The sequence below is a fragment of the Corvus cornix genome, chromosome 3, assembly GCF_000738735.6.
Source record: "Corvus cornix cornix isolate S_Up_H32 chromosome 3, ASM73873v5, whole genome shotgun sequence".
Taxonomy (NCBI): Eukaryota; Metazoa; Chordata; class Aves; order Passeriformes; family Corvidae; genus Corvus; species Corvus cornix.
In genome coordinates, this window is record NC_047056.1 from 44,758,576 (window position 1) to 44,988,792 (window position 230,217).

General features: G+C 39.8%; 6 protein-coding genes and 3 long non-coding RNA genes across 16 annotated transcripts; 5 read left to right on the forward strand and 4 right to left on the reverse strand.

Annotated features, from left to right (window-relative positions):
- Positions 1 to 4,774: 4,774 nt before the first annotated feature.
- Positions 4,775 to 48,887, reverse strand: NID1 (nidogen 1). Its single transcript, XM_039568583.1, is given in 23 exon segments — positions 4,775 to 6,642; positions 8,124 to 8,236; positions 9,450 to 9,573; positions 10,881 to 11,038; positions 11,795 to 11,966; positions 16,336 to 16,462; positions 18,410 to 18,582; positions 19,209 to 19,433; positions 27,199 to 27,321; positions 28,065 to 28,208; positions 31,040 to 31,168; positions 32,258 to 32,401; positions 33,327 to 33,572; positions 35,393 to 35,593; positions 36,698 to 36,949; positions 38,201 to 38,350; positions 39,257 to 39,684; positions 40,341 to 40,570; positions 41,633 to 41,932; positions 48,339 to 48,368; positions 48,370 to 48,497; positions 48,500 to 48,586; positions 48,794 to 48,887. Coding segments are annotated over 23 exon segments (3,900 nt in total). The 3' UTR covers positions 4,775 to 6,520.
- Positions 48,888 to 50,414: 1,527 nt separating this feature from the next.
- On the reverse strand, positions 50,415 to 65,627 carry LOC109143539. The gene is made up of 4 exons (XR_002043783.3): positions 65,521 to 65,627; positions 64,712 to 64,898; positions 62,079 to 62,132; positions 50,415 to 50,723 (listed from the first exon to the last, which is right to left on the reverse strand). It is a non-coding gene; the product is annotated as an uncharacterized LOC109143539 (long non-coding RNA).
- A 107-nt stretch (positions 65,628 to 65,734) lies between these two features.
- Positions 65,735 to 71,080, forward strand: LOC109143540. Its single transcript, XR_002043784.1, has 3 exons — positions 65,735 to 66,067; positions 70,246 to 70,354; positions 70,997 to 71,080. It is a non-coding gene; the product is annotated as an uncharacterized LOC109143540 (long non-coding RNA).
- Positions 71,081 to 72,514: 1,434 nt separating this feature from the next.
- GPR137B (G protein-coupled receptor 137B) lies at positions 72,515 to 97,791 on the forward strand. Its single transcript, XM_010391517.1, has 7 exons — positions 72,515 to 73,018; positions 81,663 to 81,712; positions 86,541 to 86,763; positions 90,568 to 90,717; positions 92,668 to 92,796; positions 95,521 to 95,645; positions 97,181 to 97,791. The coding sequence occupies exons 1-7, from the start codon at positions 72,650 to 72,652 to the stop codon at positions 97,290 to 97,292; spliced, it is 1,158 nt and encodes a 385-aa protein (XP_010389819.1). The 5' UTR covers positions 72,515 to 72,649; the 3' UTR covers positions 97,293 to 97,791.
- Positions 97,792 to 99,746: 1,955 nt separating this feature from the next.
- ERO1B (endoplasmic reticulum oxidoreductase 1 beta) lies at positions 99,747 to 129,510 on the reverse strand. Its single transcript, XM_039568515.1, has 16 exons — positions 129,273 to 129,510; positions 124,759 to 124,878; positions 121,160 to 121,243; positions 120,693 to 120,734; positions 116,438 to 116,520; positions 114,493 to 114,566; positions 111,835 to 111,955; positions 111,698 to 111,744; positions 110,596 to 110,607; positions 109,791 to 109,817; positions 108,266 to 108,358; positions 107,865 to 108,111; positions 107,010 to 107,079; positions 105,742 to 105,828; positions 104,192 to 104,325; positions 99,747 to 103,495 (listed from the first exon to the last, which is right to left on the reverse strand). The coding sequence occupies exons 1-16, from the start codon at positions 129,369 to 129,371 to the stop codon at positions 103,435 to 103,437; spliced, it is 1,401 nt and encodes a 466-aa protein (XP_039424449.1). The 5' UTR covers positions 129,372 to 129,510; the 3' UTR covers positions 99,747 to 103,434.
- A 7,989-nt stretch (positions 129,511 to 137,499) lies between these two features.
- On the forward strand, positions 137,500 to 154,337 carry EDARADD (EDAR associated death domain). 5 transcript variants are annotated; one of them, XM_039569878.1, is made up of 6 exons: positions 137,500 to 137,605; positions 141,764 to 141,822; positions 143,029 to 143,068; positions 145,971 to 146,092; positions 148,880 to 148,925; positions 151,402 to 154,337. In XM_039569878.1, exons 1-6 carry the CDS (start codon positions 137,575 to 137,577, stop codon positions 151,776 to 151,778), a joined length of 675 nt encoding a protein of 224 aa, XP_039425812.1. In that variant the 5' UTR covers positions 137,500 to 137,574; the 3' UTR covers positions 151,779 to 154,337. The 5 variants fall into 5 exon arrangements, with proteins under 5 accessions (XP_039425812.1, XP_039425814.1, XP_039425811.1 ...); XM_039569880.1 differs by having other exon boundaries at positions 146,004 to 146,092; XM_039569877.1 differs by having other exon boundaries at positions 137,526 to 137,605; positions 141,761 to 141,822.
- Positions 154,338 to 161,309: 6,972 nt separating this feature from the next.
- On the forward strand, positions 161,310 to 176,524 carry LGALS8 (galectin 8). 3 transcript variants are annotated; one of them, XM_039569874.1, is made up of 10 exons: positions 161,310 to 161,436; positions 163,283 to 163,492; positions 167,277 to 167,365; positions 167,954 to 168,164; positions 168,815 to 168,931; positions 170,658 to 170,714; positions 170,788 to 170,814; positions 172,182 to 172,270; positions 174,625 to 174,790; positions 175,254 to 176,524. In XM_039569874.1, exons 2-10 carry the CDS (start codon positions 163,379 to 163,381, stop codon positions 175,401 to 175,403), a joined length of 1,020 nt encoding a protein of 339 aa, XP_039425808.1. In that variant the 5' UTR covers positions 161,310 to 161,436; positions 163,283 to 163,378; the 3' UTR covers positions 175,404 to 176,524. The 3 variants fall into 3 exon arrangements, with proteins under 3 accessions (XP_039425808.1, XP_039425809.1, XP_039425810.1); XM_039569875.1 differs by lacking the exon at positions 170,788 to 170,814; XM_039569876.1 differs by lacking the exon at positions 170,658 to 170,714 and having other exon boundaries at positions 161,314 to 161,436.
- Positions 176,525 to 177,145: 621 nt separating this feature from the next.
- Positions 177,146 to 213,627, reverse strand: HEATR1 (HEAT repeat containing 1). 2 transcript variants are annotated; one of them, XM_010391516.4, is made up of 45 exons: positions 213,567 to 213,627; positions 213,175 to 213,353; positions 211,273 to 211,489; positions 210,218 to 210,359; positions 209,592 to 209,693; positions 208,550 to 208,690; positions 207,768 to 207,979; positions 206,479 to 206,612; positions 205,641 to 205,749; positions 205,180 to 205,290; positions 204,713 to 204,830; positions 203,372 to 203,479; positions 202,843 to 202,938; positions 201,740 to 201,828; positions 201,229 to 201,440; positions 200,834 to 200,955; positions 200,050 to 200,247; positions 198,602 to 198,785; positions 198,193 to 198,341; positions 197,332 to 197,524; positions 196,590 to 196,762; positions 196,087 to 196,254; positions 194,990 to 195,232; positions 194,140 to 194,271; positions 193,617 to 193,723; positions 192,414 to 192,557; positions 191,559 to 191,677; positions 191,188 to 191,309; positions 189,540 to 189,668; positions 188,066 to 188,296; positions 186,787 to 186,913; positions 186,323 to 186,489; positions 185,619 to 185,665; positions 184,792 to 184,915; positions 183,839 to 183,979; positions 183,335 to 183,624; positions 182,425 to 182,575; positions 181,752 to 181,910; positions 180,960 to 181,094; positions 180,582 to 180,686; positions 180,320 to 180,488; positions 179,459 to 179,613; positions 178,947 to 179,105; positions 178,133 to 178,241; positions 177,146 to 177,742 (listed from the first exon to the last, which is right to left on the reverse strand). In XM_010391516.4, exons 2-45 carry the CDS (start codon positions 213,314 to 213,316, stop codon positions 177,654 to 177,656), a joined length of 6,474 nt encoding a protein of 2,157 aa, XP_010389818.2. In that variant the 5' UTR covers positions 213,317 to 213,353; positions 213,567 to 213,627; the 3' UTR covers positions 177,146 to 177,653. The 2 variants fall into 2 exon arrangements, with proteins under 2 accessions (XP_010389818.2, XP_019136800.2); XM_019281255.3 differs by having other exon boundaries at positions 200,834 to 200,988.
- Positions 213,628 to 213,688: 61 nt separating this feature from the next.
- LOC109143511 lies at positions 213,689 to 218,203 on the forward strand. The gene is made up of 3 exons (XR_002043733.3): positions 213,689 to 214,050; positions 215,472 to 215,640; positions 217,962 to 218,203. It is a non-coding gene; the product is annotated as an uncharacterized LOC109143511 (long non-coding RNA).
- The last annotated feature ends 12,014 nt before the right edge of the window (positions 218,204 to 230,217 follow it).

Below are 230,217 nucleotides of genomic sequence, written 5' to 3' on the forward strand. Positions count from 1 at the left end.
ATCAATCACTAAAACCTAGCAGAGAGACGGGTGTCACAGCCAGCCAGGGTAAAGCCCATGCAGACCACAGACATCTGTCGTTACTGAAAGTTTTCCTGCCATGACAGAGCACAGACATGTCTGGCTGGAGGAGATACATCATGCCAAAGGTTTTTGGCCCAGAACCAAATACACTTTATTTAATAGATACAAGAGGCCATATCAGACATCATACTCTGACTTATCGGTTGGGTGTAACAGTACAAAATCTAGCAGACGTGCCAGGATTTAGGCTGAAACACCTATAAAGCAAAGCCCATTGGTTCTTCAGGTTAAGGTCAGGTAAAAATGCCAGTCTGGCCTGTCAGCACAGAAATGTAGTAACAAGCCATGTAAGCACAGAAACTGATTGCAGTACATCAGCCTTTCACTATTTTGAAGGAATCAGTGCCGTGGTTGTGCACTGTCCTTGGGAAGCAAAAGCCTAGAAGGATACTCTGCCTAGAAGAGGATGAAATGTGTGGTTTGCCATCTCCCATATGTGTATGTTTGAAATTACAACACACCACTAAAGAAAAATGATTAATTAGAGTGCAATCACTTAAAAATACATGAGATATATCTCCTCAAATGTTAATCACTAATAAGACAGCCTGTAATACAATGCAAGGGGAAAAATCTCATGTTTACAAATGCTTCAACAGGGACCTCTAGATTCAAGATTCTGGATAGGTTTAGCAGTTGTTAGCACACTAGTGCTTTGTTGCTGTTTAGTATTAAAGGAGATCCCTGTAACACACTTGCTGTACACAGTTAATGTGTACAGAAAGTCACAGCTAGAGGATCTAGTCCTGGAAAAGGTGGTGCAGGTGGGTATTAGTTGGGAATACCAACTTGAGGGAGCAGCTGCACCATGAAATGCCAGCAGTGGCTCACCAGGGTATCTGGGGCTTTGTCAGAAATGAGGGAAGTTATGCTCTGCAGCATGCTCTCCCTCTGCTTGGAAGCTGGATGGACTATTGCTGTCTTCTGGCTTATCTGGTTAGGTGTCTTATCCACATAAAGCAGGGAAGAGACATGGGAAAAACAAAACCTCCTGCTCTTGGGTTTTGCCCTCAAACAGAACAGGATCTGGAATCAACAGTGCCTGAAGTCCCCGGGATAGGATGGTTCTAGTGGGAAAGGAAGAGACTGGAAAGGTTTCTGAAATCCAGTCCAACACAGTTACTCTGCATCTTAGCCTCTCTCACCCAGCAGCACACTGCTGAACTGACTGAAGACCTCCAATACACAGTACAACCATCATCTTGCTAATTGCTTCCCCCACCTCCCAAACTTCACACACTTCTTCATCCACTGCTATAAAACCTTCAGTTGCCTTCCACAACATTTTCCCTTTCATTATAAACCTGGGAAGCTCCTGGGAAGATTTTTCCAGTGCTGCTGTGCAAGTTACTGGCTCAGATCCAGAGGCACCATGTGCCATGGCCCACTAACATCTGCACAGCAGACCATTTTCCTCACGTAGAAGGCCCTGCACTACACAGCTCCTCTGTGTGCTTCCTGTGTGTTCCAGACACTAATCGAGTAGGAAACACTGCCTGCTTGGAGCGAGCAACACCACCACAAACCAAATGAATTCTGGTGAATACTGAAGACTAAGAAGCCAAAAGCTGAAATACAGCATCCTGGTTATTTGTAGGAATGGCAGTTTGTCCCCATTCATCAGCTCCAGAATCCTTCTGGACAAAAACCCCATTAAGTTACTGCAGTCCCATCTGCTTTGCCACAAAGCAGCAGGGAAGGTCGTTCACTGCATTCCACTGCCAGCCAAGCCTTTTGTTTGTCAAGCAAAGCTCCAGACTCATCAATATGTACATTTGTAGGATGCAATATACTGACCTTTCACCTGTTTTATTGCCGTGCTGTCCTAAACTTATTTATAAGATAAAGGACAGACTTCAGTTAGAGTAGAATTTAAACAAGAAAGTGATCCAATCAGTTCATGAACAATCTCCTGCCAGATCCCCAGACGGTGACTCAGGTTCTGGAGGTAATATTTCATTCTTACAGACAGGCCAAGCAGGGGGCTTCTCACAACTGTATTCCCTATAGCCATACGTGTTTCACATCCTGGTTTGTTTTTTTTTTATTCCCCAGCAAATTCTCCAAGGAATACATTGTGAAATACTAGACAAAAAACCCCAGTTTGCATTTATCCATAGGTTAAACTGATGCATTGTGACACTGCCATGGAGTGGTCATTATCCTCTAGTAATCATCTGTCATTCTTAATCATATGCCAGCAAGTTAAAAATCTAATATGTTGTGACAAAACTGTGCAAGTGGATAACTGCAGAGCAAGCAGTTTGTCAGCCTGGAACAACACACTGGCCAGGATGCTGAGCTTCAGAAAGCCACATTGGATTTTCACTGTGAGGAAGGTTATTTGCAAGTTAAAAAGCGAGTAAAGTTGCGGTTTTCAAACACCCTTCAGGTGGAAAGGTAGCCAAACCATCCCATTAAGTCATGAAGAAGCCTCTACTACTTTCAGTAGTTTCACTTTTTTGCTACTTACAACAACATTGGTAAATATCATTAGTAATCTTACCATTAAGTATTTTTGTGTGTGCTGGAAGATCTGAATGGAAGCATTTAAGAAAAGTTTAAACTTACCTCTAGAATAGCTCAAAGAAGTACTTTGTCTTTTGTTTAAACACTAACGCAATTGTTCTTCTTTCCTGGAAAACCTGGGAATCTACAGATTTTTGTAGCAAGAAAACCATGCACTGCAATTACATAGAATCTTTTCTTCCACCAGAGACTGATATGACCACCAGTCCCAGCCTATTATAATAATAAAAAATTAATAGTAATAATTAAATAAAACACATAATAATTTTCATTATCTCTTTAACCTTAAACATAATGTAAAAGTATATCTGAAATTTACTTGCTCCTGAAGCAAGGCTAGAACAGTCAAACAAGCAACAGTCAGAAAAAGGACAGAGTAGGTGAATTAGACCCAGGTCAGCAGCAGAAAACCCTATCTTAAAGAAAGATACCATTAACTCTCTTGGATTGGAAGAAGGAAACTGAAAATTCACATTTTCAGCATTTAAAATACTTGTGAACTTTGAACTGGAAAAACATGATAGACACAGGAAGAATATCCTCAAATGGCTAATGCTAAAATCTCATCAAAGGTTGAGATTCCCGGTCTGACTGTGATTAAAATAAGGAACTCAACACCTCTGATCATTTTAAAAGGCCAAAGATCTAGCAAGATTCAATGACAAAGCAAACATATATAGGAGTAAAGAACTCTGGAGTGCCAGCACCAAGAGACCACCGAAGCACTAGCAGCTTAGCTGGCTGTTCAAGGCCAGCCAGTTAACAGAAGGCATGAAGAAAACTTGAAGGCACTTCAGCAGAGGCTTATCCTCAAACAGGTCTGTTGCGGGTTCTCAGTGAAGGCAACCCTTTTTCTTTGCTGTTACAGGCTGATTTAAAGCTGGGGCTCTCACCCTGGTCCTTGCCTGAGCTGTGCCACAGCCAGGCACCCCATTGATTCAGGTCCTGGCCAACTTCCCAATGTGGCTGTAGGCCTGCCTCACCACTGTGCACTTGGCTGGCAATCACCGATCCTGGTCACTATGTCCAAACCTGATTATGATCTATGATCCTGACTCAGTTTCCCAGCTTGACTTCAAACCTACTCTTTTCACTACAGACTTGCTTGGTGGTCTGGTTCCTGGGCTGAACCCAGCTACCTCATGGCACTGTCTGCCTCATTTGGTCCATTGCTGGAAAAGCCATGGCTTCTGCTGGCCTCCCTTCCCTGAGGGAACAGCTTTGCCCTTGCTGCACATTGGCATTGAGCTACAACAGTTGAAGTCAGCAACAAGCATTAGAAGAAAAACAAAACATGATGCTAGAGCTTTTTAAAAGTTCCTCATTTTTAGGGACTGGAATGCTGAAGTTGTGCAAACTTTGAAGTGCAAACTGCCACATCTACACCACTGACATGGATTTGCTGAAGCTTCCCCTCGTTTAGTGCTACCTACTCCCAGATACGATACCTGAGTTACTCAGTCTAAAAACTCAGTCCACAGTAATATTGTTCCTCTCTTTCTGCTACAGACTGCTCAGAAGTTCACACATCAACACTAGAAGATCTGCTGAGGTGTATTTTCCTTGACATCTTTGTCATTGCTCATTGATTTGCATGCAATTAGCTGACTAGTGTTTAGTAAATTAATAACCATCATAATGCATGAAGAGGAACATTTTGTAGATCTGTGCATACAGTCCGGTTCCATGTGCAGTCCCCAGCACAGATCACCCTCAATCTCCTGCTGTAACTCCAAATGCCACCCTTTAGATCCCAGTAGTTCTCTCCTTGCAAAGCACCCTGTCACCCAGAAACCCAGTACCACGGCATTTTTGAGCATAAGGATAAATTCTACCCCCTTTAAATTTTGTCCTTGTCCTACATTTTCACTAAGGTAGGAGTCTGAAGTATGGGATAACTGAATTATGCTTACTTGACAAAGCTAAACAAGAATTTACAACCAGCAAAAAGATTGCATCGAAACAGAGAAAGCTCTGTGTTCTTCAAGCACTCTCATGTATTTGTTTTGAAGGATCCTACTGTCTCCAGAATACAAAAGGCCCAACAGCAGTTTTTCCCCTATGATTCTGCATCGTTGAAGAGAAGTACCATCACTAGACATGAGAGTTAGCTAAAACCCAGAACTCAACAGGAAAACATATTTGAGACACCACATTTCACTTCCTTCTGCAGGCATGACATTCTTTTTTATAGAAAATAAAAACCAACCATTTTTATTGACTGTACTGTAGATATCTGTACAGAGTGTAAACTTTAATATTTCACCAGATATGTGAATACTTCTGGAGAAAGAGTTATCAAGCACCTTCCTTTCAACAAATTTTTGATATTTACAGTAAGACATACCTGATTAAGTGTATGAATAGAATGAATTAAAAGTTATAAAAAGTTATACAAAAAGATCTTTAAAATGTTTATATGTTTTGTTATTTTATGATAAATATACAATTAAAGAGGAGGATGTCACACAGTTAAGACTCAGAACTGGCTCTGTTTTAAACTGTCACTGTTGTGTCTGAAAACGGAGTGAGGAAATGGGGATGTAGCTTACTGCTCTGATCATGACACAGTGAAATGTGCTTTGGCAGGAGCCTCACAAGCCCTGTTTTCTCTGCTACAGGTTGGTTTGCAGGCAAGCTTCTTTCCCAACACACAGTGGGGAAATCAAACTTCACTCCCAGATTTGTACTGCTAATTTGACACATGAGTATGCGTTTAGATTTTCCCTCTCCAAACTTACTGGTGATGATGAAAATATCAACTTTGCTTTGATTTTCTGAACACCTTTTTGCTGTTACTGAACACTGGCACATAAATGGGGCATCACTAGCTTTTATTCTTTTAAGCACCAAACCAGAGGTGAGCTTTCTGAAAATCAGATTTTTAACTGCCATGGTATCTTATGGTCTACAAAAAGGCATGGCATGTTTTGCTAAAGAAGAAGGGTTGCTAAGAGAGAGTTCAGTGACCACTTTGAGGCTTATAGAATCAAATGTAGAAATACTATTTTAAAACCTCTCAGAAAACAAATGTGACTGTCTATCTCTTTAAAACCACTTGTCTCCCAATGAATCAACATCCATTCCTTGATGAACTATCAGCAATTGTTCAAAATACCTAAATTTTTTTTAGTGAATTTTAGGGAACTACTCAGGAATCCACCTCAAACAGAAGAGAAAAAAATCTCTTAAAACCTAACAAAAGCTTCAAATATATCCACTAAGTAGTGTTGATTATCTATAACAAATTATGTGCTGTAGGAAAGGATCACATGAGCCAGGGTGAGAATGATAATCCTTACAACACATGGATAAAGTACTTCTGTAATACAAAAGTCAAAAGCTGAGATTAAGTTTTTGAAGTGAAAGGACTGGTAGTGAGAAGGATGTGGCTGGGCATTAAATATGTGTTATTATTGGGTATTCCCCCTCATCTGTTCATCCTTTGGACCCCCTGATTTTTTCAGGGGGCTAAGCACACCACTTCGGCAGATAACTGCAGAACTGCAGATAGCTGCATACTCCAAGGTACAACTCAGTATCAGGATTTGAGTAGTTCCACTCTCTTTACTCTGTTCTGTGTTTGTTACTACAGTTTTGCCAAGAGACACATCCTCCTTCGCCTGGGCAGATGCAACTAAGGCCTCCACATTTACCTTTAAAAGCAAAGAGATAATATTACAAGGAATAACATGAAGCTGGACCCAACCTGTCTTGCTTAACTGCTACAAAACAGCCTCTGCCTCTGTGTGTGTGTGTGTGTGTGTGTGTGTCTGCATATGTGCATTGTGGCTTGCTGTCAGCAGCATGGAGCACTTATCTTTAGGGCCTGATTGCATTGATAGGAGTGAGTTGTTTACAGCACATTTCCAAAAGGTGTCTGCTGCTCTAAAGCTTATTTTAATGTTCAGTTTCTTTCTATACAATCTACTCCAACCGTGTTGTCAGGGCAGCGGCAAGTACGGCCTCCTGGGGTAGCCAAGCAGAGGTGAGTACAACCACCATTATTCACTGTACAGTAGTTATGTCCTGGAAAAAAACAGAGATGCAAAACCTTAGAGAAAAATAAATGCAAACCCACAATAAAATCTGAAACAGACACATACAAGAGATGTTAAGATTTATGGCTACACTAGGGAAACAAGCCATAATGAGATTAGGAGTAAAAGAAAACTATGCTTTGGGGAGATAAGAGTCACCATATCCCTTGTGTCAACTTGACATTCACATCAAAGAAAGATTAAGATATCAGGACAGAATGAAAGAGGCAACATGAATCAACTGGGCTGTTCCTGAAATACCCTTTGTAAACTGGCCACATGGTCACAGATATTAGAATGAAGAGACAGTGAGTGAGTAAATAGAGAAGTGCAACATGTGGGGACAAAGTCCAAAATGCTACAGAACATCATCCTCAGATACCAACCATACAAAAACAGAGGAATGATCCATGAAAACAAAAAAAAATAAATCAGGTGGTTGGAGAAATGTTAACATTAAAGAGTAAAATGAAAGAGAAGTCAGTGCCAAAAGCAGGGGTTCAGAGAGGAAAGGCATCCACCCAGAAAACCACTTGAAATAGACATATGACAAGAAAGAAATGACACCAAGGTTCTGAATATTATAGGTATAAGCATCTACTCAGAGCACACAATGTTGTTTAATTTTACACTGCCTACCAAAATGGATATGTGAATCAACTAGTAATAACAACATAACTGATTTCTTAATTATGACATTTGTATGTATTTTCAAACTCTGAGACAAAACTTCCACTAAATTGGTTTTTATTACATATATTAAGTAATTTGAAGAGAAACTATCCTAAGGAGGTTTTTTAGTCCTAAAGTAAAAATAGCACAACTCCTATAATTCCAGCCATGTTGTAATAAAAAACAGAAAATGCTTCTCCTGTGATTTGCTAAGAACAACACAACTGCACAATGATACTGCTTCAAAAAACTGAATTGTATTTCAAGGGTATCAGCTTTCTCTCTCCTCTTTTCAATAACGTATCTGAAAAACTTAACATTCAGCAGAGCAGAATGGCCAGCTCAGTCCAGCCACTCTACCACCTGCTGTTTTCTGAACATTCCATTTTGAAAAACACTGGATCTCATTAAGGACATCTGGAAGACCGTAGTATTTCTGTAGTTTAAACTTAATAAGTGAATAAGGCCCTAGCCATAAATACAGCATTCCATTTAGAAGACGATATATTAGCATTTTTGACAGGTCAGATGCTCGTCCTAATCATACACGTGTCCTTTCACAAAGGACAGAAACGGTCCCTTCTCCCCCTCCAATTCTGGTTTCATGTGGCAACTACAACTGCTTTCATGAAAAAGAATTTAGGCAGCTTTTAATTTCTTACTAAACAGAAATCTAAGCACTAACCAGTTCTTCACTATCTAAACCAGCTGGCAGCTTATAAATGGGAGGTGCTACAAAGTTCATTTGGACAGTAAGGTGTTACACAGTTGTAAAAACTTGAGAATCATCTGGATTACCTCCTGGGCACTGAGCAAAGGCTGTGGTGATTCCATAGAGTCGTGAGCGCTTGTGAGGCTGGAAGTTATCATTTTCTAACGAAATTGTGCGATCCACTGCTACAACAGCATCCCTGCCATATGCAGAAGAAAATATACAGAAGTGAGATGAAGGTGAAAGTACTGGAGAAAACGAAACAGCACAACAAAAAACTTCAAAAAAACCCAACAAAAAAACCAACCAACCAGTCAAAAAACCAAACAAAACCAAAAGCAGAGAAAATCTGAAGTTGCTTCTTTTTTACAATTAGGAAGAGATACCAGAAGTAAAATCCTCCAAGACACCACCTTTCCTGGGCAAACCTAGTATGTTACGACCTTCACTCTAGGAAGCTAAGAAATTTATCAGGGAGACACCTTAATAATTTTGAAGATACTTCCAGCGCAGGACAATGTCCCTGTACAGGAGGGATGCATGTGTTAGTAGTTTTGGCACATTTTTCACATTCTGCCCCTCTAACAAGTAATGTGGTATAGCTGACACTGCAGCTATTAAGCATAACAATTATGGACAATGATGTGTTTCAGGTGGAGCCTGATCTCCAGAAGGAATACAGCTAGTCATAAGCAATCCTTCCTTCCAAAGTATAAAAGTGCAGTCAAGTGATAGGCCTGTAGCACACTGTTCCCCAACCCTGTTCTAGAATACCACTTCCCACTTGCTAGTTTCTAACTTGGAAATCCTCACACACAGTAATAGCTACTCCTGCTGCAATTGCTAGAGGCATTTGGGTAAGAGTTTGCTGACAGAGCCCACACAACCACTTACATCAAGGAACAATACGTATTTTAAAATGCAGGGACTGGGTTTTTTCCCTGAAGCTAAAGTAAACCTCAAAGTCTTGTTCGTATGGCAAGGTTTTAGAGAATTTGCAGTAAAGAAAGTCTCATCAAGATAGTGAACACTTTTTTTTCCCTCATTTTTGATTGAGCATTCATATAATATAGGACACAGAGAGCCAAGAATGATGAATGTCTGCTCTCTACAATACAGCAGCTGTAAGAGAAACAAGTTACTGCCCACTCCTTCCCCAAAAATGTTCAGTGCTAAAAGCATTTTCTTCAAGGACAAATCACTGTGCTAAAAAATGAAAACTCAGTTAACTGGCAGCACCAATAGGTCAACTCTACATATCCACTCCACCCTGCATCAGCTATTGCCAGGAAAGCAACAAAACAGGAATGTGTGAGAGGTCAGGCATGAGAAATGCAGTATATACTTTGGTTTCTACCAGGGGAAAAAAAAAAGAGTGAAGTACTCCACAATTTCTTTAGCAGATAATGTACCTTCTCCAGTCTGTATAGTATAAATTCTTCCCATAACTTGTAACACCAAAAGGATACTGAATCCCTTCAACAATCTTTCGTCGACCAAGCTGATTAGTGTTCATGCATTCCAGCCTCTTGGTACCTGGATGTAGTGAAACAATTAAGCCTTTGAATCAGAACAAGAGAGCTCTCATCAGGGAGGAAAGACAAGCACAAGTATACAAGCATGAACAGGGTAGAAAGTCCTGGAAATCTTTCAGTGTGCTGTTTAATCAAAGCCTTCCTCCATGTCACATGTATGCATGTGCCAAAAATTGAATGGATAAGTACTCCGGTGCTAGTGCTACTCAGCACACCACTGAAGTTAAAGAAACACAGATGTCCCATGCAACCATGGCCAGTGCTCACAAGCTGAGATTCCTGCTACAGATACCAGCATCCCCAGGTTGCTGCGGAAGCTGACAGAAGGCCTCCTCCATTCTGGAGGGACACTGCAGCCTTTAACTAGTTCCACCTCCCCTGGAGGGGATTTTTTCAAAGTTTGCTTGGTGAGCATGTTCCCAAAATGTTTGCTAGGTTGGGCCATGAAGGTGATGCTGCAGGAAGAACATCCAACTCATAAATGCAGATAGGGTGCAAAAAGGTCTGGCAAAACTACTGCAGGCTGGGAAGACTGCTAACAAATGTAAACACCTGTAGGTTTCTCCTAAGTAATGGGTTTCAGAATTAGACAAAAAAGAAGATGCAAATGTGAGAACAAGAAAGGAAGAGAGTTAAAGTAACTAGGGATAGCAGAAGGAGATACATTTGAAAGCTGGAGAAATTGTTTTACAGTGAAAAAGGGAGCTTGACCATTTTAGTTTATCCAAAACTTGAAAGGTGACTTGAAGTGTAAAAGCATCTCCACAGGAAGACATCTCTGCGAGTCTATAGGGTGAAAGACAGCAAGATGCCAAAAAAGATAAAAGTTACGTGAGAATTAAAAGTACACTTCCCCTCCACCCACTGGTAAGACACTGTCACAAAACTAACAATGGGCTTGTGGCAGAACTTTCATCTCTTTATCTTTTGGGTGCATTGCTTTTTCAAGACTTGCTTCAGTCAAATATAAGCCAGATTTTGCCTCAGGCCTTAGAACGATAGTGCCAGGATAGCATTCTGTAAGGCAGGTTAGATAAATCTGTGGTTTTCCCCTAGTCTTAACTGAACAACTTCTACAAAGCCCTAAGCACTACCTAAAAATAGCCACATACAAGACATGCAGACATAGATCTGTTGCATTCCTAGAAAGTTTTGTGATCAGAACTGAAATCCTTCAGCTTGCACACAGTCACATGTGAATAGCAATGAATAAATCATCGAAGCCAAAAGCTATGGTTGTGCATAATTTCAGGACTGGACATGCTTACACTACTACTGTTATGAAGAAACATTTTAGCCCCTCTTTACCTGCATCTACCCAGCACAGCATTGAGGAATAAGGATCAAATGTCAGTCCATTTGGTAACCCAAGATCATCTTTAACAAGAATTCTTCTGTTTGTGCCATCCATGTATGAAGTTTCAATTTTAGGAGCTTCTCTGTTCCAGTCGGTCCAGTACAAATTTCTTAGGAAGAAGAAAAAGGCAAGAGTTAAGACAGGGACTAATCTCAAAAGATTGTTGTAATTAAGAAAATGCTAAGAACACAAAAGTAACACACAGCCACTAAGTCATTTAAATAAATAAGAAGGGCCATATTACACTTCAATACAGAAGTCAAAAAAGTGTAGTAAAAATGTAACAAATATACTTCCATTTAAAACAATAGGAGCTAGCACAGACATGAGAAGAAATGCTTTCTCTGCATTGTTTAGCTTATGATCAGGATGCCAGCCAAAAAGACCTATATTGCAACAGTTCTGAGAGCCATTCAAAATGTACATCTACATTTTGAGTTCTGCATCTCCCCTCCCATCATGTCTGCTCAAGCTAAAGCAAGAGCATTTGGCATACATTTGAGATCCATTCAAAACAATATTTTTCTGTTTGGTGTACCAAATAAGCAACACACAATGGAATCAGAGTAGTTTATCCTCAGGGGAGATCCCCAGAGAGAGCCATTAACTCTCTGATGTTTTACTATTAATAGCCATTTTTTAGTGGTGGGTTTTTTTTTCCTTGGATGTACATTCTGTGCCTGAGAATTTGCATGGCCCCTCAATGGCACCTTTGTTGTTTACTCCTTAACATGCACACGATTTACTGTAAGATGCAAGTCCCTCAGAGGGGTTCTGCATGGAGCACAGGTCTCTCCTCAGTCTGTTAAATAATCAAATAAATAAAATCGAGCTTTGCACATATCTCTTGCCAACAAATCCATACCCTCTCACAGGATCCACGACAATTGCTCTGGGGTTCACCAAACCAGTGTCAAAAAGGATGCGACGCTGGCGCCCATCCAGCCTGGCCACTTCTATTCTATCCAGCTGCGAGTCAGTCCAGAAGATGTTGCGACCTAGGTGATCTACAGCTATCCCTTCAGGGCTTCCCAAGTCTGCAGGAGAACAGAGAAAAACACTCCTAGGCACTATATTTATTCCCAATACACTGTATCAACCTCATAAGGGTAACCTTTAACTAAGATAAGTTTTCTTCACTATTCTGGCTGAGGTTCAACAAAAGCTACTTTATACCACTTGGAAGAGGAACATGCATTTTACCTCAAAGTTTAAATACACAAAACTCTCACAAAGACATAGAATGAAAAGTTCCATACGGAACAAACTTGCCACACACAGAAACTCTACTCGAAGGGGCAGACATAGAAAGAGCTGATAACAGAGAAATGAACAGCAGATAGTGTCAGAATCTTATTCTACCCTCCTTAGAAGGCCATAAAATGGATTTTATAACCCTTAATATTTCTCCCTCTTTAGTACTGGCATACATGGCACCCCTCTGAAAACTGAATTTATGCTAAGTTTACCTGATGCAGCAATTAAACGAAATCAAACTCTAAACACTAGAGACAATGACATTAACTGATGACAATCTAGATCTAGTTCTTTGTTTTTGCAGAGCAATTCTTCTTGGAACACATTTTAGTACTGTATGCTCACAGTTTTTCTTGGACAGTTAGTTGTTCCAAAAGCAACAGGAAATAGCAGATAATGACCTTAGTGTTTCAGCATTAGTAATTTCTAACTTGGATGCAGGATGCAGAAAAAATTTATAAAGTCTAATTCAGCCACTATGAGAATCTGCTCTGTTTTTTTCAAGGTTCCATTGAAAAAGAGCAGGCAGGCCATGGAATGTAAGGAAGCCAAAGACAAGTAAAAAAAAAAAAAAAAAAAAAAAATCAAATTCTGTTCAATTTCAGCTCCAAAAGAAAAGGAAAGAATTGTACATGGTCACTCCATGAAAGAGGTGAAGTGACCCTTTATACCAGCCAGCTGTTGAAAAAAAGCACCTTTCAAATGCTGATCCACACACTGATGGAATGTGGCCTGTCAGCCTTCTTTTAATTCTTAAGTTTATTCACTGACAGCCATTAAACAAACAGTATGTGACACAAGCAACCTTTCTGGAGAAAAGGCATTTGGCCCAGAACATCGGGTAGGACTCTCTAGAATTTGCTACTGTGATGTTGCTGTGAATAAGAGTTGCACAATAGTGTAAGCATCCTCTGCTCTTCCACTCAAGTGGATTACATTTACCAGTTAATCTCCACACATGACATTTTAGATTTATATTAATTGCTGAAGAGGTGGAAAGGAACAAACAAGATGTATCTCATTGTTTCTGACTCACAGCTCATGCCCAGAGGAGAGGGGCGGTGGCCAAGAAAGTAAATGTTAATCAGGCATTTCTTTACTCCTCCTGAGGGCTCTTGGGCCCACTTTGACTCAGTTATACTGACTTCACATTACCAGCTTTATTTCTCTAAGTGCCTCTGTAGAGCTAAACCTGTTGTCTGCAAGAAACCACCTCACATATACTTGAGATCTTCAAGTGTTTCTACTCTTGCTGATGGCAGAGTCTGCTGAGGGTGGCCTCATTTTGAGATGGTGGTGGCAACAGTCCCCAGTCTCTGGCATCAGAAGATTACTGACTAAATGGTAATGGAGGAGCTCCCAGACTCTTTTAGGAAACAGAAGACAGTAGCAGGCAAAAGATTGGCTGACACTGATTCCCAGGAGCCCCTGCTCCCTGACCAGTTTCCTTGTTTCAATTACCTTATGTCCGCTATGTTAGGAGATTTATAGAAGTCTAAAGCAAATGTCCCTTCTGTGTGGTTGATAATGAGCCAGAAAACACTGTTCCACATGGAGGGAGGGGTAAGGGAATGTTTAAAGGCTTCATTAATCACCCATCTTTCCAGAGGCACAAATATGTTTCTGCTGTATTGTCATCAGGCCCGATACAGTCACAGGCTCTGTCCCTGAGGGCAGATTTGTACAGCCATGCACAGCTGATAGGACTTTAAGCAAGTACAACAGAGGAAAGCTCTCCTTCCTAACCTGCTGCCACAGCTGCAGAGCCAAGAAAGCCTCCACAGCCTATACAGCTGCAGGGATAAAGGAGAACTGGATGGGACTCCATAACTAAACAGCGTTTCTGCAATGCAGCACAACTTGGATCACAAGAGCTTTAAAAAAACTCAACCAAAAATGCAGTACATTCCACAAAAATACACATGAACTGAAGAAAGCAGCTGGAGCTCACAGGAGGAAGAAGGCAAAGATCAAAACAAAACATGAGTCTTCTGATGGGGAGATATTTTCCTATTTCATGAAATTTTAAAGTTTCAATTTTGGCATGCCTAGCAGATATCCATTTGAATGCTGAATATTCAATATTATTTTGGTCTGAATCCTTATTGAAATGCTCATTAACCTACAAAAAATGAAGTGCAACATCTCTCCCAGTCTCTTCAGGAAAAGCATACACATCCTATGCAAACAACAGAACAGAATTCATGAGATATCTTCATATATACAATGTTTTTCATAGCAGATAAAACCCATAAGGTTTCCATGTGGCATTGAAGCATCTTGAATTATCTTAAATAATCAAAGTTAGCTGAAAGCCTTCACAAAAAATTTTCCAACATTTGATACGTCGCAAGAATTTTAATGCCTACACACTCTCATTAGACAGATTTATATCCATATAAAGTTTTTAGCAATAGTAATTTCCCCCATTTTTAAAAGTGCAGATTCTGAAAAAATTCACTAATAGTGCAAAGCAAAAATCTTTTCCCTGCAGAGTTTCTAAGTTGCACAGGCACGTGCTTGCACTACAGGTGAGAGTCCCTTTCACATTAAATATTTTGGGATGAAAAAAGAAGCCTTAAAAAATACCTCAGCCATCAAGTGGTACAGAAATATGAAGCTCCATAATTGCTGGAATGGTTAGGGATGGCCTTAAGCTGTCCCTTTTTCCTTCCTAGGACAATGGTAGGATCTAAGTCACCCCCATCTATCTGCTGTCCCTAAGAGCCTGAATGGAATATCCACAAACTGACTATTCCTAACCACAAAATCCAGGCAGTGATTCTCTACACACCCAAAGAAAACTAAACCAAAGTTATTGTAGAGTTTTATAACTGGTTGATCATTTTTCTAAAGTAATTTAATAAGTTTTTTAACAATGGATGCAAAGGATTCAAGGCAAAGGTGATCTCTTCCAGTATCTTGACTTCAACGGTGTTCTAGGATCCTGAGGGCACAAGCAACTTGTGCCTCCAGCTATTTTTGCTGTTGTTTTTTTTTAATGACACCTCCCCCAACCATTCACTTTGTTCTCTAAACTTGTCTTCCCCTTAGCCCTTTCCACTCAATAAAAGGTTTTAATATCCAAGATGCATGGGCTTGCACTTAACCCTTCTAATGAAAATGAACATGGACTGCAGTGATCAGCAGTCTTGAAGGAAAGAGTGTAAGAACAAGATATAAATGGTATAAGCACTAACTCCACAATACACTCTAGTCTAATTCTCAAATCCTTGAACAACTACAAAGGGTAAAAACCAAACAAGGTGGCTTTACTTTCCATGTTACAACTTGAGTGGAAGTCATGGAAAAGTCACAGCTGAAATGGTTTCTAACAACTTCTCAGCTGTTTGATCCCCAAGCCAAGGAAGAGAGAGCAGGAGTTCTCTCCAACCTCCATGCTCACCAGTCCTTTCTCAGTAAAGCAGGCAGCTGACAGGCAGAGATTAGGAGAAAAAAATACTGCATATAACTGTGGAATACTCACAGCTTTTTACCGGCTAGGCTTGTAGTTCAATGCCTTAGAAAGCCTCGGGCAGCCTAGAGAGGTAGCACGGGCAATCTGGCATTTCAGTAGCTCTGAAAGTGGCAAATGGTAGCTGCAAAGCTGATACCACCAGCAGAAGCAAAGAGGGAGAAATATAGCCTTCGGTTTGCCTAATTCCTGCAATTAGAAGCTTTCAAACAGAGACAGACTTACAGACGTTCACAGGAGGATTGCAAAGCCAAAGAGGGCAGGTCCCCTCTCGGGTCCTTCTTTTATTTGGAGAAGGGTAAAGGGGCGGACTGGGGGGCGGACCTGGGGTAACCGGCCAATCAGACACTGCTAAAGAGTTTGAGTTACATTTGGTTTTGCCTGCGCTTGGAACAAAGGTGTTCAGAGCATATGGCAGAGGCAAGTCCTGGCTTGTCTTGGGGAGGGGGAAGGGAAGCTCGGAACAGGCAGTAACATATAACAAATTCTCAGCTGTCCAGCACCTACCTTGCTTGCCAGAACAAAAATCAAAGACACCCTCTGATGGTATTCCATGTTAATATATAAACACAACTCTTAGTCAGCTCAGGCAACACCTAGGAAGTACATATTACTAAATTCAAGTCTAATACCAATCCTAGGGAGTAGCAAGAGAAAGAATTTTGTGCTGTTACCTGTTTTGATTATGGTTGTTGACTCCCCACCATGCAGACTGGCCCTGCTGATCGAAGGGCCACTGATGTCTGTCCAATAAACCATCTTGTCCACACAGTCATAAGCAACTCCAATAACGACTTTGTCCTGTTGGACAACAAGCAAGTTATAGATCAGCTTAGGATAAACAACAATTATTCATCAGCAGCACTAATTTATGGTTTTAAGTCTCAAGCCTGAAAAAAACAAAATTCTTGAGGAAAGGTGGGAAATGGGGAAGAGAGGCTGAGGAGATCATTGAGTGACAGTCATTGTCAAATATCCTAGAAAAATACTTTTAGTTAAAAGTCCCTTTTAACTAGCAGACATCATTCACCATTATTTCAACGAAGCATTGGAGGTACTAGTACTGAATAGTTTGTCTGACTTCTACGACTTCACCTTACTGTGTTACCCCTTCATGTGCTTTTTTCCTGTCATTCTTTCCCTTTAAGGGGGAATAGTGACTTCTATCAAATCTGACTTGCACTGACATCCAAGTCATGCATTATGGCTGCACTTCCTATGTAGCACCATTTGACTCAAGTTCCAGCAAAGTAAGGTTTTAAAAGAAAAGTTAGCTTAAACAAGTGCTACATAAATCACTCTGGTGGAAAGAATATTCTCAGCAACAAGAAACATTTATATGCAATTTTTCAGGCGGAAAGAAGATAGGACTGGAGTTTGAGTTTAGAGTTCAAACTCCCTCCTCCAGGCAAATCAACAAGATTTTCAGGGTAAAGCAATTGGTGTACATGGATTCCCAAGTTTATCACTGTTGCTGCTTTTGCAACACAACTTCTTAGAAAGGTGTTCCAAACCTGTGAATTAAAACAGATGGACTTATTCATCAGTGTACATTAGTTCTGTAGGTTGCAAAACAATTTAAACACCTCTAGTGTCACTTTGCAAATATACAACACAGACAACACAAAGCTAACACTGTTAGCAGAGACTGAAAGTTTCATTTTAATTGAAAGTTTCAAGGAAAAATTGCACCTTATCTCTTGGAAGTTCTTTCCTGAAGATACTTTTAATTAATTAATTGAAGCTAGGTCAAGTAAATAATGAGACTAGGTGACAAGTATTCAGAATAATGTCTCTTTCAGTCTTATTACACCATTTTTTACACAGCATTTTACTTTTTTTACATTATTGCAGCAGCACTTTACATAAGGGACAAAACCTTGATTTTGCCCTTACATCACAGCAATTTATGGTACTATTTACTGAAGTGAATCTGTGTAATTTAGCCAGTATTTGATTTACTAAATACTCAGTATAATACATATTAAAAAAAAAAGAGGTCAGCACGCTACTTGATATTGCCATCTATTATAAATACAGTAACACTGGAATGAAAACAGAAACCCTAGGCCTCAGGCAAAACAAATGAATGTGATGAAACTGCCAGTGAAAAGGGCTGGCATGTAACACAGGTGGTGGAAAAGAGAGGTTCTCAGCACCAGGGATTCATTTTCTAGGGAAAAAGATCCTCAAGACGGTAGTAAGAAGCATGGGAAAAAGATCTACCACCCACCGGGCCTACACACGGGGAAGGAAGCAAAAAAAAAAAGAAAGAAAAATATAAGTGTAGCCAAGAAATGCAGACAACTGACTGAAAAAAACCAGGAATAGATTAAGATTTAGGAAAAAACTTTGAGGGACCACGAATGGAAAAAAAGGCCTCTCGGAATACTGCTATTGTAGGTCTCCTAAAATTTTATACCAGAGTCAGAAAGTCAGTAGAAGTGTGAATAGAGACGAGTTTATATTAAGAGCTGCTGGAGGCATGTGAGATTAGATTTTGTGTTGCGAGCTATTGTGAGCCATTCTCTAAAGGGAAATAATTATTTTTTCTACAGGTCAGGTTTAAGATTTTTCACTAGTCAGGTCAGGAATTTCCAGTGACAAATTGATGGCATACTGAAATTTTAATGAAGAGTAAAAATTGAGTTTTCAGCTTAAATTATCAATGTGTGTAGACAAACAGTGGCATTCACTTTTGTCAGGAATCTTCTAAAAAATAAGGACTGAGTATACTAAGTTACTTACTGGGATATGCAAGAGTGCTTTTGCACCGTTTTTCTTCATATTGTTTCCCTCTAGTGGAACATGTTCGATTTTACCACTTTGGGCAAAGAGCAAGTGCGTTCCTGGCGGCACAGGTACCGTATCTGGTCGAACAGAGGGCCCAATAACAACAGGAGGAGCAGCTGTGCTCAGACCTGGTTAACGGAGAAGGAAACAGATGGGGAAAAAATTAGCTAGTACAGCACAACAAGGCTCTTTATTATTTGCAGAGACAATTACAGTCAGACTTCTTAGAAGGAAACAGCCCTATAAGCAGACACTAATAACTATAATCAGATGCAGAAAGCTTCTGAAATTTTCCCCTTGTCTGACAGAGAAGGAGCAACTGACATAATAGGTCTTTTCATGTTTGGCTCTGTAATTGCTCTTTCCTTCAAATGTTTAGAAAAATCTGTCTTATTTTGCAGCTGAAGTGAGGAAGATGTAGGAAGGAACATCCTTCATTTCCTGAGGCAAGTCAGCTATTACAGCTCCCTGAGGGAGAGACTATCTGGGCTTCTCACTGTTTCAAGGCAAGGAAGAAACTAGAAGACATTCTCCTTATTCAGAAGCTTACCACAGCTGTCCAGATGCCCTGGCTGAAGGAAAAGTGTGTGTTGGAGTCACTGAAGGGCGTGAGACATACTGCCACTGGGACAGCAGAAATCTTCACTGCTCCAAGTCAGTGCTGTATCTCAGGGAAGGACTAAGCCCCATATTTGGGAGACAGTGCACTCGGGTAGAGAGATACCCACAAGAAATATCTGCTTCAGCCACTTACATGGTGGTTGAACTCCTGGACCGCTTCTGGTGCCATCAATCTCATTTCCATCCCTATCCACACACCAACAATATCCACTGGTAGAATGGCACTGAGTGGGTAGGTAATTCCCATGCTCATCACACTGGGGAATGAAGTGACCAACTCTCACATCCCTTGGGAAGAAAGCACCTCCACTGCCAAGAGCTACTTCTCGTTCATGCTGGCATTTGGTCTTTTCTACTTCTGGGGAAAAAAACCAAGAGAACAAAACAAACCCCAGTGAATATTTCTGTCTTAGCTAATAACTACAGTCCATTAACAGTTAACATATGCTGACCACCTACACACAAGAATTCTTACCTCTAGTGGAACATGACACTGTTACAAACCTTGAAGGCATATGACTTCAGAACAGCTGCAATGAGTCTGCCCTATGTAAGTGTGATGCATTTGCCTTAAACTTATTTTATCTTTCACTGTCTAGTTTAAAAGAGAACAAACAGGTCCTCTGCATCTTCCTTCATTGAAGGGTCATAAACAGAAGCTGGAAAACACAGTTGTTCTCCTTGAGGCAGATGAACAAGAACATTCTGTCTGACTTTTGAACCTGATGTCTACTCATTGGCAATTATCCATGGGCCTTAAAATGTGACAAATTAGACAGACCCTACAGTGGCTGAAGGTTTTTTTGTAATGCTAAAAAGTCGAGATTCCCTTCAAAGCCACAAGAGAATACCACAACATGAGGCAGAGGCCAAATTTTCTGCAGATCTTAGGAAGTGAAGCAGCTCATTGCTATGATGTATATTAGGTTTTTAAAGTTCAGTTATGAAGTTTGAGCACTCATTTGATTCTTGTGTATCTAAGAAAGGAATTGCAGACACAAGTTGTCTACTCCCTGGTGAAGCACAGAGAAACACAACATGCACATTGGCTACACCACATGCATATATACTACTGTAGGAACAGTAATATATATATATTCTTTCCTACAGAGGAAAGAAACTTCTCAGATTATCAGGATATTCAGGGATCTGTCTCTTTATGTTTCAATTTTACAAAATAGTCTGAACTAAAATATACACCTTCTTATTATATTATCTATTATGCAGTAGAGAAAGTCATCTGGATCAATATATCTTCTAGAAGCCAAACAACATTATGAAATTGAAAGAATACAATAAAAATAATGTATTTCCTTCTCCAGACAAAGAAATCTGGCTTTGTTTTACCATACACTTGAGATCCCTGGGAGAGAAAGCTGTAATTATAGGAGAGTATGTTTTCCCTGTCAATGATTTCCACAGACATTTAGAAATATTTAGCACAAACTGTCTGCTGAAGAGTCTTTAACATTACACTTCCATTTAGTCCTTTCCTTGTTTTTACATTGCCTGGTGGACAGCATTAGTTTTGTGTGGCTCAGACTAGACCAACTCCAGCCAAGCAAAAAGATAATCCCATGCATCTACAGACTGTTGTGGTGTAAATCACACAAAATCAAAAAATAAATAATTTTATTATTATCTAAACTAGTTATGCAAGCAAAAGCTTTGGACAAGTTTCCTGCACCTGGACATAATTAGAGGAATATAAATGACTGGAGAACAGCTCTATGAACAACTGGAATACTTGGCATCAGTTTTAATGTGGGTGGTGGAGAGCCTTGAATCAACCTACAAAATCAGGCCCTGTGGGAAAGCTTCCATTATCTGTGTCAAATTTTGTTTTCATGTATTCAGTGTACTGTGCAGCATGCAGGTAAAAGAAATGTTGATTCCAGGAAACAGATGGTTTTGCCACAGTTTTTTTTGAATTCTAAACTCTCATTGTGTGCACTGCTCACGGGAGAAAGCAGGGGGAACACAGAGTATTGGTAAACTACCCCCGCCCCCCCATTTTTGTCCAGTGGAGAAAAAAATTCATAATTGTATTCCTATCAGCTTTGAGAGACACTATTAACTCCTCAGTACGATATAAAAAACAAAGCTAGAAGCTGATCCTTTTCTTCTTCCCAACTCATAAAATTAGGGTATATACCAACAGGTTACAATTTTTCAATCAATATTCTATATGAATTATGGAAAAGAGGGTGTATACACTCCCAGATAGGACCCAGTGATTACACATAAAATATATTAGTGTTATCGGTAACTTGAAATAACAGTATCTGTTCTAATTTCAAGACAATATTCACATTAATATCTTCAGATTTTATACAGGAATTCTGATTGTATTTTTGAAGAGAACTTATCTCACAATGATCAAGACCAATCTCACAAATGGTCTGCTTATGCAGTCAGCAACACTAAAGTCAAGAGACTTGTCAAACAAAATTTTCAAAATTAGTATAATTTCTATAAGGCAGAGCATATGATTGGTTCTTTATAAAAACCCATCAATGCTGAAATTTTATCCGCATAAAAGTATTTGCAAATACCCTATTGTCACTCATTTTTAGGAATAGTTGTGTATTTTACTACTTCTTTGCTCATGAAAATCCCTTCTATTACTGATCACTTTATTAACAGTATCAAGTACAATAAGTAATCTATGTTAAACAGACATTCTGAAAAGAAATAAATCCAGTGTTGCCATGTTCATCTGTGCTGACTCAATCACTTTAACCTGTCTTTCAACATTTTGTTTTGACTCCCTAATATGAATTTAACCAATATTAAAGCTTATAAACCAAACAAGTCACTAAACTAAAGGACAGTTCAACCAAGCACTTGGAATCCATTCTCCATTTTTTTCTCCTTATCTCTGAATCATGACCAGGATTACTATGCTTACAGTTTAGAGGCACCTGAAGAACCGTGAGCTGAAACCCAGTACAGTGTTGTAGCCTATGCAACAATGAAGGCACAATAATCCTGGATACAGATGACAGTGGGTTGGGATAAATAGTCTGCTTACACTGCTTATACTGCCATACCTTTTACTCACTGAGGTTAAGAGAAGATGCTCTGATTTTGCAAGTTTTAAATTGCATTAATTAACTCTCTGAAATTAGCCTAGCTATGACAATGAGATTGAAAGATGAGATTGACACAACAAATAAAGCACATTTCTTGCCTTGATGAGCTAACAGCACAATTTAGATGAAAAGGGTAACAAGAAATGGCACATATTTAGGTAGTACAAGGGCTACTTTGTAAGCCAGCATCCAGACACAAACCTAAGAGCCAGTAAATTTCCTTCATTACAGCAGCCTAAATGTGGTTTCTTAGTGATCCTGCCTTCAACATAAATACTGCAATATTTCATCCAGTCAAGACTCTTCAAAGATACAGAACAATTAACATTATGAGAGTCCTCTGATCTCATGATTGGCAAGAAGCAGAAGTCCATTAAATACAACTGGTAGTGCCAAGAGCAAATAACATCTACCTGCTGTAACAGTGCTGTTACATCTACTACTGCACCTGATTGTAGCAAATGGAAAACAAGCCGTGCCTATTTCAAGTCTCCATATCCAGGGATAACTAGCCCTGATATTCAGGAGGTTCTTACCATTCTTGAAAACCACATTTGAAAGCCAAGGTAAATGATCATGTCAATGATGATAAAAATTATATACACCAGGATTAGTTCATTCTGCCAGAGATGAAACAACCAGTAAAGGCAGGACCTAGGTAATCTTTGGTGGTGAAAGAAAACAGGGGTGACATCAGCCTTTCATTAACAGCAGGATCAAGTCACAGTATTTTTCAGTGTATGCATTTAAACGTTACTGACCAGCACTTGCCATAAAATTAAGTAAAACCCCTCCTCACTGGGTTTTGGTGCAGTTGATGCTTAACTGCTGAAGGTAATACTCTGACCTAATAGCATTGTGTTTTCCTAGGGTGCTCTACTTATGCCCACAGGGCAGCATCATTTTTGAAACTAAGCACTTAATTTGGCAAATGATTAAAAACTGAAAGAAATAATCTGAGTCAGTAGTCAAATGTCATGAAGCAGTGGTATCTTTAGTAAATTCCCATATTACCTTAGTCTTGATTTTAAATTTCCTTATTAAGAAATTTAATTCCGTCATTTGGATTCCAGAGGAAGATACACAACTATAGGTTGCATCATTTGTGGAAGTGAAACAGACCACAAAACATGAGAAGGACAGGATGTAAATGTAAAGTTACACTTCTTCGAATACCCTGTGTAGACAAGCCTCTAAAGATAAGTCTATCTTTGAAACTACAACCCAAAAAAGCTATCAGCAGATCACAGCTCAGTTCTGTAGGGGTTGTGAGAGGATGTAAATAAGAATTCAGCATATACACAGGGAATATACAGGCATTGAGAAGAATATGAGGCTGGGCAGATGATTCAAGAAGTACTGTGTCCAGCTCTGGCAACCACAGTTCAAAAGAACAGTGAAAAATTGAATGAGTGTACAGAAAAATGCTCCTAAGATAGAAGCTGTAGAGCAGAACAGAGATCAAAAGTGCGATGAAGAATTTGTGTCCTGTGGAACAGAGTACAAGTCAGACTAGATACACAGAATGGTGCATCCTGAACTTCAGCGAAATATATGTCCTCCTTCAGAAGAATCAATTCATATTTGATGTGTTTTAAACTTTTTTTTTTTTCCCCAGTTGATTCATGAATTACCAGTAGCAATCTGGAATTTAAAAGTCACTGAAATATATTATGGAATTTGTAAAAATGAAAATGGAAGTAGCATGAATATAGAAATATGAGATGAAAACCATACATGTACACGTTTATCACATATGTGAAGAAAGAAACAGAATGGAGAAAAAACCAAACTAAAGCCATATACAAATATTCAAGGTATTTTTAGTCATAGAGGAATGCTCTCGTAGCAACACTGCAGAAAATGATTTATGGACTTCTCTTAAAAATGATGGAAGCCGAGTAAAAGGATGAGAAGCTGAGATATACGGACTTCTCTTCTTGAAAGACTTATACTGACATTTTTAATTTCTGTCCTCAGATGCTGGAGAAAAAAAAATTAAAAACCCAAATGAAAACGCTTCCCTTTTTTCCTTCATTTTCCTTTGTAACTCCTCACTTACAGTTTAGTCCTGGTAAGTGTGTTTCTCATGTGAAACCAGTTGCACACAGATGATCAGAGAATAGCTCTTAAGAGTTCCTAGCTCCAAGAATCTAGGCTTGTTTCTGTTTAGTAAACAGTGTCTGGGGTCTGTAGGGGTAGAAACACTCAGACATCTGGTTTTTTTGAAATGGAAAAATGAAGCGTGAGGAAATAATGAAGTACAGACTTTCTTAATAGCTGGGAGCAGCAGGACATTCCAACATCATTAACTCTTTCATTATCCTGCTGGCCCACTCCTACAGACATTCCCTGTGTGTGACTCAAATCCATTTTTCTTGTGAGTCTACTTGTTTCAAGAGTTGCCTTTGAGATTTAACAGTAGGTTTCACATAATAATAAAGACACCAAACAAGCAAGTAATTTAACACATGGGTTGGAACAGAGAACAGGAAAAAGAACTGAGTATTTGGGTGAATGAAACTTTCCATGCTGTTAACAACCAGGAAAAACTTCAGTTACTACACTGAAGCTTACTAGATCAAAACCTCAGTGGGTAAAAAGGGGAAGAAAGGGTCTCTAATTACAGCTGAATACAATACAGACTCCTCTGCAATCTCCATTCCAAAGCAACTCACTTTACAAATCGGGTGCTAGAGTAAACTAAATTACTTTTGGGAGGTTTCAGAAAGTATAGTGTACTTCTGTCTCCTGGCAATGATTAACTGATGGATCTATCCATTCTAGAGGCACTAAAGCTGTAGCAACAGATGACACCCCAAGGGCAGTTACTGTTCTATTAACTCTAAGAAGGGAGCAGTCGCTAAATTGTAAACATTGCCATTGCTGCAGACTGGCTGAGCAACAGATACTTTGCATTTCAGTCACAATTCAGCAAAAGTGAGACTTCTTATCTATACAGATTGTTTTTCTGCTCAGAACATTTAATGAGCAGAGATAATTGGTACAAGTGTTTCTAAAAGCCTGTCTTTTACTGCTAATACAAAACAGTATTAAAAAAAATCAGTGAGGCATATATGAAGACTAACAAAACCTGGCAGATCTCTACCCACTAAAACAGTAGATACAAAACTCTTAAAAATATCTTAAAAATATTTTGTTACTACTGTTAATATTGTGACACGGAAAAATCCCCGTTCAAGACAAAATTGTGTTGAGTACAGAAAGTGAAGAAGTGTACAGGATAAGTAGGAAATAAAGTTACTACCAAATAATACCGTCTGCTTATCAGTTTAGGAGACACACTAACCACTGCATAAGAAAAGGTGTTAAGAATAACACAAAAAAAACCCCAATTAAGTAAATCATCACATATACTCAGAAGAAATTGTGTCCTTGTAATAAAGCTAATTGGTTGATTTCAAATATCAGTCTACCAAACCACCCGTTTCATCTACAAAGGGTATGTGGAAAACATGAAAGCAATGTTTTTGCCTCTATAATTCTGCCTGAGGAACTGGAAACTTTAAGGTTTGATTTGCTTCAAATTATTCACATCAATTTTCTCCTCTAGGAAAAATAATTCTGTTTTTAGCAGCTGGATAGTTAGCTAAATATTTTGACAGAAGTCATAAACACCAGGTAGTTCTTCATTCTTCTGGCACTAAAATGAAAATACACATGGGTGATCATGCATGAAATGTTAGTTAAAAATTATATTAAAAGACTGACAAAGAGGCAAAAGCTAGGCCTCAGAATTAAACACTTCAAAACCTCCTACAATTTCCCTATGATATAAAAATCTACAAGCACTGGGTGATTTCACATGACATGTTACTGTGCACATGGTGAAGTGCCATGTAAATATGATCTAAAAATAGAAACAACTTTGTGATTTTTTTTCTTTCCTCTGTACAATCCTTTGCCTTTTGGTTTTAAAAACCGAGCATCCAATTGTGGGGGGGAAAAAAAGTTAGAAATTCAGAATTAGGAAATATAGAGGCAAGATAAAAATATTTAAGTTTCAGGTAGTAATATCATGCCACACAGACAAGCACTTTTATGCAAGTATGTCCATTATTAAAAAAACCAAAAACAACCCAACCAAAACCTCCAAACCCTTTCTTTCCTTTTGGCCCTAGAATATTCTTGTTACTCTTGTCTGCACAGTTTAAGTTTCAGTCTGTTGAGAAATGCCCAACAGCAAGAATCCTAGGGGGAAGAAGAATTGGGTTTGAATAGACTGAGAAGGTAGGCTTTATTTCCTGGATGAAAGCATTCACCATTCTACAAAACCTGAGTGCTGACCCATAGGTTTGCCATGCCGTGGAATTAAAGTAAAACAAAAACGCTACTTTGTGCTCCAATGTTCCTTTCTTTCTTTTTTTTTTTTTATTAAGCATATCTTCAAGATGAGTTTTATACTTCAAGCCTCAAAGTACAATAGAGAAACAGAAGTGTGAGGGTAAAGAACTTTCTCCTGAATAGAGAATAACAGGATAAATACAGAAACAAGTAAGTGCCAGCTAGAAACTGTAGTCTTTCTAGACCACAGGCTGTATGTGGCATGTAGGCATCTAGATCACACTGCAGACAACAGCCTCATGACTTGGGTCTCATTTTTCACTTTTCTCCTGTAAGTATTGCGTTCATTTGAATTGCCAACAATTCCTGATGTTTTATGGTATGTAATTACCAGGTATGCAAACCAAATCACCCCCACGGTCAAACCTTTACACAAGGCAACTTCAAAAGATATTATCAGCTTGGGACTGAAAACTGCTGAGGATAGAACAACCAAAACGTAAAATGGGACATTGAACAGGGTATCATGAAAATGTGATAGCAGTCAAGATACAAGTTTTGACAAAAGCTTGGTAAAGTCCTAAACTTGAAAGACTCAAGAAGAATAGAGACACCAGTGTGTCAGTAGACACTTTGTTTCAGAAGGGAACCAAATTAAGATATATATCCTCCAAATCCCAAATTATATTTCTGGTCCAACTTTCAAGAACTATAGAATTTTACCTCCTAACACACATCGGAAACCATCCCCACGATAACCTGCCTTACAGTGGCAGCTGAAGGACCCAGGAGTGTTGTAGCAGAAAGCATCTGGATGACAGTGGCCCTGTTGACATTCATCTACATCTGTAAAAGAAAAGATCAATCTCAGGTGACTGATGGACAAATCAGAGTGATGAAATAAAGTACAAACCTGCCGCATTTTCAGGCTCCTATTTTATGGTATCTGATTAGACACACAGACAGCTCTTTGGAAGTATGTCTAGTACAGAAATGCAAAGGAGGAAAAAAAAGGGGCGGGGGGGGGGGGGGAAGCATGCCTGTATTTTAGGTTCTGTATTTCAGCATTCTCCTATTCCAAAGGGTAATAGACATTATTAACTCGCACAGTATTTTAGACATATATGTCCATATTTCCCAAAGAAAGTGCTTAACATAGCGAGAGAAGTAGAATTTGGCTAGCCCTGTTTACAACATGTAGTTAGGTAAAGCTGCTCTCCCACTGCACTCAGACTGACATGAAACAGAATGTAAATTTTTTTACGTAGTCTGAGCATTTTGTGTCACCACCTTAGTAATCTAAATCAATACAGTGCAGACAGTTGCAGCAGACAAAGGTCTGCAGCTGCAACTACTGCAATTTGTGCATTTATCTCATCTTGGACCTTCTACAGACCAAATATTAAAGCGTGAATTCAAAAGTGAGGGGAGGAAAAGAGGAATGATTAATTAAAAATCCTGCCTGAGGGATTTAAACTATGAAATTTCCTACTTGAAATGACAACTAAGTCATGACAAGGAGACGGCAAAGACCAGCCCAGCTGTGCAGTGAAGAGTATAAAAGCCCCACAATAAATGTTGCTACCCACCCTCGCAGGCATGCCCATCTCCAGAGAAGCCAGGGAGGCAGGTGCAGATGTAGGCAGACCCTCCGGTGTACACACACTGAGCACGCTGAGGAATGTCACAGTTGTGTGTGCCCGTCTGGCAGTGGTTTACCACATACTCGACAGCTGCAGGTTAAATGTGCAAGAGAGGAGATGAAAATCTGAACTTTCCTTGACAAAGTCTAAGCCTCAGAGTAAGTTCATATGAGAGAACAACATCTGTGAAAGATTACAGAAGAGAAAGGAAACAAGGAACTGAGGGTTTTTTGCTCTGGGGGTTGGGATTTTTTTTTTCCCTGAAATCTCTCCTCTCACTGGTGTTAGATCTTATTAGTGTTTTACAATGAATTGATTGTCCTCAGCACCTCACAGGTGCTTGTTAATATAGAATGGGGCAGAAAGGCTACCATAGTGACAGATCCTAATATCCATACCAGCTTTGTTTATGAAAAGGAGTCCTGAATGAAGAAATGTAAGGCATCTCACAGAGCTACCTCACATGTTAGCTAAGTGGCCAGTTCACTGCATTGGGAATTATTTAGATGACCTGCTACACTAACCTAGCACTGACCCAGGGCTGCTGTCACTTGGCAATAAATAGGAGCTGTGACTCACTCAGTGGGAGATAAACACATTTGTCAACTACTGGAGAGATCTGGAACCAGACCCTGCAGCTTTTCATAACTCTCTCATGCTGACAGCAGTGACTCTGAAGGCACTGCACTACTTTGCACACAAATTGTTTCAGGAAGCTGCTGGAGCTCTGCCTATGCTTACCTGTTATGTCAGAGAACAGGAAAGGAAGCCATGGTACTTGAAATAGGAAGTGGTAAAATACTACAAAAATTTTGGGCCACAAAAATAGGGTGTCCAGTGTGTACATCTAGGAACAGACTTCCAGCTGCTGTAACAGAGGCTGCTGTAACACTGAGGCTCTCTTTACACAGTTTTTATAAGGAGTTGACAGAGGGCCAAGACAAGACTCTACAACCTTCCTTTCATCACAGTACACAGACAGAAACTACCACAGTGTCAGCAGGGAAATAACAAAAATCTTCTATCAGAGCCATATCTGAAAACACTCATTTTTTCTGTTTCTCTGGAGGAAATGACATCATTGTTAGAATCATTAATACTTTTGTTTGATGGAGTAAGTTTTAGATGAAAAAATAATTCATTAAGAACAGCATTATAAATGCGTAAGGTAAGAGTTGGAGCTCAAAGAAAGTCCCCAAGTCCTCCGGTTTCTCATCCAACAAATAGGAGAACAGGATTTATTTACAACCCTCTACTAAAGCTACCCAGTGAATCACACAGCTGGTATGAAAAAAAAAGGCAGTTCCATAAAAGCTGAGTCAGAGCTGTTATCCCTGAGCAACTTGCAAAAGCACAGAGAGTTGCTATTGCCCCTTCTGGGGTTCAAATTGTCTGTAGGTTATAAAACCTTCTACTGTGAAAAGATTACCATGATATTTATTTTCAATCTGTTGGGAAACTAGAGTCTATCTTCCCTCTCTTCAGCCTTAAAAATGCAATTTGGTTTTGGTTGAAGGAAGGGATCAAACTGAAACCCTTCAAGCTGGGCAAGGAATTACTTAGCACTTGCTAAAAGGAGAACATCAGCTTCATGGGAAAGTGGTAGAGTGAAGCTGGTGAGGTCATGGCTGGAGGGAAGAATGTTCTCTTTCAGGTCCAAGTCACAGAAGTGCAGTGTTGGACACAACAGAAGGAACATAAAGCTGCTCTTCCACATCTCACCCTATCCCTTCCAGTGACCTGGGTAGAAGAAGCTGCTTTTTCTGCCTGTTCTGCAACAAAGGGAGACTTAGGGTTCACTGTGACTTAGGGAACAGACATGAATTGTAATTCCTACTGGAGCAGACAAATTTGCCTTGTGATGGAGTGTAATACACAGCATGCAAAGCCACAAATTCAGAGAAAGTAATGCAACTCTGCTGTAAGATGAAGGCTCCTCAGTCTTAGCTGAAGAACAGTCTTGGCTATAATGAGCAACAACCTGGATGCATTAGCTGATCAAAGCATAACTAAGCTTCCACCACAACAACAGTTGTAGTAACAACAGAAGCAAAAAGTCCTCAACTGTTATCGCTTATTTCCAAAAAAAAGAGGAACTTCCAGCCATACTGCAAGTGTATGGCTTCCAGCCATACTGGAAGAGTGTGTATACGTTTTGTTGGTACAGAATTACTGTCAGGTTGCAAAGATAAAAATTCTAACAAAAAAAATCCAATCTCTATCCTATCCTGACAGCTGCAGCTCTAGAAGTAGAGTCATTACTCCTCTTATCTGTTATTTGTCATTATCCCTCTTCTAGCTACCATTTGTGGATTCCTTTTTCCAAAAAGAATTTCTACAACTTGAGTGAAAAACGGGGCAAACAGGAAAAAGATAGTCCTTGTTAGGACAACCGTAGTCTAGCAAATATAGATTAACTCAGGCTTCCTCCAGAAAAAAGTTTTTAAATTACAGAAAAATAAACTAGTTCAGTGACAATTTCTGAATTTGATATGTAATGGTTCATTTAAAATCAACTAAAGAGCCAAATCGCAAAGATTTTAACATTCAAATGATCTGCAGCTACAATTCCTTTTCATCATGATAAATTATCACTTCAGAATAAGTCTGCAGTGGCCAAGACACACTGTTTTAGAACTGTGCACTATCTTGTCCAAGGGATGAATCTGTAACTAAAATCTCATCTGTTAAGTTGAACTCTAGATTAGACATAAGAAACAAAACACAAACCCTCAAAAAGCCAAAAGCACAGCACTTAGAAAACACAGAAAAAACCAGTAATCACAAGCTGCAGCACAAACTCCTGAATTCCACTCACAATAGAAGTCAGCACAGATTGGGAAGCACTGATTTCTGTCTCTGCTAGACACATCAGACCCCAAAGGCTGGTGGGCAATGCTTTTAAGAAACATGAAACTCACCAACACAAGTCCGCCCATCTGCCGCAAACTGGTATCCCTCGACACACTCGCAGCGGTAGGTTCCCGGCTGGTTGTTGCAGTCTGCATTGGTGCCACACAGCCCTGGCTGCTCTGAGCACTCATCAATATCTAGGATATTAAAAGGATTTTGGTTATTACAAAGATGCATTTGATATGCATGCCAGAAAACCAGAAACTGGGGAACTCCTGACTAATAGCAGTCTTCTGCACTTAGGCCACAGCTTGGACAGACCATACCTCCTAAGAGATATTAATAACCTGAAAATAAGTTTTGAGGTAACTGTGCCCTCAGCTAATCCACACCAAAAAGAAGAAAACAAACCAGAGGAAGCTCTATCATGGAATAATAACGGGAAGGCACAGAAAATTGGAGAAGAAAGAGGAGACAAAAAAATTGCCGCCTTAAGTGATCAGAAGCAATGATAACTACTGGGGGAGCATGAACTCCAGGAAAGGCTTCCCATTTCATTATCCATATACATCTCTAATCCACTGCTGCACAACTCACAGCACTAGAGGACTGGAAGGGACAGTGTGATCCTGTTGTTTTCATTTGCAAGTTGATTAAAGGGTTGGAGTGGAAAAAGAGTTGTGCTTTGGGTTTAAAAAAACCCCAAAACTTGGTTAGGTAATAGGGATGACATATTTCATTAACACCCACTTTCACTGCTTTAAAACAAGTATTAGACCTGTGATTTGATTACAAGGCAAAACCCAAATACACTAAGAATACAGAGCTAGACAGAACGGGGAAATACAAGTCTTCTTGAACAGAAAAGGGTTTTCAAAGCAGATCATGAAAAAGATTATTTCAATGACTTGCACAATGACTCTGTCCGCATGTGCATTTCCTATTTCTCATCTCCCCTGAGAACCTTTAAACTAGTTGACTCATTTTAACCAGAACTTGCATTATAGTAGGTTTCTCACAACTAAGTTCCCACATGTTTTATAAAAAGACAAACTGGGTGGGAAAGATGTTTTGCAAGCTAGGAAAACATACTCTTCCAGACAGTCAAACTTGCTTACTTTGATTATTGAGATACATCAGGTAGCCCAGCAACCCTCTAACCTTAAAACCAGCCTCTCAGGGCAGTTCATTTTGCTGGAATGGCTAATCCTGAAGGTCAATATACCACAAGGAAAATAAGTTCTACATGAGCTTTCGTTTCACAACAAATGGAAGCCTTCTGATACCATAGCAAACGTTTCCATCTCCACGGAAGCCAATCGAACATTCACAGAGGAAACGATTTCCAGTTCCTGGACGGCACACAGCATTGGTGTCACAGTTATGAGTACCAGTGTAGCAAGGATTCCGGTTAATATCTGCAGAACCATCTGGCAAGAGAGACCACATTTAGCCTTGATGACTCTGTCCAAGTAATAGCCCCCAGTTAAGGCCCAGAAGGAGGTTGCTTGTAATGCACATTAAACAAGGAAACATACTTTTGCATCAGGAAGAAAGGGACTTGCAGGTGGATAAGCAGGACACCAATCTTAGATATGTATTTAATAGCACCAGTATTCCTTGTTACTTGTACAAAGGACTACTGAGTTCAAAAAGAACCCCAAAAACCTCTCTGAAGAGCAAGACAGAAAGAAAATTCATCTTCCAGTCACTGACACTAGACTCAAAACATGATTCTTAACAGCTTGGTTTATTCATTTTAATTAGCAGAACTTTATTTTGTAACAAACAAAAGTGAGCACAGTCTGTTTTTATACTCATCTGGTGTGCATTTTCAAATTGTCTCTTTGCTTTCTTTCTGATGTTAGTGCAAGCTTGGATAGCTCATCCAAAAAAACACCTTTCATAAGCAGCCTACAGTTCAAAGATAAAATGCCATGTTTCAAGATAAATTATAGAAACTCATCCATAGTAAATCGTATTCCACTCTTTTGCTCTCTTCTCTGACGATGCCAAAAAAAAAATTAATAGAGGAACTACAAATTAGGTAAACACCATACTCCACGCATACAAGTGGGAATAGATTCAAGGTGGTATATTGAGAGTATTTCAAGGAATTAGACAAAAACCCCAGTGAATTTCAAGAACAGAGCATCACTTAAATACTCTTTCTCAAGTAAAAATACAAATTCTCAACAGTTCCATTTCTCTTCTTCACTGGTGGATCTGGACTGCTGCTACCTAATGAAATTAATTAATCTTCTTAACAACCAGCTAGGACAGGCTATAAAAAATGGCTGACTGTTCTTAATTACTCACAAAAGAGAAAAAGCAAAATTTGCAATGGATACATACCACTGATGGGGCCGATGGAATTGCTCATGGCGTATCGCAGGATCTGCTCGTCTCTGTTGTACAGGACAAACACACTGTCCACTGAGAGCTGTTGAGTGGCAGGAGTAGAATAGTGGGAGTCATCATGGATGCACTCATCAAAGGAGATGGTCTGGCGCCACTGATAGGCACCCGTGTACGTGGAAGCAACTCCATCCCTTTCAGGTTCTGTCACTGTGTACTCCCTCGAGGAGGATGAAGTGATCACTGCAACATGACAGCAAACAGGCTGATCAGAGCAGAGATCAAAAGCTCTCTGTCAAATGCTATCTGTAGACTTGGGATGCAGTCTGTGTAGTGCAAATAGGAATGTCAAAGGCAAGATGCTATAAAAATGGATGTATTTCCATGCAAAGGAATAAGCACTTGAGCACACTTACTCTGTTCTCAGGTATCACAGCTTTGAGAAATGAGTAATTTCATTTATTTTGACATGTTTTAAAAATTTAACTTTGTGGGTTTCCAAGTAATGAAAGGAAAATTCAACTCAGCAAACCCAGAGGTTCTTTAGGTGGATTTATATAACACATCTCCAAGATAAGGACAAGAGCCACCTCACCAGCCTAAACTACACCCACTTTTAGTTCATTGTAGGCTATTAGCCTTGGATTTTAACAGAGCCCTGAAGAAGCTGCATGTCTGAGAGCTCCTGTATGCTCCACAACAGTTTTCTATATTGGGAAAAATTGTGAACAAAACTCTTCAAGAAAAATATCTGGGCTTGTGGATCCTCCCACCAACAGAGAGGTCCTCAGAACACCACTATTCTTTGTTTGGATACCAGAACACACCTGTATCACTCCACTTGCAACAGCTGGCAAAATCTGGATTTCTGCTAAGTAGGAATCCATTAGATACGCCATGGGGCAGTAGAATAGCAGCTGTTTGAGTCCTGGTAAATCAAATCGGGCCTGAACGACACCTCCCTCCAGCCTGACTTTACCTCCATGGGAACAGCATTTCTGCCACGTAGGCAACTGTTCTATAGAGCAGATGCTGCCCAAACTCTGAAGTTGTTCAGCACAAAGCAGAAGCTTCCTGCTGCTTCCACTTCCTCCTCCTCCCAGTCCTTAACAACAGGCAAAGCACGAGGGGGTTCATCACTGGCTACCAAACCCAGACATTAGTGAATACAAGGCCATGATGATGCCACTACACCATTTTCAGCTATCTCTAGCAACCAAAAGTGCACCCTTGGAGCAAAGCGCAGTCTCTCCAGTATTCATGTGCACCAAAGGCTGCTTCCTCTGTACTGCTCTTTGGCACCTGGGCTGGCTGGCCAGCAGCAACACTCCAACCTCACTTCTTTTCTTTCTGTTTTGAAACACCCATAATTTCATCCAGGAAGAGGAAAGCAAAATAAGTAAGCAAAACAAGATTGCCCTGTAAATAGTGAATGAAGAATGGTTCTCTCAGGAAACCTAGGATCTGTGATAAAGGAATTGAGAGAGAGGAGAGAGAAGTATTGAAGAGACAATGTAGGAAACTGATAAGGGAATTAAGAGGTTCCTAATTTTCCAGTCAGTTGTTCAAATCCAGCTCAAATAATACTGATAAATGCTTGCAGAGTCATTGTAATGCAGTTTACATGAGACATAGTGGTAAATAATTGGTTTAGTCTGAGACAAGATCAAAGCTCACTTAATGACATTACCACAAAATTATATACACAGTACAGCTCCTACTAAAGGGCTGTGGACCTACAGAAAAAAACATAGCAACTTGAACACTGCCATCAACAGCATAAAAACAAGGCCAACAAAAAGGGGAATCGAGAGTGTTTTTCAAACATCAGTTCAGAGAAAGTTAAACTTGTATTTTTTCAATGAAAAGATTAGAAATACTTTCATTGTCCCACTCAAAATCCGCCTTCTTTTGAAATCTTTTCCTAAGAGGCAAAAAGCAACTTTCTATAAGTCAAAGGGTCTAAATACACTTGCTAAAAAAGGAATAAAATAATGTTTTTCATATTGTCTTAGTCTCTGCTTTGTGCACTTTCTTATAATTTAATTCTTATGAAACCTTACCAGAACTAGACGTGTGGTAGAGTTCGGTGTATGGCTCTATATGGACTGAGGAACCAGATGGGATCTCAGGTATTCTGCCCTCCATTTCTGTGCTGATAGTAAGGTGACCATGCTCATCAATGCCACTAAATTTCTGCTTTACAACCAGCTTCTCATTGTTGCGGAGAAAAGTTACTTCTGTTTGCCGTGTGAACTCACCACCTAAAGAAAAAGAATTAGTTAAACACTAAACTAAATAGAGGTTTCTGATTCCTTCTATTCCAAATATTGTTTCTAGTAGATAAAATATAAATCACCATTGTTGGCAAGTTTTGATTTAGTGCAATTGCTAATGTCTTGTGTTTCTAATGAAATAATTTTCAGAGATATACTGATAATATACTTGGATATTGCAAGAAAATTTTTTTAAGCAGCGAACATGATAAATAACAAATAAACCTGAGGGAGCAGGGTTAAATTAAATTTAAAAAGAAGTTCTGGCTAAGCTAATAGTAGTAGGCCTTATCCTACCATTTAAAAGGACAATTTAGAGAAAATTTCCATTAGGAGTACAGGGAGTTAAAAAAGAATTCAAAATCCAGTACATCTGTTTCCAAATCAAAAACAAGTGAAGTATGTGTTGTAAATTCCAGAACAAACTTCAAACACACCAAATCCAAGAAAATCCCAAACCAAAAAGTAGTCTTCAACTAAATTCGTATTACATGTCCATAAAGGATCAAATTTTAAAAAGAAACACATGAACAGAACAGATTGAATCTACAGCTTGACTTCATTTGCACAACCAACCAGATTTGGCCTCAATCTCTTATGAAAAGCTCGGATTGTGAACAGGGGTTTCCCTCAAACAAGCTAACGGAGTCATTTGCATGTCATGCAGCAGCTGTTTCTGTAAAAGGTTTCAGACCCTCGTGAGGTCAGATTCTCATTTCTCTTTTGCTCTGTTGGTACAATCAGGCAATTAACATGTTAGACCTCTTGAAGATGTAGGAAAAGACTTTTTTAACAACTATGTACACTCTAGTAACAACTCCCCCCCCAAAACAGATCTTTTTAATAATCTCTTTCTTGAACAGAAACTGGCCAAGCCAATCTTCTCTCTAACACACTTAGCTCTTGTACACTGACAGTAAATTAAAAGGTCCATTGCCTATATATTGTAAACAAGAAAAACGGTGAGAAATTTGATTACAAAAAACCAATTTGCAGCTCAGAATAGATGTGTGCTTCTAAATACGCATCTATTTTCTATCAAGACAGAGGAAAGCATAGCAATTTTGAACATTATTTTAATTTAGAAGTTACCAGTAATGCTGAATCCATTTTTATATCCTTGCTGTTCCACAGCAAACATCCATCCTATGATACCTCCAATAGAGGCAAGAGGCAGTAGAGAATACCCCACAGTCTCCGGGATTGTGCTGATAGCAGTGTAGGCACGCCCTTGGTTCATCACAACATATGAGTGGAGATCAGTGTTCTCAAATACAACCGGAACAGGGTTATTTCCTACAAAGATTCTTCCTCTGACCTTCCCGTTGACTCTCTGAGGAGAACCTGGCAAATCAATACAATGCATCAGAACAAAATAACAGTTCTCTCATACTCTCCAGGGAGCATGTTCAGAGTGTTCACAATGCTCAGTGTTTAAATAAATGGCAAACAAATACTCAGAATTCAACCAAGAAACTGCCATGTGTTCACTTGCTTATGTAGGTGCATGCATGTGTGTTGTCTTATGTGGATGGTTAAATGGCCAAATTTGCCTGAAGAGATGCCCTTTATCCTCATTAAAAGTTCTGTCTGAAAGGATAACTCCATAACACTGTTACAAGTATACCTGACAGTAAGTGGCAGACAGAAACTTCTTTTTAAGATCACACTTCATATCGATACACACTGAATGCAAATTTGCTCATTCCCTATTAGAAGACTAACACCATTAGTCATTAGAATAATTGACCTGTTATTCTAACCTATTACATTTCTTGGCTCTGAACTATTGGCCATGTTGAAGACCGTCAGTGTTACACAGAAGTAGCTATTTTGGATTGCTAGTTTTCTGTATACAATTTCCTACATGGAAGTTTAAATTTGATTATCATCAGATCCTTCTTTCCTTTCTATGGAAAATCCAATTTTATGAACTGAAAACTAAGTATTAGGTTTTGCTTTCCTGGTTTACAAAAGCATAGTCTTGCAGTAAACTATTTGAGTTGTTGAAATGCATCTGTACTCTGAGGCAAATCACTATGAGGATTACAAGTGTATACATAAGAAATTCCTTTATGGATTTTACATGGGAACAAAGTTTAAATGGGTATTTAACAAAAATCTGGCAGATCAGCCCATTAGAAAAGCAGCTTAAGAGTCAGACAAAGAGGAGCCATGCTCTTTGGTTCGACGATCAAAGTTAATTTGTTCATCACTTTGAACTGTCCATTTCTAGAGTGAGGACCATATCAGATTATAACACGTTGGAACTTCATGACTAATTCTAGGAAATACCACTGGATGTTATGCTTTCTTTTAAATGATGTCAGTTACAGAAGAGTTTATTTTTTTCTAGAAAGTAACATTGAAATGAATAAAGCATGTAATTAACCACTCAAAAAAATTTGCTTCACTCAAAAAACCACAGCATTTTAAAAAACAGAGCTCACTGATTAAAATACCTTTCACTATATCTTAGTGATAAGTCTTTCAAAAAGTCTTTAGCAGGACTTTTTTGGAGTTGAATGCAGGTCACCTCATTCAAGAATGCTGTACGTAATTGTTGCTTATGTATCTAAATTTCAAACCACTTACCTTCTGCTACACATTGTCTGCCATTTCCTTTGTAACCAGCAATACAACTGCAACAAAATCCGTTGGGATAATCCTTGCAAATAGCATGAACAGAGCACTGGTGACGGTTGTTAGCACAGGTCTGTTGGACATCTGTGTGGTAGCGAAACACTGTGGAAAACAAGACCAGACATTTATACTTCATGTCATTACTGTGGTATTCACACATCCCTGGACTAGTTTAAAAGTGTCTCTGGACTCACTTGATCAGATTTTCATTTTCTCTTCACGGGAAACAAACTATTGCAATTGATATTGGCTAACCTTGCAATATACAACTGTCTACTATTTCACAGAAAATATCAGGGCTTCTGCTGTTTAATTATTTTGTTAGAAAATCGTTTAGTTCTATTGACTTCAGCAGATCTATATTAATACAGATCAGTTGAAATTCTTGTCAAAACTAAACACACAGTAATTTTATCTTGTCCTTGTTTCCAAATCAAAACAAACAGGACACTTTCCAACTTTAGAAACAAAACAATCAGCACAGTACCCAGCACCATGCAGCAACTGATGCACCCTGCAATCCTAATTGTTTTATCCTGTTACTTAATGGAGATAGCAATTCTCACACCTGCTTCAAGAAACAATTAACATCTGGGCAGTCAGTCACACTACTCCGAAATTTCTAGAAATGCTTTATCAGAACTTAGAATTGCTAATTCCACCCTTCTAAGACCTGAGGCCATGAAATCCTAGCCAAAAAAATTTATGACAGCTTCTATTCCCAACCTTTATTAAATCACCTGTATTCAGAAACACATCTGAGAAAGGCCTGTGAGCTTGACAAGATCTGAATCTGAGAAAGGCCTGTGAGCTTGACAAGATCTGAATCTGAGGTGACATCCAAGTTAACTACCTCAATGAATAACACAAACTTATAACGTGTCCAGATTTTCAGATATGAAACTAATGAGAAGGAAACATTATTTCTTTTGTAATTCAATTCCTTTCACATGTCTTTTTTGCAGCGTATCCATGTTGGAAGCAGCTGAACTGTACAAAAGACCTTACCTATTCCAGTTTCATCAAATTCTTCCACATCTATGACTTGGGGTGGCTGTGGGGGGAACTGCTGGATCCGAAACTGGCGAGGTGGAGCTTTTGCTGTTGGGAAATTTTGAGGACTGTAAAAAGACTCAGTTGAAGGTGTTCCTGTTACATCTTGGTATGGAGTCAGAAAGTCTTCTGCAGCTAGCCGAGGAACACCGTACGTGACAAGGTGCTGATCCTCTTCAGTGCTGTCCGTACTACTTGTGACATACTGCTGAGTTATTTCAGTGGAGCCGTAGTCGGACATAAAGGGCTTAGAAGTCATCTCCTGGTCCTCTTCATTGGACTCTAGGCTCTCCAAAACATTGCTGATCTTGGCAGGCACAATACTGTCAGATGAGCTACCAATCTCAAACACCCAGACACCCTGCTTCCCAGCATTGCTGCTTCTGTCAAAGAGAAGCACATGCCAAATAAAGCAAGTTGTGTGGTATTTCCAGCCTACACACAATGTTACCCTTCACTGAGAAGCACCAGGACAAAACTGCCTAATTGTCTTATCTACATTACACACTTACCTACAAGTACAGTTTATTCAGCTGTAAAACACCCTTGACAGTTTGGGTAACATTTTTTTTCTCCTCACCCACAGCTCCGTTGAGAATTTCTAGCTTTCTTGTCTCCAAAGCAGTAGGAACAGAGGGAGATTTTAGGGCCACAAAGATCTTGCTACCACTTACTAAAACTTTCTAACTCATTCCCTTTCCTGCTTGTTCACCCTTTCTTTCAAAACCACAAACAAACACACAGAAACAACCTGCCTAGGACAGACTATGAAGAATTGAAGACTAAATGGTGCTGTTTATAGAAGAACTAAATAAAAAGGAGTTCCTACCAGTGACAATGGAACTAAGGACTTTTGTCAAATTACAATAAAGTCCTCAAAGTCCTCAAAAGAGTGGATATTTATCAGTACTCGATCTTGTGATTTCTCGCGCGATGGCTAATGGGATCTTATTAGTTCTCATTGATTCATGCAAAAAATTAAGAAAATCATGGAACTCTGATGTTTTCTTGAGGTGTTTAAACAAAGAAAAAAGCATACTTGTATAGGTTTCTAATGGTGTCTTCATCATCAGCAATGACATTGTAGGATCCTGGTTTTTCCCAAAAGTAGTAGTTTGTAGAGGCTTGACTAAAGCCAACCACAGCAGGAATATTTTCATCACCATTCTTGGAGTATGTGCTATAGAACTGCAAACTGTCTTCTGGATAAAGGAAAATAGCATACGAACTGGAATCAGAAGAGGCTAAGACAGCCTGGAAAGTGTTTCTCTGTGGGAAAAAAATTAATACATATTTACTCACATAAAAATAGTCAAGAAAGAGTAATTATTTTCTTTTCAAACACAAAATGAAAATCAGAATTCTCATTGAGAAGAAAAACATTATCAAAAGTAAATTAAATCTGTAGGAAATAGAGAGGTTGCCCAAAATATAACAATTTTAAGTTCTGTAATGCAGTAGGATGCTATTTCATTTCCTTAAAATAACTGAAGTGATGTGCTAGACTAAATAAAAAATTCTGTAAACAGAATGTTTAAAGTAAAGTTCAAGTTTCATGTTGCTCAAGTCTTTTCCCATAGGAACACTTCTGCCTACTGTAGGAACCACTGGGACAGCACCTCAGACATCAGCTGTTCATTGCTACCAGAGTGCAGAGGTGTTACTATGAACACAATGCTTTTGTCGAGTTCAGCAAAATAAATTAGTTGTTGACATAAAAAGATTTGCTAAGTAGTGGTAATGTTCTCATCAGCTTTGATAATTATGGCGTAGTAAGTTACATATCCTTGCAGGATAGTACCTGAATGGTTTAAAAGGGGAAAATGATTTGTGAATAATAAAAAAATAACCTCTAATTTCTTAATTCAATACTAGCTACAAAACATTAGTTTTTGTGAATGCAATATCATCTGTTCAAAATGGTCTTAAGATCCTACTAGTCCATAGAGTTATCTGATTTTACATAGTTTGATGTCAAAATTACTTCAGTCTGTTGAAAAATGCAAGCCAGCAGGATTATATTGAATGGAGGGAGGTCAGGATATTCTAGTTCAGTTATTATCACAACACATTTAACATTCAAAGTAAGAGCCATTAAGAAACACAAAGAAATCAGCTACGTAGTTTCAAGCATTATCTTTTGAATTAATAAAGTATTATTAAAATAAAACTCGTAAAAATTCTGGAAACTCCTATTTTGCTACAGCCTTTTCAACAATAATATACATTCTTAGCTCTGCAGAATTCATTTAAACACAAAACACAGGTTGCAGTGCTACACTTTAGCTGAGTGTGTGTCCAACACGACTCAAAACTCTGATTAACATTCACCTTTTCTTCCAAAGTGTGATCTTCCCCTGGTGCCTGGAAAGGAGCCACAAGCTTCCAGGTAACAATAACAACACTGCTGGGATCAAAAGCACTCTCAGGAAAACCTCTTTTGACATAGTCTGATGCAAGTTGCAAGACATCAGAGGATGAATCTTCTCTGAAATACACATTTCCACGTCCATCTGTTGTGTCCAGGTCAGACATAAAAGGAGCAATAGCCCCAAAACTCACTGGGAATTGACCAAGATATTTTTCTTCACTTGAGGGTTCATTCACTGCAATAATCCCATTAGTGGTAACCTAATAAAAAGATGAAAATTGTAACACAAATACTGTTCATACAACTGTGTCCCACACATATGCTCCAGATCACAATATTTTAATTTCAAATCCAAAAGAAATGCAATAAAAAGTCAGGTTTGTATCTGAAAAGTAACCGTGTTTTTTTAAGCTTTTGTTTAGAATCCCATGTCAGGAGTCCTGAGATTTCAGTTGCCCAAAACCAAAGGTTGACTTCATGGATAGAACAGCCTTTTTTTCCTAGATCACGATTTTAGCTATTTAAATTTCAGACACCTATTGTCTCTTCTGACAAGGATATACATAACCTTCCCACCACTGCTTCAGAAGCTGATAGAACTTCTGAACAAAGAACTAATTTACACATAGACACCAACCCCAAAAAACTGCTCCATGCTTAAATATGGTAATAGCCTGGGTGAAAGTCTTTTGGGAAGTCATACAGATTTCTCTTTGCCTTCAGTTTTCACTTCACTACAGCCACCCTCCTAGGAAGTCCTCTGCTACTGTGCAAGGCTAACAACAACAAGCTGCTGCTCATTCTTAAGACATGCTGTGAGCACAGCTCTTACACCAGAGGCTATAGAGGCTAGGAAACAGAATTTCCATAGCAAATATAGGCTACCCTATAAATTCCTTTACAGCTGAGTGCCCAGACTGATAGAAAAATGGCTCTAATACTTGAAGGGGGGTGGGAGAAGGTATTTGCATAAATAAGTGAAACTCTTGATCTGAAAATGCATTGTACTGGCTCAGGGAGATTTAACCCATCAGCGAGATGGTGATTCACTGTCAGCCACCTCTGACTAAAACTGAGATAAATACATACATACAGGTAGGTGCTAGGGCACACCCAAGTGCGACAGCCAATCTCCACTGCCAAACCAGAGCTCTCTCTCATGCACACAAGCAGTGAGCAAGACTGCAGGTGTCAGGCCTTGAAGCAGTGCACAAAGTGCTCACACACAGCTTTTTGTCCTGGGCCCTTCCGCCAGCTGTGTTTGGCACTGTGTGAGTCAGCCACATACAAATCCACCTCCAAGTCTTGGACTACCTGATACCAGGACACATCTGACTACCTGCAGGCAGCCAGGCACTCACTCTAGAGCTGCTGCCACATACACAGGAGACTCAAAATGGGACAGAGGTCCCAGAACTCTCACTATAAACTATGAAACTGAAACTGCAATCTCCCACAGATTTATCTCACTCACAGGGATTCTTGTGAGTCCAAGAAGAACAAACTGCTGCTGTATCTTTTTACACAGTCAAGATATTATCAACGTGATAAAATCTTTACAAATGCCTAGAAGTGGGTCAGAATGGCCACTGACACAGACTGCAAGGCCATCTAGCCCAATGGCCTGTCCCCAGCTGTACCTGCTAGCTTAGAGAGTCAGCAAAACAAGAGGACATGCACCTACTTCTCCAATGAGCCTCCAGCTGCATCCACCTCAAGGGGTTCCCTGTGCTTTGACTGTTTTTCATCCTCAGTGGATCTCTTTTGCATATTTTTTAAGTCTTCCCTTAGCACATATAAACTCTCTGCATCCACAAAATCCCTTAAAAAGGAACTCCATGGATTTGTGACTCATACCCTCAGGTCTCTCCTACTTTTGTTTGCTTTCAGTCTGGCTTCCAGCTTCATTTGATGGCCCTAATTTTTGTATTCTGTCCCAATAAAATACTTTGTATTGGGACCTACAAAAATCCTACCCAGTCTCTCCCACTATATAATTTCTCCTTCAGAATTAAGAGCCCCAGCCTACCCATGCACTGCCTAAGAGCTGTTCTCTGTCTTTGATCACTCTCATTGTCTTTGAATATTTCTTTACCCTTTTCCACTATATAAATTTGTAATAAAGGAGGCCAGTAGGAGGCCAAACATATTCTTCACAGAGAAACTGTGGTCTGTGCAAGCCCATCAAGGATGCTGGCTACACGTGCCTTGGCAACATCTTTAAAATCTGGACCACCACTGCTGCTACATACAGTAAATCAGAAAAAGTGTAGTATGAGAACTCATGACACAATTCACTCCTCCATATAGAAGAAACACCTACACCTTGAATTCTCCTATGGCAGAGGGTCAGAGCATGTTCCCTGCCACAGGCCAGTGGCCTGTCAGCTTGGTGTATAACTGGATAATGCTTAGCATGAACAATTAGCTAAACTTAGCAAATAGTTCCTATATCAGAATTTATTTTAAAAGTGGCTTGACATACGCTGATTGTATTGTCTGCAGTTGTATAATTTCATTAGCAGCTAGCGTGTAAAATACTAAAAAAATTAAGGTTGTGTTAAAAAAAAGGCAAGTTGGCTTTATGCACAAATAGTATATCTAAGACAAATAAGCAGTAAATAACCTGTGCAAACATGATGGGAAAGCAGGTCATGTTAGAAAGGGGGAGAAGAAGCTGAATGTTGTGATGATTTTTACTCTAATCATTCATGACTTAACAGTGGCCACAGATCCTAAGGTGAACTATGAATCTGAGGAGTAAGAACTAAAAAGACAGCAGGGGTTACCTCAGTACAGACCCTACAACTGGAGTCAGACGTGCAAGAGAAATCTAGTCCAGAAAGGTTCCCAGAACCCCTACAACATCGGAACACTAGAAAATGCCTCATATCCCTGTAAAGCAAAGCTAAAGCATGACCTGAAAATTAAAACCCACCAATTATACTATACCACTGGAAGACTGGATGGAGGATGGTGGACATTACAGCCTGTTTGCTAAGGCCTTTTAGTAAAGAGAGGCACTCCCTCTTTAAAGTAATAAATTTAGAGCATATTAAAATTTTTCTCTTCCTTCTGCTTTCTTAAACTTTTTGCACATAAGCAGCCCTACTCCCACCTAAATCCTCCTGTGAGTGACGAGTGGTGTTTGAAGTATTTTAAACAAATTCCATGCTCTTCATCAGATTTGGTGTGTGTAGACTTTGTGGCTTCGTGATCCCCTATTTATGGCAGAGACTAAACATTAAGAGAAAATACAATCAGGACTAGCTTTTACTGCAGAATAAAGCAGAAGCCAGAAGAAATAGCCCTCCTCTTTTCACCTCTTAGTGACATGCATCTGGCTATTCCTTTCCTCTTTGTTAAAAACTTTTATGTAAGAAGTAATTTTATTAAGGAGATACAAAATGCCAACCCCATTTTTTAAAATAGTTTTTAAGTGAGACGGTTCTGTTTTAAATGTTAAGGGAATGTTTCTAGAACCCAGAAAACATTTGCAAGCCATTACATGAAAATAAATAAACAAGCTGCTCACTTTGTGCAGTGATTTTTAGGGCAAGAGGAGAAACTCACCAATAATGAAAATATGTTTTTAGCTTTGAGATTTAACAATGCATTTATATTGGCAAGGACAGTGAATACTCAATTAACTTCACCTTGTTTCTTTCAAGGTCATAGACATAGGTTAAGTGTGAATCCCAAAATAAAGAGAAGTAATTTAGGGTAAGTACTGGGTTTCATCAAAGCATCATTCCTGTCAAAAGGGAAAGGGGGTAAAAGAGGCCTCAGGTGGGCGTTGTCTGAAGACCAGCTTTACAGTACATCTTTCCTTTTAGGGTATAACACTATTTAAATTGACAGGAACTAACATAGATGTATTTTTAGCATGTTAAACTTCTGGATTACACACATAGTTAACATACATTTGTGGTTTGTAGCAGAACAAATTACACACACACACACAATTATAGGTCCACCTTGAAAAGCATGTGAGAAGAGGAATGCAAAGTAAGGAAGTACTTCTATTAAAAGAAAAAGTGTATCTCTTGTGTACAACAAAAAATGAAAGTTTCTAACAAATGTGGTACTTTTTCCCTGTTCAATGATTAGGCATTTTACAGGCTTGAATATTTCTGCGTAAAAGAGTTTAGAAAATTTGAATTTACCTTTATAATGAAGTGACGGTTGTCTTAAAGCAGCAAAGCTTTCCAATACAAACATGACCAACCATTAATTTAAGAACTTAAAAAAAGTAAGGATTAAAAAAATTGAACCAAGCTTGCATTAAAGGATTCTCACTTCTTTCCTAAATGGAGGTAACCCCTAATCCTTCCATTTTTCCACACCAGTGAGCGTTAGTGTAAACAAAAAAGCTTTAATAAAACTGTGCTATTAAAACGAATAGAATAGTATGGGTTAGCGATAGAGTTCAATGTTATAAATCTTACATACTAAAGTACCATATTGAAGATTACAATATGTGAAAGTCTGTTTCCACTTATATGAAATAAAATGCTCTCTTCTGTCTATGAAAACAGGTTTTGTTGCCAGGGATTTTATGACAAGTTGATACTAAACAATCACATCACAGAACTCCTCGCCTTTCTATTCATGTGTACAGCTAACTCAAACAAATCAGCTTCTCAGCTGTTAAAAAAGATAGAAAGAGAACCCACATAAAATTGCTACATAAAATTATAATGTGTACTAAATGTTAATTGTATCAGCTTGATAATATTTACTACCAACTAGCAATACTTTGGTAACTCCAGCTTGCCAAGCAAGATCGTAGAGCTTCATAAATACTCATTGCAAATATACAATAAAAATGTGTAATGTGAAGGTGCATTTAAAACTGCTCAGTACGTTTCCTTAACAGGTATACTTCTCCTTTCCCTACCCCCATGCAGTTTGTACTGTGCTTCTGTTCTGCAATACTTGCACCAGATTCAGTGCAAGAAAAAGCCTCTGCACAGACTGATACTGAAATGCCATTCATTAAAACTGCTCATCCTTAGTACTGAGTAATGCTGGCAGAGCCCTGGATGTGATTCAGAAATAGACTCTATATGGGTATTCGTTCAGGCAAAAACTAATCAGAACTGTTCCTGATTGAGAGCGTGGGCAAGTAACAGGATCATTAAACTAAAGAAACCCAGACTGGTTAATCAATTTACTGCTCTTTGAAAACTCTGTCCCATCTCTGTCGCTTACCTGACATGCTACTTGTTATCTTTGCTTCTCAGTGGCTACAGCCCACTATCTTTCAAGAATATGTTTGTGCTTTAAAAAGTGTATTTTTTACTTGGGTTGACTAATCAGTGACCAAATTAGAGTACAGAAGGCAAGACAATGAACTAAGGGCCAAACTGAAGTCTGAATTCTACTTAATACTTCATCTCCGTCAGCCTCAGTGAACAACGTCCATTTTCCACACAAGCATAACCTGAATCCCCCAAAATTTTGGATTTCAGATATGATTTCAGGATTTGTCTAGCTAGTGGCAGTATGGACAATGAAAAGGAGCGTAACTTAAGTGTCAGCACTAATACAACTCAGTATAGCACAAGCAAGTTATGTCTTCAGTAAATACCCATAAAACAGACTCAAGTGCATGGGAACTACGTCAAATTTTGAATCACTGCGGTCACATGGAGCTCTGGTTTCCCAAGCGTCTCCAGGTAGGTTAATCCACTGAGTTGCATCTTAGATCCACGATACCAAACCACACTGCTTTATCTGGACAGGGAGGTGAGATTTAGTCTACCAGATTAATGCCCTAAACACACTGTGCCTTCCCTACCAAGAGCTTTCTAAACGTGCTACTCAGCATTTTCAATTGCCAGCCTGGACGGGGCTTCAGGGGAAAAGAGGCAGTGGTAAAGCGTGCAGTACTCTTGCAGTGATCTGAAGACAAGCTGCCATTTTAAACAGTTTTTCTTATGGATGCTTTTGAGCAGCTCTGCTCCAGTCAGTCTGTTTTCAATCCCACCTTCAAACACTAAACACCCTCCATCAGCCATAAAAATGCACGCACAACTCTCAGCAGATTCAGCTGAGACACGCACAGATGGCTGAGATGTGCCTGCAGCCCAAAGCCTGCAATTCCTATGGATATGGACTTCCTCTGCCCAAGGGACTCTTAAAGCAATGAACACCTGGAAGTGCCCAAGACATCAAGAAACAGAAAGCTCTCCCAGCGCTCAGAGGTGCAAGCCTTAGACATGTCAGGCTGCTGGTTAGACACCCCGTTTCAGTTTTGTGACTCGGGCATGCGAAACACACAAAACAGATCGCAACGAGGATCTTTCTGAGCTGAACACATTCTGTGTATGAATGCAGAAAACGCCTGGAGATGGCATTCACTCTGGCTAATTGACTGCATTTTCTTTACGCTCCTACTATCTGTTGCATTGTCTTCCAGCAGAGGCTGAGCACTTCGAAGAATCTGCACCGGTCACAGTGTGAGAAGGGAATTAACACGGCCCCGATACCTGACCTGAACAGGACTGGAACAATTAAGATCTTTGGACCGACCTCTGACCTCGGCGCTCACACAACCCACACGGAACCCACAAGCACCAGCACGCACCCACCCAAAGCTCCCCGGGGAGTTCCCAGGATTAGTTCCGACCCTCCGGCAGCCAAAAGGGGCCCCACACTCACATAGAGGGAGCGCACGGCCTCGCCGTAGAAAGCGCAGCGCTGTGCTCAGCTCCAGCGCCGCCGAGTGCACGTCGTCCCCGGGCTCCAGCGCGGCATCGCCGCGGTCCTCGCCGTGCGGCAGCAGCGCCAGCCGCTCTGCGGGCAGCGCCAGACGGCAGCGCCAGGAATCAGCAGCGCCCAGCGCGGACAGCTCGGGCGGGGCGCCGCATCCGACGGCTTCCCGGCGCCCAGCGGCACGCCGTCCGCCGCTATAAGCGCGGGCAGCGGGGCCGGCGGGCTGGGGGGCCGCGGCCAATGCGCGCGGGGCGGGCGGGAACAGCGGCCCCGGGACCCCTGCGGCCGCGTCCCACAGCCCCGAGCGGGCTCAGCCAGCGGGGCTCAGCGCGGGGGTCGCTCCCGGGCCGGGGCTTCGCCGCGGGGGCAAAGCGGCGTCCGCGCAGCGCCGGGGCATCGACTCTCGGCAGCGCTCCGGCAGCGCTGGGACGGGACGCTCAGCCGCTTGTGGGACGCGAAACTCGCGAAGATAAATCGGTGCGGGGTCGTAGGCATCCGGCAAATACTTTCAAAGCACCACGGCTCTCTGCCAGGGCCAGTGGGGTTTCTGCGTTAGTTTGGAAAAATGTGTGCTCAAAGTCACTCCAGCAGCTGCTACCTCCCAACAGACAGCACACCAAGACCAGATACCAAAATCAACATGAAACAAAAATATGAATCCCTAAGCTGTCTTCTGAAATAATTTTGATACCAGGTGCTTATAGTCGGGGGAAATGGATAAATACATTGGAATGTGTTCCATAAGTTAACACCATCCACATCACAATTGCACTAAAAAATAAATAAATTTGCAAATGAAAGATTACTGATGATATGAAATACAGAGAAAAGAAATACAGAACATATAAATATATTATTTCTGACTGTGTCTTCTTGTTTTGTAGTGTAGTCTTGCTCTCTCAGAACACTCAGAAACAACTGAAGTATGGTTATATTTCATATATTTTTCCTAAAGCTTCCAAGCGAGGACAGCAGTGTTTAAGGATTAAATCTTGGCCAGTAAAGTGTATGCTGTGATATTTCCACAGAATGTTTACAGCAGAAAATCACCCAAGGAAAGGCAGCTGAAATGCTACCCACATACTTTTTGCATGGCTTTTTACTTTTCTTTAAATGCCTGTTCTGGGGGTTTTTTTCCCTTGTAAGAAAACATAATTTTGCATTTGTCAAATTGCAAGAGCACAAGACATTCCTGGGTGGAGCTATAACCACGCCAGCCTAAAAGAGAAACACATCTAATCACCATTAGCACTAGCAACTATTTACTGTTGGGTTCTAGATGTCAGTAAAAAGAGCCACTGAGACAAAGCAGCGTGGAGGTCTGGGAGGAAGACAAGTCTGCTCTCCTTGAGTTCTTGCTGTCCTTTCACCTGCAACTTCCCTCCATATTTTCAGACCCTATAAGACAGTAACTGGTGGATTTGTGGAATCTGTGGCTTTATATATATCCAGGAACATGTGGCTAACAACTGCTAGAAGAGCAGCCTCTTGGCTGGATCACCACCATATCTGAGCACAGATATACCAACAAAGATGACTCAATATCCAGCCAAGGTATCTTTCTCCTCTTTTGACAAACCAGTACTTAACCACAAGCCAACTGTAACTTCTTACCCACGTTAAATGTGCACACTGGCATACCACCAGCTGCGTTCATCACAAAACCATCCTGTTACAAACCTGCCCCCTGCCCCAGCATAAGCCCATTTCCAAATGTGCAGAACCTAAAGCTTCTTGTGCTTGTGCAATGCAGCTCCATAGCAAAGAGAAAGCCTAAATTCATATACCTCAAGTACCTCATAGACACATTCACAACAAGAGCATAATTTCTGTTAGGCTTGATGTTTTCCACAGCCACATTTACTACAACAGACAGGCTCAACAAAATGAAGATATGAGCAAAACAAGAAGAAAACTCTGAGGGGGTAAATTTTTCCTGTAGATTCACATGATTTCCTAGTATTATGTCCAGAATTTGGAGGACAAGGACCACTGGGAAGCTAGAAACATAGTGTAGTAAATTTGAAACAGATCTGACGGCTCAAGAGTTAAATATCTTCGTCAGCATGCTTAAAACACGGGGTAGTAGTCATGTTGTCCATTAGTCAGCATGCTTAAAACACGGGGTAGTAGCCATGTTGTCCATTAGTCAGGATATTGAGATTGTTATTGTTTAGTCTGTATCTACCTTAAGAGGATTGCAATGTTTCTGTTGTAGCTAAACAAGTTTACCTTGTATGTAGCTCCCACTGTGAGGAGTACTAAGAATTTTCAGTTCTAAGACAAGAAAATACGTTTCCCGTTGCTCTTTCTAGCATCTTCAATAACGACCTAAAAAGGGGATGGAAAAGCATGTTTACTTATGTTGTAATTAACTGGGAGATATTAATTGCAAACTCCAACCAGAATGGAGAATGAAAAATACTTCAGCAAGATTTAAGAAGGGAAGGAAAGTGTTTAGATGCAAACTCGAATGTCACAATTGAGAAGGACCTTCCAGAAGTTCTTTCATAGCTAGTAAATATCAAGAACTCCACATTTTCATTGGATATTAAATCAGATAGGACAGCAGTTTACAAAGCAATAGTATCCCCTGAGCAGCCACTGAGATCCTGTACAACAAATGAGCGGGGTTTATTTTGTTACAAGGAAGTAACATTTTCTAAAGGCATGTAATGACGCTGCTCTTCCAGAAACTGCTTGCGAGATCACGGGAGGTGTCACAGAAAATTCACCACTGCAGAGAATTCAGACTGAAACCATAAAAAAGGTCAGGGGACAAAAGGAAGTGACGTACAAGAAATTGCTAAAGAACTGAACATGCCTACTTGATTAAATGATAATGGGGAGATTTGATTAAGATCTTGCATCAAAGATATGGAGCATCTTCAACACAAGTATCTGAAGACTGCTACCAAACAGATGGAGGAATTAAATGGGTGAGTTTGAGGATTACAGATAATTAGGACATTGAAATAACTAAAGAAGTAAGTCATATGTCAGAAAATGCTTCCTTACTGTGGGGTCTATTTTCAGATAAATCATGGATTAGGCATAGTGGAAGCAGAATTATAGAAAGCTTTGAGAAGTCAACAATGGGTTGATCAGATTACTAAACAATAGACCTTAATGAATAATTCTGCATTTAACAATGAATTGAGACAGTCCAACATATTTGACTTGAGTTTCTATGCTCATAGAGTACTAAAATAGCTCACACACACATATATTTGAAAATTTCACTGCCTAAATGTGAGGAGATTTGGAAAAGGGGGTACAGATATGGAGAAGCCTGACCTTCTCAAGCCCTTCCCCAGGTTTCATTAACAGAGAAAACGGAGCTACTGTTCCCTTTGCTGGCATGACTGGAGTAAGGAAAGTAAAGCACTCAGCCTCTCATGATGATGTTGTGCTGTCCAATGACAAAAAAAGCATTTTAGTGGGTGGATCAAAGGACGGAGTAACCATGTGGTAATAAACTGAAGTATTTGGGATACTGGCAGGAAAGAATAGGACTGAGGTCTGCTGAGAAGGGGCATTTTTTAGAGAGACAAGGTCATGGGAATCAGGCAGTCACAAGCAAAGGCAAGGCTCACAGGAGGATCATGGAGTGCACATCATAAATTTAAATCACTCTCTCCTAGAATTGAATGTTCATTGTTCACTAGAGTGGGACAGGATGAGATCCCTTCTGTAACTCTACATGAGCTAGTATCACTATGGAGGACACATAACTCTGGAGCAACTTCAAACAAAATACGTATTTTGCAGCAGAGCTCTCTACAGAAAAGAACTAATTCTGAGGAATTCTTAGATTCTTTTGAGAAGAGATGCACATGAATGGTGATATTCTATGTTGGCCTCTGCGTTAGTGCAGAGTATAGAAGATTGTAGAATCCTTTCTTTTTCTCTCATGCAGAGATATTGCAGGGCAACAACAGGGCAGCAATATTGCAGGACGACCTCCTTAGAAACTCATATCCCATTCTGGAGAACAGCTGAGCAAGAAAGAGGATGTGTCAACGCTTGGCCAACGACCTGGTCAGTACAGGACAGATTGCTGCTGTGATATAATGGTACACAGCAGCAGCAGATTACTGCCCTGGAGCAGGGCAAGAAGCATGGGAAAAACAGAAGCTCTCAGACCCTTCCTAGGTCTGGTGCTAGGAGACACTTTATATTTCTGGGGTTGTCTTAATTTATTGCTATCTCTCATTATTAGAGCTGGTAACTATATTTAACAGGGGACCAAAAAAAACCTCACAGAGAAAGTTATGCTTATACAGAGTCATGAACGTTTCTTTTCATCCCAGTTTAAAATTTAGGAAAAATTAGATGGAGAACAGAAGAATATAAGCATCATGTAAAATGGCTAGATTAAAAATAATCCTTCCATCTGCCATGTAGCCACATGAAAAATATTACACTTTATATATATATATTCAAAATATCCTTCTTACATCCTAATGCTTGTTCTCTTTTAAGAACAGATTCTCTAATTCAGTAAGAATTCTAGAACTTCTCTGTAGTAAGAGAGAGCTGTAACAGGGCAAGAGGATATATAATTAGTCTTCTATTTAAATATTCATTTCAGCACTACCTACTGCATCTACGCCAGGTCTTGCTGTTTTGTTATTATCTAAAAGTTTTAGCTTTGTGCCATAAAAGTCTCCAAACAGACAATAAAAAATTATTTCAGAGTTTTAAAAAACACAGTGAAGACAGAGAGACAAAATGTATAATCATTTTCTCATACACACAAAAACCAGTTACAATATGAAGGAGCATTGTTTTTTAAACAATGGGAATGGGATGTGGAAAACCAATTTGAATGGGACAGGAAGACAGCTGTGGAAAAGGTATCATTTACCTCTTATCTTCTCCAAGACTAAAGAAATAATTACTGTGACCCACTGATAATTGTGTCAGATTTCAGAACAAAGATATTACACAATGGAAAAATACATATCCTAGTAGTCTGGTGAAGAGATGGTATTTAATGCATCTCAAGTTAAACCATCACTTCAGATTGAATGTGCACCCAAACCAAAAGCAATGATAAACGTTGTATTCTCTTTTATGTGGCATCCAGATTTTGACTGTGAATTTCAGGTGTAGATGTAAGACACACAAAAAAGATGTCATATTGAGTCTCAACAGCAAAGCTTCTAGATGACAATCAGAAAGAAAAGAGAGGCCAAGCACTGATCTGATGCTTGTGGTGGCTAGAAATTCGCTAACAAATGGTTATATCCTCAACTTCTCTACAAACATTCAAAAGGGCTAACAAAGTCTGAAACGCTGACACAGTCTTTCCTGTGACAGCCAAGCTACTCTCTCACGTCAGCCCCTTGTGTCTGCAGAGCACCCAGCCACCCTCACAGAGGCTGGCTCTGCCGGGATTCTCTGCCTGCTAGAATAATATATCTTGCAACAATTGTCATTTAGAAAGAGTATATGGTTTCTCAGATAAGTCTAAATGATCACAACAATTCAGAGAAGACACTTAACCCATTTTCCCCCATGATTATTGAATGATATCTTTTACAAGGAAAAAGTCTTATGCATGAGACTGATTTTCCTGGAGTGGAATCCATTGCCTAAATTAGTGAAATTCACTCAGGAGAATCTATCATTACCTTGAGTGACTGTGAGTAAAACAGAGAAAAGGATTTTCACTTGGGATAGGGCATGCAGTGGTGCAGCAAAGACCAACAATTTCAATTACTATTTTTACAAAAGGACCAGATAAGGGAAGAAATATTTAATAAATATAACATCTATTCTCATAAACTGTATGGTCTCAAAATTAGGTTGTGCTTTATCTTTACATCTATATATATTTGTGAAAGCCCTGCAGAGAGGAAGGATTAACTTCCCTGTAAGTCCATACTTGGCTAGATTGAACAATAGGTATTAATATCTCCTTTAATGAGGTTACTTGTAAATATTTTCATTTTTGGACAAGGTCTACTAGGAAAGAAAATTTCTCCATCCAAAAAAGAGGATGCAAACATTTCCTGATGTCTCCTGTTCAAAGTTGGCTACACCAAATGATTTTTGCCTTCAGGAATCTACTCAGCACACCCCAAAGTTTCTGAGAGGGGGTGGATATGTGTGCTTAAAGGCAAAATTTGCCTGAGGATGGCTGAATCATAACTTTAGATTCCAAGAACATTGTCAACAGGCAAAATTTTGGAGTGACAATTCTGCTGATCACACAAAATGGTAGTAAAACCTGGTGGATATCAATTCAGTGGTTTCATGGTTAATTTTTTAATTTATTTTTCTTCTTTTTTTTCTTCTTCATAAGTTTTCCAGTATCTTGGATTGAAACTTTAGCTATGAGGTGCTATAAATGTAATAATTTATTCTTAGATTAGACAGATGTAAGTTCAAGAACTGATGTACATTTTCAATCTGAGGACCTAATTTGTGTGCTTGAGGCAAGTTATGTTTAAAATGTTGGACATAATGTGTGTAGCTGGCTATAACACACCATATATTTTAATGCTGAAAGAAGATCTTTTGCTCCTTTTTTTTTAACTGAGTAAAAACAGTGAACTTTACCCTGACTTGAAACAGTCCAGATTCAAAAAAACCCCAGGAGTAATTCCATGAATTACAGCTATTTATTCTTTCTGACCCAAGGACTTACACTGCTGTTCACTTCACTTGGAATCTGCAGACTAATAAAAACAATGCCCTATTACTGCAGGCCTGGTTCCTACAGTATATCACCGTATCCCGCAGTCATAGGGAGGAGGAGGAGAGAAGGTCCAGCAGGCAGGAATTCTGCAGCAAGATTGATTTATTTAATTATTTTACAAACCTTTTATAGACTTTTTCTTCATAGTCCAATTGGACAAAGGATCAGCCGCCCCTTGGGGGTGATTGGCCAAAATCCTAAAACATCCATTATCAAAAATATTTTTCTACTATACCATAAACAAGACTTTTCAAGGTTGTAGGTGGCTTGGTTGTTTACATTCCCTACTACCTCTTCTGTGAGAGAGAAAAGTCTCTCACGGACTTAGAAAATAACAAAAAATCCTCACTAACAGCATTTTTGTACCTACAATGCCCCACTCATTTCTTCCCAAATTTAAACTTTAAACAAGTTTAGTGTTTTACCCTAGGATGTAACACTAGTTTTGTCACAGAGCAGCAATAAAACACAGGGATCTGCACTGAAATGACTCGACACAGAAACAAACACATTGCCCCTGAGAAAAAAGAGGCAGGATTTGCAAACACTAGGATTGAGGCAATAACTTACTCGCTGGATAAGTGACAGGGTAAGAGCAAGAGAAGTCTCTTCTACAAGAGGTTGCTGGAAACAAACACCTTGTGTAGTCTACACTTGCAGTTGGGAGAGGGACAGAGGGTGATCCCTGAAGCCAAGTAGCAAGGACTGGATTGTGTCCAAACTACTGACCCTAGACCTCACCAGAGTGTCCACTCTGCAAAGCATTTAACCCACAATCTCTGCTTGGCTACTGTAGCCCTAGGACACTTTTTTTCATTCTTCCCCCTCTTTCCCCATCCCTGTTCAGAGTGTCTGAAATAAAATGAGCCATTACAGAGACCAGCAGTGGTTTAGTTAAAGCACGAAGCTAAGGGTACATGTCACATACCAAAGCCTGTGACATGAGGGTATGTGCAGGTATTTGAAGTCGCAAAGCCTTTAAGCCAGCTCTGGAAGATCAGAAAGGGCTAGAACAAAGTCTGGTCGTGGCTTGTGACTGCTTTTTGAGCGTGGTCCTTGGAGCAAACTGTCACCAGACCGCTCCTGTGTTTTGTCATGGAAAGAGCCTTTTGGAGCAGGCAAGAGATCAGCTAACACTCGGGCAGCTTGGATATTCAGGCGTTCCGTGCATGAGGGACATCCTTGGCCCTCTCTCATTTAGGAATACGAATGTACCTGTGTACCTGAAGTCAGAGGCAGGTTTCTAAGCTTGTCAAGGGGGAGAGGCAACAAGTTTTACAACTTTAAAAGCTACACTTGCAAATGAAAGGTTACCAAAGCCTTTCCAGGTAATTACTTGTTCTTATTCTCCAATCACTATTGGACCTCTAACTAAATGACCTCACTTGTCCTGCCTTCTCTCCCTTGAGCTCTCTGAACCCACTGTAAACATCCTTCTCCTTTACCTTTTCCCCCACAAGCGCCTTTAACACCATACTGGTTATCTGCATCCTAGTTTCCTTCTTTATCTTTTTTCAAAAGAGTCTTTTTATTAACCTTTTGGGATCTTAGGGCTGACCTTCTTTATGGCTCATTGACCAGTTCTCATTCCTTGAGTTCTTTCCCAGAGAAACTCACGTCTGTTTCCCTTTAATTGCAAATCTTTTATTATTCCCTCAAACTTCCTGCATGAAAAACCTTTGAATGTTTTCCAGCAGCACAGATCTTTCAAAGTTACACAGTTGCACAGTTCTGCCAGCATGGGTTATACTTATTTACAAGTGAGGCCTCTAAACCTGAGGAAATAACTTAGGAAAGAAAAGGTATTATCCCAAACAAAACTATCTATATCTGGTCCTTAATTCTCTATTTTTTCTTGAAATATATAATAATTGTTATTTATGGATTTTATGTATTTAATGCATTTGGCCCTCAAAACACTTATCCTATCCAGCTACACATCCATCTTTAGAGCCATTAAATACAACATGAAATTGTCATTTAGACACCCCTATTTACCATGTGTACACAGCTTGTATAGTCTGAAAAAAAATTGGAGATTAAATTATTGAAAACAAATAATGGGGGAAAAATATGTATTATGTTGGACCCAAGTTTTAACAAAATTATTGATTTTTTGGTGGATAGTAGCCTTTTTATCATCTGAGGAGAGAGTCTAACTCCTGAAGAATGATCCGTAGCACTTGAACAAACAAGAGGATTGTGTTCTTCCTGAGGGAAGTCTGCTCTCCTTTGCTTCTTCCATTTTAGTAAATAAAATTCAGTTATTTAAGTACTCAGAACAGGACTTTGTCTTACCTAAAATGTATTTTTTTCTGTGGCTTATTCCCAGCAACAGTGCTAAAACATAAAGCAGCTTTTCATATAGCAATCATGGTACAATATTAGCAAAAATCATGATGTGTTAGTTTCAACAGCACTTTCCATCTGTCAGATTTCTGCTCTGGTAGTTTCAACAGCACTTTCCATTTGTCAGATTTCTGCTCTGTCAAATTTCAAAACCTTTCCTGATGATTTGAGAAACATGTATTGTTATTCCACTTCCCAAAGAGAAAAGTTAAGGCACTAAAGAAATACAGCTTGTCCACCTGCAAATCAGAAGACCCATAGAAACTCAGTGGAGATTTCCTAGCAACCAGAAGCAGCTTTCTAAAGTGGAGCAGATCATGTTTCTTCTCAAAAAAATCCAATTTCAACTAATTACCGTCTCTATGGGTGAAGAGTGTGAAATTGTGTAGTTATTCCTAAAGCTCACAAGCCTCAGGAAAAGCTCACCAACTTGAGATACTCTGGAGGCTACCACATGGCAGAAATTAAGTAAAAAAACATCCCAAAGAAAAATTAGGAGTTAGCTTTTGAGAGCAAATATGTAACAAAGGATTCTGCTGCTGGCTGCCAAATTCAGCCCCATTGGGGAGGATATGACTGACAATTACAGCTCAGTAAGCAGAAAAAGATACAAACACTTATGCAACAACTTTCATTCTGTGTGGTGAAGGAATTAAAAGGTTGGTCTTAAGTATCTGCAAGCTGTTTCTGTTCTCCATAAATTGTGCCATTACTTTGAAAACAGGATGTATGCTTCAGAGTAAAGTAAAACAAACAGATTGGCCTAACACAACAGCATAAAATCACCCCTGACAGTGCAGTATTGTTCAAAAACCCTCTTATGCAAAGACGGCAAAATACAAAGGTAGGACAAGTAGAGAGGAAATTCTATTTGGTATGATTCTTGCCTGAATAAAACCTTACCTTTAAAGTTTCCAGAGCATTGTGTCCATTTTACATGGCAAACTATGACCAGGGCTAACTTAATTTTCTTCCTTGCTGATGCTCCTTTCCAGATATTCATCAGCATGCCCTGCATGTTTCATGCATCTAAGTGTTCTCTGAAACTTGGGAACATTTCTGCCTGAGTATTTGCAATCTTGGGACTTATATTCAATAGCATATATGTTATATATACGGAAGAACTTAGAAGTACATTAGCCTTATTATTTCACTGGCACTAATGGTAATAATTTTTCTAGTTTCTATGATTTCTGAACATTCCCTACAGTGTACTATAGTTTTCAGACTGACTTAAACAGAAATCCCCCCCAGACTGCTCAGCCTTGCCTAGGGTCAAGACATTGGTAATTTCCAAATAGCCTATCTTCTCTGAACATGTTTTTCCCCTCTTGGTACCAGACATAAATATTTGTTGCATGTGCTGCTTCAGCAGAGTAACAACTCAGTTACTGTTCCAGTATCTGAACCAGCTGCTCTCAGCTGCTCCTGCTGTGGCAGAGCCAGACCCAGGACTAAGAGGAAGCCCATTGGACTTCCACTGGCCTCAGTAATCTATATTTTCAGGGTGTCTTTTTTCAGTTGAGAAGGAATAACCAGGGGGAGAAAACCCTGAATTTCAAAAAGGAGTCAGATGAGAGAAGGATGGTGGGAAAGCAAAAGAGAACTCGAGTCTTTTGAGTGAGAAGATACAAATATGAGCCCTGTCACAATCAGCATCTGCTTGTACAACTTTCCCTGATGACTTCAAGAAGGGAGCTGGTAACGAAGAAGAGCACAACTTGGGCTATCCAGTCCTGCAGGCAAAGAAGCAAGAGGTGAACAGCTGCCTAACCATGTGTGCACTCCCAGCCATACCAAATGAATCCCAGGGTCTGCTGATTCTGCCGGCCTTGGCACCCTGCAGGATAAAATGGATCTCCTTTTTGACAGAAGACCTCTCTTATCTCCAGCAGTGCTCAGCTAAGACAAGTCAGTTCTCTAAATGAGCATCTGCTAGTTTTGAATAAAAGAGAAATGCTGCCACTCAGTAATAAGGAAGGATGCTTGAAGAAAGGAAATGAATGGGCAGGCCTGTCTTGCTAAGCACAAGAAGGGCACTGGTACTGGTGCAAGGAGCAAAAACTGGATGAAGTTAGTTCCAACCAAAAAGACACCAGCACACAAGAGACACTAAGAGGATTAAACACTGTATTTAGAAGTTATCCCTTGTTGAGCTTGACTCCTGCTTCCTATGTCTAACAGTTTATTTCTGTCTTCAGACTCTATTCAGTGAGTGTTAAAGACTTCTTGGTATTGCAGGCTGTCACTTTAGGACAGTTGGCAAACTGCAGCTATAGCAAAGCAGACACTGAGGGCTCCAGCAGGTTTTTCCCTGGCAGAGGTCTCTTACCTGTGAAGCCAACCAGTAAAGATTCAAGCATAAGCTATTCAACATGAATGGAATACTGTACAGGACACTTTTAATTCTGCATACTTTGCAGCCTCTAAAAGGTGACTTTTCAAAGTTGGCATCAGGATAGCTTGTGAACAGCCAAGAAACTACAATATCACAGGGGAAATGAAAGTTCACCACAAAGGATGCACTATGCAGCCAAAATCTGGAGGAGACTGAGTGGAAATCTCATTGTGATTTCCATCAACATCCTCATGAGGGAAAGCAGAGGAGCAGGTACCAATCTCTTCACTCTGGTGATCAGTGACAGCATGCAAGGAAACAGGATGAAGCTGAGTCAGGGAAGGTTGAAGTTGCATATCAGGAAAAACTTTTTCACCCGGAGGGTGGTTGGGCACTGGAACAGGCTCCCCACGGGAGTGGTCACAGCACCAAGCCTGACAGAGTCAAAGAAGTGTTTGAACAATGCCCTCAAGCACATGATGTGATTAGTGGGATTTCCTGTGCAAGGCCAGGAATTGGACTCGATGATCCTGATGGGTCCCTTTAAACTCAGCACGTTCTATGGCTCTATGCTAAAGATGTAAACCTCTGTTGTGCAGTTCCACAAAGGTATTTCAAAATAGAAACCGACAAACTGAACCCCCTGCCATGACAGACTGAGTCCAGCGGCTGTGTCTACCAATGTGTCAAGCCTCACACTTTGAAAGTGAGACGAACCACAGTCTCCTACCACTCAGCTGTTTGGAGTGCTCCGCGGCAGGCTCCCTCTCAAAGGAGGCTGTTCCCCTCACACTCCCCCACCTCCGTCCGTCGGAGACGGTGCTCACTATCAATCATTATTAACCATTTCACAGATTCTCGAGGCTGTGAGCGGTGGGAGCTCGCACAGGCCGTGCTGGGAGGGGAGCCGCAGGACCCCACGCTGGCACACGGCACTCCCAGCACAGTGTTGCCCTCGGCTAGTTGGTTTTTTTTCCCCCCACGGTGCTCGGGCGCAGAACAGTAACACCAGCACCCTCCGCTGGCCCCTGCCGTGAAGACACCTGCAGCGAAGGGGCTGATCGGAGCTGCAGATAGACCTGTTATGTTAAATCTAGAGAAACACACCTTTTTACTAAAGCTATTAATAGGTCATGCCCTCTGTAAGCGGCCCCCAGCTGCCTCCAGCCACTACACACACACGGCATAAAAGCAATAGCGGGGACTTTAAAGCTTATGCACAGAAAGAGCACTTAATTTTAGTGTTAATTACAAGACTCATAAACAATGTTGTAATATATGAACATATGTATTCTCCAAACAGACTAATCTTAATTAGAACTTCAGTTAAATTACCAATCTTATTTTGGAGCTTGTAATTAAAAGTTAAACTATTTAATTTTTATTTGTTTTGTTTAATTATTTAAATTATCATAAATTATAGCCATGTTTTTTTCCTCCAAGATTTCTGGACGGTAGGTATGTGCACAATTGAAACAAAAAACCCAAAAAAAGGGCACAGCCTAAGCCAGTGCACCTGAGAGAGTGTCTGAGTGCATGGTAGCTTGCAAAAAAAAGTCTTTTAGAAGTAGTGACTGATTAACCATATTCAATGTATTTTAACTTGGTTTTTTTTTCTTTGAAGATCACCTGTACATTAATGATTTAAAAACTATTATTCTGTGTAGTTACAGAAACTCTTTCTTTTTACTGAGGTGTCCAATAGTAGTAAAACCATAAAGGTCCATGTTGAAAATAATGGTCTACCTAAGTCAGTTCATAAACTGGTGACATATTTATTTGGGGGTGTGGGAGGGATATTTGCTTTCTGTTTAGCATTCATGCAGAGTAGCAGTAATTCCAAGAGCTGGCTGATATGGATATTTGATTCTGCTTACTCTTACCAGTTGCATAACCAAAACCACCTAGACTGAAACTGGGAAAGGTCATTCATAACATCTTACTGTAACTACATGGATTTGGATATTTATATGGAATTTAAATGGATAGACAGCATTTGAAATATCCTCTCCAAGTTCATGTGAGTAGCTAGACACTGAATACATATGCAGTGACTAGAGTAATTCAAATTCCTGGACACACTAACCATGTGTAAGGATTCTCATTGGATTAGATCTTTGGCCAATATATCATAGAAACGTAAGTGAAATCAGTATATAAAGTGACTTCAACAAAGAAAGGAATCATATTTAATAGACAGGAATATGTCCCTAAGTGAGGGGAAAAAATCAACATTATGTGTCTCTGCTGGAAAAAAACAAGTGGTGGCACTGTTAGTAAAGTTACTTACTCCACTTCTGGTAGTGCTCAACTTCTTTCTAACAATTTGGCAGTGTGTGGGTTCCTAGGAGTTAAAAAATGCACTGATTTAGTATTAGCAAGGCAAATTTTTTAACAAATCCTCATAAATTTCTTGAATGTAAAAAAGATTAAAAACAAGGTTGACACTAATAAAAGCAAAGAATGTATAATGAAAGCTAGCACACTCACTCAGACTGCTAAGTTTGTATCAGTGAAATCCCCCTGAAAAGATAGAATTTGTTACTACTGAGCGTTCAGGATTTTCACCTGCTTTGCATATCTAGCTATCTATCTCAAAATTTGATAGAAACATTTATATCTCCTCAGTAATCTCAGTGTATTATGGTGAATTTAAAATGGCTGATAATTTTCCATGGGCTCTGTCTTGCAGGAGAAAGCACAGAAAGCACATTTTGGTTTTTTTTCCAAAATATATCTCATTCCTTCTAACATTAAATTAATTTTTTATATACTGCTGTAAGGCTTTCATAAAAAGCCTTTATGAAAAAGGCTCTGTGCAAAATAACTAGCTTCATGCTTTCATTTTTTTTTAAAAATAGAAATCACTTCCTTTTACAAAGTTCTTTAAACTTAAAAAATAAAAATAATTTAGATTTAATGTGTATTCTGAAAATACTTGGAAGACAGAATTTTTCTTGTGTTATTCACAGAGCTCCATGGGGGAAACTGATCATGCCTCCTCCCTACTGTCTTTTGACTACCAAATCACACTCTTTTTTTAATGCAAACATTCTCTGACATTACTATTTTGCTTCCCCTTCTTAAAAATTATTGATACACACAATAAAATAGGTAGGTAGATAGAACAGATTTTACACAGTTGTAACCAAATTTCTTTTCTTTTCTTTTCTTTTCTTTTCTTTTCTTTTCTTTTCTTTTCTTTTCTTTTCTTTTCTTTTCTTTTCTTTTTTTTTTTTCTTTCTTTTTTCTCTTTTCTTTTCTTTTCTTTTCTTTTCTTTTTTTCTTTTCTTTTCTTTTCTTTCTCTTTTCCTTCCTTCCTCCCTTCCTTCCTTCCTTCCTTCCTTGCTTCCTTCCTTCTCTCCTTCATGTCTTTAAACTTTTCGAACACAGGACACACAGCACTGTGCAATAAATGATCAAGTGCCATACAGTTTGTAGGACTACAATTTTATACTTGTGCTTCTCAAAAGCCCCAATACTTAGCAGGATGCATGTTGGGACAAGCAGTCCCAAGAAGGACTGCCAATTGCTTAAAATCACTTTTGATTTTAGCTGTCATTGGTTCTGTTGACTGAGGCCTCTTTAGTACATCTCTTGCATTTAAAACTATAAATTAGGTTATGCAAATCTGAAAACATTTCATACCAATTAATAAGACTTAAATTCAGCTGCTCAGTTTCTTTCATTAAGGTAGTTTGAAATTCTGTATATTTTTTCTATTCATTATTCAAGTGGCTGTACCAGCTTTGCCTAGCTGAGATTGTCATTACTTCTTAAAAAAAATGGGATAACAAAATGTGAAAAATAGCCCAGAACCCAGCAGTTTCTGATGAAACATTCTCTGCAATGACATAGTTAAGATGGAGCAAATACAGCTGCACACAGGAATACACCTCTTAAAACATTTTAATAGCAAAAACGATTGAAGTAATTTTACTGCAAAGTTATCCATTCTTTAAGAGGATTGGAGACCTGCCATTGTATTATACTGGATTTTACTCCAAAATAAACTACAGTCAGCACAGCTGGAGGTGATAGAAGTATGTCCAGGCTAAATTCTTACTCCCTGCCCTCCATCCCAGCTGTTAAATCTTTCTATTCCTTTTCCTTTCACAGCATGTACCACTGGATAGTTTCTAACCTCTCCTCTCTGCAGAGTTCCTCAGCTCTCCTCACCCTGTATTTAAAAAGAGCTGATATAATTTGATGCAAACCCTTATTTTACCAAACCTCAGCTCATATATATGTTAAACCTTACAACCTTAAACGTTGTAAACCTTAAACGTTTTAGCAACTCTGGTTCCTCCTGCAACACTTGTTGCATTACTATTTTGTCCTCTGAAGTAAGGATCCTGGAGGAAAAACAATCACTGGAGGTAAAACTACCAAGCACTTGCAAAGGTGTCCAAATAAAACTTGCAGTGACAATCTTAATTCCATCATGTCCTAATATTTAAATAGTTAATACCTTGTTACTTGGTGCTTAGACATTATAAATTATTACTTAATTATAACTTAAATTATATTTAGCAACATATTAAGGGACAATATTGATATAGCTATATAATGTGTTTTTCTTTTATAATTATGATTTATTATAAATTTATTGTCAAATATTATTGTTAAGAAATTATAATTGTAATTTTTCTGGTTTTGGCTGGGATAGAGTAAATTTTCTTCTTAGCTGATACAGTGCTGTGTTTTGGATTTAGTATAATAATGTTGATTATTTGCTTGCTGGGGTTAAGCCACAACAGTGGCTAAGATGCTTATTTAATATAATAAACTTACATAGACACGGGTTTATGGAAAAAAATGAAAAAAACCCAGAGTTTTTGCTATCCATATGATGGTATCATCAAACAACTTGCTTGTGAGAATTTTACAAAAATCCTCCAAAGGTTACAAAATGGCACTTACTGTCTCCAAGCAGATTTTCTCTTTAATGTCATTCCTGTAAAAACATCTGCAACTCTGTTTCTTCGAACTTTCTCTTTTGCTTTTTTTTTCCTTTTCATTATTTTATTTTTTTACACTTTTACAGTTCTCTGCTCCACTAGGACAATTTATTCAGCTGGGCCATTTGAAGACTAATGCACTTAATGTTCTGCACGATAAAACAAACATAAACAGCTGGCATGATTATTGCATTAGTGAAAAGATCATCTTTTATTTTACTGTGTTAAAAGCAAAAGCAGTTCCATTTATGAACATACAATATAACCTTGGCACTTTCCCCCCAATAAAACCAACATTTTGTTAAGCCAGATACTATTATTTTTCACATAAATGTATTTTAATGACGTTAAGGAGGAGGAGATAAAGCTCAATCGGTTTCTGCCACTGAGGCACAGTTCACAAACAAGTAAAACCCTGCAGAATAAATCAAGACAATGCTGGTTCCTGCTTTGCAACAGGGATAATAAATACGGAAAAGCTGCTGGTCGGGACAGGAAACCTCCTGGCTAAATGCAGCTGGCTGAGGGACATGAATCTATGCAACAGCCTCTGTTTCTCTTCCAGGGGAGCTTTATAGAGAAAACAGGCATCTTCACAGGCAGGCACTGCGGAAAAGCAGATACCCTCAGGATACACAGAGCTGGAGGGGAAAGCAAGCAGCCGCAATCTCTGTGTCCATCTCAGGTGAGCAGAAGAAAGAGAAGCAAAAAGAGAAAGAGAAATAAAAAAAATCCCAAACAAAACCCCAAAGCCAAACCAAAAAACCCCACCCTAAAAAAGCCGGAATTCAAACCCATCAACGAGCAGCTGATAAAGCCATTCCCGTTTCTCATTTCCCACGAGGGGTCGCGGTGGCGCCGCAGGGACAGCCCGCGGTGGCGGCGGCTCTGCCCGCCCCGCTGTGAGGGAAGGGCCGAGCAGGGCCCGCCCCGCCGCTCCCCGCAGTCCCTGTCCCGCTCCTGGCGCCGGGACTGCCCTCGGGCCGCCACCCCCGCCCGTGTCCCCGCGCCCACGGGCCACCCGGGCCGGCTCCCGGAGCGGGGGGGCTCTGAGCCAGCCCTCCCTGTCCCTTCCTATTGGCAGACGGTGGCTTGAGGCGAGGAGTTCCGTGCTGCCTTCAGCTCCTCTCTGCTGACAGAGAGGCGCCCCGGAGCGGGTGGGGACGCAGCACGATCTGGGGGGCAGCAGATGGCACCCTGCTGGCAGATAAGGTGCCAGCTCTGTCCCGTTCCTTTCACTGAACCTGGAGGTGCCACCGGAGTGCTCTGCCCTCAGGTGTGGACTGACAGCTTGAACAAGACCCCTGGCAGCGGGAAGGTACCAGCACAAACATACGTGTGTGAACATGGGATACGACATCCAAAGGATGCATGTGTAGGGCAAGGAAGGGCACTTGTTGGCTCAATCTGACTTGTCAAATGTTGAATGCAAATTTGCTAGAAAGGTTTGTTTACTACTTGATTTTAGCCCAGGAAATACAAATGTATCTCAGGGCTTTTTAGATGTGCTTAAGTACAGATTGACTAATGATCAAAGAAAGCTCATCTTGTAGGAATGCATTGCTGAGCTGTGAAATTGACACGTATCTCAGGAATTCTGTTCCTCTGCCCAGTTATATCACCTTGCAGTACAAGACAGGATCCTTTGCTTCCAGCTACAGTGGCTGTCCCTCTCCACCCTGTTTTATATCCCAGAAAGGCTAGACCGGAGTCCCTCACCAACAAAACTGTCTTCATCAATACTCCAAGGACAGCCCTGCAGCCAACAAGTTTCTGCAGTGGCCACATTCGGAGGACAGCTGTGGCAACACAGTTTCAGAAACTGAGGGAGCACCAAGCTGCTTAGGCCTGTCTGTGAGCCCACTTCCTAACATAAACTCTCATCTTCATCTGAGCTAGCCTGTCGGCACTAACTGGCATAGATTTAGGACACTGGTGTTAAAAACCCTCTCAAGACATCAACCTGAGAAGGTTTAAGCAAGATTCTGGACTTTTTGCTTCCACAGCTGTATTCTCAGCTGCTTGAATGAACAATAATTAGAGCTGAATCAGGTGATTTCTAACATGGAAAGGGTTTTTTAGCTGTGAGCCAGAGGCTTCATATTGTCTAAGTATCAGAAGCCAAGGGAAGAAAATTAATTAACTCGCTTTCCTGGATGTGGCTAAAATAATCCTTTTACAAATGGACTTTTGTTATTTACCCGTCAAGATTCTTGTGAAGAGAAGACATGTTCCCTGCCAGGAAGTGTCACAGATAATATGAAATGCCCAGACACTGGGCCAAGTAACCTTTAGCACTCAAATCCACCTCCCTCTGTTATCAGTACACATCTAATCCACCTCTCTTTTCCAGTCAGCTCATACACAGCTGACCAATCTATCTAAGGGAATCACCGCTGAAGGGAAATGCCCAACTGCTTTAGTTCCCTTTTGATGGGTTTTTCCAGTGGGGGTTGGGGATGGATGTAAAGAAGGTGGTAAACCCTAAGGCAAAGAAAGCAGAGAAGGCTGGCAAAGGAGAGGATATATTCTGCTTGAGCTATCAAGGATTCAAAGTGTCTTTCTGGGTTATGGAGGCATCCAGGAAAGTGAAAGCTGCAAAGAATCAATTAAACAGTGAAAAGCAACAAATTGTTTTCAATTCTTTTTAATCTTAGATCTCAGTTTGTTGAGTCTTATTTTAAACCCCAAGGAACGTGCAACACAGACAGAAAATTCAGGGTGTCCAAGACTTTCTTACCAGTCTGGAATCCAAACTGCAACTCCAAGCTTCAGACTACTCCTATTGCAGTTTGTGCAATGGAAAAATCTGCAGGAGAGCCTGAAATCTACGTTCAACCACCCTGACAGACGCGTTTGAAAGTGAAACAAAAGCACTCATGTTCAGATGCTTCTGTTTCCAGACTTTGTCTCTTTTAATCTTCCATACACTGAGTAATGTATTTTGGAAAATTTTCCTCTGGTCAAATATGGGCTGAAATTATGAAACCACACTTTTCTTGCTTTAAAGGTATTTGCATTGCTCTGGTTAGTTTGTGTGGTGAGCTCCTGACCTCGAAGCATAGGCATTACTTTATGTGAAGCCAATGGAAGCTTTGGCTTCCTTAAGGATATGGGTTAAGGCCCTACATTTGTACTGTTTTACGCCACTGTATGACCTAAATGAGATTAGAATAATAAATCCTGATTTATTATGAGGGTTTTATTTAGACATGTTTTGAGTATGAGGTCTGTGTCAGGATTAATAGTGAAATCTAACATGCCCAGGCACAGAGAAAGCCCAACAATGAAAGGACATTTTTTTCCCTTGAGAAAACTGGTTCCCAGCCCTCTGTTTGGCTTTTAACAGAGTTGCTAAATGTTGAATGGCAGAGAGATGCTGGATCCCAGAGATCATGACGTAGACCACAACTTGGAAATGAGCCCATTCCGAATCAAGGACAGAAGTATGCCATCAGCAGTATTTTCCAAGGCTAAGTACTTATGCTCTGCAATGAAGTAACATTAAAAAAAAAAAAATCTTCAAACAAGGTTCTCAGAATCCATAGACAAACGAGAAATTATAGGCTCAGGGTTTATTGGCTAATTCATCTGTCATATTGAGAAGGCACTAGTTTAGGTGCTTGCCCTGTAGTTAAATCAGATTGCTGCATCTGTTCAAAGGAAATATCCATTTTTTTCAGCATCCTGGCCACCGTGTCTCATCAAGCAATGTGACATCTTGTCATGTAATGTACCAAATTGCATTGGCCTAAGTATTAAATGCAAAGGTGTGTGCTCACACCACATAGTTAAATTTCTCTATTCTAATAGTCACATTACAAAAGGATTCAGAGGAATTTGTCTTTTCAAAAGATTATTTAAATTGAAATGAGCAGAGTGCACAGAATTGAGCTCATACTTTTGTGGGACACAAAATGAAATAGGATGAGGTGTAAGTGTTGTGACAAACCTGGGTGAATTAAATAATGATGAATTCCATGGTATCTCTACCCTTTGCCTAATTCAGAGTATTAATACTCCCACTCTCTACCAGATACTTGGCAGATCTTGTTCAACATGAGATTTCTGTCCCACTTGTTTTTTTGAGTAGAAATAGGAAGAACTATTTACTTCAAAATGTTGTTGAGTTTTGTAATCATAGGCCTCATGGGGTGCAGAGCAAAAGAAAATGTTGAACCAGAATACCAGTTTATTTTTGTTTGTTTTGGAAAGAGGCCTATGTGACAGCCTCTCCTGGTATGTCTCAGCTGGGTTGGAACTGGATGGAATGGCCTCACAATTTTGCAGATAACTTTAGGGGAAAGCAACTTTTGAAGAAGGACAGACTTTAAAGTCCAACTATGATATTTTATTTAGTACTTCAGGTTTAAACCATGACAGCCTGGTAGTTATAAGAAACACAATCCAAGAAGTCATGAAGCCTCCAAAGAATGAAAAACCTGCCCATGCAACTGAGGACAAATTTTTTGGACTGCCATAGTATAAAATCAAATATGAAGATGGTTCAGTACCTAACAAAATCTTAAGTTACTTTATTATCTTCCCTACCCGGAAGTGCATTTTTCTGCAAAGCCCTTTCTAAAAGACTTTTAGAACTACACACTGGTAAGAGTCCTGAGTTGCTGAGTGCTAACAGTCTTGCCAGCAAATTCATTAACTGCAAGTGTCATCAAAAAACGAGAACTCAGGCCTCGTTGCACAGGAGCAGGGGCAGCAGTTCAACTTGCAGAATCCGGACACTTTATGTTATCTACTTTTGTTCATTTCAAGTCAAATAGCAGTGGGACAGCCTAGATAAGCAACTTTTTGAACACTGGAGGTTCAGTGAAGTTTCTTTCTTTGACCAATGACCCTTAGAAAGAAAACAGAAACAGATCGTTTGGAATTGCCCAACATCGATAGACAGCAGCAGGACTGTGCTGAAGACCAAGAAGTGGCTGAACTTCCTAAGCACTGGAAATTTGGTCTATTAAGAAGTTTCTTATAATGCTGCAATGCAGAATTTCACAACTAAGCTTTGCTCACCTATGTCAAGGACACTTGTCTGGGGCACAGTCTGTGCGACCACTGTTTTTGCTGTTCCATGGCAACACCTGACTGAGGCAGCAGCAGTTTTCCTTAGCTGTTTACACGTTCCTGCAAAGCATGGGTGGGCAATCACATCCACAAGGGCACAAACCAACAGTTTGTTGAGTGGAAATGAATTCCTGCTCCCCTGTACATTTTACAGAATACTTCAGGCATGTGGCAGTGTTAAAATCCTGGTGCCCCTTGCTGAAGGAATGCAGTGGACGCCTTTACCCCATGTAGCAGGTTAAAGTCTGATAGCACAAGCTGTGAAGAGTTGTTATAGGTCACTGATAAAAAGCAATAGAGTGCTTATGGCCACTGTGGGTTAATGATAGCCACAAGCATAATCAGAAAGTTTGTGCTGAGAGCAGAGTGGTGGTGTGTAACCCAGTGAATTTATTAATGCTCTCCTTTGCCCTCTAGATAGTGTATGTGTGCACTGGGGTTGTGGAGACTGACAGATGCACAAGGCTGGCCTACTGGTGGAACTGAGGAAGGCTAGGAAGATGTTCTCCTTGTCTGCTAGAAGGAAGTATGTATCAATATAGGGAAAATGTTTTCCTGATCTGGGAGATGGAGCCTTCTGTAGTATGTATTGAAATATAATTTATTATATCCTATTTGTTGTATATATTTTCTAAACTCCTGTTCAGGCCATGTTTCCCATCCTTACCTAATGAACATTACAGCCTGAGTACAGACAGCTTCTCTGAAAAACTTGCTTTAGCAACTGCTTAGCTTTTCATGTCCTACCCTGGTATCAAGCAAATTCTTTTCTTTTCTTTTTTCTCTTTTCTCTCTTTTCTTTTCTTTTCTTTTCTTTTCTTTTCTTTTCTTTTCTTTTCTTTTCTTTTCTTTTCTTTTCTTTTCTTTTCTTTTCTTTCTTTTTTTTTCTTTTCTTTTCTTTTCTTTTCTTTTCTTTTCTTTTCTTTTCTTTTCTTTTCTTTTCTTTTCTTTTCTTTTTTTTTCTTTTTTCCAGGAATTAAGCAGGATCTAGGATCATGTGCTCATTCAAAACTAAGTCCAAGTTTATTTGTGCTGAAGCCATAGAATTCTTTTTCTGCAAGCTATAACATATCTCTGCACATGTACGTGATTTTTAGTGCTTAGATATTTCTTATCCTCCCTCATCTTTGCCATACTCATTCTGTGTTCTGTACATTTCTATACATAGTCAAATTGACTGTCACCCAGTGCTGTGTATCACCCTGCTTCTGTAAGCTGTTTATCTGGGATTTCCAAGGCTGACTGCTCCTGGTAAGAGCCTTAAAATCATATCTAGAAACCTTAACCAATGGCCAGATTTACAGAAACACTGAAAACCCACAAATCCTTTTGCAGTCAATGGGACCTGAGTTTACTTAGCACCTTGAAAATCAAACTGCTTTAGTTTTGGTACCTAACCTTGACTTTGGAACACAGCTATAAGGGTTCAGTGTGGGTGTTTTTAGGGCAGAATGGGGTTCACTTTGAGATATTTTTAAGTAGATATCCAAATGTATATATATAGTATTTATATTATTAAGCACAATTATAATAATTGTCTTTTTCATCAAAACAGTAGTTTTGAACTCCTCTTAGTGCAAGGCATTAACAATGGAAATCATTATTTTGATACTGTCAGTTTCTGCATACCATGTACACTGTGCTAGTTCATTACATGGACTCTTCCACCACAGGAATCTTTTTTCACTGTTCACCAGACATGTGGGGTCCTCCCTGGGGATTGGTCTGGGTAATAAGCACTTCTTGTAATCAGCTTACTATAAATGACAGAGAAAAACATGGCAGTGCTTCAGCCATAACCAAGGGATCTATTAAAAACCTTGTTGTTTTATGGTACATGATGCTATACATGACGTAGAGATATATGAAGAATTTCGACCACACTACAAATGTCTAAACCACTCAGTTTCAGTTCCCACTTCTCACCCCCGTGAGTCAAACCCATCAGCCTGCCATAGCACCTATTAATTTATAAATTTCATCCCAAGGGCACATCTGCACACTTGTGAGAAGGCGTGTCTGGTCAGCTGTTTCCACAGTGATGGCACAAAAGCAACCGAGAAGAAAAGAACCTGTAGCTGCATGTATGCTTTGGTGAATTTAGATCTCTAGGAGGTTTTATTTTGTTCCTCTATATGCTAGGTTTGGAAGTCCTGATGTGCCTTTTCTCCCATGCTAATGAAGCATCTTATAAGAAAAAGAAGAAACTGAATGTATTAGATTTGCTGTGCAAGTTCTGTATTTCTTTGTAAACACAAAGGTCTATGCAATGCCAAGCTGAGCTGTTACAGCTTACAGCAGTTTGCATTTCATGAGTACTCGAAGGTGCTAAAAATGATTTCTAACAAAATGCAGCTAAATGAAGTACTTGTTAAGCAGGAAAAAAGACAAAAAAAAAGCTACAAAGACATGATGTGGCTGCCACTGGGAAAATGTCAGGCACCTGCTTCTTGTAGAATATAGAGCATTACTTAACTCATTTAAAATCCAGAAAATTTTCCTTAGGAAAAAAATTTGCAGTAAACCGTTCAGGGGCTGGTGGATTTCTTTGTTTCTTAAGGATGGTAAAGATTTGTGCAGAGACATCAGCAAAGAGCAGCTTTCTGAGCTGTTCCCTGCCAATTGCTGACAAAGGCAGTCCTAATGAATCATTCTGAATTGTGATCATGTGCTACCAGCCCACAGTGAGCTGCCAAAGAGGAAGTGCAGCTTGTTTTCTTTCATTTTCTTGATTCCTATGCTGTAGGAAGATGAAAGGAGAAGGAGGAGGAGGCAACAGCGGCAGCCAAACTTAAATAATTCTGACGATTCCCGATATCAAATGGAGGCCCCTGAGTGGGACCCACTGAAAAATGACACCCTTCCGCCGACCCTGACGCCAGCTGTCCCTCCGTATGTGAAGCTGGGCCTGACCATTGTATATACTGTTTTTTATTCACTGCTTTTTGTGTTCATCTACGTCCAGCTCTGGCTGGTCCTTCACTACAGGCACAAGAGGTTCAGTTACCAAACTGTCTTTCTGTTTCTGTGCCTGTTTTGGGCCTCTCTTAGGACAGTGCTCTTTTCATTTTACTTCAAAGACTTTGTCACAGCAAATTCTCTCAGCCCCTTCATCTTCTGGCTTCTCTATTGCTTCCCAGTCTGCCTCCAGTTTTTCACCCTGACCCTGATGAATCTTTACTTCACACAGGTAAGCAACAGATATTTAGTTGATTAAATCTTACTGAATGGTAAAGCCTTATTATGTAAGCATCATGAGAAAAATGTAATTTACAAATGTACCTTGGCAATGCAAAAAGCAAATTTCAATTGGCTAGTTGGGTATTTTAACTTTTGGTCTATATGCAAGTGATCAGTGTTACAATGAAACCGGAGCCTGAAGTGATCACTGCAAGAATATCAATTAATATGTCTACTGTCTATAAAACGTGTGTCACTTAATTCAAAGGTTGGAAAAAAAATGTATAGGAGAGCTTGGAATTTGGACACCCAAAATGTCATTCTATTATTATACCTTATTATTGTTATTAGACTTTAAAAACCTCCTGGCTTACCAGCCTGGATCTCTGTGTGCAGTCAGAATTGTAATGTCTGATTTTGCCAGCAACAGCTCCCTGGTCCCAGTTTTTCATAAGCTGGCTAACGTGTTTCTGAGTGAGATTTCTATTAAGTGTATAACAATTGAAACTGTTGATAGAGTCCTACTGTGGGCCCAAATTCCTGTAATGATCTGTATTACAAACAGCTTTGACTCTGGACCCCAATAAGTCTGAGTGCTGCGCAGAGATATACCCTCTATTTCAAGGACTCTCTGATGTAAAGGTAAATTGGCTGTATAATGGCATAAAGGAAAGAGTATCTCCATTTCAGGAAGAGGTCTTGAGAGTGTATCTGTGCCACGGACAGCTAAGAAGCCAGATGAGTTAAGCTGCACAGTGCTCCAGGTTGCTGAAGCTAGAATTTCTTGGAAATATTTATAGTGACCATGGGTATCTTGCACTCGGCTGAAGGATGGGATATTGGCATGCTGAAACAAAGAAAGGCTGCTGGGCTTGCCTAAGATCTCACATGAAGCTTGCAGGAGGGCAGAGACTGGATTCTTTATCTCCTCAATCCCACTGTAGTGCCTGGAGCAGGATGCCAAGCCTGCACTCATGTGGCCCTGATCAAAGTCCACTTTCCCAGTGCAGGAGCAGTTGGTCAGGAGAGCATCAGCCAGCCCTGGAGCACACCAGGCAGTGCTCAGGATGCTTTGGGTGTTGTTGTGCCCCACTTGGAACCAGCTCGGTGCCTGGGGCTGGTGCTTCTGTAGTCCCCACAGTGTTTAACAGTGCTCTGTAGTGATGACAGGCCTTATCAATTCTGAACAGCCTGGCTGGAGACATCAGGCTGCATGCAAGGGCTGCTATCCCAGAGCTGGAAAAGCAGCAATGGTAAGCATGACAGCTTTAAGAAGATCACTTGAGTTGTAGAGGGTATTAAATACTTAGAACCACATACCCAGTTTTGTGCTTAGGTTTGCTTTTATGGATTCAATGTCTGAAACGCCTGCTAACTCACCCTGCTCCACTCCCCGGTACTTGAGATATATTAAGGGATTACAGGAACCTTTCATCTGCATACTACTCAAATCCAGCTCAGGCATGTGGTGACCCATGCTTTATCCCATAGCTATTGTGAGAGTCATTTGATAACTGTGCAGTTTTCCAGGGCCAAATGCCCATCAGTACACAGTCCATCCCATCACAGTTTTGGGACTAAGTCATAGCCTTAGGTCAGACTCTTCCCTCAGACACACATGGAGGGCTGCTGTGGAAGTCTGGAGGCAGAATGCAGCATCCTGGCTCTTGGCCAAGAGAAGCCCAGACTCAGGGGGCACAGCAGTCTGTGCAGTAGAGTGTCAGCACTCAGGAGGCTTAGTGCTGCAGGTAACATTCCTTTTGTCTAAGGAAGATCTGAAAAGACAGCACACAGAATGCACACATCTGTCCTTTTAACTTATTTTTAGCATTGTTGTCTGATAGTGTTCAGGAAGTACAAGTCAGTGGTTGGAAACAGAGAAAATGCTAAGGCTGTTGGTTCTGCCTTTGAGACAGAATTCCTGCTTTGTCATCCTGAGTCCTCATGATCTTCCCCTGAGCCCCTCTGAAAGAGAGTGGAATAGTTACCTGTCTTGAAGAGCTGCTGTGAGACTTTTGAAACAGTATTTGCAAGGGACTTTCAGAGGCTTGTGATATGTGTCATAATCTTTAAATATCTTGGGTTGCTGTAGACAGACATAAGATTAGTATTGTTGTTTGCTCTGGAGCTAGTTGCTGTCAGTGAAATTTAATCTCAAATATCTCCCCAGCCAAAATGAAAGTTAAAGAAATACCAGCATAGCCATTGTACAAATATATGACAGAATAAGTGCATATGTTTTTAATTCACTGTTATTAATTCTTTACTTCTAACCATTAAAAGGTGGTTAGGCTTGAAATTCAGCATCTTGTATTCAACGTGCATCTAGCTTTCCACAGGAGGCAAGCAAGAACTAGTGTGAAAGGGGTGGAGAGATAAAATTTTGTTTCCAGTAATGGCTTAAAACTTCACAGACCTGTTTAGAAACAACTTTTACCCTTTTATTTTCTAGAAGGCAGGCAAGAAGGGTCTGCAGCTGTGTCTCATTGCACCAAACCCCTGCTATTTCACTGGTGCTTAGCTAGAGGGGAAGAAGTGATTTGCATATAGCATAGGGACAGAGCACTGGAAGAGACCCTATGGGTCTCTGGAATTCATAGGTTTTTATTATCTGCTGTACAGCACCCACCATTTCTAAATGTGTCACTGCTAGGAAAATTTTTAAATGTAGATGTGAGAAGAAAAAAGTGATTTAAAAAATACTGCAAATCCTCCTGGCCAAACAAAAAACTCATTTGGCAAGTGCCTGGGGGCATTTTTCGGAATAAGAAGCACCTTTGAACTTGATGGAAAGTTAGCCACAACTGTTCTCTTTTTTAATAGGTATCCCAAAGCAATAGGGAATTTCAGCTGTGTTTTATGTGTAGCAAGACAAATAGGCCCTGATGATGTCAGCACAGCAGAGTTTTGTTCCCAGACTTGAGCATCAGCAGCTGCAGCAGCAGAAGCTCTAGTGTGTTGGGGCAGGTTGCTAAAGCAGGGGACCTATGAACGAAAGGGAAGTTATAATCAAAATAGTTTTGACTCAAAACAAGGGATCTTCGGATTAAGAGCCAAGTTCAGGGTCTTTTGATACAGTTTTAATGCCCTACTTAGGGCAGAATAGAAAGGGCGCTGCAGATAAGGTTTATAGAATATTAGTTCCTCTCAGAGATCCCATACTGGAGAAAATTAATGTGATCTCTAATGGAATAAGTAAGTGTATTAGAATTTATTAAGCCTGTGTCTGTATTCATTCCCTTCTAAAGAAAAATAATAGTGTGACCTACCCTCTCAGGAGAGTAGGCCCTCTGCCTACTTGGAAATCATGAAAATAAATCTCAAGTGAAGATGAGATTAGTAGAACTTTTTTAAAACAGTAGCACAACACCAGCAAGTAAATGCACTGTACCAAGCTGGAGCAGCTCCCTGATCCTGATCCACCACGTAGGGAGCCAAAATGCATCTCCACCTCCAGAGAACAAAAAATCCCATGGAGATATTTGCCTCACACATGCAGCTTCCAAGGGTTTATTTTGCTGCTTAATAACATATTTTCCACTTTAAAGTGAAAGAATTGGAGGATCCCACAGTGAGGGATCCAAGGATAATGAAGACAGTGAGGATTCCAGGATTTGGGTACTCTTTTATTTATGTCCTGCTTACCCAAATCTTCCCTGTCCCTAGCAAGGGGACACTGAGATGAATCCTCAGGCTTTGCAGTTAGTGCTGTGGGCAAAAGAGTAAAGAGGCTCTGGGAAATAAAACAAGTTGCCTTTTTCAGTGCATGTGAGGGGTGGGCAGAGAAGGACTTGCTTCACTTTGTCCTGTTTGCTCAGACTTTGCAGTTCCCTGGGGAACAGAATACAAATGAAGCAGGAGGGAGGCTAGGATGGAGGGTTACAGACTCAAAGAACAAGGTCAGGGCCAAAGACCGTGAGCTATAAATTTCACTGAAAATCCCAGGCCTCCCTTGTGGCCCGGCACAGAAAACAGTTGGGTGGGCTCTAGGTTTTGTCATCAGGTTGGGAACTTCTCCAGGATCGAGGGAAAGTAGTGCTGAGCTAAAGAGCTGTGAAACAATATGGGTGGAGAAGGCTGATAGGCAGATTTTACCTCTCCTTCCTCCTCCCTAACCATCTTCCCTTTTCTTTGGCATCAGGATGAGAAGCTTACCCTGCCTCCCAGGTAGTGCTGATAAAACCAGGGACTTTCAAATGAAGAGAAGTTCCACAGAGTAAGACAGTTCAGAGGGGAACTGGCCATGCCTGGCAGGGTGGGGTAAAAACAGCACAAGGCTTTCAGAAAGTTTATGTGTATTTCAGTGGAACCAGGGTACATGTTAGCTCTAGGAGGAGAATTAAGAAAATTTCTCATTCTCTAATTACTGAGGATAGCATTTCAAAAGTTCTCACCAGTGAGAGAACAAAGAAGGTTTTTTATTTAGGAGAATTTTTTTTAGCAGAAATTAATAAAACATATATTGTAAAGGTTATTATTAATTCAAAACAAGTTTTAGATGTATCTAGAGCTACACGGGAGTCTAACTACATATGGTAAAGCATCAGCAAACACGTTTGCTGTAAAATGTTGCCCTTAGTATTGTATCTACAGAAGACAGATTGCAGTTGCAGATTGGCTGGCTGTCAGCATCTGACATGAAGAATGAGGTCATTTGACTTAGAAAATAATTTGATAGGAAAGCTACACTTGAAAGTTTACTGTGGCTGTCAGCCCCAAAATCATCCCCATCCTTTTAGGACTATTTTTACCAATTCGTGGAAGACTGAGTATGGTAGTGAGTCATGTTGCCCATGTCTGTAGACCTTACAAACTGCATAGAATTTAGAGAGTAGAGGGAAAACTTGCCTATTTTGGGAAATCTGATCCAAATAAGAGAATGAACATGGAAGAAAGAGAGAAAGGGGAAGGTGGGCCTGGGACTGAAAGATACACAGCAGAAGAAAGGTAAATGTGCTGATGATGAGGTCGTGGCATATTTTCAGGTTTCAAAGGGAAGTTTGCATGGAGTGTGACAGAGGAAGAGAGGGACTGTGGTGAAAGGAACTGGGAAGAAAAAGTGCATGCTGTGTTTCTTACGGGGTTTTTGAAATGAGAAGTGGTAAATAAAGCTGAACTTCATTCCTGTGCAGAGGATCAGCTTGAGACATAGGCAAGCATTCACCACATATCTGGGGCTTTTTGGTAAGCTGATCTGTAGCTCCTGTAAAAGTGAATTGATCAGCTAGCACGGGAGTACAGCAGAGGGTTGTGCCAGTCATCACATCAGTGCAGCTAAATCAGAGCGTGGACATGAAAATTGTTCCATGGATATTTTCTTTTTCTTTTGCTTTGGAAATATCTGACTTGGCTTTGACAGCTGTTTAATTGATACTTATAGAGCCAAAGTGGCTGCGGATTAGCTGGAACCCCCATCAGCTGAAACAGCCTGGCCCTGTGCCTGCTCTGCTGCCCAGCAGCTCTCCAGAGCTCTCTGCAGGCAAGCTGCTGATGGGTGCCATGCCATCCCCACTCCTGGGTCCTGGTAAAATGTCTCTAAGGTCAACTGTTTACATCAGCTCCTGCAATGGGAATTTTTGCTGGCTGTATGAAGAGGTTTTTGGAGTCCTTTTGAACTTCTGCAGTTTTATATGCCAGACATATACCTCAGGGGAGCGGAGGAGGGGGTGTGAGAATCTCATTTGAGGTTTCCAATCCTTTGGCAGAAACAGAGAGTTCAAAACAGGATATTTCTCCTTCAAAGAACAAGCAGAAGGGGAAATACTTTTAAGACTAAAAGGTAACCCTTTAGACATAAGAAAATTAGCAAGGACCTTCACCACGTTTTCCATGTTCATCTTGGGCCTCTCTGAAAGATCTTTTTAAAAGAGCCTGCTCTCTGTTTGCTGTTTAGTCTATTCTTAGGAATAGTCTGGTTTGCTCTGGTTTGCTGGAAGACTTGCTTAGATGACTCAGATATTGACTGGAAGCTTTCTCAACACTGCTGTGAGGAGGGGCCATTGAGCAACCAGTCTCTTGAGCTAAGTGTCTGCTAAAAGCAAAAAGCTGCACCCGCACATGTAAGGTATATTGAGATCAGCTTCTGACATCCTTACTCCCGCTGAATAACCCTTTATTCCATGACAATCCCATTGCTTCCAGCAGGGCTACTCATGAACTAAGCCACAAGCAAAGGTGGCAGAATCTGGCTGCCTGTGCTCCTGCCTAGCAGTGAATTGGTAAGAATTCTCCATGCCTTATACTGTAGCTTTCATTCTATAGAGCATCCTTTTTTTTTTTTTTTTTTTTTTTTGGTACAATATTTCTTTTCTTTCTTAATGGTCATTTTGCTCTGAAAATTTCAGAATGTGTATCACCTGGGACAGGTTCACCAATTGTAGAATCACAGTAACAGCTGTTTTGGTGATCTTGAATCTTGAGATGCTGTTGGATCTGCAGCAGGAGCATCACATTTGGTTTTACCTAAGTTATCCATGGAGATTTTGCTGGGTAGTGGTCTTGGGTTGGTTTATGTGACAGGAGTGTTTTGTGACTTAATGGGAATGAGTAGATTGTTTCTGGGGAACCACTGGAGATGGTATTCAGGAACTTGACATTTTCTAGGTTTTGTGAACCCAGAAAAACTCATTGCCCACTGGAAACTGCTTGTCTTTTGGAGTTCTTTGCAGAGGCTCTGAACTCTTCTGTTCAGTGCAACTCCTGAGAGGTGTCAAAATTAACAGTACAATATGTGTAAGTGCTACTCACAATAGGTGAGGACTGTGGAATGGCCCTAGAGACAAGGATTACTTGTTTAGTTTCATTGAGGTCAGAAATCTGTTCCCTCTCTCCCTTCCAGAATAAGCAGGGTAGGCAATAAATCTTGTGCAAAAAGCATCTGGGAAGTGTCTTGAACCTCATCCCTTCTCTAAAAGTGACAGCTACTCTTTATGCACAGCAGAAATGCAGAACATTTGCAAGCCCCTTGTACCTTTCCTTTCAAAAACAAGTAAATAAATCAGCCTAAAACTTCTTCCTGAACTCCTGTGAGATTTCATGATCCAGGAATTTGGAGAATGAATCACAAAACTCTTCAATAAGGGATACTACCAGGGATATATTTGAAAAAATTTGTTATCTATTTGAAAACAGTATCAATGATTGCAGAGTATTTTTAGAGAGTTTTTCCACCCAAGTTTTCAATTTTATTCTCAGTTTGCTTAAAAACTCAGTGTTCTCTGCTGCTTCAGCTAGTGGTAAGCAGGCTGATGCATCACAAAAATAATTTCCATGTCAAGGCAGCTGTTTATGGTGAATAGGAGTTAAATGACAAGTTGTTCCAGGAGCTCTGGAACAAGTAGAGCCTGATTTTCTCCAGATCTGTGTCTCATGATTGACTCTCAGTTGTTCCCATAACTGCAGAATTTCTTACAATATTTTGCTGTGCAGACTCTCTAATATCAGGTGACGTGTAGAATCACTGTGTAGGCTTCTCCTCACAGAGGACATATATTAGATACATTTATAGAGTTCCTTATTTCTTTTGAGTCATTGACTTTTAGAAGGGTGATAAAGGATCATGTCTTTGATACTTCAGGCATTTTCCCATCAGTTTTCTGAAGTATTTTAAGATTAGTAGAGGACAGATAAAGAGATTGAGAGGCAGACACATGTCTACAGACACATTGTGATCATGTAAGTCCCGTTTCCCTGGGAAAGCATAATAATCATAGCAAGTATTATGCAAACTTTACTAAAGGGCATGCAAAACCAAGTTAAATGGATAAGATAGCACAATCTGAGGAGAAAATGATTAGGAAACAACCCAGAATAAGTCATATGTCATGGGGTTTTTATACTACTAGTAACCAGTGTGCTTTGGTGTTGGTTTAAATGAACATTTGTAAACTGAGTTTGTTTGGAAACCATGCTAGCTTATAAAAAAACAGTGATACTGTCATGTAATTTTTAAATAAATAAGATATAAAATATGGCAATGTATTTTTGTATAATTTCTGATGGTGGTTAAACACCTGTGACTGATGGCACCTAGATACATTACAGAAAACTTGTCAGTATTTTATCTTTTCTGTTACAGCAAACTAACTTCTGGGCCTGAGCTGTCTCTCTGTAAAAGCACATATTGTTGTATAGTGAAGAGACAGCAGAAGCAAAATAATACCTCAGAGTAAAACAATGATTTTGGCTCTTGATGACATTTTTTGGCAATGTATGATGAATGTAAATGTATATATCTAATTTCAGGCCAGGGTGCTATGATGGGCTCTTCATGGGAACATTGGGCCTGACGTGAGCTGGTCTGTGTAAGAGACATGTACTGTTAGGTCATGTAAGAGCCTATAATAATTTCCCTCTATGATTATGCTGACATTGATCCTCTTGTTAATACTGGTTTAAAGGACCTTACTCCTAAACCAGAGTATGTGCATATAATAGTGTAGAAATTTCTATACAAGTGCATCTGATCACCTGCTGAGGGGCTCTACTTTGTTAAGAGCTTGCCTGCTGTGGGTAAGCAATCCATGCAAATTCGTTATGTAATGAAACCTGTCATGACGTTTCTTGTGACCTGTGAGACAGAACTGCTGTAAATCACAGTGTCTTTCTTTGCTGACGTGTATTCTATACTTGATGCAATATTTTTTGTTTTGCAGGTGATTTTCAAAGCTAAGTCAAAATATTCCCCAGAGCTACTGAAATACAGGTAAGAACTATGCAAATATTCAATGTGGTAAAGAAGAGCAGCCCTGTTGTTTGAGAAACATCTTTTCTGATTTGTGGCACTCATGCCTCAGCCATTCATATTTGTATACCAATGTTTTAGGATGATGGTTCTGAAGCCACCTTCTTCCCATGATTTTTAGGAGGAGACTGTGTCCTTTCCCAACACAAGGTTAATTTTTAGACAGTCACATATTTCAAAGGCAAATATTTCAAACGCAAGCAGAAAACACCCACTCTGGGGATTTGTTTACTGGTACAAGTGTACTTGTATCACTAGGTAAATTCAGATCCAGTGCTGAAGAAGCAGAGTGATGTTTTGGGTTTTTTGACAGGAATGAGTGGGAGTGGGTATGTTTTAACCTGTGAAGTCAGAGTAATTAAAGTCTTAAAAGTTTTGGGAAGATGACAGACGAGTTGTGAAGGGAAAGAGCTAGGGAGAATGGATTCAATTTGATGATGCATTTGGGAGTTTATAGGTAATCTCCCCTGACTCCATAGAGTTGAGGTTATGGTAGATTTGCATTTAGGTGGAGAGATTCATTTGGCATCTTGTTGAGGAGAAGAAGCTGTCAGGATGTACTTGAAAGAACCCCAAAGGGCAGTAATGTCCAGAAAGCTCAGGAAGAGCTCAATAAATTAATGTTTGTTGTGGCAGCACTTAAAAGCCTCAGTTGGGCAATGCTGTTTAGAAGGAGGGGGGAGAGAGAGAGAGGTTGTCTCCATTCTAAAGAAAGAATTTACAACATGAATTCCGGATAGGAAAACAGAATAATTTTAAACTGAAACCTGACTTGTTACTTGCTGGCTGCTAGGAGAGCATAGTACTGTATCAACAGGGCAAATGTTATCACTGTCCTTGCCCTAGGAAATTTGTTAGACTTCTGGGTTTTCACACAGCTTGTGGAGCAATCATCTGGACCAAGTGCTTTGGGAACCTTGTTTGGTATAATGGCAGAACAGTGAGAGCAGGCTTGAGGTGGGCTGTGCTTGGGCTGGTGAGGGCATGGGAAATGTGGGGTGTGATGGCTGACTCAGGAATGTGGACTCCAGGCTGAACTGCAGCTTTGAACCCACCTTTTGCACTCTGGTTCCTGTGGGCAGAAAATCCCAGAGTCTGGGCTGGCAGACAAGCAGAGCACACCCCAGGCAGGTCCCCCCAGTGCGGGCGTGCCTGCCCCTGATGGGGCACGTGGGCAAGAGAAACAAAGAGCATCGCTTTGCACGGAGCTTGGGCTGCAGGTCGGGGTGGCGTAGGACTGTCTGTGGACTGGTTCCTGCATGGCTTTAGAGGTGAGAGGTAGAAGCTCTGAACCTCAGCTGTTACTGATGTTTGTGGCAAGGCTTTATTCCTGAAAACTGCTTGAAAATGTCTTTGTTGAAGCGTAGGGAACTTGTGATATTTAGTCAATGCCTATGAAGTCACAACCTGCACATAGCTCTTGGGGCATTTGTGTTGCTAAGTACTAATGTACTGTGGCTAGAATTACTCATGCACAGACTGCTCTCCTCACAACAGCTACATGTCTGCCCTGACTCTTCCCTACTGGATTTCTAATACAAATCACTCTTGGATCTGGCCTAGCATTTTCTTTCTTGTTCAGCTCTGTTGGTAAGGGTGTTCAGTTGTATTTTGTTTTCACATCCAGATCTCGGCATGAGTGTGGTTAGTCTGTCTAAGAGAGCTATATTAATAAAGCTGACCTCATTTCCTATCTTACACAGGGCAATTGAAGTGGTGTAATATGTGCACACCCACAGATGAAGTTCTGAATCTTAATTGTAACAAGCTAGTGGGAGAACACAGACTCACAGAGCAGTTTGTGTTTGAAAGGACGTTTAAAGATCATCTAGTCCAACCCACATCCCATGGGCAGGGAGGGACATCTTTCATTAGATCAGGTGGCTCAGATCCTGAAGGAGAGATGGATGATGGAAAGATGCAAGGTCTATGGATGGATCTGTAATCTGCACTTACTGAATCTGATTTTTCTTCATTACTGAATGTCCACTTTTTTATTTTTCCCCCCATTTTCTTTAATAAGTGTCAGACCTTATTACCTGGTATTGTCATTTTTGCAGTAGATAATGGCAACATAAATGGGGCAACTGAGAGGTAGGACTGAGGTCTATGCATTGACACAGTCTCAGAAATCAGAATCATTTCAGACACCAAAAAAAAAAAAAAAGTTGATAAAATTCTATCAGGGATCCAGATTCTTAAGCAAACTACTCAGCACAGCCTTCACCATATTAGTAAAAGAGGTCAAGGGGAAGCCTGTGCAAGCTGAATTTCATATTTAAACCATCCTTCTGCCTGTATCCCTGGGCTTGGGGATTTCTTACTGTCACCAGGTTTGGATGACGCTTGCTGTGCTATGTGTGCATGTCTTGTTACCCACAAGTCTCAGACACTGCATGGTTTTAGAGGAAACCACATACAAAATGCGGTAGTTTCAAATAGATTTTGTTAAACAAGGCAAAGTTCACTGCATTTATCTGAGGTTTTATTTTCAGCTCAAAGAAAAACTTATGGGTGCATTCAGCGTGACACAAAAAGAACAGAACACCCTGGCATGTGTCTTCCCCAGCCAAACCAGATTACACGCAGCTCCTTTAAAGCCTAGTCCTAAAGTGGGGATTAGGCACAATAGGCTTTTGAACTTTCACTTGCACTTTCACTGGTGCAATCTGGAAGCACCACTCCTGCCCAGCTTTTCTGCTTTCTATAAAACTCCATATGCTTCTTCATGCCTTGCAGGTGCCCTTGTAGTTGAGTTGTAAAGATACTTTCTGCCTTTTATCTGCTGACACCCTAAAACTTCCCCTAGAGAGACAGCCTGCTTGTCCATCAATGCTCATCCATAAGCTCAGCAACAATGCATCTTTTGTCAAATCAGGCAGCCATTTCCATGGCCACGTCATGTTAATAAGGGGGCTGGAAGATCATTATGTGAAGAGCTGCACAACTGACTGGCCACAACAGCTCACCCTGGCACATATGGGAGTGTGTGGGCACGAGAGCGTGACAGTGCTTTTCTTTTTTTTTGCTAAAGTCTGCAAAGGAGGAGCCTGGCCCGGAAGCCTCAGCCTTGCTGCTTGCAAGCCAGCTTGATGCTGCATGCCAGCATGCAGGCTGTGCTGCAGCAGGAGGTCCTTCGGGCTGAGGTGGGCAAAAGGAGAGCATGCACTTACTGTCCCACATGTAAGAGTGTGCCTTTCCTCATAAGCCCCCACAAGGGGACCAGAGATGGGACTTTGGAAGGGGAAGGAAAGGAAGACATGTGACCACTATTTAAAGATTTTTGAGATACTAATAAAAGCTCTAAATGTACCACCACTACAGAGGAAACCATGTGAGAGAGGAGCTTCAGGACTGCAATGCTTCCAGCATTAGACTATGAGGTTTAAAGGAACTACCTCCGGCTGCTTATCCTAAAAACAGAGCCCTGCCCTGGAAAGTTAAGAATGAGCACAATCTTCCTGCTGAGAGGGGAATTTCCGTGCCTGGCAAGGAAAAAACAGCATCCTTGCTCACTGCCAGATATAGCTGGAAAGAAGGGCATTGATTCACAAGCTTTTAGGCTTTCAGTTCTCCCTGTAACACACTAAAGTATCTCAAAGATATATCTCCTCCTTTCTTGTCCTCTGAAAAGAAGCCAGCTGTGCTTCAGCTTTGTAGCTGCATTGATGCTAACGCAAAAGAATATGAATGTGTGAAAGGAAAAGATCCCCACTGGGTAAAGTATTATTAAACAATGAGAACTGGATTCCTCGGGGACAGTCTGTGTGTTTGTTGTCAGCTAAATTCAAAGTTCCCAACAGGCATGAAAAGCTGTGGCCAAAACCTCTTGTTCAGTGACTGCAGATTATGAATCTTATCAGTAAGTTCATGATCATTGCCTTGGTCAACAATGACGATGAACTAAGCAAATACCTGAAATGGAAACATGCTTTTTGGGGTTTTTTAAATGGAAAGCCCCAGAGTTCTGTGTAGGCATAAAGAGGAACTAGAAGGTGTTTTCCTTGATTATGTAGTATGCTTATATTGCAGGCATCAGTGATGGGTAGGTTGGAAAAAAAACAGATGGATAAAACCAGTCCAGTTCCTGGGCTTCTGTCTGTCACATTTTGGCTCCAGGTCTTCTGCTGTGGTTTTGTAAACAAACCTTTTTCCTGGCCTAGATGGCAAGATGCCAACCCAGAATCAATATGCATAGTTAAATTTCTTGATGTTTTTTTTAAGAGGTTGACCATGACCAAATTGTTTAGGAAAAGAGACAGAGATGGATTTTAGGGAACCAGTAACCTGGAGATTTTTCCTGCTGTTAGACACTTCCCTAATTTGATATGAAATCTGACAGCAAACATTAGCACTCAGTGTAGTAAAACCAGGGTCAAAACCAGTCCATTCCAGGCAATTCAGCCTTTGGAGAGGTTTCCTCTGGCAGTGAGTAGCCAGAGGGTTTTTGCTGTATATGAAGTGCATGGTCTAAGAAGGTACATGTATATTTTAAATAGTGTTCAAGAACTGTGCTGTTGTATTTCTGCTGCAGTCCTCCATGTTTGCTGCTTGATATGAGTTTCTTTACTTACAGCTTGTTGTGCAACTGTAAAAACAGGTTTGAAATGAGCTACTTTAATCTCTCCAGCAATCTGGAGCACTTTGATTTTGGCTCAGGCAGCTGGTTACTCTGTCAGCTGTGGCAGCCCAGCACGGGCGGATTGCATTTCTCAGAGTGCAACTTCCATCTCATGACTGACACTTGCTGAACAATGTTGCTAAAACTGTTTTCTTCTCACTCTCCCAGGTTGCCCCTCTACCTGGCTTCTCTTTTCATAAGTCTCCTCTTCCTCTTGGTGAATTTAACATGTGCAGTATTGGTGAGGACACAGAACTCAGAGAGAAAAATCATTGTCTCTGTCCGGGTGGCAATTAATGACACATTGTTTGTGCTGTGTGCTGTTTCACTCTCCATCTGCCTGTATAAGATCTCCAAGATGTCTTTAGCCAACATTTACTTGGAGTCCAAGGTAAGGTACATTTTCAGTTCTTTTCAAGTACCTTCTGAGATACAAGGGCAGTGCAAGGCAAAACCACAAAGCCTGGGAGCTGGAGGCCTTAAACCTCACAGCCTGCACTTGGCTGGCAATCCTGTTCAATACATGAATTAAATACTAAATGGTAGCAAGGGAGCTTTTGGTTAAAACCAGTGATCTCAAATATGTATTTTTGAGGCAGATTTTGCAGAACTTTTTGGCTGGGGTTTCTCACAGCTCTTTTTCAAGCAGACACTGCTTTTTCTGGGTCCCTTGTCTGAAGATCGTTTCAGTACTGCTACATGGAAGTGGCCAACACTTCAAAATCCTTCAGCTTGTCAAATCATTGACTAAGTTAACTGTTTAAGGTAGCAGTATGCTGAAGATGAACCAGACAGAGAAATATGAATCTCCCTTTTAAAATTTGCATATTCTTATATATATTCCTACAGATAATGAGAATGTGTTTTAAAAGACTTAATACATTGTAACTTAGTCAGCTGGGGGAAAAGGGGTGAAAAGTTTTTCCCATTACTCTACAGGAGGTTCTTTAAAGAAATATTGTTAGGTTTATAGCTTTGGACACATTCAGTGGTCAAGGAGCTGGGTGGCATCACATAAGCATGCAGTGTTTATTATAAAATCATTGAAGATGTTTTGTATCTATAAATAATGAAACAAGGCTTTCAAAAGTCCTTGCATTTGCAGAAGACAGTTAAATCTTAAATTATGAGTTTAACCAATAACCCATTGCCATTACCACAACAAATCCTTTAAAAATCTGAGGTTCAGCTGCTATTTAGAAAACCTTATCATAAAATTCCATTTACTTAATCAGATGAAATAAGTACACTTCCTGTTTAATCAAATCTGGCCACACTGCACAACAGCTAAAAGTTCAGGGCTGAATAGAAGATTTAAAAACACAGCTTAGTTTTGTTTCTTTCAAAGCCTATCATTTGCTGACCAAAGGGCACTGGCAATGGATTATTTTTATTAGTAGGAAAAGTTTTTCTTGTGATGTAAATCACAGGAGCATAAATCTCTGTAACAAAGCAGTATTAACCTAAGGGAGGCTTTGGTTCTGTTTCTGTTTGGTTTTGGTTTTGTTCTGTTTGCTCCTCCTGCAGGAAACTCAGTCTTCTTTACTTCAAGCTATTTCACAAAACCCCAAGAATCTCTAACATTACTGCAGACAGGGAAGGACAGAACACTCAGCTGATGAAAGTTTGGGTGTGGAAGTGAGAGTTAAAGAGCACTTTGCTCCTCCTTTCTGCTGACCTGAAATGGGAGTTTCTCTGAGGACTTCCAGTAGGGTTTGACTGCACATACTTTAGGGATTCAGATGACTGAAATTGGCAGTGAATAAAACATCCTGGTTTTATCTGCTACTCTTATGCCAAAAAACTAGCTAGAGAAGAAAAATCCATTCTCTGCAGTGATATGACAGAAATAGTGTTGGAGATAATGCATGCTCTGTAGTGCGTGTAGGTAGGCATCAGTACTGGCAGCCTTTTATTTGCATCTCCCATTTGCTGGCATACATCTTGTGACCATATGTGAAAACATTCATCTCTATGACCTGGCATGGGGAACCATCCTGGTACTCTGTGCCAGGGCTGTGCCAGCACCAAGGAGGTGCACAGCCCTGCCCTTAGGTGCTGACTTGGGCCAGTTCTGTGCTGGCTAAATGCATCATGTGGTGGGGCACACAACTAGCTTGGGGCTCCCCTTCTTTCCTGCAGGGGCCTGTGACTGAGAAATGATTCCTCTGGATTTACTTTCACTGCTGCCCTCTCCCTTCACTGAGTCACTAAGTATATTAGACTGGAAGTAAACCAGGAGAGTTTTATCCCCTTTTTTGTATTTGGTGGAATGGAAGTCTGTTAAATCTCCACACATTTAACTATTAACTATTAAAGAATGACAGCTATGTAAGGAAATCTAGACAGGGAAATACCAACCCCGTTCTGCTCTCTGCTTCTGCTATCTGCAATCTGTAAATGCCACTGAGCTGGGATATGGTATGTGCCAGTCAGCAGCTTCTCTCTGCTCTCTCTCCCTTGGTTTCCATGACAGCATCACTGACTTGTTAGTATCGAAGGAGAACAGAGAAGTGCCTAGCAAACATTTCCTCTTTAAAGCCTTTCCTGCTTGCTGGTATTGCCACAGCTTTTGCCACTGCCTGCTATGGCTTCAGTTCCTGAGTATCTGTAGTCTCTTGGCTCACTCCTGACATGGCTGCAGGTTATGGCCTGGGGAATGGTGGTGTTTCCAGGCTGTTATAAGCTGGAATTCAGAGACTTTGACTGCACTGGGTATTTTTGGAGCCTGGCTGTTCACTGAACCAATGTTATTTTGCTGGGAAAACAGGCAAGCTCATTTTGCGCAGGCTTTTCTAAACACTCCCTGAGCTGCTCTTAACTTATGCTCACCAGGGAGTGCAGAGGAGCTGGGTCAACAAAGCTGCAGGGTCAATATCCAACAGCGTGGGTGAGCAGCACTGGAGCCCTGGTAGTCTCCTGAAGTCCAGGAACTCAGGACATGGTGGCTTGGTGATTTCCCCTGATACTCCTTTAGCCCTTCTGCTATGTCTGCTCTGCCTGCCACAGTGCTTTGAACCTCTGCCCCTCAGCTGCAAACCTGGAAGCAGAGTGTGTGAGCAGAGGGAATAGGATGCAGACTTTCCAGTCTCCTCCACCGGTTTAAAAGATCCTGTGACAGGGAGGAGCAAATTCTCTCTTGGCCTCCCTCTCTCACATAGATGAAAGGAATCCATCATCCTGGTGTGGGTCTCTGCCAGGAGAGGCAGAGGGCAGGGCTAGAGAAGCAAATGACTGCAAGGCAACTTCCTCTAAATGCACACAGCACTTTAACTCATCTTTCCTCCTTTGGCTGTCAAAGCATTACTTCAGAGCCAACTACAAAGAATTTACTTTGAGCTTCTTTCAAAGCCAGTCCCATTTTTGTACATCTGCCTTCCTCTGTGATCAGACTCACACAGATCCCTGTAGCCGTGGCTCCTGGATCCATCCTTCCTTCCTGCTGTGACTCCTGTGCTGGTGTCTCAGCCCCTGACAGTGACCCTCCCCACTTGACACAGTGGTCAGGCACTTACTCCTCTCACTGGATCAGGCTCTTTCCCTGGCTCTGTCCAGTTTTCTCTCTAGGGCTCAGGAACTGTTGCAATTTCACACTTGTAGTCCCATTCCTGCCCTTGTGCCCAAGCTGCCACTCAGACTGCCCTGCCATGGTCACTCTGCCCATAGGCTGTGCTTCCACTTTGTCTGCTCTGTGTTGACATTAGCTAAGGCAGGATGTTCTGTTCCTGCCTGTGCTGTGTGTAACTGCTGACTGCTATGACCTGCTCTGTACTTATGAAATTGGTGCAGAGCAAGCAGTTGTAAAAAGATGCAAGGTTGCATCATGCTAGCCAGCACCTGACACAGGATGCTCTGTAGCTAATGCAGTGCTGAAGGCTGCATCCTGTCATGCCACCTCATACTGAGTGTGGGTCTTATGTGTTTTCATTGCTCTGAAAATAGCACTTGTTCAATAAAATGCAAAAATTAGTCACAGCCCATCCTGGTAAGGGCTGGAACTGCTAATGTTGCCTGGAAACCACTGTACTGATAAAATGCAGGATTATACAGAGAATCAGATATATTGGCCAAAGAAGGAAAGACAAAAAGTCAATCGCATGAGACAGAGTAGCATGACAGCTCTCGAAGTCCATGCAAAGAAATGTTGTTCTCAACTTCCCTTATGAATAACAACCTGTGCTTAAATCTCTTCCAGGGCTCATCTGTCTGTCAGGTGACAAGTATAGGAGTGACTGTTATACTGCTTTATACCTCACGAGCCTGCTACAACTTGTTCATCTTATCGTTTTCTCAAACCAAGAAAGTCAACTCTTTTGATTATGATTGGTACAACGTGTCAGATCAGGCAAGTATGAAAATACTGGTTAATGAGAAAACCTCATTCTCTACCTGATGATTGACTTCCTAAATGCTATCACAAGAGGAATAAATATATTCAAACCTTATTATTTTTTTTTTTATTCAATACACTAAGATTGTTTTGCTCCAGGAATACAAATTTGTGATAGTTTTGGTGTGAGGATACAGACCCCAGTTCTGTGCTAAAAGAAAGAAGTAACCACTAGAGAAATAATTTTTAAAAAATTGATCTTTTTTTAACCTCGATTTTATTGTCAAAAGAAAGAGCACCTTTTATTAAAACAGACAGGTGTTTTGTCCATTATAAAGAATGTATTGTACTTAGACAAGCAGAAAACCAGTACTTGATTCCACTGAAATGCTCAGCTCTAAGACATCATAACATCTTCCACTGCCATCTAGAGCTGTGAGGTTATTTACTTTGATTCTGGCATTAGCATGATAATCTCTGTAGTTTGAGGATAAGGCTACAACTCTTCCCAACCTGTAAGTGCAAGTGACAATTTACATTGAAAAATAACAGTAATAAAACACTAAAGGAAATAGCAGGGGATTCTTTGTTGAATTTTATTGGATTTCAGCACTCAGTTCCTTTCTCTTCTTTGAAAAATGTGGTTAGGTCACAGTATTTTTCCAGCTCTTTCAAGGCTAGGCAAAATGGCAGGCCTGGGTCTGGATCATGAGTATCTTTTGTTCGGCCTTAAAATCCCATGTCTCCCCTGCAATCAGCAAGCACCTGCAGTCCCGAAGCAGTGTTCCCAGCCATGCAAGGACCTTGCATTGCCAGGGTGGCCAAGCAAACCTGCAGCTGTTAACAAATTTCCTTTGAGCAGTAAGTAAAACTGTAATTAAGAAGTAGGTAAAGAGTAGGATGGGATTGTCCAGAGGACCTTGTTGTGAGTTAGTTGAGTCAAGGGACCTCTAATCAACCCTACTGCAGTGCACAGAAGAGGAGTGCAGGTGTTGCCAGTGGAATTAGAGCACACAGGTTTAGGCAGAAGGGCATTAGGCTCTGACTTGCCTCCTGAATCAAACATTTTCCCTCTTGTTGAGCCCCGAAGAGCTGCTGGTGCTTCTGCTGACCCCTTGCAGGGGACAATTCTTGTTCTGACTCCTACAGTCTGGACTAACAGGGGCCAGTATGGCCAGACTGCTTGCTCCTGTTTGCCCTCTGGAGGCAGAGCTTGTTCACTGGGAGTTCACTGGAATGCTTTTTAGACCTTGGGTTACTACTACATTTTTTGTACATCTATTCTGGCTTGTGACATTAGGGTTGCACGGGTTTTGGGGTAAGTTATTTGAACTATATGTAAAGGGCCTAGAACTAAGGAGTGGGTACTCAATTTGGTACCAGAATCAAAAGTCACTTTTTAAATTACGGGCCAATAAATGTACTCATGTATTGCCTCAGGTCACCAGTCAGAAACACCCTTTTCTCTTCTGTACAAAACACAGGAAAGGACAGGATTTGCCCTCTGTAGCTATGGGAAATGGTGGAAATCTAGAGAGAAGATCACAGCTAATGCTGCAGTGACAGTGGGATTATTCAACCTTAGATTGTGCACCAATTTGAACAGATCTGTAAAAAAAGCAATGACCTTGACCATTGATTGTTCCTTTACAATTAGTCCCAGCAGGAAAAGGACTGAAAACTAGTTTCTCATTGTCTGAATTTGATCATTTCATCAAGTAATTGCTTGCCAGGCTTTTAAGTTGGGAAGACCGTTGCATTAAACTGATATTGCTGAAGGAAAGATAGCAGAGGAGGAAAGGGAAGTCATGTACCCAAGACAGCATATTGATTTTTTAGTAGGCCTTTAATCATTAGCCACGTTTATCTGGCTCTACTGAATGGAATTTCTGGCATTGTCTCCTGCACCTTTAAATGAACTGCCATCTTTATTTTTAAACACTTTTCTCTTTTACTTTTCAACAGGCAGATCTGAAATGTCAGCTGGGAGATGCAGGTTACATAGTGTTTGGAGTGATCCTTTTCATCTGGGAGCTCTTGCCTACTTCCTTGGTTGTGTATTTCTTCCGTGTCCGAAACCCTACAAAAGATCTGGTAAGTGGAATTTGTTAGTGTAACATCCAGGCAGGTCTGAAGGGCTCAGCTGCTGAGGGATCTTTTGCTTCTTTATGTTCTGACTTCTCTTTTTCCAAGTGTCTTTGGCAGAATAAAAGCAACCGAAACTTCCCACTTCTTTATGCTAACTCCTCATGAAAGAAACTCATCAGGTTTATTCAGAAGGAAGGCCAGGTGTTTCTCAGGCAGTTTACCTTAAAAATCAGGAACTTTCCTAAATGTAGGGACTACTTCCCTTTGAGATAATATAGCACTTTATTGGAGTCAGAGGAAAACGTATTTGTTATCCAAACTTGGTACCTTTCATCACAGAGCAGTGAAAATGGTGGTGTGCTAAATGTTCCATGGGATTATGAAATAATAGATTGAATTCTTTCAGCCCTGTACCCACTGAATTTTTCCAGGTCAAAGACCAGTGGCCATAATAACCACTTGCTGACTTGTTTGCTATTTCAGAAGACCAGAGATTAAGGTGTGAGTTGTAAGAATAATTCCCTGTAAGGGTCCTTAATAACTAGATAGTTAATAGATGGACAAGCATCTTTTTATAGCTGTAGGCAATATCTCCAGGTTAGCTGGTTGACAGGCACACAGAGAATACCAGCTCTCACTAGGATTACTGAGGTAATGTCTCTGTTTCTGTAGGCCAAATGAAACCAAAGCTAATATTCCTCAAAAGGGATGTGAATGGTAAATGCACAAGTAAGAGAAGCAAATAATAGAATAACTTTCTAGACAAGGTGATGGGTTTTATCCTCATATGCACATTTCAGAGACAATGATAAAGCCTAGATGAACAAGGAAGTAATACCTGATGTTGCACCCCATGGATCCCAGTGTCTGTGATCAAAAATATCTCAACCTCACTCCTGCCTAGGAGTTAACATGGACAACTGCAAAGAGAAGAAATGTTTTTAAATACAGGCCAGAGGTCCTGCTCTTCTAAAAAGTGACCACAGAAAGATCTCATTCCATTTAAAGTGAGTTTAGAAAGCTAGACCTGGTGGCCAAGTTTGGATAGTGTGTGAGATTCACAGAGAATGAAAATAAGGGAAGTAGTCTTTCAAAAAGCTGATCCCATGACGACTTGGAATCCTAATCAAACAAGAGCTCAAATGGAGTTTTTGCATTGTGATTTGCAGAAAGCCTTAAATATCCATAATGACACAGTTCCGAAGAGGCAATCAGTGATATCACTTCTTTTATGGATACCTTTTTTAGGGTAAACATTTTCTGTCACATGGGTTAGGTCATATATAGATTTCTTTTCTAACATAGGACAAATATTAAGAGGAAGACCGGAAATAAGTAGAACCGAACAAAAAATGAAGAGACTGTAGCAAGAGAACACTGAACTTCAGTGTGAGGTTGCCACAAGAGGGAGACCAAGGGCCGCATGATTTTAGGCGAATGCATTCTGTAGGCTGCTACTTGGCCAGAAAGCATGGGGTTAGAATTAAAGCAAACCCTCCTTTAGGTAAAAAAAATCTTAACAACAAGTCTGGTAAAGTAAAAGTCAAAAATATTCTTTATTTATTATTTTTAATAAACGATCCTGAGAAATAATGCTTTGGTTACTTGCTTCATTTGGGACTTCAGAAACAAAAAGTTTGAGTAGAGGGAGCCCTGCATTCAGCATTGCTCAAATATGAATCTCCTTTCCACAGATGAGCTGGAACGAGCTGTCAGTTGGCTCTGGTGCTGACAGAGGGGTACTGCAGCATATGGCCCTTTGCTTTGCCATGCCTTTAACCAGAAAAATGTTGGAAATGAGGGCATGACAGAGATGCACTTAATCTTCATTTCATCTTTGTCAAAGTCATTTAACATATAATATAAAGGTGGAGATTAAACTGCTCTCCTACTTAAGGCCAGAGAGAAGATGTCATTCTGGCTTATCCACAGGCACACAGAACCCCTGTTCCCTGGGGATGGGAGCAGTGGATCAGTGCATGAGGCTCAGCAGTGTCTTAGATGTCTCTCTGCACTGTTTCTGGAATCAAACTGACTTCTTGAATCTTGTATGTTTTCTTGTATGATTCACAGGGAAATAAAGTGAAAACACTCTCTAAATGAAAGATTTACATGTACACCCCTGTCCCTGTTCTATCAAAGGACTTGACCTCAGAATTTGACCCTCACAGCACTACAGGGTAGATACTGAAATTGCTCAGTGAGGGCCTAAGGGACTTTTCAGATGTGGTTTCACTAAGCAGGGTGCCAAGCTTCAACATGGTCAGTTCCTGTGGGAAGGGAGGTAAGGCACCAGGAGGGAGCATTACCAATGTGGGACATAAAAATCGAATCTCTTCAGGCATTTCATGTTCCTTTCAGCTCCTTGGCTGCTTCCTAGTGCTCACTTCAAGTCAGCTGGCTAAAAGCATGAAGCCTCCTGGATGGACAGGAATTCAGCAGAATGGTTGAATGCAGACTGGGAAGGTGGTTTCAGGAATGGGTCATGTCTTAGCTAAGAAATAAGGATAAGGAAAAGCTGTTGAGATCAGTAGACTATCACTGTGCTGGTAGAGATGAACAGTAAATGTAAAATTATTTCAGTTGTCTTCAGCAAATGCAAAATTGTATGTTTTATTTTGGAAACCATGAGGTAAGTTGGCAGCAACTCCTAGAAGTCAGGCACCAAGCAGTTGATAAACAGCTTTTGATATCTGTTGCAAATACTGACTGAGGTTTCCCTTCCCCCAGGCCAATGCAGGAATGGTCCCAAGCCATGGCTTCAGTCCCAGATCTTACTTCTTTGACAACCCCCGCAGATACGACAGTGATGATGATCTAGCCTGGAATATTGCACCACAGGGGGCACAGGGCAGGTGAGATACAAGAGTGAACCACTTGCTTCCCAAACAGAAACTGGAGGAGGAACTCTGACACACCACAAAAGACGGATGTGAATTGTCTAGCTGCAATTGCTGCATAAATCCCAGCAGGATGAGGGGAAGTGGAAGTGGAAAGGCAGCACTGAGTGACTGTGGGGATCTGAGGGCCCCACAGAGACTACAAAGACACAAAATTGAAAATGGTTACATAATTTAAGAACTGTAACAACGTGCTGCTCTTTGAAAAACTCGGGTCAGAACTTTGGTTGCATGTATCACCCTCTGCTTCTTCCAAGAGTGGCTTCAGAAGTGCCGCTTCTACTCATTCAAGTGTGTGAGCAAGGCTGCCTAGAGCAAGAGCAGTCTTGCTGTTCAGGGAGAGAAGGGAAAAGCTGGACAGCACAGGCAGCAGGTGTTGATGGTTGTAGCGAGAAGCCTCTCAACTTAGGTTGCCCTGTAACATGGCTAAATGTCTTGAAGGTGAAATGAAAAGGAGCATCTGCTTTCCCAGCTGTTGAAAGCTCAGGAAAATCCACTGAACTGCTGAAACACAACCCAGAACTGGCACAAAAATACTGTTTTCTCTGCACAGCTGTGAGGTTTAGGTAAGGATTCCTGTGCAGGAAGGAGCAGTTCACACAAAAAACAATAGCACCCAATTCAGAGCAGGAAAGGCACTGACAGGACTCTATCCTGCCCTGAAAGGAGTCTCAGTCGTGTTATTCCTTTGTTGCTCCTGCAGCTACACTATGGCGCAAATAGATTTGTGTAACCACTCATCTTAAAATGCTGGCTAAATCGCCAGCCATAGTTAACATACCCAGATCTAGTTCTTGTCACACTCAGGTGAGACTGCATACTTACTGTCTACTGAGCCGTGGTCTGGGCTCACAAAGTTGCACACTCACTCTTTACGGTTATCAGTCATCCTATTCCTACATTAATTAATTTTTCACATAGTAACTAAGCCCACGGAGGATGCTGGAGGTGGTTTGTGCCAGCCTGGTATCCATCCTAGAGCCAGAGGCACCCTCCCTGCCACACTGAGCCATCAGGGAACCAGCCACACTAGTAACACACACAGAGCTCCCAGTGGAAACTAAACCAGCCACATGCATGTGTCACACTGCTCATGGGAGAAAAGACAGCATGCCAGAGCTGCAAACCACGTCCTGGCCTCTGGGACACAGACATAGGAAGATTTCTGACAGGCCCTTGCAGTGCCAGGACTTGGCAGGGATGAGCAGCACCACTTCTGGGATTTTCAAACACCTTCTGGAACAGCAAATCAGAAAGGGGAGGGTCTTTAGCGAACCAAGAGAATCAGGAAAGAGATAATGAACACTTGGGCCAAAATAATTGACAGATCAGAAAAATAAATAGCTGCCTGAGCACCTGTTTGGGGTTATTTTATTTTTGCACTTCAGCATGAGAACTACCTCTGCATGATTGCCTTTTCCCCATGTTCTCTAACCAGGCATCTACAGAACCAATCTGCCAGTCACTAATTCTTCTATTTTCTTTTTAAGTTTCTCTCCAGACTACTACGACTGGAGCCATCAGAACAACAGCTTCATGGCTTACATAGGATCCCTCCAACAAGAGCCAGCACCGGACACAGACCGGCCAAGCCCTATTTAACTTCAATCAACTCTACAGCATTCTAGGACATTCCAATATTAAAACCAATGTTCTGAAAAACAAAGCTTAGCAACTTTTCTTCACCTTTTGGTTTTTAGAAATTTTCCTATGCACACATAAATGAAGAACCTTGCCATGAGCTTTTCATAGTTCAAGGAGAAGTATAAGCTAATGATTTAAACTTTGAAGACTGTTCCAATTAATACCTTGTTCTAAGTCATGGTATTTTGGCTTTGAATAGAGTTGTTAGAAGGTATAATTTAATCATTTTTATGCTCATTTTAAAAGAGCAAATTTCATGAAGTGAAATGGCATAATTATTTTCTAAGTATTTTTATTTTTACACTGTGTATAAAGTTAGAAATACATTATTATGATCAATATACTGTAAACACATGAATAGATTTTTCAAATGCATGACAGTTGCAATTTTTACATGCACATAAAAGCCTGTAAGGAAAAAAATATCAACCCAATTAAATACTGTCTTTTCAAGTTATTGGTATGTTCTCAGAGCACAATTTACTCTTTGGATATCACTGCTTACTCAGTAACAGTTGGAGGCTAGAAGCTATCTGTACCCTGTATTCTTCTAAGAAAGTAAGAAAATTGTGTCTTCTCAGCTTTAGGGACACTCTCAGAAGAGTGGAGATGGGCATCTCCTCCAACTGGAGCATTGTGAACTGCAAAACAAGCTGAAAATTTGTATGCTTGAAAAATTAAAGTTCTGCAATCATGTCCACCAATCAGATCCATATATATTATATAGAATAAGTCAAATACCTCACCAGGGACAGGGATACAGACAACAGTACAGACTTGTTTATTTATTTATTGAGAACCTGGGAATTGCAGTGTGGGAATAGAACAAGAGCCAGGAGTGCAAAAACCAGAAAAACCTCAAGTGTGCCTTTCTGCATTACAAGAAAGCCAGCAAAGCCATGCTTCAGCCTTGTATCTTCAGGGATAAATGTAGTGAGTTGTGGGGGAAAATAGTGGATAAATACCATTCCAGGATGTGACATTGGAGAGAGCAAGCCTAAAAGCAATTATTACTAATTAAGGCAAACAGGAACCCTGACTCTACTTCAGGTCTTTTTATTATGCCCAGTGCTCAACAGTGAAGAACTCTGCATCTTTCTCCTTACCTATGTGAAACAAATACTGTAACTCAATCCACATTTCCCTAGGAGAAAAACATACTACTTTCAGTAATCTTTACTTCTATAAATGTATTCTGTTTTGTGCTGTATTACAGCATCCCTGGGTGGTGGTCAGGCTTCATGTTTTCCTCAGGCTCGACTTCAGGAAGTACAAGTAGTCAAGAATTCTTATGTATATTTCACAGAGAATATACAGGGTAAGAAAAGAAGGGATGGGGAGTAGATGTGATCAGATCTGCCTGAAAGCCAAAGGCAGAGCCATGCCATACTCCCACACCAAGTCTTTCACAGGGTCTTTGGGTTTTGGGGTCTTTGTGAGCATGAGCCTTGCCTCCAGCAGAAGTAAACTATTTGCCCTCCCAAAGCTTACATTGCCTTCTTCACATACATTCACTGAAGAAAAAAAGCCAATTAAACTGTCAGTCAGATTAAAAGAAGGGCCACAGGGTTGGGAGAAGAACTGAAATTTTATCAAACCCTTTGGAGTTCTACAATCACGTTTGTACAAAACTGCCTGAAGACCCAGTGCAAGAGAATTTCATTTTGTTCACAGTAGTTACAGCTGCACAACAAAAACTTAAGAGAATTCCACACTTAGAACAAACTTCATCCCTGTGCCACAGTATCCATGTAAAAATGTAGAATGGCAAATGACTGTAACCAACTATAGTAATGAGTTAAATACTCTAAAACACAGGAGATTTAAACAATGTGAGAGGTAAGATCCTAAATTTAATTTATCATCACCTCTGTAACAGGCACTTACCCATCTAAAGCTGAGGATGAAATATATGTATCAAATTTTCAGTAAGATAATTTGTTAAAAATGCATACATGGAAGGAAAGAGAGACTCTTTCAGGGAAATAATTTCTATGTGAAGAGCCCCACTGGGTGAACAAACAAAAAAATATTTACAGAATTGATTTTATAAGCTATTCTTAGAAAGGGACAGAACAGAATTTCTAAATAAGCCTTTTTATCTCTTAAAACAATTGGACCCAAGCAGAGGCTAAATTCGGCCATATTCATACAGAAACCTACTGTAATTCTACAATGGATTCCTGATGTGCAGACACACTACAGTGCACTGCAAACAGCAAGAAATACACAGGTTACCTTCAGCTTTTGAATGAAATTTAAGTGAGAGTGAAAATCTGCTCATTATTTTAATCTTGCATGACTATCACAAAAGTAATTTATATAATAACTACCAAGTGTCATTGAAAGGGAAATGAAAGTAAAAAATGTATTTTCAAATGAAACCCCAAAAATCACATCCACAAAAAGAAGTTGTAGCAGAAAATACTTTAATTTGCATTTTGTAGATTCAAACATAGCAAAGATTCAGAAGTGTTTAGATCTCAATAAGCAGTTCCAACATTGATTTTGATTTTAATAAATATTACATTTCATTAGGGTTGCTATATGGAGAAATTGTAAAGTGATGAATTGCTGATTGCTACTTTATAAACATGAGCATCAAGATTATTTACAACATATTACAGGTCATTTCCCAGAAAAGCACAAAGCAAGGTCAGATAAAGGCAACCCAACCATCAAACACAACTCAAGAAAGTGTGGCACAGTGTATTTCATGCACATACAATGACAGTACAGATCATCAGCTGAAAACTAGGAAAACACTTATTATTCCAGCTTACATGAGTCTCTATATTTCATTGTTTTAAATTTATATTCTGACCTACCTCCCCAGGCACTGAAGAACAAGTTATTCAGCAACAGTGCCCTACTTTTTACCTATGCAGTTTGCACCAAGTCTTTTTTCACGATTTCACACAAGTCTTCATGACTTGGGAACAATTAAAAATTTTTGTCTTTGTCTTCTCACTACCTCTCTGGGATTACAATCATTGTGTCATTTGTACAAGAAAATGTACTGTTACTCTGAAATGAATGGCAGACTGTTGACAAGCTGATCTCCAACAGGGAGCTGGAATTTAAAATAGTTTACAGGTCATGGACGGTGTAATTAACCTTATTCTTTAGTATAAAAACAGAGCTGTAAATTTTTAAAAGTTAATTTAACATATAAAGAACTAAGTCATCCAACTCACACAGCAAAACTTCATAGGCAGCAGTCACAGAATGTACATCAAATACAGTAGAAAAGATGGTGACAGGAAAATTGTTTCAACTAGATTTGTTACAGGAAAAATCTTATGTCCTATCTCTACAATGGCAGTGAAGTGAAATGCCTTCCATATTTGATCATCAAGCGAGATGTACCTTCAGGTGCAACAAAACTTACACACAATTTGCTGTTCAGTTGCATTCCTGTGTTCCCATGAGACAAAGGACAAGAAGAAAAGCTTCATATCTCTTTACATCCTTACCCAACAGTATTAACCTTGTGCCAACAAGGGCTGCAAGGACCAGGTGTGTCCCGGATCTGCATGCCTGAATCTCTCACCTGTCCCATGAGCAAGTGCATGATTCTGCTTCAGTGTCTGTCGATTTTTGCCAGGCACAGGTGGAAAAAGAAAAAAAAAAAAATAGCAAGTTGCATCCCCAGGAGGAGGTTGGAAGCAATTCACCTTCCCCACAAAGCAAGGGGAAGAGAGGAAGAAACATTTCTGAGACTTAGGTCCTTCCTGGGGCAGCGCAGTCAATACAGTTTCGTTAGTTTTTTTAAACTAGAAAATCCTGCCTAAAGCTTTAGGCACTATAATATATAACAATACAGATAAATCCCAGTTATACAGCACTCCTCACACAAGTGAGCCTACAGTTCTAGCCCTTGCAGGTCTAGCCAAAAGGCAAAGAATTAATAGCCAATTAAAAATTATACTCTTTCAACATAATACAATTACTCAGAAGATTTGGATACTCAGTGTGTAACTCATTTACCAAACACAGCTGTTCACATCTGAGCTACTTATCTAGATTCCCACTCCAATTTAAGAGAGAAAAATAAACTCTAAGGGTGCAAATACAGAGCTTGGAAGAGGCCACATGAATCCACCCAGAAACTTCCAGCTCTTCTGCATTAACTAGAAAAAGAAAGCCTGTGATAACTTGCTCAGCCACGGGTGCCCACAGGCCAGAGAGGCTACTAGGTAAAAACATAACATCCCCAAACTGGCATCAGCTTCCCCTAACACCATGTCCAAGCAGCTACCGGCTTAAACAGGAGCTTCCACCAGGATACCAGCTCATCGCCGATTTGTGCAACTATCACCAAAACTTCGTAAGGGCGGCTTGGATTTTTTTTTTTGTTTGGGTTTTGTTTTTCCCTATTTTTGTTTTCATTTCATTTAGCATATCCCAGTTTGACACAAGGGGGCTAACTTTCTGAAGCAACAGTATTTTTTATAAAAGCAAGTGTCAGCAGAATAGTCTACTTCATTTCCAGTCAGGTAGAAATTTGAGGCTAGTCTGGAAACAAAGGACAGAGCATATTCCAGCCTTCAGAAAATCTCAGTTGTAAAGGAACACATTAAGGAAGCCAATACAGTTACAATCAGTTATATAAATAGGTCACTCAGTATCTAATAGGGTGAAAAATGTTTAAGAGCACTTAATTTTGTGAAGACTTGTTTTTAAAACAAGAGATGTATCTACACTGTACCAGCACTTCCTACATTCAAAACTCCTAACTTCATTTTTAAACATGCTGGTTTAAAAGAAATTACTTCATTTTAAATTTAAACCAATATTTGGTTGCTACTAATTGGTAATGCTGTTTTTAAATTCTGTTTTGACACTGGTAAGTTATCACTGACATCTGTGGACAATGATACATGAGTAATTTCTTATTTTATGAAAGTAATGTTATTAACATACCCGTTTCTTTATGCTGAATATCCTTGTAAAGAAGATACAGTAAGGGTTTGCATAGATAAGAGTATGTGGTATTGAATGTCAGTATGATTACAAATTTTAAAAAGCATCTTTTTTTAAAAGTGACTACAAAAGCAAGTTATTTTTACACTGACCTTTTAACATAGCACTCAAACATGACTCAAAGAACAAATTTATTTCCATGGCTCAAAGACCAATGTGTGCTATTTTAACATTTTAGACATTGAAAAGACAACTTTTGGAAACCAAACTTGTGATTACAATCCAGAAAATAATATGGAGTAAACAGAAATTTGATTGACTGAAGTTTTTCAGCTAGCAGCACTCCACTAACCATCTCCCCCTGCCCTGACCCCAACCTCCACATACGTGCAGGTAAGGGGCTGCAGCAAGGGGCTGCAGAAAAGTCACTTTCAACTCGGCTGCATCAGAGCAGAGACAAGGTAGTAATTTAAAAACGAAAAAAAAAAAGAAAATGTGAAAAGCACAAGAGAAGGGTAAAAAATGTTGGTATCACCATGATGCAAAGAAGCTCAGCATGAAAAAAATTTCTGCTCAGTAAATTTGCTATTTTTAAGTAAGTTTCATTATTACAGTAAGAAGCTAAAACTCAGCAAGAGCCTTATTTTCTTTCTGTAGTTCATTTTTTTTGTGTTTGGGAGGTTTTTTTACTGTGATTTTTTTTTGTTTGTTTTTGTTTGTTTGGAGGTTTTTTCCCTCCCTTCCTTTTGACAGTCAGAACTAACATACCAAATCCTCAGAATACACTGAAGTTCAGTAAATGGGGAGAGACAGGAAGTGCTCCCCTCTCTCCAGACAGGCCAAGTCAGGGTGGAGGTACATATGTTTTCATATAAAACAGCTGTCTCAGAAAGACAAGGAGATAAGAAAATTTATGAAGTTTAAGTACAACAGAACTATGAGCAGAAAACTTAAAAAATAAACAGATCAGCATAATTTACACATTTAAAAACTATGTATTTCATTCATAAATATATTTTCTAATTAATAACCATTCCTAGTTGAAACATAAATATTCAAGTTGGTATTTGATTTTACTTTTTATCAGTTCATGTGAGTCCTGTAAGGATCAGTTCCTTCTGCTCAATGCAGTCATGTAAATGATCTTCACTAACAGGTTGTGCAAAGGCCTTCATTACCTAGTTTGTTGTAATAAAACTTTAAAATTCTGCAACTCTTTTATACTCGTGGAAAGCCTGTAAAACAAAAACCACCCAAGTGTTACCAAGTCAGCAAAAGAGAACTACAAATTATGACATTCATTTTCCTTTAGATTTTTTCTCAAACACAATTCTGTTCCAAAGAGTAACACACTTAAAATACACTTTCTCTCAAAAAGTATCTGACTCTCCATTTTATATTTACATAATATATGACAGGGATTAAAGTTTATATATAATGTTTAATTGTCCCAGCTTCATTAAACATCTAAAAATCCCTAACCACAGGTAATAAAGTTTATTACATTCTTTTATCAGATTGTTTAAATAGATTGTTTAAACAGGAACAGATTGTTGTATTTAAGATCTGAAGAACTAACATGATGAGCAAAGCATGCTCTATGTACACTTCTTTTAAAGCTGTTACAATGTTTCATCATTCAAAGGGGATACATTTTTTAAAAATTAATCAAATTTAAGAGACTTAAATTTCATCTTGTGGAAGGTGGATTTATGAGACTTGAGATAGAGGGGATGAATTCGTTCCAAACACAGAATGATGACCAAGGTTAATAATCCACATGCTCAGTTTGAAGGCATTAAGTTAATCAATATCACCAATTCAGCCTTTAAAAAACCTACAGCTAAATGTACAATACCATCTTTCTACAGAGCCTGAGTATTGATACTGAAGTGTCATACTTTTCTACTATTAAAATTGCAACATTTTACCTTCCAAAGGCATTTATAAGAGCAACTATTTCTTGCCGTGTGAGCTGAAAACCTTTTGATGGGCTGTTCTCAGGAAGGCTCTGTATTTCTTTCTCAGAAAACAAGATCTTCAGAGCAGTTCCTAAGCCTTGAGTCTATAAAAGAAGTCCAATGTTTTAACATCAATAAGATCATTCCTTTAAATAGTCATAAACCACAAAAAAAGATAAAAACATACTAATCCAGGCAAACTTTAGTACCAATTCTTACATACTGACCCTCAACCCAAAAAACTGCACAAAAATCAGGGCACTAATGTGTACCAGGTTCAGTTATTTATTTAAGAACATTTGTTTCCTCAGGTATACTTACTCTTCATCCTTGTCTTTTATATCTCTTCTTTTCCCATCTCTTTTCTTCTTGGCCATGCATATGAAAATATGCCCATTACAACAATTCCAGCTCCCTCCCACCCCTTACCTTACAGATGCCCCACTCCTGCAGGAGCACATCTCCCCTTTCCCTCCCCCCTTCCCCTTTGAAGTCAAACTAAGTTTTCTTATGAGATATCACAACAGATGTTCTTTTCCCACCTTCAATCCTAGTGGTAAACATTGCAGTTTCAATTTCAACCCCTATTTTCTATGCTGGAATAGAACAGAAGCAGCTTTTCTTATTTTCACTTTTAATTGGGCTACATAAGCAACCACTGAATTTTAACAAAAAGTGGTTGAAGCTGGCTGCAAGAGAACTTTATAGGTCAGGAAATCTGGCTTTTTTTAATCCTGAGTGAGAAGGAAAAAACAATAAGATCAGAAGTATTAACTAGGACAGGGTAAGCAGAACTCCACAAATTCAGCAGAGACCACCAAATTTTTGATGCTGCAAACTCTTGAAAACTGCACTCTGGTAAGTTTAATGCAATACAGTGGTACCATACAGCAGGCACTGCAAAAATAACTATTCTCAGTCTGGACTTGACATTAGTCTTGAGGTTTAAAATATTGTTCTCAGTAAAATAAAAATAGTAACTGCCAAGAAAATGAAACTGGTTTTCAACTTTCAGCTTTACCGAGCACCTTTGTGTTCATTTGGTGCCCTCTACATAAACTGAAAATCTGAATTACTTCTTTTCCTTACACCCCAGTTTGTGGAGTTAAATATCACACTGGATTCCCTAACAAGTTAGTGCTGTATTTAAAGGAAGATTTTCCACAAGTGATTCTGCAAGGCTCATCTGATCACTGAATACAGGTAAGATATTGACTGCTAGTAATATCTCACCATGAGGCATCTGCTTTAAAAGTATCTTTTTTAGAACACAAACTCTACCTTTCAGTAAACTGAACAGCTGTTGACTAAATGAAAAACACACCTGGAAAAAAAGTTTAAAAATGTTCATCAGTAATTAATATATATCTGTTTCTATTATATAGGTAAGGATATCAAGGACCAACCATGTGCAGAAAGTCTGAATGCTAAGGTAAAAGAGTCCTGACAAAATGAAAGAGATGCTTATCTTGGAAGCTGCCCCTGCCAGAACACACACACCTACACAAAATAACCTGTACCTGCAGCTTGCCCCACAGCCTGCATTTGTCACATCCAACACAATCCATTATGCGGGAGATGTTCTTGAAATGCAATCTGAATTCTTCCTATCAGTTAAAAACAAAATTTAAAAGCTTTGGTTAATGTACATCTTAGCTTTACAAAAATAGAAGGTTAATGAACTTAGTACCAATAAAAATCTAGTACCATTAGAATATCAATTTTCTTAGCAAAACTGAACAAAACCATTGCCTTATGCAGTCAGGCCATAACAAAGACCCATGTAAACCCAGAATCTTGTTTCCAAGCTGCTTCTAACAGCTAATTCCACAAAAAAATCTCCCCCAAAATACAGAACACTTCGATTCTGTACACTTTCTACCAACTTCCTCAAAATTTTCTAAGCTGTAAGTACTGTATCTGTTTCCCTGCCCATTTTTTTAACTCCCTTTTGAACGAGCCAGCTTTTTGACAAACAGGTTACAATTCACAAAAGATATTTCCTGTTCAAAACTATGGGTAGATTGTTGCCTTGCAACTTCAGGCAGAGTGGGACCAAGCACAGTGCAGAACTAATTAAGCTGATCTCAATTAATTTTTTGAAGTCCAAAAAAAAACACTAGGTGGGCTGATAAAACACTGTCGCTTTTCTAATAGCATTTTTTGTAATGCTGATGACATTCCATACTGCTACTGAAATAGGTATTAGAAGCATTAATAAATATTAAAACAGGCCTTTGTTACTAAGCCCCACTCCAGCTGTGGACTTGTAATGCATACCAACCTGAACACCTGCGTGCTAACACTGGAAGTTGCTAGTTAGGCACAGCTTTCACATTGGGTTCCCATGTCTAGGAACTATGTTTTTCTAATGTTTATCATTATATTACATGGTACTATACTGTATATTATGTTATATTATGCTATATAAGGCATCATTTTTTAAAGCAAACATGACTGGGTTGGTTCTTTTTCTCCAGATAATTATGAAACAGATAGTCTACTTAAAAATAAGCACCACTGCACTTACTGGTAATACTAATTCATTTGCCCCACCACAGTCCTGATGCCAGACTCAAGGCACAAAGCCAGAGATTTCAGTCTGCTTGGATCAGGACAGCACCTTACTATAAAGTTGATTAAAAGGCCTCAGATACAACTCTAGAAAAGGCAGGGATAAAACCTTACTCTCAGCAGTATGTTTGTGGTTGGCAGAAGGGTTTTCCAAAATAAAACAGCTTAATTTAAAAATGGGTATTTTGGATGTCATTCAGAAAACTAGCTTTACCTTTAGTGACTTGGCTCCTTTTTTATCTCCAGCAAACATGGACTTTTCATCAAAGTGCATATGGAAGGACCTAATAAAGACAAAATGCAATCAAAACAAATGCTGGCATAAACTACAGTGCTCAATTAAGCTTGGTAAGCAGCTGATGCTATCAGTGTAACATTTTTCAGAGTTCCTAGTCTTTGCAGATCAGGCCTTAAAGAATTACTCAGTAATATCAGTTTTACTATTCAATCATTAACTTGAAATCTGTTATTCACAGTTTTGTTCCAACTAATACTGAAATTGGCTTAATGTTTGCCTTCCAATTGATCATTGTCTGACTACATCTCAATTACCTAGCAAGACTGTGATTAGGGACAGCAATGAAACCACTCATGTTATGAATCACAAAAACTAGCAAAAAAGAGCAAAGGAACTGAACTTAAGGACATCATGGAATAAATAGAAGGAAGAATGGATGGCCAAACCACCAGCAGCTAAATCTGTGATAAAAACCAGATTACTCAGTGGACCATTAAAAAACTATATATACTAATTTCCTTTTCAAAATAAATCATGTGCATTTTATACTGAAGAAACAGAAAAAACAACACAGAGGGAGTAGCCCAGGGTATTGTATGGCTTGGGGTTGAGTGCTTTTGTTTGTTTGTTTTTAAAGATTGGTATATTCAAACCTCAAAACTATTAGTCTCTCCTATCAAACATACAAATTCCCCTTGATCTCTCCCATTACTTAAACTTTATTTCTTCATACCACTCTCCTTGACCTATTCTATCAAGGAGTCACCTATTCTCACTTCCAAATACAACTGAAAATTTCAAACCACTGATAAGAAAACCCCTATGCCTTACTTGGTATCCCTGAAGATATCTAGTAAGAGAGCTTTAGATTCAGCATCCTCGTGGCCATTGCCAGTGTAAAGGTCGACAACTGCACGCTCAAAGTAAGGGGCAACCTTTGACAAAGCACGCAGCTCTATCAAATATAAGAAATACAAGTTCTTGAGCCTCCTTGGGCCTTCTCCTTTCGTTTCAGCAGGGTCAAAGCGGCGAGTGAACTCTTTCACATTTGGTCCCCAGCGAGGCTTCCCCCACGTTTCTACACAGAGGAAAAAAAAAAAAGGGCAGAAGCAGTAAAAGAGACACATTTAGAAAATAAAAGCAACTAAGTATACACCAAGAATTTTCAGAAAAACCAAGATGTGTATTACATATACTGTAGAATTCCATTCAGCAATTTTACCCAGACATACCTTCAAGAAGATAATTTGCACACAAATGCAAGTTGATGCTAGCATGAAGTCCAGAAATCAGTTTATAAAACACTCTTTTCTCAAGGCACAGACCTGCCCAAGAAAAAAGACAAACAGATGCCAAACTATATACTGGAAATAACAGAATGAATATACCCTGACATTTTAGTGGTGCAAATCTGCATTGTTAACTTTCAAGAATTACAATTACAGCACTTGACTATTGTTGATAAGCCCTTATAGACATAATAGGGAAAGTTTACCTCCTATTTTTTATATAAAGCAATATTAAGAATGACATTTGACATTTCTTGCTTGGTATTTTAGTGTTCTAGTAAACAGTCAAATAAGGATCTGTTCAATTGGCACAGATAAATTGCTACACAAAAATAAGATGCTTACAGTGTTTGAGCAATAAATTTGTAATAATCTTGAATTTTGACGGTCTGGAAATCAGAAATATACTGTGACCCATCTTAATTACAATTAGAGCTACCACTGAATTAGAGGAGTAGCCCTACAGAAAAACATCAAAAGCCCTAGAAAACCTTACAGCACTGGAAAACAGCAAAAACACTTCTTCATAGCTGTACTGTAAATTCACTGAAGATTTAAATGCACAGGACAAAACCTTGGAAAATATGACTTGATTAATATTAAAAATATGTCATACTTCTACAGCATAAATGGAAATACAGTGGCATTGAGTGGTCAAAATATCATTTATATGCAGAAGTTACTTACAGTTCCAACTAGAACCAAAGATAGAGACTACACTTGAAATTTAAAGAGTTTGTTCCTCTCAAAGATATGTTTTTTGCAACTTTCCTGACACTCCAATCTCTACAAATGGAAGCAGGAAGAGCTGATAGTGAAGCCTACCTGTGAGGCTGACATGTGTCCTCATTTACAGACATCACATTTTTAAAGGCACGTAAATTTGTATGCTTTCCTACAATACCACCACACAAGTAAAGGCTTAGGAAAGGCAGAACAAACTAATTTTAAAATTAAGTACATTTAACTCACTTAATTTTCTGCACACCTCCAAAATGTGATTTTGATTGCTACCACTGGAATAAAAATTTCCATTTTGACATGAATAAAAACAAAATTGCTTTGCCTTCTGAACACACATACTTAGATTATAAACTGGGAATAGAGCCATCGAAGTCTTTAATGTTCTTTAAAGCTGTTTCCAAATAATAATGCTTACCAATATTACTACTAATAATGCCCCTGCTTAAATGTGTAAAATAACCAAAAAATTCAAAGTAACTGGCACAAAGTGAACTCTCCCTTTATAAAAGATAAAACACCTAAAAGGTTAAGGAGTATACCATCTAAGTAAATGAGAAGATTTCCAAAGACCCTCAAGTTAAGAAATACTTGAACAACACTCGGAAGTACTGCACAATTTACTAAAAAGCCTATGCTATGAAAAATATTTGAGGAAATGAAAAAAGTGCTACAGTGTTTCTTCTAGTGAATTTAACACTATATTAACTCATCCAAGAGCCCTCACCTTCTAGCCATGTGTAGAAAGATTCTCCTGTAAATACAAAGTACATCATTAAATGAAGAGTATTAATTGCCAATATTACAGTATTTTTATATTACTATGCATACATTAGCTGCTATCTGGATGTGAAGTTAAGTAATTTAGCTATTAAAATGAGAACAGGCACAGAAGCAGCTAACTTTGAGGTTAGTTTAAAGCTATTGGGGTCAGAATAGGAGAAATACAAGAATGACCATGACTAAGCTACAGGTCAGGGCATTCAGCGGTGTACGGAAGCACAAGTCTGATTATATGTCCTACTGGTGAAAGACAGGATGGCAGAGCGCAATTCTGGCAGCCTTCACCTTGACCTGCCCAAAGATTTCCCTAAGACTTAGATCTTATGCCTGAGAGCTTTCAGTTTACTGAAAAATCTTAAAGTCTGCCTCCCTGTAGGCAGATCAAATATTTTCTTCCCACTCTCTCTCCATCTTCCCAAAAGCAAGGACATTCAAGAAGGTACACAACAAATAGTCCCTCTTCTTTTAAGGGATCTGACATCAGTATCAGTGGGGTTCTGGAAGAACTAATAACATTATCACAACATATATTCTGTTACAAGAATAAGAACTGAGAACTGTGGTTTGCTCTTATCATCCCCTTACTCCAAATGGAAGTATGATTCAATTAAAAACATTTTCTGATCAATAATCTGCACAAAAACATAACTTTCCTGCTCTCTAATTCAATAACAGTAAAGTGAATAAATCCAAAATCCAAAAATCTCTAATGCTTACTTCATTTCTGCAGGTCAAGGAAAATGACTTACCATCATCTCCTCCTTAGAGGGGGGGGAAAAAAAAAAAGAAATGCATAAGCATTAAAAAGATAATTTCCACAGCAACATAGTAATGAAACAGACTTTACTACAAACACTCAAAGTGCAAGAACTCTTATTGAATTTATAAAGAATAGGCTACTTTCCATCCCTCCATTCTTGTTCCTCAAGACCACACAATACTTAACGCACTGTAATAATGAAAGTCACCAAGAACTTGAAATCTTATTAGCAGCCGATTCACATGTTCTTGAAAGCTGTATTTTAGCTTCAGAAAGGTGGTTAGGAAGTCATAGTCTTTAGTTTGCATTGCTCAAGGATCAGGCCAGAGTTCCTTTCTGAAATTCTGATCCCTGCATTAAACCATTGTTAAAATTCTTTTTATCTGTGTGCATCAGCAATGTATCAGCTTTTAGTCATTATAAATATTGAGATACCTTGATTTTTCTAACAGATGGTGATTTTTTTAAAAATTTAATCTATTGCCTAATAGTTAATTTTTAAGGGAAATGAGACACACTGGCAGGGGAAAGCTGATTCACTTGAAACACCAGGTTATAGCTTTCAACTTAAAACTGAAAACAAACCCCAGGTCAATAGCATACTTTTTTAAAACATTCTTGCAGATAATTGATCGTTCCTAAGTATCAACTCCTTCAAGTAATGTAATTATTTGTACAGCTGTACTACACTACACATTATGGATGAAAAATGTACAACTACATTACACCAGTGTAAGTATGAACCAAAATGACTAAATTAAATGCTTTTTGAAAAAAGAAACAAGAATACAAATTTCCAAATTGGAAAATTAGTGTGAAACTTAGTAAACAGTTTGAGACCTACAATTTAGTTTTCATATCAGCTTACCTGACATTAATAAGACTACTAATAGGGATAAGATTAGGTAGGTATGTAATAAAGTACCACAAGCCTTAGTCTAAATATTGAAAACGTACAGCTACTTCTACAGAGGAAATCAAATAAGCAGAAAGCACACCTACAGACTGGAGATTGATATTTGTATCACTTTTACTGCAACAGTCACTATGTTAAAAGAAGTGCATTGGAAAATAAAACAGGCAAGACCCACCCCTACTAGGCGCCAGTGGATTTAAAGGACGATAAACAGATCGAGGCCTAAAAAATAAGTTAGAAAACACAAAGATCAGTTTTTAGCCAAATTGAGGTACAAGTATAAGAAACAGGCTTCCTCTCCCTCCCAATTACTTGAAGCAGTTTTCTTCGTAAATGCTGTTCCATACTCTCCAAGCAGAAGGTCCCTTATATCCAGTGTAACGCTCTGGATTCAGCAGCAAATCCACATACTGTGCATCTGGAGATCTCTCATCTAAACAGGAAAAGTTTTGTTACATATGCTAACTGATCATTTGAAAAAGATTTAATTTAACCAGTCACACAACTAAATATAAACAAGAGGTCTCATGTAATACTCTTCTACCTTCCAGTTGGATTGTAAGTGCCCTGAACGTAAAAATGCAGCAATATAAATGCTGAATACAAAGCCCAAAAGTATATAACCTATTCCAAAGTTTCCTGTGTGCCTCTCATTTCTATAATGTTTGATGATCATCTAGGTGGCGTCTTTAAGTTTACCATGAACAGTTGACATGCACTGTATTCCCTGACTCTAGGCTAAGATATAAACAGTGTTATGTTTTAAACGGCCTTCAAATTTAGGGTTTGTCTGGCAGTACTTGGTTGAAGGAGTTGCTTTTTTGAAATGGGTATACTGCATACAGTAGGTTCTTAATAATAAGAAGATCAAAGTAGTACATCTTGTAGTTGGTACATACTGTAAATTTATTAGCTAAATCCATTTTTCCTCTGAATACCGTTGTATACTGGCAGAAAAGTCTGAATCACATTGCTTAACTGAACAAACCTTTCAGCATATTGCAGAACAAATCTCTTGGTTACAATAAGCAGCATGTTACTCAAGCAACCTTTCAACAAGCTATACCCTCATCTCTGAAGTTTGCTACAAATTTCAGGCAACTTATCCAAAGAAAATTGTGAAACAGGACTCTCTCTGCTTAAAAACACTGTAGAAACAGAAATAGTTTCAAGCTACAACCAGTAAAAAGCAGGAGGAGTTTGCCCCTCTTTGAAATTCTAGGTCAAGACCAACTCATGCTTAAACAAACCCCACATACAATACAAGCCAATAGTCCAGAGACTTATTCATAGGAATAAGAATGGCCAGTAAGTGCCACGTAGTACTTCCCTCAGATAACAAAAAAAGCCATAGAAACAGACAGTGAAACTGCTCTGAAAAAGGTGATTCTGCATGAGCAGTTAAGCATCACTTCAGCAGCAGTAGCAAAAACAAAGAAAGGAGCTGATACAAGACACATAACAATGACTGCCAGATGAGAGAAAGTCAAATTACAGCTTTATTTATTTATTTGACAGTGTGGCTAACCTAAGCAGCTCTTACACTCCCTGATTACTTCGGGGTCCGTTTTTCTTCTTGTTATCCACATACAACTGAGTCTATGTGCGCTGTGGAGCCACACAACAGAAAGGCAGAAAGCTGACCCGGGTTACTAAGTTTTTTCAGCTAGATCAATTCCCTTATCTAGTTTATCATTAAGCCCAACAGGAAGAGAGAAGAAGAGAGCAAGGGTTTCTACTTCCTCCCCATGACTCCCAGTAGTTACCCTCTCTCACTCTCCCTGCTCCAGATCACAAACTCACTCGACAAGCCAGTTCATCACAACAGTGTGGGCAGTGGCTGGGAGATGGCAACTTACTTTCCCGCTATTAGGTAAGCCTAATCGGCTGACCATGCAGAAAGATGCACACCAGAGACAAAAAAACCCACCACACTGCAAGAACACAGCTGGGGACATCCTCCTTCAGCAGGGCACGATATAAGGAGAGATGGAGTTAGAATCAGGAACTACTAAGTTAGTATTACTTCTCAAAGAAATGCTCCTCAACTATACCTTTCACAGCTCAGTACTACTAAAAAATGTATGTAGACAACTTGAAGATAGTAGAGACAGCAGATAATTTCATATAACAGTTCAGATCTACAGTAATGCTCATCAGCTATTACAGAAACAGCTCATATAGAAAGTGGTCAGATCAGATGCAGCAGAAGTGCTGAAAGAACTGCAGCTGCTAAGTCCACTGCAGCTGCTACTTTCTCAGGTGACACCAAACAAAAGTCTAAAGGTAGATGAAAACATCTAGCATTATGCCCTAAATATTCCTAGTATAGAAAGCTTCCTAAGGTGTTTATTAAAAAAGGACTTTAATAGTCAATCCTGAAGTTGGCAATTCTCACATTTGTCTGGAAAACATTCCTTTGAGCTTTGAACATTACAAGCAAATAAAAAGACTCACATACGTGGTGTAAAGACACAATCCAGTACCCTAATGTTTTAACAATAAGAAAGTCCTTACAAACATGGGTGCAGAGATCATTTGGAAACTGCAAGAGCAGAAGGGGAATAAACTCAGTCCAAGCACAGAAGAATAGCAACAAAACAATAGAGTAATAAGAAACAATCAGCTGCAAGCCTTTGTCTTATATTTGTGCTAGATGCAATTTTTTTGTAAGAAGCTTTTTAAAAAATGTTAGCCCCCTCCCATTTGTTGTCTTTTTTATTTACATAAATATCTCTCAATATACTAAAAGGAGGTAACAGTGAATGTGCACTGCGTAGGCTACCAAACACTTCTTGTAAAATTGCAAAAAATTTGCACTTTGTGTGCATGATACGAACTGTCACATTTCTGTCGATTAAGGCAAAATTAAAACTTTAAAAATGGTTATTTGTAGAGAAACCATGATCTTTTGCATTTTTATGAGACAGCAAATAAAACAAGCACTCTGAAAAAGCTTAAACATTTTACCATCAAGTTCGCAAAAATGATCCTGTGAATCATCGTATCTTGCCCAGTCAATGAAAGCCTCCTTACTTTGGTTACTGAGGGGAAAAAAAAATTTGATTTTAAACTTCTAAATAAACAACACCAATAAGAGCTTCTGAAAGAAATACAACCCACATATAGCTTGGAAGTTGATTCTGAGTTAGTATATCTGAAAACTGAGGATATATGGAGTGACCCCTTGTTAATTGCACAAAAATTCAAACAAGCATCAACTGCAATACTTTCAAAAGTCACCTTAATGTTGAGGCAAAGATTTCACCATTATTTGAACAAACTGTGCAGTGGCTTCTCTTCCTCCAGTAAGAACTTGGGAAAATATGTTCACAGAATATATTTTTAACACATTTCAAAGTACTACTTTAGCAGCTGTCACTTTGAGGGTAGGGGAGGGAGGAATCACCCTGTTTTCATAACCTGAGCTTTCAATGAAACCTACAATAGTTAGTGCCTTACTTTTTACTGGGAGAATAAATGTCTAAATCCCTCTTTAAGCTAAAGACTCTGTGAATATGATTTGTCCTAAGCCATTTTAATAATAATGGTATTCCACTCACTCTAGCATTTTCAAAGGTGCACTGTACTAGAGAGACAAGTACTTTGAAGTTCCCATACTATGAAACACAAACAGTGCCAAAACCTTTCTTCTACGACTGCATGCAGCACTGAACTACTGATGCCACACTCCTGACAGAAAAATGTAAGCAAAGTTAAGATTGGGAACTCTGCTCCAGGGTGCAGTGAGGCACCTTGAAACAACAAAAACAACCTATTCTGTTTGATCCAATTAGTACCATCTCAATTCTACAAACAGAGGCAATTCAACAACAAGATACATTTCTAAACTTCTGCCAAATCACAGTAGGAGACTTTATACTAGGCATTAGGTGAGGAAATTCTGTGGTAATTACCAACAGACAAGATTTGATAACTACAAGAAATACAACTTATAAAGGAAAATAACCCAAAACCAAGAGGATGATGCACTGCTAGGTCGAAAACATGGAGATTTTCCTGCAAAGCACAAACTCCTCCTCCACATAAAGGATCCATTACCTGTCCTCTCCAAACTTTAATCATCTGTCCTACTCTCATAAAGGCATTATCTCTTGCTGTCCATTTCCAATCTCACATTCTTTTGCCTTACAGAAATGGAACAGAATTCATAGTTTCTTATTTCCCCTAAAACACCACACACCAGGCAGAAACAGTCAGGTTTTTGTGGCACAAGAAAGAGTTTCAACATCTTTACCAGGGAGAACTGCTGAAAATTGTGGGCAAAGACACCACATCCCTCCATCAACAGTGAAGAATTGATTTTTCTATTTCTGTTTTTCAAAAGTGGGGAATCCAGAAGAGTGCTATGTTTTCTAGATGCTGTTCCACACACTTTTGTACCCAGGGGCAACACCATCCTGCAGAATTCCTCCCACCCAACCTTGAAAGTGCCATGCAATAAGCGAGATGAGACAATTGATCCAAGCTAAAAATAACTTTGCCAACAACAAAAGTAACTCAACTCCCTGATCTGGTTCACTGAATGATCACAAACAGGCACATCAGTGCAACAGTGGGACAAAGCAGGACAAAACCCCTCAATCCATCACAGTCGTCAAGAACAAAGAGTAGAGAAAAGCAGTGCTTTTATTTGCAAGTTTCTTCTGACTCTTGATGCTTTAAGATACATCTTTTAAATAATATAAAATTGTACTTTAAACAACAACAAAAAAGGTCTACTTATCATTTAACACCTTAGCCTTCAGATGTTCTTCCATCATTTCACATTTACTTTCTAATGGGTTATGGAAAGAATGAAGAACAAAAACCAGCACATTGCCAAAACCAGACAGACAAATTAAAATGTTCCTTTCTTACTATTTTGGTACTGTTGATGTAAATAACAGCATACCTTAAGGTACTGTTAACTGCTCCCAGCTTGTTAGCTTGCTCACAGTCTTCCAATTCTTTGGAATTATTTGCTGCTTTTGAATACTGTAAGAAAAGTCATATTTAATATGCAAATGAATTACTTAAATCCTCTAAGAACAGGTGTTGTGAAAGGATTTCTAAGTTTAGCAGTGAACACCCTAGTATTAAGGGAACCCCTCTTATTCTAGAAGCAGTATATGATTATGGAACATTTCTTACTTTGATTTTTTTTTTTTCACTTAAGTTCATCAAGCTGATTTCATTCTGTGAATTTAACTACTACAGGGAATTCAGCTAAAGATGTCAAAGTTTTGTTTTGCCTTTTGTTTAAATTAAATGGAGTTCTTTTGTTATGAAACACCCACATAAGTGTTTCAGATACTTATTTACAGTCTCATAAAAGGACCTTGAAAGACATGCAGTACTATACCTATAAACATACTTTGTTTTTGCAAGTATAATCCTACCCCAAGTTTCCTTGGTTATTTCAGTAGGTATATTTATTAGTTTTGGCCATTTCCCCCTCATGTTTCATTTAATCCAATTCACTGGCTTGCTTCAGATGTGCACAGGTCTGGAAGACTCAAATTTTACTTATTTTAAAGATAGAATAGAAATATGTAAGATGAACTTTGATTCTAAAGTATTTTTTAAAAAGTAATCCACTAAAATACTTTCCTCTGGAACATTTCTAAGGAAAACGTTTGAAGAATTAAAGATTAAATTCCACTATTCTATAATAATATGGTTATATCAGCAGGGAATTTAAGTTTGTCAGCTTAAAGCTCAAAATGTTCTTCTAAGTTTTGGAACATAAAAGGTACTAGCAGTGCTCTCTTAAAAGATAAACAAAATTTCCTCCTCTTTGGGGTTTTTGGATTGGGGGGGGGGGGGATGGAGGGGGGTGAGAATATGTGTTTTTTCCAGACTAAGCCTTAAGTCAATTAATAAAATAAATAAATGATAAATTTTAAAAGAAAGAATAATTCATTTCTGAGGACAGTCTTGTGGTCAAGATGCCAGAGGCAAAGTACCACCACAATATGTATCACAATACTTCTCAAAAAAAGATAGTATTTAATTAAAACTGTTCAGATGAGTAAGCAAAATGAGTTGCTTTTTAAAAATGCATTTGCCTGAACCAACATAAAGAAAACCAGCAGAACCTACTGAAGACCAAAGAAGTGAAGGAGATTAAAAAAACCAAAAAATTTAAATCTTGTTAGGGGCCGTGTCCATAAATATTTACTCTAGAAGGAACTTCTCACTCAATTTTCTTGGATTTGACAGGCATGGGACCTCATTCTTCAGCATTGTATGGATGTTAAACTGAAAAATGGGAACAAGAAATGGCTTTAACCTAGACTGAAATAGATACTGCTGATGAAATAACATACTGAGATGCTGAAGTAAACATTCTGCATGTCTAGAGTTGCAAACCAATCCCTACCCTGAAGTGAAAAAAGGTTACTGCCAAGATTATAATCCTAAATTTCCAACAAAATGAACAAGTCTCAAAATGTGTTTCCAGCTTTCCCTATTCCTTAGTGTTTAACAGGAACAGTTATTGGATCAGTGCTCTGTGACCACTGACAAGATCAGGACAAAATATCTGTTCTTGACAACCAGGATCTCCTAAGACCAGTTACTGGAAAAAAAACCAGAAAAGAGAAGGGCAGGAAGTAAATTAAAGTTACATGTTGTAACCTTGAGTTACTGCATCCTGTCCCGTGCTTCGAAGATTAATACAGCTTTAATGTCTAGCCCCAAAATATGCATTCACCACTCAAATGAAACAGAACTATAGAAAAGGAAATTACTGTTTGCCTCTACAGCACTATTTCAAAAGGCTTATGGTGGTGTCAAGAATTTAAAAGACATCTTCTATTGCTAACTGCACTCCTATGGGGAAGTTGTACAAGTGTAACCTTGGTCTTTGCAGCTAGATGAGCTTTCAAAAGAACCGTTCTTGTCATTGTTCAGCAAACAAACAAAAAAAAATCCCCCACAAAAGCCTAAATAAAGCTAGAAGTTTACAAGCTCCTCTACACAAGGAGAGAAAGGCAAAGGGAAACTGGACAGAAGCCACAGAAAACTTCTCTGCAGGATTCCACCAAGAGTATTATCTATTCGAGAGATTATAATTCTCACTGTTAACAACACCTTTGGTTATTTTCAGCTTTCCAAGATAAACACTATCAGGATGAAAGAGAGAAACTGGACATGTATGTCCTTGGGGAAAAAAACCCTTTTTTTGTTAACCCAGTACTTTGCAGATTAGCCATAAGGTGCAAGACTCCCCCAAATGGGAAATTAGCACAGGCTAATAGCACAGTACTTGCCCAGTCCTTGAAACAAAACATTCATACTAAAACAAATTTTATATTTCCTTAAAAGGATATTAAATGAGATTGTAGATTTTTAATTGGCTCCAAGAAAGATCTTTTAACTGAACCATAAGAAGTAAGAAAATGGCACAGGTAAGATTTATGTCTGTTCTGATGACAATTTTCCCCCAGAAATATTTGCTTCTCTAACAGAAAAGCAGCACGCATTAGTGTCTTCTACTGCAGATTAAAGGTACAGAATTGCCTAACTTTGAGTACTGTAGCTGGTTTCAACAACCTACAAGGCAACTCAAAGGAAACCACTGTAGCAAACACACAGCAAATGGCAGCTTCCCAAAGAAGCTATCCCAATTTATTGTGGTGACAGCAAAAGGCATCTGTTTTTTCACTTCCTAAATCCAATTTGATATGCTTATGTGAAGTATCTAAAGAACAGCATACCCTTGGTTACTATTTAACAGCTTACTTATGGCTTTCAAGATTAATCAATCAGGAAGCTCAAATGCCTGCTACAAGAATCCTTTCTAAAACAGTCTAAAGTCTTGCAGTCCCTCTCTCTAGGAGGCATTATGCTATTCCAAGAGTCATCTTCTCTACAATCAAGCTTGGAAGATAAAAGAGTCAATGAAAAAGAGAACTGGCAACAGATTATTCAGCTAAAACACAAGATCTGAGGCCCAGAGATAGTGTCAGCTTTTCAGAACAACTATTGCTGCTTGTGCTGGAATGGTGAATTGACTGACAGTTAAGTTATGTCAGTGAGAAAGATTTTTCTTCTCTGATAACCAGGAACCTTTAAATGAAGAGGCAGTCTTTACTTCAGAGTGAGTTAACAATGTATGTATAAAGGAAACACGACTTCCTCTTGAGCTAAAGCTTAGACAGACTTGCCTGTACTGCTCAAGACAGCAGGACACAAGTCATCAATTCACAATGAAGCATTCATTTCAGCTATCTCTGATAATGTTTCTTGGCATGAGGTCTAAACCTAACGCCAACAGTCCTTTTCATAAGTCCTTTATGATATGGTGGACTACACTTAGTCTGCCAAGTGAGGTAGAAAGCACTGGGGGGGGATGGAGATATGATATGTTAATCAAGTGTAAGTATCTACAACACAGTCGAGGCACTCAGGAAGATCTCTCATTTGGGCACCATTATCCCATCAACTGCTAAAATCCTCATTCTTGGGGACTGTGTTTGGGATGTGTGGGTGGGTGGTTATTAGTCTTTCTGCTCTGACCTCTTTCCTAGGCATATATAGCCTCTCTACTTTTTTTGGCTTTACTAAGATCACTTGGTGATCTAGGAAGGATGACTTGGAGAGAAGTAAGCAAAGCCAACAGCACAGACTGACTACTTAAGTTTGCACTGGCCACTTTGGCCTAAACTGTCTTTAGACTAATGACCAAATAATCTCTGGACTAATGACCTCTTGAAAATAAGACCTAGCAGAACTACATGCAATCATTTCAGTTCTCGTAATATCAGATGTTGTGATTACTTATGATTCTTAAAAAGGACTGCACTGCTACTGCCTCTGTGCACCTTAGCCTATAGCTTTCTAGAAGGTGGCCTGTACTCAGAACTGAAGCAACAATTTTGCACCAGTCATTCTGTGGCTATGCAGTGCAGTCCCCCATCATCCACTGATTCAGTCTGCATCATCTCTCCAGCAATGACAGACTCAAAATGACATGACCATACCAGCTATGTCAGAAACACTACCTTTTTACCTTTATGTATAGTAAAGCCACATCAATCAGGTATCTTAACTATTTCATCAGTATGCAAACACTGAAGGTTTGTACTAAAAAGTCACACAGCTGTTATAAAGTTAAGATTTTTAAAAAATAGAAAGAACTTAGAAAATAAAGGGGTACTTACTTTATTAGCACTCCCAGCCTTAATTCCAACAGGTATTTTGCTCTAAAAACAAAAAATAAATCACAGCTTTTACACTGTTCATAGAAATGTTTATGCTTGATAAAAACCTACCAATTATCTAACATTCCTATAGAGGTCAAAGCAAACTTGTTTTTTGAAAAATTAATTTGCTCCTTTAGCTTCTCAACATGTTATATCCAAAACAGTGCTAGAGCTTAGAAGAGACTTATTCTTGAAGCTACCTGCTTTGTTCATAAAATGAGTAAGACCTTAAAATATTTTGGTCGTATTTCTACTTTTGGGATGGAAAAGAATTTTGTCACTTTTATTTAAATTTAAGCTCTCATTAGTAAACATTGTTACTATAGTACTAGCCACCGCAAATTGGCAAATTTTAAGCCAAAACCCCCTTTTTATATTATTTGATATTATTATATATCATAATAAATATATTATTTGATCCATACCTCAGGACAAGGCTCTACATGACAATCTTTTATAGAACAATGGCCATCGTCAGCCCAAAATGGGCATGGTCTCTTCAGGTTGACCTAAACACACAAAACCAGAAGTTTACAATCAACACTTACATAAGACATCTGTAGAAGAAAGCTCTCAGTATCAGGAAATCCTTTAAATTAAAGGAGAGGATACAAGGAAAAAGTGTTATATTAAGTACTTTAAGTTTAGGGGGTTTTGGAGGGGTTTGGTCTGTCATTTGGTTTCTTCTAATTACTCTCTCTAACTACATAAGCTGAAGCTTTGTGCAGTAAAACTGTTAATGATAATGGTCTCCAGTGAGTGAACACAAACACATAGTATGTTAAAGCAAAAATTAAATCTCTCACTAGTAAAATTTACTAATTCAAGTAAGTGCTTGGACGATTTTGGATTTCAAAATTAGACTAAAAACAGATTATTATTTTAAAATGTTAAAGAGATTCCTTAGTCAAAAAATCCCTGACAAGACATTTAGCAGATGGTACAACTTCTTAGAAGTGATCACAAACATCTTCTCTTTACAGCTCAAACCTTGCTAGCACAGATACAACAAAAGCAGAGATTTTAGGTTGCTTCCCCCCCATTTCCTCTATTCAATGCACAAATATCATTCCTAGAAAAAAAAGTACAATTATTTTTTGTACTCATTCCCTCAAATTTTTTTAAATAAAGCACGAAACAGTTTTACATTCCACTTCACCTTCACAATAAGACCTATTATATAAAACTTTTGCCTCCTACCAATTTCTACCAAAAAAAGACCAGCTAACATAGTTAAATCATAACCTTCTTCAAAGTAAACTCTCACAATAAAAAATGCTTACACACTGAGGAAGATGTAAGTAACTAGGCAGCCACTGCTTTTACACTATATAATATAAATATATACTATACAATAGTATATATTTATATTATATAGTGTAAAATATAAATAAATAATATAAACTGCATTAAACTAAATAAACTAATATAAACTATATAAATAAAATACCACGGCCTAAACAGCAGATTAATTCAGAAAGAACACATACAAATCAAGATATACTAGTCCCAGAATGACTGAAGAGCACCAAAAACCAGTACACACACAAAATGAGGTTGTATAGCACCTGCACTTTAATCAATACCAATCATGTACTGTCTACATAGACCATCCTATCTTCTTCAGGCTATGAGGTATTGGATTTCATCATTATCACTCAGAGTATTATTCAGTCCTTTCACAAATCAAAAGACAGATTCTTGATCATGAGGTTTCCACAGTTTGTGTGTTTTGATGTATAAAACTAAAGAGACAAAAATTTTTATTTCTTTCATTGAGAACTGTTGTACTATTTAGAAACCACCTAGCACAATTTCTGCAAGACTTTATGAAGTTTTCTCTGGCCTTTGTGTAAAAACTACCTCATCCATTCAGTATTATACATTAAGGTTTGAGTTATTTTATGGCTGTTGAACTAGCAGCACAATAGGAATACTGTGACAGAAATTACAAAAGTTCACAATCCAAGTTCCTATTACAAATTCAATTACTTCAGAGTAGGAGTGTTTTCACTCCAAGAACAAGTATATTCCCCCTATGCTGTAGCTGACCTAGATGATCATTGAATAATGTCCTGGTTCTGGCCAGGTCAGGGTTCATACTTGCAGTAACCGAGAGAGGGCATGGCTAGGACCTGAAGGTTTTTGCTTAACACCTCACATCATTGCCAGGGGCAGGGGAAAGGGACTGTCTTCCAGGGAGAAGGAGTTCCTTCCAGTCAAGAAAACATAGCAGAGAGAGTCACCTGATATTGTCTATTATTTTTTTCCCCTCTATGTGAATAATTTCTTTTCTTATGCCCTCTCTCATTAGTACTGTTGCTGTTACTGTTCATTTTCTTATTTCACTGCTCTTTCCAGAAAATTGTTCTTATATGGACCCATGATCTTTACCTTTTGTGCCTCCAATTCTCATCTCCATCCTGACATAGCATGGAGAGGGAGAGGAAAACAGGGGAACAAGAGTGAGTGGTGCATGGTTCAGTGGGGGCACTGATTTGGGGAGTACCACTCCTAAACCATGACACCTACCTTCACAATTCTCACATTCATTTATGTGCTTAAAAGCACTTCCAACATTCTGCACAGGGATATAAAAAAAGCTGTTGCTTATTCAAACAGGAAAGGGTGAAGAACATTCTGACTGATTTACGCAGTTCACTTGTTCAACACAAATTCTTCCCTGCCACCACTGGAAGTACTAAGTGAAGTGTGGTGCTGGGTGCACTGCACACAGGCCCTTGGATCTGCCCATCTATTAGGAAGATCAGTATAAAAGATGAGGCAGGATTGTGATACACCTTTAGAGTATGATCTGCAGAACTGCTGTTGAAATGCACATAAGCTCTAAACTTGCAGAATAAAATTACTGTTGTGTGAAGTCTCATATACCTGTTGCTCCTCATCTTCGCACACTTTGTTTCGTATTTTTCTATTGCCTCTGGAGAATCTCATTACCACTGCTATGTGATGTATTAGTACTGAAGTCGCACATATCCTGTTTCTCCTGAAAAGCGAATTTAGAACTCTATCATGTAGCAGGAGATTCAGGCTGCAGTTACACATTACTGCTTGCTCAGGCTAGAAAGGGAGGAGTCTAGTGCTCTTTTCTCCTGCACCCTCATAACCCCATCTTGCATAAGTTTAATATTTGTCCAATTCCAGGTCGGCTAGATGACTTTCTACATCCTGAGGAGAAAAAAACCCCAAAACCAACAAAAAACCCCCAACAAAATCAACAAGACCCTACCAACGAAATCCCCTACCAAACGACAAACTGAAACACCCAAACTAAATATCCACCAGGTTAAAGAGATGCATTGGCCTAACTGAGAGCTAAAAGTAGCAAAGGGGCAGGATGCTGCCCTAGAGGAGTGTAACCATGTTTTTCCAGTGGCAGGCAGCCATCTGATTAGCTCAGCCAAAATGCAACTTCATTTTTAAGTTAAGCATATCTGAAAACAGGAGTATCAGGCTTCAGATCCTCATTTGTGCATCAGATAGTAATACAGAGAAAAAAATGCTTCAAGTAATAAAGAGTGATATTATATATTACTTGAAAAAGGAAAGTTTTACCTATTTTTCAAAGGAATAACAGTTGTCTAGATAGGAAACACTAAATCAGAAATAAGACAGCAACTTACAAGAAAAGTAAGTCATTGCAATATTTCCATTTCAAATTATACACATTTCTTAGAAGATAAGCACTGCATGCTGTCAGAAAACTGCTAATATATGATCCTTTCCTAGATGCAGCAGTACAAAGGCACTATCTTTAAAATTACCGCTTATCAATTGAATGAAAGTGGTCATGATCTATTGTCACTGACTCCAGGATTAACACAGCAAACAAGACTTATTACCAACACAACTGTCAGGGACTGAAAACCAGCTTCAACCAAATTAAAGAGCTGTGGGCTTCTAATAGACAGCCTAACACTAGCAAGTTGACTTAATATGCAATCCTTCGTATATTTTCTGCATTTTATTTAAATTATTCAGGAAAACACCATTCTAAGTGTACCTTGTAATATCTGAAGTAATCACGTTCTTGCAGTTTCTGGATTTTGGGAAAGATCTTGAAAGTATTGAAGTCATCGATGCTTTCTATGTCACATAAACAATCATCTAGGACTCCTGTGAGCTATTGAAAAATACATAAACATTTATTTTTAATATAGAAGTAGAATATTAACTGCAGAAAAATCCTTTAAAGAGAAAAAGATGGTAGTTGAAAGAAATACGAGTGAAATATAGTTCCATAGCAAATATTTCTCATCACTAAAATACTCTGTAATATACCTCACAAACTCAAAGTAAGACTGCAGAACTTTTTTGAGCTTAAGCCCACCTCTAAATGCAATGCTGAATCAATGTTAGCAAGATGAACAATTTCATCCCTGAAATTTGTTGACACTTTCAGCACATAGAACTTTCTGCAGAATGAGCAACAAGATTTTTCCGAATTACAAACATGTGGTATATTAGCAGAGTTGCATATCAAGTATTCTCCTACCAAATGCTCATGAGTCGAATTGCCTAAAAAAACCCTACAATCACACACTGTCACCTTATTTTCATATTTCTTCTCAAAGTGTGAAAACACTCCATCCAGTTTCCTTAGAGGCATAAGGAAAAGGAGTTTAGGTTCTTCTGTGCCCAAGAAGTTTGTAATTTCACAGATAAATTCAACAAAAAAATACTAGGAAAACCAAGTGCAGGGATCTACATTGTAATGCTGTGAATCTATCATGAAACTGAGTATGTCTTTTCCAGGTCTCATCCCTCTTTTTCTGCTAGGACAGCAAGCTGTACTGCTACTGCACTAGGTTAAGACCACCTCTACGAAAGGCAGCACACTACAAGTGCAGAAGTTCTACTGCCAACACAGAAATGGAAGGCAGGACTGTGCGTGTAGCAGAGAGGACAGCTCCAACTAACGTCGTAGACTAGGCTACGGCAACACTCCTGCTCAGACCCTGGCAGTGTCTGATGGAAAGGTGGAAACACTGAAAGTGTGATTCTATGAATGATAAATTTCAATAAATCTAAATGAACTCTTTTAGGCATAGCTTCTTAAACTGCTACAGACATGTCTGAAGGCTTCAGACCACATTAAGGCAATGGAACCAAACACTGGTGTTTACTGCTTCTATTCTTCAGCCACACAGGAAATTCATTGACATCCATGATGGCCTAGAATGTATTTAAAATAGAAATTCCCACACATCTTATATCTTGCATGGGATTAGAAGAACTTCTAACTATTAAAATGTTATGTGCAAAAGGAGACAAAAAAGATTTTTGGGCTTTTTTTCCTCCACAGACTTCACACAGATGAGATTATGAAATCATCTAATCTGTTTTATGCATGATAAATCACTCCTGTACTTTACAAAACAGATACCCTTATATAACCAAGCTTGATGTACAAAAGCCACTAGAAACCAAATTGTAGGCTTCTGCTTCTTTATGAAGCATAAAGGAGGCCTGGGAAATGGATTTCCCCCAACTCTCTGCGAGAATAAAGAGGTGAGGATATGGCAATAAAGCACTTAAATGGAAAATTCACCTTACATACATCCTACTTTTCTTGAGACACTAAACAGGCTGTCACAATTCTGTAGAGCAGATATGGCAATGAAGTAGAACTAATTTCAGGAAAGTTACTTTAACCAAAATTTTTTCCTGCTGTTATGCTTGCCTTGTTAATGTTATCTGACTTCAAACCTGGGCAAAGAACTAACAAAGAGCCAATGTGTAATTACAGGTTTTTCACAGCCCACATAACTGCCAACTTCAAAGCCAGAAGAAAAAACTTGTTATTCCAGAAATAAAACCCCCATGCATTTTAATCTATAATAATTCAATTAAAAATTCCAAATTTTCTTATTGATCACACAGAGGCAGGAATCTGTAAAGGTGCAGCCCTTACAGGTAACACCATACCACAAAGCAAACAGCATAACATTTCATTGTAATATAAAAAGGCAGAAAGATAACTCTAAACATTTTGCTCAAATATTACTGGACTGTATTAATAGGATGATAAGATAAAGTTTTTTTGAACTGAGAAGATAAAGAGTAGGAAACTATTTTGATGACCAGTACATAAGACTATCCACTGCTTACAAAAATAATTTTACCATCTATGCAAAATGGAAAATGCTTTTTCAGGGGAAAAATGTCCCAGAGAAATGCAATAGTTACACTCAGTGTCAAATCCTCATGGAACAATAAAAAGCTTCAGCCTTTTTATTTAACTAAGATCTCAATTCTAAGAACATCTTTGAAAACTCAGAACAGTTTACCTAGATCAATGAAGTTTCAGAAATGAATCCTCCCCAAAAACTAGAAATTATCTAGGAAATTATGAAGAGAAAAAATAATTCAGAGTAAGCAAGCAAACTAACTTCTCCATTTCTTTTTCTCACAACATTTTCAGAACTGGAACAGTTAGCTCCCTGTATACATAAAATAGCAAAATCAATGCTTCCTTAGAAAGCATGCTCTAAAATTAAACTAAGCTATATCTGTACCAAATCACAATTTATAAAATACTTTAACAGCATATATAAAACAGTAATACTGCACAGCAGTGGAGTCAGTTCACAGCACAGTAATGCAACAGCAACACTGGCTTCGAGTACTCCAGTTAGAGGGTTTTTTTAATTAGCCTAAGTGCAGGCCTGGAACACTCCAAGAACATGCAGAAAATTATTCCATTTTTGTCAACACCTGGATCTTCTAATGATTTCTTTTTTTCAAACTGGAGACATCAAAATAAGAACATTGCACTACATGGTTAAAACTATGTATTGCAAGACCTACTTTGTTATTCACACAATTTGTACTTTGCCTTTTTAAATTAAACTATACTAGTTAACTTAGTCCACAAATATAAAGTCAAACTGTACTGTAAGTTATCACACTTTTATTACAATGGACAAGTATCACGATTTCTTTCCATCTATTAATTACTTTGAACTCTACAATAAACTCTAAAAGCATTAGCCTACTATAATTTGTGTTCAAGAAGTCACCTGAGATTGCAAAGCTGCTATTTTTTTTACATTTCCAATATGCTTATCAAAGTACTGTCAAATCTAGTTTAGCTCTTAAACAGGTATTAGAGCTATACTGGAGAAGTGAAACTTTTAACTTATCTTCTCCAAGATAAATCAACCTTTCAGAAGAAAAGGTCAATGTCCAACCTGCATCAATTTCTCCTTATGAAATCTGGAAAGAGAAACACAGTCAGTACTTTAAGAAAAACCTGAATGAATGTATATAAAAATAAGCAACCTATTCATATAAACAACCTTATTAGTGTTATCAGGTTATTGTATTTTAATTGCTTTAACAATTAGAAGATCACCTGGGACACCTTGTTTTTTTCCTTAGATGTTCTACTTTGCCATAGCTGCAGAATGAGAGAACAGCCCTAGGTAACATGACTCCGAGAACTAATGGCTAGCTTACCTTTCTCTGCACAAGCCAAACTCTGAACACAACACGCTAACAATTTTATGAAATAGCAACAACCAATCTCTCTGTCAAGCAGTGCAAAAAAACCCATGCCACTTTACTAAGTGCTTCTTTAAGAACTTTATTTCAATTAGCATTTAGTTATGCTAAAATAGTTACTAAAATACTAGATTTTTAAACTGGAGACAACCTCAACTTACTACCAAAAAAGCTGCAATTAAAGTTATCTATGCTACTGTCATCACCACCTTGGATGGCTACTTACAGTATAGCATGTTATACAACGCAGAAATTTAGAAAATATAAGAAAAATAATAATCCGGAGGACAAGCTTTGCTTCACGTGGTCTGTGTATTCCTCTATAAACTCACTCCAACGTCTTTGGCCCAGCTGAAAGCCTCTCCTACTTGACACCAACTATCATTTCAGTCACGGTCGCACGGTGGATGAATAGTGAGCTCCTAACTACAGACACTTGTCCTAAAGCTGTGAAGGCAGTTTACAGAAGGAAGGAGGAGCGTTCTCATTCTTGCCTGAAATGTGGACAAACGACCTAAGCACAAGCCAAGCCCGGGCACTGGCATCACCATTGAACATATGGCTTCTCACAGACTTCATCAGAGCACCGAAGCTTCTGCCTGAAGCCACGGGCGTGAGCCAACCCAGAGCTTCTCAACACATCCCACTAACTGGTGCTACCTGTGGTTCCCAGGTCAACCAACTTCTCCCCACAGACCGGCGGCACCGGCCCCGGGCTGGATCCCGGCAAGTGCCAGCCACAGGGCACGGAAGGGGAAGGACGTGTGCTACAGACACCAGCAACAGATTTCTCGACTTCTCCGCGGGGAGCCTGCGGAAGACACGGCCCAGAGCTGCCCTCTGCCCACGATCCCCCGAAGTGACTTCACCTTCCGCCTCTGCCCTCCGGTCCCTCCGGAAGGGCTCCGCAGCCCTACCCACAGCCGGCGGGCATCCCTGCCCAGCCACGGTCCCTCCTGCTCCCTGCCATCCCACCCCGCCGCACCGTCCCCGCCAGCGGCCGGTTCCTACCTGGGCCTCCGGTGTCAGGACGCAGCCGAGCACCACCAGAAGCCGCGCTGCCAGCCGTGCCCTCGCCGCCGCGCTCCGGCCGGCACCGCCGCCGCTCATGCTGCTACTGCTGCTGCCGCCGCGACTGACGGAGGAGGGGGCAGCCTTCGCCCCGCCGCCGCCGGCACAGGAAGGAAAGGGACGCGCCGCGGGTCGGCGGCGGCAGCGTCTCCTCCCGGCGCGGCCGCTCCTCCGGGCGGCGGGACCCGTCGGGCGGGGGCGCCGCGCTCACCGCGACCTGTCCGCGGCAGCGCCGCGCGCGCCCGGGCTCCTCTCGCGAAGTAGCGGCACCGCCGCCGCCACCCTGCTCCAGCGCCCGCCGCTCCCGGGCCGCCGCCGCGCGGCACGCCGGGAGATGTAGTTCCCTTGCCCGGGGCGGGGCGGGGCGGGGCGCCGGCGCCCAATCGGAGAGGACCACGCGCGCCTCCAAAACAAGTGGCGGCGGCGCGCGAGGGGGCGGCTGGGCGCGTGCGCGCGGCGCGGCAGGGCCGCGTGAGGAGGGGCGCGCGAGGCGCGGCGGCGGAGGCGCGCTGTGAAACCAGTTTGTCCCAGTCCAGACCCGTATAAACCAGTCTAACCCAGCCTAAACTGAGTCCAGGCCAGTATATCGCAGTCCATCCCAGTATAACCCAGGCCAAGGCAGTATCAGCCGGTTAAGCTTGGTATCATAGAATCATATCCTGAGCTGGAAGGGACCCACGAAGATCATCAAAGTCTAACTCCCAGCCCTGCACAGCACCATCCCCAAGAGTGACACCCAACAGTGTTGTCCAAACTCTTCTTGTTGTCCAAACTTCTTCCAGTGCCCATCCACCCTCTGAGTGAAGAACCTTTTCCTGATACCAGCCTAAACCTCCCCTGACTCAGCTTCAGGCCTTTTCCTTGAGTCCTGTCACGGTCACCAGAGTGAAGAGATCGATACCTGCCCCTCCACTTCCCCTTGTGAGGATACTGGAGATCACAATGAGGTCTCCCCTCACTCTCCTCTTTACTAGACTCAACAAATCAAGTATGTCCCAGCACATCCCCCTATAACCCCAGTCTAAATCTGGTCCAATCCATACAACCCAGTCCAGACCTGTATAAACCAGTTTGGCCCACTATATCCCAGTATAACCCCGCGGGCTGGGGCCAAGCTGCACTGGCACTATGTGGGTGAGTTGGGCAGGGCTGCAGGACCCCCTGCTCCCACTGTTGGGGCAGCTCAGAACCAATCTTTTGCTCCCAACAGGTAAATGTTTATCTGTGATTCATTTCAAGAATTGCAAAAAGTCATATTCCTGTGAAAAACATGAGTGTTGCACTGATTTAATGTGCAGGGTTGTTGAAATTAGGATTTTATTTTCAATTCAGATGCTAACTCAGGTTCTTCTTACACCCTTTCAGTTGGAGAATACTCCTTTACCAGAGTGTGGAGACAAGCTTTAAGTTTGGGATAACTACTTCAGAGAGCTTAAAAGTTTTAAGATTGACCTTTATTATTTACTTACAAATTAATTCAAATTAGCTTTCCATTACATTTGTCTTTAAGGGGCCAGAGTTTTGCATTGCTGAAAATGCCTCGAAGGGATGGTGTCTAGGAATCACAGAGACCATGAGATGAAGTAGGCAGTAGTTTGTCAGTCTGGTTCCAGAGAGATGATGTAATTGCTCCTTTCTTTCCTCTCTGGAGTACAGGCAGTACAACCATAATTTGGGAACAGATGACTAAATAAGAACCTATTCCTACTTCCAGCATCAGTGGAGCAATACGTTTGCTAGACATTTTGAGAAGAAATGTCAGAACAGCTAATGTTAATGTTTACATTGCCATAGTTTGCTCTCAGTATCAGTACTCCATACTTTATCACAAGAGGTTTGTACTTTTCACAAAGGAACTGTTTCTGTTCAACAGATTAAGTTGAATTCATTGTATTTGTTTACATTTTGTACCTTTGATTCTGGAAAAAAGTTTCCATCACGTGTATTTAGAAAAGCCCTAAAACCTTGGAAGAATCAAGCACTGTCACACTCTTGGGCTACATAAAGGACTATACAAATTAGAAATAAACTATCATATTTTTAAGTCATAGTGTTCACTCTGTTTTCAGTTCAGAACACTTTATGTTAGTTACAGAGGGTACTTTATTTCTTCATCTCTGAAATGCTTGTCTCCAAAATCAGTTGTAGTTTAGCTTTTTACTGCCATATTAGAAGGATAAGGAATTGGCTGTGAGAAGTATATAATGGATAATTTTAAGAGGCAATAAAAAAACCTATTCCTTGTATACATAAATATTATCTACTATAACAGAGCTGAATGTAGCTTAACACAGTTTTCTAAACACTAGGGTATTTTCAATCTTATGTTTTAGTGTCAATTTAAATCTATGAATGCTACTTTGCTAGTGGTATAAAAATGTTTAAAAACCCCCGAACATAAAAATCCTAATATAGGATTTCTTTGTGAAATCAGTTTCAGGAAACATCTGCAGAAAAAGCAGTCTTACAATTGCAATCAAAACCCAACAGCATATTACAAAGCTGTAGTGCCTACTAAGCCTCTTTCTTTTAAAGAAATTTGCCACAATGTTATAAAATTTTAGCAAGGGCTGAGGACAAGCCTTTAGTAGGGAGAGGGATAATCACAGTTTACAGGTTGCTGGGGTAATGAAGAGTCTGGACTATATATATAATTTTTCAGTGTGGTTGTCATAAGAACAAACATCTTCTGTGATTTTATAATATGCGCTGCTGTTACACATGTTGACAGTTTTATTTACAAGCACTAACATTTTCTTTGTATGTGCAAGCAAAGAAAGCCTTGAACACAGGAACTAACAACATTATTCTGTATTCTTAAACAAGAATTAAGTAAAGCACATCAGAGTCACTTCCGCTGCATGACTCTGTGATGTTCTCTAGAGTGGGCAGAGATCTGGGTGCACCAGAGAGAGACCATCTTTTAGTGGATGCAGCAAATCTGCAATTACCAAACTTGCCTCTGGCCTGAAACTGATCAAGTCCTGCAAGTTTTATTGTATTACCTCCATTGGTGCTTTTTAGCCAGCTCTTATTTGCCAGAATTGAGTTTATGGACTCTGGTTGTAGACAGAAATAATGACCTATGGGCATCAACAGTGTAAAAATGGATCTTAGAGATTACTATGGACTGATTTAAGTGAGCATACGTGGTAAAACAGGGTGGCTTCACATTTCACATTAGGCAAAACTTGGTAAATCCCAGCTGCTTTGTGAAGTTCATGAACTAGATTTCAGTAATCTGAAATGTGGATTTTTATTTTGAAGCTTTTTGCCCTTGAAACTTTTGCCTTTATTTATTTTTCCAAATTAACTTTTGAATGAGTCCTTCCTAAACTTAGGAGAGTAAACCAGAGGAATCAATATGTCACAAACTTAGGTTTAAGTCTGGCACAAACAGCAGCAGTGGGAGGGCAGTGCCTGTTGAGCCATGGAACATCTTGTGGTCGTCTAGATTTAATGATACAGCAGGGCACAGCTGTGGGTAAGAACTTTCAGTAAGCCACCTGATGTAAGTACAGAAAGCAGTCAAGCACCAGGGCACATGAGTTCTGTGGTCTGTCAGGCCTCCTACCATGAAGAGCTTGTACACCCTCACCCCTGTTCTGTCCTGCTGTTTTTAGGTCTGATACAAGTTATGTTTCCTTGCAAGTCATGCCTCATTGACATCTTGTTCCCACCTACTGATGTCTGCCTGAAAGCCACAACATATGCTCATGTCTGTGGCACTGGGTGCAAATAACTTTTGAAAAGTACCTGGGGATGTCTAGGGTTATCGCAGGGGTGTGGTCTGTAAATGGCAAAACAATATGTCAAATTCAGTATAGTGGGGAAAAAGATAATTTTTAATAAGAAAATACAGCAATATTTTCACAATGACTATGAGGAAAAAAGCAAGATAGAACACAGTAGAAAATAAAGAATAGCAAGATACAGGGAGGAAGTACATTTTTTAGGAAGTTTTTGTAGGCAGTGAAAAACTAACTGCAAATTTTAGCTATACACCTGTGTCATTTCCATGTTTCGTGTGTGTGTTACAGCTGGATGTTAACAAAGTGCATTGTGTAGTCTATAAGAGCATGATCTGAATGAAAAGTAGAAGTATTCTATGGAGTATTATTGATTCCTGTAGTACCTATAATTCTTAAGAAGAAATGCTAATATAGGAGTGAGTCTACTCACTCTGTCAAACTTCTGAGTATAGTGGGTGTGATGAAAATACATAATCTTGTTTAAAAAAACACCTAAGATTTGTGCACTTGCTCTTTCTGTGTGCGTGCTTATCTGTCAGCAAATCTGATCATGAGGTATAGATCTCATCTAAATTGTACACTTATGGAAACAAGAAGCCAGCCGGGGGGACTGTGCTAATGTCCCTGCAGAGGCATAAGCTACAGCCTGAAATCAATCGTATTAGGCTCAGTTTCAACACGTCAACCCAGAGAAAGCAAGGTTTCACTGTTTCTGTGGCGTGTGTTTGACTTGGACACAGCACAGCTCCCACAGTGGTGGGAACATTTCCATATCATGCAGTCTTGGCAGGCAAACAAATTATCCACAGGCTTATATAAGATGGTCTAGGTGTGTGTCATTTCTTACATTTTCTCCATATAGTGCTGTTTCTGTCAATTAAATGTCAAAATCGTGATGTTCCTGTAAAAGAACTGTAAAAGAGCAAACCAGTATCATTATTGGCAGAGAAAGCAGTTTTAACTTTTTAGCTGCTGATTAATTATTCCTACTCCAAAGTAGTCTCAGAATTTGAAAGAAATTTTCTAGCACCACTCTGAAGCTGCTGACAGTTAAAAACTATCTATAGGATATTGGGAGAGAAAATGCAGGGAGGTTTTTCCTAAACCTACTGAAATACAGGAGGGATGAAGAGTTTATGTTGACATAGAAGTATCTTACTCAATACGAACTTCCTTAAGTGAAGATGTTTGAAATGTAGAAAGCAAACAGATGAGGAAGAATAAACAAGGTTGCCATGCGATTCTGGCAGGCCCACACGTACCATGACTATTGGCAACCCGTGTCGAGGCACGGGGAATGTTACTGATCCACTGTGTTTTAGTAGCATTTGTGATCTGGAACAAAAGCTCTCTATTTCAATGTGGAAAAGCTACAGAGGATCAACTGGAAAAAAATATTTTGTTTTCGTTGGGTTTTTGTGTGGTGGGTTTTTTTGGGTTTTTTGGGGGTTTTTTTTTTGGTGGTTGTTGTTGGTTTTTTGAGGTTTGTTTTTTTTTTTTTTGTGGGGATATAGAAGTAATATTTTTCTGGAGAGGAATATATTGTCCATGGTTTTGTCTGCAGTCTTGTGCTTAGAAGGTGGGAAGCCTCTTGAGACTGTGTATTATTTGCTATTTCAGACAATAAATTCTCCAGCTATATATTACCAGATAGTTTGTGGATCTTTGAGAAAAGCCTCTGTCCTCATCAAACATGGCCGGGTTTTTTGACGGGGCCAAGAGGAAAGGAGTGAGAAGAGATCTGCGTAGACTTGATTTGTGAAAACTATTTGAAATTATTAATTCTGCATTTGAGTGGAAATTTACAAAATTCTGAACTCTTTCCATTATGATTAATTATGCTGAATTTAGTAGCTTACAGGGTCACAGCAAGATAAGATACAGATAGTACTTAGGTTTAGAAATTTGATGAGAAAATTAATCCAGCATTCTATGGGACGCTGTTGCTTAAAGTTATCTCATTCTGGACTTAACTTTTATGATACAGTTGTATTTAATTTTGCCAAAATAATTGCTGGCTTTCTGCACTGGTCAGTTAGCTAAGTAACAAAGATTTCTACAACACCCATTAAAGAATGATACAAGAACAGGCATGCAACAGCCAAATTCATCTGTACTGTTAACAGTGCTCTAGAGATACTTGTAAGTAATTGCAGTCTCTTCCTTCAGTACTATGGAAAAATTGTTAAATGATGATGACTAACCTAAGTTTTAAAGCAGTAATATTATCTAGACTATTCATTTCCATTATTACATTTCATTATTTTAAAGACTACTTTGTAAATATTTTTTTTGATCTGCTTCAAATTGAAAAGCCAATCTAATGTATAGGTATACTTCTTAAAGACATTATTTTGAACAACATTAACCAGTTTTGGCTGCTGGCACAAGTGTTGTTCCACTAAAAATACTTTGTTACTGGTTACTGAACTAACTTTTTAATCCTAATGTAGGAAGATTCCAGGTTGTAAGTTATGAGAAGAGTAAATGCCACGTTGATTGTAAAACCTGACTTAGCCCCCAACACCAATGTTTTGTAGCCTTCTGCTGTTTACAGCCATCTGTGTAACAATAGTACACTAGGGATATTTGGAAGGAAATGAATGGATACATTTTTATGTAGGTTGTAAATATATTTCCCGAAGGTTTTGCAGTCACTATGTCTACTTTTGGGGTTAAGTCCAGTAGTTTTTGAACCGCACACAGAGATAATACCTACATGGAGGTCCTCAGGATAGACATGGCATTCATTTGACTGAAGCATAAATTTGACAGGTTTAAAATCTAGAACATTTTTAGCTTTACTGTGGCTATGTCATTCCTCACAGTTATAAAAGAGACTCCAATTATTAGTCTAGCATTTGTGCAGATCTGTATAGATAAGAATACACTTCTTCTGCTGTCAGCCTAATTATCCATCACCAAAAACATTGTGCCACTAAAGAAATCTAGGGAAACACACAGAACGAGTAGCTTTATTTCTAATTAGATTTGGTGTTACCTTTTTAAAGTAAGCCCCTATTCTCTGAGAATGAATTTTAATATAAATGTGGAAGAAATGATAGTCAACCGACCCCTTGAAGAGCTGGACTCCAATGATATGCATAAAAAAAAAATTCTTTGTTTTTTACACATCATGAATTGCAGAAATCTTAGTGATCTGTTAGCTGTACCTTGGAGATTAAGATATGCAGAGATATGTATATGTGTTTGTATGTATAACCCAGTGGCCAAGCCTCCATTTATCTTAGATGAAATGAGTTTTATCTCAGATGAAATTCAGTAAGAGAATCATTGAAAAACATCAATATTACTGATGTTAGTGAAAAACCAAATAACAGGTGTGGTGGTGCATTCCCACCCCCACCCCCCCCCCCCGCCGCTTTCCAGGCTGCAGTGTGATCTGAGAAATACTTGTTTGTGACAACAGGATGACAGCTACTCTCATCAATTTAATTTCTGAAAATAAGAACAATTTAATCTTTATCACTTTTTTTAGACTATTATTTGTAACATGCATGAGAGATGGAAAATAATCCGTGGAAAAGCACTCCATTTTAATGCTTTATGGACCAAAGACTACTTTTAGTTATGCCAGTGCAAGCCAGTTGGCTGAATTGGAGCTGTCTCAGTGGAACAAAACTGTAAATGTAAATGTCTGTAAATTTACCTCTTTAATAAATGAGCCAGGTGGCTCAGAAATGTGATCTTTATAATGGCAAATTCAGTTGTCCCGGCTTCTTTTGCTGTATTGTACAATAAATAGAAATACATAATAGTTCTTATTTAGAGAGTGATTTCACGCACAGACCCCAATTAGGAAGCCTGTTTTACTTTACATCGAAACCATAAGTGAGAGAATTTGCCAGAGATGACAGTGGGGTTCCAAAGCAATTACACCCAAAGATTTAACATTGTCATGGTATCGGATGTGCCTGTAGCATAAGAAGAAATTTGAATGTCTGTGAGGAACCAGTGCAGTTTTTGATTGTTGTTTTGCAGTACTTGCGTTTGTAAACTCTGTCCGTACACGTTGAGCCACCCGCAGATGCACCTTAAGCCCTAATGGAGCCTGCCTTTCTCTGTCGGAAGGCAGTGATTTACGCGCGTAAATGTCCTCAAGAACAGGAGAACGAGCACTTGATTTCATACTGCTGAAGCAGCTCACTTTTAGATCCAAACTAGTGACGAGCAGTACATACACCCCGTGACTGAGGTCTTAGCGAAACACGGCGTTTTCACACAGGGGAGCACCTCCCGCACGGAGGATTTACCCCGACGTGTCCGCGGGAGCGCGGTATTTCCCGCTGGGAAATGCGGGCTCCCGGCGGCCGTCGCGCCCGGGACGGCCGTGTGTGGGACCGACCTGCCCCGCTCAGTCCCTCCCGGGAGCGCCCTACCTGCGGCGGGGCGGCGCAGGAAGGGGGCGGCGCGGCGGGGCGGCGGTTCCGGGCACGTCGCGTTCCTCGCCCCGGGACCCGCCGCGCCCCATGGCCGCTCCGCAGGACCCGCTGCCCCCAGGTGAGGCCGGCGCCGCGGGGAGCCGGGCGGGCGGGCGGGGGTGCCCCGAGGGGCGGCGGCCGCTGCCGGGGTCCCCAGGGGTCCGGGGCCGGCGATGCACGGGGTGCGGCCCGCGGCGCCCATCCCGGGCCAGGCAGACCCGGGGCCGCGGCTCCTGGGAGCCAGGTGAGGAGCGTAGCCCCGGCCGGGCTGAAAAGAGGTTGTTAGTTGCTCCCTTCCCCCTCCGCACACGCTAATTAAGTATGGTAATAATTTATCATGTGCTCTGCTGGTGTGATTTAGTGCAACTTGTCATGTCGAAGCCTGCTCCAGCATTTAGCGTGTAAGTTAGTTTGCGCTAGTTAATAGCATGTTAAAAAGACCTTTTTCAAAGACATTAACTTAGAATCCCAGAGCTCGGGTGGCTACGAAGTCCACACGCATTAACTTACATAGTAATGGTAAGGGTGCAAATGACTTCTAAGTACCTCACCTGTGGGGTGCCAGCATTACAGATTTTTCCATACCTATCTGCTCACATAGGGACAAAGTTTTGAGTAGTTAACAGTAAACAAAAATGCACAAGTGCTGATGGACTTAAACTTTTCAGGATACTGAATATTCTAGTGTAATTTGCCATATCTTCTCCTCCTATTCACATCTGAAATTCATCTATTGCTTCTAGTCAACATTTTTCATTTGGGTTTAATCAAAGGGTTCATCTCTATGAGCATCATTAGTATTAGAGTGATCACTTGTTTAAGTTGTGGTAAGTGAAAACTCTTAATGTGTGTGCCCAGCCTTGGTGTGAAAAAGGTCTTACGAGCATGGTTGAAGTATGTAACTACAACCGACCTTAGGTGCTTCACTCACTACTGGTGGTGTCAAGACTGTGTTGCAGAGAAAAACTGTAACAGAGGGGAATATTATCTCAGCTAATTGATGCTTTGTGAACCCCCTCCTGCTTAAAGGTCAGAATGCTGAGGTCTGTAAAACTCACTTTCAGACTTCCTTCTAATGCAAGGGTGAAAAGCAGAAAAACTGTTTGCACTGGTAAGTGCAGAGCATTGCATCCCCATTAAAGTAGCAGTACTGAACAGAGAGAAAAGGTGGGGATTGGTACGAGTCTGCCACTCTTCTTACAGACTGGTCATACTGGATGGGCCCTGGCAGAGCTGTGGCAGCTGCTGAGCTGTGTGGCAGAAATGAACTTCAGGAGCAACCACTGAACCTGACTTATGTCTTTTAAATGTTGTCTATTGTTTGTGTTGTGTCAGCGGCAAGTAGAGTGGTAGTGATTTTGTGAGGGGTCCCAGGTAGTATTGTTATGAAGCTGTCTGTCAAAGTAACCATGAAATCAGTCAGTCAGTCAGATGATACCCTCATTTCCTGTTGGCCTTTCAGCATGCAAAACTGTGGATGGTTTACATCTGAGATAAACAGAACTTTCCTCCCTACTGCTTTGTGCACCTGTGTCCAGCTCTATCACACGAGCTGTGGAATGTTGGGGAAGAGGGAAGGGACATTCTAATTGCCTTATTCATAATAAAATACTAGGTCTGTGGTTTTAAGATTATTTGCCTACTATGAGTGGTCAACAGGACCATGGTGAATCATCTGCAACCCAATACGTAGAGCCTTTAATCTTAGGTGCAAATATACATACACGGCACTTTAAAAAAATTTGGGACTTGGTAGTGCTCTGCAACCTAAACAAAACAATGGAAATTACTATTCTTCATAAAGAACTATTAAATAAAGGGAAGCAATTGAGGTACAGAAAATGAAATACAATTTTAAAATACTTTTCAGGATGGATGCTAAGCAAGAAACATGCAGAGTCACAGATTCCCATGACTGTGTTTATGTGTGAGACCTAGAAAGCAGGAGTCAGAGGTACCACCCTGTACCCCATCACCTCTTGTAGAGATACCCTTGGGTCTGTGAAGTCCTTATTTCAAATGCCTGTATTCTCTGAGCTTCTCCAATTTTTTCAGTGCTTCCCTCTGGATTGTGGAAACTAAGTTACCAGTGTCCAAATATACCTTGGTGTCTTGGAGATGTAACAGAGGACAGGGGACAGAGCCCTTGCCATAGCTACAGTAGCCAGTGAGATTCACCAGGGCATGGACATTCTGTGGGGTCTGCTTTCATCTGCCTCAAGGCTCCTCTGACATGGGAAAAACGAAGTTCCAGGGGTTTTTTTTGTTTGTTTGGCTGGGGTTTTTTTTGTTTTGTTTTGGGTTTTTTTTTTGTTTTTTTTTTTTTTTTTTTTGTAATTCATCTAAGAATCTGTAAAGAGGAGCTGAAAGGCCTCCAGAATAAACCAACAATAAAGTGCATGCTTTGCCACTGGGTTGGTAAAACAGTGAGACTAGGGATGCCTGGGCTGGCCTTCTTCCCTAGAACCTTTCTTTGGCTCCCAGTGCCTCCTTGTTTTTCAGTTTTCCTTTACCGGGTGGGCTTCTCTTTGCCCCAGCTTCATTTCTGGTTCCTCTGCAGCTTTCCACTACAGTTCCCACTAGGGAGCCTCTATTTTTGGCCCTACTCTCAATCAATGTCTTATGCCAGCTTATTTTATTTTCCCATATCCTGGTGACTCTCAACCTCTCTGCATTTGAGAGTTTGTGCTGACTCTTGCTATCAGGACAGGCTTTATCCAGAACAGTTTTGTTAATACCATGTTTCTGGAGCAGGGATTTCATATTTACCAAAAAGTACACATGACAACATGGGGTTTTAGATTGGTTTTGAGTTTTTTTCCTCTTCTGTATATGGCTTCCTAATTTGCAGTGTGAACAATGCTCATCTGCAATTTCATAGGCCCCTGCCTTTTAAAAACATTCAGTGTGCAAAGACTGTGCTCAGCCCTTCTCATCTGACCCCTCTGATCATGTGCCACCTGCCTGGACAATGCCTGTGGATTTCCTGGGGGCTCTAGCACTGAGAAAGGCTTTACCTGAAATCTCAGGGACACCCAGGAACTGCTGCTGGTGCGGCTGCCTCACAGAAGCAAGAGGGGGAACAACTCTGTCCCACTGCTGCCACCTTTTTTATTTTCAGTTTATTGTGCTGTCTTGCACTGGTTAGCACTGCAGCTTGTTCTGTTGTATTGAGTGGATTTGTAGGAGCTGGTCACCAAATAAGCAATTATGCTGAATATGAGCTGGTTAGAATAGTGTCTGTGTAACTTCTGTTCTGTTTTGGGGCTCACTGTTTGTACTGTGTGCTTTGTAGTTAATTTCTGTGACTCTAAATCCACTGGTGTTAATATTCCAAAGAAGGTAATCACCAAATACTGATTACAATCATGTCTTACTGGTTGCAGCTGAAAACTTAGTGTGTACTTCCAGTAAGTGACTTTTAGAGTAAGAGTGACAAGAGTGAAGATCTTACCACATAATTTAAAATGTTTTTCTATTTTTGTAAACATTTATACTTATCAACAGAAGAGACTTCTCAAAAATATGGCAGGATGATGTTAAATTACAGGCGTAGTTTTGTGAATCCTGACTTCTGTATGAGATTTGTTTCAGATTCTCTGTGCACTTGTGGTCAATACCCCACTAGTATTTGTCAATTTAGCTAGGGGGGGTTAACATTTCATGATTCACCTGCAGGTACTTTGAAGATTTATTTTGTTTTTCTTTTGATATTAATATAGTTGAAGTTTATAGTTCTATTGTATACAAATAATTAATATTTTCCTCAACTGTTTTTGAATTAGTATCTTAAATTTTCTATTGTAATCTGGTGTTTGTTATAGTATTAATTTTTGTTGTAGTGGGTATGTTTGTTTCCTGTTTGAATTATTTCTTTGAGGAAAAAATTGAATGCTGTCAATAGGAAAACAGAACTTAGCTTTAAGAAATTTACTGTATTTTGTTATTTATTGCTGAAATGTTTTGTGATTTTTTTCACAAAAATAATTCAGGATTTTAATTTAGGTCTATCTTTTGTTAGGGTAGAGTTGGGTTTCCTTGTTGCATGTAGTCTCTCATCTCAGTGCTAGTAGTTCTGACATTTTCCAGTTTGTCATGTTTTCTTGTGGAAATATGACATAATGTATGTAATGGCTGCATTGTTACATTTTATCTTGGTCAGACAAAGAGGCAAAATATGAATTGGCAGAAAGACTTTGATGATTATGCAAGGATAAAGCTTTCTTATCTCCAGCAGATCATGCAGCAAAAGAGCCAGTGGAGGATACGGATCCAAGCACTCTTTCCTTAACAATGGTATGTGTTTCTGGTCTAGTGCGGTTGAAATCATTACAGCTCTCTATGGTTATGTAATGCAGCAGTGAGAAAAAACATTCAAGGATGCTAACTCAAACTGTGAGTGTATATACAAGATTTTGCTTATCTGTTTGACTGCACAAACAAACTTTAATTTACTAACCTGTGCAGTTAAAGTGTAAGTAAACATACCAACAGGTGCATCAGGTGAATTGGATGGTATCAGTGGAGCTGTCCATGGGATAACTTCCAGAGGCTGTGGCAGTGCCATCTCTTTAATTTAAAAAAGCCCCAACTGAGACAAACTGGGCTGATGTTCTTCTGCCTATACAGTTTGGAGGGATAAAAAAACCCACATAGGGCTTAAAAGTTCAATAGTACTAAGCTCTTCTTATTCCTGTAGCTGGTCTGAAGTCATGGCAAGGTCGGATCCGAGAGCGGTGCCTTAGGCAGGCACGGCTGCGCCTCGGGAGGGACCAAACCGCGCCCTCTGGTGTTCGCTGGCGCACGAGCACCGCTTGTGTCGGGATCTCAAACATCCCAGTCCCGTGCCGAGGTGGGACTAGAAGTAGTACGAAATTCTATGAACACTTTTTAAAAATGTGGCTTTCCATAAAAGCCAAACCTACTTTCACATAAGGGTGGGGGCCACAGGGAAGGCGGTAAACTTCAGGTACAATAGTAAGTTATGTCATGCCTGGGAATCAGTAGCTGTTTCCTTAAACTCAGTAATAAGTTTCCTATTGCATCTTAATCAGCTATGTAAGTTTAGAGCAGAAGGGGAAAATATATATATTTTTTCAATGCAGTAACATTTTATTAAAGGCCTAATATGCTAAAAGAGAATTTGAAGTCATCTTTGTTCCTCCTGGCATGAGTTACATTTTCAAGATTATCTTACTAGTTCAGTAGAAAATTTCTTTCCTAAACTCTGCTTTTTCACTAAAAATAGCTTTAAAAGTACTGTAGCAAAGCAGCAATCTCTATTACTCGTTCATGTACTAATCAGTAGTGTTAGTAGCATCTCAGTTCCCACAAGTGTAACTGTATCTGATGGTGAACAGATCAACTAGTAGCGACTTGAGAGATACAACTATAATTATGCACTTAGAAGACTGCATAAAGAAAGTGTATATACATACTCCTTCCTCAGCATAATTACACTCAAAATAGTGAACATCTGTGTTTCTTGCCTTTTTGTGACAGACTGAAAAATATCCTGTCCAAGACACAGGAGTACCTAAGGGTAAGTATTTTGAATTCTGTTTATTCAGATATCATTGATCTATGTTGTTATCTGCAAAAAAAACAGTGGTGTTACCCAACAGATTGAAATACTCATACTTTTTGCTAGATATTTATGTTTTAAATGTAATGCCCTCTTTATTTTTAAGGTCAGTTTGGTGTGTATATCTAACTTTTGAAATTTCCTTCAAAGCTTAGTTTTGATCTATAAGTCAGTCTAAAACTATCATCATAAGACTTGGGTTCTCAGTCTGGAAGGAAAAAAAGTGGTGCCATTGAAAGACAGGGTTCAGACAACAGGTGGTAGACATCATAATGGTGACTTTGAAGGGATTACTGCTGCCTTCATGTTGTTAGAAACACAATCAAGAAATACCTTCCAGGTCTTTTGCCTCTGACTGCATTCCCAGCCTTATAACCAGGCAACTCTTAGTGCCATCTTTTACCTTCAGCAGGTGTTAATACCATCTGCTGGGGAACCTACTATTAGGCCCACTCTACACAAGTCCCTGCCTCTCCTTGCTGAAAATGGAGTGAGGGAGTGCAGGTTCTGAAGTCAAATACATGGATTACACAGTGTGAATATCCTCTTTATGTTTCCTTGACATGTGGGGTGGGTTTTTTCTTGTCATCCCCGGCTTCACCATTGACCTTTGTCCAGGGAATGCACTGGCAGGGGCTTGGTTGAAAAGCACTCTGCAGGTAGTGTGTTCTCTGTCCTGTGTTGCACAGCAGGTCTACAGTGGGACAGACACAGGAAACCAGGCTAGTCACACTGGAAACTTCTGCTGAGGAGTGTGAGCAGTATGCCACTGGGGGTTAAAGAAAGGGTGGAGATTATTCTGGGGCTTGAGAAAACCAGACAGAGGAAATGAGCACTCTTCAGAACTGCTGCTCAGCAGGGAAGGATAATGTGGGATGAAGACTATACGAAATCATAAACTAGTTTCTGTTTATTTGCGGTCAGGTGGTTTGGTCCTTCAAAATTGTTTATTAGCACTACAGCAATTACACTGGAACATTCTTTTCCGTGTCCTGTTTTTTATTTCACCTGTGACATTACATCCTCCTCAAAATTAGTTAGATAAATTCCTAAATTTCAAATTTGTCAAGGTTGTTTGAAATCCAAAATTGCATATTCTAAATGCATCTATTTTAAAAAGGAAAGCTAAGACATAAGTAGAAAGGTCAGCACTTCCTGTAAAAAGGAAGTGCACTTGGTTTATATTTAATTTTCGTTTTTGCTTCCTCTTACTAAGTGTAAGAAGATGTAACTACTAATATAGCTTGACATTTCCCCTTTGAAGTTGAATGTGATACAAATACCTCTTAGTATTCTGTTCATTTCTGTGAATTTAATTTTGTCCCTGAGAATGGCTTTTCATAGCTATTTCTATTAAAAATAGAAACTTAGAAGTATGAGTCTGTGAACTAAAAATTGTAACAGAAGTGCAGGTCTGATTCTGTGTAACACGCAATTATGTTTGATTCAGAGTTAATGATTGAACAGACAGTGCACTGGTGAGAGTGGCTGTCTGTTGCTTTTATTGGCCAATTAATTAATGGGCCGTTTTGGAGCCATAACTTATTACAGTTCTTGGCACCCTTTACTGAATATGAAATAAAATGGAGTTGAGGGAACTTTTTGTCTTGTAGGGGTTGCCTTAGTGTTTATCATGATTTGATAATTCTACTTCCACTCAAATACAGAACAAATTTCACACATATTATTTCCACAGTTTTGGTTCTCATGCTCTGCATTTTTAGATAGACTTTGTTTTGTTTTGGGCTTTTTTGTTGTTGTCTCTGACGTACTGTCATAAAGAATAATGATGATCCTCTACTAAACGTTGACATTACTGGGGATGAAATATCTTTCAACAGTCTTATAAAACCAGAAAAAGAGGAAAATCATGATTTTTGATTTTCTTTTTCTTTCAAGTGTAAGGATAAATTCTTTGATTCAGATCAATTTCTTGAGTGAGATAAGAAAATATTTCTTCTTTCTGTTTTGTGATGAATCATGAAGATAATAGAAGTTCTTCAATGAGATCTTACCATTAAACAAACAGCAAATGGAAACATACCAGCACTACAAATGTAGTCACCCCCATGGAGCGTTCTTGTATGTAAAAACATGTAGAATATAACCTTTTTTAAGCCTGTGTTAATGGTTGGTCAGCACCTGACTTAGGGGAATTATGCAAATGGTTTAAAGAGGAGGACCTTACTAATCATGCAGAGTGAAATTTGTCCATTTTTGCACAAGGTTCACAAAGGGTTTATGTATCCTTTGTATCCCATTTTGAGGGCTGAAGTGATGCTTGAAAGGTTAACAGAGTTTGTGCTGTACTAGGGAATGCTGTGCTTTTCAGTGGACTCCCAGGGCAGCTGATAAACATGCTTTGAAATGGATTATTTCAGTGCTTCAGCAAATTCCTGTGTAGTAGAAATCAGTAGGATGAGTCCAGTTCACCAAGGGGCATAATAAAAGGGAAATATTTATGCAGTACATGTTTTAACTGTCTTTTTAAGTGTGATGAGAAAAGCAAAACAAAAATTAGAGTGACTTTGACAGTCATCTTCAGCCTACTTGGATGTATTGGTTCAGTTAATATTCTGTAGTCAGCTTTCTGAAAGAAGAACATGACTCTTGCTTTAAAAATAGTGTGGTGTTTGTTTAGGAAACAACTGCTACTCTAATATCTAATCTCTGCAAGGATTATATTTCTTCTCACAGTCATGCTCTGCATGATTGTTACAGGCTCTGCTGATTTAATATTTTGGGCTTTTAATCTAGCAATTCCCAGTGTTTGATCATGATATGGAGTTGAATTTTGTATGTTAGACACCTATACTATAATTTATGTTTGATAGTCTTACTATTTAAATTTGTGTTTGAGTGGAAGACCAGTGTTTCACACTCTTTGCCTTAGATGAGGAATACCTAACAGATCAAGTTACTTTGGAAATTGCATCTGTGAACATCAAGACCCTTACATCAGATTCTGGCCTAATCCAACAGGTAAGAAAAATGATATTTGAATGTGAACTAAGTTACTGCTGTTAATGAAGTAAGTATGTTAACAAATAAATGTATTTTCAGACGATATCTGGAGAGCACAAAATTATTCAGTGAAACAGACCAGAAATTTGCTTTCTTTTCAAGAGTTTAATGAAGGGAGCTTTTGTGGAGAAGGGCAAAAAAAAGATTATTTTTTCATTAACCTATACATTTTAGTTTAAATAGGTTTTGATCAATGTATAGATGTTCCGAAGAAGAGCTGGCAAACAGTTAAGGCTTTGTCATACATGCTGTCCCTCCTTCCAGTGAAAATAAAGCCAGGCAGAGAAGAAGTGAAGAAGCAAGGAATCCTAGATTTTGCCCTTAGGGAGGCATTTTACTGTTTTGCTTTGATTTTGGGACGCTGCTCTTCCCATAGTTGAAACACTGTCCACTTTTTGTGAAATCTTGCATTGCCATAGGAAGGGCAATGCTGAGTGACTCCCATGCTCCATGGTTACCATCTTTCAAGTGAATGTTATTTGCTGAATTTCAAATTGATTCTCTTTGGGTTGAGCAGAAAACTTGGAGAAGAGAAATGAATGAGCGTTTTCCAGCAAGATGAAGAATTAAAAGGAGTTCCTAATGCCAGAGTCCCAGCTGAATTCCTTTAGAAACAAACATGGGTTTGGTATGCATTTCACAGATGATGGAGGTAACTGTTCATTCCCATCATCAAGGAGAGAGCATTTACTGGCAGCTTAGAATCACTGTAAAGATAATTCGGTGTATTAGGGTGTTAATGGTTCCACAGAGCTGGAAAACTTTCTGCTTACCTTCAGACTGTGCATAAGTTTATGGCTTTGATTAGACCTGTGGAGGATGATTGGATCTTCATCGTGGGCAAAAAATATTCTTGCTTAATGCCTTCATTTCCTGGGCAGTAATGCTACAATGTCTTATTGCAATTACATTACAAGAAAATTATCTTGAATAAACCTGAGTACATCTGACTTGATAAAAGTGGATAATGACTGATCAGTGAAAATATGAATTTTGAAAACAGATGTATGGCACAGGTAAGTATTGCTGCTTTTCTTTGTACTTTTTGCAGTACTACCCTTTCTTATTTTTTATGCCTCACAAGGCATGTATAATGACATAAGGACACTAAGGCATTGGCTTTCACAATAAGGTTTGAACTTCAGTGATTTGATAAAGTCTGGGAAATGAAGGTCAGGATGGCAGTTAAGTGAACAGTATTTTTTTTTTTTTTTTTTTTAAATTTGCTTGTTTGTTTCTTTTGAAGTAGATCTTTGGGGAGGCTGAACTGTGCTGGGTAGTTCCTCATTCTCCCCAAAGAGTTACCCTTCTGGGAATTTGCTCCTTGAGGCTCAGTAATAACATTCTGCCTTTTTAAGGAATTTGTGGGAGTGGAGACAATTACTGTAATCAGGCACTTCAGATTTAATTTTTCTTAAACTTCAGGTGCTCACATGTTGCCATGAAGGCCAAGTTTGTGTTTAAAAAGCACTATCCAGAAAAAGCTGCCATGGTAGAAAAGTAAGAAGATAATGGCAGGGCTTATTCAGTTGCAATTGGCATGCGCAGTGTTAGATCTCTCTTGAGCAGAGACCAGGCATTTTGATATTGCATGTGTGGTCTTGCAGTTTTCAGGGAGTAAAGAAATGCTGAAAACAGTATGCAAATTTTTCCTTTCTTAACAAAGTCTGTAAATATTTTGGAGAGAGTTCACCTTCTTTATAATTAGATTGTGAATGTATGCAAGCTCAGCACAGCAACTGAAACTGCCTGTATTCTATTTTTAGTGGATTTCTTAGTAAAGAAGGTGTAGCAGGTAGGACTAGAGTATCTTATTACACTGTATTGTTACCCATATGTTGGCTTGTGTTTGTATGCACAACCTGCAAAATTAAGAAGCCTGCTGTTACAGTTTCGGAAGAATTGACGCAATACAAAAAGATCAACAATACCTCATTGCAGCTATCTAAGGGGAAAATCCCCTTCTACTTTCATCTTTAAATCCTCAGCAGAAGAAAGCTATTTCACCTGGCTCCACACCTGCATAGTTAAAGTAAGGGCAGCTGCAGTTTCCCCACAGTTCTACAATCAAGGGGCTGTCCTTCCAGCTTTTTGATGTTACTAAGTAGTAGAATTGAAATGTTATAATGTGTATTACAGTCTCAGGCTGCTAAGTAATTTCAGTATGTTTAATTAGCAGACAAAACACCATTGAGGGAATGTTAACTTCAAACAGGAGGAGGGTTAGATATGAGCCGCAGGAATGTTCATGTCCACCTGTTGTCTATAAAAGCTTCCTATGTATGTAAAGAAGTCTGTAAAAAATACTCTCCACTTTGCCTAGATCAACGAAACAATCCCTTACTGCTGCTTGTTACATGCAAAATTACTGGGTTTTATGCAAAACATTTAAAAATCTTTTTAATCAAACCATATGAATTGTTAAATAGCTGTTGAGGGCTCAAGAGAGAGTTAGTCAAAAGATGCAATGCTATAGCATATCATTAATAAAAATGCTATTGTTCAGTGCATACAACCAACAGGGCAGTTTTATGAGCTGCAGCACGGAAATGCTGCCTGAAAAGACTGCAAAGACTGCAGATTGTTAGTAATTCCTCAAACTGTATGTATATTCCCTGTCTGACTTTACAAGTAGCTTGGTAGTTTTTAAGTAATCTCCTGCCGGTTGTAAATTAGTCAAATACTTATTCTGGTGTTCAATTATATTGTTTTACTTCGACTTTATATTTGTTTTCTGCTTTGTAGCCAGAAGACAAAGACACACAAAACCATACTGACGAATCACTTTCAGGTAATATGTCAGCTTTATTGTGCTACATATTTTATTCCTAGGTTTTATTTGAAAGTGCTCTTCTAAAAACTGCTGTTTGTCATAACAAATTACTGCCTGGATAATTACTGCTTATGGAGCTCATTTCATTACCAGTGTCATTTACAGCTTCCCCTTTGTTCTAAGAGGATGGTGGTCAATAATGCAGACCATACAAAATATGTAAGTTGGGCTTTCCAAATACGTTTAGTACATCTGCCTTCAGAAGTGATGTGTACATAGCTGTCAGGAGGGAGGAGAAGCTGGCAGTAGGCTGTGAGGGCTTATCCCATAATTGTGTGAGTTCTGCTGCTGGGGGGGGGGGGTGTGTGTGTGTGTGTGTATGATATACAGTTCTCTTAGTCTAACAGTAAGAAATGGAGAGTTTCTTATTAGTAAAGAAGCTTGCCTATCAGGTAGCATTAGGATCATGCAATTACTTGGGTAGGTCATCATTTGCTTGTCAGTGTCTAACACAGGGGCATCTTAGAAAAGCAGGATTCTTTATGATGCTTTTGATAGTCTTGCAGATGATATAGCACAAGAAGCAGGTTGGTTTAGTTTTGTTTACTTCTATCTGCGCCCTTTTAGACGGGTGTTTTCTTTACCCTTTCTCTTCACTGTTTCTATTGGAGGATGAAACTCACGCTGGCAACCCTGCCAGAGTAAATAAGATGAAATTCAGATAGGGTGCTCTCCTGCCCTCTAAGCTCAGTCAGAAATTTGATTGGATTATATTCATTTTGCCTTGTTTGTGTAAGTAAAGCTGGTATGAATGAAGCAAGCAAGTTTTGTCTCACTTTGTCAAGAGTTTAGGGTGCACAAGAAGAACAGAAGAGTTAACGTACATATTCCTGTAGAGAACAGCTGCAAGGCCTGTGGAATACCGGTGAGCAAGATGTCACCAGAACATGTTTCCCTTTAACAGGGAATCTAAGCGTTTGTATGGAGTTATGTGTCTGCAGCACTGTTGTTGCTGCACGTCCTAACTCGTTGAAAACTTCAGAAGTTGTCCTTGGCCTGCTAAAAAAGCAATCTTATGAACAATGTTACAAAAATAACAATAGCCTGTCCTTTCTTTAAAAATAGAATACAAAGTGCATGCAGGCATTATATTCTGGAATTTTCACACAATCTGACAATAATTACTGAAAATAAATTCATGTTTAAAAAAAAAAAAAAAGAGCCACAAAACCCCACAAACAAACAGGCTTAACAGATGCTGTGGTCCTTATGAGTAGGTGGCTCTAAGATTTGCTCTTTGCCAGAGATACAGTTCAGGCCTCTGATCCAGCACTTGTAAATTCTGTGTCACTGTTTTCTGTTGTTTTTAATCAATCTTTGGATTATTATCAGCCCATTTTTCAGAGTTTTGTTTGAAATAGGACTAGCTACTTCCCTATTTCAAGCTGTACAATTAGGCTGGAGCACAGAAACTTTAGAAAATGCTTCTAGGCTGTGTCCATTATCTACTATTTGGAAATACCAGATTCTCCCTGCTTTCAAAAAGGAGCAGGGAGAGTTAAGGTCTGCAGTCAAATGCTCAGACTGTGTCCTACACTGCTGCAATGTTAAAGGTCTTGGTATTAGAGTTTCACTAGAGGTATGACTCGAACTGGTTTCTGCATGCCTTTATGGCTTATTTTTATATAATATAGTCTGATAGCACCACATTGTTCCCAGTTTTGGGGACATACTGACTATGGTGTATAGGAGATTTCTAAATGGCAATTTTCAGTATCTGATGCAGATTTAAGAACACATCACCACCACTTTCCAGCAACCTGGTATTTTTATTTTTCTCACACATGGAGGAGTATGCACTGTATTCCTTTTCATGATATACATTTAAAATAGGCTTTGTTGGTTAAACAGGGATAGTTTTTATTGTAAGAGCCCTTACAAAGCAGAGGAACATTTCTACTTTTTCATTGTGTTAAAGTACTAGATGTTAGTTATGTTTGGATCTGTCAGAAGAGATTCTCCTGGTGCACATATTTCACGTTGTTACGAAGGCCGCAGCTCAGAAATGTTTCCTTCATTCTACAACACACAAATACAAGATGCATAGAATGTACACATAATCCTGTTGGTGATTTAAGTGGGGATATGGCAGATTCAAGGAAGCTACATGGTTCCAAAAACAAAAAAGGGGACTATCCTAGCTCACACACTGCATTGAATCCTATGTATTTTCTATAAAAGTATAAATATGGTACTTTCAAGATTACTGTCCTTTTGATTGAAGCCACTGAACGTAATGAAGAGAGAAGTTTTAGAAAGTTAATTTCATGAGTTCTTCATAAGGAAGGGCATTGCATATCACTATTCTGACTTTTTCAGAAGCAATTCAAAGCAACATAATACTCCTCAATCCTTTATGCTTTTAACTTTTTGTTCCCGATGATGCCACAGCAATACATCCTAATTTCTTCCCATGTAATGGTTTTCACTGCAGATCTCAAGAAAACCTGCAAGGAAAATGTCACCTGCTCCCTGTGCTTATTCCGTGCACCGACCATCAGTGACATGCTCAATGATGAGGACTTGTTGTACACAGTGAGGCTAAAGCTGGATCCCTGCCATCCAACAGTGAAAAACTGGAGAAATTTAGCAAGCAAGTGGGGGATGACTTATGATGAATTGTGTTTCCTTGAACAAAAGCCCCAAAGTCCCACCTTGGAGTTCTTGCTACGGAATAGCGACCGGACTGTGGAGCAGCTGATTGATCTCTGTAAATTTTATAAGAGAATTGATGTTGTGAAAGTGCTGCTGAAATGGGTGGAGGAGGAATGGCCCAAGAGAGGGAACAGAACTTACCAGAATGACTTCTAGGTCAAAGAAAGTTGTTAGTCTGTATGTGTTAAAAGCTGGGACTAGCTACCACTAATACATTGGAAGTTTCCCTTGCAAGAGAGAGAAAGCCTGTACTGAGGGTTTGTATACTGTGTAAGCTTTATCTACTGTATACACAAATGTATGTTTTATGCCCTCAGGGTTGCAAAGATAACCTTCCAGAAGTGGATGGAATCATCCAGATTGTGTTCTTGAGTCTGCACATACCATCAGTTTCTTTGCTGCTGTTCACAACCTTCCTGGACCGAAAAGGAATCAAAAGGCCAGACCAGTGTTTTTACTGCAGCAGTTGTGAACCGTATCAGTTGTGTGCTGTTGCTTTTGGGGAAAGCCACTGTTAGAAGGCAAGTCTCTTGGCCTTATTGGTAGCCGTTCCACAATTTTGTGTGTTCTACCTAGTACAAGATGAGGTGGAATCTTTTTCTTCCTTTTTTGTTGTTTTTTAAGCTTTGTGACACTGTTTTTGGCACAGGAACACCTCAATGTTCCAGGCAGTAATTTGGATCTGCATGTTACAATTAACTGAATATTCAACATCACATTTGAGCAAATTAAGTCTCTTTTATGAACAAGAGTAGGCATTAAACAATAACAGATGTTAAACAAAATAATTACTCATATGCTACTACATAATAGGGCATATCTTTACCCTAAGAAGAAATCATGCAATTCAGAGAGACTTTTCAGCCCATAACATTTAGGGGCCAAAAGAACCAATTTAAAGGCTCTATGCTTGAAATTACTTTCCAAAGGTTTAAAGACAGTGTACGCTCTTGAGTGCACGTATCAAATGCCTCTCACTTTGCAGTGCGAGGTGATGGCACCACAGGGTATCGTTATTATTGACTGTAACTTCCCTTTTCACTGGCTGTGGTTTTCTTTACAGTCCTGTGGGTTGGCCTACATTCTGTCCCACACCAAGGTAGTTGCACTCTTGTGTGAAACTAGCACTATATTTTGATTAAAGCCACTCTGATGAAAAATTAACAGCTGAATTCACCTACAGCCCAGGTGGATGGTTATTAAAGCACTTACAGTGATTTAGACTGATTTTTTTAAAAGGATTTTGATGCTCTGAATTACACTGTTTACATTTTAAATGTTTCAGAAATTGGCCTTTTTCCTACCATTCTTCTGACGTGTCAGACAATGTAGTATGTACATAGGTGTATATACCAAAGCAGTGGTCAAGATGTGGGGCAAAACTAGAATGGGGTGCAGGTTGATACACTGTTTACTTTTCTCGAGTAGAAATAGTAAGAATTAGTAGCAAAGCTGAGGGAACTCTAATGCTGTATGCTGAGTTTCTTACTGTAAGAGATTGAAAAGGAGCCTCTAGTAACACTTTACTGAAGATACTGAGAGATATGGTTACAGAGGAGCTAGAAGTAAAGACTAACATTTTCACTGGCAGGCACTTGTTCTGGGCTGACATAAAATTATTTTAGTGACTTCAAGAAGCTGAAAGTCTTGTTTCAGGGTAAAGAGATTGACCTAAATTTGAGGTTTGAATTTTTAATTTTTTTATAAAAGACTGAAATTTGTAATGAATTTTTTTAACCATTCCTCAAAAAAAGCTGCTACTCTTTAGAACTCTTGTTTTCTAGCTGTATTTTAAGGAGGAAATTTTACTGCTCTGTCTTGTTGGGGCTGCAGCTCAAGTGTTTCATGATTCTCTCCTAGGAACTGGGGTTTCCCAATAGATGTCTGTCAGCTTGTTACTTTTGCAAATAATCTTCTGTATTGAGTTAGATGCTCTAGATTCAGCTTTGGGGACTACTGCTGTGGCTGGACTTCCTGCTATTTTCAGTTCCTGCAGAGGCATCCACTGCCTACGTGCAAAGAGCTCATATTGCAGCTTGTCCAACATAATTCCCATACCTTGGGCTGACTGCATGCATGATTTAGGATCATATGTCTGTATGTTAACTTGTTCTTCTGAGTGATGAGTGCTGGCATATATGCCCACAGCTTTTCTCTCCCATAACATACCACAGGTATATCTGTGTGGTACTATAATATGCTCTGCTTTGGTAGATCCAGACCAGCTAGGAGAAGAATCACATAAGAATCAGAATGGGAATATGAAATGATGCAGTAGCATTCCTGGATCAACTGAAATCGACTCCTTTTCCTGACTTCTGGCTAAAACTTGTAAAATTTTGAAGAAACTCTGTTGTCTTGTGAAGATGAGTTTGATCCCTTGAAGCTCTTCAAAAGTCAATGTCAGCTGCAAGAGTTCACATCTGATGGAAATAAAGCTGCTTCTGAGAGTTCATAGGTGGATTCTGTATAAATTCAGCTCTGAAGGTTGAAAATGTTAGCCTTAAACTTCACCACACACTGGATTACTCATTACTATACTTGAAATACTTTTTTTCCCTCTTTGTGTGGCAGAAATGGAGAGGTACACACTCTTTTTTTAGTTTTATATCTGTTTACAAGATATTGGTTCTGAGTGTTCAATTTATTCTTATATTTTCTGTTATAATGTGTACTATTTTTAGAAGAAATATAGATTGTCAGTGTTTGACTTTATTGTATTTGTTTTTATTACAGCTAGGAAAACAGCTGTTTTCCTTCTCACCAGTCACCTTGAAATTACTGAACTATCAATTAGTTGTGCTGTATAAAAAATACCTTCTAGATGAAATTCATGGCACCTTAAAGCACTTATGTTTGCAACAGATACTGCTGTTCAAGAAAGGAAGATGCATTTTTAAATCTTTTCCATATGAAAAATGAGTTGATTTTGATAAGATGATGAACAAAGATGTTAATTTAGAAACTTGTAGCTGAGTTACTGATTAAGAGAGGTATGAAACCTGTAGGGGTGAACTTTTCCTGAATTAATAACCGATCTGATACTGGACACTAAAAACCTCTACTAGGCTATCACTTTTGTTCCATTATATCTTTCTCCTATTCCTGTATAATACCTGCTCTCCCTTCAGGAATTTCCAGGTTTTTGCCTGCTGTCTCTCTGCCTGCAGGATGATCAGTGGCCTTTGCCACCCATTTTAGCTTCTATGAAGCTGCCCAAACCACTGTATTATTTCATTTCTGCAACCTTGTCTAAGACATAAGGCGCTTAATAACTGTTCTTCAATGGCAAAGTTACGGTGCTGTGCTCCAGGAGAACCTAGTTTTCCTGGGAGGACAACTGTGGCGTATCCCCAGTAAAATGGTGACAGGGCCCAGTTGCCTTACTCTCTGAATACACCTCCCTTGGATTTGTGGAGAGGAATGCAGGATAGATTTGGGACTGTCCTTTGGAACCTAATGTAATGGATAGGGGTAGTCAGCATGGTCCCAGATGCTTGCTTCCAAATAACTCGTACAGAAACTGTAAACCAAAGGTTCTTCCTGAACCACTACTGAAAACTGGAGAGCTGCAGCTTGGCCTGGACAGTGCTTTGTGAAAGAGACTGCATATTTTTCACTGTCTCAAAAGGCGTCCCACAGTTCCAAGTCAAGCTGTTAGCAAGAGGAAAGAAATGTAAATTCTGCCTTATGGTTCTTTAAGCTAGGGTAACACCATTGACCTGTGGCCAGACATAGTTGGAAATTGTTTGTCAGATAGCAGAAGTATTTAAACAAGGTCAAAGAAAGCGCATGGCATTTATAATAAATTAAAGAGCAGACTACTTGTGTAATTTTTGCAGCAGATCATATTTTTCCGTCCATGAAGGCCAAGGAATTAGTTATTCAAAACTGCTTTCAATATATCTTGTACATTTTAAATTTTGGCTTGGTTTTGGACAGAAGGGCAGAGGACTTGAGATTGTTGCCTATTTTGACAGAAAAGTGCTTTTCTTAGTCCCTGCATTCATCTAGTCTTGATTCCATGGCTATGGTCAGTTGGCCTTAAGTGGATTATAGAAGAGATGAGGAAGTAGCTTCTTTCTGTTAGAAATAATTGGCGAGAAATAATTGTCTATGGTGTTAACTTACTCTTCCTTCTGATGTATATAGAGTAGTTTCCTTGCAAGAAAATCTTAGTTAATTACATCTTTCTACTTTTTGTATCTGTGTACAGCATGGGATGGATACACAACTTTGTATGTCCACATGAAAGTGCTTTTTTCTTTTTTTTATGAGCTTGCTTCAAGATTACCCAATATTTAATTTGGGAATGTTTTTTGTCTCCAAAAATAACCGAAGTTTCATGTTGTTGATGAAAAGTTCCTTAACAGAAAGAGCCAGGATAAGAAAGGGGCACCCAAATCATTACAGTAGTAAAAATATCTTGAGCCTAAACTTTATTTATTTTTGTCTTCGCACTATCTCTCTCTCTCTCTCTCTATATATATATGTATATATAAAAGGTTTCCTTACTTCAGTTCATTCACAGTCCCATTAAGAGATTTCATTTTGTCCTAATTTATTTTTGCCTCTGCTTTCTCTGAAGCTGAGAAGTTCACTAGCTCAAAGGTCTATTAAAAGCCTGATCCTCTCTAGTATCAGGAAACACCTACCATCTCGTGGTGAGAGGTGATACTACAGCCCTCGCACATCTCCCTTGAAAATGCAGGAGAGCTGAGGGCAGGTGAGCTCATCTGTAAATTCAGAGACCCACCAGGGAGATCCAAGGGCAACTGCATGAGGATGATGAAGGTGGAGTTCTAGGGATCTTGGGTTTGGTCACAGTCCCCAGTTTGGAGAACATCACAGTTTTTCCTTTTGCACAGATGCATGATGTTTCCTGGTTTTTATCTCCCTAGTTAGGCAGGGACTGAATCATTGTGCAGATTGTGGCACAGGCACCTGGGGGTGGAGGTATGGCAGGGTGTGCAGACAGGGCAACCACAGGCACAGGTTTGCTCTCTTATCTATTGCAGTGCAAAGGAAGGAGTGATCCTGACTACTTCAAGAAACCTAGAGTTGTGTCACCAATCTAAAAAAGAAGGGGTGAGTATGTTTTAAGGCTTATATGGCCTATAATTGGTTTTCAAACAGTCTAGTGACTTCTTGGTATCTTGTTTGTCCTTTGGCCCTCATGTCTATTCTGTATCTTGTTTGCTCTTATGCTTCTCTTCCACATTTTCCTTTAAAAATCAGGCGTTGCAACAAAAAAAATAGAATACTTGTTAGTTCCTGCAGTAGCAGTAGCATTTTAAACTTTTGAATCCATAAGCCCATTAAAAAAACCACGACTTTTTGTTTTGTTCCCTGTGATTTGTAAGCTTTAAACTGAAAACTGGAAGATCTGAATGATCACTGGAACTAAATAGTGACATATCAAGGAAGAGTTATGGAAGGCCACTGTTTAACTTGTAGCTAAGTAAAAGCTGAGCCAGCTGGGCTGTCAACTGAAGTGTTAATGTTGGTGTACCAAGAGGTGGTGACTCATGTCCTCTTTGAATCTAAAGCCTTTCAAAGAAGCCAGGGCAATAATTTCCATCAGTAATGCACAAACAGCTCCACTAAAACTATGGAAGACACAACAATGTCAGTCTTTTGAGATCATATGTAGTCCTTAAGCACAAAAGCACTGCTGAACAGTCCAGTGTGCTAGAGGCTTTACCCCTGTGGCCTGTAGTACTGTATTCACTAGGGAAAAATTACAGTTATTCTGGTACCACACAACAACATAAAAAAATTAGCTGAGAGTAACTCCCCTGGGCAGGTTTCTTAATGGAGACTAGTGTTTATTTGTGTCAAGTCTAGGGAATTCCATTATTGATGGAAATTTTATAATTGGAACTGTGCACATAAAATACTGGGCTAAGTGTGACTATGTATGTTTTCTCCTTGACCTTGGACCAAGGCTTGCTACCCTGAGAGGCACAGGTTACAGGCTTGGCATCAAGGACAGGAGATCTGCTTGAGAAGTCCCCTTTGAAGAAGTAGGATAGCATGTAGCCATATACTTTATGGCACTGTGCTGAAAAGTGAGAGGGACAGGAGAGCAGGAGCAGAGCTAAGGCATCTAGCAGAGCCAGAGCACTGCTGGGGTGAGTGAGTCGCAAAGCACAGAGCAGCTTGTAATGCTGCTGTGTCTGTTGCAGGTTGGATGCAACCCTGTGGCCCTCTGCTTTGGAGAAGTGCAGATGTGAGATGAGATGTTTATGGCAATAAAAAGGAGCAAACGTAGCAGCTCCTTTACCAAGAAGTTACAGGGGGACTTAAAATAGTCTGTGGTTGTACCCTTTGTTTTTATCCAATGAAGTGGTATTTGTTAAGCTACCTCGCTGAGTATGTGGAAAAGAGTTTAAAAAGTGCCTGGGCATCAGTTTAGTTCAATTTTCCCAGATTTCTGAGCGACCATGTTATTAGCATGGCCTATGTTGCTGTTAGAAGCTTGCACTGAGGCATGGTACAATTATAGAAGTGATTATTACAAACTATATCAAATACAGTTGTGTTGACAACACTCAGCAAGCACTATATTTATCTAAACTAAATTCACTGTTACTATTAGACTCAGCAACATAGCTCCAACAGCTATGAGTGTAAAATGGTGCTAGACACTTTCAGTATGTCCTATTTATTGGGTTGTGGTCTGATACTGCTGTGTCAGGGGACCAGTTTTTTTCTTCTCCAAAGTGGAAAGAGAGAATGGAAAGCTAAATCTGTAAAAGACCACAGTTCAGTTTTCAATGAAATGAATCAAAACAATTCTTGGTACAAAAAGGGAATATTTAAGATTTGGACATCATTTATTATTGCTGAAAATAAGCAGGAAGTTAATAAAAGCTGTACTTCAGGTTGAGTAGTGGTTGAGTATGGCAGCAGCTGATGTGCAGTAGCAGCTCCTGCACTGCTGGTGTTTTGTGATTATATTCCTCTACCAATTCTTGTAGTGGGGGCAGGAGAGGCAGGTAAAATTTCTTAGTGGTAACAGGGTCCTCGCTGAAATGCTACCTTATGGCCAAGAATAGCTACTATATTTGCTTCAGCTGAAATTGGCTGCATCTGTCTTGACAAAGCATTTCTATTTTTCCAGCAAGCAAAATTCTGCTGGAACATGAGAAGTCTCTGCTGACAGGATTACACGTAGTCCCAGCAACGGTTGAGTGCACATTAAATTGTAGCTTTAAAAGAAAAAGCCTGAATTAGGACTTGGACTGTGGAAATAAGGGAAGACTTTGCTATTTGCTGTCAGGACTGCCATTAGTAAATGGTGCTAAAATAGCAGTTACAAGAAATCAGCAGGTGAGTGACAGTCTGTGAACAAAGCAACAGCAGTGTGGTGTAAAGCTGCTGAAGCTGTAACCCAACCGACTCATTGTCAATGCTGCATCAGGTCTGGGAGCTGAAATAGGGACTTTCCTGCAAATTTTGTAAACTGCCTATGACTCAGCCTAAAATCATGTTAATGAAACAGCTGTTCTGCTTCAGTAAAGAACTGGTGCATAATTCAAATCACAGTGTTTCCTTTGGATTATTTCTTCCCAAAAGTAAAAGAGCCCTGAGCCAAGAATTAGTAAAGTAGTAAAACTTTATTTTCTGTGGTTCTAGAAACACTTCCACTTATTATTCCTCCTTTCAGCATCATATTTTTTATTCCAAGCTTTCAGCATCTTTTCTGTCTTTGCTGTTTGAACTGAACTTTCAAACCTGCTTTGAGGTTGCAGCCTAATACTGACAATTGAGTGTATTTCATTTACTTTTGTCAGTCTGGTTTTATCAAAGTGTTCTACTCTTTCAACTAGAGTGCCTGGAAAAATAGCTTCAAAGAAAAATTAAGTGGTAGTTCAGGCTCAGGATCTTTTATCTGTTCTCTTTTTAAGTAGTGCTGTGGAATTATGCAGAACAGTTGAATAGCAGGTTTTTTGCTAGCACCTGACTACACACAAGAATTGTCAGTCCTCACAACCATGCATGATTCTACGGTATCTTTCCCCAGGCAATCTGCTTTGCTGCTCTTTTATCTGAGTACCTCATTTCTGCAGTTCTCCTCAAAAGAAGTGTTATCATACCTTTCTGTGAATTAATCCTTCAAATCTCATAAGCTAAGCTGATGTACCCTTTAAAGCAGCAATCCTACAACTATCAGCAGAACTCGAGCAAGTAGATATGATTTAAGATGGGGCTTTTGTGTTGGTTAATTGTAGAATAGAAGACTGGATATTATCTAGCTAAGATACTGTAGTGGTCTTTGTGACAAGGGGCTGAATGCCATTCTAACTTGGTTATAGCCACCTACACTGCTTTTTGCATGGCAAAGAAATACTGAATGCCTTTAATCGAATAGGACATGGTGATTTAAGCTTGTGAGCCTTTTATATTGCATTCTTTATTTTTGTGCTCATGTTTTCCCCATCCAGCATATTAACAGGGGGAATTTGAAGTAGACTGTCGCTATACATCATGACCTCTAAAACCTCAAGGGACTTCGTTGCCCTTCCTGCTTACTGGACCAACACTGCCAAAATCACTCTTAGTGGGGCCTGCGAGGGAAGAGAAGGATGGAAGCACAGCCATGTGGTGGTGATTTTAAGATTGAGTTGGGTGTAAGATTTCCAGGTTTCAGAAACACAAAGGTCCTGGGGCAGCACATTACTCAGTGTGAACTTTGAAACTGTGTTTGGGTCTGGTCACAGAAATGACCATGGTCATCACGGGTCACTGGAGAGCCTGGAGAATTGAGTGGAGAGAAACCTAAGGAGGTACAACCAGGGCAAGTACCTTGGCATTATTCGTGGGGAGGAATAATCCCAAGTACCAGCACAGGCTGAGGGGTGACCTACTAGGGAGCAGCTTGCAGAGGGGTGCATTGGGAAGACTGGCCAGCAGGTCGAGGGAGGTGATCCTGCCCCTCTACTCCAGCCTAGAGAGGCCACATTTGGAGTGCTGGGTGCAGTTCTGGGCGCCTCAGTACAACAAAGACAAGGAGCTCCTGGAGAAGGTCCAGCAGAGGTCACAAAGATGATTTGGGGTCTGGAGTGTCTCTTACGAGGAGAGACTGTGGGAGCTGGGCCTGTTTAGTCTGGAGGAGGCTGAGAGGGAAGCTCATTAATGCACATAAATATCTCAAGGTGGGTTTCAAGAGGATGGTGCCAGACTCCCTTCAGTGATGCCCAGTGACAGGGCATGGAGCAATGGCCATAAACTGAAACACAAGAACATGAGGGAGAGCTTCTTTATGTTGAGGGTGGCACAGCATTGGAACAGGCTGTCCAGGGAGGTCATGCCCTGTCTGGAGACATTCAAAACCCACCTGGATGCATTCCTGTGTCACCTGCTCGAGGTGACCCTGCCTTGGCAGAGGGGATGGACTTGATGATCACCAGAGGGTTGGAAAGAACGTAACAATTCTGTGATTCTGTGTGAGTTGTGTGTTGTCACGAGATGGGGTTGGGCTTGCAACAAGGGACCTTCAGAGGAAGCACGACACAGAGGAAGGGAAGGCCTCGCAGGGGAAAGAGCCGCATTTACTTCCCAAGGCGTATTCCCAGCCCCAAGGGCACGCGGCGGCCGGGCCCTCCCGAGTCAGTCCCACCCCGCCCGCTGCAGGAGGAGGCGCCGGGACCGCCCCCGCGCGGGCGGGGCCGCGGGGAGGTCACCGTGGGCCGGAAGCCGCCGTGAGGGACGGGCCGGGGCCGGGCCAGGAGCGGAGGCGATGGCGGCGCCGGGCGGGTGCGTCCCGCGGCTGTGCGGGCGCTGCTGATCGCTGCGGTGCTTCCTGCAGGTAAGAGAGGGAGCGGAGAATGCAGGGACGCGGCTCTTCCCGCCCCGGTGCGTGTCGGGGAGAGGGGCTGCTCCCGACGGGGCTCTGGGGAGCCGAGAATGCCTCGGGTCGTTGTAAAACTGAAGTGGCCGAGGTTGCTTGGTGAAAGTGATCCTGTGTCCTTCCAGTGTTTGGGAGTGTTGGGGTTATAGCGGGGGATGGGGGGACACCGCCGGTGTTTTGTACTTTAATTGCTTGCAGATATCCAGAAGGCATCTCGGTAATTCTCTTCGCAGAAGCCTTGTTCGCGTTGGTGCAAAATCTCGCTTTGATTGTAAGGACTGGCCGGAGTCACCCTCATGGAGGTAGCTCATGAAGGACACATTTTCTCTGTGTCCCAGTGGGAAGCATAATAGCTGCTTTTTGGCCTCTACAGTTTCCTGTGTGTCTGTGGAAGATATTTCCAGCCCCTGCAATGTGTGAGATAACAGGGCAGCCTACGTATCTCAGTTCTCAAAGCACACTCAGGGAACCTTAACTTGCCGTGTTGCAGATTTGGTGTAACACCTACACTGATAGTGGTTCCTCTGACAGAAGAATACAGGAGTTCCCTGTCCTGCTTTTGACAAACAGAGCCTGACTTGCAGCTTTCCTTCATTATTGTGACCTTGTCAATAAAATACTAATAGGCAAACAAGAAAACCCTTAACTCATCACTTTGTCACAGTGCCACCTGGCTTCCCAAGATCCTGTGCCAGGATCCTCTCCTAGCAGGATCTAGATTGCTGTTGCGCACCCAGAAAGTTCAGATAGCAGGCTGCTGGGTTGTAGGTTTCATTTTCGTGGGGTCTGCTGTTGGACTTCACAGTGTAAAGGCAAAATTATTGTTTGCTTTGGTCTTTATTTTCTCCTTAAAAAAATGAAATCAATAAAATTTGCGTGCACAGGCAAAAGTGAATTAATGGTAATGTCCCATGAGAAGATCAAAGGACAAAATAGTTGTAAAGTGTTGGCACCTTATGTTCTCTGAATTGTATTCTAGATACTGGTCTTAAGTGGGTGAGTTAATACCCATCTAGTCCAAATCTCCAACAAGATAAGCCAGATATTGCAAAATGGACCACTGTTGTTTAATCACTGCAGAAGAATAACCCCTGTGGCACAAGCCACAGACCTTTGGGGTCTTGGTTTTGTGTTGTTTCGGAGTTTTTTCTGGTTTTTTTTCTTCTTTCTGACATTGCCTGCTGTTGTCACACAGTAATGCTGCTAGAGCCCTCACCTTTGACTTTTTCCCTGTTTGCCTGTCATCACCACACAGCTTACATGCTACCTTGTTTCTCCAGAATAAGCCAGAAATTATACTTAGTAGTTTCTATTGGGCCCTGAATTTTGGTCACTTTGTTAAAGGATTTGCTAAAAAAGTTGCAGTATAGCTGAGTATACTCACAAGCTTTATTTCTTATTAATGTTGTGCATTTAATTCAAGTTTTACAAACTCCTGCAATTACTTGTGGTGTTCAGGGATTTTATGTGTTGGAAGAAGAAATATAAAACACCCTCTGTTTCTCGTTGCCTAGTATTTCTTAACTTTATGTAAGACAAAGCTGGAAAAGGCAAGGTCAGCCACTGAGGCTTGTCTGCCATGGGAAATCTGGGGATAGCATGCTGCTGATTACATTGTTTACCAGTGTGGCATCTTAGTGCTTTAAGCAAGCCTTTTAATTTCATATTTCAAAACTCCAGCAGATTTACTGGAAAGATGTTTGCATCATTTCTTGTGGTATTTATAGTTGTACCTTGGAGGGTTTCACTTCATGTTGTGTCACCATGTTTCTCTTTAATTAAAATTTTTGGGTTTTTTTCGAAGGGATCCCTCCTTTGGTGTTGCCTGATCCGTGAGTTCTTTAAATACACTCCAGCAGTGGCCACACAGAACTGACAGACTTCAGCTGGAGGAGGGAAGATGACATCCTTGGGTGCAGCACAGCAGGAAATGCGTAAACTGACCTTGGATACACCACAGAAAGAAATCTGTAAACTGCCTTTGGATACATCACAGAAGACAATCAGTAACCCGGTAACTCCTCTGTCCTGTTAACAATGCCTCCCTTGGGAAATGGGACTTTGCTCTTTTATGTCAATAGTACTGTTTTGCACAGTGAGGGATGCTACTGAGAGCTCTTCATCGCTCAGGTGTTTGAGGGAGAATGTCACAAGTGACACGAAGAGCTGATGGTGTTTAGAAGTTGTGCTATAAGCAAATGGACAGGACTTCCAAAAAAGGACAGACGTTCTGTCAGCCTTGGAGGATAATCCTCTTTCATGTGCAGCTTACATAGATGTGCTGGAAAGTGAAAGTATGATAAGAAGTGTTTTCACTCCTAATTCTCTGTAAACATGGGTGGTGCCTGGTACGTCTCACAAAGTGTTTATTTTGTGGTGCCTGTAACTTCAGTCTGAACAACTAAGCTTGGAATCTTTTTTCATAGTTCATATCTTAATTTTTAATAAATTCTGTTTTCTATGGAAGACTTGAGCTGACATGGTTCAGCAATTGCAAAGACTTCATTTGACAGGATGTTGTTTGCCTAGCTCAGAGTCTGGAAACTTTCTCTGAAAAGTTCTATCATTCTCATGATCTGTGACAGCAGCCTGACTTTGGCTTACCCTAAAGGGGTGACCTGGAGCTGTGTTTTTTGTTGTGTCTTAAAAAAAGTAGTTCATTTGAACCTGCAGGAAGTAGCATTTTTATCATTCTGTGCTAGACCCCTTTCAAAATACTAAAACATGTAAAGTATTGATGGGGAATGTACAGTAACAGAGACATGCACAGGACTTCTTGTCTGTTGCAGCTTTGCACTGTCACACTCTTGGGCCCTCAATGAATCTGATTGTTTATTCCCAGTATATGGTCACTGCTTGCAAAGTGGATAGAGTTAGGGATGATGGGGGAATAGTTTCAACCTCCTTCACAAGAACCCAGCTGGAAGAGGAAGGAAGGCTGTATGATTAACCAGAAGGTGGAAGGACAGACGTGTGAAAGGAAAGAGAGGATGGAAGTTGGTAGATGGAGATCTTGCTGGGAGAGGAGATGTGAAAAGAAGGATTAGGAGATGTTTAGGACAAATGAGTAGTGTAAGAGAGAGGCTAAGAGTCCAGCAAAATTGAGTGGCTGCAAGGGGATTGATGAGTATGATGAGTTAAAAGACTTAGCAGGAGAATTCAACTAGAGCTTAGGGATCAAGAGCCTGTTGTGGGGAAAAAGAATGAGTATTTGGGATTGTAATATGGAGGCATTGTGCTGATGACCTCAGGGCAGTCTCCAGACAAGGCAGTGAGCAACCTGCTCTATCTGACTTTGCTCTGAGCAAGGCATTGGGCTAGAGAGACCAGAACCTCAGCCCTTCTGTAGCAGGGGAGGCTATGAAAATGTCATTGTTTCAGTACATTGTTCCATTAGCAGCAAAACTTCAGAGCTTTATTACAGGTTTGAGACTGAGATGTATTTCTTCATTACTCTACTGTTCTCAAGCATCCAGAAAATCTGCTTTCCTCTTTATGCCCTTTATGTCACCCATCTAACAAGAAATGATGTAATGTCCCATCGGGTGGGGTAGCTGTCTGATGCCCAGCATGCTGGATAAAAGCTGTTATCACAGTCCTTTCCTCTGTAAGACTATAAACTGCCCTCTTGTTTTATGAAAATTGGCATTTTCTTTTAGGAAGAACATAATTTTTGAGACCTCTCAAACTCAGTTGACATTGACCAGTTGGCTTTAGAGCTAAGTTTTGGCGATCTGGAAGAAAGACAGGATGATAGTAGATCATGTCATGTGACAAGCATTATTCTTAATAACGGAGGAAAAAGTAGAAGAGCATCTTGAGACATGAGGAAATTACAGGCACATTCTGTGATGACAAAGTCTCATTAAGTCTATAGTATTGCACCCAGAAAATGCTCTAATATGGTCTTCTGGATTCCACATCTGAGCTTCTGAAGAGTTGATGTGCCACCTTTTCTTTTAAATAAATGCATCCTTTTGAATATAAAGAAGTGCTTTTGCCACAGTTCCTTTTCAGGAGTATAGAAAGAACTTTGCTTCACTAAAGTGGTTGAGTCCCAGTATCCCTGACCTGTGTGTGTTTCTTTGATTTGTCTTTGGAGACTGAATCAGTAACTTACTACTTTATTGCAATAGAGCTGCTGCCCCTCAGGAGCAGAGTGTAAAAATGAGAACAATCAAGATACACTTTTTCTTTTTTATTATTATTGTTCTTAGTTGAATAAAAATTATCTTCTGGGTGTGCAGCTTGTGTTTTAAGGAACCAAACCACTACCAGTAAGCAAAGGGATTTCATTTTTCTTTCACATTTAACACTCAATTTCACATTTTGGTCCTCTTCTACTGCACCTGCTAAAGCCAATAAAAATGATGAGAATTAAAACAACCTGACAATTTTCTTGAGAAGCAAGTTCTATTTTTTTTTCCTGATGTAGAAGATGACTCTGAATTAGGTTTTATGCAGTGGGTGGGTAGCTGAGAAGGGAAGTGGAGAGCGGGCAGAAAAGGATGTGTATCTACTGGCAGAAATGATCAACACTCTGGATTTAGACAATTTTTGCTGTCTTTCCCTTTTCCTCACGGATTACCAAGAGTATGTGTCAGCAAACACATATCCTTTTCATATCTGCCTGTTTCATGCAATGATCTATATATTTTTAAAATAATCTCAACTTGTCATTTTATAGTCCAGTATTCCATTCAAGAGTAATATTTCCAATGTGTTCATTATTTTTGTTGTTAAATTACTGGAACTCTTGTTTGCAATTGCTGTTTCATTTCAAAGGTATCCTAAAATCTTACAAACTACCAAAACCAACCTTGGCAAAATTTCCTGTCTGTTAACCAGAGCAAATGCAACATTTTCTACCATTTACTTCCTTTTTCAATCTGAAGCACATGTGATGAGATGCAGACTTACTGCTTTGCTTTTGGGCTAGACACCTGGGAACTTCCATGGTTTAATGTTAAAATGCTGCCCATCCCTTTCCATTTCCTGAAATGCTGGATGACCAGAGTAGGGCTTCTGTCAGCATGTCTGAGTCTTTGCCAGTGAGCTGTGCCAGGGTCTTAACTGGCATATCCCTCCCAATGGCTTAACAACTCTCACCATGCTGCCATTTCAGTTCAGTGTAACATCCATATGCTACCTTCTCTAGCTATTGATAAGGAAGAAAAGATAGTGAGGCTTTGAGCCAGACTGCATACTGTAGACAACATACAGTCCCAGACTCCTGAACGGGGCTATTTCAGTGCACTTTGCAGTTCTTAGCTGATCAGGATGAGGTATTTTGTTGTGTTTGTGTAAGTTTTACTAAGAAGACATTCTGTGACATAGTCTTCCTATTACTGTTTTCCATAATGGAGCAAGAACAAGCAAAAAGGCAGCTCCTGTAGTCTGGGGTCAGGAGGGTTGTGGAAATTGCCTCCTGGTACCAGGAAGGGGCTGATAATAGCCAGCCCTTGAGAATGACCTAATTTGATGTGAATCCTCTTTATGCTCTGTGAATAGTGAGGCAATAACATATTACGACTCTTCATTTGAGAGCTGGGAATGGAGGATGGAAATTTTAATTTTATCTGAAAAGCTTGGTTTTCATAGGGGAACATATGCCAGATTTCCCCTTCCTGTTGTGGTTTCTTTTATATTAAAAGCTGGTTGTGTTTCTTTTAATGTTCTAGATTATCGTATAATTAAGGATTAGAATACTAATTTTTAAACTAATTTGGGTTTTCGCCTCCATCACAAAATGGTATTGGAATAATTTTTTCTTCTTTTTTTGTCCTTCCCTTTTCCAGGCCATTCCATATGTTGGGACGATACATGGTGGCCTTGTTCCTGGAGAGCTGATTGTGATACATGGGACTGTTCCTGATGATGCAGACAGGTAGTGGCTATGGTGTCATGTTCTGCAGTGTCACCATGTGAGCAAGAATGTAATGGATAAAATGTTTCCAGGGGTTCTACTTAGGATGGTGCACAAAGGCTTGATCTAAAGCCTTGTGATAGCATCAGATTGAATGCAGGCTTAAAGGGTTATCTGAGACTAAAAAAATTGATAACTGAATGTGTAGTGTGTAGGAATTAACTTAAACTGGGCTAAGGAGGTATGGACTAGTGCTTGTACCCAATGAGGGGGTTCTGTTCCCTGACTTTATCTGAGGTTCATTTGATATATTCTGCTGAAGGTGATGGGAGGGAAGGTAGTGAACACAGTGAAGAGTTTACATGATATGAATGATGACCATTAAATAAATACTTAAACATTTATATTCACTGCACTAAATCATGGGAGAACCTTTCACAAATAGGTAGGAAGAGAGGAGGACAAATGTTTGGGGATTTTTTCTTATCCAATGACATTCACTGTATCTGCCTGTTCTGAGGCTCCACAGTAAAACACAAATGTACCGAGCTTTTAGGTGAGATCTTGAGAGACTGAGCTGAATGTGGTTTGTCTGATTTTTATGATTAGGTTCCAGGTGGATTTACAGTGTGGCAGCAGCATAAAGCCTCGAGCTGACGTGGCATTCCATTTCAACCCTCGCTTCAAAAGGTCTGGCTGCATTGTTTGCAACACACTGGAGAGGGAGAAGTGGGGCTGGGAGGAGATCACTTATGAGATGCCCTTTGAAAAAGGAAAGTCATTTGAGATTGTCATCATGATTTTAAAGGATAAATTCCAGGTGGGTCGGTTCTTCATCTACATCCAGTTGTCAGGCCAATAAAATAAAGGTATTTTGTATAATTGAAATAAATATGGGAGGTCTAGGTGTCTCTGTTACCTAGGTATATCATCACTACAGAAAAGTTTAGAGCTTTTCTTTAAAGAGGTGGTAATTAAATCAGACCTTTAATTTTGTATTGCTTCCCTCTAAATTGGATGAGTAGGCAAGTAGCTTCCTGCCATGACTAATGGCTGCTCCACCCTTCCCTCTGTAGGTGCAAAGGGCTAATCTTGGGATAAACCTCTTCTGTGACTAGTGTAGGACAGTCCTCTTGGAGGGGACATGTGAGGTGTATTTGTCTTGCTCTTAGACTGCAATAACGGATTCTATTACATTGGTAATACCACACTGGTAAATGACCAGGTGTTAGAAACAAAGGTGTGAAACGAAAATTTTAGTGTAGGCAAATAAATCTCCCTCACAGTGATGGAGAGAGAGACTGAATCACGGATGAGCTGAACTTAGTTGATCTGATATTTCTAGGACACTCATGGAGTTGCTTCTGTACCAAACCAGTGTAAACCCAAGACGTGTGCATCCAGTTTGATACCTGGCTGGTGTAGTGTATGTTTAATACAGTTTTTCTGTTTTGTTTCTTGTCTCTTTAGGTGATGGTAAACAAAAAGCACTTGGTGCTCTACAACCACAGAATTAGCCTTGAAAAAATAGATACTCTTGGAATATATGGCAAGGTGCAGATCAAAACCATAGAGTTTGTTTCTAAGGTAAGTTGTATAGAGAGCTGACTTGTTTGATTCCTTTTCTCTGTCCTGCTAAACTGCATAGTAGGATTTGTGGTGAAAAGGAAGGAAGAAGAAGCAGCAAAACAGTCTAATTTTAGTAAGGAGATTTTGGTTTCCCCACATTTCAGCATGTGAGTCTCATGAGGATTTCTGTCTTCCTGTTTCAGTCTTGCAGCTAGGGGCAGGAAAGTGACTAAAGTTTACAGCTTACAAAGTTAACAGGACAGATGGTATAAGAATTGATTGGATACTTAGTCTAGGAGTGGATTAGACTTTTCAAATATTGCAGAGGCTCCAGAATGAACTCTTGAGTATTCAGTGCTTCTAAGTGACAAGTTTAGCCATAGCTGTAGCTTGTTGCTTGGCATTGAAATGCCAAGATCAGTGACAGCTGGAACTCCTTGTGCACATAGACCTGTTTTTCCTGCTAAACGGACTGGTTTGTTGATTGAAGTCAGAAGTGTACATTTATGGGGATAAGAAGAGGTATTCTTTCTCAGACTTTGTAGCTTGACTTGTACATGGACCAAACTGCAGTGAATTTGAAGTGAAGTCTGTGCTGTGCCTCCTCTCAGCTGCCAGCTCTGCTACTGATAGTAAACCAACAGGGAGTTTTTCCCTGGGCAGAAGGAGAGATCCTTTTGTTCTGAAGAATTAGACTTTTAGACCAGAAACTGGAGGTGATAAATTCCAGGGAGATACAGAACGTGAATGCCTTTTCCCTTTTCTGCCTCTCACTAAGGTAGCCTATCTACTCCTGTTGAATATTCTATGTCTGTTCTGCTCCATCTTCACTACATTGTGGGCAAAGCTTTTGGCTCTTGCTGCCAAATATCAGGTCTAACTCAGGTCAGCAGACTAATAATTGTTTTGGTAGGAGGCAAAGCTGAACGTAATGAAGTCTAAGCTTTAAACATAGGTCTACTATGTTTAAAGATCATCTGCAAAGCCTGTAAACAGACTTTCATGGGTCCCATCACTTGGCCTTGAGCATGTTGCCAGAATAATATTCCTGCAAAAGCTGTCTGCATCCTGGTCTTGGAGGACTGACTCCAAGAAGTGCTTGAGGGCAAGCAGGTGCTCTAGGTTGGTTTCTGACCCAGGCACAAAACGTACACTTGGTTTAGTATGTGGCTGCTGATGCTCTATCCTTTGTGGAAGAAAGGAATGGAGAAAGGTGATTCTTTCCTCTTAGTCTTTACTTTGATACACTTTTCTGAGGAGGAGATTTGAGGTTTATATTGAAATAAACAACCTGAGGACACAGTCTGGTAGGCTAGCTGGAACTGTCTCTGCATGGCCATGTTGCTCATCTGTCCTTCCCATAGAAAGGGACAAGGATGTAGGGGGCTGCTTAGAATCCCAAGAATCCCTGTGTGGACCTGCCATACTGGTATTTCTATCCCAGCAAGGAAAACTCTGTGGGTACCCTCAGATGCTGAGGCCTTGACAGTAGTCTGAACTGTTAAATAAAGGTTCAAACTGTAATGAGGTGATCTTCAGAAATCTCCAGAGATTTGGCTTCAGCAATTGATCTTCAGAACTTTTCTGTAGTTTGTAGGGGTTTGTAGGCTATCTTTTTCATTAACATAGCCCTAGATTATCGTCTTAACAGTTCACGATTCAACATGATGATCCTTACATTGTTCTAAACCAATATGTTAAAGATGATGTTAGCAATGACACCTAAATATCTCTCTCTCTGCAGTCTTTACAAGGCTCTCAGCCATCATCTCTAGGAGTAACAAAGATAAGCACAGAAAATGTACGTATGTTTGTAAAAGGTTGAATGAATCTCCCTGTTGTCTGATAAGCTAGATAATGTTCTTCTTTTGTAGGGGGAAATGCCAAATGGTTCGCAATTGGTAAGTGTCTCCTGTAGATTTGTGGCAAATGTGGAGTAAAAAAAATAAAAAATACCTCAGTTATTCATAAAAAGACATGCACAGAAGACAAGAAAAAAGGAATTGAGAGTCAACTGGAGAAAGATCATCAGTGAGATTTTGTAAAGGGTAATCCTCTTCTCTGCTGGTAGTACAAATGAGAGTGTTGTTAAATCATTTAGAAAACCCAAAAGATAAACACAGCATCCACAACCATAAAGAAATAAAGAGTGAAGCACCTGAAGTTTTAAAGGACCAAGTCACATTCAAAACTTTTTTTTCAGATAAGCATGCTTTGTTTCCTCTGCCTTAGGGAGTACCTGCAAAGCAAAAGTATTCTGCAGTCATATTATGGTAACGTGTGTCTTGGAACCTGTGTGCTACATCTTCTTCTTGCTAACAGATCCTTGTGTACACTTTAGGTAGCTGGATTAACCTTAACCTTAGGGGTGGAAACTTGCACCCAGCTAACATGCATATAGCATATAATGTGGTATAGGTGGAGTGAGTGCTCATCTTTTTGCAAAAATGTGTGCAGGTGGACTGTATCCACACTGGAGTAAGGACCACACTCAAACTGAGAAGGGGTTGAAATCCAGGAATATATACAAATAGAATTTGTGGAGAAGGTGAAGTTGCAGCGAGTGCCATAATTTTAGATGCTTTGTCACTTGACAGCCTGCCTTCTTCAGTCTTTTTTTCAAAACCAAATAACATGCAGTATTGTAAGTGGTGGATTTCAGCAAAAACATGAAAGCGAAGTGCTTCTCTATTCCCTTCTTTTCCCTGATAAAAATAACTTCTAATACAATGAAAAAATAAGATGAATAAAATACTTGTACTATCATTATGAACTGCTGCCAGGACAGAACACTTAGTGACCCTACTTCTAGTACTTATGCAACCATGGGACAACAACACACCTTAGCATGAGCCTTACTCTTGAAAGCAAAACTGATACTTTTAGAGATGAGAAGTCAGGTATAATCCGAATAATTATGTGATAGGAATTTAAACTATTACAGGGAGTTTCATGCTTACTTTTTTTCTTTTTTTTCTTTCCCCTTCTTCCCCTCCTTCCACTGTTAATGGTGTCAGAAGTAGTTGTAAATAATGTTTTGAACCCAAGGTGGTAGTCTAAATTAAAGCTCAAAACACTGATGTATTTATCTCAGTGTAAGTTTTCCACTATAGTGTTCGGATCCCTCAATATGCTGGTAGGAATAAATTCAGCTGTAAGTGCAGATTTGCAATTGTATGCCAGATTTCGTCCTGCCGTAGTAAAGCCCAGCTTGTATGTTGAAAAAAGTAAGTCACAGTCAAAATTTTTACTGGGGATGTACTTCCAGGGTGTTCCTTATGTTGGGAAGCTTGATACTGCACTTCGTCCAGGATGCACAATTGCCATCAAAGGAGAAGTTGATAAAAACCCAAAGAGGTATGTGTTACTGATGGGTTTTTTCTGTTATTTAACTGAGGTATTCTTGAGAATGAGTAGGCTTTTCCATTGCCTCTATATATCCTTACTCACTTGCAACTTTGCATCTGGTATCATCTGAAACTTCAATGCAGTTTCCTCAGGAACCAGCAGGATACCGCTTTAGAGAGGACTTAAAAGAGCAGCTCCATTGTGAAAAGTGAAGGTAAAACCTGAGTGTCTTACCTACTAAATCTGTGTCATTCACAAATTTGTGTGTTTGTTCAGGGCTTTCTATTGTGCAGGAAGTGTGAGCAAATAGAATAGAAGCTGTACAGAGACAGCTTTTATTCTAAAGAGACCCAAGAGTAAGGGAACTGGCACAAATAGGTGATACAGAAGTGAGGTGAGTTGCTGGTGTGCTCAAATGCTGTGTGTTACAATATTTCTCTGAAAATCCTCCTTGGTATAAGCATGATGGTGCCTAACTAAAAATAACTGAGTGATGAACTGAGTGATTAGAAGGATGGAGCACCTCTCCTAAGAAAAAAAGCTAAGAAAATTGGGATTTTTCAGCCTGGGAAAAAAAGTACTTCGAGGAGACCTAATTGTGGCTTTCCAGTACATGAAGGGAGCCTATAAGAAAAATGGAGAGAGACTATTTGCAAGAGCATGTAGTGACAGACAAGGGGGAATGGCTTCCACCTATAAGAGAATAGGTGTAGGTTTAGGTTAGATATGAAGAAGAAATCCACTGTGAGGGTGGTGCAACATTGGAACAGGGTGCCAAAGAAATTGTGGATGCCCCATCTGTGGCCATGTTTAGGGCCAGGTTGGATAGGGCCCTGAGCAACCAGGTCTGGTGAAAGGTGTCCCTGCTCACAGCAGAGGGTTGGAACAAAATGATCTTTAAGGTCCCTGCCAACCCAGGCCATTCTGTGATTCCATGAAAGCTGATAGGGAAATATGAGCAATAATTTTGGTAGCAAATTGGCAACAATGGCTTGCAAAGAAGACATTTTCCAAGCATGAAAAAAAGGCCAGGGAGGAGGGGAGCATAACACAGTCAAAATGGAGCTGAGCAAGTGTCTGTGCTTCAGCATGCCCTTTACTTGAAGGGTGGTTTTGGCTCTGCAAAAACATGCCTTAAAATGAAGCAAATGAGAAGCATACTTTTCACATTGTGCGTGTGTGTGTATTGCACTCATATTTCCTCAGGGCACATTTCTTCCCTGAACAGCATTTGGAGTTCATATTGGAATCCACGGTCTGGAATCCTTATCCACAAAGTTTGGATGGACTTCAGATTTAATAGGATAATAAATACTTAGAGAGTAGCATTTCTTTTCCTTCTTTTGGCTTGAAAAGTTTATTAGCACTTTTCAAGTGCTGAATGTGCTCAAGTGCTGAATGTGCTCAAATGCTTATAAGCATGAAGAGGCTTTTGGCTGTTAAAGGACTGCAGATTGTCTGCTTTTTATGTTTGTGCTTTTAAACCTAAGTATTTATATAGAGTTTATAAGTTATTTCATGTATTTCACTCAGCTCACACAGTTGTAGATGTTTCTTTTTCTTGGTGAAAAAAAGAACTTCACAGTTTGGAAGTGTTGCTATATTTCCTATCTGGACTGAACAATTCTCAAAAGAGGGCGACAGTCTGACAGCTGGAGCTAATTTGAGTGGGGAGGGAATATTTTTTTCTTCAAATGAAGTAAGGTTTTTGTGACAGGTTGAAGCATTCATTTGAATTTGAATGACTGTTCCCTTTGATCACCCTTCTGCAGAGCTCCCTCCCCTTTAGGAGCCCTGTTTTGTGGACATGTCTGAGATGGCAGAGTATTCACTCAGCCTGGGCAGAGCTTTGCTGCCTACAGAATAGCATTTTGTATGCATGGTGTCCCACCAGTCTTAAATATATGAAGAGAATCCTTGAACTTTTCTTTAGAGTTCAACCAGTTTGTTGGCAGAAGGAATACAATGTCTTTAGGTAAAACAAAGCCTCTCACTCTCCATTCCCTGAGTGAAGGAGATGTGGGAGCAGGCAGCTCCGTATGTTCCTGTGAGAATGCTGCTTCCTAGTGCAGTAGGGGAGCAGCTCTTGGCTCCGCAGCTTGTTGCAGAGTCAGGAACAGAAAGCTGTGAGTGATGAAGTGGATCTAGCAGGGTCATATCCTACATTTGTTGCCTCCAGCAAAGGTTTCTGTGCAAAGGAGACCAGTGCATGCTGGCTGGCTGCTTGCTCGGTTCTTCAGGTGAATCACAGCCCTGGCTCCCAAGCAGCCCGAGTATTGGCTAAGGACTTGGTAAATGGCATGGACTGCTGTGTCATGTCTGTAAACCCTTGGTGCAGTAAACTTTAAAAAAATATCTTCCAGCTTTGCAATAAATCTGAGACCAAGTGACTCAAAGGACATTGCTTTACATCTGAATCCCCGAATGAAAAATAAAGTTTTTGTAAGAAACTCCTACCTTCATGACAGCTGGGGAGAAGAAGAAAAGGAAATTGCTAACTTCCCTTTCAGTCGGGGGATGTACTTTGAGGTAAGATTAACTGAAGCATAGCATCAAACGGGAAAATCTGCCAAACGGATTAGCATTGGTGCTTAAATGTCCTATTACTAATACAGATTTAAATAAAACTGCTATTCCTGCATTTCATGTCTTGAAAATACTCAGGATTAAATGGGACTGTAGAGAGCAGAGATTTGTCTTTATTTAATAACAGTTTTCTTTTGAAGTAGTTGCAAAAATTCAACCTGTGCTCAGAGGAAATTTAAATTAAATTGAGTTGGACTTGATGATTCTTACAGGTCCCTTGCAACTTAAGTTATTGTTTGCTTCTATGAATTTTATTGATGCTCCATTTTTGTTTTTAAATGTTGCTTTTGGATGAAACATTCTCTGTAACAGAAACAGGTCTTACCCAAGTCTAGGCAGGTCATCAGATTGTTTTTCACATCTTACCTGAGCTTAAATGTTAACTATTTCTCTTCTTGCTTTCCAGCTGATTATTTTCTGTGATGCCTACCAGTTCAAAGTTGCTGTTAATGGTGTTCACACTCTGGAGTACAAGCATCGTTTTAAACAGCTTGAAAAGATCAACATAGTGGAAGTCACGGGAGATGTTCATTTGTTAGATGTGAGGAGCTGGTAGTTCTTTTCAATGAGTACTAAAAGAAATTAACCTCTTCTAATGACAGTGCCTCCTTGTCAAGCACAAACAGGTGCTGACTTGTGCTGAGCCTGCCTTTAATCTATCTAGGCTTTTGCATTTGCCTCTCTGAGTTAGGCAAGTACCAGAAATGCTAACTGCAAGATTAAATCCTTCTCTAGTTTACAGTTTCCTGGCAAGCAAAGTAAGTTTTGCTCAGATAAATCTCCTGTATTATTGAACCTAGCAATATGAAAATGCTGCATCATACTGTGTGTAACAATTGCACTCTGTATGTTTAAGTTAAACTATTTTTTGGCATTCCTCAATACCATACATTCGATCTTGTGAAGTAGAAATGAGACTGAAATAGGATCCAAAGATACAGTTATCCACCTCAAAAGGGATGTTCATTATTTATTTAAGATAGAGCTATGGATTGTAATTTTCTATGTCCTAATTTATGTTAGCACCTATAACCTTTACAGTGAGGCTGGATTAGGCAAACAGTTGACCTGTAACTTCTGGAAAAAGGCAAGGAGTTTCATCTTATTTCTTAGCCTGCTGCTGCAATAGCACATTCTCTGACACCTATGGTTGTGTCACCTCCTGCTTACAAGGGCCCAAGATTTCTACCTTTTAGTTTTCCAAAGTGAAACATGGAAAGTGATTTAGCTGGTTTCAATTATGTGAACTTTTGAAAGCTTGTTTGATCTGAAGTGGCACCTGACTGGGTTAAGAATCCTTAGGGTCTGAAGTAGATGTTTGTGGGTTTCATTTTTAAAATATGTGTGAATCCAGATAGTCCAGGTAGGGTTTCAGCTGAGAGGGCACTTGACTACTCAGCAGTGGACTAGAGAATGAATCCTTTTTCAGTCTTGTATTAAAATACTATATATGTGAAATAAGCTGTTCCTATTCAGTTTTCCATACAAATGTCAGTCTTTTTATATTCTTTTTAAAAATAAGTTACTACTGTTTATCAATACACACCTGAAAGATGTCCCTGTATATCTTAAGACTGCTAAACTGAAGCAATTTCAAGAATAAGATGTACACTGAAAGACTTTAAATGACCAGATTTAATGTATAAAAAGTACCAATAAAAACATATGTGAACTCTGCTTTTCTCCAAGTGTAGTTAAGTAGCTATGATCCCTTTTTGGTCTATTTTGTTTTGCTTATTGTCTTACCAGTATCTCCAAGTTGGCAAAGCAACCCTGACTGGAGAACCATTTCCCCATCAAGGAATTGATCCACAGACCAGTTAACCTGAGCAGGCACTGGGGCTGGGCCGTGGCCGTGCTGGGGTGGCCTTCAAGACATGCAGTGCTGTGCTGTATGTACCCCTTGGCTGCAGGATAAACTCACTGGAACAGAGGAGCTGGTAGGCAGCTCCTCATGGCACTAATGCCACTTGTGTGTCCTTGCCTTTATCTAAGAGTTCAGCAGACATCCTCATGGGAATGTCCTTTTTGTTTGACAGCAGACACAATTAACAGTTTTAAGAAAATCCTGTAAGAGCTTGATGTGGTAATCTTTCCACATATGGGATCTACATGGCATGATGCACCCTCGACAGAGGCTTCTTCCCAGCACCCAATGGGATGTAAGACACTGTATAGTGTCAGTTCTACCCAGTTGCATTTTAAACCCTATTTTACAGAGTCTGCTTTTCTTAGTACCAGTGGAATGAACCAGCACCTCGTGGTGCAAAACAAGTAGTAAGTTTTTGGGCAAATTCATTATCATAGCAAGCAATTTATTCTTGAACTTCAGCTAATCAGTAGCAGTCTTTAAAGACTGTAAAACAGATTTAGTTCCTACATGAATCATAGTTTCTTGGAACTTCTTTTTCAGTATCTTATGTGGGTATACTTTTTACTTCCCTATAGATGACAGGAAAAACCCAGATTCTCAGGATTGCAGTGCATTGGTCCAGTGAGTACCATGCTTGGAGCACGACAGCCCCTCCACAGTAACTGTATACCCCAAGCACAGTGGAATTCAGTGAGTCTCACATGTTGTCACTCAGGATTTCTTTATAGCCTGCTCCAGTTTCCCACTGTTAAGAGCAATTAAGGAAAAGTCATAAGAAAAGTACCCAGTCCATCCAGAAATGATAAAGCCAGATTCTTAAAATATTTTACTAAAAAGTTAAAATCTTGTCTCTGATAAAAACAGTTATGACAGTTTGCCTGTAACACCTGAATGTGTAAAGCTTACACAATTCAGACAAAATTTGAAAACAACTTAGAAGTAGCTTTGGAGTGGTTCTCCCAAAATGACTTCCAGTTGTTGAATTGTCTTCTGACACTGCTGTTCAACTTCTTCACATTCATCTAGAAAAAGAAATTAAGCAGGAATTAAGTAGAGCAGTGATTACAAGGCTACCCTAAGAAGGCTTCATCACTCATTAAGGCTAGAACCATCCTCAAACACCATGTATGAAATTATTATTCAGAAATACTTTGTCACTGAACTAGGTAAGCTACTGTGACACTGATCTAAAATTTGCAAATGGGGAGATGTGTACAGGCTACAACACTGAAGAAATTACTGTAATTTAACTGAACTTCATGAGTGTGTTTGATATAATCCATTTCAGTTTGCATTTTTCACAGTATAAGCTACCATATACCAATTTGTAAGATTTACAACAGTTATAACAATGAGCCTGTCTGAATCTTTGAAGTAAGTGACCCTTCACTAATTCCAGTTTAGAACATTACCTTCCATAAGCTCAGCTAAGAAAGGAATAGATTCTGGTAGCAGGACCAGGTAGTTCTCCTTCAGTTTTTGTGCAACTTCTATCAAAGCAAGCAGGGCAGCAAACCGGACCTAAACCAAAACAATTATGTATGGAAACAAACGTTACAATATGGTTCCCTGTTCTCCCCCACCCCTGCCTTCTTTCCATTCATTATAAGGTTAAAATCTTCCATTACTGAAGGGAACTAGTTTTATGCTAATTTAAATATTAAGATCTGGGTTAACATAATGGCAAATAAAAAAACAGGTTGGAAGAAGCAGGTAATGTTGCTGCAAGTTACTTGATATAATGGACTTTAACTTCCTGTCACAATGCCACTCCCACTGTATCAGGGCTTAGCTCAGCACTATGAAAAACCAAGTACACTCCCTTAATGTCTATAACCTGTCAATAGAAGAGTCTTGACAAAAGTCTATATAATAAACAGGTCTGAAAGCTGGTAACTGTCTTCCAGGTACCCCTCTAAAGTGCCCCTGTCTTCATAGACAAATAATTCTCTCTTTATTCCAACAGATACTCAATCTTCAAAAAAACCCAAACCACACAGTATAAAAGGCATGTGGAATATTGACAGTGATATTGCTTACAGTGAGAGCAGAAGAGCATGTTGCACCCATCTCTACAACTTGGGAGTATTGTGGTACAGCACCAGTATTTTAATTTAGTCTAGTATTTCAGCAGTGACTTGGTTAACTCACTTCTGATTTTGGGGCCACTGTTCCCATTTTCTAGCATAACAAAGAAAACCAGTTCAAATTCTGATAGCTCCCAACCTTAGGAGAATTGTGCCTTGTCTTCAGCAGGATCTGGTAGTTCAGAGGTTTCCAAAGAGAATCGTCTGCCGTTGCCACTGAAAACTGAGCTATGCAGGGTATCAGGTGTGCTGTCACTCTTTCCTGGAACTTCTCATCTCCTCCAAGCACATTTTCTAGCTGTGGAAGTAAAACAGATCCAGACTCAGATAAACCCAGCCAAAAACACTTCTAGCTTTGGCTTTCAGGTACTCAAGAATTAGAGTCAAAGGTCATCAGTGGGAGTGCACTGGTCTGCAAGAGCTCAACAGCATGCATGGACCTTACAGAACAAAGACGTTTAGAAAAGGATAAAAAATTAATCAGCAATCCAGAGTCTTAGGCAAAACAGTCAATATTGTCTGTAGCTCAAAGACAATGACCTAATCCCTCCCTTTTTGTTAAGGGGGAGGACTGACACCTGATCTCTTTTTTTTAACTATCAAAGGGAAAAAAAAGCCAGCTATGAATTGTTTTTAGGGGTTTGTCAATACCTGATCGACCAGAGGCTGCATCAAGGTTTCTGCTCTTTCTTTACTCAGGAACTTCTGGGTGTCAAACAGGAAGAGCTTGTGCAGACAGTCCATGGTGAACTGCAACAGTAGACAGCTCTTTTCTGTGTTATTGTCAGAGTCAAAGAAAGCTTCATCTACACACCAGCCAAGGAGAAGAATAAAAAAATCATCAACAGAATGAAAACACAAAAGTTCCCCCTGCAGGACAGAAACATTGGTAGTCTGTGAATGTAGCTAAGGGATGGATTACATAGCAATTATGTACTCATCACTCAGAACAACAGAATGGATGTGACAGGGTATCTGGCTTTAAGCTACTGCCCCAGCAGGTCCGCTACTGATGGAAATAAAAGAGAACAGCCACAGGCTACAGGAAAAGTGCTTGGCCATACCTGTGGATATGGAGAGTTTTTTCAGGTCACTACAACTGGGATGGGCAAATAGTTTCCCATAGAAAACAGTAACACCTGTTTTTGCCCAGAAAGCAGAGGACTCTGAATACACCAGGTAGCGTGTAAGAGAAGTCAGTGAATGAAAAAGAAAAAAGCAAAAAGAGAAACAAGTCTCCCTCTTTCTACACAATTTCATACTCAGGAAACTCCCTGGGACTGACACTGAAAATTTTCATGTGGTCTCAACTTTGAAAGCATAGTGCCCAAGGATAAAAAATGTCCTTTGGTTCCATCAGAGGAAGATTTCTCATTTACCAGAGAAAGAAGAAAGAGTAAAGAATTGTGTGTGCTGTGAAATAAATCCTGTAAGACTAAAATTTCAGCAATTAGAATTAACTTCTCAGCAATCAAGACTAAGCTGCTCTGTAGCCAGTAACTGACAACTTACCAGTTTTAGAAATGTTGACCTGGTTCAATGTCTCAGCAAATGGCTTCACTAAATGACCAGCAAAGAGGGTGAAGAGACCCTTGAGCTTGTCTGCAATGCAGTCTGCTATTCGGTGGAATGTCAGCAGCCTGTCTTTTAGGGTAGCCTCTGTTTTGGACCAATCAAAGAGCTGAAAGTGAAAGGCAGATTAGCTGTTCCCTGTGTCTGTGCACTGGAAAGCACAAACATGCTGATGCAGATGAATCACATTTAGACTTCTTACCTTGAAGAAGAGGGGCCTGAAAGAAGCCTCGGAAAGTTTCATAACCATACTGATTAGACAGTCAATAATATAAGCCTCTATCTTACCAACTTCCTCTAAATCATCCTAGAAAAATCAGAAAACATAATTCTGTGTTTGAAATGTAAGAATTTGAGCTTTCAAAGCACATTTTAATTTTGTCTATTTCAGATTAAATACTTAACTATCATGTTTTCTACTGTAAGAACAATTCGGAACAGAGTGTTTCATACCCAGAATTTCAGAGCACACATACAATCCGTAACAGCACATATACAATCTACTACTCTTTTTTTAAACAAGTGAGAGAATTAGCACGTAGAGAGGTGCAGCTGCTGCTCATCCTCCCAATCAAGCTACCTCGGCATGCTCTGTTCGGAAGTCCAGGACTTTCATGAAAAATGCTGTCAGTTCAGGCTGATGGGAGATCAAGTGCTCCTTCTCCATACCAGCAATGTGCTCCTTCAAAATATTCATAAGGGGACCCAGGCAGTTCTACCAAAACAAAAGCAAAACAATGCAAAGGCAACTGTGATATTGACAGTAACGGAGAAACGTAACTAGGAAATTGGATTTATGCACTTCATGCGTTTGCTCATTAAAATACTGTTGATAAAATAAATAAGCTTCTTCCCTGTACTTTTGGGAGCTTAAGTTAGTAGAATTCCTGAAAAGTATTTTGTCTACCCTCTGCCATACTGGAGAGAATTCTGACATGTTCCTAGCACATAAATGAAGTCCCTTATGAATGGGATGATCTCCCAAGCATTCATCATCTAAGATGCAAAGGACATTGAAGTGCTGGATCTCTCCCAGATCTACCTTTCCCGAATCACCACAGCAGTACAAAAAACCCCAGAGATTATAATATAGAGACTATGGTAGGTTTGGCTGGGATGGAGTTAATTTCCTTCATAGCAGCTCACATGGTGCTGTGTATTTGATCTGTGACCAAAACAACTCTGATTACACAGCGGTGTTTTAGCTGTTGCTGAACAGTGCTTGTAAGACTTTCTTTGTTTCTCATTCTGCTGCCACAGTGAGCAGGCTGGTGGTGGCCAAGGCTGAACCAAATTTTTCACTGCTTGTTTCTTTTTTTTTCTTGTCCTTCTTTATTTTATCTCAGTGCTAAAGGATGAAAAAACCCCTTACCTTGCGGGTATGCACCACCTCACTGTAACACTTGGTAACTGCAGGCAGGAGTATTCGGGGAGCCAGCCTTGTTGCTAGGATGGTTTTTAGTGATGCTACACGTACGCTTATCTGGGAAGAAGGACCAAACTCGGCCACAATCTTTTCCAAGCGAACAACCTATGAGGAATTCCAACAAGAGTTAGGCCTACTTAGCAACTAAAGAACTTATTCTACAGTAGCTGTCTGCTGCAAATGTCAGACAGGAATTTTGCTGTTTGCACCACTTGAAGCACCTTAGATTAAGCTGTCTGTACAAAGCTTCACTCTCTTCAGAAGACACTGAAAAAACGCCCATGCCAACAGCAGAGGGCCAGAATGACTCTAACAAGAGTGTTAGATACACATTTGAGGAGACTGTGGATATTACAGAATGATCTTTAAGGACACATCTCCCTTTCCAAAGAGGCAAAATACAACCTATGTGAGGGAGGAGAAGGAGATGCTCTTAGGTTCTGTATCTGAGTTACCTGCACAAGAAACTGAGTACAAGAGTCGTATGTTACGAACTTTCACATAGTTGGCACACACTCCTACTTCAGTTTCAGAGAAAGAAGTAATCTCTACAGCTTCTGCTGGGATCTGGGCACATCCCCTCCCCCCTTTACACACCTGGGGGAGTCACACAGCTCACCTGCAACAAGCACTCCAAAAGGTAAGGACTAAGGAAGTGTGGTAGTGTTTCTGCAACCTTTAGCAGAGCAGTGACAGCACTCAGCAGGTAAATCTCATTTGAGACCAGCTCCTTCTTACTTTTTAAAGTCTTCAAGAGTGCTGGCATCAGCCTGTGAATAACCAAACACAAACAGAGAAAGGTGAAATAACTGACCATTTGGAGGTACATTTCCAATCAAATAAATACATCTGTTAAGCCTGCAGGGACAATTTTCACATGAGTTTTTACATGCATATTTGAGACAACTCAGTATTCTGGGCTCACTGCCGTATTTTCGAGCTAATGAAGGATATTAGATTTAGAATCACAAAATGGTTTGGTCAGAAGAAATCTTTAAAGATCATCTAGATCAACACCTTTCACTCTATCAGGTTACTCAAAACCCTGTCTTTAGTTTAAAGATTTAACGACAATAAGAGACTTATATTTGTAAAGAGATAAAATAGTCTTACAAGCAACAAGTTAAATGCTTGGATTCTTCTTGAATAGGGAGAATAAAATAATGCAGCTTGAAGGGTTTTCAAGTGTACTTGTTCTCATGTTTTTAAATGCAATCTGTTCTACAGAAAAAACACAGACTATGGTCTGATTTTTCTAAAGCCATAAAGGTTGCCTCTCTAGTGACAGCAGCAGATTCCATAAGGAACTCTACTGTGCATTATAAAAGTCTTGCCATTTTCCCCACTAGTTTCTCAGTTCTATGATGACAAAGCACCTTCAAGCACTAGAAATACTTTAAATCTTGTCTACACAAAACACACGAGGGGGCAGACTGCCATTTGGCTTTCATCAGCATTCCTTCACTAATGCATTTTAGTATAACTAACTCCTGCTGCAGTTGGTTCTGTTTAAAAGAACCCAACAGTACCTTGGAAGCTGAGGTATGGCTTGGGCTTTCAGGGTACAGGTGACCTCAGCTATACAGAGCAAAGCACTTCCCATCACATTTTTTTCCTCCTTCTCTGAAGAAATGAGATCAATGGCAGTTTTCAGAACAGGCACAAATGGCGCCGGATTTTCTGTGCCAAAACCTTTGCAGAGCAGCTTGAGGCTGAACAAAGCAGTCTGCCTGTTGATGGCTTGCTCCTCCTCTTCCTCCTTTCTTCTACACTTGACAATGGCAATGAGCTCAGGAACCAGCTCTAAGAGCTGCAGGATCTGAGAGGACAAGAAAACACCCACATCAGACGTAGTTACAAACTCAGGGCCTGCAAGGGCAACTCAGGGCAGGTAGCCTACGTGTCACTGCTCAGGAGTCCTTGCCAGGCTTGGCACTGGTACTGGGCACCTTTACACTGGGTCAAGCACTTGCACATCAGTCTCTCTCTGGGTACTTCTGCTAAAGGAACTGGGTTTAACCCCTTTGTCTCACCTGGCTCTTCTGCCACTTGGTGCGCTGCTGCACCTTGTTGTTCAGAAGGTCCATGGCCTTGCGTCTCACCGATGGCAGCTGATTCATCATCAGTCCCCCAATTACAGGGATGAAGGTTTCTGTTGGTAGTAAGGCATTGACCTACAAAACAATACCATAAATCCTTTTGCATGCACTGTGACATGGCAGCCTCCTGATACGACACTCTTCAACTTCCCTTATGGGTTTCAGGATCAGAGGAGAGAGGACAAGCCAGCAATGCTGTATCTGAGGCAAGCAAAAAATCAAAACAGGTTCCAGCTAGTCTGTGTTCACTGGCTGCTAACCAGCCATTATCCACTAGCTCTGACATTTCCTCAGCAAGTCCTTTTGTCTGCTCTGGTGAGCTATCCCTCTTTACCCAAAATAATTCTGCCAATGCCCTCTGCAGGTACATCATGAAAACTGGAATATGCTTTACTGGTGAAAAAAACAAATTCCAAGCTGTAAAAAGATGTATGTATGTTCTGACTTATGCAAAAAGACAGCCACTCAAATTCTACAAATATACTTCTGATCAGAAAAAATAGTGAGGTGAAAAGTGTAAAGATTTAACTTCATGTAGAAATATGCAACAGCATTAGTTAAGTCATTTTATGAGTTAACAGTGAAAAATACTGCCAAGAGCCATTCTTCTCGACCAGACATAGTGAAATGACTGTTTACAGCCAGCAGAATACTAAACTAAAGGAAACAAGCATTGGTGATTTTTGTTCTGCTTGTTCTAAGAAGCTGTTAGCTGTAGTTAGCTGTTAGTGTAGCTGTTAGCTGAGTTTAAACATTGATGCACCAGGCAGCAGACCATCCAATGAAATACAGTACTAATGCAACAAGAAATCCTACAAAGTTTATAACCATATTAACGAGCAAAAGCAGCAATGTTTCAGTGCTAACATGGGGCTAGTGAGACATACTTTATCCAGCATATCATAGCATTTGCTAAGCAGAACCCTCCAAAATTTGGCCGTTGGCTTGTCCACATTTCCTTCCACAGAAGATGCCACAGTGTTTATATAGTGAAGAACTTCTTCTAACAGCCTAGGGAAAAAGGAAGTAACTTTTAGTAAGCAACAGGGAGACTAAAGAAGTCCATTTTTATTACGAGAAAGCATAAAATTTCACAAGACAACAAAAATACAAGAAAATGAATCAGAAAAATTTTAAAGTGAGCATTCGTGGAACACAGCATTTAAAATAAATCTTACACCCTTTTTCTCTTGGAACAAACATACAAGTTAGGCCTCTGCAAAAGAAACCCTCAATTTTGTATCACTGGCTTTTACAGCACAATGGCTATAACTGTTATCTTTGATTACTGGTACTTACACCAATACAGAGGCACCTGTGAACAATGGTTAGTTCTTTTTTTCCTACTAATTAAGCAATATATTTTGCTAAAATGTGGAATTCTTTCAGTGATTCAGACATGAATAGCATGACAGTTATGGCCAAGCACGTAAATAACGTAAATAACCTCTTTCAAAAATACAGAAGAAGAGTGTATATTAGGTAGAGCAATCTTTCAGAAATAAAAAGCTCTACATTCTATTAAAAGAAAAAACCAAACCAAACCAAACCAAAACCAAACACAAGTAACTTGCACATAATAAATACTGCTTGTTGCAGAGGACATTAAAAAAGTATCATTAGTGTAAAAGATATTCTAATGGCACTACACTTAAAGGTATTCCTGGGCTGCAGTAAAAGCTAAAAATAGGAATAGGGCAGATTTAAAGCATACCTCTGTTCCATCTCCTGCAGCTCTTCTGTTTCTTCATATTCAACTATCTGGTTTAAAAAGCAAGAATGAAAATATGAAACTTACCTCCCCTCATTAAACTGAAATGCCAGAATACACAAATTTGTTTGTTTTGAATCAAACGTCCACTAACGTGGTAATTATGAGTCCCTACATTTGTACTTAAGCCATCATTCTAGAAGGAAATCGGAGAACCCTGGGCAATGCAGTCACATTAGCAAATACATTCCGTGCTGGTGGATGATTCAGCTGAAAAACTGGGACTACCAGCTAGAGCCAGAGCCTGAAATTTGTAAGATTTTGTCTTTTCAGTTTACAGCATGAATCCCACACTGAACTTGGAGTTACACAGGCTGTGAGTGAAATCCCAACCTCCATGAAGCCAGTGGGAATACACTGGGACCAGAATTTCACTTGGTTACCTATTCATCAGTCACGTAAGTGGAGTCTGTCTGGAAAAGCATTATTAAAAAATAAATAACATTATTGAGAGGTTTCAAAACTGTGTCAATACAAAACTGCGTTTCTAAACTGCTAAAACCATCACAAGGTGTCAGCAAGATACACCGGACAGTGCCGCCCCTTTGAAAAATGAAGTCATACTAAAAGGTAAATTACACCTCATCTGTTACTGTATGGCACAGTCACTTACTGTGACCAGTTTAGAAGCAATCTGCCATTATTACCTTTTTCACAAAACTCTGAGAGGACAGAAGTTGTGACATGAAGGAGACGGACAAGAATTTGAAGTGCCGGAGTTGTTTGTCGGAGTGAGACTCCACATTAAAGAGCTGCCCATCCTCATTTTTCGGCTTCGTCTTACACGTTCTTGGCTTTTTTGTCCCAGGGTCATCTGTTGAAGACGTTGACAAGAAAACTTTGCATCCAAGAGAAAATGTTACTTCACTTCTGATCACAGAAACAAAATTACAGTTGTTCAAACTCCCATCCAGCCTGGCCTTGAACACTGCCAGGGATGGGGCATCCACCACCTCTCTGGGACACCTGTTCCAGTGCTTCACCACTCCCACAGTTTAGTTTCTCCCTTATATCCAGTCTGAATCTACCCTCTTTTAGTTTAAAACCATTACCCCTTGCCTCTTATAACAGGAAGGTTTACATGCATTTGCTGGCTCTGTTTTGTGGTTACCTTCTTTGTTCTCTGGCAGCTCTGTCAGGTACTGGATTATTTTCATCACACTCTGGAACTGTGAACGTACATTAAATTCGCAGCAGATGGAAATCCAAAATTCAGTGTCTGCTTCCAGAACAGCATCCTGTTAACAGTTCAGAAAAAAAAAAAAGAAATATTTCAAGGATTAAGAAAGAGTATTTCTAATAATTGATGCCTTTTCCTGGTCTTAAAATCAAGAATCAAACACAAGTAGAAGGGAAGAAGGGGTTTTACCTCAGCATTTGTTTCAAGGATCCTTAGGTGCACCACGTCCAGGTGGAATGGGCCGAAATGCCCACTGCAATGCCCACACACAATCAACGGGGTATAACTGTACAGGTCTTACTAATTACCATATCTATCAAAGATTCCCCAATGAGAGGCTTGAGTGAGCCCTCCCTCCCCGAGGAGCCTTCCCCTGGATGGTTCTATCTTAGTTTACAGAATGTGTTCTGGAGAGGACTTTGGGGTCTGGGGCACACTAACCCCTAACTAAGAGGCTTCTAAGATGTTTAGTCTCCTAGCTTAACAAAATAAGTCTAAGAATGTGAGCTAAAAAACACTAATACAAAAAGCTATAAAAAGGTATATAAAAGGGGTATAAAAGAAAAGGCAAAAATCATCATGGCATCATCATAATAATAAAAATACTCAAAAACTCCTCAGTGAGCTTGTGAAAATGCCATATTGAGCTGGACACTGCCAGGATTAACACTAGTGGTAAAAGCAGCAAGCTCTTGGAGAGAACATAGCTCCAGAGGGTGTAGAGAGAGCTTAAACTACTGCAGCAAAGACTTTCTTCTCACCAATGTTCCTTTAACAATTCTTTCAGCTTTCCCCATAAATTACGCTTTCACCTGATCTCAGGGCCTGACTACACAAAAACATAACAGGCTTTTCATCTTAGTCTGTAGGAAAAGACCAGTATCATGTTTCACAAACACAATTGAAGAAAAAACCCCAACTTCATTAATACTGAAGCACTACCTAATTTGATTATCAGCTCTTCAGATCACGGATTGCTGTACAATATGATCTGATTTATTGTTCAGGCTCCAGGACTTAACACTATTGAATGTGCAATACAAGTCATAGTCAACATCACCATCAGGTTCTGCTGTAGCACAAACCCAGAGCTCACTACCTTTTCCAGCATCATCTGGGGCTTACTGAGAACCTTCTTAAAGGCAAGACCATGAACAGAAGAGAGAGATCAGGCTGTCAAGGAAAAAGCTGACCCCCTCAGCCTGCTAACCTTGTCTGTGCTTGATGTCGCCGTCACAGTTTTGGTCACATACTGCTCAAAGAGCAGCACCAGGAGAACCCAGAGGAATTTGTCTCCTCCCACCGTGGTGATCAGCTGGGACAGGATGGGCAGGCGCCGGTGCTCGGGCACGTGGGGCAGGGCATCGACAAACACACGGATGATCTTGATCACCACCTCTTCCACACTTCCCGAGGACTCTGACAAGTCACTGTCTTCAGCCTGTGCACAAACACGGGTACAGCAGTTCAGACAGGTTACTGCAGATGGGTACAAGGTCTTTCTGGCAATCTCAGAAAACAGGAGAAAGGATTACGTGCCAGATAACGGCATTGCCAAATGTATAATCTCAAGGGTAATGCAAGTGTTCTGAAGTTTTCAATCATACAGCTCCTTGTCAGTTTTAAAGGAAGACGTTTAAAATAAAAGAAAAAGAAAGAAAAAGAAAGAAAAAAAAAAGAAAAAGGAGACAAACTGCTACTTGGCATCAGCTGAAACAAAGAGGACATTTTCAAGAGAAAGCAAAGCCACATCCTTCAGAAAACTTTGCCTGAGTTAGGGACTTGGATTCAAGGGCTCAGGAAAAATAATAAACATGGGCTACATGGTGTCAAGTAAATAACAGTAGGCTCTTCCCACATAATAATCGTGTGCCACAAATAATTTGTCACAGAAACTCGTGTTGGCTGCTATGAAAGGCTTTCCATAAAAAAACTTAAGAAATCAAGTTGTCTCTCTTTTTATATAACAGAGAACTGCAAGAGGATGAAAAATGTGTACACGTATAATTAAAAATAGTCCAGGGAATCCTCAGCCCATTATTGAAGACAACTTTTTTTCCCCAATTCATATTTACATGACATTTATACAACATTTTTCATGTTTAAATCTAGTAATGATCAAGAATTAAGATTTCTTAGGCGCAAGTGAAATCTGAATGAAGAAAATGTTGCTTTAAAAAACAAGCATCTATTTTTGTTTTGGTTTATAGCCATTTATCTAAAAGGTCCAGGCAAAACCAAGAAAAGCCCCACAAACACCAGCTGGAAGAATAAAAGCATCTGTCAAATATTATACCTCTCCACTTCCTTCAGACCATGTCTACTACGCCTATGACCATGACATATGATAGGACTAATAACCACCTGGTCACTTCCCACGGTTCCTCTACTGAACTTGTCTGGTTTATGACAAAAACTTGAAGTATGTTTCAGGTCCTCTCAATGTACAGTTGTGATAATTTTGGCTAAACCATTTATAAAATGCAGGAAACCAAAAGACTGCAAAGAAGCAGCAGCCTGATGAACTCAGTCGGTCAGAGACAGAGGCATCTGAATTACACTGTGCTACATATAATTTAATGTCTATCCAAAAATAATCCTAGAGTAGGTGACAACTTATTCTACCACCAATATTCTAAATAATTCACTTAATTAATAATCTTTCATTAAGTAGACAAATTTACCTGTATAAGAGCAGGAATAACCATCTGCACTGTCTTGTTAATTACTTGGAAAGTGTAGGTATCATCCAGACGCAAGACATTTGCTCCCATGAATGTAAAAATGGGCATAATGTTGTGAAGAACTTTATCCTGGAAAAGAACAGATCCAATTAGTTCATGCTGCTGTGCCTACTATACCTTAAGGCATTTCTCATTCCCACAAATGACACTAGATTCCTATTAAAAAGCCCAAAGAAGCGAAAGATAATCTTGAGTATCTTTCAAAATCTCCCCAAATGAATTTTGAATGTATGTTGTCCCTTAATGTTACTCACTGTGTGATTGGTAGAGTTCTAAATATGACTTAGAAACCAAGACGCACACCTAAGCAAGTAATTGAAGAGTGGAAATCGAGAGTTTAGTGTGATGAGACACCTTGTAACCTTCCACTCAGCGCCATGTGAATACAACAAGTAAGACCAGCTATGAGGAGACTTGCAGAAGCACAAATGTGATTGTGCCACGGATTCCAGTGATTTTCCCACCCACCCTTTTTGTATCTGTAAAACATCTGCAATATCCACAATCATACAGTGTAAACCAACCATGCTTAATTTAATTTTTGGCTTTTTGGTGGCCTAGACTGTAATCACAGTAACCAATTCTAAGAAGGCTGAATTAGAGGTGTCACCTAGCTCAAAAGCTGATTTCCTAGATTTTGCCAGAACTTAGAGCAATAAATTATGGGCACATTTTTCACTTAGTTTAGTGACTGGAAGAAGTATTAGATACTAAAAATGAGATGAGATGAGATGAGATGAGATGAGATGAGATGAGATGAGATGAGATGAGATGAGATGGATACAAAATGTTTCCTTGTATTCTGACCTTGAAAATCTTGTAAGAGCCAATATTAATGTAAAATAAACACCTAGTTCTACAGCAGGTGATGGCAGTAAAATAAGAGGCAAAAACCCCCATACAATTTAACCACAAAATCCTCAAAAAATTTACCAAAAACATTACCATTTTATCTTTTGGAAAGAATGCTACCTTTCCAAATGTGTGGAGAAAATATTGAGGCGAATATAAAGATGCAAACTGAGTTTGATACACCTGGATACATTTTGCTGGCTTAGAGTTTCAAAGCAAAAGAACCTTACTTAGTGTACAGTCAAATTTCAATGCATACAAGAAAAGGCCTGTTTCTTGGCCAATTAAAATCAGAACAACCCAGTTTTATCATCAACTACAACCACATTTTTCAGTGTTGTACAAGATAGAAAGGTGTAAGAATGCATGTGCTACCAGGCCAAGTGCTTTCCCTCTTTATATAAAAAAGCAGGAGAAAGAAGAAACAAGGCATGAGAGCTGTGACAAGCATGAGAGCATTGGGAGGGTGAGGCAGGGCTGGTGTCAGAAAGCTGCTTCCATTTCTACTGTGCTCCACTGCAAGCCATAAATGGCTGGTGACCAAAGCATCAAGACAGAGGTTTGTTTTCAACTAAAATGGAATAGAAAGCCCTAAAGGAGCAGGGAACCTGCCCATTTTGCCTCTGCTCCTTTCAGGAAGTTTTTCCCCACAGAACAGATCTGTATGTTCTTCACCCTACCCAATATTTGGAAACCAAAGAGAAGAGCCGAAGCATAAATTCCAGGTGTTACTTACAGGAAACATTCCAGCAACAGCACCAAGGAGCAGCAGAGCATGGTGGTGTGTCTGGGGCATTTTAGAAATCCTGATGCACTGAACTATCAGTTCCACGTTGAATTTTTCTTTGTCCAGGATATCTGCAGGTAAAAATATTCACTGATTAACACTGTAGGAATAAACAGTACACTCAAGCAGGTTTCAATTTGCAAAGCATACCTAATGGATCTACAAAAAATTATTAGGAAGGCAAACCTGTACACCCTTATAGAGGAATCTCTCTCTCCTCAACAATACAGTGTAGATTGAGGAAGAAAAAAGATAGATACAATTGTTTTTGTGCTGTCCTGGTGAGAGAATTACCAAGAAATGAGTCTGGTGATTTTTACCTGCTGGGACCTTGCTACCATCTGATGACAATTTCTGACAAATGTTCAGCAGGCAGCTGAGGATCAGCTGCTTTGTATATTCCATATTTTCTTCTTCTGATGCCATGGGCTCCAGACATCTATACATTCAGGAAAAAAAACAGAGATGGAAAAATAAGTGACCAAACTGCATATTAAGATACAAATAAGAAACTGTGATTTTAATTCCACATACATTCTAAATTGAAGCTTCCAAAAAGTCTTTGCCAAAAAAGTGTCTCTTTGTGTTTTCAAATGCATCAACTGGTCTAATAAAAGGCATTTATCAAAGCACTGTCAAAAACATAAGTCTAACCTGAACTGTACTTGTCAGTCTACATACAAGCAAGTCATATGGAAAGGAAGACAAACACCCAATCTACATGTAAACTTTCTTAAATGCTTGGAGATAGGGCTGGCAGGAAAAACAATTGTTTCCTTAGATTGCACTGGACTAAGACTGTTCCATAATGTGTTGGGAGGAATTTCAAAGCTTAGAGAATTATAATAGCTCTGCTGAAGACACGAGTCCTGCCAATTATTCTAGTTTGAGGACAGGTGTTGTCCTTGTTGGCAATCCCAAGCCCTCTGCCCGATAAAGTTTTCACACAAGAGAAGCTATGCATTAGGTAAAAACGTTTTTGTTTCAAAGGGAAAAGAATCATAATAACTTCCTATTCCTCCCCTCTGATTTGCCTAAAAGAAGTTCAGTTGAAAGAGGCAAGCTAAGCTACAAGACATGGCAACAAAGCAGAGACACAGTAGCCCATATGTCCACGCTTCAGGGTGCTGGCTGCAGAAGAGAAGGCTCCAGGGCTCTGCTGTGGGTGCAGTTACCTGCTCAGAAGGTTGAAAAGTGCAGGTACCAACGCCTGTGGGCGCCGAAGCTTCTTCTTATGCTGCAGTAACTCCAGAATAAGCATCACCCTCTGCCAGCTGAAGTGGCTTGTTTCTGGTGCCAATTCTGCATCTTGAGGCTTTCTAAAAAGACAAGACAAACAATCAGGGATTTGCAAAGGAAATGCTACAGTGCTTCAGGAAACGCACACACCCCCTCAAGTGAAAAAAGACCGTTTTTCTTTCACATAGTAATGTATGTCCTTTACTGCTGCTCCCTGGAGAGGTGGCAATGTGTGGGCTTTTGACTGAAGCAGCAACACATTTTAAACAAACAACAACAACAACAAAAAAATCAGACCAAACTTGAAAAAACAAGTGTTTCTTGGAAACACTTCTGGAAGTGGGGAAAAAAAAATCTGTTACCAGGTAACTGTCCACATGATGATCTGCTTGCCACCCAGGAAACTTGCTTCTCTGGAACTACTAGTGGTTAACACACTGACTATGCAGGCAATGGGGGTGTGCGTGAGCCTGTGTGTTTGTAAACTGTGACAGGTACAGTTTACAGATGGATCAATCTAATAGGCGATGATTATTCAAAACGGTCAAGTGAAGGAAAACTAGAAAAGCTATTCTAGGTCAAACCAGGAAAATTAACTCAATATCCTGTTTCAATATGGCTGAAAGAATGTTTAAAGAGAGTAAATACAGTGAACAAAACAGTTCCTTATGAGAATGGAGAGAAGAAAGAGGACAAAGATCTAAAAATTAGTGATTATATTACCATCTTGATGGAAACAAAATACTGTCTTTCAGTCAACTAACAGAAATATTTTGATGTACCTCTGTAGGTTTCAGCCAAGTTTATGTAATTTGTCCATACATCTATACTTAAAACTAACTTATTATTAACAAAAATGGATCTTGGACAACTGCATCAAGCCAGATTCTACAAAATCAAATGCCACCATTAAAAATGCTAGATTTTTTTTTTTTAAATTCTGACTATACTTCCATCGGTTCTCAAATAGCAACATGAGTTGGTTTTCTCATGCTAGAAGTAACTTGCTGTTATCTTTACTGTGCAGAGGAAAAGAAGAAACAGTTGCTTGTGCTTTGAATACAAACGATGCGATGTTTTAAGACAAGTGATGTTTTCAAACTGCACGGATAATACTTGTGGGTTTCTAGTTATTTTACCTCTGTTGCTGCATTTTCTGCCTTCTAGTTTGTTGAACAGTGGCCAGACTTTTGGTTTTCTCAGGAAGTTCCAGTTCTCTGACAATCTGCTCAGCACACACTGTAATCTGAAACAGAATAGTAACAATGCAAGCACCAGTGAACAATTTGTCACATCATATACCTGTGCCCTGCCTTTTTTTAAAAACACGTCCCTTTCCTGCACATATGGGTATATAATCCACATAGTCCTTTCATATCCCAGAAAATGAAAATCAGTGCAGCAGAAAGAAGTGACTTCTGGTGAATTCATTCACTTAGTGTTGTAAATGACAGATAGGTGGCTTTAAAAAAACACCTTCTAAAAGCAGTCATTTAACAAACTTTTGGTGCCATTAATGCTATTCTATTATTTGACAAAAAGCTTCCCATTCCTTTCCTGCTATAAATGATACAAACAATGAGTATTACTGAATGTAGGTGACACAAAATCACACTGCAGTAGATTTGAACGTATTTCTGTGCTCTGGAGGTTGCCACTTACCCCTTTGAACACACTGCTGATTGTCTGGGCACAAAGCGGGTTCTTACAGTCTAAGAGTAAGTCAAACAATACATTTAGCAGCTTCTGTTGCACCATCCCATCCGACACAGCTGCAAAGAATGGCTTAGTAATCTACAAAAGGGGAAAAAAAGGATGCAGAGAGGTTTACTTTAAGAAGGTAACAAAATCACGAAGTGTGGGATTAATACACACTGGATTCTGTATGGCACACCCCATCAATTTGCACATCAACTATGTATTTGTATATATCCAGGAATCTTAAGAGATGTAAATCACATACATGTGAAATATCCAACAGACAAACTGATTCCTGAAATTTTTCACACGACTGGTGTGTGGAACAGACTTGCCGCTGCCAGCCTTTGGGAAATATATGCCACATCTGGCTAATACAGGCCTGAATTTGTAGCCTCCTTCAAATGAAACTATTTCTCACCTACTGTATTTTGTTGACAATTTTTCCTCAGAAGAAAAACATTAGGTAAAGCTCTTGCCTGACTGACAAAAACCTAAAACCTGTAGAACAGTAGTATCTGTAATGATACAGGAATTCATCTGTGTGTAAATACAGTATTTCTATTCTGTGCTTGTCAAAATGCAAAAATTAGAGCAAGCAGCAATTCCTCCTCATGATAGCTTTAAGAGTTCAAGTTTTGCAGGCTGTTTAGATGTTTCAAAGACACTATGGAGACACTGAAAACTTGTACTAAAAGAAAGGTTGAAAGCTATGGACTCCTTCACATAGAAAGAGCCCTTGTAAATCCAATCCTAAACACTGCTAGCTGCTTTAAGGATAAAAATAAATGAAAAGTCTTTCATAAAGCCATACCTGCCCAAGTGCTGTGATCTGAAATGGTGGAATTTCTTCATATATTTGCTTGGCAGCATGCAGACTTTTGATAAACAAATCCAGACTCTGCTGATTCTTGCACAGGAGCGCTGCTGAATATTCATTAAACTTTCCAAGGATTAGATGCAGGAGAATAACTTCGTCTTTCAACATTGCTTCGGGTTTGTTAAAGACCTTCTCTAGCAAACGGTCTAGTGCAGGCAAGAGGTGAGAGAGAACCATCTGCAAACAGAGAAAATGTGTAACAGAAGTTTTTATCCATTCTCAATTTAAGACCTTTCCAGTAGCACAGCTTCATTTTACTGCAGCATCCCCTCTCTCATAACACACTGCATACAGTATTTTAGGCAACAGCTGTTCAACTGGAAAAATACAAGACATAATGTGAGATTACCCCAAGTACTTGCTCATCTGCTCCTCAGCTATTCTCCTTTGCAGAGCAGTATTTCATATTTTCAAAGTACAGAAACAAGGTAATTTTCCCACCAATTTATGACTGCTGTTTTCCACAAAACTCAAATGTGAGGCAAAACCACTTACCCCCTCTATGCAGTTCACAACCTTTTCAAGACACATACAACTGAACAGAGCATAAAAATTCTAATTTAATTCATTTTTTGACCTTTGAAGCCATATATTTTCCAGCACTTGGAGAATTCTGAATATGCTAGATGAGAGTAGGTTAATATATACAAAAGAAATTCACAGTACTACTTAATACCTTGCAATTCTTTACAGAACTCTTATGTTCACTGACACCTCATCAAGGTAATATTTTTCTTCTGTAACAATCTCTTCTGAAACAGATCTTTTTTAGTAATATAAAGGGAGTTTCCTTAAAAATTCCAATGCAAAATTCTGCAGCCATTACACTCCTGGAAGGAGCATGCAAATGTTTTGTGTTTCATTAAATTGTACTTTGCAGTTTTACTGCTTATTACTGGAGGTGTCAACTTAATACCTAATAATCTAATACATTATGGAGTTACTTAACAGCATTATTACTAAATGAAATTTGATTTCAGCATTTCACTCAAGTGCAGAACCCATAAAACAACTCAAAAGGCAGCACTTACTTCACCATGGATTTCATGAAGAATTTTCATTAAGTTTCTTGCAATATATGATGGGAAAACAGGGTTCTGTACACAATCAAGTATGTTTTCCAAAGCTTCCAACAATTTTTTCTTCTGGGATTTCTGTTTTGGTTGTGTCTCAAGCTCCTCAAATAGAGTTTCCATAATCTAGTTCATTAACAAAGTGAAAATTAAGTTTTTTCCTGCAATAAAAATGCCTTAAAACAACATTTATTTGATGCTTTCATAACAATGCAATCTAGATATAAGCAGAGCTCTTCATCTGGAGATAAACCACCGTTAATGCCCCTTTGGTTCTTAGCCCTCTGCATGTAATAAATCACTTGAATGTTTTTATAGTTCCTAAAATAATTATACATCAGTCTGCTATAGAATATAAAGACAATTAACTTTCCTGCTTAACTTGATTTCTTTTCTGTAAGTTAGAAGCTCACAGCAGCAGACAAAACTTGCATTAATGTACACCTTAATAAGAAAAATACCTGTGCTACATATGTAGGGTCAGATATAATCTCTTCTGTCTTTTGCTCCAAATGCTGAAGGACAGGATGAAATAGAGACTCCTTTATTCCTCTCAAGGAATGGAGGCAGTTGAGAGCAGCCCTTCGAACTTCACTCACAGGACTACCCAAGTTAATTAGCAAAGATATCATCACTGCAAAAAGAATGAAGGAAGGAAGGAGGAAAAGAACAGAGTAAAATGAGTGGTGAAAATTTTGCTGTAGCTGTCCCTGAAGAGGCATCAACATTACTTTGGAATTAAGAAGTCTTCTCTTTTCACTGTAAACCTCTAGGGTACACAAAACCAACATGAGTCTCACAGATCCATGACTCTGAACTTCATCACAGTCCTTATATTCATGTCTAAGCTCAGAGCTCATTTATTGCTACTGCCAGTCACACCCTGACACTGCCCAGACAGTAACGTCCTGTAACAAAAACTTCTTCAGCACAGCACTGTGCTCCTTTAACACTTTCAAAATTAAAAAAAAAAAGTGGCTTCACTTACTTCAAGCTTGGACTGATAACTGCAGCAGTGAATCAGTGAGAGAGCTGTCTCGGCCCAGTGCAGCCAAACATAAATAACTACAGATACCTTTCATGGTATAAAATATAGTAAAATTGCACAAAAATATAAAGTACTGTGATTGAATTCTAAGATGAGAGATAGATAGACAGACATACAGACAGATAGAAAGACAGATAGATATTGTTTTACTTTACCTGGAGATGATGGTGATAGGAGTTGTTTTTTTTTCTGATTTGTTTGTGATTCAAGCAGTGCATAGCCAATATACAGAGCCTGAGTCTGTAGCATTGCACTGACTTCATAGTTCAGATGATTTGAAAGGTTGTAACTGTAAGTCCATAAAATGGAAAGGAATTTGAAGAGAACCTCTGAATCTTTTAGATGTACCTTAAATTTAACACAATGAAAAAAACCAGAAAAAAGAGAGAAGCACTTGTTTTATTTATTTGGCAAACTACTACTGAAAACATCTGATAAACCACCCCACCCACTTCAAAGGAGTACACTTGAAAGAGAACTTTGTCTCAGAAAAACAGAGAAACATTGTCTTTAGGGAAGAAAAAGTCATTGAGTAAATGTTGCATGTACGTGCAAGTCCAGACGTAACTTAAATATGCATATGAAAAACCATGAGATGACGTAATAAGGAAACACAAAATTTCTCCTAGAAGTTTTCCTTTCAGTTTCTGTATTTAAACACTAACAAATTTTACAAAGCAACCCTTTGTCTTGCTACCAGACAGAACCAAAACTTTTGGTTCAAAATTTAGGCTCTCGATCTTGTCCTGCAAATCAGCGTTATGTTTTCACCTTTGCCTCAACTGGTACATTTGTGTTTTGGGGGGGATTTTTGTAGCTTTAGTTTTCCGTTATTACATTTAATTAGGGTTAAGTAACCCAGCTGAAGCTTACACTTCCAGCTCCTCACAGTACTTGAATGCCACAAGCAGTATTGCATGACCTGTTGAATATTTTTCTCAGTTTTCCTCAAAATTAATGTAACTGTGTAATAGTTGATAGCTCATAATTCAGAGTAACAAATGCAAAAATAATACCTTGAATAAGAGATTCATCAATGCTCTGTACTGAAGAGCATTGCTTCCCTCACTAGCTCCACTGACAAGCAGGTCAAACAGCCCCAAAAGGAGGTGCAGGTAGTCTTGGCTATCTTGATTCAGAGATTCAGGATTCCACCACGATTCCTCTAAAAAATACAGGTTACAGTTAAGACACAGTGGGTCCACAGGAACACCCTCAGAAACCAGGAGAAAACAGACATCTCTAGTTAAAAGAAGACATTTGGTTGATTTCATGTTCACAAGTAAGTAATCTTTACAGATGTCAATAACAAAGGAGAAGGTTAGGGAAGTAACATTTCCTTGATTCCAACAACTTCTGAAGGAAAAAAAAAATTAACTTTCCTTCTTCACTGATGTAAGGGACAGGCAAAATCTTAACACCTACCTTTTGAAAAGGACAGGGGAGGTTTTAGGCCATTAATGAAGTCTTTCAATAAGAACAGGACCATAGCTGACTCCTCCGCCTGAGCAGTCTCATCACTATTGAGCTTTTCTATATATGCACTTAACAAGTCCTTAGGCACCAAAGTTTCCTCTACTGTTTCAACAGACCAATTCAGGGGTGTTTCCTGTGAATGAAATTTGATTTTAATGTATTCTGTCACAATTTCTGCAACAGAAAACAGAAATTTAGCACTAAAATTCAGCAACATTTAATTTCCAACCTCCAAAGAGGTATCCTTATGGAATGAATTACATTTCTGATTTTACATTGAAACTTGCATCTGCAGTTTTAAAACCTATGCCATCTCTTTCTACCATAATTACAGTGTACATGAATGAGGTAACAGAAGAGTAAAATATCAATCTCTCTAAACTACCTCTTCAAAGAGATTGGGAATTGCAGCATTTTTCAACATTCAGCTTAACACTTTAATCTAGCTCTGTTCCAGAAAAATAATCCATATCTTTCAGATATATATATATTGCATATACAGAAAATCATTAATGGATTAACCTCAGATCAGAATAAATAATTACCATGTGTCACTATGTGTGTGTGTGTGTGTGTGTGTAAGGGGATATACACACAGAAACACAGCCCTGCTCACGTGGGTTTCTTGCACACAGAAAAAAACTAGCACTGTTTCTCAACAAAATAAGTCAAGAAAATTCCAATGGAAACACACATAAAATTAAGAAAAAAAGGTAGCAGAGAAAGATACAAAAGTGCTCTTTCTGAACATTGTTCCTAGCCCTGTGATGGCTCTTCCTTGTGTCTCCATGTTACCCCACAACAAGTGCCAGTACATCTACTCATGGAGCTGGACAATAAATCAAAACCCAGCAAAATCAGGAACAACCCTTTTAATATTGCTGTAAGGACGTGCCTGAGGTTGCAATTCACAGTTTCAGCTCTCAGACCATTTTCATGGCCCTCCTCTAGAACATATCTTAGTATTTCCTTCTTTCCCCTACTGAATGAACCAGCAAACCTTGACTCAAGGACTAAACCCCCCAATATTCCTAAGGCTAACAATGACATCATATGACACCACAGGGCAACTGGCGGAAACACAACAAACCTTGTGCCAAGCCCACAGCACCAAAACAATGAATCAGTTGGTGGGATGCTAGCCTAAAGCTCTGGAGTTCTTAATTTGTTAATGTAGACTCACAGGAGTGGTAAAACATTAGAGTAATTCTTAATGGCACTATTGCCAAGTGTGTGTTTTTGCTCTGAGAAGAAATGAAAGTGAGATTTTTCACTCCTTCTCAAAGCTTCTGAACCTGGCCTTCAATAAAGAAATTAAAAAATAAAATTCAAAAATACTTCTTTGTATTGTTTTCCAATACCAAGAAAATGTCCTCTCCACACTGTTTACATCTTACCTCTGCAGGTTCACAAGTTCTGAGATTTTTAATTTTTTTATCCAAGAAGCGGAAGACTCTGATAGCCACTGGAAAATAATTTTCCTTCATCTGTGTATTGCAGCAGCACTGAACAAGCACTGAACCAATTATATGAGTAGTTACTTTCTGTCTCACACTGTCAGATTCTGTTTCAGCAACGAGTATCAGGTCATCAACCTTAGAAAAAGGAGTGGAGGACAACAAAAATCAGTACAACGGTGGCACTTCATTATGACTTTAAACTGAACATGTAAATGAAAAATGGTGTAATAATGTTTACCTTCTATCATAGGTAACAAGTTACTGTCTGCTGTAAAGGTACTCTTTGAAACCTGGCAATGCACAACCATCAGTTTCTATGAACAACCCACAGATATACTTGCTTATTCCCTAGAGAATTTTTTTTCAGGAAACTAAAAATTCCTTGAATTTAGATACACTAATCATTTGTCTAAAAAGGTAATAACTTCACTTCTTTTCCTTATGTTAAGGAAGAAATTGGTTTTATCTGGATGGTATTGTGGTTTACTATTTTATATATATGTACAAAAATTGTATATAAATACTTACATACATATCTATATAAAAAAATTAATATACACACACACACACACATATATACATATGTTTGCCTAGCAGCTTGATGATTGCATACTAGTGCCTAGAGCAGCCATGAAAAGTTCTTCTATATCACATTTGTTCGATTACAGTCACCACCTGAAAAGTAAAACTTCTTAAGGTCAGGGTACCATGGCACATGTACCATTTGCAATAGTAAGGAAGGGTCCCCTGAAGTCAAGTTTCCAGAAAGTAGAAGAATCATTTTCTCATTGGCCACTCCAACCAACTCTGCAGACTTGGTAGATTTAACTGCCTCTTCAAGAGCTACTCCAAGGGAAAAAAGAAAAGTCAGATAATCTAGGTAAAAAAAAAAATCACATATTAACACACTGGTGGCTCAATAATATTTAGTCAGAAACACACTAAACAATTTCTACCTCTTTTCAAAGAGTATTTTTATGAAATGCATTCACAGTTACAGCATGACAGCCTGTTAATGACAGCCAGTCTCCTTAAATTTGCTTAGGTTCAATAAGGATGAGGTCCTAACTTGCCACAATTTTTCTCTTATCAAATTAGTTACAAGAAATGCTTTACCTTCTGGCCAGCCTTTCAGTAAAGGGTGTAAGGAGCAGAGATCAGACTCTGACAGACAAACAGCCATTTTCCAATCTGAAGATTTTGAATTTGCATTAGTGATTATCATAAAAGGTAACAACTGCATTACTGCTTCATCTAGCAGTTCTTTCTTCTCTTTTAAAATCTCCTCTTTGACTAAAATTTTTACTGCTTGCTCCAAAACCTTGTACCTAAAAGAGCACAAATCATGTTGAAAATACATTATTCAAACATGCCGGCAACATTTCTTTGATCTGTTCGCTATTCTCCATGCTGATTTTCTGTATCTAAATAAGACCAAGAACAAATAAGGAATTAATGGGAAATGGTATGCAAATAATTGAACATCTCTCCTGTAACTCCGCATAAAAATAGTGTAACAAAAAGCATTTGCAGAGAAACATAGCTTTTTAAGTATTCTTTATAGTTACTTTTAAAAGAATTAATTTATATAGAAAGAATGTAGACTGAAAAAAAATCACAAACATACCACTTTCCATCCTTTGAAAGATCAGCTTTCTGGAAAATGTTCAAAAGACTTGATACTATTACTTCTGGATTGACTTGTTTCCTGAAAGACTGAACCATAATCAAGAAAAATGAATGAAAGTACAATAATATACAAAACAATTTACCACATCATAATGGAAAATGCATCTGCTATACCAAGTGAAAGCAGAGATCAAACATCACTAACTGCATTCCTACTGATGTTCATGTAATGAAAATATTATCAGGCAGAAAGAAGTAATAGGCTGCCCAGTATGCCCTGTTGGTATGCTAAAGTATGGAGAATTCACTGATTGTGGAAATGTTCGGTAAAATTGATAAACGATATGCAAACCACTTTATAATTAAATAAGAATTGCTTTTACTTAACATTCCATCTGGATCCCAATAATAGAAGGCACATTAACAAAAGATACTAAAGTTTAAAGGAGCACTCACGTGCTTCTATTCCTATTTAATAGCGATTGAGAATGAATGAACACACAAGACCAATTCCACTACTGCTAATAATATTCTCCACTACTACTAGCAGAAGCCATAAAGACAGTTACTCTAGCTGGAAACAATCAGTACAATGCATACCAGAGTCCTATCCAGTAAACCTGAGCTGGAGCTCAGGACTTTGCCACTATCAACTGACCAAATGACTCGCACATGGAAAAACTCAACTGAGCACCTCTCACTAGAGTAACGTCTTGTGACTGCACCACTTTCCATCCAAAAGACAGATAGCGTGGCTTGCCTTTTTATAGAAAAATGTACAGAATAAGCAGAAAGAACACCTCAAATAATAATCAAAGATTTAAGTATGCTTCAGGAGCCACTGAAAGAAAAAGAAAAGCAAAACTGATAAATTCAGTTTAATTGCCAACACTTTGGGAAGGATCAGGTAGCAGAGATTTGGGGGGTAATTGTGAGATAGCAAACAACACAAGTCTCCTAAATTTGTGCTGCTTTATCCTGTTAAAGGATAAAAGTCATATGCTAATGACACAAGGACAAGAAGGACAAGTACACAGAATACATTCCAGTCACACATTCAAGACCAGGTAAAATCTCGCATGCCAAAAGACACACACCTACCTCCAAAGAACTGAGAGCAGACATCACAACATCTCTGTTGTCATCCTTGAGCCGACCAAAAATTGCTTCTTCTATGAAAGCCTGATCAAAGCCTTCCTGAAAAAATAAAGGAAAACAGAGTCAAAGGGAAAAAAAAATCATTTGTAGGTAGAACAGCTAACAGGCTTTTAATGAAGTATCTGAATTCTAGTGGAAGAGAAGTGGTAATATCATCTAAATGCAACCTCACAGGCAGACTAACTTTCAACAACTTTTCAACTTTCTTTCAAAAGAAAGAAAACTAGAAATATTCATTAGCTTGGATTTTATCTTAGCATGCAAGCAGCTTAATAAACAAGAACTCTATTCAGACTCCAGAACATGGGAAAATGGTGACAGAAGCCTACTGAAAACACCATGAAAAGCAGTAAGGATGACAAAAGCACAGTTTCACATACCACTCATCTTCAACTGGTAAGTCTGGTAAAGCAGCTTTTTGAAGACATTTTACGTTAAGTCAGTTTTGTAAGTGAGAGATTCAGACACAAACCTTTGAAGTTTCAATAACATCTTTCAAATGCTGAAGAGCCAAGACCCGCACAGCGGGCTGAGGATGATTCAAACTCAGCAGAAGAGAGGTATCAGAGTCTTCTAGAAACTGAAATACAGATTTCACAGTGACCCCCCATTGCATGTTAAAAATACTTTAAATGCACACAAGGATAATGGGAGACATTGTTATAGCAGTTTTTTGTACCAGAAGAAAACCTGCATAATCTCGACCTAGAAAGTTAAACTACGGTACAATGATGTTGTATAACTGTTTTAAATTTGTCTTCTTCACTAATGCAGACAGTTTTTGGAAGATAGCTTGAAAAGTACAGTAAGCCACGGACACCATTATGTCCTAGAAAAGCATTACACTTATCTAAGGATTCTGAGAAAGCTCTAGTGACAATGTCAGTGTGACAGAGCACAGATAGAAACTGTTAAAAAGGCATCCCTGCTAGTCCAATTGCGTGCACTTATCTCAGGAACCTTAAAAGCTGGAAGAAAATCATATGCCTTTGTTCTGCATGCTTTGTTTTTCTGTTAATCCACTTGTTACTCAGACACAGAATCTGCACCTTTGTTAAATCAGTACAAAAATACAGGAAGCGCTTCTTTATGTAGTTTGTCATATTTTCCTAAGTGCTTTCAGTCTTTCAATCATTGCAAACAACAGCCATAATACTAACCATCTCTTATAATAAATTCCTTGGCCAGATCTGTTGCAGTAATGGTTATTCTGTGTTAGGCTGAGTTTCAATTGCTCTTCAGATAATGGCACAGGAAGAACTCTGTGGTCACTCTATTCTTCCATGTTACCGACTGTAAACATTCATAAAATCAGTTCAAGAAAAAGGACCAAGCCATCTTCTCACAACAGTGATAAAGTTGTTTGTCAGCTTTCCCAAAACAGACACTTCTGACACTGACAGCATCCTTAAGTAAGATGAGGCCTTGCTGGGCACCACTGTGTTGTCACTATTGACCACTATGGTATATGCAGTGGCCATGTTTCTAAGGAAAAAAAAACTATTGGCAGCAATTGGAGCTGGTGAAAATGTATAAATTTAAACCAGTGAAAAAAGCTCACACTCACAAGTCCTTATGATAAACAAAAACTTAGAAGATCTGACAGCTTTTATTTTACCACAGTTTTGACCAAGCTCCTCCCCAAAATATTTAATCAAGTTGGGTTATTTTTTTTTTATTTGGGTTTTTTTTTCTTTTTTTGTGAGAATGGTAGACATTTTATTTATAAGAAGGAATAGAGAGCAGAACTCTGTCAAAAATCAGCCTTCTGACAGTATAACCATGTAAGAGCTGGGACCACAATCCTACCTACCTCGTACTTGCCACAGCTTAATGAAAGTGAAATAAATTGATGAAAAAGATTTTGGTCAGCCTCATCTGTGCAATCTTCCAGGTGCTTCTCCAACACAGAGTCTAAGGCTTTAGGATACCTGCCAAAAGACAAAACCATCAATATTTTCTGCAGAGGCTTATAGAAAAATGTGTATTTACAAGAGAAATGCAGGGAAAACCAAGGAAACTGAATGCACATGCATTCATCTGAACCAGATATTTTAAGTGGCTCAATTTTAAGCAATCAACCATTTTGTCTTAACACAGATGAACGAGATGCAGACCACTAGGATACATAACTAGCAGAGGTCATGCTACAAAGTAAAGAGCTGTACAAAGCCAGTAGGTCTGTGTCCATGTATTACAGTGATAACAAAATATGTAAGGACAGATCAGTAAAACAAAACTCTACAGACTGTGGGTCTGTCATAGAGAAATGGAACTTACTTTCTCTCAAGAAGTCTGATAAGAGGAAGGATCTTTTGATTGAGTGCAGCCATTTTGGTGGGATTGGATTCAATCTCTGTACCATGGGAGATAAACTCTTCAAGGAACTTGCTAAAATTACAAACAGAAGGAAAAGCCACTATGTTTTGCATGGTACTGTTCTCATTACTATTATAAAGCACAGTGCTTAACAGGTTGGAATTAATATACATTATTTACTGCAAGTACAGATTTGCTCCTGGCCTGAAGTTTCACTCTGTCCCACAATTACTCCCACAAATGCTAAAAGAATAGCTCTTCTGGGTTACTGAATGTTTAAATTTCAAAATCCACAAGCGGATTTAACTTATGAACTCAGAAAAACATGCTCATATAATCCTAATGCCATTGTCAGGAATGATTTATTATTAAACCAGAAGTGACTGCAGCACTGTGTAAGAAAAAGAACTGAATCAACTCACGAAGCCAACAGGCAATCTAAATCCTTTTCCAGTGGTATACTCTCAAGAATAACTTGAAGATGCTTGATGTAAATGTCATTTTCTGTCTCCCCGGATTCTTCTTGCTCCTCTAAGGACAATCATGAAAGAGGAACAATAGTTAGAGAACAGCCCCTGCATACTGATTAAAGCAAACAGCTTGTACAGGCATCATCCTCTGGTGAACCAAGCACACAGCTGGAAGACCACAGTGCTCCTTGATTACGAGCACTAACTCTCTGTGATCCATTAGCAATGCTTTATACCAATGTCGTTAAAATGCCAAAGCCTGGACTGCTGCCAATAAATTCAAGCACGCTTTGGAATGTTCCAGACCTGCTGCTAAAAGCTGTGCCAGCAACTTCCCTACAGCATTCCTTGGTGTGAATCTGGACCTTTTTAACAAAAGAGCTTTCCCAGACGCGATTCAGCAACAAGGCCACAGTGCAAACAGACTCACAAGTGCAGACACAGGCTGCAACTGCATGCCAGTCAGCCTCGCTGCCCCAAACTGTTCCCAGGCACATTTGATTCACTGGGTAAGCACAGTTGTCCCCTAATTAAACCACATATGGAGTACATGCAATCTACCCAAGAATGATTTCACAGCACTACAATAAACCTCTAAGAGTCAGAAAAGAGAAAAAAAACAAAAAAAACAACTGGAAAAACAAAAAGCAAACACACAAAAGCTCAATCAGGTCCTCACATGTATTGGTGCAGTTTCAATGGAAGAAGCAATTACACAGCTGTGACATTTACCACAGATATCTGTCCTTAAGGCTAGCCCAAGTTTTAAAAAGAACCTGTGTTAACTTACCAGTATCACTTTTCACAATGGTGTGAACAAGGTGAGGCAACAGGTAGCGGAGAAGAGGAGAGACATCATAACCTGCTGACAGGCCTTGCAAAAGTGTTACTAGTTCTGGAGTTTTGCACAGATAATTAAATGGCCTGCACAATGGAAAGGGGGAAAAAAGAAAAGTATGTATACTCATCCGGGTTACAAACACTTTCAAAACCACGCAGACTTCACGAGGATTCAATTTTCAGCATCAGGTAACAGCCCCACTGTAAGCAAACACTGCAATGATTCAAGGGGCTCCACTTCCTTAATGCCAGAGGTTTTTTAATATCCAAGAAGAAAAGAGAGTACTGCCAGTCATGTTGAACACAGCTGCTGCAATGGCACAGTGAACTTACCTAAGCTTTTTGCAAAGTTGGTAGTACAAGAAAAAATACTTCTATGAATTGCAGGAAGAGATATCCTCACACTGCAAGGAGCGTATCCAGCCCCCGGTGGTGGCAAAAGGGATGGGAAGTAATTGTGCAATGACAGATCCTCTGAGTAGAAGCCATTTCCCTTTCTGCTAACACAAAGCTTCATCTTGTCTCCTTTTACACCCACCTGGCTGGATGCTACATGCATCAAGCATGCCTCTCCTTAGGTCCTCACACCTGTGCTTTTTAACCTATGACAGTGTTCAAGTATCTGGAAGGTAATCACTCTATATATCCCTCATAAGATTTTTCCTATTGGAATATTGGCTCTCTGCCAGCAAGCAAATTCCATGTAGCATGTGGGACTATGTTCAAATGCATGTTAACAGCACAAGCCAACTGTTCCAGGGCAGGGCAGACAGATGGGAATGCACCTACCACATGTTCCTCCAGGAGAACACCTCACCTGAAGTGAGACCAAAGAAGTGGTGGTATAGAAGCACTTATGCTTCAGGCAATAAACTACACAAACTCAAAGCCCTTCCACTAAAGGGGCAGAACTTTTTTGCACTTTCCAGAAAACCTCTTACTTGACAGGGTTCAGTTTTGCATATTGACATCAATGACCTTACTAAGAGAAGTAGCAGGAGAAGGACCAAGAGATGACCAACTCGCACCACTGAGACTCCTTTGCTATAGTGAGCATACAAATTTTCAAAGTAAATTTTCAAAGTAAGCCAAAGGAACTTCGGAGCCCTTTGAAATGTCAACTACCAAAACTTCTGACAGGGAAGTATCCCATTAATGATGAGGATATAAAAATTTCAAATTATCCAAGTGCAGTTTGGAATTTTACAAAGCGGGAAAATTTGATTCATGTAGACTTACTTTTTCCCAAGCTTATCTCCTTTCTGAGTTTGTAGAAGTAGGTTCAAGCAAGCCAGCCCATCCCTGATTAATGAGGGCACTTTAAATAATGTCTTGCTTATCTGGACCATCAAGGAATGCACCAAGGAAGTCTCCACTGTCACTTTTACTGTCATCTGACAGATTATCATATATGTTGCAGCTCTGTAATCCTGTACAGAGGATTTCAAGCCCTAGAAAAGGAGATAAAGGTGAATTTTTAACACAGAATAACACGAAAGAGTACATTAACATAAAAACAATTTTTATTCTGACATCCACAGAATCACACTACGTTCTTTTCCATGTGTTAATGTTCAAGGTATTTATAAATTCCACTTCGAAGAAGAAAAAGCTGTCATGCAGGGTGCTCAGATAAAGAAGACACATTTATTAACTACTGCTCTGTTTGTTAACAAAGCCAACAGTCCTGGAGGAGAGAGGACATTAAAGCAGCCTGTCTACCCTGACTCCATTTCCTCATGATTTAGCATGATAAATTGCACAGCAAAGACATTCTTCAAACTGTGTACTCATTTCTCACAGCTCCATTCCTCATGCAGAGTAGAAAACAGTTCTTAAAGTGCTCATCCGAGGTGTGAAGAAACATTATTTCCCATGGACCCTCACCTGCCTGAGGTTTCAAATCAGGCTGAGTGGTGCAATATGTATCATACAGGATGTCTCTCTCAGATACCTGCAGATGCATGCCTGCAGAACACTGTACACTTCATCACACAGGAAGGAAACAGAGCTTCACCTACCTTTTGGATGTAAGGGAGCAGCAGAGAGACCATAGTGTCTGTTATCTTCTCTGCAGCTCCAAGAGCTGACACAATGGTGGAAGCATAAAATACAAGGAGAACTCTCAGTTGAGCTGAATTGCTGGGACACTCTGAAAAGACCTGGATCACAGAAAAGTATCAGTTGTTCAGACGTCAGGGCAAGTGGAAATGCATATATGGCTTCCCTCCAATCATCAGAATCTTAGAATTCCAGCCTGTAAGCTCCACCAGCTCCTGCTGGCACAACTTAAGTCATCACCTCTTGCAGCAGTAACCCTCACCAGAGGTTACTGCTCCTCCTCACAGATACAGCATATGGAAATGGGTGTCAGCGTAGTTAATCAGAATAAAGCAGCCAAAATCCCTCGTGATCTTGGTGTACTGCTCAAGACTCAGAGCTGGACAGCCAAGAAGCAAACTGGTATGTTTAACACCTCCTTCTACACCTATGAATAAATTCTGTTATTGTGTGTGCTTTGCTTAGTTTGACAGCAGATGCATCCCAGTTCTCTAAATAACTGGAACTGTCATACATCTTACCCTTCTGAGACTATAGAACTAGCCCTCTATTTGACATCAGCTGAAAAAAACCAAATAAATTTGCCCACCTTCTAACATTCTCAATTTTAAGTTCTCAATTATATTTGAAGACGTATATTTAAAAAACCCATGAGAACCCGCAGGAGAGACATGGAAATTCAGAGCACAGTTACAAACTAATACCATGAGTTTATGAAAGAAATTAAGACAATTAAGTACTCTGAGGCAACACAGTACATAATAGAGTATTGCCAAATTCTTTTGTCATGGCTGATTGGTACTCAGCTGTTTCCTTATACGAAGTTCTGACAGACGGTCATCTTCACAAATTATAATAAAAGAAATCTTCATATTGTTTACTGATAAATGAGTCATTTTACTCTTTGATATGTAGTTCAAAATACTAAGAAATAGCACACTACTATACAAACATGGGGAAGACAAAGTGACAAAGAACAACATTCTAGAACAAATGAACAACCTTCACAGATTTTGCCACCAGCCTGCAGATGAAATCCATGAAATCCAGGTCTTTGTAGCAGTGTGTAATGACAGTACCCCTTGCCAGTGGGACTCCAGGTTTCTTTACACAGTGAAAAAAAGTAAAATTAGAACACTCAGAGTAAAGCAAAGCACAGAAAGTAAAAATTACTATTATCTCTAGATTAATCCTACTGATCAGTTAACACCATTTAAATTGAAATAAGTACTGGATATCCACACATGGCTCTACAATGTTTTGCGTCTAAATTAAGACAGATGATGAAGAGAATCACATTTAATCTACATGCAAATAAACATACATCTTAGTAATTGATGTATCTTCCCAGCAGTAGCAAATACTTACACCTTAAAAGCATGCTTTAACTTAGACAAAACAGAGAGTAAAAAGTCAAAGCTTTTTAATATCAACTTCATCTCTAAAGAAAGATAACAGAAACAACACGTGGGCATCCAGGCTCCATTCCTGTAGTTAGATCTTTCAGTACAGTTCCACAACTAACCACATAAGTTGGTGGACCATATTCATAAGCAGAGTAAGAGTCAAGATATTATTAAATAAAATCCCTCAAGCTCCTCCCATTTTGCATCTGTTAAATACTTTACCCTTATTGGATCCATCCAATGCCACTTATGAGTTGGGCTTTTTATATCTAAAAGTTGAATAACTCTCACAAATAGATTAGTCTCATGATATGGCAGAACACAACCAATCAAACTGTCTTGATTGTAGAGATGAATGTGAAATCTAAGGAAAAGAACATACATATGGAGTTAAAAAGTATCTGGAAGTCAAAAAGGAAAAAAAACCCATCCACATTCTTCTCCAAATACCTTGTTTACTTGCTTTTAAGCAAGACCTGACATGGTTGTCATACTGACTCAGAAATATGGTCCACCTACAGTCCAGAAACTCAAGGTGGCCACCAGCTTGTACGTGCTAGAAGAAAGGAACAGTGCTAAGTCCTTCTTTTCCCTCACTGTCAACCATTTTAGGTCCCTGTATGACTAAAATCTACCTTAATTTCTTCTGCATAGATTTCAATATTAAACCAGATGTTACAATAATCTAGTATGAATCTCAGTATAACAGATGTTTAAAAAATTGTGATTCAAAGGCTGTATCAAGAAAATCACCCATTCTTTCATGGTAAGTACTACACTTTTTGGATTTGGATAGGTTAATTTATATAAATAAATACAACATCACAAAATACTTGGCTGCTTTTTTCTTCACACCTTCTAACAAAATCTTGAAATAAGAATAGTTAGGGCTTATGGTTCACAGTTAATATTGAAAACTTGCTATTTTACGAAGTCCACTTCTAAAAGCACAATACCCTAACTGCCTCTCTATGTCTTCTGTAAGATGCCTAGGGCTGGGCAACTTTGGTGAAAGCTAGGCAAGGAAGTAATTGCTTTTATACAGAGTACCATGACAGGTTAAAATTTTCACAGAAATTCACCAAAATACAAAAATCTAATTGGCAAAGAAGAGCACCTGGCCCCATAAATACTAAGCCCAAATGCACATTATTAACATTTTGACCTGTATTTTCAGACAGCTAAAGTAAAATTATTTGAAGTTTTTGTCATTGGAGAAAAATAAATCTTGCATTTCTAGCCTTATCTATTGACAGGTAGGATATTCAGTGGATTACCTGTGAATCAGCCATTCAAGGCACTTCTGGGCTGGCTTAAGCATAAAGTAAGGGGACAGATGAATGAGGAACAATGAAATATTCTTATTCAGCTGCTGATTTACTGCTTTAGTCTGAACACTGCGTTCAAGGCCTTTGGATGTGGAACTAAACAAACTGGACTGGAACTCTTCAAATGAAGGATCAATCCCCATCAGCTCTTCTAAGCCAGTGCATCCTGTGGGGAAAAAAATAAAAATGGGAGGGATGCTTAAAACCCAACAGTTTGGTTCCCCAGTCCTACCTTCCAACCTCCTCACTGGAATATCCAACTTTTTTGCTATACTGGTATATGTCATCCTCACTAAGCAAACCAAAACAAACAGTAAAGACACCTAAGACCAAAACTTAATATACTTGAAGTATTTCTTAACCAACAAAGAAAAACAACATTAGCAACTATCAGCAGAGTGCTCTCGCAGCACTGAAGGCCAGAAGCATCCTGGGTTGTGCTGTCCCTGAGAGCACAGCCAGCAGGCTGAGGAGGGGGGAACTGCCCTTTCCATTTGTGAGCTGCAGCTGGAGCAGTGTGTGCAATTTTGAGATCATCAGTGGAAGAAAAACATTTCCATATGGATGTGAGTTCAGCAGAGGAATGCTGAGATGGTCTGGGGACTGGAAAACAACATACAAGGAAAAGAAGTAACTGGGTTTGTTCAGCGTGGAGAAGAGAGAGTCAAAAGGAAATCTTCCTGCTGTCTGCAACTACTTAGCAGGATATAGTGTGGGTTACCAAGAAGATGGAGCCAGACTCTTCTCACAGATGCACAGTGGAAGAATGGGAGGACAACAGTTGCAAGCTGGAACGTAGGAAATTCAAAGCCAATGTATAGGTTCTACTTTTTCTAACAGTGGAGTGATCAAACATTGGATCAGAGGTCCAATATTGGATCAGGGACCATAGAAACTCCATCCTCAAACTCAGCCACACAGTTCTAGAGGAACTATTTAAGAAACTAAAAATATGCTCTGTGTTGCATCAAATATATATCTACAGTCCCGTTACTTAAAATCAGTACATGATATCAATCTGCCTATCAATAACAAAACAGCTTTCTTATTCAAGAGTATCACATTCCTGGATAAAATTTTATACAAAAATGGAAGGGGATAAAGCATGAAGAATTTGAAGTGTGCCAACACTTCAACTTGAAAGGCTACTGCCACTGCACGTTATTTGTGACCATAATGTTACCCAAGAGCAGGGCATCAGCATGTTTTCATGAAACACAGAATTCAGGTCAGAAGGGACCTTGGGAGATTTCCAGTCCCAGGCTCTGCTCAAAGCAGGGTTAAAAGGGTCCCCAAAATTGGACCAGGTTGCTCAGGGCATTATCCTGCCAGGGTTTTTTTTTTCCAGGCACAATCTCCCTGGACAATCTTGTTAACTGCTTGACTGTCCTCACCCTGAAAAATCCTTTCCTTCTATCCAGTTTGAACTCCTGTCCTCCAGCCATACATTCCTGTGGACAGCCTGGTGCATCTCCTGGGAAGCTCCTCAAAGGCAGTGGCAAGCTCCTATGAGACCCATCCAAAGCCTTCTCTTCTCCAGACTGAATGAAACCAGAGACATTCCTCCCACGAACATTCTCTTATTCGGCAAATTCTCTAGTCCTTGAGCATCTTGGGGATCCCTGGCTCTTCTCCATCACCTTATCCTTACGTGCCCAGAAAAGTGCTCCTAGAGCGACTGCTCCATGGTTTTCTCAAGGACTGGAGTGATGCTGACTAGCCTGCAGCTTTTTGAATTATTCTTTTGGCCTTTTTTGAATACGGGTTTGCCTTTCCTATTTATCTTGCTCCAGATTTTTTTTTTGCAGAGATTGTTTTTAAAACCAGTGGCATCTAAGCAGCCAAACTCACCGATGGCAAAAAAAGTGTCCCTGTCAATAGTCGCGGCTTCCTTGCAGTTGAACAGCAGCGATGCCACCTCGCTGCGGTCCAGGAGGCTGGGATCGTTCTGGGGAAGCGCCAGCCGCTTCAGCTGCTCCGCCAGGGACGTCATGGCTTCGCGCTTCGGGGAAAGGAGCCTCCGGAGAAAACTGGGGACAGAAAAGCACAGCAGGCCCGCGGATGAAGCAGCCGCACGCAGAGCAGCCGCCTCTCCCGGCCCCTTCCCGGCCGCGCTGCGGGGCGCGCACGTGCGGCCAGGCCGAGCCCAGCCGGGCCCAGCCGGGGAGGAGGGGGGACAGCGCCCGGCGGTGACGCCTGTCCCGGTCCCGGTCCCGGTCCCGGTCCCGGTCCCCGCCACCGACCTGGCTCCCGCCGCTGCCCGCCGGGCCCCACGTGGGCTGCGCGCGCCGCTCACCCCGGAAGCGGCTGCTCCGGAGGCTCGGGAAGTTCCCGCCCCGCCGGCGGGAGCCGGGCCCGGCCCCGGCCGCGGCCCCGGCCCTGCCCTCACTCCGCCCCGGAGAGCGGGAAAGGAGCTGGAGGTGCTGGGGTAGAGCGCCAGCGGCGTGTCCGGGAGCCAGGGCACCCTGGCCTGTGGCAGAATGGTGTGGCCAGAAGGACCAGGGAAGGGATCTCCAGGTCCTGTGTCCGCTTCTGTGCCCTTAAGTACAAGGAAGACACTGAGATGCTGGAGTGAATCTAGAGAAGGGCAACAAAGCTGGTGAAGGGTCTGGAGCACAAGTCCTGTGAGGAGCAGCTGAGAGAGCTGGAGGTGTTTAGCCTGGGGAAAAGGAGGCTCAGGGGGACCTTCTCACTCTTTACAACTGCCTGGAAGGAGATTGTAGCCAGGTGGGAGTTGGTCCTTCCTCCGGGCAACAAGGGACAGGACAAAAGGAAATGGCCTCAAGTTGTGCCAGTTTAGATAGGATATTAAGAAAAATTGTTTCACTGTAAGGATGGTCAGGCCTAGGGAAGTAAAGGAGTCACCATCCCTGGAGGTAGTTAGAAGACATGTACTTTTAGATATGTGTCATTTAGGGACATGGTTTAGGGGTGGACTTGGCAGTGCTGGGTTAGTGGTTGGACACAATGATCTTAGAGGTCTTTTCCAGCCCAAATGATTCTATGATTCAGCTAAGTATGTGCCACGTCCAGGAATGGCCATGCTGGCATGTAGCTGGTCTCCGTGAGGGAAGCAGCTGTTGTGGCCATTGTGGATTGTTTCATCCATCCAGGCAGATGCCTTGGAGGGCAGTGTCCCTGTGGGGGCATCATGCAGGTGTGGGGCAGCCTGCCTGCACTGAGGCAGCAACCAGTCCAGGCACCAGCCACAGTGTGAAGGCAGCAGCAGTGGAGAGATGGACAAACCTCAGTGAGGTGTCTGTGGCGGGGCTGCTGCAGGCTTTGTGCTGAGCTCAGCAAGGCAACAGCCCAGGCTGGGAGTGGGGATCCACAAAACATCTCTTCAGAGAAGAGATGGAACAACTAGAGTTGTTCCACCTTGGGTTTTTTCCATATCTGGAGTGAGTGATGTTAGGGAAAGTGCAGGATTCCCATGAGCAGAAGGTATTGAAAGCTGCAGTAATGTGTGTGGGCTAGATCCCAGCTGCAGAACCACAGAATGATCTAGACTGGAAGAGTCCTCTAAAAGCCATCTGATCCAGCCCCAGAGCAGGGCCAGCTTAGAGCAGTTTGCTCATAGTTTTGCTTGGTTGTGTTTGGAATATCTCCAAGGGTGGAAATTCCATGGCTTCACTGAGCCTCTCATCCAAGATTTGCTCACCCTCAGATTAAAAAGAAATTTCTAATGTTAAAACCCATGGTATCTCCCATCAGTTTGCATTCAACGTGGTAGGGTTCTGCACCTGGAAGAGGGTGCACAAAACCAGAAAGGGAACATGGCTTGTGACAAACCAGGAGAAGCCTGGCAAAAAATCAGAAATAAAACGTATTCCAACTGATGTCAGCAGATGGACAAAATGATACCAAAGATAACAATTCCAGCACCAGTTCTGTAAAACTATTTCCATATATTGTTGTTCTCAACAATATATGCAATATATGCATAGCTTCATAGCTATGACACAAGTAACAGATTTGTTTGTAAGGCTGCTGTATTTGGCAATCATTTAAAATGCAGTACAAATACAAAATGCTGATAGAAGTTTGGTACTGCAGATAATTATTTAAATGCTTAATTTTATCCATTGGGAGTGTCCACTGATTTCAATATTTTGTTATTTCTCTCTGATTTATTTTGCTTGTGTTAGGTTAAACCATTGTAGGAGTGGGAGCAGAGGGAAGAAATGCAGCTGGATGTCCGACGCTGTGCCTGATGATATTTACCAATATGACTTGTTAGAGTGTGTGTGTTAACTCTGTGTCACGTTCCCTCTGACATGGTACGATCTGGATGTAATATCAGCAGTTGCTGAGCTGGTAAGAGTTGCTACCACTGCAGTTATAACAGTGTTAAAGTGTTTGGAGGATATAACTGATTTAACAGGGATTGATACTATTTTTCTGATTGTTCTAACACTTGAGATACTGATCATCTAGCAAAGGAGCTGGCTGGAGGTGGTGCAAACCAAAAGGCCAGTTTTATCGCACTTTTTCACGTTCCCTGTGACTTCTGTGCATTCTTTTCTTCCATGAAACTTTCATGTGACCTTACTGCTAGCATAATTTAAAACCTGCAGAAATATGCATGTTTCCATGCCTAAAAATACCAAACATTAAAATATCTAGAAAATATGCAAGGGGCAGAAAGTTGGTTCTAAAACAAGAAAACCAGTCTTGTTTGTTTGTTTGCTTGCTTTTTTTTAGCAGGGTGGTTCATTATTTAAATGCTCTAGCCAGAAAGATAAACTGGAAGCTGTAAATGCTGAAATGTGTTCAGGTTTTCCAGTACTCCTATCCCACTCTATTCTTTCCCATGGAGAGCTGCAAAACAAAGGTTTTATACCTTTGTGCTTTCTATTCCATCCTTGTTTGGTTCCAAAGTAAAGCTGGATCCCTTTGGAAGTTAATTGGTGGAAGAGACACCTTATGCAGAGGGAAAAATATTTTTTCTTGATTTGATTATAAAGAAATATTTTGTGGAAAAGTATAAGCTCAGAAAGTCTATTAGGAAATATGCTTAGCTGGCTTTGTAATTATCCAGTGTTGAACATGAGCCTCGTGGAGATTTGGTCCATGTTGGACTCCAAAGAGGTGCTCTTTGGAACTGAAATCCAAAGCTGTTTCAAGGAGTCCCTTTATTTTCTCATCACACAGGTGGTCTGTGTAGGTGAAATTCTCATAGCCACACTGCAGCTGAGATCACCTCTGCTGATGGCTACTATGAAACTGCACTTGAACGAATATATTGTCTGTTAAAATTCATAGAGTCTTAGAATATAAATTGTCATGTGCTAACTTTTAATTGGGAAAAAGGTGATCTGTTTCAAGCATTTTCTGTAGGTTATTCACTTGTAAGCATTGGTGTGTTTGAAATGGTTTGGTTGAGAAAGGCAACACACATTAAACTTTTAATGTTCTTTGTATTTGGGTGAGTTTGTGGTACTGCTGGAGCAAATACAATGGATATCTTTATATAGCTAGAGGTCTAGTGTTTATTTTCCTTTTCTTCCAACTCACCTCACCAGCTGTGCATTGAGCAGAGCTTCATCTGCCTTGGTAAGTGATGTAATACAGCAGGAAAAGATTTGTAGAATGAAGTGGTGCTGAGAAACCCTCATGATACTGTGTGCATTTCAGAGGTTTTATGGAGACCAGATCTTGTTCTTTCTGATCAAACTCCTGTGTGTTGTGTTCCTGGAATGCATCTTTCTGGTTTGGTTTCATTTGTAAGCAAGAGATGGGGAGGAATTTCATTTAGAGAGGAAAAGGGAATCCCTTTCTGGTAGAAAAAAAAAAGGGAGTGTTCAGTAGCATTTGATTGTAATACATCAGAATGAATGTGAAGGAACTGAGTACTACCTATGCAATTTACTGTTTACATACCATGTTACAGTGTTTGTATTAAATCCTCTTAAGCATTCTCAAATTGTTATTATTTTATTTACTAGTATGGTGCTTCTTTTTTCCTTCTTGCACTACCTTCTGTAATCTAGTGAACCACCATGATAAACAGTTCTGAAGGAGACAGAAGAAAGCCACCTTCCCTGTGCTTCCCCATCACTTGCTAATAATCTTGGTGTGTTCCCTGACATTTCCCCATGCCATTTCTAATTGGAAATGTGACAGTGCCTGGCATCTAAAATATAATGTGATTGCAGCATGATGAAGTAATAGTAAAACCTTTCTAGGATATGCAAAGGAGATTGTCACTTTCTTGGAGTATATGATGTTCTTTAATGTTTTAAGCAAAAGTAGGTGTTAACAGATCCATGTGTTTAATGTGGGTATGTGGCTGCTAACTAAACTGTAAATCAATCTGTGTTTCAGAGCAGTGGCTTAAACATCTTGTTCACCCAAAGTAATCTCATTGTCAAGGAATATATATTGTGTTTTGCTGTTGGTTTTAGGAGGCATGCTGAAGTTTTATAGTTTGGGAGGCTGTGCAGTTTAATCTGCTACTCTGAGCCAATCCATGTCCTTTGTTCTTAATTCATGTACATATCTGCTCCCTATTAGAAGATTATAATTTATAAGAATGCACCTGTGGTCTCTGAATTTATAGAGTTACTGTAGTTATCAGGAAGAACAGTGCTTTATTGTGTTCTTTAGGCTGCATTAATCTATTTTTCTCTTTTCAGTTCTTTCTGTACCCTGTGACGCTGCAGCTGTCACCGTTCACCAGTGGGCATTGTGAAATGATGAGGCAGTACCTTTCTGCAGGGTACACATTGATAAGGCCTTGAGGCTCCTATTTCCTTGGCTAAGCTTTTGCTAGAAGCAAGGAGATGGGAGCTGTTTTGTCGTATAGTAATGCACCTATCTAAAATGAGGGAGGTAAGATTTGTTTTTCCTGTCTGCTCTTTCTCCCATAAGGGCTTGATCTTTTTATGCTTGCATCAGTGAAACTCAGGAGTAATTCTGATGAGGTCAGTGAAGCTGTATGAGTGCACAGCTGATGTAACTGGAGGCAGGCACAATCAAGCATAATTCATAGAATCACAGAATGGTTTGAGTTGGAAGGGACCTTATAGATCATTTAGTTCCAACCTCCCCACCATGGGCAGGGACACCTTTCACTAGACCAGGTTACTCAGAGCCCCATCCACCCTCACCTTGAACACTGTCAAGGTTGAGACATCCACCACTTCTCTGGGGAACCTGTTCCAGTGCCTTACCACCCTCACATTAAAGAATTTCTTCCTAACATCCAATATAAACCTACTTTCTTTCAGTTTGAAGCCATTCCCTGTGTTCTATCACTACAGTTCTTGACAAAGAGTCCCTCTCCGGATTCCCTGTATACTCCTTCAGATACCGGAAGGTTGCTGTTAGGTCTTCACACAACCTTCTCCAGGCTGAACAGCCTGTGTTCATAGGAGAGGTGCTCCTGTCCTGTTATCAGCTTTGTGGTCTCCTCTGGACTTGCTCCAACAGTTCCACGTCCTTCTTATGTTGGGAACACCAGAGCTGGATGCTGCACTCCTGGTGGGGGTCTCACAAGTGCAGAGTTGAGAGGTAGAATCCCCTTCTTTGCCCTGCTGGCCATGCTGCTTTGGATGCAGCCCAGGACATGGTTGGCTGTCTGGGCTGTGAGGACACATTGCTGGGTTGTGCTGAGTTTTTTCTACACCATCACCACTCAGTGGTGGTTGAAATTACAGAGAATTGCACTTCTCACTGCTGGATTAGGTCTGAAGGGAGAAAAATACTTGAATTGAACTGAAGGTCTGGAAGAAGCTTCCCTGCTAGGCAGTGCATCCAGAACATCATTAACTAACTGACCACTCTGGCAGGCAGCGTCATGTTTTCCTGGATGTCCTTGAAAATCTTTTGTAGCTTCCCCCAGCCATAAATCCTCATGTTTAGCTGCATTCCAGATCTAATAATGAATAGAAACCCTCTAGATGTGGTGGTGGAAAGCTGTTTTGGGGATTTCACTGTATTAAAGGCTTTCTGATATGGTAAGAGACTAAAGGCTTTTGAATCAAAATTGCTGTAAAGGAAGCTTTTAAATATATATTCTACATAAGGAGAAATAAACCCAAAATAAGCCAACTAGCTTCAGCTAGACACATGCAGAGAGAGCATTGTCTTGAAAAAGGTAGGCAATAGTCATCTTTGTAAATCCATTTGTATCCATTTGAGGTAGGTCTAGTTTATCCTAGGAGCATCAGGGAGAGGAAGGAAGACAAATGGAGATGGTAAACAATGGGAAAAAAAAGCTGTCCTTTCAGTGCTGAGCTGCTTGATGGATTGTGACTTTTTTGTTTGTGTAGAAAGTCAGCTAGAAAGTTGGATTATAGAGACTGCATAACAGTTGCAGTGAAAAGTAGGAAAATGTCTCTCATGATTGCCGTGAATGTATAGTCCTTTGTCATGCTTTGCTATTTCTTAGGCTGGGGAATACAATATTGCATCTATAAATTAACTGTTTATTATTATGAAAAGGTACCTGTGCCAGACAATCTACTGAGAGAGTAGGTGTCATAGATCTACTGTGGGGTAGTTGTGAGTCACACTGTTTAATGCATTGGAGTGTAGCAATGTGGCCATTGGGGACTTGGATGTAATAAACAATAAGGAAAATGTTGTGTACTAGACATGTCTCATCGCTCATAGCAGGGCTGTAAACAGTAAAAGAGACAATAAACTGAAGGATGGGAAGGAGGAAGAAGTGATCAATAGGGAACATGCTTAACACACTTTTCTTACTGCATGTACAGTCTTGCTATCACCTCCTTCAATTGCCTGTTAATCAAGCAATTGGCAGGTGTTGGAACAGCAGCAGAGCTCACTCACCTGTTCCTGACCTGCAGCTGTTCAAACCTCTATTTGCTTGTCAGCCAGCCACTTTCTGGGTCTTTTTAAAAAAAAAAGTTAGGTTGAATCACAGCTCTTTCCCTGAAGAAGAAATGGTGTCGTTCCTATCTGAATGCACTAAATACAAATTTCAGCCTTTTTCCCAGGCTGGCCACTGAAGCCTGTGCTGCTTACATTTCTTCATTTGTCCCAGTCACTTCTAGTCCATGGGCCTTTTCTATAACTGGTGAATACATGATTTGAACGACAATAAACTCAAAACTTTATGTGATAATCCCTGAAAACAGGTATGATCCACATTCCGTAGCAGAGAGGAGAATATTTATCTGCCAGTTTTGCTGTTCAGTTATATTCAGTTATGTATTTTGTTTATACGCTTTCTAAAGTTTAATTATTTTGCATATTTTTTTGTGTAGGAATGAGTTATGTAATGCCTAGCACAGTGACACAGTAAACACTGCGAAAAACTGGACATTTTTTAATGTGTGTATATAGATATATGCGCATACATATATGAGAGATATTAATACTGTTATATTTTAAAAGTATTAAAGAGTCAGAAAGTGCATTTTCATGATAGTGAGTCACACAATCTGCAGTCACATAAATCCCCCAATCTTCTCTGCGCTTCAGTGCCATTTAAAAAAATGTTCGGCTTTTGTGTTTGTTTTCATTGTGAACTGGAAACTGTTCATGCTCTTATGTATTGTGGGGATTCTTGGGGGAAAAATATCGCTGTTATTAGAAGAAATATTGTGTTAGATGAGGGTATGCATCTGGGTTTTACTAATAAGCCTACATCTCCAGATTTGCTGATTACTAGAAGCGTCGTGTTTTCAGACTTAAAATAGTGGCCCTGCTGTCTCTGTGCCTTGCAGCCTTGCATAAAGTAGTCTTGACAACTGGAAATGTTCTAGATAACTGCTAACAGCTCTTACTGACAAGTGTATGTCAGTGGTTTCTCCACTGTGTTTCTTACTCTCTGACACTCTGCCTGCACTGTCCATACTGGGGACTTAAGGGAGTTCTCTACAGAGAAACTATTTGAGAGAGACTTAGAGACCCCGTGACATCAGAGGCAATTCCTTGGATACACAGAGACAAGGGTACTATTTCTGTGCTTGACAGAAAGGCTTGACAGGCACCTAGTATAGGGCTAGGAAGGCAGCCTGGACTTGAACATGTAGGGAACAGGAGAGTGGAGCACTAAGAATCAGGTTCTTCTGGCATCAGTATGCTGATACATTTCTTTTAAATAAGCCTGGTGGCAAAACACTCCTGCTGTCATACTCTCAAGTACTGCATGGGAGAGGTTACACTTCAGAACCTTTCTCACTTTACTTATGGTGTGATCCCTTTGGTTTGTATTACCTGCTGATTCTTAACAGTATGGTGATGTATGTGCCTCGTTTTAATTTGCAGGGGGGCAACAAAACACTTTGAACAATTTAGGACTAATTCAATCCAAAAAATGTGTCTAGTCTGTGTCACTGTAACACATTTAATGACTCTTGTGTGCGAACTGCAACAGACAGATCTGAAATGCAGAACACGATGCAATTTCTTGAGCAGAAGCTGTAGGGGTTATGCAACTGCTGGGTTGCATTGGAAGCCTTTAGTGCTTTTCTTAACACTGTGTATGAATTGTCTTCCTATTCAGAACCTATTTATAATTACTTAATTTATAATTTATTTATAATTAGTTGTAGGGCAGTTATCTTAAAAAATCATCAAGATCACAATTTAATTCATAGTGGACTATGCCAAAGCTGTTTTGTATGTGTCAGAATGCAGACTTTATTTGCATAGTCACAAACCTTTCTTCCCAGAAATTGTGCTTTGTTCTGTGTACTGCATAAGCAGTGCTCAACAGCATTGTGATTCCGCTTCTTTATTCGGTGAACGTCTGTTGCACTCAGTTGAAGCATGTTCCTAAATACATAATTTATGGTTTTCCGCTCTGGTCATCACGTTACTTGTACTCGTCTTCAAGTATTCAAAATTTATCCGGTATTTGATTTTCACACACTTCCTTGTACTTCATAGTATTAGTGTTATTCCTGGTCTATAGAAAGAAAACTGAGGCACATGCTCCAAATTGTATATACTTCCATTTCCCCATACACTGGATAGTTTTAGGGTAATGAATGCTGTTAGTGTGGAATTTGTCTTTTCCCTTGAGTACAGTTACATACTGCACTTTTCCCCACTGAGTAAGCCTGATGGTTTGAACCTTTAGGCCCAGCAGAATCCTCTATTTTCTTGGTATTTCCATCATGCATTGCTTTAAACATTCTCTCCTGTGATTGGAAGTGCAGTGACTCTCCTGACTCCCACCAGTGGTACGTTCACAGTAAAAAATCAGGCCCTACAAATTTAGGGCCTGAACAGCCTGATCTTCAATAGATCATCTCTGTGCCGAGGTTACATATGAAAGTGGTACAAGAGGGATTACTGATCTGTGGGGAACAAATGAAAAAGTGTCATGCTGTTCTAGAAGCACATTCATGACAAAATTAATTCCCCTAGAGAAATCTGAAATATATTTGAGTCCATTAATTGGAACTGCACAATGAGCTTTCTGCAGAATATTTTTATCAGGGAAGATGTGTTCAGATTGTATCTACTGAAAAATTAATGTGGGGGTTTGTAGAAATATATGTGGAACCTTACAGGCTATAGGGGTAATTTCACCTTTGTTGCTGACTCCACCTCCAGTAACTGTTTATATGAACTGGAAAATTACCTAGAACAGCTTCTGGCTTAGAAAAAAAACCCCACACGTGTTGAATTTGGTTCAGTTGTGAAATTCTGGAAGATTACAGCTATTCCAAATTTAACTATGAGACACAACAGAAATCTAGACTGCCCTTTAGCACAGGTCCACTGCATTTATCCTATAGACTAACTAGTTTCAAAGTGAAGAAACATTTAAATGCTTTCCTGTCCTCCTTTGCTTATGCTTAACTGAACTTAGGCAGAGAGAGAGGTGATCTAGTTAAGAAACAAAGGACTTCTCCACATTCAGAGGGGTTGAGAACAGACAAGAGCCTTCACCATGAGTGGGTTATTGCTGGTAGATCTCAAGAGCAACCAGTCTGATACTGGAAAGTGTGCAAAACTGATACTCATTTCTCCTGACATAAGAATATGTCTGAAGTTGGTGAGAGGGATCATAGCTGGGAGGAAACAATTGCCTTTAGAATTGGAATTGGAAAATTCAGGCCTTGCTGTTTTTCACATCAGGCATGGCAGGAACATTGCTCATTTTCTCAGTGCCAGTTCTTTATGAGTGTCAGAGTAAAGCTTTGTTGGACAGCATGCAAAGACAACAGCTCCTGAAAAGGGAAATTTGTGCTATACATAAAGAACATGTTATCCCTGTTTGGCAGTAATTCAGGTTCTGCCTAACGCTGCTGTGTATAGGGATGAATTTACTGCTTTTATTGATCTTTGTATCTCTCCTGTGGAATGAATAATAAGTAGATAGTATTCATTTTTACAAACTGGCAATTTGTTCAATCACGTTGCCTTCTTGAGTGTGTAACTTGAATATCATTGATGTCAGTGATATTACACTTGTGTATCTGGAAAGAGAAATGAGGGCATTGAGACTGCAACTTGTCAAAGGTCAGTCAGTCAATCTGTACAAATGCTGAGTTTAGAACACAGCAGTGTCTGATATCCTGTGCCCATAATCTCTACCTCATACCTCAGTGATTTAAAACCTGTGCCCCTCAGATAACTGTTGTCTGGAAACTCTGACTTAGTTGACGGTGTTTGTTTCTAGATAAGTAGAGGCATATTGTCTTTGCATTCCTTGTCTCTCACACGCTCTCCTCTCTCATTGTGACCGAAACTATTGCTGAACGATGTGGTGTCATTTTAGATGATAATCTCAGGTAAATCATTAACGGTCACAGGCTGGCCTACAAAGGGGTTTTTTTAACTGATTCTATTAATGAAGTACAAATTGTATCATCAGTTGCAGCTTTCATATTGCCCTAGTCACACAGTTTCTTCCTTGCTTAGTATCTCTGTGTGGTAAGGCTAAGCCAACATAAAATAGGAACACAGACAGGGTTCTGGGAACACACTATGTGAGAAGGTTTCTTCAAAAGGTTTGTAATAGGCCATGCTATACCCCTAGTCCTGCCCCTTGCATTCTCGTCACTGAACCATTTTTAAAATCCTGGATCTGTCTCACCATTTTTTCCACTCTTACGCCAGGCCTATTTGTAGTTTCCCCACCTGTTACTGTGTGTATTGCGTTGTAGCTGACTGCATGTTGCTCCACGACTTCAGTGTGCCAACAGACTGACTGCAGTGTGGTATATAAGTTACAATATACTTTTCCCAGTTTTTCCTTTACCCGCTTCTAATTTGTGCAAAGCATCTATCAAAGCTTCTGATATTATTTAGTTCATGATCGGTCTTTGTGAGTTGCACCTACCCTGACAAGAACGCTTAAACCAAAAAGACATCCTCAAAGAGGCTAGCTCAAGTGATAAGGGGCTTCAGATATCGTGGTTCCTTATGAATACAAATGTGTCAGTACGTGAAGTTTGAGGGCTCTTCTCATTCATGAAAGGTATGGTCTTGTGCTGTGCTGCCTGGCAGTGCCATCGCCAGAGGCTTTGCCTAGCTATGTTACATCTTTCAGCACTCACGTTGCAGTTTGTGATTGTTAGTACGTATCACAGTACTGCCGAGTGACTTTGTGGCAGAGACCAGATGTTGATTGATTCCTACTGCTACCTGCCCTGAACCCTCGCTGAGAACCAGGACCATCTGCTGTGCAGGATGCAGAGCTCTAAGCAGGGCCCTACAAACAGTAGGAACACTGCCTCCAGGGTGTAAGGGACCCTAAATGCCTGAGCAAGCCTGATGTCCTAGAATAATGCTAGGTGTGTTTGGGTGCAGGCCACACCCAGTCTGGAGCGGCGAACATGGAGGTGAAGGGTGTATGATAGGTAAAGCACACCGTAATCATCATTTTGGTGTCGATTCCGTGGGGCTTTTAAACAGACAAAGCCTCTGCTCCTGAGAATTCTTTTCTAGGTGGACATTAAGGACCAAAGGAAGCATTGCTGACACTGTTTCAGAGATGGCAGAGTGCAGCATGATAAGCTTGTTTCTCTCAGTGAGAGTAGTCTGATGAGCTAACACGCAGATTTTTGGGAAAATTTTATCTGATGTGACTTGCTCAAGGTCACATAAGGGCATCTTAAGCTGGCATTATCACACCACGTCTCAGCCCCGTGATTTTCCTTCCGCACAAAGGGTTGGCAAAATCCAGTGATGTCAGTGCAGTCAGCATTTTCTCCATACCCCTGAAGCCCAAGCTATGCTTTGGTAGTATTTGTTGGTCCCATAAATGTTTCTTGCTACACTTCATCCATGGCTGAATTCCAGGGACAGAGTAAGTCGTCTCTATATATAGCTGATGAAACACTTTGGGATCTTCTGACAATGACAGTTGTTACTATGAAGCCAGCAAGTGAATTTTTTCTGTTCTTTCTTAATTTTTATTTCCAAACCTATCACTTGAAATAATATACTTTTAAAAAAGGATTTAGCTACTGCATAGATAATATCACCATGTATAAGTAGCATGGAGATTTTTCAGAGTCGAAGTTTGTGCCTCTTGGTGCTAAATGTGGGAGGGCTAAATATGCTCAGTGCCCACAGTGCTTTTCCTTAGCTCAGACAAAATCACGGTTTTGGTTCCTGGATGTATGGCCCTGTTCTCTGCTCTCTATTTTCCTTATGTATGTGTTAATTTCAGAAATAGGAAGTGAGTTTAAAGTTTATTCATGCTACCTTTACATAATGAATTTAGTTCCTTGGTTTTCTTCTTTTAGTGAACTTACAATGCATTGTGTTTCTTACATTGAAGAAGGCAGGTTATATTTATTGTATTGCAAAAAAACCAAACCCCAAAACCTCTAATAAATGATGAATACATTTTATAACACGCCTTACCTTTCTGGTTAGCTTTGTTAGGGAACTTTATGCATAATTTTTTAACAGAATCCAACATTTTGGCCCAATCTAAATTATCATTTTCTTAAATAATTCAGATTTTTGTTGGTTAAGCTTTAAACTAGTGGATATTTGCTACAAGCAAAAGAATATTTTATGTACAGTGACAGTTACGGCGTGCTTTGAAAAGAAAAGGGCTTTTTGATCCCTCTTTTAAGATTCTATTAACAGTTTACACAAAAAAATAGTCACTTTGAATGTATTTTTTTTTACCTTTCATTGACTTCTTTCTTGAGAAAGCATCCTACTGTTCTTTTTCACAAAGAAACAGGCTGTGACTATGACAAGATGATTACTTAAAGACTTAATGACTGATTGAGTTCTCATAAGGTTCTTTATCTTCCTGTGGCCTTTCTGAGACAGTTTTGGCAGATACAAACTGTTGTGTTCCTACACAGAAGGGTTACAGCTGAAAACTAATGGTGACCATTTCCATGTCAGTTGATTGTTTCACAGGCTATTATTTAAGTAGAGAAATCTGGCTCATTTCTTATTCTAGATCTCATTAAGTTCAAATAGAAGAATGATCTGGTGAAACATTGTTTGTAGTGTTCAGCATTTTTTAAGTTTTAATAGAAGTTGTCAGTTTATTCTACAATTTTGTGAGAGGGAAGCATAAGAAACATGTTGAAGGATTGAAAGTCTGAGAAACAGTAAAAATGCAAAGGAGAGAATTCTTGAAAGAATGATATGATGGCTTTTAACAAGTAAATGAATGTTAAATATAAACTCTGTGAAAAACTTTCTATTTCATTAAGAAGAATGATGAAGATTGATGTCCTTTAGCCAGAAAAGCCCTTTGATTCTCAAGGAACTTCATGCAAAGCGTACCAGAAGGCTTTCACTTGGGTGGTATTCACTTGTGTGAACTCACAAACCACCTTCTCTTGCTAGGAAAGGTCTGGCCTTTTTGGTGCTCCTCATGCATGGGAAGTGATGCCTGGTTGCCACAGTGTTCTCCTGGGTTCAAGGCATCATTCTCCTGGATTGGCCTTTACTAGTGTGTATGTTAGCATGAACTACAACTGCACACCTTTTGCCAAATAAAAGACAAAAAAAATTGATAATTCAGCTCTGCCATCTCCATTTCTGATCTCCCCCTGCCACCTTACTTCTTCTAATCTGTTGGCAGTCATGAGTATTCTTTCATCTTGTCACATTTTAAATAACCTGTGTCATTTCTGCCTTAAATATACTTGCTGGCTCTCAGGTGTCTTGCCGTGTCAACTTAAAATTCCCTATTCACATGGTTCATTGTGTTTCTTTCTCTATTTGAGGCTTTTGTCCTTTCTTTCCTGCTCAGGTTGCTAATTTCTGTTTTGGTTTTATTTTCTTTCTCCTTAGGCACACATAGTTCATGGCTATTTGACAGCTTTATTTGGGATAGTCCTAACCTACCTCTGATGTGAGAAGATCCTTAGTGAAGCAAACTTATTCATACTGCTGTGCTGGGCACAGCTTTCCTATTCTCTTGTTGAGCTGAAAGAGGCAGCTCTCTTTCCACTTCAAGTTTGGCTCTTTCCACTATGGACCTCCATTCATATGTTTCTCATTACCATCCACACAGTTAGTTTATAAAATTAAATTAAAGTAGTAAACAAAATACCAGATACTCCTTCTAAAGCTCCATCTATAAATATCTCTGCTGCCTACTCATGCTGTCTGATTAAGAGGCAGTAAGCAGTTAGTTAGAGAACCTAAAGCAGGTCAGATTCCATCAAGATAGGCAGGAATTTTTTTTTTTTTAATGAGGCTATTCCATTTAGCTTCCTGTTTCATGGGTAAAATCCCCAATGTTCTCCAAATGCACTCTGACAATGTTGAAGTCTCCTATTTTGACATTTTCAGAATGAAAAAGACTTTTCATTCTAAAATATTTTTTGATCCAAAATGGACTAATACAACCTAACCTGGCTAATATAGCCAAAGTGGGTCTTGAAATACTCGATTTTTTTAATCTCTCAGACTAGCTGAGAGATGCTATGGTTCTGGCTGTTGGTTCCTTGGAACAATGAAGACATTTTGGTTTTATTTGCTTTGTTATCAAGTACTGTTTACCTATGTACCAAGTAAACATGGGAAAATGAACAGTACCTTTGCTGCAGTGGCTAGCTATGTTTTGAGAATATTCAGTTATTTTATGAAAAAACTTAATAGCTTTCTTTCAGAATTCTGGAAAATTTGGGTAGAATGTCCTTTGACTTCTAGAAATCTAGGCCTGGGTCTGATTCCAGTCCTAATCCACAGTGTGATTGGATATTCTTTGTCAAATAAATTCTTTGCCACAGCACCTCAGTTTTTATTTCATGACACAGGCACCCTGGCCCGTGTTAGAGGGTGAGGACCAACAAATGAAATATGGGTTGTGGCTAATACCTCCCTGTATGAAGCCATCAGTACCTTTAAGGTTCACCTGTAGTGCACAGTGGGGACTGGTGCAGAACCATTTTCATCCATGTAGATCCCCAGACAAGGCAGTGCCAAGGAAAGGCACAAAGCTGGTTGCAGTGGCTCACCTCTAATGAGGGAGTGCATGGAAGGTCACAGGTTTCATCAGTGCAGGAGAGCTCTTCGCATGGGGAACAGCTCTGGGTCACAGTATTACAATTTATGTGTGTACTTCTGGGACTCCTCTGACTTCTTCCTGCATTTCCTTAAGATACTTTCCTGTGCTCTATATAGCGAAAAAGAAGAAAAGGTTTTACTGACTTCGAAGGCTTGAATTATCATTTACGTAATTGCAGGTAGACTTGTATTGCAAACGGAAGTGACTACCAGGCTATAAAAATAAACCACACAAATTACACCAGCACACGTATAATGTATATGTACATGAGTTATGTTGTTTTGTAATTGCTATTTGATATTGTCTCAGAGGATCCTAAAGGGAATGCTCACTTGTGTTTGAGCAAAAAAGTCTAAGCATAGCATTTACTTTGTTACATAGGTGGAAGTGTAGCAACCTCGAGAATATTTGCACTGAGCAGGGGAAAAGCATGTGGTTCTGTCTGGCTGCTTAGATTTGGAATTTCATTTTTAGACTGTTTCTCTCACAATATGCACATCAGTCTTTCAGAAGTTGAGCTTGCTTTTATTGCATAAGTTGTTGCAATCCTCTTCTGAATTCCAATTTGCAACCTTAGTGCTGCATTTACGAAGTTTTTTTGAACTGAGGAGTAGGTATTTTCTGTGCATGTGTGCATGTTCTTCTATATTGCTTGGAGTTATGGGATAGAAGGTGACTTGGAAGAAAGCAGAGCTTTAGTTAGCAATATGAAATGGAGGGCATATGCTGTCTAGGTGTAAATTATTCTGGTTATTCATTCCCAATGGTTTAGAGATCTACTGAGCCTTTACTGAACATAGTTTTCCCTTACACCTGGTTTTGTAACTTAGGGCTTCCAAAAGCACAGCTTTGGTGAGCATTTTCTTTTTCTAAGTGAGGTTCGAATTGTATCCAGTGTGAACACCGCTAGAGAAGATGACCTTGGCTGATGATAGGTGCAGGCATTAATGACAAGCTACATGAAGAACGTAGTAAACTTGCCAGTTCCCAGAAGAAACATTGTTGCCAAAGCAACTGAAATGATACCGCACGGGAGATACCGGACATGCTTGCCAGGATGCTTGATCTCAGCGCTATCCTTTGAGATTTTGCCCTGTGGAAAGCACCGGCAAATGGTTCCTGTCACACGTGTAAAGTTACTGGGTTCCACAGAGCTTTGTATGTGCTTCTTGGTGCCTGCTTTTGGATTTACTGAGTGTGTTTCCTGGACAAAAAGATACGTGTTGCCTTTTAATTGTGCTTCCATGCCGTATGGTTAACTCCAGACCTATTTTCACTGGAAAACGTTTCATCTCTTGGGTGTCCTTGTCTGCGCTGGCTCGTGTAATCCTTAATCTGAAAACGCCAAGTGACTCAAGGCGGGACACGGGCTTCAGACTAACGATAAGCAATGTCGAACTGCATTAGCAGCTCGCAGGCGGGTTTTGGGGAGTGGGATTGCATGTCAGTAAGAGAGAAAGAAC

What these genes read in the sequence shown, in the direction of transcription:
- HEATR1 (XM_019281255.3), bottom strand. Translation starts at nt 213,316, where the DNA reads ATGACGTCCCTGGCGGAGCAGCTGAAGCGGCTGGCGCTTCCCCAGAAC. An exon ending in TGGTGGCAAAATCTGTGAAG is followed by an intron (nt 208,691 to 209,591) that starts GTTGTTCATTTG and finishes TCTGTGATCCAG; the next exon opens with GTCTTTTCAGAGTGTCCCAG. An exon ending in CTGTTGCTGGAATGTTTCCT is followed by an intron (nt 189,669 to 191,187) that starts GTAAGTAACACC and finishes GTTCTTTTCCAG; the next exon opens with GATAAAGTTCTTCACAACAT.
- ERO1B (XM_039568515.1), bottom strand. Translation starts at nt 129,371, where the DNA reads ATGAGCGGCGGCGGTGCCGGCCGGAGCGCGGCGGCGAGGGCACGGCTG. An exon ending in AGGCTGGGAGTGCTAATAAA is followed by an intron (nt 116,521 to 120,692) that starts GTAAGTACCCCT and finishes CTTTTCTTACAG; the next exon opens with TATTCAAAAGCAGCAAATAA. An exon ending in GCAGTTAACAGTACCTTAAG is followed by an intron (nt 114,567 to 116,437) that starts GTATGCTGTTAT and finishes TTTTCCCCTCAG; the next exon opens with TAACCAAAGTAAGGAGGCTT.
- LGALS8 (XM_039569874.1), top strand. Translation starts at nt 163,379, where the DNA reads ATGACATCCTTGGGTGCAGCACAGCAGGAAATGCGTAAACTGACCTTG. An exon ending in AGAAGACAATCAGTAACCCG is followed by an intron (nt 163,493 to 167,276) that starts GTAACTCCTCTG and finishes TCCCTTTTCCAG; the next exon opens with GCCATTCCATATGTTGGGAC. An exon ending in GTCGGGGGATGTACTTTGAG is followed by an intron (nt 174,791 to 175,253) that starts GTAAGATTAACT and finishes CTTGCTTTCCAG; the next exon opens with CTGATTATTTTCTGTGATGC.
- GPR137B (XM_010391517.1), top strand. Translation starts at nt 72,650, where the DNA reads ATGGAGGCCCCTGAGTGGGACCCACTGAAAAATGACACCCTTCCGCCG. An exon ending in TGAATCTTTACTTCACACAG is followed by an intron (nt 73,019 to 81,662) that starts GTAAGCAACAGA and finishes TTTGTTTTGCAG; the next exon opens with GTGATTTTCAAAGCTAAGTC. An exon ending in ACATTTACTTGGAGTCCAAG is followed by an intron (nt 86,764 to 90,567) that starts GTAAGGTACATT and finishes AATCTCTTCCAG; the next exon opens with GGCTCATCTGTCTGTCAGGT.
- EDARADD (XM_039569877.1), top strand. Translation starts at nt 137,575, where the DNA reads ATGGCCGCTCCGCAGGACCCGCTGCCCCCAG. An exon ending in GCACTCTTTCCTTAACAATG is followed by an intron (nt 141,823 to 143,028) that starts GTATGTGTTTCT and finishes TTTTTGTGACAG; the next exon opens with ACTGAAAAATATCCTGTCCA. An exon ending in TACTGACGAATCACTTTCAG is followed by an intron (nt 148,926 to 151,401) that starts GTAATATGTCAG and finishes TTTTCACTGCAG; the next exon opens with ATCTCAAGAAAACCTGCAAG.